The 261,954-nt window shown below is 41.7% G+C and overlaps 1 protein-coding gene, 1 long non-coding RNA gene and 1 other non-coding gene across 6 annotated transcripts; 1 reads left to right on the top strand and 2 right to left on the bottom strand.

Moving 5' to 3' along the window:
* Positions 1–47,578: 47,578 nt before the first annotated feature.
* LRRC8D (leucine rich repeat containing 8 VRAC subunit D) lies at positions 47,579–197,320 on the bottom strand. Of its 4 annotated transcripts, none has more exons than XM_063625335.1 (2): positions 197,300–197,320; positions 47,579–50,505 (listed from the first exon to the last, which is right to left on the bottom strand). In XM_063625335.1, the coding sequence occupies exon 2, from the start codon at positions 50,501–50,503 to the stop codon at positions 47,927–47,929; it is 2,577 nt and encodes an 858-aa protein (XP_063481405.1). In that variant the 5' UTR covers positions 50,504–50,505; positions 197,300–197,320; the 3' UTR covers positions 47,579–47,926. The 4 variants fall into 4 exon arrangements, with proteins under 4 accessions (XP_063481405.1, XP_063481404.1, XP_063481403.1 ...); XM_063625334.1 differs by lacking the exon at positions 197,300–197,320 and adding an exon at positions 163,883–164,242; XM_063625333.1 differs by lacking the exon at positions 197,300–197,320 and adding an exon at positions 163,995–164,063.
* A 17,570-nt stretch (positions 197,321–214,890) lies between these two features.
* On the top strand, positions 214,891–214,997 carry LOC134735048 (small nucleolar RNA U13). Its single transcript, XR_010117909.1, has one exon. It is a non-coding gene; the product is annotated as a small nucleolar RNA U13 (small nucleolar RNA).
* A 3,519-nt stretch (positions 214,998–218,516) lies between these two features.
* LOC134734073 (uncharacterized) lies at positions 218,517–226,392 on the bottom strand. Its single transcript, XR_010117468.1, has 3 exons — positions 225,925–226,392; positions 224,284–224,367; positions 218,517–221,194 (listed from the first exon to the last, which is right to left on the bottom strand). It is a non-coding gene; the product is annotated as an uncharacterized lncRNA (long non-coding RNA).
* Between the last annotated feature and the right edge of the window lie 35,562 nt (positions 226,393–261,954).

The following is a 261,954-nucleotide window of genomic DNA, read 5'->3' as shown; positions in this document are numbered from 1 at the left end:
ACTTTATTGTTCAGAATTGTTTCTCTCAAGTTTCCAATTGTCATTTTATCTTGTGTATTCTAGCTCGTGGCATTTTCTACCAATTTTAACCATTAACCCTCCCCTTTCACTTTATTTTAGAATTTGTTGAAATTTCCAGTTTATTGCTTTCTACCTCTCCCTACTACATGCTTTTTCTTTTTTTTTTTTTTTTCCTGTGCTTATTTACTTTTGTTTCAGTGAGGTCATGGGGGAAGGTGAGTGCATGTAGGTTCACTCTCCTGTCTCAAAAGAGAAACTTACTTCACCTTTCACACAATTTCATCAATACTTACTAGAGTATACTAGCTGAGATCTGACTCAAAGAAAGGAAAAGTGCATGCAGTGTTATACTGGGCTGGTTCTAGTACTCAAGGAAAAAGAAATAGTACTTTTCATCAATTAGTGACCTTCCTGCCCCAGATATTTCTAGAAGCAAGTTATTCTGATCAATACAATTCTCTTACTTGTTTTTAAAGAAGCACATGATGGTAGGAAAATGAGTTATTTTAACAGAAAGGTTGACGGTACTTGTCCAAGGTTATTCAGCTAATAAAATAAGTGAAAGCATTACCACTAGAAAACAAACAAGGGTAGCCGGGCACGGTGGCTCAAGCCTGTAATCCCAGCACTTTGGGAGGCCGAGGCGGGTGGGTCACCAGCCTGGCCAAGATGGTGAAACCCCGTTTCTACCAAAAATACAAAAAAAATTAGCCGGGCGTGGTGGCACGCGCCTGTAATCCCAGCTACTCTGGAGGCTGAGGCAGAGAATTGCTTAAAACCTGGAGGGGCGGAGCTTGCAGTGAGCCGAGTCGCGCCACCGCACTCCAGGGGCGACAGAGCGAGACTCGGTCTCAAAAAAAAAAAAAAAAAACAAGGGTGGCCGGAGGAGTTTTCTGACACACACCCCATTCTGAGCCTGGAATCAGAACTCTGGGGACTTGCCTTCCCTCTTCACTCCCTCCCTTATCCCAAACCTGCCTGGATGGGGCTGATACAGACAGCAGGCCTGGCTCTACTTGTTTTGACAAAATATATGCCCTGGCTCCAGAATTAAATATCTCTCTTCGGGTGGATAGCAGATGTTCATATGTACATAATAAATCTTTCTCCTCAAAGTTTTCTTATTCCTATTCATGCTGATATGAATTACTAAAAAAAGGAAGGTCATAAGTGTATGATGTTTAGTTCAGTAAATTAATATTAGGCAAAAGGGGCCAGGTGCAGTGGCTCACGCCTGTAATCCTAGCACTTTGGACGGACGAGGCGGGTGGATTGCCTGAGCTCAGGAGTTTAAGACCAGCCTGGGCAACATGGTGAGTAAAATACAAAAAAAATGGCCGGGCGCAGTGGCTCACACCTGTAATCCCAGCACTTTGGGAGGCCGAGGCGGGCGGATCACGAGGTCAGGAGATCGAGACCACGGTGAAACCCCGTCACTACTAAAAATACAAAAAATTAGCTGGGCGCAGTGGCGGGCGCCTGTAGTCCCAGCTACTCGGGAGGCTGAGGCAGGAGAATGGCGTGAACCCGGGAGGCGGACCTTGCAGTGAGCCGAGATTGCGCCACCGCACTCCAGCCTGGGCGACAGAGCGAGACTCCGTCTCAAAAACAATAAATAAATAAAATAAAATACAAAAAAATTAGCCAGGCGTGGCGCCTGTAGTCCAGCTACTCGGGAGGCTGAGGCAGGAGAATTGCTTGAACCCGGGAGGCGGAGGTTGCAGTCAGCTGAGATTGCGCCACTACACTCCAGCCCGGGAGAACAGAGTGAGACTCCGCCAAAAAAAAAAAAAAAAAAAAAAAAGAAAGAAAAAGAAGAAACACCACATATATTAAGCAAAATGAATGTTTTCCCGTACTTTTTAATTCTTTGTTGTTTTTTGCTTCCAGAAACTGGAGAAGAGAAAGAAAAATGCTAACAGTACACTTGACTGTTTATTTAATTTTTAAAGCATAAAGTAATGAGGGAGAGGTCCTTCCTCCTCCATATCCTACAATTGCCTTCTGTAACTCTACTCAGATATTATTCCCCCAGGGCAACAGTGATTGTATCCTCTAGAGGATGTAACTGGAGAGTCGAATAACAAAGCCGTATTCAACCTTCAAAAACCAAGGCACTAATGTGCTATAAACCATTTCTTTGGATCCCATGTTGAAAATACACCCCTTCCTAGGAGGCAACCCTGTGCTGCACTGAGAGCTTCCATTGATTCTTATTAATTTATCTGAAAACGAAGGACAGTTGTGACTTAGCAAAATTTCTTATTTATGAGGGACACACCTCGTCTCCCTTAGCAGCTTCTCTCCATGCTCCCAGATTTTTGTCTTGGGAGCTGTACATTGCCAGTGAATTAAATGTTCAATACTAGAATCTTCTAATTTTTTACTTGAGAATATTGGCAAATATGAATTTAAAATTCCAGTCCCTACATTGAGAAAATTCTTATTGAGGCTAAAATGAAATATTTTAAAAATCTCAAAATAGTTTGCCCTCAAAATCAATGAATGCCCAGATAAGGATAATGAGACATCCACATAAAAACTATTTAAAAATAAAAAATGTGGTTGAGATGGAGTATCTGGTTATTATACATCTATTAATAGCATAAAACATTGGCATTAAAAAAAATATTGGAGGCCGGGTGTAATCTTAGCACGTTGAGAGGCTAATGTTGGAGGTTCACGCCTGTAATCCCAGCACTTTGGGAGGCCAAGGCAGGTGGATCATGAGGTCAGGAGTTCAAGACCAGCCTGGCCAACATAGTGAAACCCCGTCTCTACTAAAAATACAAAAAAAATTAGCCAGGCATGGTGGCAGGCACCTGTAATCCCAGCTACTTGGGAGGCTGAGGCAAGGAGAAATGCTTGAACCTGGGAGGCGGAGGTTGCACTGAGCCGAGATCACACCACTGCACTTCAGCCCAGGCAACAGTGTGAGACTCCATCTTAAAACAAACAAAAAAAAGGTTTAAGATAGCATTTAAATTTCAGAGTCATTACATGAGGACACATAAATACAGCAAATTATGTTATCAAAGGCAATAAGAAAAAGGGATGTTTTGATTGATCCAACACTTTCATTAATACATAGTTGACAATTTTCAAGGAACTGAAATTTTGTATGAGTTCAGTATTAAAACTAGACTGGGCCGGGCGCGGTGGCTCAAGCCTGTAATCCCAGCACTTTGGGAGGCCAAGGCGGGCGGATCACGAGGTCAGGAGATCGAGACCATCCTGGCTAACACGGTGAAACCCCGTCTCTACTAAAAATACAAAAAATTAGCCAGACGTGTTGGCGGGCGCCTGTAGTCCCAGCTACTCGGGAGGCTGAGGCAGGAGAATGGCGTGAACCCGGGAGGCGGAGCTTGCAGTGAGCTGAGATCGCGCCATTGCACTCCAGCCTGGGGGACAGAGCAAGACTCCGTCTCAAAAAAAAAAAATAAAAAAAAATAAAAATAAAAAAAAAAATAAAACTAGACTGACCACTATTTAACCTGTCATGCTCTCTGTCTCTCCTTTTTTTTTTTTTTAGATGTTTCCAAAAATAATTCATGGACCTTATTAAAATTTAAAAAGTTGCTCTTTGGAAAACATTGTTAAGAAAATTAAGAGGCAAGCCACAGATTGAGAAAAACATTTGCAATGCACTCATTTGACAAGGTACATGTATCTAGATTATATAAAGACCTCTTTGCACCTGGAGAAAAACTGTAAACGAAAATCATATGGGCCGGGCACAGTAGCTCACACCTGTAATCCTAGCAGTTTGGGAGGCCAAGGCTGGTGGATCACCTGAGGTCAGGAATTCGAGACCAGCCTGGCCAACATGGTGAAACCCTGTCTCTACTAAAAATACAAAAATTAACCAGGTGTGGTGGTATACACCTATAATCCCAGCTACTCAGGGGGCAGAGGCAGGAGAATCGCTTGAACCCAGGGGCGGAGGTTGCCATGAGCTGAAATCGTGCCACTTCACTCCAGCCTGGGCAAAAGAGTGAAACCCCGTCTCAAAAATAAATGAATAAATAAATAAAGGAAATCATATTAATAAAAGTCAAATATTAAAAGAAAATATAAAAGAAAAAAAAAGAACGCTTACCACTCAGTAATAAGATGACAACAACCTACTGTTTTTAAATGGCAACATATTTGAACAGATACATCATAAAATAAGACACACCAATGGTCAAAAGCTCTTGAAGAGACACTCAACATCATTAGTCATCATCGATATGCAAACTAAAGCCACAACGATATATTACCATGCATCCAATAGAATGACTAAAACTAGAAATATATAATAGCTGGAACTCTAACACACTGCTGATAGGAATGTAAATGGTACGACCACATTGGAAAACAATTTGTCAGTTTCTTATAAAGTTCATAGGGAAGACAAATTAACACATATGTCTACATAAAGACTTCTGCACAAGTGTTCATAGCAACTTTATATGTTACCAAAATGGAAACAATATACGTATCCATCAATGAGTGAATGGATAAATAAATAGTGATTCATCTGTACAAGATAATACTATGCAGCATTAAAAAGAAATGAACCGGACCTACGCGGTGGTTCACACCGGTAATCCCAGCAGTTTGGTAGGTTAAGGCAGGCCAATTGCTTGAGCTCAAGAGTTCGTGAGCAGCCTGGGCAACACAGTAAAACCCAGTCTCTACAAAAGATACAAAAAACAAAAATAGGCCGGGCGCGGTGGCTCACGCTTGTAATCCCAGCACTTTGGGAGGCCGAGGCGGGCGGATCACGAGGTCAGGAGATCGAGACCACGGTGAAACCCCGTCTCTACTGAAAACACACAAAAAAAAAATTAGCCGGGCGTGGTGGCGGGCGCCTGTAGTCCCAGCTACTCGGAGAGGCTGAGGCAGGAGAATGGCGTGAACCCGGGAGGCGGAGCTTGCAGTGAGCCGAGATTGCGCCACTGCACTCCAGCCTGGGTGACAGAGCGAGACTCCGTCTCAAAAAAAAAAAAAAAACAAAAACAAAAACAAAAATATTAGCCGGGCCTAGTGGGCGAGCCTGTAGTCCCAGCTTCTCGGGAGGCTGAGGTGAGAGGATTGCTTGAGTTCAGGAGGTTGAGCCACTGCACTACAGCCTGGGTGACAAAGTGAGACCTTGTCAAAAAAAAAAAAAAAAAAAACTATTGATAAAAGCAACTGCATAGACAAATCTCAGAAACATTAAGCTAAGTGAGAGAAGCCAAACTCAACAAAGCACATACTATATAATTTTTCTTACATGAAACTCTCGAAAATGTAAACTAGCCTATAGTAACAGTGGAGCAACAGTTACCTGGGGCTGAGGATGGGTGTGATGTTGACTGTAAAGGGGAATGAGGGAACTTTTTAAGGTGACGGAAATTTTCTATAGTTTGACTGCAGTAGAGGTTAAATGAGCGCATACATTTGTCAAAACTCATCAAACTACAGCTTTTAATGGTTTTGGTTTATTGTACATAAGCTATATTTCAACAGTTAATTTTATAAAAAGCAATAATAGTTATCTTTTTTTGGGGGGGGCGGAGTTGCCCAGGCTGGAGTACAATGGCATGATCTCAGCTCACCGCAACCACTGCCTCCCAAGTTCAAGTGATTCTCCTGCCTCAGCCTCCCGAGTAGCTGGGATTACAGGCATGTGCCACCACGCCCGACTAATTTTGTATTTTTAGTAGAGACGGGGTTTCTTCATGTTGGTCAGGCTGGTCTCGAACTCCCAACCTCAGATGATCCACCCGCCTCGGCCTCCCAAAGTGCTGGGATTACAGGCTTGAGCCACCGCACCAGGCCAATAGTTATCTTTTTAAGAAAAAAAAAAAAATCAGAGAACTGCGAAGCAATAATAGTTATCTTTTTAAAAAGAATCAGATGGCCAGGCGCGGTGGCTCCCGCCTGTAATCCCAGCACTTCAGGAGGCCAAGGCAGGCAGATTACGGGGTCAGGAGTTCCAGACCAGCCTGGCCAACATAGTGAAACCCCGTCTCTACTAAAAATACAAAAAAATTAGCTGGGCGTGGCGGCATGAGCCTGTAATCCCACCTACTCAGGAGGCTGAAGCAGGAGACTCACTTGAACCCAGGAGGCAGAGGTTGCCATGAGCTGAGATCACGCCATTGCACTCCAGCTTGGGCAACAAGAGTGAAACTCCATCTCAAAAACAACAACAACAACAACAAATACAACAAAAAAAGAATCAGAGAACTGCGATGTCATTGAAGAATTGATTACAGTAGCAAAAATGGAAAGCAAATGAAATATTCATTATCAGATGCTTAGTAAAATCAACTATGAAGAATCTATACTAGGCAGAGAGTGGATCACACCTGTAATCCCAGCACTTTGGGAAGCCATGGTGAGAGGATCACTTGAGGTCAAGAGTTCAAGACCAGCCTGGACAACATAGCAAGACCCCATCTCTACAAAAAATAAATTAGCAGGCATGGTGGCAGGTGCCTGTAGTCCCAGCTACTCAGGAAGCTGAGGCAGGAGAATCACTTGAGCCCAGGAGGTTGAGACTGCAGTGAGCCATGATCATGCCACTGCACTCCAGCCTGGGTGACAGAGTGAGACCCTGTCTCAAAAAAAAAAAAAAAAAAGTAACCACTGAAAAAGTTGAAGTATATGTTTGAAATGTATGTTAATAACATATAAAGTGAAAAGGTAGCTTATTCACAGGATGTATATGATCTCATTTGCATATAGCCTACATTATATATACATGTGTGTATTTATGTGCATGAAAATTTTCAAGGGATCTAGTCTATAGAGTGGTTAACTGAAGGTCAACTATGAGGTGAAATGTTTGCAAAGGGATTTTTCACTACCCCAGTTTTCAATGTTGAATTTTTATAATAAGCTAGTTTTATATCCATCATCAGCACAAACAACAGTGATAATTCCATTTGGAGAAAATAAAAAGTGATTGGAGATGGCCTGGCACATTCCAGGCATCCTTATAAATACCAATCATTTTGTCTTCTCCTAGTTAATTGGATACCAATAAGCAAGGATTTACTATGTGTTGGAAAGGAAAACATTCTGCGCCATACTTCTACTAACCAACTGGAAAAAGCATACACTTGAATTGCGGGAGAGGAAATATGATGACCAAACTTGGCAAGATAAGAGATTTCTCTGCCTGATCATTTTTCCTACCTCTCCAAAAGAATCAGCGGGCGTCTTTTAGTCTGGGCAAGAAACTCTGAGAGCATCCAGCCCTACCTTTACAATGACAGACTCTGAGGGTAAAGCTGATAAACATCAGAGCACTGCAGCCCTGCTTTTTCCGCAGATCCTTGGTATCTTCTGGAGGAAATGGGAATTTTGAAAACGCTAAATGCTCAGTGAAAACACCAAAGAGTCCCCTTACATAACTGGCAATGTCAGAGCAATCCTGTGAAACACAGCTCCGTGTGGCATTGTTCTAAGGAGAGACTTGTACAACCCTGTCATCTTCATGTGTCTTCTCGGCTCTGCAATTAAATATTCTCTTACTGCCTCCTGTAGTTCCCCTAGTCTAGACATTATAATTATCATGACAATTCTTCCAATATCCTAATTAACAGAGAATGAAAAACCCTGGAAAAAGAAAGTCAGGACCCCGGAACTTGGAAGTCATATCTGCCAATGCCAATGGGGAAATTAGCCAAATATAGAAGAGAATGATTCATCGACTTCTTCACTTCCCTATCTCCCCTTGCTTGACCTTCCTATACTATTCTCAAAGGAACATATCAAAAGTTTGCTTCTACTTTTCTTCCTCCCTATTTAATCTTCCCACACCACATGGCTCTGCAGAGGCCCATCTAGGCCATCGGAATTTAATAGCTAGTCTGTGCTGCACCAAAACATTCCAGCTTGCAGTGTGTTTTTGAAAATGTGTTTTTATGAATAAATTATAAATTTCTGGAGCACACAGATCATTTTTACATGACAGCCTAGATATGAGCAACTTGAGTCTACTCAAACAGGACCTAGGTTTCAGATTTGGGACAGGGATCTTATTAAAGAAGCACCTCTCCAACCTCTTTTCCATCTTTCCCCTTGTGCAATGAGGGACTTGGTAAACGTAATTACAAAGCCACTGTACTCCGTCCAGTGCTCCACCCTCATTTAGCTACTTCAGCAGTGAGTCAGGGGGTCCAGGGGTGCTCAGATGCAGCTCTGCCCAAGGTCAGGGCCACATTTCATACAAAGGGATTGCCATTTACTGGCAGCTGCAGGATGTTTAGTTGTGAGCCAAAATTCCCCAGCAATTCAGTTCTGTGAGCTGAACTGCCCAGCCCTTCTAGGGAACTCACACCCAGTATCTTATTACTTCTGCCTAGTCACTATCACCTCTCTCTTTTCAACTTTCATTTTCTTACTTCTCATCTCCTTTTTTCTTTGAAGAAATTTGGAGGGGTTATCAATGAAAAGGGAGGTGTCACTAGAGGCAAAGAGAAGAGGGGTCCTCTATTCCCCCTCATTTTATACATATACACACCAAGAACCCAGAGCCTTGTGAGGCCCTGAGGCCCAGGACTCCCGGCTAGCTGTCCTTGGACATCCCTTAACAGAGGGTAACAAGAGATTCCTGGCCCTGCCGACCCTCCCCACTTGTTCCCTGCCATGTTCCTTTTTAAGATGAATGACTAGCCTGAGAACCCAAAGGGGTCAAAATGGCTCAAGGGGTTATCTCTTTTTGATAATAATATCATTCGTATAATATTTAATAGCTTACAAAGCCCTTCCACTTATATATTACCCTGTTGGAGCCTCACTACAACCTTGTGAAGTTGGTTTCATTATTATCTCCTATTTACAGAGGAAGAAATCTGAGTGCTGACTGGTCAAACAAATTAGGCATGTGATCGCATTGGGACTCAGACTAAATGCAGATCCCAGGGACTGTCATCCAACAGTTGCTTTTAGAATAAACTGCCACATCCATAATCCCCAGGATCAGGGAAGTTACCTTAGGCTGCTATCTATGCACAAGGGACCCTAAGTGGACCAGAGGTAGACAATTGGCCTGAGGCAGCCTTTCCATCACTTGGTTAATGACTCATGAAGATGCCTTGGGCAAAGAGCTCTACCCAAAGGGCAGCCTCATGGAACAAAGGCAACTGGACTTGCTCTCTCAGGCATTTGGATTGAGGGATTGGCCTCTCTTTTTTTCTTTTTCCTTTTCTTTTTTTTTTTTTTTTTTTGAGACGAAGTCTCACTCTGTCGCCAGGCTGGAGTGCAGTGGCACATTCTAAGCTCACTGCAACCTCTGCCTCCCGGGTTCAAGAGATTCTCCTGCTTCAGCCTCCTGAGTAGCTGGGACTACAGGTGTGCACCCCCACACCCGGCTAATTTTTGTATTTTTTTTTTTTTAGTAGAGACGGGGTTTCACCATGTTGTTCAGGATGGTCTCGATCTCTTGACCTCACGATCCGCCCGCCTCGGCCTCCCAAAGTGCTGAGATTACAGGCCACTGCGCCCAGCCGGGATTGGCCTCTTGATAAAGAAAGGAAAACAGAGCAGACACATCATAGGAAAAAAGCAGAAAGATAACAAGAGGGAGATGATCCTGGCTATGAGAAAGATAAAGGAAACAGCCAGTCCCTAGAGCTCCTTCAATCCCCGAACAGTTTTCTGGTTCCAGTTTGTGTATCTATGATCAACACTCCCTTTCCTGGAGTGCCTCAGTGTTTCTCTCCTCCTTAAAACCAAAGGAGCCTTTCCATTCTCTATCTGGTAGTGATCTTTGCTGACTTATTCCAAAGCAGTGGCCCCTGTCAGGTATCCAACAGGAAGAGATATGGGGCAAGGGAGTCTCTCAGATCTCACTAGGGGAGGTGGCTGATCTTATCTCTAGATTTTCTGCTGCTCTCATTTCCTCTCTGCCCACAAAGAAAGGCTCTGGCCAAACCAGGAAATTCAGCTCATTGTGGTCTCTCCAATTCAACTGGTGATGCAGGCAATACACAGGACACTCTACTCAATCCAGGTGGTTAATCTGGCTCTTCAAAGATCAACTTTACAAAAATCAAAATTTTTGAATCAAACAACTTATTCTATGATAAGGTAAACATGTAGTTTTCATTGACAAATTCTGATACTGTGTTCCAAGGGGAAAGATTCTTATGAATAAAAAGGTAGGTTTGTTTCAGTAAGAGGCTACTTTTGGCTGGGCCTGGTGTCATGCATTTGCAATCCCACCACTTTAGGAGGCTGAGGCAGGAAGATGGCTTGTGCCCAGGAGTTGGAGACTAGCCTGAGGAACACAGAAAGATCCTCCTCTCTACAAAAAATTTAAAAACTAGCCAGGTATGGTGGCACGTGCCTGTAGTCCTAGCTGCTCAGGAGGCTAAGGCAGGAGGATCGTTTGAGCAGGAGGTCGAAACTACACTGAGCCATGACCATGACGCTGTCTGGGTGACAGAGTGAGACCTTGTCTCAAAAAAATAAAAATTAAAAAGGAAAAAAAGAGACACTATTTTTTAAATTATACTGCAGAACAATGTGATGGCCTTACAAAATCAGTTTTCTAAACACCTCTCTGTGACTAAAAGATAAAATAGTTGGAAGAAAGGAGTAATTTGAAGGAATTTTCTATCTCAAGCAAAGACTTTATCCAGGAGGATGTATTTTCCACTCACCTAGAACTTATAAAAGGAAGTATAATTTGACTCACCACCTAGAACTAGCTTTTGTACCTTTGCCTTTTTTTTCCTCTCTTCATTTTTCCCTTTTCCGTTTTTCCTTTAGCTGTACTTTTTTTCATTTTGGAGACAGGGTCTCACTCTTTCATCCAGGGTGGAGTGCAGTGGCGTGATCTCAGCTCACTGCAGCCTCAACCTCCTGGGCTCAATAGATCCTCCCATCGCAGCCTGCCCCGGGGTAGCTGGGACTACAGGTGTGCACTACCATGCCTGGCTAATCTTCGTATTCTTTGTAGAGATGGTGTTTCGCTATGTTGCCCAGGCTGGTCTCAAACTCCTGGTGATCAGCCTGCCTCGGCCTTTCAAAGTGCTGGGATTACAAATGTGAGCCACCATGCTTGGCTATCTATACTTTTTTTTTTTTTTTTTTTTTTTTTGAGACGGAGTCTCGCTCTGTCGCCCAGGCTGGAGTGCAGTGGCGCGATCTCGGCTCACTGCAAGCTCTGCCTCCTGGGTTCACGCCATTCTCCTGCCTCAGCCTCTCCGAGTAGCTGGGACTACAGGCGCCCGCCACCACGCCCGGCTAATTTTTTTTGTATTTTTAGTAGAGACGGGGTTTCACAGTGGTCTCGATCTCCTGACCTCGTGATCCGCCCGCCTCGGCCTCCCAAAGTACTGGGATCACAAGCGTGAGCCACCGCGCCCGGCCGGCTATCTATACTTTTTAAAAGATAATCTGCATCATTTTTTATTGTGTTCAAACTTTTGGGAGGGGCCATATTCCCAAATACTTTTACCTGTTTTAACAAGAAGCATTAAATATGAGGGCCCCAGGTATCTAAATCAAAGCACTTCAAAAGGCAGCTGGCTCTGCAATCCTGAATATAATAGTCTAAACAAATATGATTCAGCTTGAATTTGTTGTAATGCCAAGAGCTTTCCAACCAGGAATATCCTGACACAAAACAGAATTAAGAAAGTATCTGGATTCTTTCAAAGCTTAGGTATAGTGGTTCAAGCCTCTGTTTTGTTTTTTTTTTTTTTTTTTTTTTTTTTGGTTGTTGTTGTTACCAGAGAGGTAGAACAATGAATGAATCAATTGGGGGCATATTTTGCAAATAAAAACAAAAGGGAAAAACAAACAAAAACACCTAAGATTGACAGACTTAGTAGACTCTCACAACATTTAAGTCAGGAGATAAATATTTTGGCTTTCTGGCTTCTATAGTAGAGGGCAATAAGGAAAAAGGTTTTGGATAAGCCAACCCCCCAGTGTCTGCCACAAACAGAATAGTAAGGGAGAGGAAGCAATCTAAAGTCACCCTCTGAGATGGGAAGCTCTCAGGCTTATGCCCTAAAAGGTAAAGTCCCATTCTAGACAAGACAGTACTGAAACAGGTCTCTGGTTAGTGTTCAATATTCTAGCTGAATAACATGTTTATGGTCAGGCAGAGCAAAGATGCCTTCAGAGAAAATGCACAGGGAGGAAAGCACTGTCTAAACAGGAGATGACCTCACTGAAGAAGGCTTCCAACACCTCTGGCCAGCTCACGGCTACCTGATTCTTCAGGTCACAGTATGCACAGTGATTCTTCCAGGAGGCCTACCTGGACTTCTTATGCTAAATTATATGCCTTTGCCAAATGCTCACACATAATCTTGAATTTAAGCCTTGTAACATCTCTCTTTCATTTGTACGCCTTGTTTGATGTCTTCTTTTCCTTTTAGACATGGAAGTTCTATGAGGAAAGAGTCCATATCTGTCATGTTCCCTGATATTTCTCAAGCACTTAGCATAATGTTTGGCATATAACAGGTGCTCACTAAATTTGTTTTGGGTGGAGCTAAGCTGATTTGGCTCTCCTACTAAAATGTTATGCTCCTTCATAAGTTATCACATTCACAAATATTTATTATAATTACATAATTACTTATTTAAAATCTGTTTTTCTTACTAATCCTTTAGCTCTATGAGGGCAGGGCAAAGTCAGTTTGATGTGACTCCAGCATCTCTCATAGTGCCTGGTATATAGATATCGTATAGATGTTCAATAAATACTTGTTGAATAAATAATTGCTTTAGACAAGATATATAACCTCCCTGACACTCGGATTCCCAATCTGCAATCAGTCATAACCACCATCGTAAGTACCATGATGATTAAATGCCATGCATGTTCCCCATGGTGAACCCACAGACTGAAGTTCTGGGGTTTGCCATGGAATGACAAAGCAGAACAGAGAATTCAGAGAACTAATCTGGAATCTCGTCCCAGAAGCTTTAATCTACAAAAGATATGTGACAAAAATAAGGGAACATTTTCATTTTCTAGGGCTGTCATAACCAAGTACCACAGACTGGGTAGCTTAAACAACAGAAATCTATTTTCTCACCATTCTGGAGGCAAGAAGCCCTGGATCAAAGTATTAGCAGCGTTCATTTCTTCTGGGGCCTCTCTTCTTGGCTTATAGATGGCCGTCTTCTCTCTGTCTTTACATGGTCTTCCCTCGGTGTGTGTCTGCGTCCTAATCTCTTTTGATAAGGACACAAGTCGTGTTGGATTAGGGCCCACCCCAATGACCTCCTTTAGCCTTGTCACTTTAAAGACTCTATCTTCAAATAATTCCTAAGGTACTGGGGGTTGGGGCTTCAACATATAAATTTGGGGGTGTCACAATGAAGCCCATAACAGGGTGCATTGGAAAATATACTCCCATTCTCTCCTCAATTCAAAAAATGTCTCATACATAATCTGCTGGTGGAGGGTAATAAGTTTTAAAATATCTACAGCCTGCTAAGAGGGCGGTCTATCAGCAACTCACACCTCAGTATGAATTGCTTCATTGAGTGGAATGCTTTCCTATAAGCCATAAGAAACCAGCGGCCCAGGTGAGAAAGGAGGTCAAGGAATGAGAAATGAATCATTTTGACTCACGAGTTACTACTGGGAAGGGTAGAGCTGGGTAGGCCTGGGAAGAAAGATAAATAAAATATTTTAGACATCTACTGTGTGTTGTGCAAAGAATTAGTGACATTAGTCCATTGTATTCTTTACATTAACTCAGTGAGACAGATGCGTTATTATCATCCTCGTTTTACAGTAAGAGAAGCTTAGACACAGAATAAGTCAGAGCAGGGATCGGAATCTGTCTCAAAAAACACACTAATAAAAATAAAATAAAGCCTACCTACTCACATAATTTCAGGAGAAAACCCAACACTATCTAGAGTGACCAACAATCCTGGTTTTCCTTGGACTAAGGGATTTTTCTGGGACAGAGATTTTCAGCACTAAGCCTTAACCATAATAATAATAAAAAAGAACAATAAAAGGAGAGTAATTAAAAATAAATTATCATGTATTAGAAGACTTTGCTTGGGCCAGGTTACATGAGAAGACACATTGAAGTAGTCAGTTGCTTATACTTTTTTTTTTTGTTTTAGACGGAGTCTTGCTCCGTCGCCCAGGCTGGAGTGCAATGGCATGATGTCGGCTCACTGCAACCTCTGCCTCCCGAATTCAAGTGATTCTCCTGCCTCAGCCTCCTGAGTAGCTGGGATTACAGATGCATGCCACCACACTCGGCTAATTTTTATATTGTTAGTAGAGATGGGGTTTCACCATGTTAGTCAGGCTGGTCTTGAACTCCTGACCTCAGGTGATCTGCCCGCCTCAGCCTCCCAAAGTGCTGGGATTATAGGTGTGAGCCACCGCGCCCAGCCTGCTTACACTTTCTTATAATGAATGTTAGGATATAAGTAAGCATATCTATACAAGAAATAAGAAAATGAAAGAACAAGGATGTGGGCTACACTAGAATAAAATACAGTTTAGAGGAATCTAAATTTATTCATGTGAGAATGGAAAAAGTGTCAATTTAATTGGAGTAGGGATAACACACAAAACAAATTACAATGTCAAAGTTAAAAACATGAGGACTCTGATATCCACAGTTGAGTTGTGTCTTGTCATAAACATAGGGTCTCTCTACATGTACATATATATGCTACTTCATGGGATAGAGTAGTGTCTCTTTTCTTGAAATCCCTCTGTGCTTTGTGGCATCTAGTTAGGCAACAGTACTTAAAATGACCTTGGGGACCACGCTGTTGGATGGACAACAGGAACTTGACAATAAACTGTGTAAAGAAATAGTGGCCAGTCACGGTGGCTCACGCCTGTAATCACAGCACTTTGGGAGGCCAAAGTAGGCGGATCACTTGAGGTCAGGAGTTCGAGACCAGCCTGACCAACATGGAGAAACCCTGTCTCTACTAAAAATACAAAATTAGCCAGGCATGGTGGCACATGCCTGTAATCCCAGCTACTCGGGAGGCGGAGGCAGGAGAATCACTTAAACCTGGGAGGCGGAGGTTGCGATGAGCCGAGATGATGCCATTGCACTCCAACCTGGGCAACAAGAGCAAAGCTCCATCTCCGAAAAAAAAAAAAAAAAGAAAGAAAAGAAAAGAAAAGAAATTAGGAGTTACATGGAGGTTATGCGGCACAGCTCTGGGGGCAGCATCCAAATAACACAAAAATAAATAAAAATCCTTCCATCTCATTATTTTCATATTATGGATTTCTTATCAAACTGCTAAATTTGTTCAAATACAGGGAGTAATCATATGAAATATTTTTAAAACGATCTTTAGTCATAAAATTCAGTGAGATCAATTCTAAGTCTATTGAAAGACGTGTCAAAGCTTCTACGCTACGTATTTGCACCTGACAGCTACAGTTGCAGACTGATACACGTGTGGCATTATAGTGAGTCAAATACCATGAGCAGTATTGCAATAGGTGATATATTTTCTGAAGTGGTGATCATTTCTTGAAAAGTCCCAACAAAACACAGTACAATCTTCCCTTTGTTTAGCTGGTGATTGCATTCCTAAATGGTTCATATTTGTATATAAAATGAAATTAGACTTTAGGCTTGGAAATATAAACAGGTTTTCCACGTACATGAACCTTTATCTGTTGGGACATTAGAAGATCCCATATGATGACAGAAAATTCTTTGTTGTATGGGCTGTCTCACTATGGCAGCGTGTCTCTCCTCCCTGGTCTCAGTTCACTAAATGCTAGTAGAGCCCACTCACGAATGTCCAAATGCCATAGTTTAGACCCATTTCTTTGAGTGCCATCATAGAGGTGAGGGAATTCCAAGTGCTAATAGAATTGAAAGCAGGGCCAGGCACGGATGCAGTGGCTCACACCTGTAATCCCAGCACTTTGGGAGGCTGATGCAGGAGAATTATTTGATGCCAGGAGTTCGAGACCAGCCTGGGCAAAAAAGCAAGGCCTCATCTCTACAAAAAGTAAAAAATTAAAATAATTAGCTGGGACCTGTAGTCCTAGCTACTCCGGAAACTGAGGTGGGAGGACAGCTTAAGCCCAGAAATTCAAGGCTGCAGTGAACTGTGAACACATCACTGCACTCCAGCCTGGGCAACAGAGTGAGACCCTGTCTCCCACCCCCAACCAAAAAAAAAAAAGAATTGAGACACAGCAAATATTACTGTGGGAAGAGCAACTGTAAAGGGGAAGGAGTTTGGATTCAGGTGGACACAGGCTTGAACTTCACCCAACCTTAGACAATTTTTTTTTTTTTAGACGGAGTTTCGCTCTTGTTGCCCAGGCTGGAGTGCAATGGCACCATCTCGGCTCTCCACAACCTCCGCCTCCTGAGTTCAAGCTATTCTCCTGCCTCAGCCTCCCAAATAGCTGGGATTTTACAGGCATGCACCACCACGCCCAGCTGATTTTATATTTTTAGTAGAGATGGGGTTTCTCCATTTTGGTTAGGCTGGTCTCAAACGCCCGACCTCAGGCAATCTGCCCGCCTCGGCCTCCTAAAGTGTTGGGATTACAGGTGTGAGCCACCACGCCCGGCCTTTCTGCCTTAGACAACTTAAAAAACCTGCCACGGCTTCAGTTTCTCAGTTTTTTCTTCTTTCTGTTTCCTCACTTTTAAAATAGATCTATAATACTTCTGTTATGAGTTTGTATAAAGACTAAACAAGATTGCAATGTATATAAAATGCTTAACATTACCTTTCAGGAGCTACATTCCAAGTATTTGTTTCCTTGCCATTAAGTGAGAGAATCGCAGTTATCTCGAAGTAAGGGAATATGATGAGGGTAATCTTCCCACAGCTCAGTTCTTGGAGAAAATAGAAAAGGAGAGAGACAAGAGGAGCATATAAACGTGACTAATTCAGGAGGAGGTGACACTGAGTTATCAAGTAGGATAAAATTACCTTGGTTCATAATCAGTAATAGGAGGTCTCAGTACAGCATAGTGACTCTGCTTGGGTTTTATACTCAGAAAACCTGGCTTCCTGTCTTAGCTCTGCTGCTTGCCAATGAGCTGGGGCAAGTAACTTCGCTTCTCAGCTTCTTTATAGGTGAAATGAGTTCAATCATACCTGCCTTTCCATTTTATTGTGGAATTGCACTGAGATGTAGGATGGAAGGCACCTGGCTTGTAGCCAGACTCTTAACACACAGTAGCTCTTCCTCATTAGTTCAGAGCTGTGTAGCAGCCAAAGGAAAACTTCCCTTTTGCCCCCTAAAGGTTCGCTGAAGATCAACTGACGAAAGGCAGATTAATAGGAGGAAAGGCATATAAATTTATTAAAGTGCATGGAGGAAAACCCCAGATATTATCCCCTCTTTCTCCATGAATTGGGGTCTAGATGTTTTTATGCCTTTCTTCTTAGAAGAAAGGGAGATGGGGAAGTATGGGTGATGTAAGGGGGTTAGTAAATGATTTTTAGGGGAATTTAATGGGCTCCAAGAACATATAATGGCCTGAGACAAAGCCTGTTGGGCCCACAAAGCAGACAATGTTTTGTGACAAAAGGCTGTCCAGGTTTGTTGACAGACTTTTTTTTTTTTTTTTTTTGAGACGGGGTCTTGCTCTGTCGCCCAGGCTGGAGTGCAGTGGCGTGATCTCAGCTCGCTGCAACCTCCACCTTGCGGGTTCAAGCAATTCTCTTTTTTTTTTTTTTTTGAGACGGAGTCTCGCTCTTTCACCCAGGCTGGAGTGCAGTGGCGTGATCTCGGCTCACTGCAGGCTCCGCCCCCCAGGGTTCACGCCATTCTCCCACCTCAGCCTCCCGCGTAGCTGGGACTACAGGCGCCTGCTACCTCGCCCGGCTAATTTTTTGTATTTTTAGTAGAGACGGGGTTTCACCGTGTTAGCCAGGATGGTCTCGATCTCCTGACCTCGTGATCCGCCCGCCTCGGCCTCCCAAAGTGCTGGGATTACAGGCGTGGGCCACTGCGCCCGGCCGGGTTCAAGCAATTCTCTACCACAGCCTCATGCATAGCCAGGATTACACGCGCCCACCACCACGCCCAGCTAACTTTTTTGCATTTTTATTTTAGTAGAGACAGGGTTTCACCATCTTGGCCAGGCTGGTCTGGAACTCCTGACCTCATGTTCCACCCGCCTCGGCCTCCCAAAGTGCTGGGATTACAGGCATGAGCCACCATGCTGGGCCAACAGACTCGTCTTTCTTCCTGTGATATGAGTTTAGTTAATTAAAACTCAGGGAAGGGATGAGAGGGATTTGTTTTTTCCCTTGGCAAGTCTGGACTGTAGGCAGATAAGGGAACTTTAGAGAACAACTTCATCCTATGCTTTGGGAGAGATGGAGGATTGAGAGATGGGGTGCAGGGAGGTCAGAGAGAACGTGAGGCTGCTTCCTCCATTCAGCATGTCAAAGCACCATATTTTGGGGCAGCCGTTTCTGAGCCCCAACAGCTGCTAGTCCAGCATCTGAAGAAACAGGACTGTTGAACATGAACTTCTGTTACTTACCAGTATTTCAGCCAGGCTAGGCTGGGCCACACTGCAGTTAACAAGTAAATTCAAAATTTCAGTGACTTAAATTTGAAGATATAGTTCTTAGTCATTATACTCTCTATCATTGTCTGCTAGAAGCTTTATTCCACATCATTGTCATCCTTACTCCAGACCTGGGGCTGACAGAGCGACCACTATAGGAATATTGCTGGTTGCCATGACAGCAAAATGACAAGATGGTGAAGCATCTCGACTTTTACAGCTTCCACATACATTTCATTGGCCAAGTCACATGGCAGTGCCTCCAAGTATGGGGAAAATTACAATGCACCATATGTCAGGAAGGAAAGAGAACAAGAATGTTTGTGAATGGCCCTAATGACCACTGTAGTTAGGGAGCAAAGATTTCAGAAAGATTTAATTATCTCTTTTCCCAGAGAAAGACTTGACGTGCATTAGCTTGTTGAGAATTGGCAGGTTACCAAGGATGTGTTTTTCTTTTCTTGATGAAAATAAATTATTGGCAAATAGTCTTGCTGAGTTGTTGTACTTTTTGCAATGTTTTCTGTTGCCATGGCCCACTGCTGAATTTAACCACCCTAGGTTAATTTCAGTAGCTTTCTTTATTAGAGTTGGGAAGATTGCCTTTTCCTCACCTGTGGGTCTCTTCCTCTCTCCAATGTAATAAAAGTGTACCACTTTTTTTTTGAGATGGAGTCTCGCTCTGTCGCCCAGGCTGGAGTGCAGTGGTGCCATCTCGGCTCACTGCAAGTTCTGCCTCCCAGGTTCACGCCATTCTCCTGCCTTAGCCACCCGAGTAGCTGGGACTACAGGCGCCTGCCACCATTATACTTTTCCTACTCATATTTTAAAGCCCCAAATGTCTGATGGCACCAAAAACGTTCTACCTTTTAATTAATAACCCAGAGAAGTCCATTGCTCCCCCAGATCCACTCTCTACCCTGCTCTCTGTGGGAAGGCTGGCTTATACGAACCACGCCAATAGGCTCCTTGAATTTTGCCACACACTTAAAACTAGGCCTATAAGAAAATTTCTGATGTAATCTATTTATTGGATAGTTCTTTCATGCGCATCAGGCTCCAGTCTAAAATGTGTGCATAGGTTTGGGTTTATTTCAAGACTGTGGGGTGAGTCACTAAGTCTACATGTATAAAGATTCCAGAAGTCCCTTGGGAAATAATTTACTCTAATGGAAGTGACAATTTGGTTCAAAAACAGTATCTCAAGAATTGGAAGGGAAAGGCAATTTTAAAAATAGCTCCATGTCTACCTATCAAATTATCTGATTTCATAGCCCCCATTTGCTCATGTTTGAGTACCCAAGAGATGGGGCTGAAAGTAAAATGGATGCATTAAAATCTACAGTAATTTGACACAGATAACTTTTTCATGTGTTATTTGTAGCTGAACACAGTACTCTAAGAGTGGTCTAACCACAGGAAGAGAATGCAAACACTTTTCTATTTGGAACAGTATAAAGTTAGAATTTTATTTTGGAGGTATTGCATCGTCTGAACTCTTGATTCACGGTCAATAATCAAAGCTTCAAACAGTGTAGTAACCACATCTTCATCTATACTTTTCATTAAATACCCTCTTGTCAGATTCATCCTATTGTTCTCAGTCCAGGTCCTTTGGATCCTGCTTTATGTCACTTATGTATTGGCAGTGTTTTGGTTAGTGTTCCAACAGGAAACTAACTGGAGTGGCGGGAAACCACAAGGGGTTGTCCAGGGCTAGTAACTTCAGAGAAGCTGACAAGAAGAGTGAGGATCAAGGCAAAGCAGCCTTCTTGTCTCTCATAATGAGGGAGTCATAGGCTGGACTGCAGGGAGGGGATGTCCTCCATCCATTGCGTCTCCTGCTGGAGCTCCCTGTGGCCAGACCCAGCTGTAAGCCACAGGAGCCTATTGGTGTGGTTTGTATAAGCCAGCCTCCCCACAGAGAGCAGGGTAGAGAGTGGATCTGGGGGAGCAATGGACTTCTCTGGGTCATTAATTAAAAGGTAGAATGTCCAAGACCATGAATGGAAATCCTTGGCATACCCACTAGACATTTTTTCATTTCATGTTGATTCATTAATCTGAAACATACTGATCATATGATATATCTTTTTTTTTTTTTTTTTTTTTTGAGACGGAGTCTTGCTCTGTCTCCCGGACTGGAGTGCAGTGGCACGATCTCGGCTCACTGCAAGCTCTGCCTCCCGGGTTCACGCCATTCTCCTGCCTCAGCCTCCCGAGTAGCTGGGACTACAGGCGCCCGCCACCACGCCCGGCTAATTTTTTGTATTTTTTTTAGTAGAGACAGGGTTTCACCGTGGTCTCGATCTCCTGACCTCGTGATCCGCCCGCCTAGGCCTCCCAAAGTGCTGGGATTACAAGCGTGAGCCACCGCGCCCGGCCCATATGATATATCTTAACCAGGAAAATTACTCTACATTCTTAACATACTGATGTCTCCTTCTTCTAGTGCAAAAAAAGACAGAAAACTAGCTTTATTGACGTATTGAGATATAGTTCACCCATTACAGTGTACAAATAACTGTATTTGTATACTCTATCCTGTAATTGTATTAAAATAAAGTTTACCCATTTACAATGTACAAATCAATAGATTTTAGTATATTCACAGTTATGCAACCATCGGAACAATCGATTTTAGAATATTTTCATTACCCCAAGAGACTCCATACTCATTATTATAATATTTTCATTACTCTGCAAAGAAACTCCATACTCATTCTTATTTGCTTCTCATTCCTCTTCAATGCCGCCAGTCCCTGGCAGCCACTAGTCTACTTTCTGTCTCTATATATTTGTCTACTCTGGACATTTCATATAATTACACAAAAGGTGGTCTTTTGTGTTTGGTTTCTATAATACTGTAATACAGTAAGAAACATATATTTGGTCTCTGTCCTTTGTTCCTGGCACTACAGCTCCTGAAACCCTGGGAGTCTCTGGAGAGAAGAGAGTAGCTTTTGTATGCTAATGAGACGACTAGTGGCTGGAATCTCCTAGATAGCCTCACGATTGTAGGGGTGGGTGGGGCTCGTTGCCAAGGAAACCAACCCAACCATGTCATTAGAGGGTGTGAGCTTTCAAAGCCCCCAACCTCTGAGGAAGGGAGAGGTGCTGAAGGTTAAGTTGATCACAAATGGCCAGTGATGTAATCAATCATGCCTACATAATAAGGCCTCCATAAAAGTCCCCAAAAACTGGATTGCTGAACATGTGGAGGTACCTGGGGGGTGGCATGCCCAGAGAGGGTATGGAAGATCTGCGTTCCCTCCCCCATACCTTGCCCTATGTATCTCTTCCATCTTTCTGTCAATCTGTATCTTTCGTAATATCCTTTATAATAAATGGGTAAATGTTTCAGGTGTTTCCCTGAGTTCTGTGGACCAGTCTAGCAAATTAAACCCAAGGAGGAGATCATGGGAACCCTGATTTATAGCTAATTGCAGTCAGAAATTGCAATTGGTATCAGAAGTGGGAGGCAGTCTTGTGGGAATGAGCCCTCAACCTGTGGGATCAGATGCTAAGTCCAGGTAGGTAGTGTCAGGATGGAGTTAAATTGTAGGACACCCAGTTAGTATCTGCAAAAGAACTGTGTGGTGTGTGGAGAATCCCCCTACATTTCTGGTGTCAGAAGTTCCTGTCGAGTGATGTGTGAAAGTAGGAAAAACACTTTGTTTTTTCCTGTCTCTGTCAGCTTCTTTCACTAAGTATAAAGTGTTTGAGGTTCACCCACGCTGCAACAGATATCAGTGCTTCATTTATTTTTACCGCCAAATGATACTTCACTGTATGGCTATCCCACAATTTGTTGATCTGTTCATCAGTTGATGAACATTTGGGTTGTTTCTTCTTTTTGGCTGTTATGTATAATGCAGCTATGAAATTCATGTACAACGTTTGTGTGAACATATGCTTTCCTTTCTCTTAGGTATATACATAGAAGTAGAATTTCTGGGTCGTATGGTAAATTTATTTTAAACCTTTCAGGAACTGCCAGACTGTTTTTGACTGCACCATTTTACATCCCTATCAGCAGACTGTAAGGGTTCCAATTTCTTCTCCACATCCTTACCAACACTTTTTTTTTTTTTTTTTTTTTTTTTTAGACAGAATCTCACTCTGTCGCCAGGCTGGAGTGCAGTGGTGCAATCTCGGCTCACTGCAACCTCCGCCTCCCAGGTTCAAGCGATTCTCCTGCCTCAGCTTCCTGAGTAGCTGGGATTACAGGCCCGTGCCACCATGCCCAGCTAATTTTTGTATTTTCAGTAGAGATGGGGTTTCACCATGTTGGCCAGGCTGGTCTTGATCTCTTGACCTCGTGATCCACCCGCCTCGGCCTCCTAAAGTGCTGAGATTACAGGTGTGAGCCACCGTGCCCAGCACCAACACCTTTTATTATTTGTTGTTTTCATCATAGTTATCCTAGTGTCTGTGAAGATTTTGATTTGCATTTCTGTGGTGACTAAAGATGTTGAGCGTCTTTTCATGTGTTTATTGGTCATTTATATATCTTCTTTGGAGAAATGTTTGTTCAGGTCCTTTGCCTACTTTAAAATTGGGTTATGTGTATTTTTTATAATTGAATCATAAGAATTCTTTTTTTTTCTTTTCTTTTCTGTTTTTTGTTTTGTTTTGTTTTGTTTTTTATTGTTATTGTTTTGGGACAGGGTCTCTCTCTGTTACGCAAGCTGGAATGCCACAGCCTTGACCTCCCAGGCCCAATAAATCCTCCCACCTCATCCTCCTGAGTAGCTGGGACTACTGGTGCACATTACCATGCCCGGCTAATTTTTGTAATTTTTATAGAGATGGGGTCTCACCATGTGAATACAATACAATACAATTCAATTACAGGATAGAGTATACAAATACAGGCTGTTCTCAAAGTCCTGGGCTCAAGCAATTCCCCGCCCCCGCTCAGCCTCCCAAAGTGCTGGGATTACCGGTGTGAGCCACTGTGCTGGGCCAGAGTTCTTTCTATGTTTTAGATACAAGCCTCTTGTTAGATATAATGATTTGCACAATTTTTCTCTCATTTTGTGGGTTGTCTTTCCACTTTCTTAATGATATCCTTTGAAGCACAAAGTTTTTAATTTTGAAGATATCCAATTTAGCTATTTTTTTTCTTTAGTTGCTTGTGATTTTGGAATTTTATTCCAGTGTTGTTTTGAAAGCTATTTTTTTTCCCCAGCTTCCCGTTGGAGGTTAGAAAAATTGTCTGATTTCTTTTTCCTGCCCAAAATTACTTAGAATAGTATAAGCTAATATTTACCAACCCCTTACTATGTCCCAGGCTCTTGTTAGAGTTCAGACAGCTGGGTCATCAGTCTGGGATCTCAAGGCTAAGGATGAATTCAGCTAATCTCACTCTGGAGCCCATATACTCTTCAATCGCTTCACTGTGCCACTGATCAGGGCTTCCTCATCTTGACATTTGTTTCATTTTTGCAGGAGGAAAATGGTGTATTTGCTGTTGGTGTTGGACAAGTTATTCTGCCTACTCTTTGTTCTCTTCCCTTTTCTGAGGTAAGTCCCCTGCCCCACCCTTTCTAGAATTGCCAGAATCTACAAACTGTCCAAAACACACATGTACTCATCCAAAAAGGCAAAACAACACCCTCATTCATGAGACATAATTCTCAAAGCCCTGGTGTCACAGCTGCAGTCTCTCCCTGACCCTTGCCTCACCCTAACTGTGCTGAATCTTTTCTTTGGTTGTGACAGCCTAGGGTGTGACATCCAGGGACAGCTTTGACACCCTCGGATGTAAGTGCTGTGCTGTGGCTTGCCTTGGAACCCACAAGAAGGGCCCAGGTTCAAAATCCTTTAACTGTCAGTTGAATCAAAGATGGTCATGTGGAGCAGTAGACAACAAAAGCAAGTCAGACTGCCTTCTCAGATGTTTCCTTTCACTTTGGCAATATCGATGTCTAAACTTCAAGTTTATTATCATTATTTTAAATAAGTGAGGTCAGAATTACCCAGCAGGAGCCCAAGAACTTCTTGCCCCACACTGCACCCCCCCATTCTGCAGAATCCAATTACCCATGAAATCCATTTGCATCTACTTCAGAAATCTCTCTCAGCCTCCCTCTCCCATTGAATCTTTCCTGCCACTGCATCAGTTCAGATCTCTGTCATCTCCTAGGTGGACTAATTCATCTCATTTCTGTCTTTTTCTTTTTTTTTCTTTAGACAGGTCTCACTCTGTCACCCAGGCTGGAGTGCAGTGGCCTGATCATGCTGATTGCAGCCTCAACCTCCTGGGCCCAAGGAATCCTCCTGCCTCAGTCTCCTGAGTAGCTGGGACTACAGATGCATGCCACCATAGCTGGCTGAATTTTTTGTAGAGACAGGGTCTCACTATGTTGCTGAAGCTGGTCTCAAACTCCTGGGCTCAAGTAATCCTCCTGCCTCAGCTTACCAAATAGCTGGGGCTACAGGTGCATACTGTTGTGCCTGGCTTATTTTTTTTTTTTTAGTTTTTGTAGAGACAGGGTCTCACTATGTTGACCAGTCTTTGTTTCTCAGTCTTTTCTTCAATCTAATTGAATTAAATTGAATTATCTCTTCATGGTTGTCTTCCTCAGTAGATTATGAGATTTTTAAGGTCAGAGACCAAAAACAATTAATTTGCCTAGAACCTGACATACAGTCTGCCACCTACCAGCCTGACCAACACAGTGAAACCCCATCTCTACCAAAAATACAAAAATTAGCCGGGCGTGGTGGCACCTGCCTGTAATCCCAGCTACTCAGAAGGCTGAGGCAGGAGAATCGCTTGAACCCGGGAGGCAGAGTTGGCAGTGAGCAGAGATCTTGCCACTGCACTACAGCCTGGGCGACAGAGTGAGACTCCATCTCAAGAAAAAAAAAAAAAGAAAAGAGTCTGCCACCTAAAGGCATTTAATTAGCATTTGTGAAAGAAATAGTAGTCCGGTTGGTAATTTCCCCACTGCTTGCAAGACCTCACAAAAGGCCTTGTAATAAAAACAGTTAAATCTCATGTGACCCAGGTGTCTTAGGAATGCCTTCCTATTCTGCTATGTGGATGAGTTTTGCTAGTTTTCAAGGTTTAATCAAGGCAAAGGAGATAGCTTGTCTCCTATGATTAGCGAGTCATCTGCTAGCCTGTGGGGGGACAAACAGGTATGATACTCCTCCGTCACTCATCACAATGGTCATGGCAGACACTTCTATAACAAAAGACAAGTTAGCAAGAGAAAAGCATGACAAATTTATTTAACAACGTTTTAAATGACATGGGAGACTTCAGAAATGAATACCCAAAGACCCAGGGAAAGCTGGGTATTCTTATGCTTAGGTTTGCCGACAAATGGACTGTCACATAGAAATGAGATTGGACAACAAGGGTATGCTGCAATAATGGTAATCAACTGAGGGGAATGCAGCAAGGCTTGTCTGTTCTGCTTCTTCTTGGCCCCCTAGGTAGCATTTCTTTCTCTGGGTATAGCACAAGACACTTGTCACATGAAGGTCTTCAGGGAAGAGGGGAGAATGTCGGAGAGTGACATTTCTGGGTTTTATGGCCCGCTTCAGGGGAGAGGAGTTAGAATTTCTATGACCCATCTTTTTTTTTTTTTTTTTTTGAGATGGAGTCTCGCTCTGTCGCCCAGGCTGGAGTGCAGTGGCGCGATCTCGGCTCCCTGCAGGCTCCGCCCCCCGGGGTTCACGCCATTCTCCCGCCTCAGCCTCCTGCGTAGCTGGGACTACAGGCGCCCGCCACCTCGCCCGGCTAATTTTTTGTATTTTTAGTAGAGACGGGGTTTCACCATGTTAGCCAGGATGGTCTCGATCTCCTGACCTCGTGATCCGCCTGCCTCAGCCTCCCAAAGTGCTGGGATTACAGGCGTGAGCCACCGCGCCCTGCCCTATGACCCATCTTGAGGAAGACCTAGTTTTATGAGTTGCTTCAGGGGAGAAAGAGAGTCTGGAGATAGGAGGGTGGAGAAGGTCGGAAATATGTTGCATCTGAGGCCCTTGCAATCTGCTTCAGTTCAAAGTACTCAGCATGCCAAAGCACCATACTTTAGGGCATTGTGTTTTGAGCCCCAACACCAGTAAACTCCCCCTTATCTTAGTTATGGGGGTAGGGGGTCTGGCCTGTATCCCTCTCGGACCCATCTCTGCCAGGGACCACCAAGTGATCAGGATATTTGTTTCTCAAACACATACGCATCCATTTCCCTAAGCTCAAACACCCTCTGGACACTAATCTTTTCCAAAAAAATGTAGATGAGCATTGCAAAATCATTCAGAAGAGGAGGACAGTTATAACCCTCTCTGAGTAACCTGCTCCCTACTACCACATGAGGAAAGGAGGTGAGCAGACAGGACAAGGACTCACAATTTAGACCTTTGCAAGATATCCCAAATGGCTGTTACCTTGCTCTCTGTCTCCTCAGGTTTCTGCTGTCCTCCTCTTCGATCTTCCCTCTGAGATTCCTTTTCTAATGATCCCATCCCTTTGCCCCAGAAATCTGTCCCATTCTCAAAAAGAGAAAGTGGTCCCAGTTGCTGCTGTCTCTTCTTATTAAGTGCAAAGATTAATGCCTTGGGCTTCTGCTGAGTGTTAAAGGCAGATTCCCTTGGCTTATCCTTCTGCTGGCTCTAAAGTGGGAGGAATGTGGCTACCTCTGTAGTGGAACTTCTTGAAATGCTTTTCCCCCTTGGGCAGTGAGGGCTGATGGCTGGGGCCAATTTCCTCTTGAAATACCTGAGGACAAATATTTCCCCATAATCAGTATTGCTCATCTTTCAAAGACAGTGTGGGTCAGTAGCACAGGAGCAAAGTATTTTTCAGGCTTTTTAAATTTTTGGAGCCAAAATATCACTATGTTGCCCAGACTGGCCTCCAACTCCTGGGCTCAAGTGATTCTCCTGCCTCAGCCTCCTGAGTAGCTGGGATGACAGGCACGTACTCTAGCCCCATGCCTGGGGTTTTTTTTTTCCAGCATATTAATATGTTCTTCACTTCACCCTATTATATTATTGTGGTAAAGGAGTTTTTGTTGTCTTCTTGACCCTTTCAGTTCAAAAGTCTGTCAGCTGAGAATGTTCGTTTACTTCCTACCATAGAGTTTTTTTATCCTAAAAGCTCTCCCTAGATGGAATGGGGATGGGGAGGATCTCCCTTATCCTGCCAAGCAAACTAAATAGCAACTTGAAGGTTTACATATAACTGGAGTGGGGTGGCTCACATGCCTGTAAACTCAGCACTTTGGGAGGCTGAGATGAGAGGATTGCTTGAAGCCAGGAGTTCAAAACCAGCCTATGCAACATAGTGAGACCCTGTTTTTTCCAAAAAAGACAGAAAGAAAGAAATTAGCTAGGTGTGGTGGCACACACCTGTAGTCCCAGCTCCTCAGGAGGCTGAGGCAGGTGGATCGCTTGAGTCCAGGAGTTCAAGGTTACAGTGAGCTATGATCATGCCACTGTACTCCAGCTTGGGTGACAGAACAAGATCCTGTCTTTCTCTAAAATAAAAATAAAATAAAGTAAAATAAAAACATAAATAATTTAAAAAAATTTTAAAGAAGTTTGCATACAGAATTATCAAGATAATTATAAAGGCTATGTTTATGGATTTGTAATTGCCTAACAGGTTCTTACCCACTGCACAAGTAAATGCAATTCACTGAGGCAGTATTATTGCAGTAAAGAGTTTAATTAACACAAGGCCAGCCAAGCAGAACTGAAGTTATTACTCAAATCAGTCTCCCCAGCAACTCAGAGGCCAGGGTTTTTCTGGATAATTTGGTGAGTAGGGAGCAAGGGAAGGGATGCTGCTCATAGGTTAGGAATGAAATCACAGGGGTGTGGAAAACAATTCTGTGCACTGAGTCAGCCTCCACGTGGGGCCACAGGACTGGCTGAATCCTGAGCCTCAGGTCTGGGTGAGGTCAATCAGTTGCCAGAATGCAAAAATCTGAAAAGTATCTCAAAAGACCAATTTTAGGTTCTACATTAGTGATGTTATCTACAGGAGCAACTGGGGAAGTCACAAATCTTGTGAACTCCGACCACAGGACTCCTGAGCAGTAAGGATTATATAAAATACGCCTGTAGTTTAGCAGAATTCAGGCCCCTCCCATAATCTTAATCTCGTGGTCTCTCAGTCTTACAAAGGTGGTTTCAGTCTGTTAACAAAGAGGAGATTACTTTTAGAAAAGGACTATTATCATCTTGCTTTAAAGTTAAACTATCAGCTGGGAGTGGTGGCTCATGCCTGTAATCTCAAGCACTTTGGGAGGCCGAGATGGGAGTAGGGCTTGAGACCAGCAGTTCGAGACCAACCTGGTCAACATAGCAAGACCTCATCCCCATTTAATTCAAAAAAAAAAAAAAAAAAAAAAAGGTAAACTATGACTAAATTCCTCCCATGGTTAGCTTGGTCTATGCCCAGCAATGAGGAAAGACAGCCAGGCTGTGAGGCTAGAAGCAAGATGGAGCCAGCCATGCTAGACTTGTCTCGCTGTCATAATCTCTGCAAAGGTGGTTTCAGATTCAGGGCCTTGCTCTACAAAGTGTCCTTAAAACACTGATGTCTTCAATTTCAGAGGAAATAGTGAGATTTCTAAACAACATGTGACTTTTTGCCTAGGAGCTAAAAGCTTTCAACTCCTCTTCTTCCATCTCACTATCTGCAAGATGAAAGGAACCAATCTACGATTTCTAGCAGATTCTTGGAATTTGTAATTCAACTAATGCCTACTAAATATCTGCCATGTGCAGTACCCGGTGGTGAAAATGCAATTTTGTATCATTTAGGCAAAATTCTCATGGTTTCTACAACCTTGCTTTGAGCAATAACATACCAGGACAAAGGTTAACACAAATAATATTATTTCTTTTGCCATGTCAACCTATGGGCAAAGGAAGAAAACATTTCTCCAAAATGACTTATCCGAAAGACCCTAAGCCTTACTGGAGATTCTCAAGGAATAAGTCATTGTGGTTCAGAAGTTAATGGAAAAGCATTCCAAATTTCTTCTGTTCTTTCCTTCGATAGTGACTTCACTTAACCTTGATAGTGACAATAGACTTCTCCAAGATAAAACAACTTTGAAAGGAAAAAGGAATTTGAAGAGTAATTCAATCTTAACCATCCTTTCAACTGGAAATTTGAGCTTATAAACAGTGCCAGAAAAATGTGTTAGAGGCATAGCTGAAAAAAAAATGTAACTTTTTCTTAAACTCCTGCAAATGACAGAATTATTCATAGGAATCAAAAAGGGAACAATCTCTGAGGGAGAAACACTGCTATTTTACTAGTGGGTCTTCAGAAATACCCTAACTTTCCACTCATCCCTGTTCTAAGAAATCATCTACCTCCACTGGAAAATTCCAGGCATAGGCAAAATAGTCTATTTAACTTGCATTATAATGTAAAACACCATTTGCCAGAGTAGTTACATCGCTTATCCAGATATTCTTTTTTTTACCTAACACATTATTACCAAAAATATTCTAAAGTCTTAGATGCATTTGCCCTTCTCCATTTTAACATCAGATTCTAAATGAAATTTGCATCAGCATACATACAAATGAATGTTTTAGAAGTTAAGTTATTCTACATAATTTTCCATTTGTCTGAAATACAAGTTGTTATTTTTGTTGTTGCTGTTTTACCTCTCGGGAAATGGTGTCACCTGGTATGTGTTGATCAAAACATAAATCTAGTTGACAGTCTTGATTTCTCTTTCTCACTTTCACTTGAACCTCCCGAGTTCAGGCGATTCTCCTGCCTCAGCCTCCCAAGTAGCTGGGACTACAGGCGCCTGCCATCAGGCCCAGCTAATTTTGTTTTGTATTTTTAGTAGAGATGGGGGTTTCCCCATATTGGCCAGGCTGGTCTCAAACTCCCAACCTTGTGATCCGCCTGCCTCAGCCTCCCAAAGTGTTGGGATTACAGGCGTGAGCCACCCTGCCTGGCCATATTTGCATTTTAAAAGAACATTGTACAATATACAGATAAGTGGTAAAATGTATGCTAATAATTTAAAATTTTTTCTTTACTTAGAATGCTATTTGATAACCAATTAAAAACACTGTGACAAGAGAAAGAATGAGGGAGAAAGGATAAAACTTTTTATTTTAGAAAATGACTTATTTGGCTTGGTGCAGTAACACACACCTATAATCCCAGAGCTTTGGGAGGCAGAGGCAGAAAGATCGCTTGAGGCCAGGAGTTTGAGACCAGTCTGAGCAACATAGTAAGGCCCTGTCTCTACAAAAAAAAAAAAAAAAAAATTAGCCCCTCGACATGCTGTTGCCTGCCTATATATAGTTCTAGCTATTGGGGAAGCTGAGGTGGGAGGATCCCTTGAGGGTAGGAGGCAGCAATGAGCTATGATTGCACACTGCACTCCAGCCTGGGCAACACAGCAAGACCTTGTCTCTCAAAAAAAATTTATTTTTAAAGAAAGAAACTGACTTCTCTAACCTCTAACTTGCTTCTAGCTATAGTCTGCAAGCTGTCCCAAGGGGCTTTCTTTAAAGGGACCAAAGCTTCTAACCACCTCCAAAACTATCAAAGTACATTTGAAATGTACTGTGTATTTTCTCCAGTCTGGTATCACTTTTCTTTAATATTAAGATTGACTTGTTAACCAAACCTTCTCAAGGTGGAATAGCAGCACAAAGTTTGAGAGGAGATTGTTCTCTGCTTGCTCCAGTTTGAGATCAAGGTTTATCCAGACCAGAATGACTTGGTAACCACAGGTTAGATACGGAAATTTAAAGTTTAACTTTATGCAAACAGTGCAACACAATCCAGGGACAAGGTCCATAAAGAAAGGTCCTGACACTTTGCCTTTTTGTGTCTTGATGACTCTGGATCATTGAGACCTTTGGGTTTTGGCCTCCATGAAGAGATACTAGAAAAATAAAAAATGCTTTCTTTTCCTCTTGGCCCCATGGCACAAAGTTAGCCAGCCAACAAAAACGATTAACAGAGCTTCCTAAGCACAAAGCCCTGAGGAGGGAAATAGAATGGAATGAGAAGGCATTTCACCTGGGGCTGCATGATGGCTGGTAGAAATCCTGGGATGTGAAGTCACAAGCTCACTTCGTATCAGCTGTGTGACCTTAAGCAAATTATTCCCCTGTCGGGCCGGGCGCGGTGGCTCACGCTTGTAATCCCAGCACTTTGGGAGGCCGAGGCGGGCGGATCACGAGGTCAGGAGATTGAGACCACGGTGAAACCCCGTCTCTACTAAAAATACAAAAAATTAGCCGGGCGTGGTGGCGGGCGTCTGTAGTCCCAGCTACTCGGAGAGGCTGAGGCAGGAGAATGGCGTGAACCCGGGAGGCGGAGCTTGCAGTGAGCCGAGATTGAGCCACTGCACTCCAGCCTGGGCGACAGAGCAAGACTCCGTCTCAAAAAAAAAAAAAAAAAAAAAAAAAAAAATTATTCCCCTGTCTAGGCTTCAGTTTTTTCATTTAAAGTGGGATCAACGATATTTGTCTTGACTGCCTAGTAAGATTGTTGTAAAAATTAAGACAAGATCTTTTATGGGGAAGTGCTTTTTAACAGTAAAAACATGCAGAAAGGTATAAGATCTAAAATGATGCATTCTGGAAAGCATTTTCAAATTAATGCATTCAGTTATTTAACAGATATTTATTAAGCACCTACAACAGGCCAGGTTCTATTCTAGGTGTTGGAGATAAATCTGGGAGCAAAAATAAATAAATATCTCTCTTCGTATAGAGTTTGTAGTTAGCCAAGGAAAAAAATTATGAGAAAAAAGTAAGAGTGAGGTTGCAATTTTAAATAGGATGGTGTGGCAGATTGTTACAATAGTGCTCCCTCATAAATCATGCCTTCTTATGTCCGCACACCCTCAAAATGGACTCTGTTGTTCCTAACTTGCCAGTCAGGAGCCAAGGCCCTGAGAGATCTTGAAGCTTCCACTTTTTTTTTTTTAAGGCATAGGGTCAGCTGGGCACAGTGGCTTATGCCTGTAATCCCAGCACTTTGGGAGGCCAAGGAGGGTGGATCACTTGAGGTCAGGAGTTCAAGACCAGCCTGGCCAATATGGTGAAACCCCATCTCTACTAAAAAATACAAAAATTAGCCAGGTGTGGTGGTGCATGCCTGTAGTCCCAGCTACTCAGGAGCCTGAGGCAGGAGAATCGCTTGAACTCAGGAGACAGAGGTTGCAGTGAGCCGAGATCACGCCACTGCACTGGAGCCTGGGTGAAAGAGCAAGACTCCATCTCAAAAAAAAAAAAAAAGATATAGGGTCTCTCTCTGTTGCCCAGGCTGGAGTGCAATGGCATGATAAAAACTCACTGCAGCCTCAAACTCCTGGGCTCAAGAAATCCTCCTGCCTCAGCCTCTCAAGTGGCTAGGACACAGGCATGCACCACCATGATTGGCTAATTTTTATTTTTTGTAGAGACCGGGTCTGGCTATGTTGGCCAGTCTGGTCATAAACTGAAGCTTCCACTTTTGAAAATTGTTGCTGTTGTGTAAGGAATCCCAGACTAGACTACAGAAGAATGGGATACCCATGAAAAGAAAAGCCCTGCCAACATCAGCACCAAGACTCCAGCCATGCAAGTGAGGTAATCTTATACCCTTGGGTCCCAATCCAGCTGTCAGATGACTGCAGCCTCTCTAGATGACCCCAGGAACCCAGCTGGCCCACAGAATTGTTAGAAATAATAAATCTGTGTTTTTAAGAGAAGGCCAGAGAAAGCGTCTTTGGGAAGGTGATACTTAAGCAACAACTTGAAGAAGGAAGCTGTTGTGGATTGAATGTGTTCTCCCCAAATTTTTATTTTGAAGCCCTAATACCCTGTGTGGCTATATCTGGAGGTGGGACCTATAAGGAAATAATAAAGATTAAATGAGGTCACAAGGATGGGCTCTTATCTGATCGGGTTAGTGTTCTTACGAGAAGAGACACCGCAGAGCTCTCCCAAGTCTGTGGTCTTCCCAATGCACTCATGGAAAAAAGGTCATGTTGGGGGTATAGCAAGTAGGCAGCTGATTGCAAGCCAGGAAGGGAGACTTCACCAGAAACCAAATTGATCAGAACCTCAATCTTGGACTTCCAGCCTCTAAAACTGTAAGAAAATAAATTTCTGTTGTTTAAGCCGTCCAGTCTATGGTATTTGGTAATGGCAGCCAGGGCCTACTAATACAGAAACTGTGCCGAAGTTTACCTGAAGTTGCAAAGGCCAGCTAGAAGGCTGTGATACTGGAGCACAGTAAATAACAACAGAATTGGAGGACATGGGGTCAGAGCAGTAAGGGGGGGTGCAGATCGACAGGCCATCTGCCTTTTACTCTTTGAGTTAAAAGAAAAGTCAATGAGGAGCTTTGAGGGGTGGAGTGACATATTTTCTTTTCTTTTTTTTTTTTTTTTTTGAGACGGAGTCTTGCTCTGTCACCCAGGCTGGAGTGCAGTGGCACAATCTCGGCTCACTGCAAACTCCGCCTCCCGGGTTCATGCCATTCTCCTGCCTCAGCCTCTCCGAGTAGCTGGGACTACAGGCGCCCGCCACCACGCCTGGCTAATTTTTTGTATTTTTAGTAGAGACGGGGTTTCACCGTGGTCTCGATCTCCTGACCTCGTGATCCGCCCGCCTCGGCCTCCCAAAGTGCTGGGATTACAAGCGTGAGCCACCGCGCCCGGCCGGAGTGACATATTTTCAAAGGACATGCATTTCTGCAATATTTTACTTTTGTTTAACAATGAACATGTGTTACTTTTGTAATCAGGAGAAATCAGGACACTGAGAAGGCTACATAAGAATAGAACCTTTAGGCTGGGCGCGGTGGCTCATGCCTGTAATCCCAACACTGGGAGGCCGAGGCAGGCGGATCACGAGGTCAGGAAATTGAGACCATCCTGGCTAACACAGTGAAACTCCGTCTCTACTAAAAAATACAAAAAAATTATCTGGGCATGGTGGCGGGCGCCTGTAATCCCAGCTACTGAGGAGGCTGAGGCAGGAGAATGGCGTGAACCCGGGAGACAGAGCTTGCAGTGAGCCGAGATTGCACCACTGCACTCCAGGCTGGGCCACAGAGCAAGCCTCCGTCTCAAAAAAAAAAAATAATGGGACCTTTAATGTTAACTTGTGGGATACAAAGGAAAAGGAGAAGAGGGAGAAAAAAATAAAAGGGTGGGAAGAAGAGACTGTAGCTGACTAGAAGTACAAGTCCCCAAAGGCCACCATCCTTGAATTAGTTGAGAACCTAGATACTTGTGTACTCCCACTTTTTTTTTTTTGAGACAGGGTCTCCTTCTGTCACCCGGGCTAGAGAGCAGTGGTGCAATCTCAGCTCACTGCAACCTCCTCTCCTGGGCTCATGCAAGTCTCCTGCCTTGGCCTCCCAAGTAGCTGGGATTACAGGTGCGTGCCACCACGCCCGGCTAATTTTTATATTTTTAGTAGAGATGAGGTTTCACCATGTTAGCCAGGCTAACTCCCACTCTTAATTGCACCTCTGCAGAATGGCACCTGACAACAGATGGGGGAAGGGAGTAAGGGGTAGGGGCAAGAACAGAAAACAAAGCATGGATTGAATCATTTCTTGGTAGCGATCAAATACATCTGATTTACCCCAGAACCTAGCATGTTGCCTGGCTTATATGAAGTAAGAGCTCGATTAGTATTTCTTGAAGAAATGACTGGCTTGACCATTCGCCTTATTCTGCTTTCCCAGTCTCCCCATTTCCAGCCCCCCTACCTCTTTTTTTTTTTTTTTTTTTTTGATACAACTGAATTCTAAAGGGCTTTTTTTTAAAAACAGAGGTAGTGGAGTGGATGGTTGATATTTAATATAATAAAACAGCAAAAGTCTGCTCTATTTAAGTCCTGCATGCCTCACGGTCTGTTTCTAGGTTTAAAAATGCAACAGATTGAACTAAATCTTCAAGTAAAGTTGAGATCTCACAGTTTCCCAGATAATCCTTTATATCTCATCATCGTTTATAGCTAACTGTGGATTGTAACTGGCAGTGTTAACATTGCAATGGGAAGGTTATATGAGTTGTGTTATCTTGTAAAAGCTAACTTTATATGTGTTTACTCATTTAATCTACACAGCTATGCTACAAGGAAAATACCATCATTAACCCCATTTCACAGATGAGGAAGCAGAAGCTAAGGCTCATGTTAGGTAACATGCCTTTGAGGAGGCAGTTCCAGCAGCCACTATATTCTGCAGCTTCTCAGTTCCAAAGAGCAGGTGATTAAGCACTTTCTTTCATCCTCCCTTAGTAGGCAAAGAGATGGAGGAATGGTTAAAGATGCTCAATGCAAGCCTGGATGGATTGTTTCTTTTCTTTTTTTTTTTTTTAAATTTACTTACCCCTGTATATCTCTGACCCCAAGTCCTTTAATTCTGTCCTCATTTACTGTGCTTCAGTATCACAGCAATCCAGCTTGCCTTTGCAACTTCAGATAAACTTCAGTATGTCTTCTGTATTAGTAGGCCCAGGCTGCCATCACAAAATGCCATAGACTTACTTATAGTGTCTCTCTTTGTTGCCCAGGCTAGAATGCAGTGGTGCAATCTTGGCTCATTGCAGCCTCAACCTCCTGGGCTCAAGTAACCCTCCAACCTCAGCCTCCTGAGTAGCTGGGACAACAGGCACACACCACTGCGCTCAGCTAGTGTTTCTTAAATTATTTTTTGTAGAGATGGGGGTCTCACCATGTTGCCCAGATTGGTTTCAAACTCCTGGACTCAAATGACTCATCTGCCTCGGCCTCCCAAAGCATTAGGATTACAGGCATGAGTCACTACACCTGGCTGGATAGTACTTTTAAAATGAGCATTCTGTCTAAAGTGCTCATTCTAAAAGTGCTGCAAGTATGCTTTGCTGTAACCAATGGTTTCATTTCCTAAACATTGTATATAACCATTTTTTTTCTATGTTCTAGAGGAGGTAACCCTGATAAATAGAAGAAAAGATTATTTTCGTTTTGCAAATCATACCCTTAGTCATCTGTTCTGTAAACTTGGGCTTTTATGGATCATACATTTTAAAACTATGAACATAAATATATTTCAAATGAATTCTTTGAAGAAAGCAAATGAACAACTATTAATATCTGTGGTCACAGAGATTAATTTTCATCTTTTTTAATAGACTAAAAAGTAGAACACTTTTAGTCCCAATGACCAGTCTAAGTTTCAAGTTAACCAAAAAGAGGTACAAAATATTGGTCAGCCCAGAAACAAATTCATTACTCCCTGCCTAACAAAAACAGTCAACATTCCTTATTGAGGACTGCCGTGGTTTGAATGTGTCCCCCAAAGTTTATGTAATGGAAACTTAATCCCTAATGCAACATTGTTGAGAGGTGGAAACTTTAAGACGTGATTGGGTCATGGGAGCTCTGCCCTCATGAACAGATGAATGCTGTTGTTGAAGGAGTGGGTTCCTGATAAAAGGATGAGGTTAGCCCTCTTTCTCTTGCCCTGGCTCTCCTGCTCTCTTGCACTTCTGTCTCCTGCCATAGGATGATGCAGCATGAAGGCCCTTGCTGCAGGCACTTTGATATTGGACTTCCCAGCCTCCAGAACTGTGAAAAATAAATTTCTTCATAAATTACCCAGTCTTCGGTGTTCTGTTATAGCAACACCAAGAAGGCTAAGACAAAGATTCAATAAATTACCCCAAGTCAGAGTTCCTTGCAGCTATTCTTTGAAAATCTGTCTTCAGGTCTTTCGCCAGTAGGTCACTGGGTCTGACCCAAGTTCAGAGAACTTACTTACAAAGGATCATAAGCAACCCAAGAGGGTTCTTGGTATTACAATGTCTGAATCCCCTGATTTGCTAAGCAAAATACACAAAGTAATACATGTATGAAAAGATGTCTGTGACATGATATAAACACATAAGGTGCCAACCAGAATTTACTCTAGAGGGGACTTTCCCTCTCAGACTTCCAGTCAACTCACACTTGTGCAGCAAAGTGCATGCTGTCCCCTAAATATGCAGGCAGAATTGTGTTTCTACCTATTTGGTATCTATAGTCCTCTACAGTCACTTCTAGAGAGACCAGACCAAATTTCTACCAACTTCACTGGGCAAAAATCAATCGTTTTATCTCAATGACTCTTGTTACCTTCAGACCTGAAACTGATTCAGAGACCATGGGGCCCACAAACCTAATCAGTGTAACGTGTTCACTGAGTACACATGCAGACATGAGAATCTCCACTTTCTCCTTTTTTCTCTTGGTAAAATGTTCACAAATGTGCAGGTAACACCTGCTGCTACTCCAGCCATTCAGGCCCTAAATCTGCAGCTCTACATTTTGTATCCAGGTCTTGAGATTTGGGAAATAGAAAATTTTGATCTAAAAATGCAAGTCCTTTTGGTTATCAAACTCAGACATTGAAATGAAAGTGCAGTTATGTCATTCTCCCCCTTTAAATTATGTATTCATCTCTTGAAACTGTTCACTATTGCCACAAGTAGATATATATTAAACTAATAATACCACATTGGACACTATATCTCATACCCTAAACCATAATGATATCTGTCTAATCAATAACTAATGTTACTTCTTTAAATAAAAGTTTCTGACAACTCTATCAGCCCACTCTCTGTCCCTTTGTTTTTGTCTTTACAACTCCTCTTGCAACTGCTGCTAATCAAAGTGTAGATTCTAGGCAACTTGAGTCTTTGCTCCCAGGTTATAATCCTTAAATTTCACCCAAATAAACTGTCTACTTACAAAAAAAAAAAAAAAAAAAAGATGTCTGTGAGACATTAAATCACCAGTGACTTGTCTTTGCTGTCTTTTGAGAGAAAGGCAAAATTAGTTCTTACTTGGGCACTGTCCATTTCCTTATCTCTTGTATAATTTTCCATTTGAATAGCTTTATTTTCCAGGCTTAAACGATGGATACATCTCTCAAATATTATAGAAATATTATCAATGAAAACCACTTAAATGTATTAAACATTTAATGCCAGGCATTGTCCTAAGCAATTCATGTGTTAACTCATTTAATCTACACAGCTATGCTACAAGGTAAATATTATCATTAACCCCTTTTCACAGATGAGAAAGCAAAAACACACCCCTGTTAAGTAACTTGTCTTTAAGGAGGCAGTTCCAGTAGCTTAAACTCTAACCACCATATTCTGCAGCTTCCCAGTTCTAACAAAGAGTATGTGGTCACGCTGCTGGCAGGAGGCTTTTTATACAGAGGGAGTTAAGTCTTAGGCTAATGAAATTAACTTAGTTTCAAACAATGAGGAGGATTTTAGCAACTAAAAACTCAGTATGAGTAGAACCAACTTAGAACCTCTTGTAATCTTCTCAAAAGCAACTCCTGCAATAGGTCTCAATTCATCGCAATTGAGCACATGTGTTATTTGCTATGGCTTTAGCTCTGGCTGGCAGAAGAACTGAGGCCATACTTAGAATATGTCATTGGGCTAATTTTAGTCTGTAAATAATAGAATAACTGTTTACAATATTTTAAAACATCTTTCCTGGCCTCCTCTGAGCTCCTTATTGCTCCGTCGGCAGACTTTTCTTGGTCACTACTGACTGTAATTTTAGTCCTGGTGAATGGTACGATTCTCCTGCTTATATTGATTGTATACAAACCGTATTACCCTGTAAAAGCTCTGCTCACTTTTACAAGGGGTCAAATATATAAAACACACACAAATGCTTTTCATCTGACAATTCATGTTTTGTTTAAAATTCACTCTGCCAAACTGAGCTCATTTGGGGTGAGGAATTAGAATAGATTACAATGGAAAGGGAAGAAGGCAGGCCAAAAAAAAAAAAAAAAAAATTGAAACCTCCTGGAGGTTTTGAAATGCAAATCTGGAAAGGGTACATATGTACCAGCAGGGGTGGGAATGTTAGTTTCCTCAACTTTCTTCATTCTTCCTCTATTCTAAGCAGTTTCTTCCATGTGAAGCTGGGTCCTTCCTCCCCGTGGACCACAAATATTTGATTTCTTGTCCCAGCCCAGATGGTGGAGTACAGTGACCATCAACAGAAAAAGAAAAAGATCCAGTAAAAATAAAGGTCAGGGCGACGCAGGCGCCTGCTGCCGCATGGGTTGGAAACAGCCGAAGAATCCCTGTTTGAAATGCCATGCTGGAAAGAAAAGTCACATCTGCCCAGAGGGCCTAGCAAATGTTACAGTGTTTTCCTGCACCCACCTTTCTGGATCTGTTGAATGTCACTCTCTACCACACTGACTCTGCATCAAACAGCTGAGACAGAGCTTTCTCATTTCTGAGTAAATGACCATGAGTCAAGACAGTCATGCTTTTAACATTTAGTGAGGGCAAATAATTACATTACCTTGGGTGGATTGCCCTTTCATGACTGTCAACAGCCTAACAGAGGAAACAAGTTGTAATGCTAAGGACAGATGCTGAGATACATCAAAACTTCTCTCTAAGGCTAAAGAATGAAGAAAAATCCTAGCTTGGGGCTTATTTAAGTAACCGGATGTCAATACAGATTTCAAAACATCTTTTTGAATTGCTGACAGAGCACCAGTCATCTGCTGGGTATTTGAGTGGAAGAGCATAAGCAACACCTCTCTGGTTGTAGGGGTGCCTGCGTCAGAGACCAGTAACTGCTATTTACAATGTGAGAACAGAGACAGGTCAAATTCTCTAGGTTTGTTCATCTCTTAGATGAGGATAATGCCTTTCGGTTAGTGGTCTTGTGAAGATTCAACGAGACAAGATATGCACATTGCCTGATTTAGCAGTGCCCCTGTCTCCTGCTGGCTGAGTGGCCTTGGACAAACTGTGTAACTTCACAGTTTATCTATAAAATGGAAGTAACTCACACTTCCCTGTTTGTCTGTGATACAAGTCAAATGCCCATCTGGCAGAGAGTCGGAGCCATTACCATTGTTACTTATATTGTCCAATTCACTTTTTTTTTTTTTTTTTTGAGATGTAGTCTTGCTCAGTTGCCCAGGCTGGAGTGCAGTGGTGTGATCTTGGCTCACTGCAACCTCTGCCACTTGGGTTCAGGCAGTTCTCCGGGTTCAGGCAATTCTTCTGCCTCAGGCTCCTAAATAGCTGGGACTACAGGCGTGCACCACAATGCCCAGCTAATTTTTGGACTTTTAGTAGAGATGGGGTTTTGCCATGTTGGCCAGGCTGGTCTCAAACTCCTGACCCCAGGTGATCTGCCTGTCTTGGCCTCCCAAAGTGCTGGGATTACAGGTCTGAGCTATTGCACCCGGCCCAATTCACTTCTAATACCATCTTCTATCTTCAGAAATGGAAACTGGAAAACATATAATCAATCCCCTAAAGAACAGAATTACTTAGGATTGATACGTGGACGGTGTAGGCTTGAATTCATGTGTCAGCTACTTCTAAGGCAAAGATGAAAATGTTCTCTTTACTGAATTTCCTACCATGATGATAACTTAATAGCAAACTCTGATTATGCACATTTATCTCCAGGGAGTGCTAGGCACCATGCTGACATAATCTTCACAACATTCTGGGAAGTGGAGATGATGAGTGATTTAAACACCATCTTCAGGAAGATGAAGGGTTATCATCAGGAGAGTAACCAGATGTTTCCATCATAACCAAAGCCAGATAGGTAACAAGCCTAAGCTGCAGGAAATACTTGGGTTAAACCCTTGGAGATACATCTTGAAGTTTTCATTCAGGCAGAACTTCATTTCATTTTTTTTATTTTTATGTATGTATTTATTTTTTAGCCAGAGTCTGGTTCTGTCGCCCAGGCTGGAGTGCAATGGTGCAATCTTGGCTCACTGTAACCTCTGCCTCCTGGGTTCAAGTGATTTTCCTGCCTCAGCCTCCTGAGTAGCTGGGATTACAAGCATGTACCACCATGCCTGGCTAATTTTGGTATTTTTAGTAGAGACAGGGTTTCACCATGTTGGCCAGGCTGGTCTCGAACTCCTGACCTCAAGTGATCCACCGGCCTCGGCCTCCCAAAGTGGAGAACCTCATTTTAAAGTACTGAAATATGTGGCTATTACTTATAGTTTTTCAATGGCAAATTGAAAAAAATATATTTCTTTACATTATCTATGCAGCTTGGCGTAACACCTGTGTGATTCCTTCGAGTAGGTCTTTCCCCTAAAACTACTCTAGCTAATTTTCATGCTGGGCTATTTGGCAGTTTTCCAGATGCATTCTGAAAAGGCTCAGAATGGGCGGGTTATCCCATGGTTAACTGAAGTTTAGGCAACTAAGCCAGACTCAGCCTGAAGGTTAGCAGAATGGGACAGTTTAGCTACCTGAGCACGTGAAGGGTGTCAGTGAATGAAGGGCTTAGCACAAGTGCATATGCCATTGGGGCAGTCATAGACCTTCAAAACCTCACACTAATGGGAGGATGACCTATATTGCCACCACCTCTTCGAGCAGCCCACGATGACTGTCACTTTTTTTCCCCACTCTGTAGTTGCTATGGTGACATGAAAAGCATGGCTGCCAGCAGGAGCAAATGGGGATGTAGAAGTTGGTCTAAGCCACAAGCACCAACAAAATCCCCAATTCCTCCCTCTCCCACTAGAACCCAGCAGAAGGCTGATGGGAGAGGCATAACCCAGTGGGGGAAGAAACACCATTTCTGATGACTGATTTGTTTTTCGTAGGTGTGTTATTTAAGACAATGCTTCTCAGACTTTAATTTGCCTATACATCACCTGGACACCATCCTGTTAAAACACAGATTTTGATTCAATCATTCAGTCTGGAAAGGAATCTGAGATTCTGCATTTCTAACAAGCCCCCCAATGCTGCTATGGCTGTCCAGCCACGGGTTTGAGTAGCAAGGTCTTTAGGATTTGTTCCATGTATCAGTGCCCCCAAATTGTGGCTTAAACAGGACAGAGATTTATTTCTCCTTTATATGACCCTGTTTCTTGAAGTCACCAGGGGCCCAGACTTTTATTGTGCTGCTGTGCCACATCTGATTTGTTGCCCTGATCTGCACAATCTAAATTGGGCTTATTTCTATATGTGCAACTTAAGCAGCAGGAATGGGGAAGGATATGCCCTTCCTTTAAGGTCCTAATCCAGAAATCTCACATTCCACTTCCATTCCCACTCCTTTGGCTAGAATTTAACTAAATTCTAGCCCCATGGCACATCTAGCCCCAAGGAAGACTGGAAAATAGTTTTCATTTTGTTTTTTTGAGACAAGCTCTTGCTCTGTCACCCAGGCTGGACTGCAGTGGCCCCATCTCTGCTCACTGAAACCTCTACCTCCTGGGCTCAAGTGATCCTCCTGCTTCAGCCTCCTGAGTAGCTGGGACTACAGGCGTGCACCACTGTGCCAGCTAATTTTTGTTATTTTTGGTTTTGCCATGTTTGGTCAGGCTGGTCTCAAATTCCTGGCCTCAAGCGATCCACTCGCCTTGGCCCCGTGAAGTGCTGGGATTACAGGTGTGAGCTACCATGCCTGGCCTGTTTTGTTTTCTAAAAAGAATGAGGGTCTTGCTGTGTTGCCCAAGCTGGACTGGAACACCTGGGCTCAAGTGATCTTCCTGCTTCAGTCTTCGCAGTTGCTGGGACTACAGGCATGCACCACTGCCTAGCTTTTAAAAATACACATTTTATTGTGTTCCAGATGTCCACTGAAATTCCATTACCAAGGAAGGAGATAATGCATATTAGGGAAGGCCAACAGTCTCTGGGGATAAAAGTAACAATAGTATTATTGCGTACTTACTATCTGCCAGGCACAGTGCCTCAAATGAATCACCTCATTCAATTGTCACATACAATGAAACCCATTTGGTAGGCACTATGACTATTCCCATTTACAGTAAAAAAAAAACTGAGGCTTGGCCGGGCGCGGTGGCTCACACTTGTAATCCCAGCACTTTGGGAGGCCGAGGCGGGCGGATCACGAGGTCAGGAGATCGAGACCACGGTGAAACCCCGTCTCTACTAAAAATACAAAAAATTAGCCGGGTGTGGTGGCGGGCGCCTGTAGTCCCAGCTACTCGGAGAGGCTGAGGCAGGAGAACGGCGTGAACCTGGGAGGCGGAGTTTGCAGTGAGCCGAGATTGCGCCACTGCACTCCAGCCTGGGCGACAGAGCGAGACTCCATCTCAAAAAAAAAAAAAAAAAAAAAAAAACAACAAAAAACTGAGGCTTAGGTAAGTAGCTTCCGCACAGTCACACAGCTGGGGCCAAGGCAGGATTCAAATCCAGGCACTCTCACTCCAGAGCCTGGAATCTTAGGAGTGAAGGAAGGACAGCTTACAGTGGCAGCAGGTGGAGCTGGGGAAGTTTCTACCATCAGGGGTCCCACAGCAGTGGGAGTGGGGTGGATGAGACTATGGGATGAAACTTTTCAGGATTAACTCTCAGCAAATCCCATGAATTTCCACAAGAAAGGTGATGCTTACCTGGAACAGTTTATACATTTTATGTCCAGAGACACAAGGATGAAGAATGGACATCTGCTATTGGCTTTGTGAGTGAAGGGACTTATTTCCATGATTTCAGCTGTGACTCACTCCAGGATAGGCTAGGCCAGGCTTGAGAGGCAGATGGTTCTTGGCCTGCTGCCCTTCTGCCCCCTTGGCTTCAGCCTTCCCTGTGTCCCAGTGGATACCGCCTTGAATACCCGGAGCCTTTAAGAAAGCTGCAGCTGGCCAGGATCAGAGGGGGCCACTTCTTCGTGTTGCAGTTACAAGTTAGAGGACTTTTGAAAACTGGTTTCCAGGAGCTTGCTCTTTTTTCCCCCTTCTTTTTTTTTCATGAAAGGAGCTTTTTGTTAGTATAGCCTTTGTTTGAGGATTCAGTTGATAAAGGGACCATTTTATTGGAATGAATTACTGACGCAAGTGCTGCCAGAAATCTTAGCGAGAGGACAGCACTCTGGCTTTTATTCAACAAGGTGAATGGAAATAACTATTGGGCGTTGGCCTCAAGGGCACTTTGGAGTTTGCTGCCATCAGCAACTTAAGAGAGTTTGGTTACTGGTTGAAGTAGAGACCAGGGGAGACAGAGAAAGTATTACGGATATTAAGAAAGAATATGATTTCTTTCTTTATATTAAAAAAATGTCAAACAGTCAGGACTTTGCTGGCCATGAATTATAGAATGAACTCTTCCTGCCTACTATTAAATTACTAAATCTGTACTATTAAGAATGAGGTCCCTGTGACAATTTTGGCTCATCTTTCTGAACCCTTGAGAAAGCCAATCCTGTCAAGCCAACTAACTGCAGTGAGAAAAAATTAAACAGCCACAAGGAAACCAAGTTCTTTCAGACTTTGTGAGACTCGCCCAGACATGGCATATTTAAAAACAGACTTTAAATACTCTTCTTCAGATCAGTGCTCAACGGACTTCGTGGAAAGATACGAAAATATTAAGCCAAAGCGTATACATACTAACTTGTTTTTCTCCCATGTCTGGTCCATGTGATGCCAACATACATTCAAGAGGACACATAGGTTGACAGTCTATTTGGGCCCACAACTCTTTTTCTGTTGTTGAGGTGTCAAAACTCAGTATATTTAAAGTCTGTTAAATGAGTCAGCATTTCTCAGGAACTCTCTTTTAGAGTATTCCTATTTGCAAACAGTGGTATGGAATGTGACATTTAAATCAACCGACCGTGAACTTTTCAGAGTTCAAGGAAATCTGTAAGGGCTGATAGTCAACAGAAATTTGTGTAAAAGAGGTACCCCTTGATACTGTTTGAAGGCATCTAACACCAACCAGTTCTAAGTGACTGAACCCCAAGCAGTGTTTAGGAAACAGGGGCCTATGGGCAGAGCTGCCAGTGGCCAAACTTAGGGATTATCTCATAGACAGTGGTTCCTACAGAATGGCTCTTCTCTGAAAAGCAAAGTGAACTGTGGCATCCTGCCACCCCTGCCCTTCAAAAACAACATACACTTGTTTTAAGAAAGGCAGCTCATTGAGATGTAGTTTGCTACCACATTTAAGGTACATATGTAAAGGCCTTACATATGTAGGGTCTTTTATATGCCAATTATACTTCAATAAGATGTTTTGTTTTGTTTTGTTTTGTTTTGTTTAAAAAAAGGGAAGACAAGTTTTCCAGTCCTAAAAGCAAAGATCCCAAGATCTGGACTCCTTATCTCACAACTAAGATGGAGTGGCATCCTTCTAAAAATACTGTGCTACTTTCAGGTGGTGGCATTACCAAGCAGGGAGAACAGTGCCCTACATGGCTGGTGGAAGGGAAATGTTCAGGACTGTTTACAAGTACAAAACTTCCCTGAAGCTCTTAAGTTCACTCCACCCCTGCCATTATTCATTTACACAGATTTTGTACACTTTCGTTTGAGACAAGGTCTTGCTCTGTCACCAGGTTGGAGTACAATGGCACGATCATAACTCGCTGCAGCCTCGGACTCCTGAGCCCAAGTGATCCTCCCACCTCAGCCTCCCAAGTAGCTGGGACAAGTGCAGGCTACCATGCCCAGCTAATTTTTAAAATTTTTTGTAGAGATGGGGTCTTGCTATGTTGCCCAGGCTGGTCTCAAACTCCCGGGCTCAAGCCATCCTCCTGCCTCAGCCTCTCAGAGTGCTAGGATTATAGGTGTGAGCCACTGCACCTGACCTACGCCTTCTATAATTGTAATTAAACACTTCTATTATTTACATAATTAATATTTATCTCTCTACTTTGCTATATAAACCTCTATGTAGCCAGAACTTATTCCAACACTGAATCCCAAGTTCCTTGTGTTAGATAGGCACCACGGTACATCATTAATCCTAGTGAATACATTAATGAACGCTGAGACAACTGGAAGATGCATAGAAGAGAACTTGCTGTACTGAAAATACGCCACTGCTTTTTGTCTGATTATTCAAACTTAAGCTTAAAAAATGTTTAATAAGCTAGTCCCCTACCTCAAGCCTTTGAGGAGAAGGAACGGCCAGGATGCCAGAGCCAGCATCATTTCCTGACTCAGCTACAGGGGATGCAGCCTTTTCTATTTGTGATAATACTTCTCAGAGCATTCACAGGCTCTACTGCAGGCAAAGATTCGCCTCCACTGGCCACAGACCAGCACTCCCAGAGTTCAGTTCTGGGGAGGAAAGCGAAGATATGAGTCCATCTTTGCCCATTCTCTGCAAAATCCTTCAAGCTGTGCTTAGAAGTGACAAAAGTCCAGTGTTTAAGTGAGTCCAGTTTTGTAGCGAGAGGACACTACTTTGTCAGAGTGCCAAACTGTTCTATTCTCTTGAAAAGAGTCCTGTAGAAGGCCTATGAAACATCTGCCAACTAATACCTAAACAGATGGCAGGGAATTTTTTGGATTTTTCTGAGATTGATTAGACACTGGTCAGTTAGATAAAGAAATCATTATCTAAAAAGTGTATTCTCCTAGCATTTGTCTGGCTATGACTTCTAGCTGCACAAAAACATAGAAAATACAGCTTGTCACTAAGATAGGGAAAGTTAACAGTTTCCCTACCCAACGAACTACATTTCCTATTATTTTCCCACCAACACCAGAACAACACTGAAAAGGGCAAGAAATTAAATGATACTTGTGATTCTGTGTTATCTTCCAAATGGTGGTGATACTGGAGGTTGTGTTAATAAGTCATTAAAATTTTTATTTTGTTGTAATAAAATTTATTTTTAGAAAACATTTTCTATTTATTGGCAACCCTATATTATTGGTAGAAAAATGTACCATATAATCAGAACTCCAAACTATGTCAAAAAAGCTATTATTAAGAAATGTGTTATTTCTTGTTACTTATTCTTAAAAAACAAGACCCCTAACAATCCACATACCTCTACTGCATTCCAAGTCTGTAAGAGCATAAAATCTATGACACGAGGTGCTCGGGAGCAGCAGTACCACTCAACTATTGTGAGAGCTGCTTACTTGAGGCACTTTAAATTAAAACAGGAAATAAATCAGTATTTTAGCAAATCTAAATTTACAAGTTTGGACTTGATGTGTCTGTCCTTAGTGAACTGAGTTAAAGCAATATTGCACCAATTAAGCAAAGTAAATTAAGACCCCTCAAAAAAGGTGATATAGTAAGAAAATGTCAATTTAATCATTTACTTTAGCAAGCAAGCAATTTGTAAACATTCAGTAGCGGCAGCATCCAAGTTACAAACAATTTAAAAAGAACCAAGATTAGTGATTATAATTTTTCCTTCCCTTTCCCCAAAAGAAAAAAAAAATTTGGAAATGAATGACTTAAAACCCTACAAACATTGAACATTCAGTTATGTCTTCTATCAGCCTTCTATGCATCCTGTTTTATTTTAAAAGATGTATCTACTCCTAAAATGTATTATCTTGTAATAACTTGTACGTGAGCACTTGCAATCTAGGAAGTTGTTCCTGCACATCACTGTGCACATATTATCTTAGTTTAAATCCCATTTGCAAAGGGAATATTTATGTCTTGATTCAATGCCTCTTTGACTTCGAGTGGCAGGGTGTCAAAAAGGTGATCTTCCACAACAAGCCCACTTTTCTTGAGCATCCGACACTGGCCCAGCTGGGCTGGCAGGCGGTCCAAGCAGTTCCCCTTCAGCTCCAGCTGAGTGAGCTGGGAGAGCTGACCAACTTTCTCTGGGAGTGAGGTGATGCAGTTTTGTCCCAGATTCAAAGTCCTCAACTTTATGCATTTAAACAATTGTTTTGGCAGAATGTCCACTTTGTTCCCAGTGATATGCAAATGCTGCAGGTTCTGAAGCAATCCTATTTCTATTGGAATCATTGAAATGTTGTTGTAGCTTACATCTAAGCATCTGAGTTTCTGTAAACTAAATACTGCCACTGGTAAGGATTCGAGCTTGTTGTTAGAGAAATAAAGTGACTCCAAGTTTTTGACATGGGTAATAGAGGGAGGAATAGTAACAATTTTGTTATGCCATAATTTTAAACAAGTCAGTCGTTTTAAATGCTGGAAACTGATGATTTCCTCAATTGTACGAATGTTATTTGACTTTAAATCCAGTTCCTGTAAATTAGAGAGGCTGAAAATAGCATGTGGAATTCTCTCTAGTTCACAGTTCTGGAGTTCCAGCTCAGCGACATTCATCATTTTCTTAAGGCTGTTCAGTACCAAGAGTTTAGTGCCGTCATTATGAATGACTAACTTTGTAAGATGTGGAGCCACATCTGTAATGTTGGAGGGAACTTTGGTCAAATTGCTCTTCACGTGGAGAATCTTAAGGTGCCGCAACTCTCGGAGAGATTCAAGTCCTATCATCTTATTGTTTTCAGAGTTCAAATTGCCTATTAAGTACAACTCTCGAAGGTTTTTGAGCAAATACACCCAGGCAGGAATTTCAGCCACATCGGTGAACTTCACGTGAAGGCATCTCAAGTGATCGCGAAGAAAGCTAAAAGCAGTCTGTTCAACTTTTGCAGGGCAGTGGCAGAGGTGGAGCTCTTGGAGGTTAGTCATTTGAGAAATCTTAGCAGGAATTTTAGCTTCTGGAATTAGTTCAAGCTTTAGCACATCCAGGTCTGTGAGGTCAAAGACAGCATCGGGCACCCCCGACAGCATGAACAGATGCAACTCCTGCTTGTCCTGGGCGTTGCGTGAAACGTGCTGCCTGAGTTTTTCAAATGTCCACTCATGGTTCAAACTAATTTCCCTAAGTTTATTTTCACTAACTTCTGACAAGAACACACCAAAACGCTTGGAATATAGCTGGTCATACTGGTCTACCATGTGGAGAAGGAACGCAAAATCGTTTTTGACATCTGGAATGTCACTAAAACTGCTCTCTTCTCTGACTTTTTCAAAAGAATATTCCTTCAAAGGTATCCTGAATAACCAGAAGAGAGTGTAGAGGCAGATAAAGCCATAAACACAAATAATGGATATGTAACTGATGAGAAGCTTTTTCAACATGTAAGCCATGTTGTGGGTGCACTCAAATACCTCGTAACCAGTCAGATGCTCAACTTTGGGCTTGCAGACGTGTTCGAAGCTGATTGCGTTGACAAAGTTTGCTGTATAGCAGAGAATAAAAATGAACTTGGCTGTCTTGATAACTGTCTGGACCACATAGAGTTTATAGATCAAGTCACTATCCTCCACATGGGCACGGAACTTCCTCACTTTCTCAAACAGGGCTTTCGCCTGCTCTCCATCCTTTTTATCCAGGATTGTCATGCTGGGAACTTCAATCACAGGCTTCTCAGCTGAAAACTTAAAGCCAGTTTTACTGATCATTGGTGTACTGGCACTGGGGCTCCCTTCATCACTGCTGGTAGAAACATGCTTTGGTAGAGTCTGGGCACCTGTTATTCTCTGCTTGTTTTCCTCTGAGTCTTCACATGCTGTCTCAGACAACGCTTTTGTGGTCCAAGGGGATTCAAAGCACTTTCCTAATATTGAAACAAAATGTTCTACTTTTGAGCATGTTTTGGGATATTTGAACCAAAAGTTGCTACTGACCATGAGAATAATAGTATGTATAAGAGCAAGGTATGGAAAGTACTTAGAATACCACGGAAGGGCCAGATGGTAACACATCTGATTAATAAATACATATTGCTGAAAATCCAAGTTTGTTTTTCGACCTGTTGGATCTTTCTTCTCTTTCTTTGCCTCCTGATTTGGAAGTGCAAAATCTGTGCGAGGATATGTGGCTCTGAGAGGTATGTCAGGTGTCACAGCAGATGTCCCAAAGGAAATGTCATTTGTTGTCCGCCCATCTTGGTCTCGGTTGGTGGCTGCTTCCATCTTCGGGATGTTGGTGGTGACGTCGGCATTTTCTGGTGGTGTATGTGCCTTTGAATTTACAGGAGATGGCAATACTGGCAAACAGACCACCTGATCTTTGGTAAGTTGCATGGTTCCTGCAAAGATGGCTACCATTAACATAACAACAGCCAGGTAATCCATAAACACATCCCACCATGGTTTCAGGATTCGGTAAGTTGGCTGAATGTCATTAAGTGATGCAACTTCCGCAAGGGTAAACATTCCTAGAAAACAAGAAGACAAAAGACATTATTCTAGAGATGCAAGTGAAAAGAATAAATGAGAAAAACCCTATGCCTGCTCCAAACTCAAGTTTTCTCATTCAGGTCCTATCTTTTTATCCAATATAAATGTAGTAGAAAATAAACTAAAAGGGGAATATATAGCTTTTCTCTCCTAGTGCAAGGGAAGAGGGAAAGAATGAGTAAGAATTGCATTCTAGGTAAGAAATGATGACAGACTGCACCAAGTCCATAGTGGTTACTTAGTGAACCTTGAAGGAGGATACGACAGCAGGATGGCATTTGTTGTGGACTCATTAAAGGTTAAGACTGAAATTTGGAGGTCGAGGAGTGGGATGACTCTTATTTTGTATAAGCCAAAATTGAAGTGTCTGTCTATACCATTAAACTCTGGATAGTCTTATGTTCCAGACTTAGTTCTAACACTTACTAATGGTTGATTCCTTAAGCCTTGTGTATTTCCCATCTGTATAATAGGGATGAAAACGTCTAAGGGTTGTTGGAAAGGTTAAATTAAGTAATGATTGTGACGCTCTTAGCACACCCTCTGGCCACAAGTGTTTGTTAGCTGTTTACGTTAGCTCCAATCCCTCTGGTGGAAGTGTCCGTGAACAGTTGAAAGTAAGGGTCTAGTGTTTAGGAGGAGTCTTACTATACACACTTGGGATGTATCAATACATACAGCTGACACTCTGGCCTTTGATGCAGTCCTATGGAAAGCACGTGGTTTGAGAAGACAGCTCAAGACTCAGGTGGCCATGAAATAATCAATGATGGTGATGCTGAATAAGTCAGCACCAGGAAGACATATGATCTCTACCAAAGCAGGTGACCTGAGCAGCCATGAATGAAGCCCCGGTGCCAGGAAACTTGAAAATGTGGTTATTATTTGCTATCAGCTGGCAGCTTTATAGCACTGGAACTAGTTTATACAAATAATAAAGGACGAGGACAATCATCCTGGAAGTAACCAAGAAAAACAGTGTTTATAGTGGGAAGTAATGGGAATACGCTGCTCTAATTATGTGCATGAACTGAATGTTTCAACTTCTTGAAAAACCACATGACCATATTTTGCTTTCTTGGGAGGTTCTTGGTTTCCATATTCATATTGCTTTGTCTTTTTTAAATAAATAAATCATGTTATTTCTTTAAAAACTAACAAAAGACCAAGCAATAAAAACCAAGGCAAGTACCCCAGAGTTCTGGGAATGCATGTATTTTTTTAAATTAAGGATGGAAGATGAATTTTTAATGTTTTATTTTTATTTATTTATTTATTTATTTATTTTTGAGACAGAGCCTCACTCTGTCACCCAGGCTAGAGTGCAGTGGTGCAATCTCAGCTCACTGCAACCTCTGCCTCCTTGGTTCAAGCGATTCTCCTGCCTTAGCCTCCCGAGTAGCTGGGACTACAGGCATCCACCACCATGCCTGGCTAATTTTTGTATTTTTAGTAGAGACAGGGTTTCACCATATTGGCCAGGCTGGTCTCGAACTCCTGACCTTGTGATCTGCCCACCTTGGCCTCCCAAAGTGCTGGGATTACAGGCGTGAGCCACAACACCCGGCCAGGAAGATGAATTATCTATTCATGGGTTGTCTGGAATGCTGTGTTGAGGAGGATTCTGAGGCTGATCCTGGTTTCAGTAGGAAACAGTGCAGTGACTGATTACTCATGTCTTCCTTGGATGACACAGTGAAGAAAGGTGGCATTAGTACTTTGATTCTGCTCTGTTTTAAATTAAGTTTCTGAAAGCAAGGACCAGGTCTTTTTTTTTCTGAAACCCTTCCACATACCTAGTACTGCACAGAGTAGGTACATAATATTTCTTAATAAAATACAATGAATACTACAGCAATGATCACATCTGTAGTTAGTTTTGTAAGCGAAATTATCTCTTATGTAAGCAGGTAAACACAAGCCTAAGAACTCTAAACATAAAATTGTTAGAAATCACATTCCCAGACTTCAGGGCTTAACTATGAAATGCCTGGTATCCAGTCTTTGTAAAAAAAAAAAAAAAAAAAAAAAAAAGAAAAGAAAATTACCAAGGAAGTGAAAAAAAGAAAAATAACTATTTGTCCCTTAGTAGGGGAAGTGGCAGATAACATGCCCACTTGAACCCCTTTTATTCTGAGCTCCTGTATCTTGTGTGGGTTTTGCTTTCATGAATGGCTTGGATAAGCAGGAAGAAAGGCTACTGGAATCACAGCAAGCTAAACTAAATGAGAAACAGCTCAACCTCATGTCATTTTGAGCTCTTCAGTTCCTATCTAGAATGCACAAAACACAGCATCAAGCACAGAATGACTCTTACTTCACGTACAGAGACTAGAGAGTACACCTTGCACAGGTTTATTTCTGGCAAGGAACGTAACAGTCATACCTGGGGACCGTGGCTTTTGGCTTTAAAGGGCCATCTGCATGAGTAATAGGAACAATAGATTTTTTTTGCATGTAATAGTTCTTTCAAATAGGATTTTTCTTTACTTTTTAAATAGAGTCATTAACTGCATAATGGTGTTTTGGTCAACAATGGACTGCATATATGATGGTGGTCCCATAAGATACAAGATGGTGGCTCATGCCTATAATCCCAGCACTTTGGGAGGCCAAGGTGGGTGGATCATTTGAGGCCAGGAATTTGAGACCAGCCTGGCGAATATGGTGAAACCCCATCTCTACTAAAAATACAAAAATTAGCCAGGCATAGTGGTTCACGCTTGTAATCCCAGCTATCTGGGAGGCTGAGGCAGAAGAATTGCTTGAACCTGGGAGGAGGAGGTTGCAGTGAGCCAAGATCACGCCACTGCACTCCAGCCTGGGTGACAGAGTGAGACTCCATTTTATAATGAAGTACATAGAAACCTGATATAGAGCACTAATCATTGGCATTACAGATCAAGTAGGGCAGCGGTCCTCAACCTTTGTGGCACCACAGACAAGTTTTGTGGAAGACAATTTTTCCAGAAATGGGGGTTGAGGGGAGAGATGGTTTTGGGATGAAACTGTTTCAGCTTGGTTGGATCATCAGGCATTAGATTCTCATAAGGTGTGCACAACCTAGATCCCTCACATGGGCAGTTCACGATAGGGTTCACGCTACTATGAGAATCTAATGCTGCTGCTGATCTGACACAAAGCGGAGCTCAGGCAGTAATGCTCACTCTCCCGCCGCTCACCTACTGCCGTGAAGCCCAGTTCCTAACAGCCCTTGACAGGTACCAGTCTGCAGCCTGGGGCCCGGGGACTCCTGAAGTAGGGGAAAGGACTGATATTCAGTAATGATGTTGGGAATTTGGTTTTCCATATGAATACATACATACATGCATATACACACACACCATCTAGCTTTGTGTGAGTACACTCTGATATTCACACAACAATGAAATTGCCTAACACCACATTTCTCAGAAGGTATCCCCATGAAGTGACATGTGACTGTAGTTGTATCTGGTTCTAGGGAGGCCAGGATGTCTGGGTTGGCAGATTGAGAGATAAGTGAATTTTGAAAGTCGAGTGTACTGAGGACATTGGTTATTTGCCTTTTACACCATGATTATTACAACTGGTCTTTCTGCTGCCAGCCTTTACCTCCTTTAATCCCTTTTCCATCTTGCCATGGGTCCCTTGGTAAAAACTCTCCAGGCTCTCTCTGTTCCAGGCCAGTAACTTCTGCCAGTTTCTCTAACAAGCCATTCTCTCCCTTGTGTTCAGCCTCTCCAACACTTTGTTTCCTCTGCTTTGATTACTTCCTCCCTACCCCTCTTCACTAGGCTATCAGGTTTCTGCAGCCTTTTCCAGAAAGCCTTCCCCGATCCCCTAGTATGGGTGAGGTGCTTCTTCGATGTGTTCTCACAGAACTCTGTACCTCCGCCCATCACAGCCCTTATCACACTGTATTTACTTGTCTGATCTCCCATTGGATTACCAATTCAATGAAGATATGCACTATGTCTAACTTCCTTCTTTGTCCTATGTATCCAATGCCTGACACATAGTAGGTGCTCAATCAATGAAATGATTTTGGGATCTTGATCATCATCTTCAGCATCCTAAAAATTCCTTGAGAACATTTATTAACATCTACAGATGGTATTGGGCAGAGGAGCATTTTATTGACCTGAATTGCTACCACAAAGCAACCTGGATCTATGCAAGAATGAACACTCTAAGCCAGGTCTCAGCATAAAAATAAATAGTTAAAGGACCACACAGCAGAGACATTGTTGGATTCTTGCAACCAGTGTTATTCTGCAGCTGTTGAAGTGTCAATGGTAGTTTTCAAGCACCTTGTACTCAGGACAGGCTTTGATCCCAGGAAATAGAAGAGGCTGTCCACCTTCCCAGTGGGAAAAGAAATGTTCAAAGGTAGTGGCAGTGGGCATAGCAACAGAGTACAGAGTACTGTAACTTCACACACGGTCACCAGCTCCGGCCCCAGACTCCCCGCAAGAATGGTAACACTGAATAACAGACAGCACACGACCACTCCAACCTCAGGTGAGCTCCTCTCTTCCAGTACATTGTCTACTCTGCCACCCCCAACCAGAAGTTTTGTGCCCTTGCTGTTTTCTCCAGCCCATTTCTCTTTTTTCTTTCTATTGAACTTTTCCTTATTAAGTCCCAGCTCAGGCACTACCTTTTCCTTCAAATTGCTATCATGTTGTCTAATAATAATCTGTTTGTAGGCCGGGATGGTGGCTCACGTCTGTAATCCCAGCACTTTGGAAGGCCAAGGTGGGCAGATCACCTGAGGTTATGAGACCAGCCTGGCCAACATGGGGAAACCCCGTCTCTACTAAAAACACAGAAATTAGCGGGGCTTGGTGCCAGGTGCCTGTAATCCCAGCTACCCAGGAGGCTGAGGCAGGAAGAATTGCTCAAACCCAGGTGGCGGAGGTTGCAGTGAGGCGAGATTATGCCACGGCACTCCAGCCTGGGCAACGGGGCAAGACTCCCGTCTCAAAAACAAAAACAAAATCTGTTTCTAATCTTGGTCTCTTCCACTAGATCTTGAGCTCCTTGTAGGCAGAGAATATGTCTCATTCACCTTTGTAATCCACCATGACCTACTCTCACCCTTGAAGAACATAGATGGCATTTAGTGATGATAATGGTGACAGTAATAGTGGCTATCACCTGTCATTTTCCTTCCACGTGGGAAGCACTGTACTAGGGGCTTTACATCTGATACAACTTCCCAGTTCTATACAGAGCACATTCCTGAAAATGAATATACAAAAGTTTAGTTTAAGCTTTTGGGGGCTAAGAGAATGGCTCTATTTCCAAATGTTGTATGAAATTATAAAATCCACCAGAATTCCTAAAATTAAAATGACAGATAATACTAAGTGCCGGTGGGGATGCTGGAGCAAATGGAATGCAAATACTGCTGGTGAGTGTGTCAATGTTGGGAAACTCTGGGAAATGTTTTAGTATTATCTACGAAAATTGAGCATAAGCACACTCTATGACCCTGCAATTCCACTGCTAGGTGTATACCTGTAAGAAACACGGGTATATATTCATCTAAAAACATGTACGAGAATGCTCATAGCAGAACCATCTGTATTAGCTCTAAATTGTAAGCTATCCAAATGCCTATCAACTGTAGAATAAAAGATGTGGTATATTTACAAAATAGAATACTAGGCAGCAATAAGAATGAATGATCTGGTTACATGGGTGTGTTCAATTTATAAAATGTGATCTGTACACTCAGGCTTCCGCTTCAGTAAAATGTTTTTGTATGCTTTCACTTCAATAAAAAGTTTCAGTAAAAGAAGCTGCTGCAGAAACAGCTGTCCTAGGAATGTGCTGTGACATGACATTGAGGCTGTGCCTCCGCCCTGTCCCAAGGCACACCCCAGCTGGCTGGGATTACATGCCAGGGAAGCCTGTCTCTTCCTCTGGTGGTCCCCCCTCACTATTTATTTCCCCGGCCTGAGAGTAGGTGCCTGCTTTCTCTGGAGTACAAAGGACTGATTCTGCCATAGAAAAGAAGGTGCAGAGGTAGGAACATACAATATCTGAAAGCTCTGGGTGGAAAAAGTTGAACACAGGTGGAGCGTAGTGGAACATTGCCTGAATCCTATTTAACCTTCACAACATTACTCTAAGCAGCCAAAGTGTTGTTATTTGCCCTTGAGAGGGGAAGAAATAGACTCACAGAAGTTGTGGACGTTAAATAATGAGTAGCAGAGTCTGGATTTAAAATCCCACCTAAGGCCAAAGCACATGTTCTTCCTACCGGATTACCTTTTCTTCTTTATTTCTCATGTTTCCAGTGCTTTGCAGTTTGCAAGCTACTTTCCTATACGAGATCTCTATTTATTTTCATAATAACCCAGTGGTCTAGGCATTACTACTCCCAACAGTATGAGGAAACCTGAGGCTCAAAAAGCTTAAATGGACTCTCTGAGCTAATTAAGTGAGAGAGCTAACAGAATCTCTCATCTCTAAATCTTTTTCTCTACCACACATCATCCAATGCCTGTGTTGTTATTGGCTAAGGGTTGGCTATGGAAGGAGGAAACTCTTTACTGTTGTCCTTGGCTTAGAGGTGACAAAGCAATGAAAGTATGTAATCACCACCATCCTTTCCTGACACTCACTGGGAATTTAAGAAAGCCACCAGCCCCGTGCCAAGCACCATGGAGGGGAATGCAGAGATGATCTAATATAGATCCTTGCCCTCAAGGAGATCCCAGTCTACTGCAGGATGATAAGCAGTAAGTGTACAATTACAACATATTAGGTTGGTGTGAAAGTGATTGCAGTTTTTGCCACTACTTTTAATGGCAAAAGTTGCACCAACCTAATAGTAAGGGCATTGCTCTCACCTTAATACACCTTAATACAAAGTAATATGAAGTTAATACAAAGTATAGCAGATGCACAGAACGGGGCAAGCCCAAGTCTGCATGTAGTAACTGGGAGAACTTCACAGAGGTGTGGTTTTAAGCTGAGACATGAGGTGGTGGGGAGAGGAGGGAAAACAATTTTGACTGAAGAAATAGCAAGGGCAAAGGCATAGCATGAGATAAATGATGTGTTAGAGAAACTATAAATAATTTTAATGCTATCCCAGTTATTGGTCTAGTATACCCCTGTACAGATATCACATCTCATGGGTAAGCCAAAGTATGGAAACCAAAGCATGGATGTTAAGTATAGGCTTAAGAAAGTGCCCAGGCCATAAGGCAGAAAACCAGTACTTTCCAGCAATGTCAGCCACAGGACTTGAATTAATGCATCTGTTATACCATTTTACCCACCAAAAATGGGGATAATGACATATGTCCTTTCTACCGGGGGGTATTTCAACCACCAACTGAATTAAAGATGCACAAGCACTTTGAAAACAAAAGTAGCTTTTCATATATACTGAGTGTGTATATGTATAAAGTATATTGAACACATATTTATATAATATAGTATATTAAGTATATTATGATCCTCTAGTGACTTATTTTAGGTTCAGGGCGTACATGTGCAGGTTTGTAACATGGGCAAACTAGTTGCTAAGGCTTGGTGTATGAATGATCCCATCACCAAGGTCAGCAGTCCCCAACCTTTGTGGCACCAAGGACTGGTTTCATGGAAGACAGTTTTTCCATGGATGGGGGAGGGGGATGGTTTTGGGCTAACTCAAGTGCATCACATTTGTTATGCACTTTAATTCTATTATTATTACACTGTAATATATAATGAAATAATTATACAACTCACCATAATGTAGAATCAGTGCGATCCCTGAGCTTTTCCTGCAACTAGACAGTCCCATCTGGGAGTGACGGGTGACAGTGACAGATCATCGGACATGAGATTCTCACAAGAATAGCAGAACCTAGATCCCTTGAATTCACAGTTCACAATAGGGTTCACAGTCCTATGAGAATCTAATGCTGCTGCTGATCTGACAGGAGGCAGAGCTCAGGCAGTAATGTCAGCAATGCGGAGTGGCTGTAAATACAGATGAAGCTTCACTCACTCTCCTGCTGCTCACCTGGTGCTGTGCAGCCCAGCTGCATGGATCAGTAGCAGTCCATGGCCCAGGGGTTGGGGACCCCTGATCAAGGTCATGAGCATAGTACCTAATAGGGAGCCTTCCAACCCAACTCCCCTCCTTTCTCTCCCCGATTAAGCAGGCCCCTGTGTCTATTGTTCCCTTCTTTGTATCCATGTGTATTCAGTGTTTAGCTCCCACTTATAAGTAAGAACATGTGGCATTTGGTTTTATGTTCCTGCATTACTTTGCCTAGGATAATGGCCTGCAGCTGCATCCATGTTGCTGCAAAAAACACGGTATCTTCTTTTTCTATGGTTGCATAGTATTCCATGGTATATATGTACCATATTAAAAAAAAATCCAGTCCACTGTCAACGGGCATCTTGATCACATGTCTTTGCTATTGTGAATAGTGCTGCAATGAACATACAAGTACACATCTTTTTTTGTAGAATGATTTGTTTTCCTTTGGGTATATACACAATAGAGATTGCTGGGCTGAATTACAGTTCTGTTTTAACTTTTTTGAGAAATCTACACACTGCTTTCCACAGTGGCTGAACTAATTTACATCCCCACCAGCAGTGCATATGTGTTTTCTTTTCTCTGCAACCTTGCCAGCATCTGGTGTTTTTTGACTTTTTAATAATAGCCATTCTGGTGTGACAGGGTATCTCACTGACTTTTTGATTTGCATTTCTCTAATGATTAGTGATGCTGAGCATTTTTTTCATATATTTGTTGGCCGCATGTTATGTTTTCTTTTGAGAAGTGTTTGCTCATGTCCTTTGCCCATTTTTTAATGGGACTGCTTTTTGCTTGCTGATTTAAGTTCCTTATAGATTCTGGATATTAGACCTTTGTCAGATGCATAGTTTGCAAATATTTTCTCCCATTCTGTATGCTGTCTGTTTACTGTTGATAGTTTAATTTGCTGTGCAGAAGCTCTTTAGTTTAATTAGGTCCCACTTGTCAATTTTTGTTTTTGTTGCAATTGCCTTTGGGGACTTAGTCATAAATTCTTTGCCAAGGCCAACATCCAGAATAGTATTTTTTAGGTTTTCTTCTAGAGTTTTTATTGTTTTAGGTCTCACCTTTAAGTCCTTTAATCCATCTTGAGTTAGTTTTTGTATATGGTGAAAGGAAGGGGTCCAGTTTCAATCTTCTGCATATGGCTAGCCAGTTATCCCAGCACCATTTATTGAATAGAGAGTCCATTCCCCATTGTTTGTTACTGTTGACCTTGTCACAAAGATCAGGTGGTTGTATGTGTGTAATTTTGTGGACTCTCTGTCCTGTTCCAGTGGTCTGTGTGTCTGCTTTTGTATCAGTACCATGCTGTTTTGGTTACTGTAGTCTTGTAGTATAGTTTGAAGTCATGTAATGCGATGTCTCCAGCTTTATTCTTTTTGTTTAGGATTGCTTTGGTGATTTGGCTTTTTTTGGTTTCCATATGAATTTTAGAATCGTTTTTTCTAATTCTGTGAAAAATGACACTGGTAGTTTGATAGGAATAGCACTGGATCTATATATTGCTTTGGGAAGTATGGCCATCATAACAATATAATTCTTTCTAATGTGTAGTTAAGCCAATGAGAGAAGAGATCAGCACCTGGTTTCTCTGCATCCTATCCATATCTTGAGGTTTGATCTTAGTGAATCAGGACTCAGAATGGCTATAAATGGTTATCAAGGGACTTTTGTTTTTTAACTTGAGAAAGGTATATTTAGTAAGTATTAATTGCATATATTCTTTGATTTCTCTTTTATAGTATGTCTGTTGCAAAAGACTTAAATAATTACATTATGTGGAAGTGGATTTCACATTCCAAAGCTTCTCTTTGTCAATGGCACACATGAAAATCAGCTTAACATTCCTGTAAGCAAACATTTCTCATGGAAGTCAAGGAAGCTTTTTGTACTAGAACTGAAAGGGAAAGTTATTGGACTTTGGTTGAACAAAACTAAATCTGAAAATAACAGGGTTGAATCTAAATCCTTTTAGAATTATGATCCTGTTTTCTTATTGAAATGTATGGTTAGTAATAATGAAAAAAATCGATAACAGTTCAAAAATCAGAAGACATGGTTGTTGGACAATTCTGTGATTACACTAAAAAACACTGAATTATATACTTCAAATGGGTAAATTGTATGGTATGTAAATTCTATCTCCATAAAGCTGTTAAACTAAAGAAACCAGATCTCAACCTTTGTTTATTTTACTGCCTAAACTGCCTTTCAACAAAAATAGGACAGTGAAGGTAGATACGATTGTAGCCTATTGTAGCTATTCATGCTAGACTATATTCTAAGTTCAAGTATGTTTTTAAATGATTGCTTATGTTATTACCTCTCTAACATTCATGCCTCATCGGTAAAATCTTAATAATAAAAACCATCTCATAGTGTAATGTATTAGGCACATCTGGTTTAGGGTCTGGCACAAAGTAAGCCCCCAAAGATGTTTGCTGAATCTGAATTTAAAAAAGAAAAAAAGAATCATTGAGGAGAAAAGTCTGTCTTAGTCTCTAACTGAAGATGACTAGACCAATTCGTTGAATTTTGAACTAGCATGTAGCACCATGTACACAGAGTAATCCTGGAATAAATGACTGATGATAAATATTTGGCATTCAATTTTACTTATTCTCTTAGATGCATTTAAATTAAAATTATTGGCTAGACACAGTGGCTCATGCCTGTAATCCCAGCACTTTGGGAGGCCAAGGCAGGTGGATCACCTGAGGTCAGGAGCTCGAGACCAGCCTGGCCAACATGATGAAACCTGCTCTCTACTAAAAATACAAAAAGTTAGCCAGGCGTGGTGGCGAGCACCTGTAATCCCAGGTACGTGGGAGGCTGAAGCACGAGCATAGCTTGAACCCGGGAGGCAGAGGTTTCAGTGAGCTGAGATTGCCCCACTGCACCCCAGCCTGGGTAACAAGAGCAAAACTCCATCTGAAAAAAAAAGAGCAAAAATGCTCTTTGTTCACATTTGTTAGCCAGAGTAAATGTGGGTAGCTTGGTGACTGCTGGAAAACATATATTCATGAGATTGTTATGAGCAATAAAGGAAACCTTAGCATTAAAACAGAAAAATATAATCACCTAAATTAAAACTTTAAAAGTTGGCCAGGTGCAGTGGCTCACGCCTGTAATCCCAGCACTTTGGGAGGCTGAGGCGGACAGATCACCTGAGGTCAGGAGTTCGAGACCAGCCTGACCAACATGTGGAACACTGACTCTACTAAAAATTTAAAAATTAGCCAGGCTTGGTGGCAGGTGCCTGGAATCCCAGCTACTCGGGAGGCTGAGGAAGAAGAATCGCTTGAACCTGGGAGGCAGAGGTTGCAGTGAGCTGAGATTGTGCCATTGCACTCCAACCTGGGCAACAGAGCAAGACTATCTCAAAAAAAAAAAAAAACTTTAAAAATTTATCTGCACTAGGAGGTCTTAGTACCCCTATTAAAAGAAGGAAGCCAAATGGCTTTGAAATATTATTTAAATAAGAGTTTAGTGTATAAAGAAGCAAATGGCTTGATTAATGTAATCAATGTAACACTCAATTATACTTAGTTTTTCTTTTTTGTTGTTGTTTTTGAAATAGGGTCTCACTCCAGTTGTCCAGGCTAGAGTGCAGTGGCGTGATCTTAGCTCACTGCAGCCTTGACCTCCTGGGCTCAGGTGATTCTCCCACCTCAGCCTCCCGAGTAGCCCAGCTAATTTTTTGTATTTTTAGTAGGGACAGGGTTTCACCATGTTGCCCAGGCTGGTCTTGAACTCCTGGATCCAAATGATTCATCTGTCTTGGCCTCCCAAAGTGTCGGGATTACAGGCATGAGCCACCACATCTGGCCTGTAATTTTTCATGTAGGCATGAATTAACTAACCCAATCAAATACCAACTTTCACTTTCTTTCTGCAGGGAAAAAAGTCAGCCCTCTTGGTCAATCTGGGCAAATGGGAGAACATGCAAGAGACTTACGAGGATCAAATTCTCAAATCTTTCATTGAAATAAATCAAATGAGAACAAATTAAATTTTATAATGAGCTACACCATCTCCACAACAAGCCTTCCCTAACACTCAACAGACACGTAAGCACATATGTGTATGTACACACAGATACTCACACAGCACACCCAAATCAGTTATCAAAAATTTATACAGTTAAAGAAAATAACAAATGCTTCAGAAGCAATAGGGGAAAAAGGAATGATTTAGTTTTTTTTTTTTTTCCCCAATAGGCCTCTGTATTACTGTATTATTTAAGTGTTAATAGTTATGGGTATTACAAGTATACAATATACTCTATAACCGATATAATTCTATATAGAAAAGAAACGTCACTGGTGTCACTCCCTCTTAAAAGATTATGATAAGAAATTAAACTTTTAAAAATAGTTCCTTTCTAATGCTATTTTGGTTTAGATATCTCAAAAATAACTGAAACAATTTTTTTACAGAAAAAGTCTCAAGATTTTAAAAAACACTCCTTATGTAAAACTTATCAATCTCAGATTTCGCATTGGGCAAAAACCACCCATTTTGCTAACCACCAAAAGCTTTTTATAAATCCATTTAACACTTAAAAGAAGAGGACTATAGAAAATTCATAACTTGTGAAATATAAAAGAACTTTACACAAATTACATTTTAGTGTCTCTTTTAGGATTTCTTCCTAGTGTAGTGCTATTCACAAAGCAAATTTGCTTCAGAGCTAAGGAACACAACTCAAATATGTTAAAAGGTCTAAAGCAAAATATCTTAGGAATTAACAAAAATGTGTTAGCACACTGCTGTGAATTTGTTTTTACTTCTAGCTCTCAATTCTAAAAGTCAAGGCCCACGTTTGAGGGCTTACAAATGAGATTTTATTCACAGAACAATAAAAAAGGGGCTCTAAAATCAATGGCTTCCACATTTCATTCCATACAATCTCAGTTTCTTCTACAAGCTATCACCAGCATTCCCTTAAATCATGAAGTCAGGCCAGCAGAATTTCACAAGAGCTTCAGTTTCTATAGACCCCACTTAGTGTACCCTCTACTAGAAACTTTAACAAATAATTATGGAGTTTTTGCTATACGGTTCTGGGGATTAAAAAGGAAAATAATTTTTTAAAAAATTAAAAGCTGTCCTTACTGAGAAAGCAACTTAGAGGAAACATAAAAAGAGCAAGGGATAATGACAATAGTTGCATTAGTCCCTAAAACAGAGTCTGGCAGCTAAAAGACCTTAATAAAGGCTCCAGAGAAAGTCATCCCAAACTGAGTGAAGAATTTGGTCCAACTTTATCGCCTAACTTCATCCAGTTTATGAGACAGTCAGTAGGATTTCTAATGGGAACTTTGCTTGCATTTTTAAATTCCCTGCTTCTTTCCACCTGCAAAATGGACATCTTAGATTAAACTTGACCATTTTCCTTTCAAGTTTACTGGCATTTAATAGTATTTCTTCTAGCATATACCTGGCATAGCATATCCCTGACACCCAAGCAGCTTTCCATGGTCCCAGGAAGTTGCCACATTCTTTTCCAGTTACTTTTTGGGACCAAAAGACCCTCTGATCATAAACCCATAAATATCTGCTCTGGTGACAGACAGCTGGGAGCCTATCAGTCCTTATTCCTGGTTTGGTACAGATTGCTGGAAAAGCACCTGAGTATCCTGCCCTGGTGCTTACCTCACTAACCCTCAAAAAGTTCTCAAAGTTAGTATGAGAGAAAAATACTCAGATACAAATTCTCATCCTTGGATAGGTAGCTTATTCAATTAAAAGGATTACTTCATAGTTTATTGGGAGATTCTAGCCAGCAGGACCAGAAATGAATGCAAAGTCAGACAATGACTGCTCATGACACTAGCAGAACTATCAGTTCTGTCTCCCTGTCTTCCTCCACTTGGGTTTCAATGCCTCCACCTAATGGGAGGACAGTTTCTTTTATCTGCATATCCTCAGGGCACAGCACAGATTAGGCACTTAATAAAGGTTTGTTAACAGAATGAATCACTCACAAGTGTACAGCATTCCAGAAGGGTGCTCAGAAGGCACCCAACCTGAACCAAATACTGGCAGTGAGAAAAGGTCACTATTAATTATACCAAAGTCAAAATGATCAACTCTGACAGGCATTTTTCAATGTCCAGCTGGGCAACATATTAGAACTCTAAAAAAACAGGTCATTCTGATGCTAACTCATTCGGATAGACCACCTGCATGTAGTTTGACTCATAATTAAGCACTCTACAGGAAAACAAAGACAAAGGTAAGCTTGGGCATACCCTCACTAGGAGACAATACCAAGAACTAAGCAGAGGGCAGGTGATAAGCCAGTATGATCTCTGGGGCAGTGGCAAGCAAACACCGTTTTAGCACATAACAGGTGATATAAAACGGCAGAGAGGAAGGAGCGGCAGAGAGGAAGGAGCTCCAGAGAGGGAAGACCCTTGAGACAGTGAAGGTGCCAGCACCTCAGGCCTCCTTTTCCTTGTCCTGCATGGGGTTTTCAGCCCTTCTGCATTGCATGGACAATGGAAGCAGAAATTCTGACTGGGAGTAACCCTGGAGTTAGTGGTGAATGCCATATGTGTTAAGGCAGAATACCATGTGCAAGTGTTGAGCAAGTGCCCAGCACATGGTACGCACTGAGTAACAGCTGCTGGTTATTATTCATTGTGTGGAATAAGGTGCTTTATAGAAATAAACCTATCAACATTCATCTTTACCACCCGATACTGAGAAGTTTGTCTTTCATGATGAAATGGTATGAGCCATGGAACCCAGATGTTCTCCACTTGGCTTTGGGTTCCAAAAAATTCAGTTTTATACAGGCATTATAAGCATTAACTCTAAGTCTTCTTTTAATTATTCATTTGCTCATTTATTCCTTTACCCAAGAAATATATACTGTATACTCAAGTGTTAACACTATGCAAATTCCTGGAGAAAGCTTCGGGAGTAAATTCAGACATATTTCCTCTCTCACACAGTGCATAGTGTAGGGGAAAGAAATATTCACCTAGTTGCGTATATAAATTAAATTGTCAATGTGAAGAGCTACCAACAAGAGATACAGGCTGAGGTAGATTTGCCATGCAGTGAAAGAAGGTTAAGGGTCAGGATCCTATCCTCGCACTGACTGCTTCCAAGGCCCTGTACTCATATTTGTATCTCTAATTTTATTTTTCTTAAAGACAGCCCCTCAAATTGCATAAATTTCAGATCCCGGGAAGCTTGGACCTTCCCCCGGTTGCATGGTACTATGAAAGTGCATAAGGGGGTGTTTCCTCCAGTTGGCAAGATCAGGGAGGAATTTTCTGAGGAATCACGATGGAAGGGAGGTGTGAAGAAAGCGTATAGGAGTATGGTGGCCCAGAATGTGCAAAGGCCCTGTGGAGAGAGGGGAACAAAGAATGACCAGAGAACTGAAAGACGGCTAGTGCCCAAAGCTTGAAGAGTCACAGGAACATGCAGTGTGAGATGATGCTTAGAAGCGTAGTTTGATGTCATCAAACTAAGGGCAGTTTTAAGTCACTGGTGTGTTTTTAGCTGCAGAATGGAGGTTGATGAAAATTAAATTTGTGCCTTTTAAAAGATTACTCTGGGTTTAGCATACAGGTTAGTGAGGGAAGATATAAGATCAGGAAAGCAGCTATTGCATGACTCCAGGCAGAGGATATATGTAGGTAGTTAAAAGTAGGTTGTGAGTGGTAGAAAAGGTATCGAGTAAAATGGATTAATCGGCTAATTAGGGCAAATAGTTTACACCTGTATAAAGACAGCAAACAGATGGAATAATTTAAACACAAATAGCCTAGAGTCTCTATTGTAGAGCTAATTTAAACTAGAAATTCAATTCTGAAGTTGGTAGTATAATGGATAAGAATGTGGCTTAAGGAGTTAGCTTGCTTGAGTTTTCACCCATTTCCACCTTTCACCTGTAAAATAGGAATATAGATAATGTTTCACATCACTGTGTAAACTTGGGCCTTCATTTTCCTTATCAATGAAATGGAAATAAAACCCCACTGTGACAAGGTACATACACCACCCAGTGTAATGTTGAACACATAGTAGGCCTGCTCATTGAATGTTCCTACCCTAAAAATTCCACAAAATTGGATTTAAATGTCCAGAAAAATTTGGGGAAGGTGGGGGCCCCTGAGGAAAACCCAGGATTTGAAATGTGGTGGTGACAGGGGAGAAATAAAGATCATGAAGGCTTTGAGAAGAAAAAAAAAAATCAACGAAGAAAAGAGAGAACAGAAAAGCAAGAAAATCAATAGATGAGGAGACATAGAGTTAAACTATATATCAGTCAAATATTACAGAGATCTTAATCTCAATCTCATTAAAGCGTAATGAAGACAAATATCATTAACGACCTTTGACAATATAATCGCTATTGTAGTGGAATTCATTATTGACATTAAAAAACATTTTAGAGATAAATAAAAATTCCCCTAAAGGGTTGGCCTTTCAAAGTAATACAAGCAAGTCCTTATTTTCGATGTAGTGATAAATTGGTAAACTTGGCTAAATATAACTTTTGTTCTATTTCAAAGGATTTGATAAAGCAAACAAATGTTTTATTCATATTCGATTTATTTAATTGTTTCTAAGTACTTAGCATCTATTTGTGCAGCTCTTATGAAAACAACAAATGATCTTTAGAAAAGCAGATCTGATAGGACATTTAACTGGAAGCTCTTCACAAACTAAGGTGTGCTTGGAATTAATGGTCTCTTCCCTTTCCCCAAATTATCTTAATAGCAGAATTTTAGTAGAGAGCCACTGTTATGATGCTATAATTTCTAACATTTCCCCCTGCAATAAAGCATTAGTAGAGATGTAGGGCTGAATCGCAATTGAGCAGCCTGCAGTTCATAAACACGCTTAAACCTTCCTGTGGTGGGAAGGTCCAAAATATAAGCAAACACACTATCTTTCTTTCTTTTTTTGTGGGACTTTTTTGTGAACTTCATGTGAGAACATGCTTTCTAATTCAGTATGTTGTTACTTATTTTAGATGAATTGCTTCTTTGAAGATTATGGTCTTTGACTTTGCTAATCTTGGATATTTACTTTCTGATAAAGCACACCTATTTAACTCTCAAAAAATGGCCCAAGATAACATTTTTGAAAAATTATTTTGCATACTCAAATGTCAAGGGTGCCAATGCATTTATTTAAGCACCTGCTATTTTGGTTGTAGAGGTCATTAACAGTGCTTCCCAATCTGTTTCACTTCATGGCCCACAGAGGAAAGGACATTTATATATGCCCTGGGGTAAACTGAGGAGGGCGAATGCAATCAGGGAAAGGGTCTCCGGACCTGCCCAAAGGAGTGAGTATTTCAGCCATCCAGTAGCCATTCCTGGCACATCCACTGGGAATTCCAGCCTAAAATATCATACATTGGTTATAAATTAAGGTCTAAATCTTACAAGTGATAGAATTTATCTATCTACGATGTGATCATTATTGGAGTAATTAAATGCCATCTTTTTTCCTCATAAAATCAAAAAACAGTAAACACTGATCATTATACCCAAGAAACAGTTGCTTGTTTGTGTGACTTTATATACAACATGTAACAACTGTAATTGTAGGATTGTCTAATGTGTTGATGGACCACAATACCTTTAGATAGAGACTGCAAATGCTAAGAAATATATAAGACTGAGGTGACCAATCATTCATCTATTCATTCCTAAACACTACACACTGTGTTAGGTATTTAGGATTTGTAGCTGGCAACAACGTATCTTGCCCATCATAGACTTTACCAAACCTGTGTTGTCATGAAGCCATCAAGCTCATAATCATTTACATTTTCAAATGTTTAGCTTAAGTAATGTGCTAAGTGCTGAACACACCACACACACACACACACACAGACACACACACACACACACACAGAGTAGAGCAAGATAGATAGAGTCCTTGCCCTCCAAGAACTTAAAGATCCACCCATACTTATCTTAAGTAGTTTGGAAAAGATGGAGCATGGACCACTACCACCATTCTGCCCAGAATTATTTAGGGTAAGCAGCGCTAATATCTAAAATGACACGGCCACGTGCAGTAACTCACACCTGTAATCCTAGCACTTTGGGAGGACTGCTTGAGCCCAGGAATTCGAGACTAGCCTGGGAACATAGTAAGACCCCATCTTCACTATATGTAAAAATTTTTTTAAAAGACAACAAAGTTTTTCACTCATAGGTGGGAATTGAACAATGAGAACTCATGGACACAGGAAGGGGAACATCACGCTCCGGGGACTGTTGTGGGGTGGGGGGAGGGGGGAGGGACAGCATTAGGAGATACACCTAATGCTAAATGACGAATTAATGGGTGCAGGAAATCAACATGGCACATGGATACATATGTAACAAACCTGCACATTGTGCACATGTACCCTAAAACCCTAAAGTATAATAAAAAAAAAAAAAAGAAAAAAAGACAACAAAGTGTATAAATGCAAAAAAAAAAAAAAAAAAAAAAAAACTGTGATAACTGAGACCAGCAATAAGCAATAACAGTAAACAAAAACCAGGGACTTTTCCAGGAAAACCAAGTGTTACTGTCACCCTAATTATAGGCCACATGGGCTAGAAAGGTCTGATGCCATTATGTAAGGCTGATATATAAACATAAGTATAGATATTTTTAGGCAAATAATCTGTAGTCACATCATATCTTAGATATTTTACAGTTATAGTCCATCCAAAGTGGATAACATAGAAAGATAATTTTTACTTCTTTACCAAGGTGACTGAACTTTTACCATGGTAGGATGTTACATATTACAATTATTTTCTAGTAAAAAATTTGGAGTACAAAAAGAGATGAAATTGGCATAAACCATTAAAACAGCATTTCCCACACTTTTCCGTATCAGAATATATGTACAACATGACAGTATCCGTACTGCATAAAGCAGGAAACAGCTGAAGCTGCTCATGGTTAGAGGCTGCCCTGTACCATGGGCTGAGAGGATGTGCATGTCGGCAAGCATGTATTCATTCCGTTACTAGTATGCCAGGGGACATCAGCCAGGAAATTGACCCAAATTATGTAACACATTTGAGAGTGAGGAATACAAGAGAGTAGGAAAGGAATAATTCTTCCACTTTGAAAATATGTCAATATTATCTTTCAGAAAATATTTTGAAGACGGTGATAAACTGATATCACAAGTTGTACTGAATCTGAAAATATAAGTAATGAGACAAAAAAGTGTAGCGAGGATTCCGTGTTGCAAGCATTTGTCTGTAATATGCACATGTATCCTATGCCGCCCATTTTCACCACAAATGCACTGGTTGAGGATAAGAGCTACAAACTGTCTTTTAAATTTACATACTCTTAACTCTGCATGGCATACTTTTCTAGAAGGAAAAAAGAAAGAAGTATTGGGTCCTGTTACTTACATATGGCAAGTACTGAAGCTTTTAGGGTAGGTCCAGATGTTTTTTATTTTTAATTACTCATTTCCTCCCAAGTTGACTTTTTAATCAAAATAGTCTTCCATTCCTATGATAACTACTAAGTGTGCCCCCAAAACCATTATTTAGTAACAGACACCTGCCACCATCACCACCCAGTTTAGCTAGGTGCAAAGGTGCCCATCTAGAGATAACCTTTCCCAGCCTCATTTGCAGCCAGATGTGGCCACCTAATGAGGAGGGACCAACAGGATGTAAGAAGCAGTTCAACTAACTTCCTGGTAACCTTCATAAAGACAAGGCTACTTGACTTGGCCTTCCTTTTCCTTTTTTCCTGAGGGCTAGAAATGGGGACAGCAGGACAACCTTAGAAATCATGTGTGTAGCACAGCAGTGCTATCCTGCTCATATCTGGACTGTTCTGTGAGGAGGAAATAAACATCTATCTTATTTAAGTCATTCTATTTGGGTGTCTCAGCAGTTTATTTGGTAACATAATTAATAAAACATCCAACTACTAAAAAACACCTCTTAAAAGCATCTAGAAATAGATTTGGACAGACTTATTTTATAATTGATTCTTGTTTATAAATACAAGTATTTTATAAACACTAAGGACTTAAAGTGGAAGTATAAACATAAAATAGTATTTTATACTAACAATTTATGAACAATATATTGTAATTTATTATAAATAATAGAATGTAGAGATTATATTACAAACAAACATAACATAATGATAACTATAATAAATTAACAGGGTGAGACTCGTGAGAGACAAAATGCACCAGACAATTAAGGAGGTGATTTTCTTCAAGCTATTGCAATAAAACACTAATGAGGGCTGTCTCAAAGAAAAGGAAGGGGTCTGGAGTTTTATAGAGGCAGGTAAACAAGGAAGTCATCTGGGAGTCAGGAAGGACAGAGATGGGTCTAATCTCAGAATATTGGAGAGCAAGAGAGCCCTTTGTGGTTTTCCAGAACACCAAAGGGTGGGGGTGGGGGGTGAGGGTTGGAAAATTGAAGGATGGGGAGATTTTCCAGAGTACAACTCAGGGAAAGTTCAATATTGTAAGATCCTAATTAGAAAGGGACAGTAAGGAACCCCTGAAGGGTTTTAACACGTGAGGCAATGAGGTCACCGTTCCGTTCCGTTTTAAAAAGAATTCTACCAGGAATGTGGAAGCAAGACTGAAGGCAGGAAAGACTGGAGGCAGGGAGATGAAGGAGAAAACTACTCTATAGTCAACATGATTTCCAGTCAATTCAGTTTTTCAGTTGGAATAGCTGGTGCTGGTATAATAAATTTAAGTCAAGGTATCTAGTAGTTGGTTGTCCTGAATCCTAAGAGAAAGATCTGGGATTTACAGATTTATGACTAATCCACACATGCAAGATGAGATAATCCAAGGAGAGCACACACAGAGAGAAAAAAGGCCAATGGCAGAATCCAGGGCATCACTAGCATTTAGGGAACTGGGAGAAGAAAAGGATTCAGCAGAGGAAAGAAGGGTGGGCCAGAGGACGAGGAGAACTATGAAGAGAATGTTGGCCTAGAAGCCAAAGGAGGCAACCCCTTCTGGAAGAGAGTGGTAAGCAGTATTGCAGGTGTCAAAAGCAAGTCATGCACATTAAGGGGCAAAAGTGACTGCTGGATCTGGCAGCTGAGAGTCACTTGACAGTTTGGCCTCAGCACTTTCGGTGAAGAAGCCTGGCTCACAATGTGTAAGGGTATGTGGGAAAGTATGAATATTCACCTCTCAAATCTCAGCTGGGGACGAAACAAAAGGCTGGTACAACGGCAAGGGGGGGAGGCAGGTATGATGGGAGGGTGTATTTTCAGGATGGGAAAGGAGTAGAGAGGTAAAAGTTGGAAATAGGGTGAGACAGTACCGAGATGTCTTTCTTATGGCTACTTGTTTCTTATTTTGAACATAAAGTCAAATTATACAAACACATTTCGACAAGGAGCTATAACTCAAGCATGCAGCATGTTGCTATGACTTCATAAAACTACACAGATTAAGGAATTCAGAATCCCATGGAAATTCTTAAACAGAGTTTGGACATATGTTGTTTGATTTTCCCTTCAGCAAACTGGTAAACATTAACCTTGCTAACCACCATATTGCTTATCCCATCATAAAATTTTAAAAGGTTCTTTTTTGAAAAGTCTAAAGGCAAAAAGGTAACTTGCAAAATAATTCCACAAACTATATAACTAAAAAAAAAAAAAAAAAAAAAACCCAAAAACGCACGGACATATGAGTGAGTAGCTCTGTATATATTCAAGAAATCCAAGCAGTGTCAGGCTTTCTCACCCGCTGAAACTCCCTGGGAAGGTCAAGCATTCAGAGAACTCAGGTCAGATTACACTGAAAATAAGGTGGGAGAAGAAATATTTAGTATTTCTAAGGAGAGTGTCGGTGACCTACAGCGTCTAGTTTACTTCTCATTTCCTTGACCATGGTATACAGGGACAAAGATGAGGTAGAGAGGGGAGGAGCTGTGCACTGCTGGCGTCTTTACAGGGAAATCTTGGGCTGTATCTTGCCATTCAACACTGAGGCTACTGCTAATAGGCAGGGGAAGACAGGAAGAAAATTACCCCTCCTGAATAACCAAGCACTTACATACTCGAGCTTATTAAATTGTCCTATCCATCCTGAGCAGTGGTATTACTGCTCCAGTTTTATGGAGAGAAAACAGGTTTTGAAAGTTTGAGTAATTCGACTGAGATCACACAGCTAATACAAGGTGGACCAGGATTCAAACCCAGATCTGACTGACACTATGAAGCCCATACCTGCCCCCTCAGTTTATTTTAAACTAGAGATTAACTCAAATTAAATTAAATTTGCTTCTACAAATTAAAAAAAATCATTAGAAGGAACTCTTAAAGTGAAGGTGACAAAATGCTGGTACTCAAAGGCTGCCTAAGGGCACAAGGAGTAAAGTCTGAAAAAAAATGAAACAACGTAACAACCCAACTGTCATTTAACAACAATATTACCTAAAGTCTTTATCATAATCTCACTTTTTAAAAGACAATTCCATGGATTCCAACTAATCTGATCCTCACAAACTACTATGAGACAAAGAAATAATATCAACTTTATTTTATAGCCAAGAAACTTGTAACAAGGAAATGGCAGAATGGAGATGAGAATTCCAGACTTCTACAACATCCAGTGTGCTGGAACAGTCCTCCAGTAAGTGCCATAGTCTCTAATTTTTTTAATCTTATCTTCAAAAAGTTAACAAAGTCAGACCAAATATTCAGTATAACCTCTTCACTAAATTTAGGCTGTGAAGATTTTTTATGCTGAATTTATTAAAGTGTAACCGTAATTCTTAAAAGAATAAACAACTCACTTAGGCCTACTGGCTCATAAGTACAAAATATGTACTGACCACCCATGATAAGCAGAATAGTACCTTAGCTGTGATTTTTTTTTTTTTTTTTTTTTTTTTTTTTTGAGACAGAGTCTCGCTCTGTCGCCCGGACTGGAGTGCAGTGGCGCAATCTCGGCTCACTGCAAGCTCCGCCTCCCGGGTTCACGCCATTCTCCTGCCTCAGCCTCCGAGTAGCTGGGACTACAGGCGCCCGCCACCGCGCCCGGCTAATTTTTTGTATTTTTTAGTAGAGACGGGGTTTCACCGTGGTCTCGATCTCCTGACCTCGTGATCCGCTCGCCTCGGCCTCCCAAAGTGCTGGGATTACAAGCGTGAGCCACCGCGCCCGGCCTAGCTGTGATTTTAAGAATATGAAAGGAGGGGCTGAGGGGCTTAAATTAGAGCCAAGATTCTTACTCAGTGAGGGGATTTGGAATATTTACTAAATTCTTTTTTTTTTTTTTTGGGGGACGGAGTCTCGCCCTGTTGCCCAGACTGAAGTGCAGTGGCACGATCTCGGCTCACTGCAGGCTCCGCCTCCTGGGTTCACGTCATTCTCTTGCCTCAGCCTCCTAAGTAGCTGGGACTATAGGCGCCCGCCACCACGCTCGGCTAATTTTTTGTATTTTTAGTAGAGACGGGGTTTCACCATGTTAGCCAGGATGGTCTCGATCTCCTGACCTCGTGATCCGCCCGCCTCGGCCTCGCAAAGTGCTGGGATTACAGGCATGAGCCACCACGCCCGGCCCTACTAAATTCTTATAATTCTACTTTGCCAGATAAATTTCCTATGCTGCTCCTGAATGATGTACCATTGGAACCCCATATACATTCTCTGTCTCTTGAATTGGGAAATGAAAAAAAATGGCACTGGAAAAATATATTTCTACCTATTGGTTTTAGTTATGGAGTCAGGGGCTACATAATCAAACTCCAAAAGTGGCATCCTAATCATCTATACCAAACAGCTACTGCCTGTAAACAATGATATGTGAGGAGGCAGTGTGTTTCCTAAATGACTCAGGTCTTCATTACTAATGACACAATCACAAGCAGAAGAAAAACCAGACCTGAACTGCACAAGCATAGCCTGAGAGATAGTAATACCACAGATATAAATTACAGGCCTCCTCTAAATCAGATACTGTCATCAATCTCACATAGAGCTTCCTGCCCAGTGAAATCTGCCTTAATTGGTTTTCATTCTCTTGTTGTTGTTGTTGTTGAAAAACTGAAAGAGAGAGAGCGAGCCATCTCAGGCAGCATCATGGGAATTTCAGACACACACACACACACACACACACACACACACACACACACCCACTCCTTTAAAGCTCAAATGAGTGCATCTAGATTTCAAGGAAATACTAACAAGGAACATGTTGAGGGTATTTTCCACTGGTTTAAAAATAAAGCATTCTACCCTTTAAAAAATAAATCCCCAAATTATAGAAACAGGAAGCAGCAGCTGGATTTATCATCCTTCATTTCCTCTGAGAGTCACGGTAAGGAACTCCCCGTTGAGACAAAAGCCATGGAGAGGTTAGCCCCTCCTGCCTGGACCCACATATCCACATGCTGCTGCTTCTGGTCCAACATGGTCAATGGTCGGCCACTTCAAAATCAAACTTGCTTTGTCGTATAAAGCATTCTGCATCCAAGCCCTGCGTTTTGATAAAATGAAAAACCTGACTAGCATTTAAACACACATACATAACTGGTCTTAGAAGGCCTCATTCTAATTTCTCATGAAGATGTCTCTTTCCTGGGCTCACCCAGGAGGGCTTTAGGGACCTGAGGACCCAAACACACAACAGAAGATGCAACAGATTCAACAGAAGATGATGATGACAACACCCCTGAGGAACTCTGCAGCCTTGATCTGGTGGCTGTACTGGAAGAAAAGAGCACTGGCTGGGTTCTAGTCGTCTTTCATCCATTTGTGATTATGGTTGAAATACTTAGTCTCGCTCAGCCTCAGTTCGTGTCTATGAAATGACAATGAGACCACCTATTTCACAGAGGTGTAATGAGAAGTGAGATGATGAATATGAAATACTTTGTAAATTACACAGAAATCATAACAGACTAGAGTAATAGCAATTTATATACCTGCATAAGGTGGCTTTGCCAGTTTCAAAGCTTTCACGAATATTATTTAGGTTGATCCTTAAAATGATACAGTTGGGTGGGTGGTGATGACATCATCATTATCATCATCACTATTATGAATGTTTTATAAATGAGCTAGTGTAGAGGAACATAATGGGAAAATTGTGTCCTAACTCATTTGCATGAATTCATATCATTTAAAAACATTTCTGGCAACATGCGAGTGATAAGTACATGGCTGGGAGTTGTGAAAGCCACTCACATTTCAGGGCTGCTACTCTAGGCAAATCCCTTAACTCTCCAGGCAACGTGATTCATCTATCTGTCACTGGGTTGACGGGAGACCAACATAAATTAGACCTGGTTCCATCTCTTGAAGAAATCAGTTGGTGCAAGGGGGCTGGTGGTGATGGTGGAAAGAAGTGACATATAAACACACTAATTACAAACAGTGTTTACTTAAAATATGGAGTATGAACAAAATGCTGTGGGGTCACAAAGCAGGAAATGACTAATTTGTGGGGACTCATGAAAGAATTCCTGTAATTTCTTTGTAAACTGAGAAAAGAAGGAAATCAGACTACAAATTGATCAATGTTCCTTTTGAGGCTAAAACTCTGAGAAAATGAGGCTTAGAAAGGTTGTCAGTAATCTCAATACACAGTGTGATTCCTCTTCCTCATCTGCTCATAGCCAACACATGATTTAAAACAACTCGGTGGCCGGGCATGGTGGCTCCCACTTGTAATCCCAGCACTTTGGGAGGTTAGGTGGGTGGATCACCTAAGGTCAGGAGTTCAAGACCAGCCTGGCCAACATGGCAAAACCCCATCTCTACTAAATTTAAAAAAATTAGCCAGGTGTGGTGGTCTGTGCCTGTAATCCCAGCTACTCAGGAGGCTGGGCAGGAGAATCGCCTGAACTCGGGAGGCAGAGGTTGCAGTGAGCCAAGATCACACCACTGCACTCCAGCCTGGGCAACTGAGCGAGACTCAGTCTCAAAAAAAAAAAAAAAAAAAAGACACAGTGGAAGACAGGAAGCCCAGCACCTGAAAGATGGATGGGAAGCCCTTTGGGACCCTTTGTGTTCTGAACGTGATACATGACAATAGCCTTCCTGCATGAGTAAATGCTGACAGATTTGTTTGGAGGAGCCTGAGTTACCCGTTCTTGTGTTTCTTATAGACTAACACTTGAATTAAGATGAGCTAGGGTACACGATACAAATTCAGATTCCTGGCCTCCACCCAGACCTATTCCTTTTCTACATGAGACCCCACAGACCTTCAGAAAATAGCCGTTGACAGGTTGGAATGCAATGAACAGGAAAAGCAAACTATATGTAGCCCGGGAGGCCTTGCCAGCAAGGCTGAGCTGAGATGACTCAGCAGGTTAGAGCTGTGACCCTTCCCTTCTGGAGTCATTACTCCAGTTCTTATCCAGTGCCTACCAATGGCATGCACACAGGTGGTCGTACTCCAGAGCGACATGGACACTGGACGTACTCCAGAATAACATGGAGTAGCTAACACAACTTGGCACAACACACAGGCAGGTTTTTCCAAAGAATGCCAGCCCCGGGTCCTGGGTGACAACTGGCTCCCAAAAGTTTGGCTGAGAAAGCCAACACAAAGGACAGGCATTGTGAGCAAGCAGCAACCTGGCCAGTCACAGTCTACTTTAAATTCCACAAAAGCTTGTTCTTTAGAAAGGGGACAGAAGTTGGGGAAAGTAGAAAAGGCAGAGTCAGGGGTGGGATTTTGGGGTTGTGTCAGTTAAGTACTATAAACCAGTTTCCAAAGCTATGAAATTACTAACAGGGATAATGATGAATTCCCTTCAGTGATGATAGCTGCTCTACAGTGATGCTCGAGCTTGTGTTTGAGCTGACTGTTGCCATACAGCATACTCTGCTTATATTGAGGGTAAAATTCACCTTTGGGCTACAGTGTGTACAGTACCAGATGTCTAGTTCTGTTTAGCATTTTATGAAAAGGAATGATTCCTCTCTTTTTTTTAGTCAAATAGGGATTTGTTTAAGCCTAAAAGTGATGCTTGAAAGAAGATTAAGATGTCAGAAGTAAACAGCAGTTGGGGGGCAGTTAAAACACCAGGGAACAAGGTGGCTGCCCCATAAAAATGTGCTCCCACTTGCATTTAGAGCCTTAGCTAAAGCTGCGAAGAAGGACAACTGTTCAAATACAATTGTAGAGATGTCTTCTCTTCCTTCTCCATTCAATGTCCCTGGCAAGCAGAGGCCAGGTCTCAGCTACCTTTGAAGACCCTACTGCAGGTGTTGAGGTAAGAGGACACTTTACTCATTCTCTTCATGTTACATCGCCAAGAGAGAATTCCTTACAATAATACACCGGGCCTTCCTTGCTGCCCCCTCACTAATTCCTCCTCTTCGTTCTCTTTGAGATTTGCCTGTCTGCAAAGGTCATGAATTCTGGACTCCTTTCCTGCTGGGGGTAGGCAGCTTTCCCCTGCAGGGTACCAGCTTCTGTTATCCTGGCATGCCAAGAAAAGGTGGGTAGTTTTATCTAATTCAGGGATAAAATTTCTGGAGGCCTACTTGGCTGCAGACCCAAAGCCATATTCTCCAAAATGCATCATCAGTAATAAAGATGGTATTTTGCTATCTACCAGCCTGACTCCTTTATCTTTCTAACTGGTGTGGAATCTGGGCATGAAAGAGGGGTTATTCACTTGGCTCCCTCAAACTTCAATAGTGGGTAGTTTTCCTTGCTTTGTATAGCTTACAGCTTTCAGTGAATATTTATTAAAGATATATGTGCAAAAATGTGGTGACAGGGAAACAAATCTGTTTGGTTTTATTTGTTCATGAATGAGTATTTGACCATATTCCCACAGAAGCCTTGGGAGGTAGTCCAAAATATGATATCCAATTTCTGTGTGAATTCTTAGAGGGAAACAATTAACATATATTCAAAAGAGAAACAGCCCTATTAAAAATATTATTGATGTCTTAGCACATGGAAATAGGTTTTTGACCCTTGTAGAGCATTAACCCCATGGAAAGTTTCTTCAAACTATTTTCTAAGCCAAATGAACAGGTGAAAACTTAACTCTTAAGAGGCTTCTTTTATGTGTGCTGAAATAAATCTGAAGGGCACCATGACATTTCTTTCCAAGTTCCTTTTTATTTTTATGAGCAACTATTTTAAACTATTAATCCTTTATAAAAGGGTTATTTAAAACCTCCAAAATCAAGTATTTCCACATAAAAATTCGTTTGCCTGCAACTAAAAAATCAGCTGTGCATAGAACTGTAACAGCAAGGATACTGGATGGCTTACAAAATGACTTTAACATGGTCAACATTTTAATTCATCCTCACAACCATACAACAATCCTGTAAAGTAAGTGTTATTACCAACTTCAAGTTAGGGGAAAAACTGTTCAAAAAGTTCAACTCCAAGATTGCCCAGTATTACCCAGCTAATTAATAGTAGTGGCACTGGGACTCAAACTTAGGTCTCACAGTAAAACTGACGTGTTTTCTACTAAGTCATGACTCTGGATGCTAAGGTGTTTACATCCCTCCCTGCAGCTTTACAGAGTCTGGTCCTAATACGTGTGCAGTGCAGGAGTGGCCAATAGAGCTCCAGGTAAAGCATGTCAGCAAGAACCAAAGGAAATAACCTGGAGCAGACAGAAGAACAAGTTAATTCACTGAGTTCAGATGCCCCTGATCCTTCTCCTGTATTCCTGCAGTCATTTTAAGGAAGAAAAGTGAATGAACTCATTTCATTTTATTTCCTTCCTTCCTTTCCCCTGGGCTGAACCGAAAAGGCACAGCCCAGGAACCAGACCAGCAGGCAGCTGATATCTCTAAAAACAGTTTCACATCTGTTAAACTACAGGATGCTCCATTAACTCCAAAAAGAGCTCGAAGGTCCAACTTTCTTGAATTCACCAGTGGTCAGATGGTCACTTACAGCTGCAATGAAAACTGCAACTGAGCCTGGGGATTCCCGAAGGAGCCAAGCTAAGGGGGAAATGTTTTTAACTTTGACAGAAGTATTGGGAGAGGGTGAGGACGATCCTTTCAGAAAGCTCAGAGAGCTATCTCTACTATTAGTGTTTTCATCCTGCCCTGCCCACTTTAATTCTTTAGGCCCTCTCTGGTTTGTCCTTGGACAGAACTGGCTTGAATCCTGAGTAGAGGGAGGTTAGGTGGTCTCAGGCTAAACTGGGGATTCCAGGATGGTAATTATTCTCAAAGGCGAAAACAATGACTTTTAGCAGCCTTCCAAGCCTCTAGAATCATTAAATAAAATGATGTGTGAATATCAGATACTAGAGGTATTAAGAGGATCTCAAAAATACATTCATGTTTTGGGAGAAATAAATTCAGAGCCAGCTATAAAGTTTCTGGGCTCAACTCAAGACACCAGATTGAAATGTTCATAAAAATAAGAGATTCCTTTTTATGAATCACAGCTATTACTAATTATGAACATCAGCAAACACCCCAAAAAGTAAGTGTGGTAAAGCAGCAGATGTAATAATGCTTAACTTTCTGGAGGAAACTCTCATCCTTAAAATAAACCAACCGAGTCCACCAGAATCCTGAAAAGACATATTCCAATATATGTAACCATGTTTGCTTGTAGATTAAGGGAGATAAAATATCTAATACCACCCTTTCTGCTAATCCTGCCATTTCTCTCAGCAGTGAGAACAGTGTCACCTGAGTGGAAATTACATGTGCCAATGTGATACTGTGTACCTCATTGAAAAGGCATCCACAGCAGACAACTTTAATTTTGATCACATACTAGGCAAACAAAAAAAGTGATGAAGAGAATTGAAAAGATGCCATTACAGAGAAGAGATATAACCTAATATATTCAAGTTGAAGCATTTTCTAAAATTTCCTCTTACTAACAATTCAAACAACTTTCATTGTGAAAGAAAGAAACTCAAAATCAGTTCAATAACTCAAATGGAGAGTGCTACTACTTTCCCCATGCTGTCTCCAGCACACCCACAACTCTACCCTCTCTGCCTTTGCACTCAGAGAACATACAGTGCAATCATTAAGAGAGGAGACACAGGAGTCACACTGCCAGAGCCAAGAATCTTGGCTCTGCCATTTATTAGCTGTGTGATGTCAGGTGTGTTACCTAACATCTCTGTTTCCCTCTGTCTTTCTCAATAAGTGGGAAACAACAGCACTCACCTCAAAGGTTGTGGTGGGGATTTAATGAGCCCATACATGTCTGCACTTAGCACAGAGCCCAGTGCACATTAAGCAATCAATTTATTTAACTTCAAAGGCAATGACATGGGATTAACCAGACTATGAAAATAAAGAAATGGGGATTACTTACAGTCTACGCGAAAGCCAAATGTTCCCTCTAGGCAACCAGACTGAACCCATTAGAAAACATCCTTTTATTGGCTGGGCACAGTGGCTCACGACTGTAATCCCAGCACTTTGGGAGACTAAGGCAAGTGGATCACGAGGTCAGGAGATCAAGACCATCCTGGCTAACATGGTGAAACTCTGTCTCTACTAAAAATACAAAAAATTAGCCGGGTGTGGTGGTGGGCGCCTGTAGTCCCAGCTACTCGGGAGGCTGAGGCAGGAGAATGGCATGGACCAAGGAGGCGGAGCTTGCAGTGAGCCGAGATGGTGTCACTGCACTCCAGCCAGGGCGACAGAGTGAGACTCAGTCTCAAAAAAAAAAAAAAGAAAAAGAAAAAGAAAACATCCTTTTATTCTGTGGGCTCAGGGACTCAACTTGGTCATTCTTCTCAGTGGCTACGGCAGCTTATCAGAGAGGGCAGGCTCAAAGGACAAAAGTCAGTTCAGAAGAGATATGAAGACACAGGGAGAATGCCTGGGTCTGGGAGAAACTGGTTTGGGGCAGCTCTGAAAATGGGAAACAGCCAACAGTCCACAATCATGGGATTTAGGGCTTAGAAATAAAGTGACAGGCTACTCAGATATGCACACTTTGTTAATATGGTTAAACTTTCCTCCAACTTCTCTTCAAGGTCCCTGCTGCAGGAGCATCTTCCAGGGACTGCTCTGCACTCCTTCAAATACGTGTGGCCATTTCTGGCATTTAATTGTTGTGGAGAAAACATATGTTTCAATTATAAACTCTGGAGTAGGATGAGTGTGTCTCACACCTTGTGCCTCTCTCTCTGGCCTACTTCTGCCCCAGGCCCTGGCCCCCAGCATGGAGATGCTCACCTAGAAAGTGCTATAGAGAAATGTGTTACTATACTAAAAGCAGCACACATGAGGCCAGTACAGAGAAAAGGGCAGAGCAAAGCAGCATCTCCCTACCTCTCTGTCTGTGAGGCTTCGGTGGAAAGGCTGAGTTCAAGAAGTTTAGGAGGAGGAAGAAGATGAAGCCTTCAGAGGCACGAAGCACTGCAAAGATTATAGTGTTCCTCCAAATAGAAATCAAATTTAAATAATAAACCATAAAATAAGTATAAGAAAGTCCAGCTAAGGTCTGCTTTTTCTCATGGTCACGGCTTTATTTCTTTAAGCAGCAAATATGAAATTATTTTTTTAAAAAACATATTTGAGCACGGTGTCTGCTTTTCTGGTGCCCCAAACACATGTTCAGTCTGCGTATCTGGTAATCTAGCCCTGCTTGGGCACCAAACGATTCCCTCCAGATACAGAGAGGCAGGCATGAAAGAATGGAGTTGGCAGGGACAGGTCTGGCAGGGACAGGTCAGGTGGAAAGGGAAGTATGAAGGAGGCAGTGGCAATGAAAGGGTGGGGCAGAGGTGAAGACAGTTGGAGATTGGGCAGTGGCGCAGTTAAGAGTAAGGTTAGCAATTTCAACTCCTGCCAGGTTAAATCTAGAGAGAACTTCAGAAACAATCTAAACCCAATCTTTTCCTTTTACAGGAGAGAAACTATTGCCCACTGATGATTTACCCAAGGCAAGGCTGCCAGTTAGAGGCAGAGATAGACCTGAAATCTGGCTTCCTGGCTGCCTGTTTAGAGCTCTTTCCACTCAGCACATCTCCTTTACGCTTACAGGGCAAAGGAATCAGGGCTCAGACAAACAGGTGAGGACTCAAGCAGCCGTGAAAGGCCCTGCAGGCTCTCCTGCCCCAGTGCTGCCTGTTAAGAATCGGCAGAAGAGGCAAAGAGAAGAGGTTGTCACTCTGTTTTTGATGAAGCCATTTGGTCTTCCGATAGGATTTGCTGGACTAGAAATGCATGGTCACAGTCTGTTTCCCAGGGCAGAGGCTGGTATCAGGATGCTGTAGAGTACACCTGATAACGTATGGCAGGAAAGCCTACAGCACAAGAATTATGCACCCCTTACATTCCCTGACCCCTCTGGCCTCCACTCGCCATGGCAAAGAGCTGAAATCACTATTGGATACTTGGCTTCGTGATTCCTAAGATGGTACAGTTGTGAAGGAAACAGGGTAAGGATAAGACACATAAACCAATGGAGACAGCTGCATTAACAATAGTCTTGATGAGATGCTGCTGTGGTTTTGCTGCCTAAAAATTGGGACAGACAAAAATTACTGTGAGGCTCAACAAGCTTAACTTCAAGTGCTCTGTGGACCAACTCTTAGCTTTCAGACTTCCTGAGCTCCAAAGACTTTCTTTATAAAATCAGCCTCCTTTCTCTGAGAGATACTTCCAGTAAGTGCCACTATGCTTCGATGTTCATCTCAAGTGGTAAACATATACTACATCTGGCCTGAACAAAGATTTATTTTTAGCCACAGTTTTTTTTTTTATGATGGACATAAATCACTCAACTGCATTCCGCTTCATTTTGTGTAGGTATATTCCAAATACCTACACAAAATCAGGCAAACTAAGAAAACAGATGATGACTTTTTAACCTACATCTCTCACCACCTTTACCTTTTGAATCTTCTCTGATGCACTGTACCCAAAAGTCATTTCTCCCAGGGGAAAGCAAGAATTGAATAAAACACCATCAGCATTTGTAACACATCGTCCCTCTACCAGGTTCTCATCCACAGGCTTTTGCCTATTGCATTTCCTCTGCCTAAAGTACCCAGTTTTCTCCAATTTACCTTGTTAATTTCCTGTCTTTGCCTGCCATCAGTGCCTATGGTAAGCCTTCCCGGAAATCTCTACACCAATAACCCCGTCCTTTTAATCCTCCCTTGATGCTCCCAGAGTATCCTGTGCATTTCTGCCCCTCTACACTCTCATACAATTATCTGGTTCTGAGTCTATCTCCTTCACTAAAGCTGTAAGATTCTCCAGGGCAGGGATCATAATTCATTCAAGTTTGTTTCCCCAGGGACTAGTATACTACCCAGCACATGGAAGGGGTGCAATAAATACACAGTTGTAAGACATTATCACACTTATTCTTCAGCTGAATTCTTAGAATGATACTGCAAGGCAGGAATTGTTGGTCACATTTTACAGACAAAGAAACAAGCTCAGAGAGGTTTCAAAGGATCCCCAGGAGCATCAGTTCTGACACCCTCTAGCTCCCAGACTAGATTTTCACTTTACTACATTATAATAATTTAACCATACAAGTTCCACATAGAAGACAAATCTGAAAGCATTGATCCTTTGATGTGGGCCTATACATTGTGACCTGCACAACTGAAGAACAGATGCACAAAATTTTCAAATGTGAGTGTAACTGTCCAAATTGTTCTAAAAGCAGGAATGATGATCAGCTAAGGTGATGGAGTTTACATTAATTCTTTCCTCAAGGTCCTCTCCATCCTAAAGCTCTGCAGAAATGTCTGGTGGACATGAATTAGATACAAAGTCGATCTGGTTATTAGGTCACAAAACTGTCTCTGGTTAACTGCCAACACTGTCAGACATCTTCAAAGAGCCAGACATGGCACAGCAGCAATGGCTGGCGAACTAGAAGTAACTTGCATGTGGCTGATTTGACCAGGCAGAAAAGACAGGTCACCGGCAGAATGGGATTGGTTTGTAACTTTGACCCTCCATGGCCCTCTGGCACACTTGAGCCTCTCCTCAGCCAAAGAAAGTGGTTTTCAGCACAGCTGCACCCTAGAATAATGCGGGGTGGCCTCAAAAACTAATGTAATGCTAGGCCACACCCCCGGAGGTACCAACTTAGTGGACCTAGGGTAGGCCCTTGAATCTACATCTGAATTGTTGAAAAGTTCCTCTGCAACTGTAGTGTGCAGCCAGAATGAAAGGCCTGGGTGGTTCCGAAGCTGAAGAGCTCATCTCGTTGATCCACATTTAAGATGAAAAGCACAACTGGAACACCTTTTGGAACTTTTCTTTCCTTTACATCCATTGACATTTAAAACACTTAAGTAAACAGCCACTCGGCACATCGCAGTATGGACACTGCTTTTGAGTTACTCAACATTGGCTTTCATAGAGATGGAAACACAACATTCCTCTACTCTATCTGGGAGATTTTCCAGCCTTTTCTGCACAAACATTTCTAATGACAGGAAATGTACTACCTTAAAAGGCACTTTGTAGTTGTATGCTTAGAACAGCTGAATATTACAGTATGTAAATTAAATCTTAGTAAAGCTGTTTGTGTATGTATATCTGTGTTTTATGGTACTTTGCTTGATTTCGGGAACAGCACTTATTACAAGAAAGTTCTTTTGGATCATTCTATGAAATTAACCGATCTCTCCTTTATACTCACTGATCCTAGCCTTGCTGCTGGGGCCACTCAGATTTAAGTCTAATTCTTCTTCCACTTGACTCTGAATTCAGGCATATCTGGGTGTGAATCCATTTACTAGCTATGCGATCCACAGCAGATGAGCTCTTTCTAAGCTTCAATGTCCTGATCCACAGGAAGTGAGAGTATTTCCTTTGTAGAATTTGTGAGGATTGGCAAGCATCTAATATCTGGAACACTGTGAGATGCTCAATGAATAATGCTTTCCTTCCCTTCCCCATAGAGTGGAGTACAAGGCTAAACATCCACACATAGATATTTCACGATTCCTCATCAGGTTGCGGTTTTCCATTTTTCACCATCCTCCCATTAACTGCTTTTAGATTTGATAAATGTGGTGGCCTCACTTCTACAGCATCGGTTAACTCTGGTACAATAACTGCAGTATACCAATGACTGCTTACTGGCTCATATTCAATGTTTTAAAAGTTTTAGGAACCCAAGATTTTTCCTCCCAGTATCAGCTGCCTGTGAGCACTAAACCACATACAGAAGTTCAGCCACATATCAGAGACATTTTTATTCAGCTGCTTAGGAGCGAGTATAGCGGTTAGGTGGGAATTCCTTCTGTTTTCTGCTGTGCTAGGAGAGGTGGCCTCCAATTATTACACCATGACCATGTTTCTCCTTCCCTGTACCAGGCACTCACCGGGATGCACCTTGTCCCAGTCTCCACCTCCACTGCACCTCTGCTGCCCACCACTTTTATCTGTGATTCTGGGAGGGCAACATAGCACTGCAGAAATCAAATGAGATTTGGCTAAGGCAGACCAGTTCAAATCATGGTGTCCTCTCTCAGAGCAAACTATTGACTTTCAGCAAATCATTTTTTTTCAGGTTATTAAAAATAAACTTTTTTAAAAAAAGTTAATATATGCCTAATAGGAAACTGAAAAACACAAGAAGCAAAGAACAAAGTTATCCACAATCACAAGCAGTTTACAGTTTGACACGTCCTCCTAGGTCCTGCGTGTGTATAGACACAGCATCCAATTTAATGGGATTAAGATTGTGCAATAAGTATCATGCTTTTAAACACTGCATGAATATTTACCAATTCAAAATCTCAAATCTATGTAAGTATTTTGATAACCAAGAATATACTACACCAACTCAATCTGCTAGGAAAAAACATAATCCCGCCTTTCTTGCAACAAAAATTTCACAGAAGACAAAAATGGCAACAGGCCTCTAGATAAAAGCACTGGCAGAGTTCCGATTAAAATACTGTGTTCCCTTAATACTCAACTTAAAATGAAACCATAAAGCAACAGAATACACCAAGTATAATGTTTCTAAGGTAATTCATTAACAGATCTATACTATTAAAATACTAACAAGAAGGTATATTGCCACTGAATTACTTAAAGTATTCCTATAGTATATCCAAGAGAGACGTACATACATCAATAGTTATCGTCAAAATGTGTATGTGAACACATCTGCATACTTCTCTTCCTTTGGATTTCCTTCTGCCCCTCTGGTCCCAACGTAATGAATAGGTTCTAATACACTCTGCTGACTTCAAGTAAATCATTTAACTCTCTGAATATCAATCAGCACCCTTATCTGCAAAAACTGAACCACCACACCTTTCCAAAGGGATTACTATGAAAATTAAATGATTATGCTGCAATAAAGTGTCTAGCCTAATGTCTAATGCACAATAGGTATCCAACAAGTAGTAATTTTTTTTTTGAGAATATGTGAATGTTTATTTCGCACGATATAGATTTAGCTTGTTTATTAACAACTACGATTCACAAGAAAAGAGAGGAGAGAGAGAGAGAGAGAAAGGGAGAAAGACAGAAAGGGAGAAAGAAAGAGTAATTATTATCATCACTAGTGTGGTATGGCGATTTCCCGCTCTTAGACTGGACTCTGTCCTGAATGCTAATCTATTTGATGAGAGTCCTGACCTCTGTGCTGGGTTCTCACCACCTTTTTCCTCCAGGGGTGGTAAACTCTGATCTTCATACAGGAGCTTGCCCTACCCTTGGCCTCAGCACCCCTCACCTGTGTTAATTCTTCACAGCCTCTCTCTCCCTGCCAAGCCACTGTGTGTATTTCTCAGCTACTCTTAGCAAACTCCCAGTGTGTAAAGTGTGCTGGGAGTCAGAAACCTGCATTCTAGGTCCTGCCTGGCCACTAGCTATGTGACCACGAGCCAGGCACATAAACGTTTTTATCTTGCTTCCCCTTCTGTGCAATGATGGTGTCAGACGACACGATCTCTAAGGGCTCCTCTAGATCCAACGTTTACGACCTCTCCCTTCCCCACTTCCTGGCCTCTTCCCATCTATCCTTCACCACCCTCATCCACCTCTCTACCCTCCCACTCACCCACAGGGGAGTCTTCAAGGCTGATCCTCTCCCCACACTCTTAACTCTGCTCCAAGTCCTGGAAATATGCCATTATTGGCCATGTATTTATACAAAGCCACTTAAGCCATAGATTTTGGGTTGTTAAGTCTGGAAACCTAAAACTTATGTACCTTTTTTGTCTATTAGAGAATGTATTTGTGGACATTATATTAAGATGACGATGTCTAATAAAGGTTCTAATGCTTGCCTTTTAGGAGGAGACATATATACTATGTAATATGTTTAATAAATATGTGCTGTCATACCTTTCCTTTTCTGATGTTTCCTACGGAAAAGTTTTCCCTGTAGAGCTGAGTATGCTACTCTGGAGTATCAGACTCAGAGACATTCTATACTGGGCCTCACAAATTATACATAGGTGTAAACTGCTTTAAGAAACATGATAAAGAGATTACTAAAATCATGAAAAAATTGGTATGATTATTCACCTTCTTAGAGTTCTTTCAAGACATCTAAAAATAATTTAGCTTACAGAAGTTCAACGTCTCATCAACTTTTCAGAAGTTCAATTGTTGCCTAAAGTGAAATATTATATATGAATAGAAACTTGAAGATATTTTAATTTTTAAAAGTACATGTCAAATTTGTTCACATAGAAAATTAAAAGATAAGTAAAAAAACAAACAGGTACATCTTTAAAAGCAACACTGCGCTACTTAGAAGATACACGTGGTACATAGAAAAAAATCATTACACATATATTTACACACAGTGTTTTGAGTTTGCACAGGGCTAACTCAAGTTGCCTTTGAAATTAAGCAGATATTTGAGATAAAATTACCTAGCTGGGAATTTTTCTGAGCCATTTGCTTGTTTATGATAGCTTGAAGAAAACATACCAAGTCTGCCAAATCTGTAAATATATAGGGATTTAAAACTCTTGTCAAATAAGAAAAATGAACAAATTTAAGGCCATCTAACAGACTTCATAATATATTATATAAATATAGTAGGCTTATCTTTTCTTGGGTAGTAATATAAAAGTCCTGCATGTGTTCCCAGTACATTGATCTATTTTTAAGATAATGTAATAATTTTGTTTCTAAAAAATGTTAATCATCTAGCACACCTATCTGTCCTCAGACAAGCAAGTACAGGAGTCAGTTAACACTGCTCACTGTAGGCACTGAGATATCAGCCTGCTTGCTTACTGAGTGATCAGTGGGTGGGGTGGGCGTGGGAGACCTTCACCTACAGACACACTTGGGTCATGGAATCTGACAATGAAAGAACATGAGCACTATTTAATAGTGTTGAAAGCACTAAGAACTTTCAACATTATGGCTATCTCCGAACTTGACAGAATTTTCCATATCACGTCAGCCAATATTGTACTCACCCGTAAGGTATAGAACACTTGTATCTTAAGGAAAGGAAAGAAACAACTATTTGAGTGGTGACTTATATTCCCTTTATGAAATTTACTTATGTCACTCACATTCCAATAATAGTAAGCATACGTTATTTTTCTATATTTCAGCTTACTCGATATTGTGCTGATAATGTACATGAACACTATCTTCTTGGTTTACTCTGTTCTCCATTCATTTTAGCCAATTAATGTCAGCAACCTTTCTTATACTATCTCTAAACCCAATGGGCTGTGATTCTGTCCAATTTCCTAAAAGATTTAAGTCCAACTTGCCTCCCTAAATTGCTATCTAAAAGAATGTTTAAGGGAGCATCTCAATTTCCTGTGTTCTGAAAGTTAACACTCAGAGATAAACAGGAATCACATTTCTACTATACATTCCAGTCATCTTCAAGCATTTCCCTTCGTACCCTTGTGCTACTGATGCCAAGAATGCTATGTGCTCGGCTCACTCTAAGATGAGGAGTGAGTAATATGGGGCTGTCTTAGTCTGAACTGCTATTACAAATTACACAGGCTGGGTGGCTTAAAGGACAAACATTTATTCCTCACAGTTCTGGAATCTGGAAATCTAAGATCGGGGTACCAACACAGCCGGGTCTGATGAGGGCCTTCTTCCAGATTGCAGACAGCTGACTTCCCTGTCTATGCTCACATGGGGAGAAAGGGGCAGGAGAACTCTCTGGGGTCCCTTTTATAACAGCATGAATCCCACCCATGAGGGCAGAGCCCTCATGCCCTAATTACTTCCCAAAGGCCCTACCTCCTAACACCATTACACTGGGGTTAGGATTTCAACATTTTGTGGGGGACATAAACACTTAGTCTGTAGCAAGAGCCCTCTGCTTCCAGCATATATTGCTCTAATGAGAGTTATCAGGTAAGGGTTTAGCACATTTTAATCTCAAGTCAGTCAAAAACTTACACCACCAATTATCTACAAATACAGAACAATTCAAATGGTAATTAAATTACTCCAGATATACATCTAAAAAACTCTTTAGTTTCCACTATGCTGTACTGAAAAAAGAGTAAGTCTGCAATCATCAAGAGGTCTTCAGTCTAAAAACCAACTGCATGTCTCAAGGCATTTTACACTACTATCCAGTATAAAAGACACTCTAAAATACTAGATATTAAAGCATCCAGAACAATAATGTATGTCCCATTACAATAGAGATGGGTTCCACTGTATCTACTTCAGGGAAAAATTGTACGCTTGGGAAAACAAGAGCATTCTTATCAATCTTGAAAATGCATAATTTCCAGTATTTTCTGTTGTTTTGTTCTCAGAATACTTTCTTCCTGGGGAAATATGCTAATTCTCTTGCAATTCTGGTCTACCTTTTTTTTCCTAGTTAAATGAGCAAATAAAGTCAAATTTTAAGCATGAAGTTAGATGCTTTCTAGGAAAAAAGTGATATGAATATTTTTCAAGTAACTGAAAGCTATAACCATGTTTTCGCCCACTGGCTGCCCTTCAGTTCTTTGAATATGCCAAGCTCACCTGTATCTCAGGACCTCTGCACATGCTCATCCCTGTGCAGGAGTGTTCATTCCCCAGATCTTCTCATTGTTCCCTTCTGCTCATCACTCCTGCCCTAGCTCAGCTGGCACCTCTTCACTGAGGCCTTTCCTGATTAGTCCCCATCTCATTCCATTGTCTTCATAGCTTTTACAGCTATTTTATATTATCTTGTTTATGTTTTTGGTTGCTTTTGGATCCATAAGCTGAGATCTTGTCTATTTTGTTCACACTCTATTCTCAGCACCTAGGACAGTACCTGTCATAGAGATGTTTACAGATTATCTGTTTAATAAATATATAAATGAATGAATGAAAGAACAAATTAACCACATGTCAACTGAGAGCTGAGGACATGTAATTTCAAATAAACTTTGTCTGATTGAATTTTACTTGATTTCAAGAAAGTTTTAACAAAGTTACATACAATAACCTTGTGAATTTGATAGAAATATCAATCTACGGCTGGGTGCGGTGTCTCACGCCTGTAATCCCAGCACTTTGGGAGGCCGAGGCGGGTGGATCACAAGGTCAGGAGATTGAGACCATCCTGGCTAACACAGTGAAACTCCTTCTCTACTAAAAAATACAAAAAAATTAGCTGGGCGCGTTGGCGGGCGCCTGTAGTCCCAGCTATTCGGGAGGCTGAGGCAGGAGAATGGCATGAACCCGGGAGGCGGAGCTTGCAGTGAGCCAAGATCGCGCCACTGCACTCCAGCCTGGGCGACAGAGCAAGACTCTGTCTCAAAAGAAAAAAAAGGAAATGTCAATCTAGTGACAGTTTTGTAGATTCCTTACAGGCCAAATCACTGCACCTAGAGTGCTAAATAATGCCAAGTGGGGAACTTGGTCCTGCCTTATCCCACACTGTTATCAATCATTTGGAAGATGAAAAATTTTTAATCACACAATGCTGAAAAGGATAGCAAATGGGCTGGGGAACAGAATCTGGTATCAAAAAGATCTCCATAGGTTGAAAAGGCAGGCTAAAACAAACAAGATGATATTTAACAGGGATCAGCCTAAAGCCTTGTACATAATTTAAAAACCCAAACATGGAGAGAGGGCGTTCAGGACACCTGGCTTAACAGCAGCAGCGCTGTGAAATATCCAGCATTTTATCACTGTGAGCTTCATTTGGGGCAAACATATGGCTTGACTACTAAAGAACAATTATCAGAATGTGAAATGGAACAATGTAGCATGCTCAGGTAGGATGAACTGGGGTTACACAGGCTCAAAACAAATTATTTCATTCAATAACAGTCTCTGAGCACTTATGATGTGATAGATATTACACATAGAACCGGAGATACAGAGATAAGAGACCAAAGTCTAGTGTGGAGTGAGAGAACCCAGAGTTGTTATTACAGAAGGCAGGGGGATGATGGCAGAGGGGCAAATGAAAGTTACAGGAACAAAGGGAAAGGAAAGGCTGGAGAGGGTTCCCCAGCAAATATAACTCCTGCAGACAGATGAGCTAATTAAGAAGGTGTTATAAAAGTGAAACCAAGAACTCAGCACTGTGCCAGGCACAAAGCAAGTCATAATAACAACGTTGGGTACCATTATTATTATAATCAACATTATTGTGGTTATCATTATTACTAAAAATGAATGCACCTTGACAGCTCTTTCTTAAAGTAGAATTCCAAATAATATATGTAGAGGAAATGATGGAAAGACAAAAATCACCGTTAGGCAAACATTACAGCAATAACTGTTGCAGGCACAAGACACTGATAAACACTAAAAGTAGCGGGCAAAAGTATGAGAAACAGGATATCTGCATAGTCTCAAAGTATCTCTCCACAAGATATTTATTACAAAAGAGAAAACAATAATTTTATAACGGAGTGGCAGACATCATCCTTACTAACAGATCACAGTTATCACCACCAGTAATAAAACATATCACCATCATGTGCATCTTGATATGACGAACTTGGAAGAACGCATAACTTAAGTGGTTTTCTTGCCAAAAATGCATAACCCCAATCTAATCATGAGAAAATACCAGAAAACCCAAATGGATGGACAAGGTACAAAGTAACTGGCCAGTATGCTTCCAAAATGTTGATGTTATGAAAGACAAAAACTGAAGCTGGGGGCGGTGGCTCACGCCTGTAATCCCAGCCCTTTGGGAGGCTGAGGCAGGCAGATTACAAGGTCAGGAGATCGAGACTATCCTGGCTAACATGGTGAAACCCCATCTATACTAAAAATACAAAAATTAGCTGGGCATGATGGCGGGTGCCTGTAGTCCCAGCTACTCAGGAGGCTGAGGCAGGAGAATGGCGTGAACCCGGGAGGCGGAGCTTGCAGTGAGCCGAGATCGCGCCACTGCACTCCAGCCTGGGCAACAGAGCAAGACTCCGTCTCTAAAAAAAGAAGAAAGACAAAAACTGAGGAACTATCATCATGGCTTGGAGGAGATTAAATACTATGTGGGATTCTGAATTAGATCCTGGACTAGAAAAAGGGCATTAGTAGGAAAACTGGTAAAACTTGATTAAGGTTTCTAGATTGGTTACCAGTATTGTATAAATGCTGACTTCCTGGTTTCTAGAATTGTTCTATGGTATGTAAGGCATTAACATAAGGGAAGGTGAGTGAAGGGTACTGGAGAACTCTGTATTATTTTTGTGACTTCTTACGTCAAAAGGCAATTCCAAAATCAAAAATCAAAAACACGGATGTGCCTGAGCCAGGAACCAGAGATTCTGCCAGGAGATAAAGGGGATATGGAGAGGCTGACTCAGACATGAATTCTACATATTGAGACTCCTAGGTTAAACCATGTCCGGAAAAAGACTGAATGAATGATATAGCATACAAAGCCTGGGGCTATAAATACCAAAAAGTTGGCTGTAACCAGGAAAATGTAGTGAGAACATCCCTGAATTAGTTGGTTCTCAGGACAAAGTTGAACCTGTTCTTGATGACTCAGCTCCCTTATCAAGAGCATCAATCAACACTTTTGTAACACGGAGGCCCCTAGGCTCCTAGGGCGTGGTATGCTACCCTCTCCTACAATGCTTTTGGAATCCTGAAGGCTTTTATTTTATTTATTTTTTTTTGAGACGGAGTCTTGCTCTGTCGCCCAGGCTGGAGTGCAGTGGCGCGATCTCGGCTCACTGCAAGCTCCGCCTCCCAGGTTCACGCCATTCTCCTGCCTCAGCCTCCCGAGTAGCTGGGACTACAGGCACCCGCCAACACACTTGGCTAATTTTTTGTATTTTTAGTAGAGATGGAGTTTCACTGTGTTAGCCAGGATGGTCTCGATTGCCTGACCTCATGGTCCACCTGCCTCGGCCTCCCAAAGTGCTGGGATTACAGGCGTGAGCCACCGCGTCCGGCCTATTTTATTTTATTTTATTTTATTTTATTTTTTGAGACAGGGTCTTACTCTATTACCCAGGCTGAAGTAGATGGGCACAATCTCGGCTCACTGCAGCCTCAACCACCCAGGCTCAAGGGATCCTCCTACCTCAGCCTCCCAAGTAGCTGGGACCACAGGCGCTCACCAAGAGAGCTGGCTAAATTTTTGTATTTTTAGTAGAGACGGGGTTTCACCACGTTGGCCAGGCTGGTCTCGAACTCCTGACTTCAAGTGATCCGCCAGCCTCAGCCTCCCAAAGCGCTGGGATTACAGGCATGAGCCAGTGCGTCCAGCCTGCCTTTTTTTTCTTTTTTAAACAAACATTTTAACAATATAGTTTTAGATTTAGAGGAAATTTGTGAAGTTACTGCCAGGAGTTACAATGTACTCCACCCATTAATAATATCATACGTTAGTCACAATTCACACACCAATAAAAATATATTATCCACTAAAGCCCACACTTTTTGCAGATTTCCTTGGACTTTACCTAATGTTCTTTTTCTGTTCCAGGATCCCATCCAGGATACCATATTACATTTATTACTCATATCTCCTTAGGCTCCTTTTGGTTGAGACAGTTCCTCAGATTGTCCTTGTTTTTGATAACCTTGACAGTTTTGAGGAGTACTGGTCAGGTATTTTATAGAATGACCGTCAATTGGAATTAGTCTCATGTTTTTCTCATGATTAGCCTGAAATTATGGGTTTCTGGGAGGAAGACCCCAGAGGTAAAGTGCCATTCTCATCACATCATATCAAGCATAAACACTAGCCTGACTTACCACTGTTGATGTTAACCTTGCTCACCAGACTAGAGCAGTATTTGTCAGGTTTCTAGCCCTTCCCACATTGCTCTTTGGAGGGAAGTCACCATGCACAGCCCACACTTAAGGAAATGACAAGTTATTATAACCCACTTCTTTGAGAGAATACCTACATAAGTCATTTGGAATTTTTCTGCACAGATTTGTCTATCTCCTTCATTTATTTATTGATTCAATCATTTATTTATATCAGGGTGGGTACATATTTCGTAGTTTGCGTTATAGTTCATTACTACTTTATTTTGTTGCTCAAATTATTTCATCTTTGGCCACTGTGAGCTATTTCAGTATCTCCTGTGTCCCTCTGATAAACCTTCGTCATTGTGGGTTTTTTAAGCTCTTCCTTACTTTCCAGCACTACAAGATGCTCCAAGTTCATCTTGCACATTCCCAGTCCCTGCTCTAGAATCTGGAATCCATCATTCGGCCAGGAGTCCTGGTTGCTTTTACAGGATAATGGTATTAGAAACCAAGATCTGGATGCCAGGTATGCTTGTTGCTGCTGGGACATTGTTGCTTTTAGGCTCTCTCAGCTGACACAGCGAAGAAATTGTGTGAATACTAACTTGTGTATATACACATATCTATAAATATTTCTTTGTATTTTGTATCTATATCAAGCTAAACATGAATTCATACCGATATCTCCATTTCAAATCCATTACCACATGGATCATTTCTCTCCTTGCTTATCTATAACTTTCCATTCCAAAGTGAGGAACCAAGGCCCTCATGATCCACTATCTATTTACTTATTATTCAATTCCAGTGTACATATATAATAGTTTCAGAATCATTAACTTATATCCTCATGGGAAACAACTTTATCGAATAGAGTATAGTGCTTGCACATAGTTCCTAAGTTACTTAGGTTGGTACCCTTTTTCATTCACTTTCTTCAGTGAGTTTATTCGGTACTTTGCAATACAGTTGGATTCTTTTGTCATAGTCTGAATTTCATCCTGGGATCCTCCAACCTCCTAAATGACTTAAAAAAATCTAGATACATTAATGTTCAATATATGTGCTGTAAAGTTTTATGGGTTTTGACAAATGCATAATGTCACGTCTCCCCTGGTGCCTTTTTACATCTTTTCTGTTTTCTCCTGCAGCATCAGATAATAAACTCAGGATATGATCAGTCCACCCCTCTCTAAGAAACCTCCCTCCCTGTGGCTCCCTAATCTGTCATTAGCCAAGAAACTAAATAACTGAGGTGGTAACATTATAAAGAAAATAATAAGAAGAATGCCATGCCATAGGGCTCTCGTCCTATCTCATATTTTAAATTCATGATACTGCTGCAGAAATTTTGACTGCATAAAGCTTAAGAGGATAGCATATAGGACAGAAAGAATTAGCAATGAAAACACCTTAATAGGCTGAAAGGTAGGCCAAACAAAAAAAAAGGTTAGATTACCAGGGAAGTTAATAATGTGATTCAAAAATTCAAGAGTACAGATCAGGGAAAGAGAACTAGTTTAGTTACTGCATCTATGAGATACTTCAGTGTTTTCATAGGTTGAAAGCTTGGTATGAGGCAACAAAGGGACTTGCTCATCACAAAAACCATTACCAGGACAATGGCCAGGACCGGGGAGGAGACAGTCAATCTGCACTTGTCAGATCATGTGTGTCATTCTGTGTTCACTTCAGTTCCGGGCATCAAAGTCCAAATGTGACACAACTACTAAATGAACCAGAGTTGTGAAAAGTCTAGAAAAATTCACTCGACAAGCATTTAGTGAATACTACCATTCGTACAAGGTATTATGATATGTGCTAGTGTCCACGGGTGACAATGACAAAAATAAAAACAATAAAAAAGAGCATATCATATCCAAGCACTGCTCAAAGGACTTCATACGTATTAATTAACTTAATCAAATAAATCGGCTCTTTGTGACCCTTCCAGATATCTGAGGTTTCCAGATTTATGCCCATGTAAACGACTAGTATATTCAACAAGTCATATTTAATCATTTATTCTCCCACATTTTATACTTTTCTCCCATTTTTTCTTCTAAGAAATAAAATTTAAATAACAAATCACCAAATCAGCACACACCCACCATTTGGCATCACTTTTTAAAAATGTCTTTTTAAAACAGTTTTAAAAACATTAAAATGCCACATTTTAAAAATGTCTTTTTAAAAAGTGACTTTTTGATTATAAAGTTAATGACATTCAATAAGGAAATTTGGAAAATATAAATACACAGAAGTAAAAGAATAAAAAATCAGGTAAGTTTCTGACCACTGTTAATATTTATGGCATTTTCCTCCACTCTTTGCTATGAATAAATTTGCAGTTTTCTTTGAAGTTATCATTCTACATATGCATATTTGTATTTGACCTGATTAACCTCACATGCATATTTCCATTTTATTAAATAGGCTGCTGTTACTGCCAATTTATGGGCTGTGAATACACCATGTGTTTTGAGATAAAAACTGAGGAAAATGTTTCTTCCTTCTCACCTTATTTAAATTGCTTATTATTAAGTGCTTTAAGGTTTCTAAAAAGATGTTCTTGTCTTTACAATAAATGAATGCCAACAGAAAGAGAGAAGCAGCCTCTTAAATGCTACTATGCTTTAACAAGTACTTACCTTATTGGATAAGGAAAAATTTTACTGAGTGAGCTACAGTATAAGACCTACTAGATCCTTCTTCCACTACTTAAACTTCTAAGAAGAAACTTGGAGGGAAAAGAAAATCCTAAATGTAACTTCTATCCCTTAAGAAGTTACAAATGACCTCCCCCATCTGGGGCTCTTGAGAAGAGCACCTCCCTGTCTTGAGACTTGAGAAGAGTCTCTCACTCTTCAGAGATTAAATGAATTGGCAAAGGATAAATCTTAGGATATTTAAGTTTCCACTAACTGCCACGGATGAGGCACTACACTCTTAAAAATGGTAGTAAAAATTTCGAAGGCAATGAGATTCATCATGGATGAGGTATGATATGGAACAGATTCTCCCATTACTATTCCTCTCCCCACTCTCACCCCTTAACTTTTCTTTAAGGAGTAAAGGAATAGAAGGAAAAATGCAAGTAAGTGAGGTAAAGCATCTCGACAAACCAGAATAATTTTACATTGTGAAGACCAAGCAAAATAGCATTTGTCTATAGGTCCAAGACACATCAGATTACATCTTATGAAAACTGATGTAAAGGAAACCAGGGAGTAAACTTAAAATGACTCCTTGCCCATTCTGCCTCCACAGCCTGCAGCCTGAAGCCATGGTTTGAGGAATTGGGGATCTTGTAAGTGAAAGACAGCAGGGCACTCTCTGCACACCAGGTCTTCACTGATGCCCAAGCACAATGTGTTTATTCCCTCAAAGAAAACAACGTTAAGGAAGACAGTAAACACCAGCAACAGTAGAATTAGGGTTCTCTGATGGGTCCAGACAGATATTTCTTAGTGCACATATATAGGAAACTTACTATTGCCTTTTTGCCCTTTCCAAACACCCTGACTTAAAAATGTCTTCCTTCAGGCTGTTAAATGCGCTGGTACTATCCTTACTAGGATGTATACACACCATTATTAAGTTAATGCATTCTAACACTGTCAGGACATTAATTATCAAGGTGGAAATGAAATGGAAAGCAGAGGAATGTGTCTAGATATGAATTTCCTCATCACTCTTTAAAAGGAAAATGTGTTTCTGGGCCCTCATGTTTCTTTTATGACTCATAATACATGCATCCATACTTTATAAACAATGCTATATGCAGCATTTTAGGCAGGAAGACCACCATGAACAAAGGCACTGAGGAGAACTGAGTTCATTCTGTGTTTAAGGTTAAGATCCCTGGATGAAGCCAAAAATTTGTACTGAGTAGTCATAAGAAATAAAGTCAAAGGGTAAGATTTTGCCAGATTTCAGAGGACATCAAAATTTAAAGGGAGTGTAGTTTTATTTAATAGGCAGCGGACAGATGGTACAGATTCACAATAACGTAAAATAGGTTTAGAATGTATAGTCATACCATGGTATATGAGATCTGTGGTGTGGTTGTGGGGAGATGGGAGGATGAGAGATACCAGCGATTGTCTGGGAGGTTGCTGTCATAACTTAGCTGGAGGCAATATCAAGCATGACATCAGTGGGACTGAGGTAGAAAGTGCAAGCGCAATATCTTAAAAGCAGAAATGTAGGTGGGAACTGTAATAGTTTGGGTATAAGGCACAAAGGCAAGAAAAGGTTCCTGATGCCAAGATCCAACGGTACACCATTTAAGTAATTGTTATTACCAATTACTGTGCCCTTCTCTGGTTCCAAGCGTATCTGAGTTTTATAAACCTAATTTCTTTCCATTGTCACATCAAGTCGGAGAGGAATTATAATTCTAGTTTACAATGAGAAAGCTGGGATCTTCGAGACATTAAACAGCTTGCTAAAGGTCACTCTGCTTCTAGAGTTGGGGTTTGAACCCATGTTTGTGTAACTCCACGGTTCTTATCCACTCTATTGCTTCCCCAGTGTCAACGCCTGAAAAAACAGAAGGAACCTGCTCTTCACCATAAATCCTTACCTAAATAAATGCATGCCCCTAAATATTCAGTACTTATCTTTGCTTTCATTAGTTAGAGTGTAACATTGCATATATGACTTCTGATATCTGGATGTGAATATATATGGCAAGTGGGAGCTCCAAAGTGCTGAACAGATGTTAGGTATTATTTTTATTATTATGTGGGCGTTTTCCTTCAGTGACTAATGTCAGGAAATAGAAAGGGCTCCATTACACACAAAGTCTACCTCATCTACAGCCCACCCTAAGGCTTACTGTGAGATCGTTTTCTTTTATAACAAGATATAAAGAACAAATGAAGAATCTGTGTTCACGCATTAAAGATTCTTGCAGAAAGGCCCATCTGCAATTTTAGGTGCAGGCTGTAGCATGACTAGATGCTGTTCAAACAACATGCCCTACTTTCTTCAGCAATGAGAAAGGAAAAAAAGGTTAACATGAAACACGCTCCAACCTAGCTGGTTTACTTTCCTATAAACTTTACCTACAAAGAATCAGTAATAATGAATAAGAAATAAATGGATCAAAGTACCCACACTGACAGGATTGGATGCCCTTCCTGAGTTGGATGCTGGCAGTGGGTGTTTGTTTGGGTTTTCAGAAAGCACCCAGATTTTCTAAAGTCCCTATGTTTCTCCGCTGACAGATTCACAGGCTGCTAGTGCTGAACAGAATCTGAAGGGTTGTTTTACAAAGGAGGTAATTAGGGTCCTAAGAGACGAACGTTCAGTGCTCTGCATTTTCTGTCTGATCGTCAGTATGTCAATTATACCACTTGAACAACATGTTAGATGTTCTGCAGCATGCAAAGGGTCTATCATTAGCCCCTCTTGTTTTTTCTTTCTTGTTTCCCTACCTAGCTGAAACCCCACAGTTAGTGATTTTAACAGCAGCCTTAAAGTCCCAGAATCCACAGCCTAGGCCAGCTCCTCCAGGGCATCTCTCTTCAGCAGGTACTTTACTGAGAGGTTCCAATACCAGTGCTGACCAGGCCCCCAGTGAGGCGTGCTGTTCATCTCCTCCTCCCTTACCATCTCGCCGTGATCCTGCACTCAGAAAACCCAAGAGTTTCTTCCCTTTACCCTCTGGTCATGCTTGGATATCCCCCATTCTCAAAAATAAAATCTTATTTTAATCCAACTAAGATCAGATTGGATCTTAGTTGATCCAACTGGATCTAACTGCTCCAATCTGCCCACTACATTGCTATCAAAAGTAGTTTCTCAAAGTACCCTCTGAAATAAGTTTCTGAAAATACTGCCCCCTTAACACACACACACACACACACAGACACACACACACGCACGCGTGCATACACATGTATTTTAAGGGATGGGGGTCTCACTAAGTTGCCCAGGTGAAAGTGCAGTGGCTATTCACAGGCGTGATCATGCACTATATCCTCAAACTCCTGGCCTCAAGGGATCCTCCCGTCTCAGCCTCCTCAGTAGCCAGGACTACAAGCAGGCATCACCATGCCCAGGCCTGGAATTCCTCTTTAAAAAAACTCCACTACCTGCTAAATAAAGTCTAAACTCCCTTGACTGGCAGTTGAAGCCCCATCCACTATCTGCCCTCGTCCTCCCTCCTAATCTGTCCACATTTCTCTATATGCCCTAGGCTCATTACCAGCCAGAACCACAGGTTGTTCCCTGGGCCTAACAAGTGGCCATTTCTGGTGTTTGGCATGCCTCTTCTCATGTGGAACGGCCATCTAGTTTCCTAGGCCTGGCTCAAATGTCACTCTTTCTAAAAGAACTACTCTCTATTATAGCAATGTGTCAATTTCTGTCTTGCAATACACAGTTATTTATCCATTAATTCAATCAACATTTATTAGCACTTTGGTGCCAGAACTCTGCTGGGAATACAAAAACACTTGGAGTTTGACATACAAATAATGAAACAGTGAAAAATTTGAATAGCAGGATATGCTTCTGGAGGTACTGTGGTTTCTTCTCCTGGATAGACTATAACCTCCCTGAGGACAGGGGATGAGCCCTTTTCTACATTCATTATCTCCCACAGCATTTACCATCTGTGGACTCACAGCACCTGCAGCGTATCTCACAGAGTAAATATAAAGGTATTATAATTTATCTGCTTATCCTTAAGTAGACTCATATTAATTTTTAAAATTCCAGTAGCCAGTCCAGTGCATGGCACGTAGTACTCAAACAGCAAAGCTAATGAAACAAATGAATGGCAGGAAGCAAGAAATAAATCACCATGACAGCAGGGATATCTCTACCTTATTCACCTTTGTGTTCCTGGGGCCCAGCACAGGGCTTAGCACATAAGGGGACCTAACAAACGTATGCTAAATAGCCATAGCTACTGTTCTATAGGAATTTGTTTCTCAAACAACTGCCAAAGTTTCCAGTCTCCTGTCCCAGAGTGCATACAAAAGCTCCGTAGGCAGCGTATAACAAGAAACATAGGTCCTGGTCCGAACTCTGATGGCAGTGAGGCCTTATCTTTCTCTCTCTGGCAGCTGCTCTGCTGGGCAGGGCCTCAGGAGTCCCAGCCCCTCCCAGTGCATTACTCTATCACCAAGGCAGTGGATATGGATGAACCGCTTCCAGATGAAGACTCATGAACAACTCGCAGAGTTAAAGTTAACAGGGCCAACTCCATCTCTTACTTCATAGCCAGGGGCACCCTCAGCATGGCCTTGCTGTTCTGGGCCAAGGGTCATCAGGCCAATGACCACTCAACTATGAATTTGGAAATGAAAAACAGAAGCTAAAAATGAAGTTCAGTGAGGCTGTTCCAGGTTAATGGATGGAAATCACAATTCATGCCTAAGAAAAGGCGTGATCATGCCTTTTCACGCCATTCATGTCTTGAGCCCCCTTAGGTTCTCCCTTCCACTTGCCTTATTACTATAAACACTTCCTTCCTTACACCATAGCTCCCTTTGCTTCTTCTTTTCTCCATCTTACTCATCTGACAAACCACAGTTTTGTTAAGTCCAAATCTCCACCTACTCTGCAACTGTACCCGGGCTGCTGAACATGTTTGGAGAAAATCAGTCACCATGCTGACTGACAAGTACTGTTTTAAACTTATGACCACTAATCTCAGGTGGGTCCTTAGTTTAGCCTAGCAATCCTAGCATATTTCCCAAGTCCATCATTCTTCCCTTTTTCAGATTGACTATTTCATACATTCTCCTCTCTTTAGAAATCTCCTCCCCACCCTCAGCTGGAAAACCCTGCGCTTTGTATTTTCCAAAAAATATGCAATCGAAGGAGAATTTCCACATACTCCCACTTTTACCAGCCTTCCTGTTGGCTGAATAGATGACTAGATGAAAAATGTCCAAAGATGTAAAGAACCATAAAGGAGAAATCATTGGACTGGGAGGATTAGGGATAGAAATGGAGCTGGAAATGAGATAGGCCAGTAAAAAGAAGAGATTAATAATGGAATAGTTAAGAGCCCATAGGTAAGAACTTGCTTTTCATTCTGTGGGAAATGGAGTGCCATCAAAAATTTGACTTTCCAGAGTCATTTCTAGGATCATCTGAGGCAAAGTGTTTAATGCAAAATACATTGGCATTAGAGTGATGAGCTTTAGATTCCAGTGCTAGTGGCATGTATTATGTAATATATGTTATATATTACATATATTATGTAATAGGTATATTATATATTACATATATTATGTAATATGTACACTGTATTACATTATGTAATACAGCAACATACATATGTTAGCAATAACATGTTGTGCTTGAAAAAATTAATCTAACATTCTGTATTTGGAATAGAATGAATAGATCAGTTCAAAGACTAGCACAACAGTCCATGCAAGAAGAAATAAGGTGCTGAATTCAAAAGGTTGAAGAGTGATACAAAGGAAATATATATAAGGGTATCTAGCTGATTGGGCAAGAGTTGCTGCTTTAAATCCTATTTTCTGATTTAGATCCACTAATATTTATTACATCCTTCCTATATACATATAAGGCACCAAGCATGGAACTTTCACATACTCATGGGGAAATTTTATTACTCATGTTATGGATAATGAACCTAAATCTCTGCAGAATGTAGAACACTCAGCAAGTAAATGGTAGGCCAAAAAAAAAAAAAAAAAAAAAAATCAAACCTAGGTCTCTTCTTTCTGATTTATGACAAATGTCCAACCTAATGAGATTTCACATTATTACAGTCTAGCACTGGAATCTAAAGCTCATCACTCCAATGCCAATGTATTTTGCATTAAACACTTTGCCTCAGATGATTCTGGAAATGAATCTGGAAAGTCAAATTTTTCTTTTGGATTAGGTAATTTGACCCTAGTCTACATTTCTCATCTCTTATCCAGTTCCCTGTCCCCACAAATTCTATAGTCAGCTACATGAGACTACTCAACATTCCCTGCTTACACATCTATATCAAATTCCCTCCTTGCCCCTAACCGATTTCCAATCAGTAATATGAGGGTAACAGTACCAAACGTCATAGAGACATGCAAAGCACATAGATAAATGTCTCACACATACTAAATACCAAATAAATGTTAATAATTATTATCCTTGCCTCTTTCGACCTTACTTCTTTTGAAGTTCAGTCCACACTATCTCTCTAGATTGCTCCAGGAAGAATTAAATGGCTCCTACTTACCTTTTTGTAATTCCATTTTAATACATTTCATAGTTTCATTTATATTCTAGCTAACCTGCATGTCTCTTTTTCCAATTAGAATGCAAAAGCAGCACCATATTTATGTTTTTATCCCTGATGAAGCTAACACACTGTAATGGGTACAGCAGGTCCCAAACAAATAACTACTGAATACAGTCGAGTATACTATAATTGGTAAATTGTTAATTAATTTTCAAATAAATTTGTAGGGAAGAAATGATTACACAACATGCATCATTAGAACAATGGTGCCTACTAGTGTGCCACATTTGATAGTCTCATTCACCTATGATTTAAGAAAAAAGAAATTGTTTCTTATACACAATATCATACATAAGGTAACACAACAGATTTACCAGGAAAGTATTTTTGTTATAATATCTTTGAAGTATACAATATCCCAACATACAAAACCATCTCACCAGATCCTATCCATTTCAACATCCCTACCAGAATCATCTGAGCTTTTCCAAGGTCTTTCAATAGCAAACTACTGGAAGGCTCTAGTTGTCAACAATTGTTTCCTTACAGTGAGCTGATGTCGGTGTGCTCAAAACCTCTCCTCATTAATTCTAGCTCTGCAATTTGTATTAATAAGGTTTATACCCCCAGGAAATTGATAATTGGAACCACCTTCTAAACTGCAAGCTGCATCCCCAAACAAAAGGAGAAGAACACACAATGAATTTATAGCAGCATAAACTCTTTCATTGCTTACTCTTTTTCAGCTGAAGAGATACAAATGGGTGTCAACGGCTGTAGATAAGAGCGCTAGAAAAGCACAGATGAAGTCTGGCAGGCAAATGCAGCAGGGAGATACGGAGCAGGGGGGTGCACGGATGTGCACAGAAAAATAGGGCCTGCAGCCAAACAGCTGTGCTTACTGGGCAATCCAGTCCTTCATGGGCCACATCTCATTAGAGACTTTTTTTTTTTTTTGAGACGGATTTTCACTCTTGTTGCCCAGGCTAGAGTGCAATGGTGCAACCTCAGCTCACTGCAACCTCTGCCTCCTGGGTTCAAGTGATTCTCCTGCCTCAGCCTCCCAAGTAGCTGGGATTACAGGCGCCCACTACCATGCCTGGCTAATTTTTTGTATTTTTAGTTGAGACAGGGTTTCACCATGTTGGCCAGGCTGGTCTTGAACTCCTAACCTCAGGTGATCCACCCGCACTTTTTTTTTTTCTTTTTTCCTTGAGATGGAGTCTCGCTCTGTCGCCCAGGCTGGAGTGCAGTGGCGCGATCTCGGCTCACTGCAAGCTCCGCCTCCCGGGTTCATGCCATTCTCCTGCCTCAGCCTCTCCGAGTAGCTGGGACTACAGGCGCCCGCCACCACACCCGGCTAATTTTTTGTATTTTTAGTAGAGACGAAGTTTCACCGTGGTCTCGATCTCCTGACCTCGTGATCCGCCCACCTCGGCCTCCCAAAGTGCTGGGATTACAAGCATGAGCCACCGCGCCCGGCCTCATCACAGACTTCTATACTTTCATATCCTCCTTCCCTAAGATGACTAAAGTTTCAGACTGTAGATGGTTTCAAGCTAGAGGATATTAATAGCTGACCATGTTCTCATTTCTTCTGCTCTAAGCACAACGAGTCCATGGAAACTCTAAGCAAGTTCAATGCATCTCAGATACATTCAAACACAATCCAGAATAGAAAAGACAACCAACAGAACAATATGGCCTAGAGAATGGGACTACTTGCATAAGAAAATACCTCTTGCCATCTAGCCAAGGGCTTTCTTCTTATATTATGTGCTGATCAACGGGTGTTGGCAACGCCATCTTACAGGTCAAAAAGGCAGCTTGATGAGCAACTGTTGAGCACATAATATCTGCTGAACACTCTGCTTTTCGAGCCTTGGATAACAGATCTAGGCACTATAAAGTATTTTCACATCATTGCTGTCTCAGAAAACTTAAAAGCAGATTTTCAAGAAGCTGCACTCACTGGCTTCTCGGAAGTTTTTAAGTGATATTCTTTATCCACTGCAAGTCTATGGAACTAATTAGTAAAAAATACAGATGATGAAAGAGTTAAGAAATAGCCACTGGATTTTAAAAACCCATAGTGACATGATTCTGAATTTTCTTTCATTTTTCAATTTCTATTACTGCTATCATTTACACAAACAAAGGGAACTCGCACCTCTCAAACAGTTCCTGCCAGTCCTGCTCAGCTTCTATAAAAGGGAAGGCACCAAGCATACTCATGTTAGGAGATTCTGACACGTCTCAAGATAAAATAGAAACATACTTCCTTTCAAATATTACTATGACTCCTGCTTAGGAACAAGAACTAACACTAAGAAACAGCCTGCTTCTAAATAAAAATGCCTCGTTTATTTTTGAAGAGTTTCAGTTATCTATAAAAGTTTACAGCGACCATCAATAAAACCTAGACAATACCGTACCATGTATGTCACGTGCTGGACCCAACCGTGTTAACTGTAACGAACCTGCGTGGAAGGAGATGAACCACCGCTGGTCCCTAAATTAGGAACAGGCTGCATTAGCCACGTTTTAGGAACAGGCTGCATTAGCCAGGTTAATATACAAATTACCCTGGAATTCAGAATCCACTTTCCTTAAAACAGAAAAGGGGGAGTGGGGCAAATATGTAAGGATTATTTTCTTAGATTAGGCCACAAAAAATCATGAAATAATAATAACAATAATTAAGAACGGCAAACACAAAGCTTTTACTATGTGCAAGGTATTTTTAAAGCACATACACACTTAAAGCTCATAAAAATTTTAAAAGGTACTGTTATTACCCTTGTTTGGCCAATGAGGAAACTGAGGCAGAGAGAAGCTAAGTAACTTGACCAAGGTCAAAAAGCTGTAAGTGGCAGAACTGGATCCTCACAAGTAACTCTTAATAAACACAAATTTAAAAAAAAAAAAAGAGAGAGAGAGAGAAAGAACTGTTAGAAGTTTCTTCTAAAATATATCCTCTCTAGATGTTCCTTTCCTTAGACTCCCTCTTCCCAGAGGCCTAAAGCAGACCCTTGTCATATTTGACATTTTACAGCCAATCCCAATCTGAAAGCTTCACTTTAGTTCTGCATTATCCAACATGGTAGCCACCAGCCAAATGTGGCTATTGAGGTTTAAACTAATTTTTAAAATTAATTAAAACTAAATAATATGAAACTTTCAGTTACTTGGGCACATTTTCCACACTTCATGTGCTCGCCATCCAAACTTCAAGGGCCAGTGGCTACCAAATTGGAGAGCAGATAGAAACTTTTCAATCTTCATGTAGTTATTTGGTCAGCTATCCAACAAACTTTGTCTATAAAGGACCGAATGCTAAATATTTTAGGCTTTGGAGGCAGTATAGTCTTTGTAACAACTACTCGACTCTATCAGTGTAGTGCAAAGCATCCACAGACAATACACAAACCAATGAATGTGGCTATGTTCCAAAGAAACTTTACTGCAGAAACAGGCAGCTGTCCTGTAGGCCACGGTTAACTAACCATTATTCTAAATGACTGTGGAGTTTTCACATGGATTTTCCCTTAATATCTGATCTCCCACTACTCTGCCACCTCTCTGCCCTAACCAGGCAGGGAAAGAATTCCATCAGAGTTATAGAACCTCTCTGCACTCTCAATGGAGAGAAACATGTCTTATGTAACTCTTTTCTTATTTCATCTCTTTCCCCTCACATGGGAAGTGCACATCCTCTAATGCAGTAGTTTTTAAGAAGCTTAAAATAGAGATTTTTGGGCCCTATCTGCAAAGCCTGATTTAGCGGGTCTGAGGTGGAGCCCAGGAATCTGTACGGTAAATGAGCCCCATGGCGGTTTTAATCCTGGGGGTCTGTGGACCACAGTATAAAAACACTACTTGCCATTTAAATAGTAGGCAGGAGAAGGGATGAAGTGGATAAATTCTTTTCTAGTAGCTGTAATTCCCCAACCACAGAGAAAAAGCTATCACTTAACCTCAGCCCCAGGAAAGTCCAGGTGTCAGCAGAGCAGATGAAGGTACAACTGAAGCTTCCAACGGGTCCAGCAGGAAAGAGCTCTGAGTGGATGGAAGCCTGGAGAAGAGTGGTATCTCCCCGGCCTGGGAGGCAGGGGTATTAGGAGCTTTTCAAAAGGACCTCAGGGGCTGACATGCTCCCAAAATATGGAGTCCCACCCTATCTGGTGTTCCTGAAAGCCAGAGGTGGCACTAAGAACCTTTAAGAATCTTTATTTTTTTAATTCCTTTACAAATTGATTCATTCATTATTAGCTGTGACCTTGCGGAAGTTCCTCAACATCCTGGTGCCTCAGTTTCCTCATAAAATGAAACAGTATACAAAGGGTTCTCGTGAAAATCAAATCAAATAATATTTGCAAGGCACTTAGAACACTGCTTGGCATAGAGTAAGTGCTCTATAAGTGTTTGTTAAATAAATAAAAGTATCACTTAACATTTAATAAGCACCTTCTATGTGTTGGGTACAGTGTCAGATGACAACATATAGAAATAAAGAAGACCTTATGAGATGGAAGTTACACTGTTGTATACGAAAGGCTTTCTCTGACCATGTAACACCCCCTTCTCTCATTGCCCTATCTCTTTATCTTGCTTAATTTTGTTATTAGCACTTATTAAAGGATATCTAATAGATATCCATGAAATGCATGCTTATCAGACTCATCTACTATATGGTCTTCATAAGGATAAGGATTTTGTTATATTCACAACTGTATAATCTAGCTTCTAAAACAGTGCTTGGCTTTCAGAAAATGATCAAAAACTATAAAATAAATGAATGAGTGAATGAAGAACATTTAATAGACACCTATTATGATATTTTGTAAAGACTAGATAGTTAAATGTTTTAGAGCTTCTAACTTTTAATCACATGCATATCTTAAAATTTGAAATCTAGTAAACTTCTCCCATGTTAAAAAAAAATCCAACAGCAATGCCTGTCAAAAAGGCATTTGTATTTTCAATCAATTCCAAAAGATTCTACCAGGCTACTTAACCTGTACAAAATAATATTGGTTTATAGCTTTATGTAGGTTTTTTTAATCCTCATGTTATTCTTGAGAAGTAAGGATGGGATAGATATTCCTCCCACTAAATAATGAGACAACAGGTAAGAGAAGTTGCCTTGTCCAGATACAACCAGATCAGCAACACTGAATGATTCAAATTCCCATTATAGGAACATATTCCCACTGTATAGGAACTACTGCAACGACAATCATGGTAAAGTCTCAGTAGAACTGAAAATTAAATGAATTTATGAATAAACATTCTCACTCGTCTATTCAGCCAGCCTCTTCTTCCACCAACTTCTTAACATTTTTGGATTACTGCTTAAGTCATTATGCTTACTTTTATCTATGAACAGTAATTATGCTCCTTAAATGCCACCTTTTGGCTATGAGTCAATTCAACATCTACAATTCAGATTATTGCAATACTTCATCATTGCTAGGTGATAATGACATCCTTTGTCAATACATACTGAGTGGAGAGGAAGGCAGAATCCATAGATAAATGGCAACATGTGGACCCTATCCTTACTAAGCATGGGTTTTTGTTCTTTTTTTAGGCGATAAAGTCACTGAAGGGTAATAGTAATCTTCATTACTCCTAACATAATGAATCCAAATATTACGCCCCACTTACCACACACACACACACACACACAAATAGTTTCTTACTTCTCAAGGAATAATAAAGGAAAACAGATTCACACTTCGAGGTCATAGAGTCCAACTCTATCTCATTATAGATGAGAAAACTGAGTTCCAAAGAAGTTAGAGGACTAGTTCAAAGCTACACAGCTAGCTTCTGGCAGCACCACAGCTAAAACTCTAGTCTTCTGCCTCCCAGTTTAGGGGTCTATAATTATGAGCTTGATAAGCCACCTAAACTGGCAACTCTTCCTCCTAGTTTTTCCCTTTATGATGTTTTCAGCTTTGTGTAGGAGAAATTTATTCATTAAACAAAGTACCTACAAACCCTTTAATCGTAAGTGCCCCATAAATATTTGAGTGAAGTGAACCAAATTTGGGTATGACTTATTGTCATAGGAAGCAGAATGCTTAACACTTAGACTATCCCATTTGTGATTTTTGGTTTCCATAGTGATACATAACATTTACTGCTACATGTGGTCTGGCTTACATCTATGAACAAGCATTTCCTGATGAATGGCAACTCCCACAAGATACAATTTCCCAAATACTTTAGGCAGCTGATGAGGAAAAAAAAACACTGCCCATAGAAAATATTAATAACCTGCTAGGTTGTTCATTATCAAACGGCACTCTAAATTTGCTATGATATAGCCGATTCTTTGACTTTATAAACTTGTTTCAGGAATGTAAGGGAAAATATTTGGGCTTTGCCAACCAACTTAACAGATAGGATTATAAAATTTAGGTTTACAAGAAACATGCCATAAATTTGATTCAATAAAATATGATAGTTTTCAATCCTACATGATGACAAAGATATATTTCATATTTTAACTCTTCAGTTGTTAGTTTTTGATGATAACACCCCTCTTCTAATGTGTCCATTGTTTATCTGGAACCTATCAATACAGTCAGTCCATCTGGACATAAACATGGAGCTGTATACAAAGAAGAGGCCACAGAAAGGAAGTCATGAGCTTCAATATCGACCTAGTCATTTGCTGCCTCCAGCTGGCTTTTGTGTTTGGTAGTTCTGTTTAAGAACTAAACTTATCAAAATGTTCTAGTATTAGGTCATTAAAAATACAAGGAGAACCTAAAAAGTGTATATATGCAATTACATATTTAGAAAGATTTTTTCTCCCAGCATTCTCTTCCCAGAAGGCTGTAACACAGTAATTAATATAGAAGCCTTTGCTATTTTGCAACTTTGCATTGACAGCTTTGAGGGGTTGTTGAGTTATAGGGGAGGGGGTCAAATTTTTCAAAGAGGACAGGTTGAATTAGTATCTTGATGTTCCCTGGATCTCTATGATCTCTCCCCTGTACAATTACAGAAGCCTGTACACACTGTTTCTAAGAACATTTCACCAAAATTGCCTTTGGTGAGAACAAGACAACTGTTCACAGTCTGGACAGAATAAGTAAATTTTCTGAATTAAAAGCCTGCTTGTAATATCAATTTTTACTCATTTTGGGTCAGAAACTACTCCTATCTAAAATTCCCAAGATGCTATCTTAATTTCAACTCTACGTTAATCCTATCCTAAACTTGTGGAAATTAAGCAAAATATTAAGAGTTCAACTTCTTAAAAGCATTCATGAAAGCTTTGCACACACATTGTTAATCACATACTGTCTACCTGATACAGAGTAGGAGACACAATGGTGCAGGTTCTCTAGTGATGCACCTTCATCTAAGAGGGGAGGGGCAAAGTTGGGGAGAGACTGCAAAAACCCACAGCATTCATCTCAGGGAAATGCAGTCACATTAAGTAAGCAGAGAGAACCCAGAAGAAAGTTAAATAGCTAAATACAGACATTTCATTATCAATTAGACATATTAATTCTCTTGGACGTGTGAAATGAAGAAACTAAAGCTGGGGAAAGCAGAATGGACCACAGATGTGTTTGGTACAGAATATGACTGGGTTGGTTCATATCTTGCCTCTTCTATAACAAATAACAGAAAGAAGTCCTGGTCACTGCCATTGAAAGATCCTCATAGAGAGTAAAGAAAGCACCAACTGCTAACCAACTGCCTTTGCTTTCCACCCCACTGGGCAGTTTTCAACCTTATGCCTTGGCAATGAGTGGTCTGCCCTGGAAGGGATATGCGACATTTCTGAAAACAGCTAGCAGAACACTCTCTATGTTCCACATCCAGATAACACAGCTGGCCACCATGCACACAGGGCAACTCAATGAGCACTTACTGAGAAAGCACTGCATAGTTTGCACAACACTTGCTACTGTCAATGAATAATTTACATTTAAACCATGGCACTTGTCCCAAAAGAACCTGCATTTCAGTTGCAGACAGAATACACTCTCAGGAAAGTGATATCCCAGTTTATAAAATGTAAATGTGAAATTTTGCCAGAGATTGCCAGGTAATGAGGAAGAGATCATCCAAGGAACTGAGCAATACTAGGTCAACAGACGTATAATGACCCCAATGCCAAATGAAGGTAAAAGCTGTAAGTGCCCAAAAGTAAAAGTGGACAAATATGAGGTAGTATTTAGGAGTAAGCAAGCAGAAAAAAAAAAAAAAAGGCAAAAGTACAAAAAAGGCCTCATAAGATTTTCTTTTTTTTTTTGTTTTGCTTTGTTTTGTTATGTTTTGAGATGGAGTCTCGATCTGTTGCCCAGGCTGGAGTGCAGTGGCACAATCCCGGCTCACTGCAAGTTCCGCCTCCCGGGTTCACGCCATTCTCCTGCCTCAGCCTCTCTGAGTAACTGGGTCTACAGGTGCCCGCCACCACGCCCAGCTAATTTTTTGTATTTTTAGTAGAGACGGGGTTTCACCGTGTTAGCCAGGATGGTCTCAATCTCCTGACCTCGTGATCCGCCCGCCTCGGCCTCCCAAAGTGCTGGGATTACAGGCGTGAGCCACTACGCCTGGCCAAGCCTCATAAGATTTTCTTTTTTTTTTTTTTTTGAGACAGAGTCTCGCTCTGTCACCCAGGCTGGAGTGCAGTGGCGCGATCTTGGCTCACTGCAAGCTCCGCCTCCCGGGTTCACGCCATTCTCCTGCCTCAGCCTCTCTGAGTAGCTGGGACTACAGGCGCCCGCCACCACGCCCGGCTAATTTTTTGTATTTTTAGTAGAGACGGCGTTTCACCGTGGTCTCGATCTCCTGACCTCGTGATCCGCCCGCCTCGGCCTCCCAAAGTGTTGGGATTACAAGCGTGAGCCACCGTGCCCGGCCTACCTCATAAGATTTTCAATGCACTTTTTCAGAAAAGAGCCACTGAAGGAATTGAAATAAATCCATTCACCATATGTTCCAAACCACTGGTACCAGGTACTGCAGGTTGCCAATATTTTCAAATTGTAAATCACCAAAAAGTTTTATAATGAAGTTTATTAACATTTATCATTAACTTTTGAGATGATAGTTAAGGTATTTTGTTAGTATTCCTGTAAACACTAGAAAGAAACAAGAGTATTAATGAAAAAAAAATGGACGTCTATTACTATCAGAGACCTAAGAGTAATTATACCATATGTAAATGCAAATCGTTTAAGAATCATAAACTTCACATTCTGCTCAAATATACTTTAAGTCTAACAGAATATAAAATAAATGTATATTTTTAGGAGCGGGAAGGGGGTATCTGCTAAATATCTGAACCCCAAAAGACCACTACGCACAGGTGGTTACCAAAAAAGTGCTTGTGTGTGTTTTCAATTAATCACTAATGAGTCTCCAAATACCGATTCAACCGCAAGTAATCACCTACTAGCTTTCTTTAACAAAGCACAAAATACAAACTTTGTTACATTACCCATGAGACTGTGACATTTAACCCTAGATAGACATAAGATAATTTGACTCTATAAACAAGACAGCTGCAAGAAAAGACCAAAGATAGTCATCATACTAAATGCGGGGAGTCTGTACCTTCTAGCAGTGGCGAATGAACTTTTCCTCACTAGTATTTTGCTGTAAACAACTTACATAACTTTGCAACCTGAGACATGAATGAAACACCACCACAGGAAGTAACTTCATCATCTACCACTTCAATACTGTATTACTAAGTACCTCATCCCAGGAATAGACTTAAAGTAGAATTATTTAAAGTTGAATTCTATGTCTAGGTAGAAGTTATTTCAGTGTCCTATAGAAATTACCCAAATTTAAATCCAAGAATAAAATGCCCACAATGCTATTAGTTAGCTTAAAAACTACCTAATTGAACAAATGTTCACAAAGCTAAATTGGAAAGGGTACCTATTTCCAAGTACCCCTGGTCACTGCCTCCTACATGTCTGTTTTCCTTAAAGTTCTATCTTGAATCATCTTATAGACAATGTTGGGACTAGATGGCTGTGAAAGCCTCCGCATTATCAGTTTGAATTCTGAGGGGAAGTTGGGGAGGGGGTGCCAAATGTCTCTCATCTCTTCAGTGACAAAATATTTATTAAGTTTCCCTTCTAAATGCACCAACTTCAGAGAAAATTTTGCAAAACCATAGGAAATCTGTAGTAAAAGTATACAAAATTTAACTAGACTCTCTTCTTGACTTAGAAAACTGAGGCCAGGAAACATCTTTAGTTTCTATCAATTTTTTTTCTTTTTTTGAGACGGAGTCTCGCTCTGTCGCCCAGGCTACAGTGCAGTGGCACGATCTTGGCTCACTGCAACCTCTGCCTCCCAGGTTCAAGCGATTCTCCCGCTTCAGCCTCCCGAGTAGCTGGGACTACAGGCACGTGCTACCATGCCCGGCTAATTTTTTGTATTTTTAGTACAGACAGGATTTCACCACATTAGCCAGGATGGTCTCTATCTCCTGACCTCGTGATCCACCCGCCTCAGCCTCCCAAAGTGCTGGGATTACAGGTGTGAGCCACCACGCCCAGCGTCTCTATCAGTTTTTTAGAAAAACTAAAAGGCAGCTTACTTTGGCTGGATATGAAATTCTGGGTTGAACATTTTTTTTTTTTTTTTTTGCGATGGAGTCTTGCTCTGTCACCCAGGCTGAAGTATAGTGGTGCAATCTTTGCTCGCTGCAACCTCTGCCTCCCGGGTTCAAGCAATTCTCCTGCCTCAGCCTCCTGAGTAGCTGGGACTACAGGTGCGCACCATCATGGCCAGCTAATTTTTGTATTTTTAGTAGAGACAGGGTTTCACCATACTGGTCAGGCTGGTCTCAAACTCCTGACCTTGTGATCTGCCCGCCTCAGCCTCCCAAAGTGCTGCGATTACAGACTTGAGCCACCACGCCCCATGAAAATTCTTTTCTTCAAGTATGTTGAATATTGGCCCCCACTCTCTTCTGGCTTGTAGGGTTTCTGCCGAAAGATCTGCTGTTAGTCTGACGGGCTTCCCTTTGTGGGTAACCCGACCTTTCTCTCTGGTTGCCCTTACCATTTTGTCCTTCATTTCCGCCTTGGTGAATCTGATGATTATGTGTCTTGTGGTTGCTCTTCTCGAGGAGTATCTTTGTGGTGTTCTCTGTATTTCCCGAATTTGAATGTTGGCCTGTCTTGCTAGGTTGGGGAAGTTCTCCTGGATAATATCCTGAAGTGTATCTTCCAACTTGGTTCCATTCTCCCTGTCACTTTCACGTACACCAATCAAACATAGATTTGGTCTTTTCACATAGTCCCATGTTCCTTGGAGGCTTTGTTTGTTCCTTTTTATTCTTTTTTCTCTAATCTTGTCTTCTCCCTTTATTTCATTAAGTTGATCCTGATCCATACAGCTATTGATACTTGCGTATGCTTCACGAAGTTCTTATGCTGTGTTTTTCAGCTCCATCAGGTCATTTATGTTCTTCTCTAAACTGGTTATTCTAGTTAGCACAGGCCAAGGTAGCAATCACAAAAATCTCAGTCAAAATAATGCAGTGTTGGCTGGGTACAGTGACTCACACCTGTAATCTCAGCACTTTGGGAGGTCGAGGTGGGCTGATCACCTGAGGTCAGGAATTCGAGACCAGCCTGGCCAACATAGCGAAACCCCATCTCTACTAAAAATACAAAAATTAGCAAGGCATGGTGGCGTGCGTGTGTACTCCCAGCTACTTGGGAGACTGATGCAGGAGAATCACTTGAACCCAGAAGGTGGAGGTTGCAGTGAGCAAAGATCACACCACTGCACTCCAGCCTGGGCAATAAGAGTGAGCTCTGTCTCAAAAAAAAGAAAAAAAGAAAAAAAATACAGCGCCAATACTTAAAAAGTTCTCATTCCATATCCTCCCAATTACTGCAGCAGACTAAGAGGAATAAGAAAGACATTTTTGTGTTCAGTGGTTGAGAGCACTGACCAGAAGCCTAGAATCCTCCGGTAGCGTCTTTAGAGCTGGTATGATACTGGGCAAGTTACTTGGTCTTGCTGAACCTAAATTTCCTTTTCTGTAATATGGGAATAAGAGTAGGATCAACTTCATCGAGTTGCTATGTCAATTAAATGACACAATGTACGCTGCTTAGCACGTGCCTGGCATACAGTTAGAACTCAACAATTAGCTCTTTATTACTGTAAAAAATTGATGTGCCTTATTTGGTGGGGGCAGGGGAATACGCTGAGGTATATTTACATAAATAAACCTCATTGGTGTCATGGCATTCACATATACCTTTCATGCATGTGTTGGGGGAATCATGGGAGAGATCAGACATAGTTTTGAAGAAATTTGCATAACCTGAGGGGGTCCAGTAGCTTTAAGAATTTAACCCAGGGATGGTCTGCACAGCCCGTTTTTACTTAATATAATGTTCTCTGCGGGAATCATTAGCTTCTAATCCTTACGTTTTATGATTCAAAACTCTTGGTGTGTCAGCTGCATTCAAGGTTCTATCTTCTTCAAAACCCAGAATAAATATTTTGTGCCAGACACCAAAGAAGGTACTAGAAAATGCATAGATGGCTTATGTATTTTCTCATTATTTGAAGGCCATTCTTTGGCTTGATTGTGCTAGTAATTGAGCATCTTGAAAGGGAATGGCTTACATTGGCCCATCTGCCTCTTTTTCTCTTTCCTCCTTTGCTTAGCATAGATAACCAAGTTCAGGACTCCATTTAGTTCTGTTCCTGAAAATGAGACTGCTAAACCACTTCTACTTAAAACCTAACCTGCCAACAGTCAGTCCTTACAATGAGGGCAGCCATTTACTCTTCGTCTTTCAATCCTCAGAATTTGGGTTACAATTTGTATCCTTGAAGAATTCCAAAAGGATGTTTCCTTTCTAAGTTATAACCCTGAGAATCTAGTAAAACATTATTTTAAGGAAAAAATTTTAATTAAATGTCTTCACATGAAAAGATGTTCTACATCCTTAATTTGAAAAATGCAAGTCAAAAACGACATTGCTGGTGGGAATGCAAAATGGTGCAGCCACTTTGGAAAACAGCTTGGCAGTTCGTCACAATGTTAAAGAATAACCAGATGACTAGCCCTTCAATTCCACTCCTAGAGGCAGAATATACACAAGAAAAATGAAAATATATCTCCACCTAAAAACGTGCATACAAATGTTGACAGCGGTATTATACACAACTGCCCAAATGTAGAAAACAACTCAATCTATGAGAATGGGTAAATAAAATGTGGTGTATATAGCTTCAGTTTTGTAAGATGAAAAAGTCCCAGAGATCTGTTTCAAAACAATGTGAATATACTTAACATTACAGAATGGTACACTTTAAAATCTGGCATATTTATACAATGGGATATGATCTGGCAATAAAAAGAAATGAAATACTGACACATGCTGCAATGTAGCTGAACCTTAAAAATATGAGAGAAGCCAGTCAAAAAGTGACTACATAATTTATGAAAAAGTATATATTGTATTATTTCATTTATTCTAAATGTCCTTAATAGGCAAATCTACAAATGACCAAATTAATGTTGGTCAGGGGCTGGTGAGATTGAAAAGGGTGGAGAATGATGTTAACTGGGAACAGAGTTTCTTTTCGGGTGATAAAATGTTCTAAAATTGGTGTGGTAATGGTCACATGATTCTAAATGTACTATAAACACTGTTGGATTATACACTCTAAGTGGGCCAATTGTATGGTATATGAATTATATCTCAATAAAACAGTTAAAAAAATACACAAATACTAAGTGACTTGCTACCCTGATGTTGTTTGGCTTAATAAAATACCTTCGACTTCGGGGTCGACATCACACCAATTTTTCCTTTTAATGTTAAGTATAAGTATCTATCTGATTGATACACTTGAAATCCTCATGCCGCCCTTAACTCTCCTTGCCGCCCTGCTCTCTCTATTCCCTCCTCAACAGGTGTGTATTCTCCATGCTCCTGAGGGGAAGGGCTGCAGGGTTACCTAGGTAACCAGAAATAGCCAGAGAGAGACCCCAACAGAGAGCCTATTGGGCCTTCATGAGACCAGAAAACAAAGCTTGACAATCCTCTCACCAAGAAGGGGTTTTATAAGATGTAAGGATAGGCTTGAAGGTTAAAGGAAAGTAGAGAACTAAAGGAATGGCCTACAAAAGCCAGAACACTTCCAGAAACACAATAATCTGGCTGTATTTTTGTACACAGTCTGCTATGAATGCTGTAAGCAAGTGTTCTCAAACAGAGGTCTAAGGATCTCTAAAAAACTACCGACACATTCAAGAGTCTATGACTTCTCCAGAATAATCTTTCAATTTGTGTTTTCATCTTAATGTTAATCTAAAGGAAACTGATATAAATGCACACTGGACCACCTGAACGACCCCCTTAGCAATACCATGCCCAAGTGTATATTTATAATTGCCACATCACTGAGCATTCCTCATCAGTGATTAGTACTCCTGGGGTGCTGATAAGCACACACGGCCATGATAAAATGTAATTTAAGACTGTCATTGAGCAAGACTTTGATTTCATGGCACCATAAAATGACGAACAGTGAAGGAATGTAGTAACTGCTTCAGGCTGATGAGGAAAGGACAGAGGCAGACTTGATACATAATCCACAGAAACACACCAAGGGAAGGTCAAATGACATGAAGGTATGTGCTACACATGAAGGTATTGTAGAGCAAAGGTTTTGTTTTAGCAGTTCAAAAATTATAAAGAGAAGGCAATGACAACAAAGAGTTCTGTTCAAGTTGTTTTCAAAATAATCTGAATGAGTCATTTCTACAATCTATTGACTTCCTTCAACAGTCTGACACTTGGCTGCATGCTGAAAAACAAAAATTTTCCATATCTCTAAGAACTAAAATTTACAAACATATTCCTGTTCCTGATTCTGCCAATAGTTGAATTAGATATCTATTTGGAGTTGATGTCAATAATTCTGAAATGGTAACATCATCTTTGAAAGAACAGGACATTTACAGCTCTAACAAAAAAGCTGTAAGTCATTAAAATCATTAAAATTGTAACTAAAGAACTATTCACTGGCAGACTTACGGTCTGATAAGTTCTGATAGTCCTGAGCTAGCAAGCAAGGCCTTCGAGTTCATAATGTGCTTCTGAATAATTTATTTACGCAAATAAGTATTCTCTGCATTACTACTATCAGTCAAAAGACTCATATGCATTAAGTATATATTTGGACCCAATGGAACAACTTCATATTTTAAAAAATCAACATAAGTGATTTAGCTTTGGCAAAAAAGCATTCATCTTATTAATTTAAATTTCAATGGTTTTAATATGTTATTTGTATTTGCGATTTTAAAATGTTTTAATAGTTTTATAAAAACTATAAGCACAGAAAGTATATATACATATATAAAATTTCATGTTTATACATATTTAGTACAATTAAGCAAAGTAAAGTCAACAAGAATGGTTTTTGAAAACTCCCTTTAAAGGAATGAAATTCAATCACAGGTTGTGTGTTTAGCACTACTACAAGTCATAATAAGGGAATGATCTGGACCACATTCATTCATTCAAAAACACTGGAGATCCTACTGTGTGCTGGGTATTGGGATACAGTGGGAAACAAGATAGACACATTTATGCCCTTATGGGGCTTGAAATCTATTAGAAAAGGCAAATCAATGTAATAAGTGAAATGTTGGAGATGTAAAATGTTCTATGGAAATAGCAAGGGGACCTAATCCAGTTTAGGGGTTAGATGGCTTCTGGAAGGACATTAAGACCAAAAGAAGACACAGGAGTTAGCCAAACAAAAGTGAAGGAGCAGAAGGGGAAAAAGTGTGCTAGGCATCAGACATACCCTGTAGTCAAAGCTTAATGTCATGAAAACTTGGCCAACAAGAAGTACAGGAAGAAGTTTTTTGTGTCTGGAAGATGGTGAGGGGTCGGGGGGAGGTAAAGCTAGTACTCTAGACCAGTGATGGAGGCTGAGGTTTCCTGGAGCAAGGTCTTGATGTCTTAAGGACTCTGGCTTTTAACTCCTTATTAAGGAGTTCCAAGGATCATGAGAAGTCACTGGAGGGTGTTAAGGAGGTCACTGACATAAGGTTCCAATGTATAGAGAGCACTGGAGTTCAGAGGTAGCTGCAGCAGTCCAGGCAAGACATGATGGGGGCCACAGCTGGAGCTGTGGACTGCAGCAGCACACAGGAGACAGTCAAGAGATACCAGATAAAATTTAAGATAGAATTGAGAGGGCTTGGCAATTCACTGCATCTGGGAGTTAAATGAGAAGGATACATTATGGAAAGTGTTCAAATGGTAACTGGTGGATAGTGGTGTCTTTCATCAGATGAAGGAAGAATTACAAATCCTTGTAAACTGAGGACCACCTGCATTCAAAGACTGCTTTGTACAAGTTTGAAAAAGTGTTTTTGTTTTTCTTGCAATTTCTTACCTCTGCATCTATGATGAACAGTTTTTTAAAAACAAAAAAACAAAAATACTACTGACTTGCATAATCACTCACACCCAGAGGCGGCAATATCCAAAACAAGTCTATGTTCTTTTTGGAAAGTCTTGGTTCAAAGACAAAAAACAGAACAGACCAATCTTTTGATCCTCACTATTGACATGGTGCCTCAATGCAAACCCAAGTACTACTTAAGACCTTTCTTTGATGGGACAATGGGGCAAGAGCTCAACATAGCAGGCATTTAGTTTTAAGAGGTTCCAGCTCTGCACTTTATGCCATAAAAACAGGGATTTAAATATCAAAAGAACCAGACTCAAGTTCAAGTGACCAATGCACCTGGCAGAATTTAACCCAGCATAAAACCTCCCCATGCAAATCCACAATTTTCTAAGAACAAACAACCCTGGGAAATTTTTCCCATGACCCACTCCCTCATGAACATTTTTAATATTTCAAAAGTACTTAAAAACCGGAACAAAGCAATTTTAAAATCTCAAAGGGTCACAGCAACTGGAATTAGTTTAAGAATGCATGATACATGAAAGACACCCAGGCTTTATAAACCGGGCATCTTCTTTCTTCACACCAAAGCACAAGAAAACAAAGGAAGAACTAAACTAACACAGACCACAGAAAATATCACATGAAAGGAAATTCATGTCTGGTCTACCCTGCAACAGCAAAATCTCAAATAAACAGGCTTAGTTTCCATGGGCTCTCTGAAAGCTAGGATGAAAACAAAAGAAGCATAATCATTTTCAGCATCTTGAAAGTGAGGGACATAAGTTTATTAATATTCCGGGTTATTAGGATCACTAAGGAGGCAAATAGAAACTGAGGTTCCCAGGCCGCCTCTTCCTGCCTCTGCTTCAACACACAGCTCAGCCCATTACTCACTTGTGTACTGCATGATCTACATTTGGGTCTGCCTCTGCCTCCTCCTCCAGGGGCCACAGACCAGAAGACTATCTACACGGGCAGCCCTTTATTTTATCCAACCAACGCTTGTGCTGCACTTGTTATGTGCCAGTTACTGTTCTAAATGCTTCACAAATAAGAGCCCATGTAATCCTCATAACAACTATATAAAGCAGGCACTATTATTATTCTTGTTTTACATACAGGGAACTGAGGCATGAAAAGGCTACAAAACTTGCCCAAAGTCAAACAGCTAGTGAGGGGATACAGCTACCTGAATCCACTCTTCATCATCTGACTAGGGAACTACAAAGGGTCATTTTTAATTCTCCTTATTTCCTATATTTTCTTTACACGAGAATTTATTACTTTTATAATAACAAAGAACTAAAAGCCTTTTTATTTTGAAATAGCAAACCAATAAATAAATAAAAACAAGGCCTTGAATATCTCATCCATGAAATCACGGGAGAAAACACCCTATCTACTGGAAGCCAAGGGGTCAGGCCAGATGATCTTCCTTGGATCATTTGTTACAGTAAAATCTTCAATTCCACATCCTGTTCCCCCAATACTCAGGTAGTAACGGAAGCAGGAAATGTAAAAAAAAGACAGCAATTATGAACATGTGCTCTGGAAAACTCACCTGGGATCCAGCTCCAATTTATAAGCTGTATAACCTGGAACAAGTTGTTTAAGCATTTCAAGCCTCTTTTATCATCTGACAAAAATGGATACAGTTATACCCATCTCCTAGGGTTAACTCACAGAAAGACTGAAAAACATAAATACATCCAGCACAGGGAAGAAATACAAAAAGTGCTAAACACAGGAGAACTAAACTGTCCAAAGATTGGCCTACTTCAATTATTCCTAACCTAGAACAACCAAATAAACCAAAAATTTCATAACATCATTTAACATGGACACAAGACGGGTCTCTTATGAAGAACAAAAACTTTTTCATTAACAACTTAGTAAGCAGTATGGGCTAGCAGGGTATATATAGCCTTCTTTGAGCTACAATGAAATGACTCCCAGGTCCAGAGGCTGGAGTCAGGGTGGTACAGTAGATGTAAGAAAATAACAAAGTTAGCGCCCACATCTCCCTGACTTGCCTTTTTTAGTATTAAGAGTTATGTTTCAAGGAAAAAGTCACTTCACTTTTCTGATCTCCATTTTATTATTAATAGAAGATAATCACTGCATAGAGTGACCTGAAAGGCTCCTTCTAGCTCTAACAATCTAACGGTATAACCAGCTCTTTTAGTCATGAAATGTGTACGAATGAGATTCTACCACTTTTCTAAATGACATCACTCTGCGAAGCAAGTGGGTCTTCATACACTTTGTAATCAATAAATGTTTTATGTTGCCCCTTTAGTATCTAGAGCTATTCCCCAAAGTTATGTTAAATGTTCCCCTTAAAGAGGATGAATCATTCTGGCCCTTCTGGATCTAATATTCTTCTTCTCTGTCAAATACAATTATTTCTAATTAGAAGCCTGGCTCCAAAAACAGAAACTTAAATGAAGAAAAAATAAATGTCACCAGCATAGATTTCTACATCCATAAGTCCCTGTACAAAACCTTTTTCTCCATCTATATCCAACTTCTATCTGATGCTTTCATGGAGCAGAACGTGTTACAGTACACATCACAGGAAAGCTAAAGTAGCAATGAATCTTGGCTTTGTAAAAGTCTTCAGGGATGCCCATATGCCAAGTCCAAAGGATACAGAGGACCAATACCTCTTCGCTAACTTGTCCAGACATGTGACATGGACAGTGATAACTACCAAAGGAGCTCAGGGAATCCCTGGCACCACTAGTAGGCCCTAAGGCACAGGTATTAATAAAGAAGAGGACAATACAAGGTGAAAAAACCATTAATGGCTCTACAGTGAATGAACTGGAGAGCAAGAAAAGAAGAAAGAGAGAAAGGAAAAAAGGCACAGAATGAAAAACTATAGAATCACAAAGTCAGTGGGAAGGAATAACTAAACCAAGTGCCTTATGTATGTTAAAGTCACACGATAATCCTCTTATCATTTTGACCTCATTTTAAAGAGGGGGAAACTGAGGCTTAGTGAATTTAGCTTACTTTCCTAGGGTCACACAGTTAGCAGGGGGCAGAGGTGGTATTTAAGCATGGGCTTTTCTAGCACAAAGCTTGTGACTGAATGGTATGTACACACTGTGTAACCTCAGAGAGCATCTCTGCCCCACCCTCCCATAGAGTTTCAAATCTCTCTACTGCCTTGGCCAAGGATGGACAGACTCTCAAAAGTGCCCTTGATGCTAAGGCCCTGGACAGCACCCAGCAATTCAGCCCAGCTCTGCATGGCTTTGAAGTTGATTTGTTCCTTGCATTAACCTAAAGTATGTCTCCCTGCAACTTCTACCTATCGTTATCCCAGAAGATTATCAGATCTGCAGCAAATGAGGTTTCCTATAACAGCCCTTCTAAGTAACTTTAAAAGGGGGAATGCAGAATGTTAAAAAGAATTCCAAGGAAAATCTTAAAAATATGTACAAAATGCGTGTGTGTGTGTATATATGTGTATATATATACACGTATATACTATATATAGTATAGTATATATATATACATATACTATATATATACATAGTATATATAGTATATAGTATATACGTGTATATATACACGTATATATAGTATATACGTGTATATATACACATATATAGTATATACGTGTATATATACACGTATATAGTATATACGTGTATATATACTATATAGTATATATGTGTATACATATATAGTATATATGTGTATATATACATACACATATATACACATATATACTATATATGTATATATATTTATATACATATATGTATATATATATATATACATATATGTATATATGCAGTGGCATGATCTTGGCTCACTGCAACCTCCACCTCCCAGGTTCAAGTGATTCTCCTGCCTCAGTCTCCCAAGTAGCTTTGATTACAGCCGCGCATCACCACGCTCAGCTAATTTTTGTATTTTTAGTACAGACAGAGTTTCACCATGTTGGCTAGGATGGTCTCGATCTCTTGACCTCGTGATCCGCCTGCCCTGGCCTCACAAAGTGCTAGGATTACAGGCGTGAGCCACTGTGCCCGGCCGCGTGTACATTTTAAAATTGGACTTGTAAGAGAAAGAGCCCTGGGATCAATAAACTTACTAAGGAGAAAGATGAAGGTGGGCCTGTCTTTGGTTAGTTACTTCATGGAGGATGATGTAAAACCGTTTCTGTTAAGAAAGGAATTGGAGTTGCCTTAATTAACTTTGCACATAAAAGATTTAGTTTAAAATGCTATTGATCTGAGAGAGATCAGAAAGTGTTGAGGTTTTCTTTTCTTCCAGAAAAGCTTAAATTGTACATTTTCTTTATCTTGGAATGGTTCAGATATAAGCCTGCCTTAAGTGGGAGATTTGTAAGCTTTCTTGCTCAGCACAGGTGAAAACCTACTTAGTAGTAAGAGGCTCATCTAACCAGTGACCTTCAAGTCAAACAAACTATCTGGCTTTTAGGCCCCATCCATAAAGCGGAAATAACACTTGGCAAATAGATATTCTGAGACTGCTGTAAAAACGTTGCTTTTTGGTCTTACTATTACTGCCCCCCAAAATATACTGATTCTTCATCTAGAGTTAAGTTCTAAAAGAGGCAGAGAAATTTACTTCAAAGTAATTTTTGTCATTTAACAATTTTCACTTTCCTATTTACAACCACCTCTTGGAAGCACAAAATGGAAGGCAGCCTCTCTGTCAATGCACTGCTCTAATACCTAGATTGTGTAATGGCTTCCGTGCAGGACTGATCACAAGCTCTCACTTTTTTCAAAGAGCAAATGATTAGGAAACATAGAAGAATTATCATGAAATAAATAGATGAAAAGGCAAGTAGAAAATAGGGCCTACCAATCCTTTCCCAAGAGTAGTTATTATGGTTCACATTTATAAAAGCAAAGATCACCTATTATACTTTATGTTCTTTTGGGGTAAAAGCTCAGGGTTACAAATAATCCTCTTTCCCTGTATTGAAAATAATGAGAGGATTATTTCTTCCTTCCATTCACAATCCTTAACCCCAAACCATTTCTCACTCAAGTATTTTCACAGCTATACCTGAGGAACAAAGAGGCAGATAGATGTTACAACGACAATTTCGACAAGTTAAAAACAGAGGAAAGGGTCCAATGTCAGCAGTCAAAGGCACCAAGGCAACACAGGTAAATGCTTAGATAAATCTGTTAAGATAGTAACAACTCCTAGAATATTTATCATTGTTCGACACTACTATCTCCGTGTATGGAGTCTCTCATTTGAAAATGAGCTTAAAAAAAAAAAAAAAAAGAGTCAAGTTACCTAGCTTTGCTATTACCTACCATTACTCCCTACATCTACCGAATAGTCTACTATTATGACTTGTAATGCGAGTTTAAAAATTCAATTACATTTCAAGCTTATCTTAATAAGCATCCCAGAAATTTGATTTCTGACCCCTCTACTTCTTATATCTCACCGAAAAATTTTGTAAATAAAATTTATTAAATTTACTTATAATCCCTTAAATAACAATTGTTTATATTTTGTGTTCAATATTTGTAGACTTTAACATAGCTGTAATAATCAGTGTATTGTGAATGAATTCTTTTTACACTTACTTTGTAAAGTTTTCCAATTGTTTTATTTATGTCAAAATGTTTAATTCTATTAGTTTTAAACAGAATGTAACTATGACTTCATTTCTTGTCTTAAATGAAATTTCCTTGTTCTAACAATAAGCTATATTAAAATGGAGGCCTACAATTTTTGACCTGGAAGTACAGAAAAAGGCATCTGCTTTTATAAACTTCCTTCTCTCAGAAGACTCAAAAAAATTTCACTTGTCATTTGTTCACTTTAATGCAGCAGGTAAGGAAGAAAAAAAAAGTCCAAAATTAAAATTATATTTACAAAATTTTATTTACTAAAATTATACTTACAAAATTTATAACTTTCCTGAAAACACCTGCAAGATCCATTAGTAATAAGACAACTTTTAAAGAAATCAACATTTCATCTGTTTGCACTAAGTCACGCCACTTTCTTAAACCTTAATTTGGGTTTGGTTTATATGTAAACCTCTAAAACTTCAGAAGATATAATTAACATCATGAGAACAGTAATGGTAATTTTCTCTAATATTTCACAAGGTGGGGAGGTGAGTTCCCTGAAATGCAGATGGACCAACAGCCTCACATTAGCTATAATCTCTTCACCTATTACCACAGATACTACCTGACATCCCCTCTCCATCCCACTCAAAAGGAGACATTTCATAACAGCAAACAAAAAAAGTATTACAAAGTTGTCATGAAAAGCTATACTTTTTTTTGAGATGGAGTTTCACTCTTGTCGCTCAGGCTGGAGTGCAGTAGCATGATCTCCGCTCATGGCAATCTCTGCCTCCCAGGTTCAAGCGATTCTCCTGCCTCGGCCTCCTGACTAGCTGGGACTACAGGTGCCTGCCACCACGCCCGGCTAATTTTTGTATTTTTAGTAGAGATGGGGTTTCACCATGTTGGCCAGACTGGTCTCGAACTCCTGACCTCAGGTGATCCACCCACCTCGGCCTCCCAAAGTGCTGTGATTACAGACGTGTGCCACCGTGCCTGGCAAAGGCTATACCTTAAAGTGGTTTTCAAGTGCTCTAATTCTACTCATTATTTTTTGAAAGATAGTGAATATGCAAAAAGACATTCTACTTAGGGGAGAACCTCAATAATGCAGAAATAGTGGGGCCTGGTTAACTTTACATACGTAGAAAACTTTATGTCAAACCACAGGGTGGACTGATTCCAAGGCATTCTGAGGATTCAATTTTCATTGTGTAGGCACAGAAGGTATAGGACAGGGGCTGACAACCTTTCCAATGCAAGCTTAAAAGCAGTAAACCCCTTTCCTTTTTCCCACTAGTGGAGTGCAGGTAATTATGGGATAATGTGCTTATCTCAAGGTGGAAGAAGAGAGAGGGTATACATTTTAGAACCATAGATTTCCAGCTTATTTTGCTGTGATTTACCTCTTTCTCACTAAAATGGAAAAAGCTTCGTTGTTTCTGATTATAAAATACCTGCTTGTTATTTTCTGAAAAAAATCAGATAATACAGAAAATTATAAAAAGTCAAAATCACCTATAATCTTACCACTCAGAGATAATTACTTTTTTTTTTTTTTTTTTTTTTTTTTGAGATGGAGTTTCACTCTTGTTGCCCAGGCTAGAATGCAATGGTGTGATCTCAGCTCACCGCAACCTCCATCTCCCAGGTTCAAGCAATTCTCCTGCCTCAGCCTCCCCAGTAACTGGGATTACAGGCATGCGCCACCACACCCGGCTAATTTTGTATTTTTTAGTAGAGACGAGGTTTCTCCATGTTGGTCAGGCTGGTCTTGAACTCCCAACCTCAGGTGATCCACCTGCCTCACCTCCCAAAATGCTGAGATTACAAGCGTGAGCCACCCTGACTGGCCCCGATAATTACTCTTAATGTCTTGTTGAAAAGCCTTCAAGTTTTTTTCTATGCATACACATATATACGATTTGGGGTATTTTTTTGTTTTAAGAAACTAAAATCAATTATAAACTCTAGGGTAATCACTAAAACCTTTTTAAAAAGAAAGTATAATTGACATGCTAAAAGAGGAGATAAAATGGAATTATATAAAATGTTAACTTAAAACCACAGTAGGCAGTAAAAATGGAGGGAGAAACAGAGCATATGCAATGAATAGAAAACAGTTACAAGCATGGTGGATATTAATCCAACTATATCAATAACCACTTTACATGTAAATTATCTAAACACACCAATTAAAATGCACAGATTGTCAGAGCAGATAAAGAAAACAAGACCCAAATATATAAGGTCTGCAAGAAACCCATTTTAAATATAAAGACTTAGGTTTAAAATACCTAAGGGATTTGAAAAGAAAGCTGAGATCATAGCAGTAAACTGCTTGGAGATCTGATTTTCTATCTTTCTGTGAAAGACAAAATGTTGACCTATTTTACACCATTTGAGGAATATAGAATCACATTATTTGACACAAATTAATGATAGATGAATACTGCATGCATATACTGCTCCCTCATCTTGCTTGTATCCCACAAATAAAAATCTGCCAATCATAAGAGCATTTACTTTCTTTCTTTAAAATAACCTCTCATATCTTATTTCTGGAAATAGAGAAATATTAACAAATGCTGTTATTCTTACCTGAGTATGTGTGTGTATGTGTGTGTGAGAGATTACTGTAGCAGATGCCTTTTTCAATATGGTTCAGTGTTCAACATGGGCTGCTAAACTTTTGCTACTAGCATAGCTATGCAATTATTTACTGATCTAGCAAGTTTAATTTTAATTTTAGATGTTAAACAGATACAAAAAGTCAGCTGGTTTTCTACATTCTTCCTAAATTTAATGCCCAAGAAGGCTATTTTCCATTGCTGCATATGTAGTATGTTCACACTCATCAAATATATCTTGAAAATAGGCTCTTTCAGACACACTAGATAGTCACATTAGGCTAAGTCAATTTCAAATATGCCAAAGGTACATTCTGAATTACACATACATATCTTGAAGCCACAGGCAACAAAACAAACCCCGAAACTAGCATTTAGACTTATTTTTGTGGTTAGAAAAATGACTAAAAATTTCCCATTGTGTGATGATGCGTGAATCTTTGATCTCTATTGGTCTGACTTCATACTCAGGCTACTTAGTTTATTTTGAGAAAGCAAATCTTTCCTGTTGTTTCTCAGGAAATGGAAGAACACATTTATGAACAATGTTTTAACTTTCAGTTTAAGTGGTTTTAATTTTTTAACTATTTTCACTTTGAAGAGTACATAATTATGTGGAGAAATTAAGACTTTCAGAAAGAAACTAGAGCAAGGGGGTGGAGAGGCAATTGTATTCTCAGACTTCAGCTAAAAGGGTGCATTTTTAAAAGATGCCTCACGAAAACTGTTACACCCTGTTTCTTCCTGTGAAGAATTTTCCAAGCATTAAGTTGTGTAATAGCTTAATGGGGGAAAAGGAAATTCCCAGGTTTCTCTCAAATCGGCATGAGCATAAAGAAAGATTAGAGGCTTAATTTACAAAGGAGTGTCCTATCACCTGCTTAGGCTTGTTAAATTATTACAATAATCTCTGGAGCCACTCATCTGACTGGATTCACCTTTTAATGCTAACCACACCTTGAGGGCTTTAAGATGTTATCCCTGTTCTTAAAAGGGGGCTCAGACAGTTAAATGGCTTTGAAGAGTAAGTACACCTTCCAGAGGAAGAATACAGCCAACTCAGAAGAGTGATGAAATCCTTCAAAATCTATAGGCAAAGGCATTCAAGGTGCAGTGATGGAAACGGAAAGGAGAAAGGACTCTTTAAGGTAAGATCCTCTGAATACTTAGCCTTCTCCAACTGTTCGATTCTCTTCTACAACACCACACTTTTAACTAAGAGAGAAATGAGCCTAGAAAAAAGAAAATGCAACCAGAGAGGGAGAGAGAAACAACATAGGGAGATGAATGCAAAGAGCATCACCTCCTCTTATGAAAGGACTAAATTATCTGCTACCAGTGATTCCTCAGGAAACCATGGCACTCAGCAGGAGGGGCAAAGGGTAAATCCACACTGTCTACCCCACGCACAAATCCCATCACAGATTCATGCTCCTGTCCTTCCCCTTTTCTGACTTGCTACCCCTCTCCCATTGCCATGCACAGACACAACTGCAGACATCTGGGTACCGTTATCTAACAGCCATCCTGCTGTTCATGCTGTAATTTCCCAAAGGCTCTGGGATTAGTGCTGCCATCAGAAGAACCCATAAATGATAAGTGATAGGACTCTAGCTGCTCTTAGTCTCTTCTCCACTCATTTTTGTCTAATGATGTGCAAATCTCACAGAAGTTCTGAGAGCTACAGAAGACTTGAGAGGACATTAAATGCAACTTCCTCCATTGAAAGATAAAGAGGAAGAACTCCCCGTCTTCCATTAAATGGAAGAACTAGAACTAGAACTCAAGTTCCCTAACGTTAAGTCTGCTGCTCCTTCTCTCCTCCCATCCGATCTTTAAATCACCATCCAAACTTAATGTTTCAGGCAGGGCCTGTGCGTTCTATTTTAAAAGGTCATTCATGCTATTCATCTTACAGTACTCTATCAAACAGAAAAAAAAAAAAAATCCCCCATCAGCACCTAACCACCACTGACAAAACTACAACTGGGCCTTCAATGATGCACAGCTATCTCTCATCCTAAAGCACTGGGCTCCTCTTACAAAGGTAACTGTATACTAACTTCCAGCTATCTCCTCAAGGCCCCACACTCTCAGCAGATTTCATCTTCTCCTTTACTGAAAATATCCAAGCCATCAGGAACAAACTTTCTCAACCTCTTTCCCACCCACTTGCATATTCACCTACAGCCACACATATCTCTTCCTCATCTTCTCCTGTCCCAATGGAATAAACGTCCCAATTCCCTTTTATAACAACCCCTTTGAGTATGCTTGTGCTCTAGAACTTGGCCCCCCTATCTTTTCTGGAACTTTACTCCATTAATGATTTCCTCTTCTACTTGTAGTCACTTCCTCACCACTATTCTCAGCCAAACTATAAGCTCTATTCACTGTCACACACATACACACAATTCCTCGCAAACGTGCACACACCCGCGTGCATCTGCTCGCTCTCCTGCCTGTGCTCTCTCACTCTCTCTCCATTTGCTTCCCCCACTTCTTAACTCCTCCTCTTTCCTCACTGGTGACAATCCAGTGTTAGGCTTTAGAGGTCTTCTGACTACCCACTGAATACCTAACTGTCAGATCCAGTCTCCTATATTCAATCTTCACTCTACCGGACCTTTCTGTGCCCTGATAGGACCTGACAGCTTTTCCCTATTTACTCTCTGGGCAGCGTGGCAAGTTGCTCACCTGAGGTTTAGACACCCTGTCTGTAAAAGACAATAACATAATTATTTCGCAGGAGATTGTTGTAAGAATTGTATAATATATAAAAACAAACAAACAAAAAGCACCTGGTACTCAATGTTGTCACTTTTGTTTTCAGATTTTCCTCTTCTTTTGTCTGCTCAGTCTTTGATCCTTTGGCCATCCCTGTGGAGTTTCAACGACATTCATGGCTACCACGATCAATCCTAGTCACTCTTCAATAATTGTCTCCAGCCCTCACTTCTCTCCTGGGGCTCAGGCCTCTTAAGGTCAAAAGAATGCCTCACAGACACCCCAACTCCACTTCAACTTGAACTCACAATTGTCCCCAAACTTATGTTTTCCATCCTTACTAATGACACCTTCAGACATAAGTCATCAAAACCAGAAGAATCAAGAATCATCTTTTTCCTTCCTCTTACTCCTTTCCTACTTTCCATCTAATCGATAACTAATTATTTCTCCTAATCATTTCTTCAATCCAGTCTCTCCTTTCCTTTCTCACCTTCATCACCTCAGTTCGGATCCTCATGTCATCTGCCTGGATTATGATGGTAGCCACTAGACTGCTCCCTGCTTTCTTTTCACATACCTGAAAACAGTGATTGGAACACTTATTTTACCTTTAATGACTCCACAATGCTGTCAGGATAAAGTTTACACTTCCAGAAACGAAATGCACGGCCCTAGACATGGGTTTGACCAAGAATCCAAGCCAGTAGGCACCTCCAGCCTCTTCTCCCCTCTGCACCGCCATCGCTTGGCTCCATTCACTCATAGTCCATGTTCCACATTCACTGAGCCCTTTGGGGCTCTGAACCTGGGCTGTTTCCTCTGTCTGTCCTTTCTCCACCTCAGCCTGGTAAATGATCTCAGCCTCTCAATATTCAGCACCAAAATCCCCTCCTTCAGGAATTCCTTCCTCACAAACAAGAAAGAACAAATCACTCCCTTCTATGTGCCCTACTCTCTATCATTATCACCACAATATATTGCTATAAAGCGCCTTAAGTTATAAAAAAGTTAAGTTCTAGTTAGTGGTTTATGAGTCTATCTTCAGAGGTTAGGCACCATTTGATACTCACATTGCATCCTCAGAACTTAACAAAATGACCAGTACACAGGAGGTGGGGGGATGATGGGGAGGGGCGGGGACTAAGATTTAATAATTTGGAGCTCAGCAAATGTCTCCTGTTGAATGGATGAAGTAGTTTGGCTGCCAATTATATTACAATAATTGAATAAGAGGGAAGGCTGGTAGGACAGCTGCTAAGGGGAGCACAGAGGAATCTGAATGAGAAATGGAGAACTTCCATACTGATAAAGTCCTCTAATGAGCATGTAAGTTTAGTCAGGTCACTAGCTAGGGCTGTTATAATCAAACTCAAGAGAATAGCTAATAAATCCCATTTAAAGCACAATATGAGAACAATTCCAACAGCCCACAGATATCAGTCTTATCCATCTCAGCAGGTTTTGGACCCTAGAACATTCTATATTATGATTTTATCAGACTTTGTGCAAGCTTGGTAAATCTCAGCAGTTAACTAAAAAGACTGCAACTCTCTCCTGTGTCCATAAAGCACCTGAAGAACTACAGACACTAGAAAAAAAAAATACAGCTATTATCTATGTAATCCTGTAACTATTGGCCAAGGTTAACATCTTTGTCTTAGCCTAACCTTGTCACACAATATCTATTTTGAGACCTAAATTTGTCCCCATCATGATTTCAAATTTATTTATAATAATAAGCCATGCTACGTATACAACATGGTTTCATCACATTTTAAAAACCAAGGTGGTGCCAGTCGCGGTGGCTCATGCCTGTAATCCTAGCACTTTGGGAGGCTGAGGCAGGTGGATTGCCTGAGCTCAGGAGTTTGAGACCAGCCTGGGCAACATGGTGAAACCCCGTCTCTACTAAAATACAAAAAAATTAGCCAGACGTGGTGGTGTGCATCTGTAATCCCAGCTACTCAGGAGGCTGAGACAGGAGAATCACCTGAACCCAGGAGGCAGAGGTTGCAGTGAGCCGAGATTGTGCCATTGCACTCCAGCCTGGGCAACACAGCAACTCTCGTCTCAAAAAAAAAAAAAAAAAAAAAAGAAAAGAAAAGAAAAAAAAAAGACAAGGGGAAAATACATTGTACTCTGCACAGGCACACAAACACCCACTTATCAAATAAAGTGACCTAGCATTCAGTGTGACATAAATTGCAGACAGGGGGAAGAATAAGACCTACTAAACTGAGAAGACTAGAGCAAAGTAAACTTGGAGAAAATCAAGCTGAAACTGACAAAGTTGTCCCAATAATAAAGAGACATCTATAATTAAGAGACTTCCAAGAGTATTCACCCATGCAGTCAGTACAGCATCACACCTCATAAGACATTCATTCAAAAGCCATACCAGGAATGTACATCATAGCTCTATAAGCACATACACAGCAAGAGAGGAGGACAAGCCTTTGAAGTGAGACACCACTGCCCTACACAGATGACCAAGTATGAAAGGGAGCCATAACCGCTAACAAAAGAAGAAAAGAAAAGAGAAAAAAAAAAAGAAGAAAATGTAATGTCAGCAATATTCAAATTATGTTACCAAGTAAGGAAATTAAACAATATTCCTAAATAGGTCGACACATTTCTAGAAAAATGTGTCTTTTAGAAAAGTATTTTTAGAAAATGTGTAGCTGCAAAAAGTTAACACATGCAAATAAGGGCAAGGAATCTGCCTCAAAATAATCTTAAAGTCTTGAACTTTAAAATTTATATTAATGTATCAATCATAACAATAAGGTCAAGTTATATAAATGTACATGTAACAAGAAGTCATGCTAATAAGATCATGTTATATAAAGGTACATGGAACAATTAAAACAGTGTATCCAATAGTAAAGAAATGGAGTCAACCTAAATGTCCATCAATGACAGGCTGGATAAAGGAAATGGGGTACATATACACCAAGGAGTAGTATTCCTTGATAAAAAAAAAAGAACATAAAAATTCATAGAAAAGAACAAGATCATGTGCTTTGCAGTGATTTGGATGGAGTGGGAGGCCATTATCCTTTGCAAACTAACACAGGAACAGAAAACCAAATACCACATGTTCTCACTTGTAAGTGGGAGCTAAATGATGAGAACACATGGACACATAGAGGAAAATAACACACAGTGGGGCCTTTTGGAAAGTGGAGAAGGAAGAGGATCAGGAAAAATAACTAATGGGTACTAGGCTTAATACCTAGGTGATAAAATGATCTGTATAACAAACCCCCATGACACAAGTTTACCTTTGTAATAAACCTGCACTTGTACCCCTAAACTTAAAGTTGAAAAATAAATAAATAAAACAGTGTATCAAAGGCCCAAGAACATACAATTAAGTCAACTGGAACCAAATGGAGATCTCAGAAAGAGACATCTACATATATGCACTTACATCCTAGGGGTAGCACCAAAACTCTGTGGAGAAAGAATGTATTAGTTGGCAAATAGTGCTGGGAAAACTGGCTCACAATATGACCAGATTTTTAAAAATAAAAATTGAGTTAATGCTTCATATCTCAAATTTCAAAGAGTTTAAAAACCCAAATGATAAGAGTAACCTTTGAAGTTAATAAAAGAAAATGAGAGACAATATTGTGAGCCCAGAATAGGGGAGGATTTCCGAAATGACTCAAAATGCACGGACCATAATAATAATATAAAGTGATGAGATAACTACATTAAAACTAAAGATTTTATTGTTGCTATTACTGAAAGGCACCATAGACAAAGTTATTAGGAAAGTGACACACTAGAAGAAAGTTACTCACAATGTCTAAAGACAAAGAGGAATTAATTTCTAGAATACACAAGAAACATTACAAAAATTCTCTCAAGAAGTTCTTGCAAGAAAAAGGCAAGAGACCCAACAGAAAATAAAGGGCAGGCTAAAGACATAAAAAGACAATTCATGGAAAAGGGAAATTAAATTTAGTAAATGAAGACATGTTCAGCCTCACTAGCAATCAGAAAAAGGCAAAATTAAACCATTAGGTATAATCAACATCTATCAGGTTGGCAGCAATCAGGAAATTTGTTAAAAAAAAAAAGACATTATGCAGTATTGGTGGAGATATAAAGTTGGCAACTATCGGTGCAGTTCCCAGTAAAATTATGTAGTTCCTAGTACGCACATATCCTATGATCCAGCAATATTGTTTGTGGTCAATATCGTCTCAAGAAATTCTCATGAAGGCCAATAAATTCCATATGACTAGGTTGCTTAGAAAAAAATGAATACATACTACATGGAAGCCAAAAATATTCATAAAAATGTTGACCCTTTCATGCCTCTATTTGTACTGTCTCCATATTGTCTACAGTTTTAACTTAACCTTTGCTGAAAGCAGGTAAGACTACACAAACCATGATCATTTCTTTACATAGGCTAGTTTAAGAACAAGGAAAGCAGGATATACAGTGAGGGAAATGTTTTAGTGTTGGAGACTGCACAAATCTGGATCCTGAGTCCACGCCTTAGCTTGTCTGTGTGACTTGGAGTCTCTGCCTGCCTCAGTTTGTTCACATAAAACAGAGTAATTGGCCGGGTATGGTGGTTCACGCCTGTAATCCTAGCACTTTGGGAGGCAGAGCGGGTAGATCACGAAGTCGGGAGATCGAGACCATCCTGGCTAACACGGTGAAACCCCATCTCTACTAAAAATACAAAAAATTAGCCAGCGTGGTGGTGGGCACCTGTAGTCCCAGCTACTTGGGAGGCTGAGGCAGGAGAATGGTATGAACCTGGGAGGCAGAGCTTGCGGTGAGCCGAGATCATGTCACTGCACTCCAGCCTGGGCGACAAGGCGAGACTCAGTCTCAGGAAAAAAAAAACCCAAAAAACAAAAAAAAAACAGGGTTATTACCCACTCTGCATAATAGCAGGAGGATTAGAGATAATCAATGTCTATTTGTCAGTGCCTGAAAAATATGATGTTCAATAGATAGGAAGTGATTTCTTTTAACCAAATAAAGGAACTTCATGAAATAACCCTATTAGATTTCCATGCCCTGCTCAACCTATCTTAAGCAGAATGACTTACATTCGTGTCAATACAACGCACACAGAAATCAGAAAGACTAATTCAATATTAATTCACACATCAGTTTTTCCCACTGCAGAACAGGGATAAATCCTATCTCCCTTTCCTTAAACTTACCACAAATTGTAAAGGTTAAGATTGGGAAGCCTCTTTTAGCTTCTGGGAAATTAATATAGGGCTGATGATGGTGGTGGTGGTGGTGGCTATGACTGTCATGATTCTGAAACTGGCCTCAGAGTCCTGACTCTACAAAAACAGGGAAGGGATATTTGCAGAAGTATTGTAGGGAAAATGCTCTTAAGAGAAATCCAGTTATCCATGACCAACTGCAAAGATCTAAGCTGACCATGAAAAACAATTAGCACGGAAACAAGACCAGATCCAAAATCAGGGCTTAACACATAATCCATTTAATGTACAACAAAGAGGAAAAATTCCACCTGGGAATCTTTATAATCTGATGGCTAACATATTATGCATTTTTCATCACCATTTCAGCATTTTCAGTCTGGAGCAGTTGTTTTACTTTGGCCTCGATTCCCAACCTGTAGACTTCAGGGTACTGCAAGAGGTCTGTAGGCTGAATCCCTACCTCATACATACATGCAGTGCTATTTTACAAATACAGGAAGATGCCGAAGTCATTACTTGCAATATATACTCGGCTGAGTGATATTAAATAACTCTCATGAAACATTTGCAATTATAAGAGATACGAAGTAAAATAGTGAACCAGTTAAGATCGCTGAAATCTTTTAATATTAAATAAAAGCTTCCTGATTTTTCTAAGTGTCAGGAGCCACTGCATTATAGTTTACAATTTGACTAAGAAGGTATTTTTTACTTTATAATATACACGAAGGGAAAAAAAGTTTTGAAAAAATGAAATCTTAACTTGCATTTATCTCCATTCCTAGTCCCCTCTTGGCCATTAACTTTTCCTTGGCATTTAACATCAAAGCTAGTTACCCTTTCATTTTTAGCCTTTCTGTTGGAAGAGATACATGGCTGGTTCACAAGCCACTGCAACTCACCAACAGACAGAAAAGGCAGTGCACTGCGTATTAAGGAACCATACATATATCATTTCATTCCTCCCTTATAAAAGAATAAGCTCTCATTTCCTCTCTTTTGCTCCTCCTTTACCTTCTCCTCTCCCTGAGGGTTTTGACCACAGTTTTACAGAGGGAAAGTTATAGGCCACTACAAATATTCCAATTATTGAAGAGAAAACAAATATTTTATCCAACACTTATGAAAAATGTACTCCAAATTTTAATTTGCAGTACAACAAATTAAACCATAATTTTACAGTTTAGTTAATGGTGCAACATTAAAACTGTAACTAAAGACAGCCTCAACTTTAAGCGCTACAAAGATAAGGAAATAAACTTACTTGCATTTAAGGAATGTTACAAAAATATTTAATCTATAATTTAAAGTTACATGGGTTTGCTCACATTGTTCTGTAATGTGAACCTCTCAGTGGATTACTGTGAGCTGGAATGAAAGAGTAGGGGATGTGCACGGTGGAAATAGTAATGGGGAGTGGAGAGTCATATATATCATTTACTAATTAATTAATTTTCTAGGATATAAACTGCCCTAGGAGTAAGCCAGAAGAGGTTTTTTAATTCTAAAATATGGTAAAATATGATAATCTGAACTCTTGGAAAGACACTTGCTCACTAAAACCTGACAAAAGGTAACTGTAAATTAAAATATACTACTAGAATTTTGGCAGAATACAAATCACACTGGTGCAAACACAGCTAAATCTAGTCACAGACACACAGGAAGTGTAAATTTCAAATATGAAAAAAAAAACTGCTTTAAAAATGAAAACAAACCTTGAGCTCTGGGCAGAGCCTGAGTGAAGAGGAATAACGAAAAACCTGGAGATTTGGTAAGGCAATCCAGCTTTCTTTTGGAATGGCAAAGGACCACCTGAATCAGCACTACCACCTCTTCCTTAGGCAGCGGCTTTCCAGACTACGAAAGAGCCACGGATTACATCAGAAGACCTTGTTCAGGTCCCAACAACTCCATTTACTAATACGACCACTGACAAGTTACATCTCATCAGCCTGTTTCCTCTCTCCATAAACTGGAGAAAATGAATCCTACTTCACTACGTCATTGAAAGGAGCAAGAAGAGTTTAGCTCTGTTGAAAGGAGTAAAAAAAAAAATACATCATATACACTGTGTAAACAGAAAATGACAATCTAAAGGCCAGTTATGATTTCTGAGTTTAAATATCACTAGAATGGATGGAGACTCTGTTCCTAAATGGGAGAGAGATTTGGAGGCTCACAAAAGCTGTTCTACTGTATCTTAGAGCAGAGTGGCAGATGCTAAAGAAAGTCCCCAAATAAATTAATAAACTGGGGGGCATGGAACACACATAGGTATAAAAGTAGAGGCAGTGGCTGGGTGCAGTGGCTCACTCCTGTAATCCCAGCACTTTGGGAGGCCAAGGCAGGTGGATCATGGGGTGAGGAGTTCTAGACCAGCCTGACCAACATCAATAAACCCCATCAATACTAAAAATACAAAATTAGCTGGGTGTGGTGGTGTGTGCCTGTAATCCCAGCTACTCAGGAGGCTGTAGCAGGAGAATCGCTTGAACCCGGGAGACAGAGGTTGTGGTAAGCCAAGATCGCACCATTGCACTCCAGCCAGGGCAACAAGAGCGAAACTCCTCCGTCTCAATAAATAAATAAATAAATAAATAAATAAATAGATGCAAAACACTATGGTTGTACAGGTCTTTCAAGAATCTCTCTTGACTGGCTGAGCGTGGCGGCCTCCCAGTATTTTGGGAGGTTGAGGTGGGCAGATCACTTGAGGTCAGGAGTTCGAGACCAGCCTGGCCAACACGGCAAAACCCTGTCTCTACTAAAAATACAAAAATTAGCTGGGTGTGGTGGTGTGCACCTGTAATCTCAGCTACTCAGGAGGCTGAGGCAGGAGAATTGCTTGAATCCAGGTGGCAGAGATTGCAGTGAGCCAAGATCGCGTCACTGCACTCCAGCCTGGGTGACAGAATGAAAATCCGTCTCAAAATAAAAAGAATTTCTCTCAATTATTTTCTCACTTTTCATGACGTACTTGGCAGGAAGAGGCATAAACACAGCCATCTCACAATTAAATTCAAACTTAAGAAGTCCATGTCTATCCAGGAAGGATAAGTTTAACTGTTCAGTTTTCATAGTGCATTTTGACTACTTAATGCCATGTACTTATTGAGTACATGTTTTGTACTCAAGCTGGTAAATCTGTACCACCCTGGTAAAATTTCCTTTCAAAGCAAACTTAATTATGTAGTAAATACGTTTTATGATAAAATTTTCAGCATCAGAATGCTATAGTCAGCATCCCACGTCATGAATGTAAATTCTACACCTAACCCTGACTCCTTAGATGGCTTGGCTACCCAATAAAGTGAAAGCACGCAGTGTATGTGATACGGTGCTACAGATTCACTTTTCCTCTGTGCTACAGGGAGAGACCTTCTTTGGCAGAGTCTCACTTTCCTCCCCTCTAGTCATATGCTCACATCCCCTCCTCGGAAATAAAAATTAAGAAGATGCTACTGGGTTTAATAGGGCTCATTTAATTTGAGGCCATATAATGATCCCGTCAAACTGATTATTCTCAGCCATCCCACTCCCCTTAGTGTCCTCCCCAAGACTAGAGTTTCACCAGGTAGATAAACAGGCGGTAAAACAAGGCTAGGCTTTTACTGGGGGAAGAAGTCCATCTGAGTTAGTCTGGAGAAAGAGGACCTGCCAAGGAAATAAAGATGCAAAACGTCTGTAGCATAAAACCAGCCCTAGCGTTTTATTCTCCTTCTGTGAACATTTGAGATGGAACACGATGTGGATGTGAAATTATAATCTACCTGGTGAATTTGAGAAAAGTCACTCTGAATTTTACTTTGATGACAAATGGAATTAATAAAGGTGCCTGGCTCATATGTTAAAGTACCTTCTGTCTCAGCGAGGAAGCCTGGCTCAGAAACCACAGTGGAGTTAACAAGCCAGACACCAGACTAAACATCTCAGAACGCGCTGCTGTGCCTCATTCCTGGTCCCTACCTTTGCGGTGTGTGCCTGCATCATTAATTCCCTCCGTTTGGCATGGCCTGGCTTTCCCAAAACAGAAACCAAGGAACCAGGGTCCTCTGTTTCAGCAGCTGAAGAGCTGATTTCTGAGCATGGACACTAAGATTCTTTTCTCCTGTCCACCTTACACTTCACCCACAACTCATCTTCTTCCTCTTCTCTACGTCCCAACCCCTTACTCTCACACCACCCTGCCTCCGAGGACATTTATGTGCATGACCCTAGACCAGCAAGGGAGGAACAAAGAGCTGAAAGAGCTGCTGCTTCACGCAGCAGCAGCTGGAGGAGAGGGTGGAGAGGGCAGCTGGGGACTCTAGGAAGACTCCTAGGGCACTGGCAGCCCCAGCGCCAGCGCAGCCCGAGGCAGCCCAGCCTGGAAAGCGCCCTAGTAGAGTCCTCGCAGGCGGCCCCGCAGCGCACGCCCAGGGCCTTCCGCCGGCCCGAACCCAGGGCGGCAGCAGCCAGAGTTTGGCAGAGACCCCGGGTGAGAAGCCAGTGGTGGGGGGCGGGCAAGTGAAGCTGTAGCACAGAGCTGGAGATGCAGATCCGACACCAGCAGCGCTCCGTGCCGCGGACTTCCCGACCCGCGCCATGTACCCAGACCCGCGCCCTGGACCCAGACCCGACCCCGCGCACCTGGACCAAGCGGCCACCCTGTTCTCTCAGGGCGCTCTCTGGGGACGCGGCTTGGGCGAGCTCCGGAGGCTGGAACCACGGCGACAGGAGACTTCACTCCTCCATCCTGAGACCCAGCAGCACGTTATAGACAGCCGTGCACTTCCTGTTTGAAAACACAGGGGAGAGAAAGAGCGAGAGAGATCCGAGTGTCGGCAGCGGGGAGGAAGAAGTGCAGGGCGGCGGGGAGGCATGACCAGGGGGCCACCGCTTGCATAACTGCCATGGTGGGCACCCAGGGCTCCCCCGGCCGCGGCGACCCCGCCGCACCGGCTGCCCGCGTGGTGCCGAGGTGGCGCGGCCTCGGCCCGGGCCCCCCCTGCCGGTGGCCTCGCTGCCAGCCGCCCGCCCGCCCGCTCGCAGCCCTTCCGTTTGCAGCTGCTGCTCGGGTTCTCCCCTCCCAACAAGTACCTAGATCAATGGACTCCACGCTTCCTCCGCCGGTGCCCAGAGTGGTTGGCCTTCTTTTTCTTCCTTTCTTCACCCTCCCAATCCCCACCCCTACTCCCAGAAAATAATCACCTCAGGGAATGTGTAAAGACAAGACTGAGCCTTTGCAGGGGAGTGGGGGCTGGATTTATGCAAATTTTTAAAGTTCATAGCCACATCCCAGTATATCCACTACAGCTCAGCAGCTGTGAGAGATTCAGGATGGGAAATTACTTGTCTTGTGCCTCGCTGGCTCAAAAGAGAAAGCGTGCACACAGCTGCCAACACAGAGCAGCCAGGAACCGCAAAACAACAGTAACAACCACAAAACTACATAGTATCCTCGGTTCCTCCTAGGGTCTCTACTCAGATCAACCTGTCAACCTCATCCTCACAGTCTACCAACATTTACATATACCAATTCCGCATGGAGCATAATCGCATGGTGCATTCTTCCAGAAAATGATTCCGTAGTTCTCTGTGCTATGTAATCACAGAGAGGTTCCATAGTCCCGGGATTACATTCATTCATTTTGTTGAACTCTGACTTAAGTGGACTTCAGTATAGTGTTAAAAAGAGTACACAGATGGCTTAAGAATCTGCTGCATGCAGAGTGTGCTGGCTATGGGGATTCTCATTTGTAACCTGCTTGCCCTTACATGCACAGTCTACCAGGTTACAAAGCGCTTACAGGACGGTCTCTGACAAACGGCTCCTTTTATCATCAAGCTGTTGGCATTCATGGCTCCATACTCAAAATGGAGAATGGAATACAAACAATAATTATTCTACATATAAAGCTCAGTTTTGACTGAAGCAGAAAGGAACTGATAGGTATTAAGCTCCTACTCAGTGCTAGACAACATCTCATTTTAAACCCCTCTTGGCCTTAATATTTTCCAACAGATCTGCAAAAGTCCTATTCCCAAGTGAGGAAACAGGGTCAGAGAAATTAACTAACTGTTCCCATGGCTCTGCTAGAAAGTGGTCAAATGGAGAGCTAAATACAGGTCTTTCCTGATTACAAAATCTGCACCATTTCCCCTACACTGCGAATTCCTACAATGATCACGAATTTTTTTTTTTTTTTTTTTCTGAGACAGAGTCTCGTTCTGTTGCCCAGGCTGGAGTGCAGTGGCGTGATCTCAGCTCACTGCAACCTCCGCCTCTCGGGTTCAAGCGATTCTCCTGCCTCAGCCTCCCAAGAAGCTGAAACTACAGGCACACGCCACCATGCCCAGCTAATTTTTTTGTATTTTTAGTACAGATGAGGTTTCACAACGTTGGCCAGGATGGTCTCGATCTCCTGACCTCATGATCCACCTGCCTCAGCCTCCCAAAGTGCTGGGATTACAGGCATAAACCACTATGCCTGGCCAATGATCATGACTTCTAGAGAGAAAGTCCAGCACAGCAACCATCCTGTGATCCATCCCTTCATCTCTGAATGATCCTGCCACTTACCAGCTATTGCTGTTGTGCTAGGCAGTTTCTTTAACCACCTGAATAATACATACCTTAATTTCTCGGGCAGAGGACACTGGCTTTTTCCATTATCTACTGCTGGCTGTCAGCCTTTTCAGAATTACTTGGTGGCAAAAGTTCAAAAGGTTCTAGAATGGCTACTCATATGCCAAGGCACAAAGTCTGTCCAGTTCAGAACCTAACAAACTGACTAAAATTTGCTTCCTGCATTATTTTTTCTCTAACTGGGGCTCTTTAAGAAAGTGGCAAACGTTGTTCACAAAAACACACATGGTTTCAAGTTGACATTCTCTCATTTTGTTTCCTTCTGCTTTAACACTTAGTTCACAATCACCTGTCAGTAGCATGCTGCTATGAGGCTCCCGATGCAACCAAATGAAAAGGTGATTAAGAGTCTTGCGCACTCAAAAAAAGGGGAGGGGGGAATCTTGACAATACTGAAGCCTCCAGACGATGAACTACACCTCACCCACCCTTTTCTCCCCACCTCACAGACCTGAATTGTAGTGCACCCAGATGACCATGGCCTGCAAGTACAAAGGCAGGGGCTGGCAAGAAGACTGCAAGGACCAGTGAGATGCATTCCTGTCCACCAGGCACTTGCAGTCTAATGATGGCTTCTTACTAAAAGACTTCTCAACGGATCTTAGCATCCTTTTAGGGTCTAGCTCTGCCCACCTTTTTCCTTCTCAGTCCTTTGCTTACGGTGGTCCTGGCAACTCTTCATCTCTTTTCACAAGCTTAATACTTCTTCCCAAACAGCTACCACATATTTTCCACAAAGTACTCAGTGTGGGGAGTGGGGGTGTGAAGCAGGGCATTTAGCTAGAAACTTCTCTCATTTTAAAAACCCTGTCAATTATTACCATGTTTTTAAGGACACAATTATGTTTTGAAATATCTTTTGGTATCCCTCCTTCATTTTGATTACTCATTATCTGACAGCCCAAAGGAAAACCTCTGAAGAAAAATGTTTAAATTCTTAAGAAAAGGCAAAGGAAAACTTAAACCTGCAGAGCCTTTGTTTTTTATATTTGGGACTCGTGAGATTAGACTATCTAACTTCTTAAAATCTCTCTTAGGAAAAATTCAAAGTCATTAATCGAAAAACAGTCAACAGTAGACTATTCCTATTTTGTCCAAGTACTATACTGAGTGATAATTTAATGATATATAGAAGAGTTTGTATGGTTTAATAGGTAACAAAATACAGAAGAGCATTTGGTGGGAGACTAACACTGGTATTCACCTACACTGCTATGTCCACACTCAAATGTGTAATACTCTCCCCTCTAGAGCAGTGGCCGGCTGTGGGGGAAGGGCAGCCACATTTCTCTTTCTTAGGCTCCCTATGAACCCAAACCCTCCTCCTTATCAAAAATATTTATTAACATTCACTCTGTAGGACTCCCAAAGTTTACAGTTTGGTGAATACAACACAGCCCCTGACATTTCCTAATCCTAACTACCATGAGGCCTGAACACCATCTCATACTTTCCCCTGGTCAGCTATTCGCCCGCTCCTTCTGTGTTTCGTGGAGAAGTGTTTCTTTCTCATAGCCGCTGTTATGCTTTTGTGTGTGTGTGTGTGCGCACATGTGTGTATATATATTAAAATCACAGCCTCATAAGAAGAAAAAGTACACTCTCAGGTAGGCACAAATTATGCCACAAACGATTTTGGAAAAATGTGGAAGGTTCACTTTGAAAGTCTCCACTCCCTAAGTACCATAATCCCCAGATGAAGAGAGCAACACTGTGAAAGCCATTTTAGAAGCTCCAAATTCAGTTTCAAGAAATAGCTTTTCTGAGGACTAATGGGTGTGGAGGAGGAGAATGATAAACTCATCTCTAAAAAACAATGCTGCTTATCTTTCTTCATCTTAAGAAAGATCTTAGTTTGGTGGTTAAAAATGCCTCAAGCAATTCTCTGTGTGAATATCAGGATTCTTGGTGATTATTACACATGGATTTTGCAAACAAAATAAAAAATGACAAGCTGTCTGGTTACCGAAGAGATGACCTCTCTGCACTATCAGCCTTCACAGCAGTGTCCCTACCTTGTCTTCACCTCCGGGGTAGCACATGCAACAGGATTTTCTGGAAAGGAGGTCTCTGGCACTCACATTCACTTCCTGGCCTCTGCAAAACCTGAACCATGGCTTTCAAGGAAGCCTTTCGCAGAGCCAACTGGCTGGCCTGATTGGCATTTACCCACAGAGGGTTATTAGCCATCTTTAAGTACCAGAGTAAGTGTCATTTCACGTGACAAAATGCAGCAAGGGTCGCAAATCATCTTAAAAAAATAAATATGCCTGTAAGATAGTTTCCTGGTTTTGAGCAAGCAATAAGGAAAGCACTACTTAAAGCATCCCACAGCATGACTTAGAAGATCCAGCCACAAGGCAGAAACATAGGGCCAGGGTGGCTACAGGCCTGAGCTGGTATCTCTCTAAGCTCAATGCTCCAATTTCCTCAGCTTCCACACACACACAATGAACCCACACACCTTGCACAAAATTACTAACATTACATAGGACAAACCCTCACAGGCCCTGCCTCAATGAATTCTCAGAACTACCTTTGCAGGGAGGTGTCATTATTAATGTGTTACAGAAGCAGCAGCGGGGCTCACAGATGTTAAGTGATATTCTCAAAGCCTTAGGTAATGGAACGAAAACTCACCCTAGGTCTGTTCTTCCTTCTTTTAATTGAATAGAAATGAGTGGGTGCATTTTGGCTGTGGATATATTATTCTGCACTACATATTTTTTGCTCAGAAAAAAATCCCACTTTAAAAACATAACTTGTAATGTTGTCTCTCAAGTGCATCATACACCCTCATCACCTCACCAGATTTTGGTAAAATGTAAAGGATAAACATGTATTTTGTAATAGGCCAACTGACTTTAAGCCACAGGAATATAAGTAGATATAAATTAGGTAAAATATGCCCTTGAGCTGCAGCTAGATATTATTTTATAAAATAAGAAGACAGATCCACTGATCAAACTGTGATAAACAAAATCTTAACACATTTTTTCCAAGATTCCTGTCTCATTCTTCAATTAGTATGCAAAAAATGCATGTGAAGTAGGACACGATGGTTGATGTACTGGGATTTACTAAGCATAATACTGTGAAAGAAGGGTAAGATACCCCAAAATTCTGACTAAATGCAAATACCTGTATAAAAGACTGTTCAAAATATTCCCAGCACAGACTGCTAGGAATGAATAGCCTTGGGTTATTTAATGACTGTTGATTTTGATGTGTATTATGTAGATGAAATACTGTCCTATAATTCATTCTTCTTTGGAAAGCATGTTTTGTCTGTTAATCTCCTGTGGTAGTATCTGTTTCCTTATTTGAAACATTGTTTTAATTCTCTTTGGGCAATCTTATTTATCTTATTTTTATTTTTGAGACAGAGTCTCACTCTGTTGCCCGGGCTGGAGTGCAGTGGCACAGTCTCAGCTCACTGTAGCCTTGTTCTCTAGGGCCCAACCAATCTTTCCACCTTAGCTCGCCACATCCAGCTAATTTTTCTTTTTTCCCTTTTTTTTTTTTTTTTTTTTTTAAGGGACAGGGGTTTCGCCATGTTGCCCAGGCTGGTCTCAAACTCCTGGACTCAAATGATCCACCCACCTCGGTCTCCCAAAGTGCTGGGATTACAGGCGTGAGCCACCGCGCCTGGCCTGGGCAATCTTGTTTTTTAAATAACATATTAAAAAGCCCAACAATGTAAAAGGGTTGGATCCTTAAAAGTCAAATAAACATAATGTTCATTATTAAGAAGTGCTCTTAAAAATGACTTTCGGAGTTCATAAGGAATAAGTCACACACATCATATCTTGAATACAATTCTCCATTATACATTATAGTGGAGTCTACATGAAGAAAAACAATTCATGAATAATTTAAGGTTACAAAATTAGATACTTTAAATTTCATCTCCTTTCCTTTGCCTGTAGTGGAATAGCCAAGTCAAATGGCACGAAAGAGAAACGGCGTACCTGAAAACTCCAGAAACTTTATTATGAACTTTTAATAGCTTATTCATCAATTTTTTAACTAACCCTAGTTTAATAAATGCCAAGCACTTTACATGTATTAACTCAATGATTCCTGACAACAACCCTATGAAGTAGGAGTTATCATTACCTCCATATTACAGATGAGAAAACAGACACGGACATGGAGATGTTAAGTAATTTGCCCAAAGTCACACTGCTAGTAAATACTAAAACTTCAATAGCCTGGCTGACCAGAATCTATTTTAACCAACACATTTTCTTACCCATAAGACCCAATTGGATTGAGTTTGCTTTCCCTAGTGTGAAAGTTCATGAGGTACAGTGCTATAAATACAGCAGAAGAAAGAAGTGCGGAGGAGTGGGGTGAGGGGCTCAGAGACCTTCCAGTTTGTAGCAAGAATGTAACCACTAGTCTAGGGGCACTAGGCTGAAAGCTTTAGGGAGTCAGGGATGCAGAGCCTGGGCCACATTGCTGAATAAATAAATATTAAGAAGGAAAGAAAAGATACTTGCAGAATGAAAAAGCTAGGAGGAAGGGCTGCTTCCTCACCTTGACCAGAATCCTGGATTTCAAGGCTCCAGGATTGCCTGGCTACAGCACAACTGAATTAGCAACTGAAAGGAATGCAGTGAACCCATGTACTTTGATCTTGGTAAAGCAGTTGATACAGTGTCCTGTGAAATCAGGATCCTAAATCAACTAAAACTTGTGTTGTTCCAAGAACCACACAAGTTAAGCAGGCTAGAAAGAAAAACACTGGCCACATCTACTAATATGATGAAGAGAAAAGCCACAAGGAATGGAATTCAATCCGTATTCAAAAGTAACTTAGAAATTACTCACGCTGTTTTAATCAAATGTGCACATAACACTAATTTGGGAGGTGTGAAGAGGGCAAATGAGGGCGAGCCAATTGACTTAGTTAAATTAGCAGAGAGGTGAAGAAAAAAACAGAAGTTCAGTTTCATTTTTGTGTCCCCTTTAATTTGCAGGGAGTGGCTATGGATGTCCAATGGGTAGTAACCACCTCTAGACCTAAAATGCCAAGACTGAACTAAGTAAGCAATAGCACATAGATACATGTTTAAAATGTTAAGACTTCAGGTCTGAACTTCACAGAGCAGGATCGCATTATTCCATACACTATCAGTAAAGTTCCATGGGAAATAATATTCCTTTCAACAAGACTTCGTTAGGAAAACCCAGAGGAAAGAAGGGGCTCAAAGGCTGAGTTTAGGAAGTCAGATGAAAAAGTCAGTAGCATATGTATAATCTGGCCCCACTACAAATATGCCGCACAGGCAGAAGGTCATGAGAATGGTTTGCAAACACATAGCAGGACAAAGAACAGCAGAGAAGGGAGAGAGAAGCAAGCTAAAACTTGAACTAACATTATTTTTTTAAGCATAAATTATAATTTCTAATTGCTTTAATGTTGAGAAATAGCTTATCCCTTGGTAGAACTATCTGTCCTCCCAGCAAAAATTGTATTTTAAATGTTAGCAGTTGATTTAGAACTCACAAATGAGAGTAAGAGAGCTCTGAAACATTTGAAAAAAAAAAATGACCTATATTCAGGCTGGGTCCTAGGAAATGTAAAAGTGAGCATCATTTCATGCAGCTCCCAAGAGACTGAAGAACTGCACTATTAGCTCTGTAGCCAATATGCAGGAAGAGATTCTTGACCAGATATGGGTTTTAAGTATATCTTAGCAGGCTTGTTTATGGGAGGAAAGCATATGTTTCTAGAAAATAAAAGGCTCTGAAAGGAAAGAGGGTCACTGAATAATTAAAACTTTCTAATACGTCACCCTTACTACTCTCAATCATAATTTGTACGGTTATTTTTTAAGGTGAAGCCCTCAATATGTGAACAATGCAGGCAAGGAATACCTTCGGGTATCCGCAGAATTAATGATAATAATAACAGCAACAGCAGCTAACACCTGAGTGTTAACTATGTGCCAGGAACTGTTCTAAGCATTTTATATAAACTATCCTCACAACTAACCCTAGGAGGTAAATATTGTTATATCTTCATTTTATAGAAAGTTAAGTAACATTCCCATGTTCCCATGGCTAGAAAGGCAAAGTAAAAACCTAGGCAGTAGACTCCAGAGCTCATGCTCTCCAAGAGATTGTCACTGAAGACAGGTACAGCCCACAATAGAATCCCATATATTCCTCTGCCTTCTAAAAGAAACAGCAACAAAAAAGGAGAAATGTAGCACAGAGACATAAGGATTACAGCCACCCCACATTCTAGATTTGAACAGGAAATATATGTGAAAAACTTCAGCCAAATGACAATGCTCTGAGAGATTACTGTTTAATACTTACAGAGGACAAAAAGCAAACCACAGAACCTACACAGACAGATCTTCCACAAAGTTTGATGACTAGCCCCCTCCCATGGTTTAAAAAATCATCCATACAATGACAAACTCAAAATTAGCTTCAGCTCAGACCCTTCTCTAGAATGCCCCAATGCCCTCTAGAACCCTTCCCTCACCAGGCTGCCCTCAGAAGCACCTGCAGAGCCTTCAAAACACACTTTCCCAGGCCCCACCCAAGATGTGAACCATTGAAATCATGGGGGTGGAGAGGTGCTCCTGGAATTTGCACATTTAGGAAACTCCCAAGTGATCCTTAGATGCAGCCTAGTTGGCGAAAGCCCATGCTACCACCAGAATTGCTGAAGGCAGAGATCAAGGCAAAATTATTTCCCTTCTCAAGAACCTTCAATGGAATAGCCTTTATTCAAAGGCAACCAAGTGAAGTCTAAATTCCTCAGCAGGACACGCTAGGCCCTCTGTAATCTGTCCCAAACTACTTCTCTGGCTTCCTTTCCTCCTCCATCCCTCACTCCATCCCAGCAGCATTCCCCAAACACATTCTATACTTCTACAGCTGCTTTGCTGCTCCAACGTTCCCTCAGCTTTCCCATCAGTTCTCTACCTGTCACCATCTTTGTCATCCTTCAAGGCCCTATTCAAGGTATTTTTCCTTGTGAGACCTCCCCTGATCTTTCCAGTCAAAATCAGTCTCTCCTTCTGAGCACATGTCCAAAACATGTAGCTCTCACAAGAATTACAACACATACTGCACACTGTGCTGAATTATACCCAACTGTTTACACGCAGGTCTTCTCTTCAAAGCAGGGGCATATCCTACTCATCTTTCATATTGTGGATGAGAAAGAGACCTAGGTCAAAGTTGAGCTCTCTCTGCTAGTTACTAGCAGTGTATCCTTGAGTGGGTTATTTAAACACACTGAGCCTCAGTTTCGTAATCTTTGAAATGGAACACCAATGACACCAACCTTCATGGCTGATATAAGTATAAAACAGAAAAGTGGCCCACGGTGGACCACCTGAAATGCACTAACATGATAGCCGTTAATATTTAGTGCTAACTTTTGTTTCCCATCCCACTAGAGTGCATTGCAGACAATGTAAATGCTCAAAAAGCATTTGCTTTTACTCAAAAAAAGCATTTGCTTTCAAAGTAATGATAAATGTTAAGTGATGTCTTAAAGTCCTTTCTCCTGACCCAATTTTGTTCTGTTATAAAGAACATTTCATAATATTTCTATTCCTATTCTATTTGTACTCCCCTTTCTTTCCTTCAAAAATTAATGTTCAAAATTCTAATGAACAAGCCCTGTCAGTGTCCCTCCTACTCTAGCTTGGCTGTTTGCTTTGAACTACAGTAACTGCCTGCAGCCACAGTGTCGCTGCCCAGAGAATTGCCTGCTTCACCCTTCCAACAAATAGCACTTTGTAGGCAAACTGGAAGAGAGCCCAAAGTAGGAGGGGGGAAAACCAAGGAAAAGGAATTTGGGCCAAAAACTGAGTTGACACCCACACTATCATTCACACTAGAATACAGGTAAGGAGAGAACAGGAAAGAAAAGGGGTTCAGATCAACACAAACCTTCCCCGACCACCTACCTCACCACCCACCCATGGAAAATGCATTCCAAGACTCACAAAGGACTTGCTGGTCAGCTCACTGCCTGACACACATGGCTATTGTTGTGAATAAAATACTGTCATATATAATAGCTTCTTATCCTCACCAAACCAATCCTATTGCCGTTACTGTCCCCTCCCCCATTTACAGGAGATGAAACCTAAGGTCACACAAGTCCACAGAAGAGACTGCTGGGACTAGAACTCATGTCTTTTAAGCTCCAAATCCTAGGTCCTTCCCACTGCCTCCGTATAGGTTGCAAAAAGCAATTTAAAAAGTGCTCTCAGAAGCTCACCAAATCTACCAGTTGTAAAGGTAAAGGTAAAACGAGATGGGTTTTGTGCTGTTAGAAACGATTCTGGTGCCAAGGATGCGGGTTGTCACAGCAACAAGGCTCCAACTACAGCCTTTGTAATGATCAGTCCAGCGTTTTAGTATGGTGTTCCAGGAAGATCCTTTAGTCAGGTTTCTGTTCCTAGATGGAAACTGTCTCCATGATTTCACTGGTTCATTTGGTTTGGGGAGGGAGTATCAGGGAAGGAATATAATTTTATTTCTTTTTTCAACCAAACTCTGATGCTGACTTTAAGGCTGAGGTAATGTGGAAGGCAAAAGAAGTTTCTAAAGCAAATTTGTGTTCGTCGTTGTTGTGAGAGAGTTCAAGGGGCAATGAAGCAGTCCTAAAAAGCACAGATCCTGAAGCCATGGCAGCTTGGATTCAAATCACAGTTCTGCCACTTCCTGTAATGACCTTGGCTGCTCATGGTGATTGGGAGGAGCAGCCAGGCTAGAGAACCCAGCCTTGGTTTCCTCTGCTACAAAATGGGGCTGTTGTCAGAAGTAAATGAGCTAATATATGTAAAGTGCTGCAAACAGTGCCTGGCACATGGTGAAGTGTTTCCTAGTCTTATTTCCAGATTCGTCACTAGGACTGGATTCTTTTTTAAGTGTATTTTATAAGAAGGTTAAAGAAGACTTCTTGTACAACTTGTTAATGCATAATGCCCCAAATGAGCACAAAGATTATTTACAAGTTTCACTTCCTGATAGGATCTTCCAGGATTTCCATCTGTAGAGTAGAGTCCCTAGAAGGCTGAGCAGTGGAATTTGAAGAATTTTTCTTCTTCCCAACAGTGCAAGAAAACCTGAACCCATTCTCTCAATACTACAAATGGTTTCCACAAGGGGGAAAAGAAATCCATAAAGATCCTTACTGCATTAAGGTAACAAATAGAAGGGAACATTTTAAAATGAATTTATTCTAAAAAGCAACCAAAGTATTAGAAATTTAAAGTTATTCCAGTCTAGAAAGACATAGTTCAGATCACACAGGGATGATAGTCCTAGGACTGGAATAAAACCTGCAGATGGATCAAAAGACGTTGTTCCCCGCCCCCCAGAAAATGCTGAAATTCCAGGAACAAGGTACTATATACTTGGGATGATTAAGAGCAAAATGCTTTTAAAAATCCTCTCAGACTAGGATTCTGCTAGTAGCAGAAATCTGTTCAAATATTACTCTCTTCTCTTTCAAAGAGGGTGTACATACAACAAATTACACAAACAATGTTAGATTTTCCCCAGAAAAGCAAATAAAACTAAAGACAGGAGCACTATTGGGGTCACAGTAAAGGTCTGAGGTCCTGTCCTGCACCAGGATACCCAGATGGTGGAGAGGGGCTAAAACCCACTAGACAATATCCTCCCGGCAGTGTGCCCTCACAGGGCAGACGCAGCCCTGCTGACACTGCTTCACACAAAGGGACCCTGGAGGCTGGCCCTTCAAAAGCAAAACAAGCTGGTGTTCCAAACCATCTTTTTCCTAGGGACTGCTGTGTATATCCCCTCAATGTCGTCGTTTGGGTGGGGGAAAAAAACGATGCTTTGTACTCTAACATAGCCAACTTTCCCCTATGCAAACGTTTTCCAGCATTCTTGGTTTACTTTTTGCTATCACCTGTTCTCTGGACCCCTCTTCTTTATCTCACTCCCTAGTCTTCTTTCTGACATAAACTCTTTCCCTTCCTTTTCATTCCAATTCCCCTTTTGGAGAAGCCACCGTATACATTAACATGATACACTAGGAATTGCAAAATAATAGCACTCTTTACCCCCCACCAACATAGATTCTGCACTATTTCTAAATATTGACATTTTTTCTTTCTTTCTCTTTCTTCCCCATTTACCCCAAATCAATTTTAAGATATGAACAAATCTTCCCGTATCTCCTGGGGTAGATGATCTCTTTACTCAACTCCAAGTGGCTCTTACCCTTCCTTCTCTCTGCGTGTCCCACCTGTCCTCTCCTCTTTTATATTCATACTCTACCTATTTCTCCCTAAACCTATTCCTCCCCAGGCCAGACAACCTGTTCAAATGCAACCACTCCAGATGTAATACGCCACATTTAAAGGTCAGAAATTGTTATCATTAAAAGTACGGGGCTTGGGGTTTGCTTCGCTCTGCTTTGTGTCTGGGGTTGGGAGAGAAAAGAATGAAATCAAGTTTCAATTTATGTCAATTTAAATTAATGTTTAAAAGTGTATTGTGGGCCAGGCGTGGTGGCTCATGCCTATAATCCCAGCACTTTGGGAAGCTGAGGCAGGCGGATCACATGAGGTCAGGAGTTCGAGACCAGCCTGGCCAACATGGTGAAACCCCCGCTCTCCTAAAAATACAAACATTAGCTGAGTGTGGTGGTGTGCACCTGTAATCCCAGCTACTCAGGAGGCTGAGGTAGGAGAATTGCTTGAACACAGGAGGCAGAGGTTGCAGCAAGCCAAGATCACAGCACTGCACTCCAGCCTGGGCCACAGAGTGAGACTCCATCTCAAAAAAAAAAACAAGTGTATTGTGCTTTTTTTTTTTTTTTTTTTTTTTGAGACGGAGTCTCGCTCTTTAACCCAGGCTGGAGTGCAGTGGCACAATCTTGGCTCACTGCAGGCTCCGCCCCCCAGGGTTCACGCCATTCTCCTGCCTCAGCCTCCCGTGTAGCTGGGACTACAGGCGCCCACCACCTCACCCGGCTAATTTTTTGTATTTTTAGTAGAGACGGGGTTTCACCGTATTAGCCAGGATGGTCTCGATCTCCTGACCTCGTGATCCGCCCGCCTCGTCCTCCCAAAGTGCTGGGATTACAGGCTTGAGCCACCGCGCCCGGCCGTGTTGTGCTTTTTATTCAAACCCTATGCTTCCATTTATCTGGCCACTAAAGGGCTATCTCTAAGGGCCTAAAGAGGCTGTTTCCAGCCCACAAAGCTATTTTGTTTGGTTACAGGAAGTTCTAAAATGTTGAATTAGCCAATCTTTCAAATCAGATTTTACACAATAATCCAGATTTCTGGCTTACAGTGAAAAATCAGAAGAACTGGCAACACCGGCCCACATTCCCACACGGCAACAATGCACTGCTCAACAGGCCCACTTCTGACGGGCCTCCCACTCCTGATGACCCCACCCTGAGGGCGAGTGCCTGCTGCCACAAATCATCTCTGAGGCACACTATTTGCTCAAGACCCCCAAGCTACTGCTAGTATCCAACTCTGATTAGCACGGAAATTACAGATCTAATTTCTGCTTGGTACAGAACTTAGCAGGTGTAAATAAGTTACAGGGAAAAGAATTTAGAACAGGTGAAAGAGAAACTATTTTGGAATCGAAAAATATCTTGAGAGCTAAGTTAAAGAACAAGTGCATCTCTCTCTCTCTCTGAGTGTGTGTGTTTGTAGGAAGGGGGTGTTTTGTGCAAGATGTATAAAACTGCAGCCCAGTTCCCAAATTGTACTTTATTACTAGCTAAATGTTAAGAGAAATAATTCAATAGTTAAAGTAAAACTTGAACAGAATAAATTCACTCCAGCAAAGAGATTATACTTGAGTATAATGAAGTATAATTTTCTTGTATTTAAAAAATAAAGGCACGAATGAAACAGCCTATGAATATGATGTAGATATACGGATATTCATTCATTCATTTGCTTTGAGGATATAGATTTCTTTATTGAATATATTTATGGCATTTATTCAGCAAACATTTGTTATAGCAGTTTTTTCAGCTAAGACATAACACCTTAGCAAATATTAGATATATCTTTACATGATATGTTTACGTACAGTAGTTATTGTGGCTGAGATCTAACTAGGAGGAGGGTGCTTAAGATGTACTTTACAAGTGGCATTCCATCACCAATATGGGTGACAAAAGAGAACAGGGCTAGAGAAAACACCAGAATAATTAAGTGATTTAAAGTTATCCTCTCAATTCCAGGATAAATTTTCATTCAAGTAGTTTTACCAATAGGCTGATACTTCTAAGACCAACTTGGGGTGACAAGAGCATTGGCCTGGAAGCCTAAACGCCGGGATGCCACTACGGCTCTGCTCTTCAAACACGCAGCACGAACCAGAGGAGTTATCAGGCACCTTCACACCTCAAAACCTCATTCTCTTTTTCATGTAACAGAAATATCACTAGGTATTATAAAATAAATACAAAGAAATGTGCAGAAATGAGAAAGGGTACAGTAGATAACAGAATAGGTATATATTATAAAATATTAAAAAGTCTGGTTTAAAATATAAAAGTCTGGTATAAAGTGAGTCTGGTTTCAAATTCCACCTCCGCCACTTCTATGTGACATTGTTGCAAATTACATAACCTCTCCAGCCTTACGACCTCATCTGTAGAGTGGGAATAAGTCTATCTTTCACTAAGAATTGTTTTGAGCATTATATGAGAATGCATGTAAATTCCAGGGCATAGGTTTGGACAATCAATAAGTGCCTAATAGCTGTTATTATTAATAACTTTAGGTGTTCCATACATTGTCCAAGTACTTCTTAACCAGCTAAGTTAAATACGAAAAGAAAAAAGCAGCCATATCTGAGAATACACTGATTTTAAAAGCCTACTCAGTAGAGTGCCATTGCAAGCATCACGGGGACCATTTTTCCAAGCATTTTAATTTTCTAATATTTCTTAAAATTGGGTTGTAAGCAATCAGTGAAGAGAATTTTGACTGACGGCATTTAATACCCAATCTGAAGAGTTCTGTCCTGTCTCTATAGCATGAGAGATTTTGAAACACAGCTTTCTGGCAGCCAATGACCATCAGAGAAAAAGGTGTTTTCTTGTACATCCTTTCTTCTGCTTGTTCTGTAGAACTCATTGCAGTGCTGGCTATCTGTTGATGCTAAGATGTAGCAACTGGATTTATGCGTTGTTGGGGAAGTGAAGCTTTCTCTGGCAATGTTCCTATTACCAGCAAGCATAAGAGGAAAGAAAAAAATGTTTTAAGGAAAAAAAATGCTTGTAATGGAACCTAACACCATATTTATGAGCGTTCCCCAAAAGGAGGTGTCAAGGGGTAGACACAGACATCTTGAAAACCTCAGAGGAGTGGTAGTTCCTAGACTTTTGATTTCACAGGCCAGTAAAATGTCAAAAGACTATCACAAAATTGCCAGCTTAAAACTGGATCTAGAAATGACACCATCCTTTCATAAAATGAAAAAACAAGCCAACCCTCCAGTAGGAAGGCCAACCCAAGATTAAACAAAACAAAAACAAAAACAAAACAAAAAACCAAACAAAAACAAAAACAAAACAAAACAAAAAACCAGACTCTTGTAATTGAATAAACTTAGCACTAAAGTTGAAACAGAAAAGTTTGTTGCATTGTCTTTACTCTTCTCATTTTTTCATGGGCTGGTGAAACTGTCATCAGGGACCCACTCTGGAAATGACTGCTCAAGGATGGACTGGGAGTTGGTCCCATCATCCATCCAGCCCAGGATGCACTATCTCATGGAGGCACCAAGGGCCATGGTGGACCATGTGCTGTTCAGGTCACTATACCTTCCAAGAAGACTGACATATCCTTAAAGCTTCTCTTTTGTCTTAATAACCAATGATGGGCTTGCTGGCCACAAATGTTTCAAACCCATTTGAAGGTGTCTTCAGTCAGTACCCAGCCTTCGTGCACAACTACTAAGATGGTGGTTCTAAGCTGAGCTGCCCATTAGAATTACTTGGAGGCAGGGAGGGCTCTTTTCAAAACTAAACTCCATATCCAGAGATTCTGATTCAACAGGCATGGGGAAGGATCTGAATATATGTATTTAAAAAATATTCCCCAGACTGATTCTGATGCCAGCCAGGGTTAAGAAAAACCATGTTTTTTGGCATTCATCCTGAATTTATATCTTGTAAAGTTTTAAGGTATACCTCTTCATTCATTTCTCTGGGTGACAAATACTAATAGAGGGCCTGCCATGTGCAAGGCACTAGAAAATCAGCAGAGAACAAGAGAGATAAATCCCTACCCTCACCACACTGAAAGAGTACCGGAGCATGAAGACAAGGAGGCAATTAAAATAGCACACTCGGGCTTATTAGAATAAAGTGAACCATCAAGGCTGCCTATGGCCCTATCCTTGTGGTTTCATAGGCCTCCATGCCATCTCCTCTCAGATGACTCTTTCCAGGTGCTAGAAATCCTAATATTTTTATCAGAGAAACAGATGAGCAAGGACCCTGTCCTCACGAAGCTTACATTCTAGCAGCAATGTTCAAACATTCTAGGTATCATTACAATGGTCATTCCAGCTCTAGTGTCTTTCTGAAGGTTAAGTGCCCACGACTTTGGGGGAAAAAACACAGTCAGTAAAAACTCAATTAAGACTATATTTTCTGGTTTTTTTTCTTCCCAAAATCTTTTTTTTTTTTTTTTGAGACAGAGTCTCACTCTGTTGCCCAGGCTAGAGTGCAATGGCGCGATCTCAGCTCACTGCAAACTCCGCCTCCCAAGTTCAACTGATTCTCCTACCTCAACTTCCCGAGTAGCTGGGATTGCAGGCACCACCACCACATTTGGCTAATTTTGTTGTTTTTAGTAGAGACAGGGTTTCACCATGTCGGCCAGGCTGGTCTCGAATTCCTGACCTTAGGTGATCCGCCCATTTCAGCCTCCCAAACTGCTGGGATTACAGGCCTGAGCTACCATGCCCAGCCCCAAAATCTTTTTGATGAAGCCTAGCATTTCGTGGTTTTTGTTTTTCTGCAACAGCAAGTCAGGACAACAACACGAAGGTATTTTCAGAGCCCTTCCCTGAGTTTATCCAACAAAACACCATCCTATGAAAATTCTATAATTTCCCCTTAATACCCAACCGCCTATTTGCCCACAAGAAACTCACCTGCAAATCTTCTGATGACTAATACATCCTAGTGTGGTTTCCCTGGAGCAAATCCCCAGTGGTTAGACATTTCATAATCCAGAAAAGCTGTCATCTGCAAACCTAGAAATTCCACTGTGTGCTCCTTCTTTTAGATCAATTATGTAAATAAGACCCGAGGGACCCCACTGTTTACACACCTCTAAGCAGAGAAGAAATCCTGATCCTTAGCCTTTATTGTGGTCTTTAAGGCAGATAGATTCTAATGCCTACTCTGTCACTACATGTGTAAACTTACGCTAATCACATCACCTCCCTGTGCCTGGATACACTCAACTATAAAATTTAAGGGTAGCCGGGCACGGTGGCTCACGCCTGTAATCCCAGCACTTTGGGAGGCCAAGGCGGGCGGATCATGAGGTCAGGAGATTGAGATCACGGTGAAACCCCGTCTCTACTAAAAATACAAAAAATTAGCTGGGCGCAGTGGCAGGCGGCTGTAGTCCCAGCTACTCGGGAGGCTGAGGCAGGAGAATGGCGTGAACCCAGGAGGCGGAGCTTGCAGTGAGCCGAGATAGGGCCACTGCACTCCAGCCTGGGCGACAGAGCGAGACTCCGTCTAAAAAAATAAAATAAAATGAAATAAAATTTAAGGGTTGATCCCTTCCAGCTATAATATTCTTCTATTCAAAATGACACAACTGCATCCTTAATTCTAAGACTTCAACTTCGACAGAGCCTTTGAAAATATAAAAGGACAGCAACACTTTTCCCCTCAAGAAATTTCAAATATTCAGAAGGCAACCCTTCTTTTCATTGGAATATCCTTCAACTCCAGAGGATATAAAGAGGTTTCCCATGTGGACTGGCAGAGAAGGGAAACCAAGTAGACTGCACCATCTGGACAGCCAACACACTAACAAAGGATTGGGGCACAATGGACATTCATCACAAAGAGGTCACACACATTTGGCCATCAGATTTGAAATTTTCCTCTAGCTCTCCTTCAACACTGTGAGATAGCTATCACCCAAATCAAGTAATTTATTAAATCTAGTTCATTGGATAGATCTAGAGTATTTGGAGAACTTGGCACTAAGGTACCTGGGATTTCTTACCTGCCAGCTTCGGAAGACATCTGGGAATGGTAATTTCCTAATGTCTTTGCAGTGAAGACTGTAAAATTCAAGTTAAGTATGAACTTACATCAATGACAAGTTAAAGCCAAGCTCTGAGAAAAAGGTTTGTTTCTAAACCTCAATCCTCTCTCCTTCCCTAAATATAAGGCTGTCACTAAATATTTGAGGCATATTAGCAAAAAAGAAAACAAAGCTTAGCCTGAGTGGGAACCAAGTCCATAGTTGATTTTTGCCAGTTATCCTACCTTGTCACAAATTTCAAAAGCAACTCTAACCCTGCAAGCTTCAGATTTGCACAAAACATTAGAAACTCTCTTCCAGATACATAAACAGAACTACAAAGACCCAGAGGAAGGAATTCAGATTTCAGAAGCTTGCAACAGACTCGAACAATTTCAAAATGGTACCCCAGGTACAAACATTTCAAGAGCTAAATGCCATGTGGCTTGGCATTTAGATTTCTCAGAAGCCCCCCAAAATAAGGGCTAATTAGCCCTAGAACTCACCTCCATCACTCAGTGATCCCAGCTCTCACATAGGACCAACAGTGCCCCCCAAACTACTGAGTTTTACATAGTACTGACTACAGTTTTCAACAAAGTCATCCTCCATTCCTCTCTGATATAATTAGAAGACATAAATTCAAACATGTCAAAGGCTAGAAGACTGGATCAAAATAAATAGGATAACATTGAGAAGGAACGACAACAACAACAAAAACCTCTCCAAAAAAATCTGCACATGAAATACAGGATGCAGCAGCTCACAGAGCAAACATCTGGGGGTTTTGACTATCCAAAACATGATTATCTAATAAAGAAGTTTGTGCTTGGCACTGCCTAAGAAAATCATAGGCAGTTGTAAGCTTAAGGTGCAGTAAGTAGACATTTATGCTTAGGTCTCAGCAAACAGCTGTCTTACTGTACTCTCTGTTGGCCAGATCACATCTCAATTACATATTCAATTCCAGATTCTCCATGCGAGATGCTGATAAACTGAGAAGACATCAAGAAACCACATCCCAATAAAAGACTGTGAAAAGAATTGGGACTAGTTTGCATTAGGAAAGTCAACTGGGGGTTGACAAGGGGACATCATGTTGTCCCCTAACAAGGGGACATCATATTGTCTTGGTGCATTCAAAGAGAGTAGGCAGCTCCAAAAGAATAAAATCATTGGGAAAAAAAATTCAAGGAGACAGTCTTCAGCTCAAGTAATAATATAACAAACAGTCCAAAGGTGTAACAACCTGTCTTCAGGAGAAGTTCACGGTTCCTGGGGTTAAAGAAAGGTTACCCAGAAAGAGTAAGAATTTACTAAAATAAATAAATTGGATAAGGCCCCTCTAAAATGCCAATTCTGATTCTATGATCCCCAACTTACTCCACTATCATACTGTGCTCGTCTGCTATGATCTCCCTCCAAACTGCCCCTTTCGTTCAATAAGGATTTGCCCAGACCCTAATCACATCAGATCTGAGCACAAAAGTCTCCTACACCAGCTTCCTAAGCTCAGTGTTATTATTCCTCCCAAGTCAAGAACCACCTCCCTTCAAGACCTATTCTGAGATCTAAGGACAGGGTTTCCACCTCCCTTCAAGACCTATTCTGAGATCTAAGGGCAGGCACTATCGCCATTTCGGACAGGATCATTGTTTGTTTAGGAGGAAGGGGGTTGATGTCCTGTGCACAGTAGGATGCTTATGTAGCATCTCTGTCCTCTAGCCACTAGATGACAGCAGCACCTGCCGCCTAGCTATGATAACCATAAATGTCTCCGACATTCCTCAATGTCTGCTGAGAAGCAAAATTGCCTACTTCTGAGAGCCACTGGTCTTGAGGCAAATGATTAACACCTCTGACTTGTGGTTAAGTTTTTCACTAACTAGGTTCCCTCTACCCTCCTTTATTAGTCGTATATTCTGTTCTACATCCCTGACCACTGTCAAAAGTCAATTCGGATTTCCACTCCTCCCTCGGCACACTTCATACACTTTTATCTGGTTCCACACACCCTGGATTCTTAGACAACTATTACTGTCTGCTTCTGCTGGCATCCTCACGTGTGCCTGTCTTCTCTGCTCTCTGTGATTACTACGAGAATCCTCTCCTGCCTTGTTAAGATCCCACAGCACCCACTCCAGTTCTCTGCTTCCTGCTGGCACTCAACAAATATTAACTGGTGTTTCTCAGAATGTCAAACACCAGCTCCAATTAAAAATAACTGAAATCTCTTACAAGCTACCACTTCAACAACATAATAATTATGATTACAAAGTTTTGACAAACTTTTGACTTTAATAGCTATTTTGTCTACAGTACTGAGAACAGAATCAAGTCTAGTTTCCAAACTATAGCTACCAAAACAATTTAACTACTTGGACATGACAAACACATCAGAATTTTCTAAAACTAATTTTTTAAAACGCTGCATAATATAAAAATTAAGGGAAAAGGGGGCCTAGTTTTTTTCTTTCCATTAAACTTTAGCGATTTTGAGAAAAAAAAAGGGCCAAGTTTTGACCACGTTTTTTAAATGCTGGAAAACACAGCAGGGAGAAAATGATATGAATATGGCTCAATACTTCAACTGTTGCATCATATGCTACTCCACATGGTAATGGAAGGCTGGGTCATCTAAGGACAGTTTCTTCTCCAACCTTCTAATCTGTTAGGTTTTAATCAACACGCACACATACACCCTCAATAAAAACGAGACAAATCTAACATAGTGTTCAAATATATAAATAAACTGTGCCAATTCAAGATTTTGGAATTTTTCCCTGGCTCCACAGATTACCTAATCATTTTATGGGGGGGGCTCCATAAGTAACCTACAGAGACCAAACACCTCAAATCAACTTTTCGTGACCCCTGTTTTAACCACCTAATTTTCATCTCAGATTCTTCCCCAGCTTGCACTCGGATTTTAACAGGGATTTAGTTAGTTGGTGTCAAGACAGATGAAGCAAGAACCCCAACTCTCAACTAGCTGACAGTAGGTGTTTGGTCACTATTTTTGGACTGTAAAAATAAATGCTGCCTGAAGACCCCATTTACGGGATATGGTGCAGGGTTCTTCCCACAGGTCTGTAAGCAGCAGAGGCCCCAGATGCTATGGCGAGGAAGGTCTGATCACTCTCATTCTTGGCACTGGGAGGGGCCCCTTGGTTGTTCATAAGATAGACAGCTCTCATCATTACTGCAAACGGGGATTCCCTGCCTGTCCAGACTCTTCCAAAGTCCGGTACAAACCACGTAATAGGTGCTCAATAAACGCTGCCTGTACGGAATTTTACTATCAAAGCTGCCAAGGAAAGTTTCCAGAAGTCAGCTCTTTAGTCCTGTCTTCCAAAATATGTCCTCAGAGTTTTCTTTGTCCAACAAAAAATATTTTTCAAGATCCAAGAGCAGGAAATCTGCGAGGCAACGAGGAGCCAAATGTAAGCCAAGCGGCTCCGGCTGGGCCCCACATTCTGCTAGGACTCCCCAGTACCTATTCCCCATCTCTCCGCCTACATCCTGAGTGCGCCCTCCCTCTCATCTCGGCTGTTTCTTTCCCACAACCCTACCTCTATACTTTCGGCCACACACACCCCAACTGCGTGCTCCTGGGACCTCACAGCCCACCTCTCCCTCTCCAGCAAGGACCTACCTCTCTTCCCCTCGACCTGCAGCAGTTCTTCTTCACTGCAGCTGGCTTTTTAAGAAATCAAAAAATCTCATTTATCTGCAAGGGATACCCCCTAGTAAAGGGAGACGGAAAGGAGAAGGCCCCTATCAACCCTCCAGTAACCGGAGGTGCTGGTCCTCCCGGCAACCACTCCCAATTCTCCTCCTTTTCAAGCCCCTGGACAGGATTTGAGCAGAAGTCCCGCTCCCAAGATCCCACGCCTCCAAACAAGCTAGAAGCGGATTATACCGGTACCCAACCCGGAGATGGCCCGCGGCCGGCTGGGTGCACCTGCGGGTCCCCAGCTCCCTCCCACAGGCGCGGGGGGCGGGGCGCGGGCCTTCACCTCCCCGCCCCCGCCCGCCGGGCTCCCAGCGCAGCCCACCTGGCACAGGAAGGAAGCGGAGGGGAGGCGATTCTGGAGAAGTTAAAGGGCTCACCTTACGGACACCGGGCCAGCAAGGCCAGACACCAAACACCCACCTCCGGGAGGAACCAGCGGAGCCGAAACCGGCTCTCCCCGCCTTTCCGATAGGGCGGAGGGAGGCGAGAGATGGGAGCGCGCGCGAGGGGTCCAGGAGCCTGGCAGCCGCACTCCCCTCCCGCAGGGCCGGCCGCCCGGGGCCCAAGCGGCCGACGCTCAGACTGTAGAAAGCGGAACAATCTCCCAGGCCCTGGCGGCAGCAAACGGAAGCCCACTCCGCTCACCGCCACCTCCTCCCGACCCCCGGACGTCCCCGAATGAGTTCCCGGTCGCAACCGCACCTCGGGCCGCGGCGCCTGCGCCAGGGTTGCGCGCTTCGGCTCGGCGCGGTTCCACCTGCGCGTCGCCTTCCCTCGCAGCCCCCGGCCCCTGCCGGGAGAGGTGCGCACCAACCTTGGGGGGCAGCTCGGCCGCCGAGCCACGGCTTATGCTGAGGCCGGAGGTGGCGGCATCACCCGCGGCGGGCGGCGGCTGCACCGGGACGCGCAGGGGCGGCGAAGGCGCGCTGCGCCCTGGACCCTGCTCCCGCGGCGCCGCCCGCGGCTGCCACCTCGAAGCGCGGCGGAGGAGCCGGGGCACCACGGGCGGCGGCAGCGGCAGCAGCGGCGACGAGAGCAGCAGCACATGACTCTGTAACGAGGGGAATTAGACAAAGCGTAACATGGACTCCGGGCCCGTGCAGGCGCTGCAGCTCTGGGACCAACCGCAGCCGGCGAGCGCCGCGACTGGCCCGGCCGCAGCCAATGGGGCGGGCCCGGGCCTCCATGTGATTGCGAGCACTTTTCTCCAGTCGCCCTGCAGTGCCTGACCAGACTGGGTCTGCGTGGCGAGGGAGGGGGCCCGGGGTTGGAGACTGGCGGCGAGCGATTGCTAGATGCCGAGCAGGTGCTTGGGAGGGGAAGAACGGCAGCCTCATAACCATCGCCGTAATGCTCTCTCAAGCGTCCACCTGGGCAGGGCTCGGTGCCGGGCAGGCGCAGCTGCCATGTAGCTGCGAGGCATGGTCAGGAACCTTCACCCGTCCTGGGCGAAGGAGTCTGTCTCGTCGACTAAAACTCTGATATTAAGACTTGGCGCTGTGGGTGCGGAGTTGAACTACGTCAAAAAGTCACTTAAGCACCTTCCAGCTCTAAGGAGAAAGTACTTATCTGAGCTTTGGGGCACACACAACTACTTCTTGGCATGGAGAGTTTCTCAGCTTCATGTGTTCCGTCTGCTATTGAAGCTGTATTGGAAAGTCGGTTCTTGTTTTTTATCTGAGTCCGCCCCTTTCATCCCATTCTTTTCTTCAAAAATATGTTACATCTGAAAGAGACAGATGAAAAGATTCTTCTATGCTAAGAGGGTTTTGCAGCCCGATAGTGTCACTGTTTTTTGTTGTTGCTGTAGGATCAGGGTTCATTTGCAGTCTTTTTTGTGGGTGAGCAGAGGCAGGGGCCAATAAATAAATTAAGGCGGGCTATTTGGAGTTATTTGGTTGTAACACAATAACGTGGTTCAACCCAGTGCTTTAGTATCTTCTTTTATCTGAATCCATGTGTTTCTGTAAACCATGGGAAGTCTAATCTGTCTTCTACCAATATCTCCATGTCAGCAAATGTTCAATCAACGTTTACCCAGCATCTAAATATTCTTAATAAGCATGCTGCACAAATGTTACAGGTACTCAGGAAGGTGTCGGTTCAGAGACAGTGAGACATTAAAGAGAATGATTGTCCAGGGTTTCAGAAAAGGATTCAGAGAGGAGGTGATAGAATTGACCCTTGGATGCTGAGCACTTGGCCATCAGGCATTGGATGTGAAGAAGAGCAGCCCAAACAGGAACATGAACAGAGAGGTCCAGAATACACTCAAGGGACCGCCTGAGACCCGTTACAAGATGACACCAGATTCTGAGCCCTCGGCCCTTTTGCTCTCACTTTCCTTCCCTGACCCTCCTTGCCAGCAGCCACTCCTGTTCCACACACTGCCAAGAAGGAGGTGTATGGGCAGGGAGTATGTGTAAGTGATCTAATCAGTGTCAGATTTGCTGATCTAAGAGATGAGAGGTCTTTTAAAACTTAACAACTAGTGGTGGGATATTTTTATTGAAAACAGCCCACTATTGTAATGAATATGGAATGTTTGGCTGTTTGTAAAAAAAAAAAAAAAAAAATTATAGGCCGGGTGCAGTGGCTCATGCCTGTAATCCCGGTACTTTGGGAGGCCGAGGCAGGAGGATCATGAGGTCAGGAGTTAAGAGACCAGCCTGACCAACATGGTGAAAACCTGTCTCTACTAAAAATACAAAAATTAGCTGGGCATGGTGGCACGCACCTGTAATCCCAGCTACTCAGGAGGCTGAGGCAGGAGAATCGCTTGAACCTGGGAGGCGGAGGTTGCAGTGAGCTGAGATGGTGCCACCACACTCCATCCTGGGTGACAGAGTGAGACTCCGTCTCAAAACCAAAAAACCAAAAAAACCAATCTTCTGTACTTTGTTCTTTTGATCTTCCCTGGGTTTTAAATTGTGATTCTAGACTTGAAAAACATGATTTCAAGATTGGTATAAACTGAGAAAAGAAAAAAGTGATATTCAGAAAACAGTCAAATGTCGAGAAATAGACACTCTCACACACTGTAAAAGTAAGAGGAAATTGGACAAACCCCTTTGGAGGACAATTTGGAAATTTTTGATTAATAGGTGTGTTCCCTTTGAATAGGTAATTCCATGTCTAAGAGTTTGTACTTTAAGCGTATTTGTGCAAAAATTATGTCAGAAATATTTACACATGTACTATATATATATGTATGTGTGTGTGTCTTATTGCAACATTGTTTGTAATAGTGGGAACATGTAATGGTGTAAACATCAAATAATAAAGTCCCAGTAGGAAACTGTTTCAGCAAATTTTGCCAGATCTGTAGAAGGAAACCATAAGCAGCCATTAATAAAAATAAGCTAGATCTATTTGTACCTACATGGAAGGATGTCCAAAATCTGTAAGTGGAAAAAAAAAGGAGGCTGCAGCACAATATGAATAGTATGATTCCATTTTTTTGTATTTTTTTTTTGCATAAAGATATACATGTTATTAAACGTATGCTTCAGAAGAAATCTGGAAGCATATATAACAAGCTGTTAATGGTGATTATCTCTGGGTGTGGGATTACTAGGGCCTTTCATCAAGTTCTGTATGTTTGAGTTGTTTTTATATTGAGCACATATTACTCTGATAATCAGAATAATAATTTTAAAAATTGAAAGGATTGTTTTAGAGTATATTCAGGCTATTATAACAAAATACCATAAGCTGGGTGGCTTATAAGCAACAGAAATTGGCTGGGCGTGGTGGCTTATTCCTGTAATCCCAGCACTTTGGGAGACCTAGGCTGGAGGATCACCTGAGGTCAGGAGTTTGAGACCAGCCTGGCCAACATGGTGAAACCCTGTCTCTACTAAAAATAAAAAAATTAGCTATGAGTGGTGGCAGGCACCTGTAATCCCAGCTACTCGGGAGGCTGAGGCAGGAGAATCACTTGAACCCAGGAGGTGGAGGTTGCAATGAGCCAAGATCATGCCACTGCACTCTAGCCTGGGTGACACAGTGAGGCTCTGTCTCAAAAAAAAAAAAAAAAAAAAAAATTATTTCTTACAGTCTGGGGGCTAGGAAGTTCAAGGCAACAGCAGATTCCACGTCTGTGTGTGTGTGCCTTCTTTCTAGTTCAGAGAGGGTGACTTCTTGCTGTGTCTTCATATAGTGGAAGGAGTGAGGGTCTCTCTCAGGCCTCCTTTTTAAGGCCACTAATCCCATTCATGAAGGCTCTGCCATCATGACCTAATCGCCTCCCAAAGGAACGACCTCCTAATACCATCAGTTTAGGGGTTAGGATTTCAACATATAAAATGGAGGCACGGGGGACACAATATTCAGCCTATAGCATGGATCAAACTAGTAAGAAGTCTACCAATGATAAGTAATGAAAAATAACTCTGATTATCTACGATGTAAAAACAGAAACAAAAAAAATCAGCCCATCAGTTTCCCCTTTTCCACAAAAAAACAGAACGGAGGCAGCAAAGGAAAATAACTGATTTGACGTTGGGTTCAGAATGAAGAAATATGATGGAAAGGGAATCTGAGGCTACTCTAGACATATCTACAGAGAAACACACGGCTCCTAGGAAGTTCCATTCAACAAAAACTTAATAGAGCACTTACTATCCTTTGCTACTTGTTATGAGAATTGGCAACTGTTTCAGCACATGGTAAATCTGTATCAACAATAACAACTAATACTTACACAGGTCCTCTTCCAAATACTTTACACATACCTTTAGTCTTCACAGCAGCCCTATGAGATACTATCCTCATCTAATAGATGGGAAACAGAAGGCTTTAAAGAGGCTCTGTGACTAGCTCAATACCACATAGCTTTTAACTGACAGAGCTAGATTTTTAAGTCAGGTGGCCTGGCTCTAGAGGGCCAAGCACTTAATCACAGTACTGCCTGAAAGGACCATGTAAGATAAAGGGCATTATTTGTGCATCTCCTCTTACCAAGTATGATGATTCTAACTTGATTTGTTCTTACCTAAACTATAGCATGCTCCAAGACACTCAATAATACTTTTGAATGAGGGAATGAATAATTGACTTTCCTACAAAAGAAGAATCTGAGCTCCTTGGAGGAGTGATTTTGCATTCTTCCATTTTATCACCTAGTAGAGTGCCGAACATATGGTAGGCAATATGGGTTTCAATAGTCTGTAAACATGTTTTTGAAAAATCGTGCAGCAATCAAACTTTATAAATTGATCTCAAATTGCACTGAGGTGGCTTGTGAGTAATGTCATGATGAATTCGTTGTAAAATGAAAAATAGGCCTGGGGGGAAGGGCTAAATATGGATATACCTGCATAGTCATACACAAATAAATGTACAGTATATTTGCTTGAAAGTGGTAGTAATGCTGAAGAGTTTCAAATTATTTGAGCCTCTCTCTCACCTCTCTCGGTTTCCTCATCTCTGAAATGGGAATACTAGTACATACCTCAGTTGATTATGAGGGAAAGAATTAAATGACATAATATGTGGAAAGGGCTTAGCTAAGTGCTTAATAGGCATTGCTCAGTAAATGTTACCTAAGTACAACCACATATTATAAGTGTGACCAAATTTCTCAATCTAGTGTGTCTCTTAATAACATAACTAACATAATATGCAATATCTAGAGCACCTTATTGTTAAAAGACAGGAACTCAATACATATGATGCTTTAAAATTACATGGTAGGAGTTCAGCCTAAGTAAATGGTGAAACAAATGTTTTCTCATTTTCTTTCCTCCCCTGTGCTACCTACTACTTTAATATTCTTTCTATTCTTTATATGGGTTAGACCCATTTCAAACTTTCTTAATATGGGTTAAACCCATTTCACTTCTCAGACTTATTTAAACTCTTGCAGATTTTTTGTCTGTTTGTTTGTTTTCTGAGACAGGTTCCTGCCCTGTCACCCAGCCTGGAGTGCAGTGGCGCCATCACCACTCTCTGTAGCCTAAACCTCTTGGCTCAAGCAATCCTCCCACCTCAGCCTCCCAAGAGCTAGGACCACAGCATGCACCACCATGCCCAGCTATTTTAAAACAAAAAATTTTGTAGAGATGGGGCCTCACTATGTTGCCCAGGCTTAAACTCTTAGCCTTATAAGTAGCTAAAGAGGCAAACTGTCTCCATTCCTCACAGCTAAGGAAATTGAAATGACTAGACTAGCAATGAACAGGTTGAAAGGGGAGAAGCACTGTGGAGGAAATGGAGCTGGGCGGGGTGTGGGGGATAACCCTCCGCGAGTATGACACAACATCAAGTCCAAAGAGGAAGGGAAATTGCCAGACTGCTATAGTTAGAAATAACATGGCGAAATTGAAACTAGAAAAACTAAGGGTACATGTCTTAACCACAAAAAGAAGAGAGAAGTGGATCTATACCTTCTAAAATGGATTCATAGGGCTGGGTGTGGTGGCTCACCTCTGTAATCCCAGTGCTTTGGGAGGCTGAGATGGGAGGATCGCTTGAGGCCAGGAGTTTGAGACCAGACTGGTCAACATAGCAAGACCCCCGTCTCTATTTAAATAAAAATAAAAAATGTATTCGGAGAGTGGTAAAATTAGGGCACTAATTTTATTTAGATAGATAAATCTAAGTGAGTGGGTGCATCTTAAATGGGTAACCGTGAAATAAGTGTTCCCTTCACTAAATTGTAAAAAAAGAAAATATACCAAATTCAACTGCCTATGAATTTGTACCCATATACTCCACCTTCCTGCCTGCTTCTACTATGAATGGATCTCAAAATAATTGTCTCTACTCATTGTCTCCAATTCATCCCCCACCCCCATCTTAAACTTAATTGAATCAGGGTTTTACACCCAAAGCATCAGTAAAACTGATCTTGCCAAGGAAAACAATGACTTCCACACTGCTAAATACAGTCAACAATTCTTGGTCCTTACTTGACCTCTCAGCAGCACTGAACACCATTGAATACTACTGCCTCTTCAAGTGGACTTCTCTTGCCTTTCAGGACACCAAACTCACTCCCTTCAATGAGTTCATCCAGTTATATAGCCTTGAATTCCCCTTCTACGCCAACAACTTTGCATTTATGTCTCTTACTCAGTCCTCTTTCCTGAGCTCCAGCTTGTGTTTCTGACTGCCTAGTTGGGTTTCCTACTTTCACGTCTAATAGACACCTCAAACTCCACATGTTCAAAACTGAACTCCTGATTTCTCCCCAAAACTTGTGCATCCCACACAGCTTTACCCCCTTACTAAATGGCAATTCCATTCTTCCAGTTGCCTGGGCTAAAAGCCCCAAGTAATCCTTGACTCTTTATCTCAGGCAACTCATATTGAAATAGGAAATTCTGTTTGCTCTACTTTCCAACTATGCACTTTCACGGCTACCACCTTGGTCCCATCCACCATCATCTCTCTCCTCGATTAACTCATTAGTCATCTAATTAGTCTATGTAGTTCTGCTTCTATCCTATTCCTCCCCACAGTCTATTCTCAGCAGCAGCCAGAGTAATCATTTTAACATATGTCTGATTGTCTCACTCCTTTGCCCAAACCCTGTGATCACTCCCCATTTTACTCAGAGTAAAGCCAAAGTCCTTACGGCGACTTGTGAGGTTCTTACATGATCTGCGTATCACACACCCAAACGTCACTCAGAGAAGCATACCCAGACAACCATATCTAAAATTGGAATCCACTCCCTGCCTGCTTCCGTTTCCATCACCCTGCTTCATTACTTTCCCTTGGGCACTTATCACTTGCTTATTATATTTTTTGTTTATTATCTATCTCTTCCTGCTAGAATATAAGCTTTTTGCAGATAGGAAATTTTATCTGTTTTGCCCACATGTATTTAGAATAGTATCTGGCACATAGTACACACGGAATAATTATTTTATAATGAATTAATGAATTTATTTCAGATTTCTAATCAATAGTAAATGCAGGAAAATTTTTCCCAGGAAGAGATTTTTCCACATCATGCTGTTCTCTGAGTCTTGTTAATTGAAAAAAGGCATTCATATTCAGAGTTTCCAATTCATACCTACCTATTACTAAAACAACACCTAGTAGTTTACATGGCAGGAGATGAAACTTAGTGGAAAACATTACCATTTTTGCTAATCTCCCTTTTTTTTTTTTTTTTTTTGAGACGGAATTTCGCTCTCGTTGCCCAGGCTGGAATGCAATAGCATGATCTCAGCTGACCGCAACCTTTGCCTCCCCGGGTTCAAGAGATTCTCCTGCCTCCACCTCCTGAGTAGCTGGGATTACAGGCATGTGCCACCACGCCCAGCTAATTTTGTATTTTTAGTAGAGATGGGGTTTCTCCATGTTGGTCAGGCTGGTCTGGAACTCCTGATCTCAGGTGATCCACCCCTCTCGGCTTCCCAAAGTGCTGGGATTACAGGCGTGAGCCACCATGCCCAGCCACTTTTTGCTAATCTCTTATAAGGAAAAACCATCTGATCTGACTTAACAAGTAAACAAAATTGCTAAATAGTAATTCCAAAGTCCTAAATTATATTCTAATTAAGGAAAACATTTAAACAAAGTAACACAATAGTGAAAAGAATAAGAGCAGATTAAACATTCATTTTCCTGTAACATATTATTTACTTTAAAACTGTCATATGCAGTAAGGCTGCCCTGTATTCTAATTGGCTAAAATAAAAGGTTTAAGTGAGAATAAAAGAACACAGATGTGACATAAAATAGCAAGTGGGAATCTAAGTTTTTCTAATTGAAAGTTGAAATGGCAAAAAAAAAAAAAAAAAAAAAAATCCTTGAGAAAATCACCATAAGAAAAGAATTGAGCAATTCTTAAAAAATTAAAAAGCTCCCAAAGCAAACTGATTTGTATGGTCACTCAAAAAGAGGAAGAGTAATTGCTGTTTCTAAATGGTGAGTTGAATGTTTAGAAATCCACATGGAAATTACTTTGTTAGTATGTCTCCTCATAGCTCTTGTCTGTGGGAAGAGAAGATGAGCACAGCCAGAAACCTTAAATGTCAAGATGAGGCTGAGCAGTGCCTGCGCTAGAGAGAGGAATGTAGGAACAGGAAGAGAGAAGCCAGCTTGTGAGGTTTTCTTACTCATGAGTGAAATTCTAGCATTCTGGCTTTAAAAGATTAATATATCTGAGCATTGTTTGAAATTTCACCTGACAACTTCTCAAAGCAGCAAAACCTGGAGATGATTTGAAAATAAAGTTCGGACTGAGAGGTTGTAGCCATGGCACTAAAAGTCAGTGTTATCCTAACGTGAGTGGCTCCCTGGGCAACACAGATGCACAGAAGAAGGCAGCAGTCCTGTCTCTTGTTGCTGATCATTCTCGAAGTTGGTGCCCTTGCTCAGCTCAGGCAGGGAACCTAAGCCAAAGGGGAGTGTGATGCTTACATTTAAGTGTCAATTTGATTAGGTTAAGAGATACCCAGATTGCTGGTAAGGCATTATTTCTGGGTATGTCTGAGGATGTTTCCAGAAGACACCGGCATTTGAGTCAGTGGACTGAGTAAGGAAGATCCATCTTCACCCAATGAAAGCCAGCACCATCCAATCAGTTGAGAGTCCAGATAGAACAAAAAGGCAAAAGAAATGCAAATTCAAATTCCTTCCTGGAGCTGGGACAGCCATCTTCTCCTGTCCTTGGACATCAGAACTCCAGGCTCTCAGACCTTCAGACTCCCGGCCTTGCACTAATGGCCCCCCTAGGATGTCAGGCCTGCAGCCTCAGACTGAGAATTATGCCATTGGCTCCCCTGGTTCTCAGGCCTCTGGCCTCAGACTGAATTACACCGCTGGTTTGCCCAGTTCTCCAGTTTGCAGATCGTGGGACTGCTTAGCCTCCATAATCACATGAGCGAATTCCCATCATAAATCCTCTTTTACATATCTCTCTTTATAGATACACTATTAGATCCATTTCTTGGGAAAACCCTTACTCATACAGGGAGCTGAGACTATGAGTCTAAATCATCCATTCTTGAGACTAGTTGCCCAGCTACCTCCCATTCCTGAGCCTCTATTATATCCCCTGGAAGCTTATCTCCAGCATATCAACAGATAGTTCTCCCGACACTTTCCTCAGTAACATTTACCTGTCTCCTAAAATCTGATCTTTCTTCTCTTTAAATGGAATAAGAGTTTTATGAGTTAACTATGTTAGTCTTTCTTCTCTTCTTGTGTGACACCTGGCTGACAAGCTGTAGACCCAAAGCCTACAAATGTGTTTTCACTACACGGTGTTCTAAGATTTTTAAAATTAGTTGCTGATATTTAGTAATCAGGAGATTTCACATAAATGCCTAGATTTCCAGCACCTTTTACCATCCAGAACAAAGTGCAAAGTAGGGTGAGGAACAACTCAGAAAAGGATTCTGACAGCTGTTTGAGTGGTAAACATTGGATTCGGGTAATCCTCTTGGAGAGGGGTAGAACTCAAAGCTCTGACACCTACCTTCACTACTCTGAACCATTGGCTGTAAGATGCAATCACATATTGCTTTTTGTGTTCCCTGCTATTTCATGTAGGTTTCATTTAACTCTCCCAACTAGGACCTAGACTCTGTCTTAAGTTTCTTCAGTCTCCCCCACTGCCTTGCACAGTGATGAATCAGTGATTATTAATTTATGAAATAATGCCTATATTCAACTCTTTTTATTATTTGTTCTCCTTGTCATTGTCATATATGCATGCCTTCAAAAAGCATTTATTTACATACATGATCGATAACCTTTGTTGAGTACTTGCTTACTGTGAGCCAACCATTGTGCTCGAAATGCACATATCAATAAAGCATATTCTTGCATCTTTATGAGCCCACAGTCTGTGAGGAGAGACAGAAATTCAGATAGAAAGATTATACTTCGCCTTGGGTGCATCAAGGGAACCTTCAGACAGGAGATAGTATTTTTTGCTGGGTCCCAAAAGTTGAACAGAAGTTCACCTAGCAGATAAAAGAGGGAAGGTTCTACCAACAGAGGGAACAGTATGAGCACAGGCACAGAGCTTGTCTTCATCTGCATTCTATCATGTAGCCTGGGACAAGCAATGAGGCCCATTCTAAACCTAAATTCAATGAGCCATTGAATAAGGATTACACAATTTCTGTTTACATTGTGCATAAAGCAAAAGCCTTGGCTGCTTTTGCCTCACTAGCGAACATGCAAGTAAAGAACTCAGAAAATTGCTTTTTTTGATGGAGGTTTGTTGACTTTTTAACCTCTCATCAAGAGTCTAAACACGAGGCCGGGCGCGGTGGCTCACGCTTGTAATCCCAGCACTTTGGGAGGCCGAGGCGGGCGGATCATGAGGTCAGGAGATCGAGACCACGGTGAAACCTCGTCTCTACTAAAAATACAAAAAAATTAGCCGGGCATGGTGACGGGCGCCTGTAGTCCCAGCTACTCGGAGAGGCTGAGGCAGGAGAATGGCGTGAACCCGGGAGGCGGAGCTTGCAGTGAGCCGAGATTGAGCCACTGCACTCCAGCCTGGGTGAAAAGGCGAGACTCCATCTCAAAAAAAAAAAAAAAGAGTCTAAACACGAAACTCTTTGCCTTTTTCATTATGAGCACTAGACTTGAGTGGCAACTCAAAAGAATTGCTCTTCTTATCCTGTCTCCTTTTGATTAATTAATCAAAGTTGTATACATCGTGAATAAATACTTCACACTCATTTTGATCACAAGTAATTTGCCATGGTAATAAACTTAAAAATTATTCCTGTCATGTACAAATTTCTCCTTTATTTCTTAGCATCTTAAAAATCTTTTCTTTTAGCCAACACAGCCAGACAGTACTTTGTCCTGCTTTGAGCAAGCACTTTTATCTTCTGAGTTATCATGGAATGCTTGAAATAATACGCATTCTAAAGAAAAATTCTGAAGAATGGTACATTATAACACTAACACTGTTCAGAGAGAATGGGCTAATTACCCAGAGAGGAAGGTCTTCCTCTGATGAAGTCTAACTTCCTCCCTCTCTTGTCCCCAGACCTTAGACACACCAGTAGCCATTAAATAAGGCTGTGTTTGCATGACTCACACTGCGTTCACAAACCCCAGGTCAGAGAGCGTTTATTGTAACCCCATTAGGTAAAGGCATAGCTGAGCCCCAATTTAGAAGGTCATGGTGATAATAGGGAAAGTAATCAGATGACTTTAGAACAACCAGCACAGTTGGGTATGAGCACCAATAAGAATAGGGCTTTACTTTCATGCCTGGAAAGACCTCCATGATACTTCAGCTAAAATCCAGAGGGCAAATGGTCATGTCCTAACTGCTATGACACGAATGGGGGCAGTCCTGTAATTTGTGACTTGGACCTCTTGCCTTACAGGACAGCTGAGAACCTTTCCCTAGAATCAGCTTTGACCCAAAGGGACTCTTGAGTTTGGATGGATGAGTGACGAAAATGTTTATTGCCACAGCGTTTTATTCTTTGTAAGAGCTCAAGCTCTTTTTTGTTTGGCTAGTTGCTGGTTTTGGTGGTGGTGGTGGTGGTGTGTGCGTGTCTGTGTGTGTGTTAGTTTTACATGATAATGAACAAAAATCTGAAATATTGCTTATTTTCTCCCACTTGCTTCATATCATTCATACTCCTGGCTGATTCAAAGCAAAGATAAAGAATCTGGAGGTGCAAGATGCTGGAAGCTGCTTTGGGCAGCCAGGACTTCTCATTGCCCAGGAACTCATCCCTCCTTCCCCCACCCTGCCCTCTGCAACCCTGAGTTCTTTCTCTAAACCTCTCACATAAATCTTCACTTTCTTTTAAGTTCATTATAAACCCCAGTGTTGCGTGTTCATGATGTTGTGTGGAGGCTGCTGTCCAAAAATAAACTATTGTATTGCACAGAGAGAAGGCAGGTTTTCAGAGGCGTGCCAGCTAACCATGGTGTTCAGTAGCACTTATTGGTTAATGTCTGCAAATTTTCTTTTTCTACAAAAAGGTAAGTGGGGCTCATTAAGCTCCTCTGGTGTAATTTTTTAAAAGAAAGGAGAAGTTAAAAATAGTCTAAGCACAAGTATTAGAGGCTTAGAGTTGTTAGGAAGAACTGATGATGAGGTCTGGAGAGATGTTTTCACAACTGAATTTCATAGCCCTGCAGGAGTGGCAGAACTCCAGCAGGAAGGGAAAGCTGGAGGGCTAGGAGAGAGAAAGCTTCAGGGGCAGAGCAGTGGCTCCAAGGATGGACTCACATACAGGTCCTGTTCAATGTGAATTTTATCAAGCACCTACTAACATATAAGCTCTTAAACGGTAATAATGAAGTTCCTGACCCATGTCTGCTTAGGAAATCAGGATCTTGGTACAATTTCATGAAAGAGTTGGGACTGTAAAATCTAAAGGACCGGGCTGGGCGTGGTGGCTCATGCTTGTAATCCCAGCACTTTGGGAGGCCGAGGCGGGCAGATCACGAGGTCAGGAGATCGAGACCACGGTGAAACCCCGTGTCTACTAAAAATACAAAAAATTAGCCAGGCGTGGTGGCGGGCGCCTGTAGTCCCAGCTACTCGGAGAGGCTGAGGCAGGAGAATGGCGTGAACCCATGAGGCAGAGCTTGCAGTGAGCCGAGATTGTGCCACTGCACTCCAGCCTGGGCGACAGAGCGAGACTCCGTCTCAAAAAAAAAAAAAAAAAAAAAAAAAAAAAAAAAAAAAAAAAAAATCTAAAGGACCATCTCATTTTGAGACTCCAGCCCTTTGAAGAAGATAGCTGTCTGTACTCATCAAAGGATGATAAGGCCTTGCCTGCCGTGTGTTATCAGAAAAGAGAAGACAAGACAAACAGGTAACCAGCATGTGAATACAGCATTACCCCTCACTAATGACCCCCTGTGCTGAAAGCTAAAGTAGGAGGCTTCAAGCTGCAGTACATTGTATCAGTGAAAGGAAAGTCAAGGAGAGCCTGGGAGATGAAATGTAGTCATCAACGAGCACTCTGTAGCCAAGAGCTTCATCAATGGTTTAGATGCCAGCTGTGGGGGTGTTGCTTGTGGACTGAGCATATGCAAGTTTGTGCATCTCTGACATCTGAGCCAGCTCTCCTCTGACAACCGCCTCCCAGGTCTCCGTGGTGATGCCGACCACACCAGTTCCCAGGGGCCCTTTTGTTTGCATCAGTGTTAATTTGGATTTCCAGATATGTGAACATTTTCACTGCCTCCTGGAAGGACAATGAGAAACGTGGGTTGGGAAGGAATGACTCATTCTACAGGAGGGAGGGAAAAGCTCCAGCCTCTCCCTAGGTTAAGTCCCTGCTATTCCCCCTCCAGGCAGGCCATGTGGAACACATGGGGTTGACTTAGAAGATCTTGAAAGTGTCATCCAGGGATGACTTCTGGGACTTGGGCTCTATCCCCCGCCTTCCCTGCCTGAGAACCATACTGAGAGGCCATCAGATGAGAGATTAAAGCAGCAGATGTCACTTGGCAGAGATGTGGTAGGGGTATGCAGGCACCAGTGGACCTGGGTGACCTGTGAGGCCTTTGTAACCCTGTGCTGTTAGAGTTCCACAGATCTGGGTGATAGCTCCTGAGTCCAAGGAAGCTCAGTGCAGGAGGAGTTGCACAAGCACTGGTGGTGGCTGAGGTGTCTCCTTTCTTGTGTCTGGCTCATGCCACAGGCTCTGGAGCCCAGCGCTCCTTGCTCTCTTGCTGAGCCATCCTCCTAGTAACTCACCCTAACAACAATAATTCTGTGGGCCTGACTTCTGGAGTGCAATATGAATATTATAAACCATTTATTAAGGGATTACTATTTGCCGGCACCATGCAGGAATTTTACCTACATTATCTAATTTATTAATCAGCCAGGTTCAGGTTCAAATCCTGACTGTACTATTTGATATCTGGGTCACTTTAGGCAAATTACTTAACCTCTCTGAGCTGTATTAGTCAACTCGGGCTGCCATAGCAGAATACCATAAACAGGGTGGTTTAAACAGCAGAAATTTATTTTCTCATAGTTCTGAAGACTGGAAGTCTAAGATCAAGATGCCAGCAGGGTTGGTGTCTGGGTGTCTGGTGAGCGGTCTGTCTTTAAGTTGCACCTGGCTGCCTTCTCACTGTGTCTTCATGAGGCCTTTCTTTGGTGCAAAAACCTCACATGTTCTTTCTTGGAGGGGAGGGGGTGAAGAGAGAGAGTTTTCTCGGGTCTCTTTTTTTGTTTTTGAAACAGGGTCTTGCCGTGTCTCCCAGATTGGAGTGCAGTGGCGCAATCATGGCTCTGCAGTCTCTACTCCCAGGTGCAAGCAATCCTCCCACCCCAGCCTCTCGAGTAGGTGGGACTACAGGTGCACCATCACACCCAACTAATTTTTAATTTTTTTTGTAGAGACAGGGTCTCACTATATTGTCCAGGCTGGTCTCAAACTCCTGGGCTCAGGTGATCCTCCCACCTCAGCCGCCCAAAGTGCTGGGATTATAGGCGTGTGCCACTGTGCCTGGCCTTCTGGTGTCTCTTCTAATAAGGACACTAAACCTATTTGATCAGGGCCCCACTCTTATGACCTTATTTAATCTTAAATGTGTCCTTTGAGGTCCCATCTCCAAATACAGCCACAGCAGGGTTTAGAGCTTCAACATACGAATTTTGGGGGTTCACAAACCTTCAGTCTATGATAGCCAGTTTCCTCAGTAATAAAATGTGAATAAAAGTGGCACTTAGATAGCTGAGAGGATTAAATATGATAACGCATGGAAAGTGCTTAGCAGAGTGCCTGTCACAGTGCTAAATCATGCTGACCACTGCTAATATGTGCCAGAAGTGGTGTTATTATTATTAGACCTGCGTTACACAGGCAGCCCAGGCTGCTGGTAGCATAACTAGTAAGAGGAGGGAGCTACAGTATTAAACATGGGTTTGTGGGTCTTTAAAGCCTGGCTTTTTTTTTACCCCATTGTGCTTCATTGCTTCTTAAGACTCACCTTACATCGTGTAGCAATTATAGGACCCAGAATCATTTGAACTGTCCTCAGAGCAGAATAGCATCATCTCTTGTTTCCTATTAATAGTTAAGCACACTGGCATATAGATCACAAAATGGTTTCACTTTAAACATCATACCCTCAAGTTCAGGGACTGTATCTTAACACATTTTTGACTCCCCAGTGTCCAGCATAGTGGCTTTCACATCAAAGACTCCCAATAAATATGTATGAAGTTGAACTGTATTAGATTCACAGGGAAACTGAAGTTAGTGAAGTAAACGGGGCTCCTCAGCTCCCCCTGTCCATCCCTGGGTGCCCCATTCTGACCCCAAAGGCATTGTCCCCACACTTCACATGCCCTTTATGAAATAAGGTAATTTTTAAAGTGTATTTCTCTTTTTCTACAAAAAGTTAAGTGGCGCTCATTAAGCTCCTCTGGTGTAATTTTTTAAAAGAAAGGAGAAGTTAAAAAAGTGTATTTCTCCTGTATTTCTCTCTTTTTAATCATTCTTCTCAGTTTGTTCATTCACTTATCTATAAACAATCATTAAGGGCTTTTCCAATATCAGGCTCTGTTCCTAGAGTTGGGATAAGATAATGTCTAGGAACTCTGTTCCTAGAGTTGGGATAAGAAAACCAAAGCTCCTGTCCTCACAAAGAGGGTACAGCAAGCATCTAGTGGGTGAGGTTGGAATAAAGTTTCTAAGGGAAGCCAAAGACGTGTGCATCGTGTGCCATGCCCTGGTGGGAGAGGTGGAGGGTGCCTTGGGAACATGTAGCAGCAGTGCATTCCTGGACTTGAGCAATAAGATCACTTGGAGCCATCCAGACTGAGCCATGAAGTGGGGTGGGAGCTACACAGGTAAAGGGCATGGGGAGAGAGTTACGGTGTAGGTGAAGAGAAGTGCCTGGGAACTGCCAACACAATGGGGATCTGATGGCTATGAAAGGGAGGAATAGGAAAGAACAGAAAATGAGGTCTCTGCCCTCTAAGAGCTTCTACCCTTCAGAAACAAAATGTATAGAAGTGTGGCAGCTTGAGAAAATGTTTCAAGTAGTAGTAACAAATGGCAAATCATATCATTAGAAGAATGCAACAAGAAGTATTTTGCCAAGATGAGGTTCACAGACTACCTATGTCAGAATCGGCCAAGATGCTTGTTAAATATGCAAGGATACTATCCCAGAATTTGAGAATCATAATTTCTTAGGGTAAGGTCTGAATATCTTCAAGTTTGACAAGCACCCTTGGTGATTCTGATGCCTATTAAGGTTTGAGAACCATTGTTAGCCAGCATTTATCAGGCACCTACTACGGTTCAAGAAGTCTCTTCAGTCAGGATCAGAGACGAGAGGTGTAAGGGCCACAGGAGGTGCCAATTCAGACCCTAGGGCATGAAGGTTAGGTGGTCTCAGAGGAGGAGGAAGAAAAGAGGATGTTTCTAGTAAGAGGTTGGAATAAAGTCACTAAGAGAATCCAGAATGAAGTATTTATGGACAAAAAAAAAATTACTGTGCTGGCTAGAGTGGAAGGACAAGGATGTGGAAAAACAGTTTTAACTAAAGAAATTCTAAGGAATTCTGCAAATGAAAGGCATTTAATTAGACAATAGGGTATTATTACATATTCTTCAGTAATCAAAGACTTATTGCTTTGAAAATGCTATTGGTAGGAGTTAATAGTACACTACTTTTGTATTTATGACCCTGGGCACATCACTTAATTTCACTGAACTTTGATTTCTTAACCTATAAAGTGGAGGTTAGTAATACCTACTTTTCAAGGTTGTGAGGATTTAATGGTATCCACATGAAAATCCTATTCTAGACTAAGGCTATATTAAAACAAAACCAAAACCAAAACCAAAACCAAAATACAGAGACACGCACAGACACAGCCATTTTCATTGCCCATCGTGTGGCTTGTGACATCGGATCCATTGATACTACTGTATCTTTTTACTGTTTATTTTTTCTCTTCTTGGCTTCCCTTTTGGGTCTCCAGCTGCTCCAGACGGCTTCCTGTTTGTGTAGCCAGCCTTCTCACGGAGCGCCCTCTAGTGTCCGATCTGTAATGACTCATTCTGTCTGAACAGGTCAAGTTTCTAATTTAAGGCACACTGTCCTTTGAAGGCTCTTGTAGCCTACATAAAAACCATCTTTAATAGCCAGTTACACATCAACACCGAGGAAAAATTACTTTGTGACTTTACAGGCATAATATTAATGACTGATAAACAAATTTATTCTTGAAACAAAATCTTTTGGTAAATACCGTGCAGGTTGAGGATAGAACTCAGGAACCAACGATGCTTCATCCTGAAGTTTCCTCTTTCACGCTTCCAAAGCAACTGGCAAAATGTTTCCCTCAAATGTTTTTTAATGATGATGATTTTGCTTACAAATCGCTTCTTTTTCTTTTTTTTTTTTGAAGAGTGGCAAATATTGGGTCTGATTTCTGGGGCCAGTTCTGTTATTGGCTAGTTGGGTGACCTTGGTTAAGGAATGCCCCATTCTGGATCTTAGTTTCTGAAAATTAAAAATTAGATCTGTAGACTCCATGATCACTCAGGTCTCTTCCAGCACATGGTTCTTTGCTTATATGGAGGGGTGGTGAGAGGAACGGATCTCACACTGGGACAAGAGTCAGAAGACCTACATTTTTATTGGTGTTCCAATATTTACTAGTTCTGGAAACTTGGTCAATCATTTAACCTGTCTGGGTCTTAGTTTCCTCATCTGCAAAATGGGAAAAAGGCCTTCTCGGCCTTATTCACAGAATTATTAAGATATTCGAAAAAAGATACTGTTCACAAAATACTTTGAAAATTACAAAGTGCTATAGAAAATGCAAGGTTCAAAAATAAAGACCTTGGCCGGCTGCAGTGGCTCATGCCTGTGATAATCCCAGCACTCTGGGATGCTGAGGCGGGCAGATCAGCTGAGGTCAGGAGTTCAAGACCATCCTGGCCAACATGGTGAAACCCTGTCTCTACTAATATACAAACATTTGTTGGGCATGGTGGCGAATGCCTGTAGTTCCAGCTGCTGAGGAGGCTGAGGCAGGAGAATTGCTTGAACTGGGGAGGCAGAGGTTGCAGTGAGCCAAGATCAGGCCATTGGACTCCAGCCTGGGTAACAGAGCGAGACTCTGTCTCAAAATAAAATAAAGACCCCTTCCAGTCATCTTTTTACAAATGACGCGTGGCAATTAAGGACTTTAAACACAGACTTATGTGAATTTTATTCCCAGTCCCACTGGTTAGTGGCTTCTGTAAATTTAGGTAAATCTAAGCCATCTTTCCATTAACAGGAAGAGAACTCAACATTGTCGTGGGGATTAAATAAGAAATATATGAAAGGGCTTAACACAGGGCATGGCACAGAGTAAGAGATCAATATATGGGTGCTATTATTTTTCTCTAATCAATTTTATTCTAGCTCTTAATGGGTAAAGTAGCTAAGGAAAAAAGTTAAATGATTTTTCATTTAATCAAAACTTCATTCCTAGAACCTTTTATGGTATCTTATTTATTTATTTAGGAACAAGGTCTTGCTCTAGCACCGACGCTGGAGTGCAGTGGCACATTCATAGCTCACTGTAGCCTCTAGTTCCTGGGTTCAAGCTATCCTCTTGCTTCCGCCTCCTGGGTGTCTGGGACTACAGGTATGCATCAGTATAGCAAGGTAATTTTTAAAATTTTTTGTAGAGATGGGGTCTTGCCATGTTTCCTAGGCTGGTCTCAAACTCTTGGCCTCAAGCCATCCTCCTGCCTTGGCCTCCCAGATCTCTGAGATTACAGGCATGAGTCACCAGGCCCGGCCTGTAATTCTTTTTAGACCTGCTTTTATCTCACGTCCTTAATTCTAGGAATGTGTTATGTTAATGGGAAAATCATCAGAAGGCTTCAGACTGTGTAAGAATGGCAGGTTAAGGTACATGCTTTCTTTAGAGGTTTTCCTGGTAAGATACTTAAATAGCCAACTCAGAAATTCAATATCCTAATTGATTTAAGAGGCCAGTGCTACAAAAACAGGGTGATTATCCAAAAAGCTCCCAATATCTAGATTCTCTGGATTTGGAATTCTCTGTCTGCAGGACCATGGTGCTCACAGAGCTGGCACCGGCTTACCCAGCATAGGCCCCTGTGCTCTGCCAAGTAAAGACTAAACATTAGGACCAGTGGCAGGACAGCCTTTCCTCGTCGCTGGGTCCTCAACTCTGGCTGAGGGCATCACATCATATAATTTAAAAATAAAAACAAAACACAGCTGGAAGCCCAGTGAGACGCTCTGAGCCCATTGCTAGAGCAAAAAGCTGTGGGCTCTGGTAGGTGCTGCTGGGACTGAGTAATGAAGATTTAAATAGGCTTGTTCACTTAGATTTCACAGCCATCCCTTCCATCTCTGGTAGAGTTGTGTAAGCAACTGAGGCAAATGACCCATGGGAGCTAGCTGCCACCTTATCTCAAAAGCATTTAGAGGGCTGATGGGAGAGCTACTTCCGTATCAACAGTGGCAGCTTCCGTCCAGTGCTATTTCCCCTGGCTTTTGAAAAACAACTCTCATATTCAAGCTGTGTAACAGAAAGGGAGAGCTCAGGTTGCCAAACAATACAGACAAAAGCAGCTCTGGGCCTCCCTCCACTTCTTTCCTAGCCCGGTCTCCCTGACTACACAGGAGTCCCTCGAGGAGGACAATGAGAATCACGTGGAAGAACAGGTGCAGAGAGTTGGAAAGTGATGGGACAAGCCGGCTCATTCCTCCCACATTTGTCTTGTTTTTAAAAATTAAGACTCCTGCAAGCAATATGTTTAGTGTGATGTGCATTCAATTAGAAGCAGAGTGACCAGACAGTGGTGTTTTACAGCCATGCAGCTGCCAAGCCACCACTCCACCAGGTGAGGAAGCAGAAAAGCCATGTCCAAGCTTTCCTAAGTGCTCCCTCTCCACAAAGGGCATCAGGGCCTCTTTGCACATTGTCCCAAATAAGCCCATTGAAATGGGCCTCTCTGCTTTCTGTGGTGCTTCTTGCTTTGTGATATCCCATGAGATGGGTCAGAGAGGACCAGAGCGGAGATTGTCACTGAAAGGGCCTCTTTCTGCATTTTAAATCCTCTTGCTTATGTAATTAGGAAACCAAACACTTTATAACAGGTCAAGGTCCACCAAACTCTAGTATCCATGACATAAATAATAAGCCCCTTCATAAACAAACCTGCCTTTTCTGCAGAAATCCGCTGAAGTTAGAGAATCTAGATTCAAATCCCAGCTCAGCCACTGATCAGCTCTGTTTTTTAGGGTAAATCCTCCAGGACTGTAAATAGAGAAAGTATCTTCCACCTTCAAAAGGTAGTTATGAGAATAAAAATTAAAATGTGAGCTGGTTTATGCAAAGGCTGTGGAAATTGAAGGGGATATTTAAGAGTGCCTGCCTGGCCCTTGGTGCACATCCAGTACCTATGGATTTGGCTACAGGAGTGGGAGATGTGGGATGTTAGGCCTAAATCAAGCAAGCTGATGGGGAGATACATGGGGGCTTTATCTTTGCCTACTCCCTCCAATCATTTACTCTGTTCATATGTGAAACTGACTTCAATTCCACTCAGCTACAGTATCCCCATCAAACAGCATCCACAGACTGGACCATAGATCAGTCTCTAAAAACCATCACAGCAGGGCTGGGCATGGTGGCTCATGCCTGTAATCCCAGCACATTGGGAGGCTGATATGGGCAGACCACCTGAGGTCAGGAGCTCAAGACCAGCCTGGCCAACATGGTGAAACCCTGTCTCTACTAAAAATACAAAAATCAGCCAGGCGTGGTGGTGGGCACCTGTAATCCCAGTTACTTGGGAGACTGAGGTGGGAGAATCGCTTGAACCCAGGAGGCGGAGGTTGCATTGTGCTGAGATCATGCCACTGCCCTCCAGCCTGGGTGACAGAGTGAGATTTCATCTCAAAAAACAAAAAACAAACAAAAAAAACCCAAAACTGAAACCATCACAGCAGCCTGTAAGTGGCCATGTGCCAAATGGCTTATTTGTAATGCCTCCTAAAATCAATTTTCCTATAGATGTTGCACCAGGAGGCCAGTAAACAGCCTTCTATGGACTAAAAAATAAGGAATATCCAGCTACAAATGGTAACCTCACAGTGCTCCTCCCAGGATTGCTTGTCAAACTCTAGAGCAGAGCTGTCAAACCTCCATGTGCGTAGAACCACTTAGGTGGCTTGTCATATGCGGAATCTGATCCCATTTGTCCACAGTGGGGCCTGACATCAACTTCTCAGGTGATGTTGATGCTGCTGACCCTCAGAGCACCCTTTGAGCAGCAAGGCTGTAGAAGACCATCAGGGAGGGACTCAACCATCTCTCCTCACATTCCTATATTCATTGGCTGACCTACAGTTGTAACCCCCACTGCATGATCTCACCCCCACAAAACGTGGTGCTCCCTCTCCTCCTCCCAGTTTCCCACTCACTTCCTCTTTCCCAAACCCTTCCACTGAGCCATCTGAATCTCCTATCTTCCCAACTCTTGCTCATGTCGGTGAAGCCCTGTTCCTTTGTGGTTCATGCAGACTTCCCGATCTGCTCCTCCCTGCTCATTGATGACTACAGTCATAGCCCTCCTGTCTGTCTCCAGCCCTGCCATCATCTTGGCTAGAGTTCACATCTCATGAGTGGCTCCCACCCCCAGCCTCTTTAGTTCTCTCTCTCCAGTTCACCTTCTTCTCACTTTTTACCCACATACCACTTTGTATGACCACGGTCTCTACCTGAAAGTCACCCCAAACCATTCCATCTCCCATAGGGTAATTCAGAAAGCCCATCCTGAGCTCAATTCCTACCCTTCCTCCTTATTTGCTCTTCACACCCCCTTTGCTGCTGCTGCTGCTGCAATCCTTCAAGATTTCCCACTACCCGAGGCCCTGTCTGTGTTCCCCTCACCTCCTCCTTTCAGGTCCAACCCTCTGTCATATGCACTTACAGCGCCATGTGCCTCCATTTCATGGTGTAATTGAAAGTGTAGAATTTGAAGAGCCCAGTCATAAAACAAACTAATTTTTCCCCATGATTACCCCTGTAAACCACCCTGATGGGACAGTTTCCTCTAGCAGCCACCATAGATTATCTGGTCATGAAAAGTGCTCTGTCACTTTAGCTCTTGGTAGTTAATTGTGTCCAGTCCGGAGGAATAATAAAAACTATGAATCATTCAATGTTGGCCCATTGTGGGCAGGAAACCTGCGGCAGGAAATGGGGATGTGGTCAGCTTCTCTCTCTATCGCTCCAGTTTCTCCTTCCACCTCCACACCTGTTCCGCCACCAGGTGCAACTTCTGACTCCTGCAGCGTTAGAGGGGAGGTAGGATAAGGGGCTGAAAATCTTCTGCTGAGTGCTTGCGCTCTGTGCTCTCTGGGCTGGCAGGTGTTCCGAATTCTCCCACGGTCTGCTCTGAGATTCTTTGGCAACCCCGCTCCCGGGATCTCTCACCTGTACTTCCCTGATTCGGGTGATCCCTCACCCAAATCTCAGAGGGTCAGGTGCCCATTCGAATCTCCCCCTGAAGCCCCTGTTCTCAAGGATTTAATGCTTTCTGTTGCGATAACTTTAAAAGTGGCCCTTTGGGGCAAAGCCCCTTTAAGGAGCCTCCTGGTCAACTCACAGCTCATCCTTTGGATATCTGCACTTCTGTTTCATGGCAAAATGCACCTCTGACCTGTTGTCAGGGGAGTAAACTTCCCAAATTTGTACCCTCTGCGCTGTTGCCGTGGGCAGCTTCAGTCAGACTCCTGGCCTTTAGATTTCCCAGTCACAAAACAGATACCAATCAAAACTCCACCTCCAGCGACACATTCAATGGCTCCAGAAGGTCTCCTGCAGGCCCATGGCCTCTTCTGCATTGTAGGGAGGTGGGGTGAACCACACACTGTCCACCCATCAAATCCTCCTTCTGTGTTTCTAGCCTTCCTCTCAGAAACTCCAACCCCTTTCCTAGGCTGGAGAGGACAGTCAGCTAAGGTCTCAAAATCAGTTCATAGCCTCCTTTGCAAGGCCTGTACAGCTGATCTAGCAATTCACTCTGGGATAAGGGAGCACTTGCCAACTACTGTCTTGTGTCCTCAGCCAAAGCACAGTCGAAATTCCATGTTAATGTTCTGCAGCAGTACTTCTCATAGTGGCAATGCTACACTTGTTTTCTAACTCATGTTTGCTTACCCTTCTAAAAGGTGATCTCTGTGAGGTCTTGGACCATGTCCATAGCACATCGGCATTGACCACAGCATCTAGTAATATAGTAAGTGAAAATTTTTTTTTTTTTTTGAGACAGAGTTTTACTCTTCTTGTCCAGGCTGGAGTGCAGTGGTGCAATCTCACTGCAGCCTCAACCTCCCAGGCCCAGGGGATTCTTCCATGTCAGCCTTTCAAGCAGCTGGGACCACAGGTGAGTGCCACCACGCCCAGCTAATTTTTTGTATTTTTAGTACAGACAGGATTTCACCATATTGGCCAGGCTGGTCTTGAACTCCCGGCCTCAAGCGATCTGCCTGTCTTGGCCTCCCAAAGTGCTGAGGTTACAAGTATGAGCCACCGTGCCTGGTCCACATGGCCTTCTTTTAACAATGCCAGTCATTGGATTTAGGGTCCACCCTAATCCAGTATGATGTCACCTTAACTAATTCTATCTACAAAGACCCTATTTCCAAATAAATCACATTCTGAAGTCCTGGGAGGACATGAATTTTGAGGGGGATGCTATTCAACCCAGTACGAGGGTATTGGAGAGCAGGGACAAACCAGTGAGGTAGGGAGTGTTATCCCCAAATGGAAACGATGATAAAGGGCTTTTCCTCTAAAAACTTCCCTAAACCTCTTTTGTAAAATGGATCCCAATATTGATTTGCATTATCTTAGCAGATAAATACTCTTTAAGAAAAATAAGGCCTATTTGTAACCAGTAGCAGACCCTGGCTTCACCTGCATTAAAGACCAAGATGCCATCTGAGCTGGCCTATGTACTCGGTGCACACTGCATGGCACACAGGTCTCCAGAGGCCAGCCCAGGACTCTCTGGGACTATGGTACTGTTACAGCATTTGGGATATCAAAACATTGTTTTGGATACAGAATAAAGATGTAGTTCTTGTTCCCTAAGCTCCTTGTGTGTTTGAAAACATATCTGTCTGACTTAAATGTTAGACCTAAAACCATAAAAAGCCTAGAAGAAAACTTAGGCAATACCATTCAGGACATAGGAATGGGCAAAGACTTCATGACTAAAACACCATAAGCAATGGCAACAAAAGCCAAAATAGACAAATGGGATTAAACTAAAGAGCTTCTGCACAGCAAAAGAAACTACCATCAGAGTGAACAGGCAACCTACAGAATGGGAGAAAATTTTTACAATCTACCCATCTGACAAAGGGCTAATATCCAGAATCTACAAAGGACTTAAACAAATTTGCAAGAAAAAATCAAATAACCCCATCAAAAAGTGGGCAAAAGATACAAACAGACACTTCTCAAAAGAAGACATTTATGCAGCCAACAGACACATGAAAAAATGCTCATCATCACTGGTCATCAGAGAAATGCAAATCAAAACCACAATGAAATACCGTCTCACACCAGTTAGAATGGTGATCATTAAAAAGTCAGGAAAAAACAGGTGCTGGAGAGGATGTGGAGAAATAGGAACACTTATACACTGTTGGTGGGACTGTAAACTAGTTCAACCATTGTAGAAGACAGTATGGCGATTCCTCAAGGATCTAGAACTAGAAATACCATTTGACCCAGTGATCCCATTACTGGGTATATACCCACAGGATTATAAATCATGCTACTATAAAGACACATGCACACATATGTTTATTGCAGCACTATTCACAATAGCAAAGACTTGGAACCAACCCAAATGTCCATCAATGATAGACTGGATTAAGAAAATGTGGTACATATACACCATGGAATACTATGCAGGCATAAACAAGGATGAGTTCATGTCCTTTGTAGGGAGATGGATGAAGCTGGAAACCATAATTCTGAGCAAACTATCACAAGGACAGAAAACCAAACACTGCATGTTCTCACTCATAGGTGGGAATTGAACAATGAGAACACTTGGACATAGAGTGGGGAACATCACACACCGGAGCCTGTCGTGGGGTAGGTGTATGGGGGAGGGATAGCATTAGGAGAAATACCTAATGTAAATGATGAGTTAATGGGTGCAGCAAATCAACATGGCACATGTATACATATGTAGCAAACCTACACGTTGTGCACATGTACCCTAGAACTTAAAGTGTAATAATAATAATAAAAGAAAACATATCAGTTTGAGTTCTTCTGCAGCTATGTGATATAGCAGAGAGTGATACTCTTTGTCATCTGGTTTCCCAGTGAGCCCACCATCCTGACCTCCCCTGCCCCAGCTGTACGCAAAAGCCCCCTCCAGGAGGTGAAGGGAAAGGACAGGTGGAACCTTGCCTCCAGCTGCCAACTTGCGGTAGGGTGTGGGGAGAAGCTGAGGAAGCCCTGGGGGCGTGGGAAGCAGCGCTGACAGTTAGACCGTAAGAGCCCAGGGTAGGAACTGAGCCTTTCGCTCAGTACCTTGGGCCAGGTCTGGCACATAGCAGACACTTATGGAATATCTAGAGGATGAATGACTGGTCCCTGGGATGCTAGCGGCCAGGTCAGCCCATTTCTCTTTGATGATGTTCCTTCCCTGGGTCCTGGACTTTTTAGAACAGTTCTTCATTAAAATACGGGCTGGGCACGGTGGCTCACGCCTGTAATCCCAGCACTTTGGGAGGCTGAGGTGGGCAGATCACGAGATGAGGAGATCCAGACCATCCTGGCCAACATGGTGAAACCCTGTCTCTACTAAAAATACAAAAAATTAGCCGGGCGTGGTGGCACGCACTTGTAGTCCAGCTACTCGGAAGGCTGAGGGAGAACTGTTTGAATCTGGGAGGTGGAGGTTGCAGTGAGCTGAGATAGCGCCACTGCACTCCAGCCTGGCAACAGAGCAAGACTCCGTCCCCACCCCCCACCCCCAAAAATAGGGTCTGATTTGGGGGTTCGAAATCATGGTAACTGTTTCAGGAAGGGGTGTGTTCAGCTCAAGTGCTCTTTGAGCCCCAAGTGAAAGTGCTAGTCCATCCCCCTGAAAAAGCAATGTGGCAGCCCCTTCCCTGAGACCTTGCCAGGAAAGCCTGGGCCTCACACCACAGGAGGAATTCCTTGTGCATTCAGGAGTTACTCTTTACAGGACTCGCATGACTAGCTGGATTTTGACTGAGGGAGAGGGAGGAGTCCACGACTTCTACCGTGATTTCTAGAAACTGTACCAGGTATTAGTCACGTGCAATGAACAGCTGTTTAAATGATTAATGAAAGAATTGGCTTCTACACTTACAACTTAACTTCACCTAAATATCAGGAAAAATTAAAATGTAAATCAGTTGTATAACTTGATGCCAACTTGCCTCTTTTGTCTGGATTCTGGGGTAATACATGGTGAGATTACCTATCCCCACCCTTATCCCCAAAAATAACATACACAAAATTCATTAAGAAGAGATATGTTTATAGGTATTATTACCTCTAATCCTATAGAAAATTAGGGAGCATAAACTAAATTTCCAGGCCGGGCGCGGTGGCTCACGCCTGTAATCCCAGCACTTTGGGAGGCCGAGGCGGGCGGATCACGAGGTCAGGAGATCGAGACCATCCTGGCTAACACGGTGAAACCCCGTCTCTACTAAAAATACAAAAAATTAGCCGGGCGAGGTGGCGGGCGCCTGTAGTCCCAGCTACGCGGGAGGCTGAGGCAGGAGAATGGCGTGAACCCTGGGGGGCGGAGCCTGCAGTGAGCCGAGATTGCGCCACTGCACTCCAGCCTGGGTGAAAGAGCGAGACTCCGTCTCAAAATAAAAATAAAAATAAAAATAAAAATAAAAATAAACTAAATTTCCTATGGGACTAACCCGTTCACCAGGTGAGGTAGGTCAACATTTCTAGCATGTAACATTTCTAGTAGGCTCTGTATCAGGTCACCTGCCAAACACATTCAATAAGTGTATGAGGTATCTCTTGCTATAAAATGAATTAATCCAAAGTTTAGTGGCTTAAAACAACAAACATTTATTATAGCACAGTTTCTGTAGGTCAGGAATTGGGAGTGACTTAGCTAGGTTTTTATCCCCATCTTTACAAATTGTATAATTGACAAAAATTGTATATGTTCAAGGTATACAACATGATGATTTGATATATGTATACATTGTATAATGATTACCACTGTCAAATTAATGAACACATCTGTCACCACACTTAGTTACCATTTTGTGTGTGTGTGTGTGTATGTGTGTGTGTGTGTTTGGTGAAGACACATAAGGTCCACTCATTTAGCAAAGTTCAAGTGAATAATATGGTATTATTAACTATAATAACCATGCTGTAAGTTAGAAACCTAGAACTTATTCATCTTATGTCTAAAAATTTGTACTCTTTAATCAACATCTCCCCACCTGCCCCTGCCCAGCCCCTGGTAGCCATCATTCTATTCCCTGCCTCTATGAGTTCAAATTTTTTAGATTCCACATATACATGATATCATAGAGTATTTGTATATCTGTGTCTGTTTTATTTCAGTTAGCATAATGTCCTTCAATTTCATCCATGTTGTTGCTAATGGCAGGATTTACATATTTTGTTATAGCTGACTAATAGTCCTATATATATTTTTTTTTCTTTTTCTTTTTTTTGAGATGGAGTCTCTCTCTGTCACCTAGGCCAGAGTGCAGTGGTGTGATCTTGGCTCACTGCAACTTCCACCTCCTGGGTTCAAGTGATTCTCCTGCCTCAGCCTCCTGAGTAACTGGGATTACAGGCACCCACCACCACACCTGGCCAATTTTTTTGTATTTTCAGTAGAGATGGGGTCTTACCATGTTGCCTAGGTTGGTTTTGAACTCCTGACTTTAAGTGATCCACCCTTCTCAGCCTCAGCCTCCCAAAGTGCTGGGACAATAGGCATGAACCACCGCACCTGGCATATATTCTACACTTTCCTTATTCATTCATCCATTAGTGGACACTTAGGTTGTTTTCATATTTTGGCTATTGTGAATAATGCTGCAATGAACATGAGGGTGCAGGTATCTCTTTGATACTGACTTCATTTCCTTTGGAGATATACTCTAAAGTGGGATTGTTAGATTGTATGTGATAGGATTTGGGTCTGTGTCCCTGCCCAAATCTCATGTCAAATTGTAATACCCAATGTTGGAGGTGGGGTCTTGTGGAGGGTGATTGGATCATGGGGGTGGATCTCCCCTTTGGTGCTGTTCTTGTGATAGTGAGTGAGCTATCGTGAGGTCTGGTTGTTTAAAATGTGTAAGCACCTTCCACCTTGCTTTCTTCCTCCTGCTCCAGCCATGTAAGACGTACCAGCTTCCCCTTCTGCCATGATTGTAAGTTTCCCTAGGCCTCCCCAGCCATGCTTCCTGTACAGCCTGCAGAACCATGCCCAAATTAAACCTCCTTTCGTTATAAATTACCCAGTCTCATGTAGTTCTTTATAGCAGTATGAGAATGGACTAATACCGTAGGAAGTTCAGTTTCATTTTTTTGAGGAACCTCCATATTTTTTCTATAATGGCTGTACCAATTTACATTCCCTGGCTAGGCGGTTCTGTCTCAGGCTCTCCTATGAGGTAAACTGGATGTCTCCTGGGGCTGCAGTTATCTGGAGATTTCATTGAAGCTTGAGGATCTACTTCCATGCTCATCTCAGTTTCTTGTTGGCTATTGACTGGAGGCCTCAAGTTCTTGGCCATGTGGGCCTCTTTATAGGGCTGCCTGAGTGTCCTCATGGCATGGCACTTGGATTCCCTCAGAAAAAGTGATCTACCAGAGAAAATCCTGGCAGAAGCAACACCGCTGTTATAATCTAGCCTCAGCAGTCACACATTATCACTTCTGTCATGTTCTATTGGTCACACAGACCAACTCTGATAGAGCATGGGAGGATACCACACCGTGGTAAATACCAGGAGCCTCTATAGTCTGAGATTAATTTTCTTCTATGATCACCAAGATCAAATGTAATGCAATTAATTAGAAATACAAATGAAACACTGTCCTTATTTTCAGAAGCACATTTTGCTACTGCTCTTATCCTCTCACCTTGTAACCTTTTATGTGAGTATATTATGTTATTTTGGTTAGGTTTGACTACAGTTCTGCCACAAGGGAACTTGCAAATATGGTAGCTAAGATGAAACAGAAGTTTCTTTCTCTTTCACATACCAGTCCAGAAGGGGTTGCAGCAGTGCAAGGTGGTCCTGTTCACTGAAGGCACCCAGGGGGTCAGATTCCTTCTATTTATTGCATTTGCCTCCAGGGTTCTGACTTAATCTGCACAGTCAAAACTGTTTCAGCAGTGCAGAATTTGGGGGGAGGAGGTCTAGGATGTGGAGTTGTAACAGCTTCTTTTATAAGGACGTGACCTAGAAATTGGACTCATCAATTCCACTTACATTCCACGGGCCATAGTCAGTCACAAGGCCATGCCAGCCTGCAAGGGGAGCTGGGAAATGTAGTCTCCATCTGGTCACCCATGTGCTGGGATGATGGGGGCTGAGACTCAGGTGGCACTTAGAGAGGAGGTCATGTAGGCTATTACTCATTTTATTTCTAGGTGCTAGGCCACATAACCTGGGTTAGCCTTGCCTGCCAGTGGAGTATAGTAGCGCTAGAGGCCAATGCCCAAGTTCTATCAAGATGTCCCTTGGCTCCAGACTGTCTTCCACACATATGTGGCCCTCTGAAACTTCTCACGGGCTTAGGGATACATGGAGAATAGGATTGAACACATCTGATCTTCTGTCTAGGTCATCTATTTCTGTTTGCAACAATATATCATAAGCTATTTAAGAGGAGGATTTTAGGTAGAGATTACAGGAAACGCACATTAAGTTTGATTTTATAATAGAGAAAATTGTTTTGAAATGTAACAACCCACAAGTTCAAAATTAGAAGGGTTTGGCGCGGTGGCTCATATCTGTAATCTCAGCACTTTGTGAGGCTCAGCTGGGAGCATCACTTGAGACCAGGAGTTTGAGGCCAACCTGGGCAACATAGCAAGACCTCATTTCCACAAAAAATAAAAAATAAAAAAAGCCAGGTGTGGTGGTGCACACTTGTAATCCCTCAGGAAGCTGAGGTGGAAGGATCGCTTGAGCCTGGGAGGTGGAGGCTGCAGTGAGCTGTGATTATACCACTGCAGTCCAGCCTGGGTGACAGAGCAAGACCCTGTCTTTAAAAAAAATTTAGAAGGCTGTGGTTTAAATCCCACCAACTATGTGATATTGGCTAAAATATTTACCCTCTTCGTTTCCTGGAAGAGTGCGTGCGTGCGTGTGTGTGTGTGTGTGTGTGTGTGTGTGTGACATATCTTATAGGAGTTAGGAGTAAATGAGCTTCCAGAGATAACAATTGTCTGCTATATGCCAGTTCTGTTTTGATGTTGTTTGTTGTTTGTTTTTGTTCTTTGTGAGACAGGGTCTTGCTCTGTCACCCAGGCTGGAGTGCAGTGACATGATCATGGTTCACTGCATCCTTGACTTCCCCAGCTCAAGCGATCCTCCCACTTCAGTCTCCCAGGTAGCTGGGACCACAGGCATGAGCCACCATGCCTGGCTAATTTTTAAATATTTTTGTAGAGATGAGGGTCTCCCTATGTTGCCTAGGCTGTTCTCAAACTCTTGGGCTCAAGCAGTCCTCCTGCTTTGGCTTCTCAAAGTGTTGGAATGACAGGCGTGAGCCACTGCACCTGGCTCTATGTGCCAGTCTAAGAAAATAAATGAAATAAATATTTCTTAGGAGACATCCATTTGTTCCATTTTTAAAAAGGATCCAATGTCATAACTCAAACTAGAGGGCACTGGCTCATTCCTGTGGCTCGTAATGCCCCAGGGAGGCCCGACAACTTTGCAGCTCAGACACGTTTCCCTCAGCTCTATCTTCTCACCTCGGGTTTGAAAATGGAGGGATTTGTAAGGGAGGATCTACATTCACGGCAAAACTTCATTCTGCACTCCTGTGTCCCCTTCAGCCAAGGTCAAATGGTCCAGTTGGCCTCTCAATTATAGGTCCTGATCCTTAACAAAATGAACATTTATTCAGACATACCATGAATAATGTTAAGTACCCTACATAGATTATCTATTTAATCTTCAAAACACACCTAAGGAGAGGCTCTGTTTATTTTTATCCTATTTTTACATATGAGAAAACTGAACCTTAGACAGATTCAGTGATTTGCCCAAGGAACACAGTTAATAAGTAGGAAGCTAGTGGCTGAATTTGGCAGCCTGACCTTAAAGCCTCAACTCTGACCCACATGTCGCTAGGTTCCCTTATTGATGTCTCACCTGCGGTTATACCATGCATCCTAATTGACCTCAACAGTCCTGGCTTCCACTGTTCTGTCCCTTTAGTCCATGAAGATGCTCTAACTTGTCAAATTCTGAGTCTTAATTTCTGGTAATGTTTTAACCATAGGTGACAATCATGTATTCACTGAACAGACACTTACATAGTGCTCACTATTCTAGCTGTTCTATTGAAGTTAATTTATTAAATTAATATTAGAGTTAATCTAATTTAATCCTTATAACAACCGCGTAAAGTACAGACAACCCTCCATATCTGTGGGTTCTGCATCTGTAGATTCAACTAACCTCAGATCAAAAATATTTGGGGGAAAAAATTGCACAAAGTTCCATAGAGCACAACTTGAATTTACCAGGCACTGAGTACTACATTGAATCTACATGAATAAAATGATGTGCAAGCATTGGATCAGGTATTGTAAGTAATCTAGAGATGCTTTAAAGAATATGAGAGGATGTGAGTAGATTATATGCAAATACTATGCCATTTTATATAAGGGACTTGCACATTTACAGATTTTGGTATGAGGGATGTCCTGGGACCACTCCCCAAGATGCCAAGCGTTGTCTATATCTATTAACACATTATTTCCATTGTACTGATGGGGAAATTAAAGAACAGATAGGTTAAGTAACTTGGTCAGCTTGCCAGGACTAATAAATAGTAAGTGGCTGAGTTGGGATTCAAACACAGGCTACTAAGTAGTAACCATGACGCCATGTTGCCTGTACAGTATTTGTGGTATTAGTCAATGGAACATTTACCATATGCTCAGCACTCTATTATGGAGAATATAGACATGGACTCTTGCTGCCCACAAATTGCAATACAGTATTTTCTTTATCAGCAGTTTTCTTTCCATGGTTTCAGTTACCCATGATCAGCCATAGTCTGAAAATATTAAATTAAACATTTCAGAAATAATCAATCCATAAGTTTTAAATTACATACCATTTTGAGCAGCATGATGAAACTGCACATTGTCCGACTCTATCCTGTAGGGATATGAATCACTCCTTTGTCCAGTGTATCCACACTGTATGTACTACCTACCTGTGAGTTATTGACATTGTCTGCTCCTGACATCCAGCCATGGACACATCACAAGAAGAAGGGTGAGTACAGTATAATAGGATATTTTGAGAGAGAGAGACCTCATTTGCATAACCTTTCTTACAGTGTATTGTTATAATTGTTCCATTTTGTTATTAGTTATAATTGTTAATCTCTTATTGTGCCTAATTTATAGATTAAACTTTATTATAGGTATTATATATAGGAAAAAAACAGTATTTATAGGGCTTGATACTATCCTTGGTTTCAAGCATCCACTGGAGGTCTTGGAAAGTATCCCCTGAGGATAAGGTGGGAAGACTATAAATAGTTGTTCAGAGGAGGTTAAAGTTCCAATGGACTAGAATAGACTGAAGGAGTGGTAGGCACTGCTGGTTGTTTATCTCATCTTCTACTATTTCCTCTTCCTTTCTAATAGTATGCTGGTTTTGTTTAGGAGAGCCACGTGCCCAGTAAGAAGTGGCCACCCAATCAGGTTCTGGCCAGCAAGATAACAGAGGAAGTCCGGTGAGTGGGGCTTCCAGAAAAGCGATTATTTTCTTGGTACAAAGGCACAGACTCAGTTGGCATGCACCTTGGACCCTTGGCCCCTGCCCTGTCTCTTTGCCTGGGACCCAGACACAACACCTAGAGTAGAGCAGCCATCTTACCACCATGAGGACTGAAGCCAGTCGCTGGGGTTGTCAGACACGGACGTTAGAAGCAGCCTGGTCCTTGGTGATTTCTCTGAGCAGCTGTAACAGTCCTGGGCTGTCTGCTTCTGGACTTCTTGGTGTCTGAGAAAACAAACCCCTATTTGGTTAAGATGATGTAGTTGAGTTTCTGTTACAAACAATTGAACAAATTGTTATGTGTAGGCCTTCGTGGTGGAGACAGTCTCTATCTAGGGTTTGAAGGTGAGGAATATTCAGCTAGGTTGGGAGAAAGGAGAAGCTATTCCAGGTGTGCAGTATGTCCTACCCAGTGGCAGGGAAGCAGAACCAGCACATGCATTCAGGGCAATGTCGAGAGCCAGCCACCCTGGGCAGAGTACAGTTAACTTAATTTTGTAATGGCTAAGGGAGAACAAGGAGGGTAAAGGAGCTGACGTATGAAACAGCATAGAAAGACCAGAGACTTGGTGAGAAGGCGAGAAACAAAGCTTGGGCCACATCATAGATTTTATTTTTATCTATTTATTTACTTTTTTCTTTTTCTTTTTTTTGGGGGGGGGGGACAGAGTCTCGCTCTGTTGTCAGGCTGGAGTGCAGTGATGCAATCTCAGCTCACCACAATCTCTGCCTCCCGGGTTCAAGCAATTCTCCTGCCTCCCGAGTAGCTGGGACTACAGGTGCGAACCACCATGCCCAGCTAATTTTTGTATTTTTAGTAGAGACGGAGTTTTACCATATTGGCCAGGATGGTCTCGATCTCTTGACCTCGTGATCTGCCCGCCTTGGCCTCCCAAGGTGCTGGGATTACAGGTGTGAACTACCACACCTGGCTTATTTATTTACTTTTATAGACAGCATTTTACTTTGTCACCCAGCCTGGAATATTGTGGTGCATTCACAGCTCACTGTAACCTGGGCTCAGGCGATCTTCCTGCCTCAGCGTCCTGAGTAGCTGGACTATAGGCGCGTGCCACCATGCCTGGCTCACATTTTGGATTTTGGACTAAAGAGTTTAGTCCTTGCCCCAAGTAGAAACACATCCAGACATTTTATACATATAACTAGATCTTCACACAGTCACTGTACAAGTATTTCCAAACATTTCAGCATGTGTCAGACATGGTTCTAGGCCCAGAATGAAAGGTCAAGATTCTGTAAAATAATGTTAAGCTCAGTTTTGGACCCCTAAACATGTATTTTATAGGAAGGGTTCCATTATCATTTTAAAATGATGAAACAGTGTTTTTGGGGGCACTGGCTGAGTTCAAATCCTGGCTTTGTCACTTGTTTACTGAGTGGCCTTGGACAGGTTTCTTTACATCTTTGTGCCTCAGTCTCTGTGGTTGTATCATGAAGTTAATAAAAATACTTTCTTCACAGTTTAATCTTAAGGACTAAATGAGGCAGTACTGATTCAGTGTTTTTTGTCTAATTAACAGCAGGTCTAGTTTTCCATTGTTCAGTCCCTAAATCATGGAGTATCCTTGAGACCTTTTTTCTCATCAGCAAATCCTGCTGAATCTAATTTCAAAATAGATCCAACATCCAATTGCTTTGTACTACAGTGATTACCATGTTGGTCATTCCTCCCAGGTATCCCCTTCAGAGCTGAAGTCCCTGTCCTCCACCTGCTGGGAATGTTGGCTGTCAAAGGCACACAGGTGTGTCCCTCATGGGGATTGCCTTGGCTGAGGAGAACTGCCTTGCTCTCCCAAGGGCAGCCCCCCACCACAGCCTTGCCAATGCATGGATACGCCACCTTGACTGTGGTAGACAGAGTGATAGCTTAATCCCCAGACCTGTGAATGTGTTAGGTTACATGGCAAGGGGAAGTAAGTTTGCCAACCAGTTGACGTTCTGATGTAGTGATTGTCCTGGATCATTTGGGTGGGCCCAATGTAATCACAAGCCTCCATACAAATGAAAGAGGGAGGCAGGAGTCAGAGTCAGAGAAGGAGATGTGATGGCAATTGCTGGGATTCAGGTGACCTCTAAAAGGTGCAATGCAGGCAGCTTCTAAGCTTCTAGCAGCAGGAAAAGGCAGGGAAACAGATTCTCCCTCTCAAGTCTCTAGCAGAATGCAGCTCTGCTGACACCTTACTAGTCCCATGAGACTCATTTTGGGCTCTTACAATTCTGTTATTTAGAACTGTAAAATAATACACTTGTGTTGTTTTAAGCCACCAAGCTTGTGGTAATTTGTTATAGCAGCTACGGAAACTAACCTAATTTTGGACAACTCTGAAGGGCCATCCCAGCTCCAGGGCTCCCCATAGGATTGGCTGAGGCATCAGATGCCACCATCTTTCAGGTCAGCTTCTCCTTCTGACCTATTATGCTTTCCTCAAGTCCTGACACAAGCATCTCCCAAGAGCACCCCCTATAACCCTGTGGATGTAATTGCTCATCTCAGAGTTAGTTGCCAAGGATCCAGATCTAAGACAATATCTTACCTGGATTGTTATAATATCCCCCTAAATGGTCTCTGTGCTTATATCCTTAACTCTGCAGTCTCTGCTCAACACGGGAGCTGCAAAGACTCTGTTAGAACGTAAATTAGATCAAGACACTCAATAGCTTTCCTTTCCACTCAAAGTAAATGTCAAATTCCTTTTTTTTTTTTTTTTTTTTTTTTTTGAGACAAGGTCTGGCTCTATCACCCTGGCTGGAGTGCAGTGGCGCAATTTCAGCTTACTGCAACCTCCACTTCCCAGGCTCAAGCCATCCTTCCTCTGCTTCCTGAGTAGCTGGGACTGTAAGCGTGTGCCACCACGCCTGGCTAATTTTTTGTATTTTTGGTAGAGACATGGTTTTGCCATGTTGCCCAGGCTGATATCAAACTCGTGAGCTCAAGCGATCAACCTGCCTTAGCCTCCCAAAGTGCTGGAATTACAGGTGTGAGCCACCATGCCTAGTCGAGGTCAAATTCCTTACAATGACATAAAAGACTTCATAATCTGCCCAACCACCCTGCCCTTACTTCTTCAGCCTCACCTCCTGTGACTCTATCCCTCGTTCACTTCACTGCATCCTTTTTGACCTTGCCAGTAAAACTCCTGCCCCAGGCCTGTTGCATTGACTCTTTGCTCTATGCCATGTTTTCCCTGAGGTTCCTGATCACTCTATTTGAATGGCAACTGTCCCTCATCCTACACCGGCACACCCTATCCCTGTTACCTGCATCGTTTTCTGTATGGGCCTGTAAAGGGGCAGCTTAACTTCGAAATGCATTTTAAAGCTTTTTTTCCTTTCTCTTGGGTTTCAAGATGTAACCTTAAAGCAAACTGCAGAAGCCTTTTCCCTTAGCCTTAAAATAGACTCCCCATCCCTCCCTTTCTCACCGTATACACGCCCTTCACATTTACCTAACTATATGCTAGTATCTAACTGTGTGCCTACTTAGAAATTCCAGGGACAAATCCTGAGAGAGACAGATCAAGCCTGGAGACCCAGCTGCAGAATTCCAGAGATTACCTCAAGGTGGCTAATCAACAACCTGGCCATTGTTGAGATGACGCCAGCCCACACTCCAGGTGGACCGGGACCCAAGATAGCTACTGGAATAAAACTCAGTGCAATTCCTGCAACCCTTCCATATCAGCTCTTCCCTTTTTAAACGCTTGCCTTTCCACCTCAAAATTCAAAGTGGTTGCTTTGGATAGGAATCCAGCCACTTCTCCTTAGCCGACTTTGGAAATAAAGTCAATTTTCCCCTACCATACCTCGCTCTTGCTAATTGGACTCCGCAAGCAGTGACTGAAACTGTATTCAGTTACAGGCTTATAACTTTCTAATATATTATATAGTTTATTTTGTTTATTATTTTGCTTCTCTCATTAGACTACAAGCTCTATGAAGGCATGTATTTTTATTTACTTACTGCTCTAGCCCCATTGTTTAGGATTGTGCCTGGCAAAGAGTGGCACTCACTAAAAGGTTGCTGAATGACTAAGTGCAGTGCACTATTCTAAAGTATTTAGAACAGTGTCTGACACATGGTGAATGCTCAATAAGGGCTAGCTATTAATATGATTTTTGCCAGTGGAGAGGGGTCATGAGATTTCTGGCATTGCAGAAGCTACTCATATATAGCATTTGATCCCGTGATCCTGCAAGAAGTGGAAGACAAATAATATGCACATGTTAATTAGGACCTTAGTTTCCTTGTTTCTATGTGTGTGAACCAACCCAGGGATGAGTTGAATTCCCTTTAGAACGGATGAAAAACCATACATCTGAGTCTCTCACATGTACCTAGGAGGTGATGAAGGGCAGAGAGGAGACTGTGGGCTGGAGCTGTTTGGAACCACAATTTGGGCCCAGAAAATCCCAGCTCAGGAAAGTCTGATCTGGCCCCAGGTCAGGCCTGATTGATTTTAGGATCATTTTGGGAAATGAGGAAAGTCCAGCAGTTATACTGCAACAGAAAGGATGATGGTAGTTTATGCTGATTCTGAACTTTTCTTTATTGGAAGAGCTGCCTTTTTAAAATGAGATGCCTATAAAGAAAGAACCCAGAGAAATATGTATTTGTTTCTGGTTCCTGGCATAGAGCTCCTAAAGCTCCAGTAATTCTCTGAGTGATAAGGGCATCTTTTGTTCTAATGAGGCAACTCTTGCTGGGCTCCTTTATAACTTCAGGATGGAGGTTGGTTGCCAGGAAGACCAAGTCTTGATGAGAAACTTGGAACTTTCAGTCCCATCCTCCAAGGGAGAGAAGCTAGGGCTTCAGTTAATAATCAATCATGCCTACATGATGAAACCCCCATAAAACCCCCTAAATGCTTGGTGACCACATCAAGGTGCTGGGAGGGTGCCAGAGGAAACTCCACACACCACCCCCACACCTCGACTTACATGTCTTTTCCATTTGGCTGTTTCTGAGTTTGGCTGTTTCTGAGTTTGGCGTTTCTGAGTTTATAATAAACTGGTAATAATATGTAAAGTGTTTTCCTAAGTTCTGTGAGCTGTTCTAGGAGGGGGTTGTGGGAACCCCTGATTTGTAGCTGGTGGGTCAGAAGCCCAGATGTCCTGGACTTCTGATTGGCATCTGAAGTCTGACGTGGGGACAGTTTTGTAGAACTGAGCCCTTTCACTTGTAGCATCTGACACCAACTCTGGTAGTTAGTGTCAGAATTGAATTGAATTGTACAACATCCAGTTGTTGTCTGGAGAGTTGGAGAATTGGTTGGTGGGAGGAAAAATCTCATTTGGTGTCAGATGTGTTGTGAGAAAAGAAAAAAAAAACAGCTCATGACTCTGTCTTTTCTTGAACTGACTGTGCTGCTACCATGCAGTATAGTCGAAGGTGAGGTCCTTTCTTTTAGTATGTTTTAGGGAAAAAAGCTCAGAAATATACTTTGAAATTGGAAAGAGCAAGAGTATATGGATGTGTATGTGTAAGATATTCTGATTCCTAGGGGGATACACAACCATCTTTATTATTATTATATATTTTTAGAGTCGAGGTCTTGCCATATTGCCCAGGCTGGCCTCAAACACCTGGACTCATGTGATTCTCCCACCTTAGCCTCCTGAATAGCTAGAACTATAGGCATGTACCACTGCACTCAGCCACAACAATTTTAAGAAAAAAATCTGGCCTGGCAAGGTGGCTCACACCTGTAATTCCAGCATTCTGGGAAGTCGAAGTGCAAGGATTACTTAGGGCCAGGAGTTAAAGACAAGCCTGGGCAGCATAGTGAGGCCCCATCTCTACAAAAAAATAAAAAAAATTAGCTGAGTGTGGTGGCATGTGCTCAGGAGGCTGAGGTGGGAGGATTGCTTGAGCCCAGGAGGTCAAATCTGCAGTGAGGCATGATGGCACCACTGCACTCCAGCCTCAGTGACAGAGTGAGATCCTGTCTTAAAAAACGAACAAACAAAAAAAAAAAACTATCCTGCATGATATAGATCTAGATTTGTAGTCATCATAGAATAACAACATGGCCAATTCTGCCATCTGTTGGTTGTATGAGCACTATGAAAAATCAACTCTGTGTGTGAGACACTTGAAATCATTGAATGCTGGAATAAAAAATCATATAATGCATAAGCTGTCAGGGACAGGCGGGGTCAGTCCTATTCCTCATGATCTTTTTGAAATAGACACTTTATAACGTTTACTACTTGTTCAATTCAAAAACAGACAACACATTGGAATGTCTTAGTGGCACTGAAGCTCAGTTGTTTTGATCCCTATTGTTGAGGTTAGCACCTATTCAGATCCCTTTATAATGACACTGGAAATTACATATGTGAAAATATGTATACAGTTATTCCTGTAATTTTTTGTTAAAAAAGGTTAATTTCCAATTTTTAAATAATTCACTTTAAAGATATGGGATGGGGGCTCTTTCCTGAAATTTAGATACTATTCAAATCATAGCATAGTGCCTCAGGACTTTCACATCTATTGCATACTGCTTGCTTAATAAAAGTTGAATTCCCAATGCCTTTAAAAATTAATGCTTTGGCTGGGCACGGTGGCTCATGCCTGTAATCCAGAACTTTGGGAGGCTGAGGTGGGCGGATCACGAAGTCAAGAGATCACGACCATCCTGGCCAACATGGTGAAACCCTGTCTCTACTAAAAATACCAAAATTAGCTGGGCGTGGTGGCACACGCCGGTAGTTCCAGCTACTCGGGAGGCTGAGGCAGGAGAATTGCTTGAACCCAGGAGGCGGAGGTTGCAGTGAGCTGAGATTGCGCCACTGCACTCTAGCCTGGTGACAGAATGAGACTCTGTCTCAAAAAAAAAAGGAAAATTAATGCTTCTTAAAGAAGAAAATATCCTTCTACTCAGTGAGGAAAACATATATATGCTTATGGAGTATTACTTTTGGCTCTTGAATACTGTACATTTTTCTTTGTCATACTTTTGTTAACTTATTACAGTATCTTGAAAACTTTTGAAATAGCACACGTTGCTCAAGTATGTTTTTCCATTTGGAAAGTCTTAGTGCTTTTTCTACTGCACTTTTACTTAGTGATTCATTTTCCATCTTGTCTCAGGACCCGAGATGAATTGAACCAAACATGCAACCCCCCGCCCCCATCTTTACTGTTTTTCATCCTATTTTTGGTGGGCCATTTTATAAATTTAATTATGAATATTACTCTAATCTTCTAAGGCGTGATAATCTTGTCCAGAATTGCCTGATCTTCCCACTGACTCTTACAGCCCAGGGGCTAATCATCTCCCTACTCCATTGACCTAGAGTGATGATTGATATTTCTAGCCACCTCGGTCTCCACCTATATGATTTTTAAAAATCTAATTTGCTTCAAATATCCTGTATGACAGGGATCATTTCCACAACTTCAATTCTTTACTGAGGGAATAGTCAGTGAACAGATTGAAGCCCAATGCTATCACTTTGCACCTTCCCAATTTCACTTCTGGGTCTGCGTCAAAACAACACATACTTGAACTTGTATTTTTTTAAAAAAATCTGCTTTAGTGCTCATAATCCTTTTCAATCCCTTTTCCTGGTATCTAAAATATCTTAGCAACAACTCTCATCTTTGAGCAACCATCAGGGTATAGTTTCAACTACTACAGCAATCAAAGCATCCTACTTCATTACTTGCTGATTTTTTCCAGGCAATCTATTTTTATTTTGTGAATATAACAGCAATATAGAAGCACATGATTTACTACCCTTCTCTCTAGTCCTGAAGAAAACTCTTTCTGCGACAAGGAAATTTCCAAGACTCTGTGACTTTTTCATTTTTTTTTTTTTTTTTTTGAGATGGAGTTTCGCTCTTGTCACCCAGGCTGGAGTGCAATGGCACGATCTTGGCTCACTGCAACTTCCGCCTCCTGGGCTCAAGCAATTCTCCAGCCTCAGCCTCCTGAGTAGCTGGGATTACAGGTGCCTGCCGCCATGGCTGGCTAATTTTTTATTTTTAGTAGAGACAGGGTTTCACCACGTTGGCCAGGCTGGTCTTGAACTCCTGACCTCAGGTGATCTACCGGCCTCAGCCTCCCAAAGTGCTGGGATTACAGGTGTAAGCCACCATGCCCGGCTGACTCTGTGACTGTTAAAGAGCCTCTGTTTGCTGCTGATTGATTAAACTCAGTTATCATTTGAAAACTTCCCAAAGAAGGCAGACTATATTCTGATGAGAAAAATCACTATGATGATATAATAACATGAACTCTGTGAACCTCACCATTAGCCAGAGATTTAGAAATGTTTTAAATTGAGGTATAATATATAAACAGTAAAGTGTACAAATCCTGTGTAAACTTGATGAATTTACACACACACACACACACACACCCCCATGTAGCCACTGCCTAGATTAAGAGGTATTTCCAACAGCTCAGAAGGCTTCTTTGTCTCTCTTATGTCTCTTCCCAATATCCCACTTCATGTAACCACAGACCTGACTTCTATAACCATAGATTTGTGTTGCCTGCTCTCTAACTTCATAATAAAAGGAAACATAATGTATGTGTAGTTTTGTGTCTGGCCTCCTTCCTTATCAGTACGTCAATGAGATTTCATCCATGTTTGTACTTGCCGTAGGGCTGCATTCTTTTTTATTACTGCCTTGTTCCACTGTTTCAATATTCCACAGTTTATTCATCCATTCTATTACTGATGAACATTTGGGTTGTTTACAATTTGGGGCTATTGTAAACAAAACTATTTAGTCTGAGATTTTCACATATAAAAGAGCTATACACAAATTCTGCTGTTTGGACAATCCTTTATGTGATGACAGACACAGAGTAGAAAATGAAATCAAGGCTGGGCGCAGTGGCTCACGCCTGTAATCCCAGCACTTTGGGGGGCTGAGGCAGACAGATCACGAGGTCAGGATATTGAGACCATCCTGGCCAACAACCCTGTCTCTACTAAAAATACAAAAATTAGCTGGGTGTGGTGGCGCGTGCTTGTAATCCCAGCTACTCAGGAGGCTGAAGCAGAAGCATCGCTTGAACCCGGGAGGCGGAGGTTGTAGTGAGCCGAGATTGCACCACTGCACCCCAGCCTGGTGACAAGGCGAGACTCCATCTCAAAAAAAAAAAAAAAAAAAAAGTTTTCTGTGAATCAAAGGATACAACTTTTCTTGTGTGTATCAAAAGATACTTTAAAAGCAAAAATACAACCTACTAGGTGGGGGGAAATATTTGCAAAGCACATATCTGATAAAGTATTAATATCTGGAATATATGAAGAACACCTAAAACTCAAAAATGTAACCTAATTCAAAAATGGGCAAAAGACTTGAATAGAAATTTCTCCAAAGAAGATATGCAAATGGTCCATAAACCCATAAAATGATGTTTAGTGTCATGAGTCATTTGGGAAATGCAAATCAAAATCACAATGAGTACCACCTCACACCAGCTAGCATGGCTATAATTAAAAGACAAGATGGAAAATAACAAGTGTTGGTGAAGATGTGTAGAAATTGGAATCTTGCACATTACTGGTGAGAATGTAAAGTGGTACAGACACTGTGGGAAACAATTTCACAATTTCTCAGAAGGTTAAACATAAAACTACCATATGAGCCAGTCGTTCTACTTCAGGTATATACCCAAAAGAATTGAAAGGAGAAATCTACAGAAATCTATCTATCTATCAGAAATTTCAACAGAAATTTATTATCTATCTGTCTCTATCTATCTATCATCTATCTATCTATCTATCTATCTATCTATCTATCTATATCTATCTATTTATCTATCTACTTAAATTTAGAGCTTGGAGAGATAAAGAACAGATGTTTGCACACCAAATTTTATAGCAGCATTACTCACAAATGCCAAAAGGTATAAACAACCCAAGTGTCTATTAACAGATGAATGGATAAACAAAATGTGGCTTGTGTACACACACACACACACACACACACACACACACACTAGTATTATTCAGCCATAAAAAGGAATAAAATTTTGATACATGCTACAACATGGATGAAACTTGAAAGCATGTTTGGGAAACAAGTCAGACACAGAAGGACGTATATTGTATGATTTCACGTATATGAAGTACCTAGAACAGGCAAATTAACAGAAACAGAAAGTGGAATGGTGGTTACCAGGGGCTGGGGGTAGGAGGATGGAGGAGTTATTATTTAATGTGTAGTTTTTGTAGGGCTGATGAAAAACTTTTAAGTTTAGATAGTGGTGATGGTTATACAACACTGTGGATGTATTTATTGCCACTTAAGTGCACACTTAAGAATGGCTAAAATGATAAATACTACGCATATTTTCCCACAGCAAAAGACCAACTACACTTAAGAATGGCTAAAATGATAAACACTATGCATATTTTCCCACAACAAAAGACCAACTATAGGTATAAAACAGTAGTTTTTCAGTATTCATTCATTCAACACATGCTTATTGGATGCCAGCTGAAAACGAGACCTTGTGTTAGGCACTGATGGAAAGAAAGATGAATCAGACATACTGTATTAGTTTCCTATTGCTGCTGTAAAAAAGTACCATAATCTTATTGGCTTAATACGACACAAATTTATTATCTTACAGTTCTATGGGTGAGAAGTTCAAAATGGGTCTCACTGGGCTAAAATAAAGATATGGCAAGGCCGGGTTCCTTCTAGGGGCTCTGTGGGAGAATCTGTTTCCAGGCCTTTTCCAGCTTTGTGGGGCTGCCCCTGTTCCTTGGCTCACGGCCCCCCACCACCCTCATGGAGCAACAATTGCATCATTTCAACCCTGCTTCCATGATTGCATCTCCTCTGGCTCAGATTGTCCTGCCTTCTTTCCTTTATAAGGACCCTTGTAGTTACCCTGGGCCCTCCTAGATGATCTAGGATAATCTCTCCATCTCTACAGAAGATTAGCAACTTTCATTTCATCTGCAGCTTTAATTCCTCCTTTCCATGTAACCTAACATATTCACAGATTCCAAGGATTAGGACGTGGTTGTCTTTGGGGGCCATTACCTTGCTTACCACACAGATCTTCCTGATTTTGAAGATCAGTAGGAGAGATATGACAAAAGGTCATGAGTGCTGCTGCTGCTGTGCTCTGAGATTTCAGGGTGAGAAAGATTGTTCCAGCTGAGAGAATCAAGAAACTTTTCTCAGAGACTATATAGACTATATAGAAACCAGTCAAAAAATATATACAAGGGTACCCATTATGCCAAGGACTTTCTGAATGTTTTGTGGCATATGTGAGCTACATTTCACATTCAATGGCGACAGGATCATTAGAAAGCAGCAGATTAGCAGGGCATGGTGGCTCATGCCTGTAATCCCAGCACTTTGGGAGGTCGAGGCAGGCAGATCGCCTGACCTCAGGAGTTCGAGACAACCCTGGGCCACATGGTAAAACCCTGTCTCTACTAAAATACAAAAAATCAGCCGGGTGTGGTGGCACGCACCTGTAGTCCCAGCTATTTGGGAGGCTAAGGCAGGGAGAATAACTTGAGCCCAGGAGGTGGAGGTTGCAGTGAGCAGAGATCATGCCGCTGTGCTCCAGCTTGGGCTACAGAGTGATTGATACTTCATTTAAAAAAAAAAAAAAGAAAGAAAGAAAGCAGCAGCAGATTAGTCAATGCCAGAGAGTGATCTACAGTGGCTGCACAGTGGCATAATTCCATGGGTCAGTTTAGGGATAGGACAGCTATGCTGTTGTTGCTTGACAGGCAAGGGTGCCAGGACCATATTTCCCAGTATCATACACAGGAGAACCTTACATACATGGTACCTGCTGGCAAACCAGAAATCCAGAGAAATGTGAATTCTGGCACTAGCATTGAAAATGTAATCTACCTACAAATGGCAGCCTGGCCTTGTGCTTCTCTTACACGCGAAGTGGTTACAATGCAGATTGCTTACCAGTGTTTGCATTTGTACTGCATTATCCAAGTAGTGACCTCACCAGCATTTTCATATAGATGGCTGCTGATAAACAGCAGTAAGATATATCTTCTGATGTAAGTTTTTTGTATGACGCCTTTGTACGCTCAATAGCACCAAAAAGCACTTTCACCCCACAGGAGATGGACTGGGAAATACTGCACTCCAGGTGCAGAAGCAGTGCGTCTGCACCTCTAATCCATGGCATTACCAAACAGCTCCATTAAGCATCCAAGACATCCAGCAGTGGCCACTACCATTTCCCTCCCCGACCGGCATGATTTGGTTTTGTCATCCATGTTAGTAATTGAATAAGTATGTGCTTAATAAATGTTTAATAAATGCATAAAATAGGAATAAACCAATAACTTCGAGTATCTGAAATTCTTAACCTATGCCAACGTTGTGGTTCTGAGGGATCATACCTACCTGATTATATGCATTTCCTGCAATAATGGCCTCATCATCTGCACACATCTTTGCTTAGCCAATTGCATAGGTTTGCTCTCAGCCTATGTCAACTCTAACTAGAAAAACACACTTATGGATGCTAGAAAAAATCTTTTTAAGGGTGGTTTTATATGAACAAGAAATATATTTCATTAGAATGTGGGCCTTGGTTAAAGGAAAACATTGCAGACATGCAAACCCTGCTTGTCTCTTATCTCTAAGGCTGTATCTAAGCCACAGGTGAAGCTGGTTTCCTAGAGCCCAGGAGTTTGTATTTCTTTCTCTCCTTCTCTACTCAGTGACATCAAGAACTAATAAAACCTTTTTCAGTTGTGTGATTCCAGGTCCACAAGGCCCAAACTGTTTCATTTAGTGTTTTCCCTGAGAGAATGTCCAGGAGAATTTCTAGTAGACTTCTGGACATTGGTCAAAGATGTCACCCCAGACCCATGATTCCCTTGTAAATGGTACACATTCAAGAATATGTAAAAGTCCTTAAGAAATTAGGTGCCCCTATTTTTGGTAAGCCTTGCATAACATTTTCTGACTCTCTTTCTCTTTTCCTTCCTTCTTTCCATATATTTATTAATTCAACAAATACCACTGAGCATCTATGATATGCAAGAGACTGATTAGGAACTGAGGATTCAGCTGAGAATATTAAGAAGGTCTTTGCCTCCATGGAGTTTACATTCTAGTGAGAAGGTCAGGTAATGAACAAGCAGACAAATTAATTACTTCAGCCTATAAGCACCAAGAAGATAGTACACAGAGTGCTGTGATGGAGAATAACACGGGGAAAGCATGTTATTTTCATGCACCAAAACACGTATACCTGGACAACCATCTGCAGGTGTGTGAATAACACTGAGCTAGTCTTTTGGGAGCAGCCGCCAAAGGAGAAAGCTTGGGTCAGTCTTCCTGGTGAAGGAGGAAAAAGAAAACTGAAAATGCCAGGGCAGTTTATCCTGTGAAGAATTCAGAGAGAAATGAGAATTTTTGAGGTTCTCTAAGGTCCACGAGGGCACGGACATCCATCTTGCTCATCATGGTATGTCCAGTGCATAGCCCTGTGCTGGCACACAGAAAAAGTTCCCAAAGCAGTAACAAATGAAAAACCCAACAGTCCTGAAAAGCATACATTAATGGGATTGCTTCTTTCTTTTGTCTTAGGTAGAAGAAAATCCCACAGTATTCTGAGTGATAAGTCTTGATGCCCAGACCCCTTTCCAAATATAGCAGACTGTGATGGCTCTGGGCATGCTCTTAGTAAGGCCTTTAGTAAGGAATGGCAACAGGCTCAGGGATGCAAGGACAATCTTCCTCACAGCGTCTTCCAGGAGGCCAAACCACCGGTGTATACTCCTTAGAAATATCAAGACATTGGTGCTGGCTGATTGCTGATTGGGTGTTTGGGAAAGGATTATCTCTTGGGTTCAGATTGCTGTTTACCAGAAGAAAATGAACACTCTTGATCCATCCCACAAAGGGTTCATTAGGAAAATACATAGCCCTATTATAGCATTTACTGTCTTGTAATTTATTTGTGCACACATCAGTCTCTTGCTCCAACAGACCATAAACTTCTTCTGTGACAGCTTTAAAATATGATGGGCAGAAGAGACTAAGTCTTGTCTTGAAGCTGCATTTTCATAATAAGCATATGTCTTGAAATTATAGGTCTTAGATCAATAAAGATAGCTTTTTTTTTTTTTTTTAAAGACAGAGTCTTGCTCTGTCACCCAGGATGGAGTGCAGTGGTGCAATCTTGGCTCACTACAGCCTCTGCCTCCCAGACTCAAGCCATCCTCCCACCTCGCTTCCCAAGTAGCCGGGACTTCAGGCATGCGCCAGCACACTAGGCTAGTTTTAATTATTTGTAGAGGTGAAGTCTTACTATACTGTGCAGGCTGGTCTCCAATTCCTGAGCTCAAGTGATCTTCCCACCTCGGCCTCCCAAAGTGCTGGAATTACAGGTGTGAGCCACCATGCCAACGCAGCGTTTTAATTTTTTCACAAGATTTCTCACTTTTTATTATTTTCATCTTCATCATGTTACCTGAGTGGCTTTGGGGTAACTGCTGAAGATTATGGTCAGGCTACCCGCCTCTCTGGATTACTCCCTCAACGTGAATGTCCCCCTCTCCAACCCCTTTCTTGTTGATCTTTTAAATCCCCGATGTTTAGCACTGTAGCTTAGTAAGTGATTGTCGCATTGAGTATAAACACTAATAATAAAGAAATAATTTAAAAAGCACAGAATATAGGTGTTAATCTTATCTTCCAATACTTGTATTTTGAATGTACAACAAGCTGCAACAGGGTAATCATGCTTAATTCAAAAATTCTTTTTTTTTTTTTTTTTAAGACGGAGTCTCGCTCTTGTTGCTCAGGCTGGAGTGCAGGGGCGTGATCTCAGCTCACTGCAACCTCTGTCTCCAGGGTTCAAGCGATTCTCGTTCCTCAGCCTCCTGAGCAGCTGGGACTACAGGCACATACCACCATGCCTGGCTAATTTTTGTATTTTTAGTAGAGACGGAGTTTCACCATGTTGGCCAGGCTGGTCTCAAACTCCTGACCTCAGGTGGTCCACCTGCCTCAGCCTCCCAAAGTGCTGGAATTACAGGTGTGAGCCACCACGCCTGGCCAAAAATTCCTTTTATTTTTTTGCCATGGAAAAACCCTCGTTTATTTGATTAAACAAAAATAAAATAAGCTGCATAGGAACAATTTTCTCTCCCAAATGGGGTCTATGGCAGCCACAGGGGAGACACTAGGGAGGCATATTGTCCTAGAATAGTGCATTTAAAGTCCACTTCATTTGTGTGAACTGGAAAGATCTCTTAAAAGTGGGCTGCAGTCAGACATTTATAACTGCTGTTCCTGTCCTTCCTCTCCCAACCAAACTGCTTTGACCCCAAAGCCTCCAAAACCTTCTGTAGAGACAAGTACAAGCGGTGGAGACTAAAGAGCCCCTGGAGATAAATAAACTGTCATTTCACCAGGACCACTCGTGAAATCCCCATAAGCTTTCCTTCCCCGGGATACGGCGTTAGAGAAAGGATCTGGGCTTAAATGATTATCGCTGGGCTCCTGCCAAGAGAGGATATCATATTCCTGGCTTAATAAAAAAAAAAAAAGAAAATGTAAGTTGAATCTAAATGAAATATAATTAAATTCCCTTTTTATCCAAGTGATTTAGATGGGCAAAGGATAGGGGCTCTGCTAAGAACAAATTAAATGAACCCTCTGACACATCACAGTGGCTTTTAGGGCAGCATTGGGCGTGGGCTCTTGAACGGGGAGGTAAGGGCACTCCCCCAACCCCTAAGGCATATATGAGAACACACAATGGGAGAGGGAGGTGAGGTGAGCTAAAGCCTTACCCTACTGATGTTCCTGTCTGTTGTAAACAGTGAGGAGTCACAGAAGAAGGTTCTTGAGTAGGGGTCTTGGATATGACCAAAGTAGAACTTAGGAAGCTAACCTTGTCACATCTCAGTAAATACTTGTTGGGCTAATGAATGAATGATTCAGAGTAATATCAAGACAGAGACCTGAATCTGGCCACTTAGGAATATGGATTTCACTAAGCCCAGTGAAAAATGATCAGAAAGTGATATCAGATCAATATCATTATTAAAGTTTTAAGTTATTTATGGCTTTCTAATAGGTTCTTCTTAATGTAACAAAAGTGTTGAACAAATGTGACACGTGGAATGTGATAAAAACACAACTTGACTTTTGTTCTTATTGGTCCTATAAAGTTTATTTTGTATGGTAATCTTTTCCTGCCTTGGATGAATACAGTTCACCCCAAGGTACTTTACAGTCTGTCCTGTGGTCATTTTAAGTCACAAACACGGCCCAATACACACATTAGAATACTGAGCCCTGGAAAAATAGAAAACCTTGAATTTTATTTAATGTTGAATTGTATCCCTTTCTTGGGCAGCCCCAGTATGAGCTGGCTGCCTGCAGTGAGAGAGGAAGGCTTGATCCTTCATTTCTCTTTTCCTGCTCCTCTTCCTCATTTGGCTTGCCCCTAGGGTTGGGACATATGGAGAGGAATCAAAAATAGTAGAAGGGAATTTTCTTACTCAGCTCTATCTGCCATAATTTGGCTTTGTGCTGAGTGTGGCTGACGTTTAAAGCTGATATTCTCTCGAGCACTCTTTTTGGGGGTGCCCCCTCTGTGGTATCTCTGGAGCTGTGTTTATGCCCCTTCTTCTGCTGACAGCTCCCCACTTTAGAGGATCTACCCCCACACACTACGAAGTCCCATTGCCCCTTCTAGGAGGTCCTTTCTGATAGAGCCTAACACAGCCTCAGCATTGCTGGTCCTCTATCCTGTCCTTCCACTGCAGGGGCTTGGGGTTGCAGGAATTTCCCAGAGGTAGCAGCTACTTGCTTCGGCTTCATCATCCTCAACACAACTGGCCAGCTTCTCTCTTACTCTGCACATTTTCTGGGGCAGAAATCAGCCCTCAGCTCACTGTCTTTCAAACTTCAGGTGACACATATTAGACTCTCAGAAAGGCCGTGTTGAAGGCCCTCAAAACTTGAGGGAGGTTCAGGTGTCCCCTCACCCCTTATTTCCTCTTGAGATACAGGACTTCAGGCTTGCAGCAAAAACTTTTCCAAAAAATCCTTCTCACTAGAATCTTTCTTCTTTCTTCTTACTTTCCAAAAAATCTTTTCTATTCTTGAAGAGAGAAAGAAGCCCTTGGATAAATGACCTTAAATTTTGAAACCAAACCCAAGGGTTTGTTTTGTTTTAGATTACTCTTACGGTGTTCTGTCCCATGCACACATTGGTACCTGAGAGCTACAATGTCAGTCCCTCTGGAGAAACTGAGGTGAGAAGCGTTCTATTTTAACATTCGGTTATGTTCACTTAACAAGCCATGTAGGGCATTCAATAAAGTAGCTTCAATTCTTCTCAGTTAATATTCTTGCCCTTTTAAAGCCTGACGTCGAAAGTACTTCCAAAGTAACCAGATTGGTAAATATCATTTGGAGCCTTGACTGATTGTGGCTGTTGCCTGATCACCAGGGGTAGTTATGCGTTGTGTAGGAGCTTACACAGTTTGGCAGAGGCTTTCTTTAAGAAAAAGAATGCAAAGTTAGGAATAAAAAATTGGTTGTGTAGAAAATAGAAAAAAGAAAAAAGAAATAAAAAATTAAAACAAAAACAAAGATAAAAAATTGGGTATGTAAACAACTATTTACTTGGAATGAGAAAAATCCACAAATTACAAATTTTAAAATGCTAATCCTTTTGTAGTTCATAAATGTGACGATTGGCTTCCCACATGTGAGGTGTGTGAGACGTGCTTCCTTCAAACCCTGTTACAACATCCGCACATACCCTGTCTGTCATGGAAGAAACAAATTTAAAAAGAATAAAATGTTGACAAATATACCACAATCATCAAAAGTCTAGGACAAATTATGTAATTCTTTTATTAATGAATTACCTTATATATACCTTTATCATTCTTTTGAATTTTAATGTAATCAATAATTCTGAATAAATACACAAAGCTACATGAAATTAAGGTATATAGCAGAGTAAGTAAATTGGATTTTAAACATCATTGCATTAAGCTACTTACTTGTCATTATTCTTATACTATGGACATGGACTTATTTTATAAATATGTGTGGTGATTTTATCATTGGAATGTTTCTTTAGGTTGTTGTGATTCATTGATGAATGCTTTTTCATTCTCTTTTGTCTAAAGCTGCTCTTTGTCTTCAGGATGCAATGTGATCCAACATGTTGGGATGTATAACATACATGACTAAACAAACAGGCACAGTCACTGTGAACCTGGCACTAGTCTGTGTCCTACAATCACAGGATTTCTGAAAAATTCTATTTTGTGTGATATGCCTCAAAAAATAAAAAATATTGGATGTATAATTGCATACACTGCTTATCATGTATATTCTCAACAGGACAGAACTTCCATTTTGACCAGGTGTCTTTGAGAATTAAATCCTCTGCTCAGACTTTTACATAACTGAAGATTGGCAGAATTTTCCACAGGCTAGCTTCTGGCTTCATACTTTTGAAAACTTTGTCTACGTGATTACCTACAGACTTCCAATGCCAAGTGCAATAGGTTACATTCAAATCACAATATCACCTCTAGCATTGCACCTGTCTGTCAGATATTGGTTGAGTAGCAACGGAGCATTGGAAATATTGCTGGAAGCCATTCCTGCACCACGATAGCTAACAATAACTTAGATATGGAAGTGAACCACATAAAAATAACCTTCTTAACCCAAACTCTATGCCTCTTCAAGTCAGCTTCTCCTTAGCTGAATCCAATCACCCCTTGCCTCTTTAAGATCACCCTTGGCCAGGCGCGGTGGCTCATGCCTGTAATCCCAACACTTTGGAGGGCCAAGGCAGGTGGATCACCTGAGGTCAGGAGTTTGAAAACAGCATGGCCAACATGGGGAAACCCCATTTCTACTAAAAATACACACAAAAAATTAACTGGGAGTGGTGGTGGCGCCTGTAATTCCAGCTACTTGGGAGGCTGAGGCAGGAGAATCGCTTGAACCCTGGAGGCGGAGGTTGCTGTGAGCTGAGATCATGCCACTGCACTCCAGCTTGGGTGACAGAGCGAGACTCCGTCTCCAAAACAAACAAACAAAAAGACGACCCTATAGAAGAGCAAGTGTAACAGAGGGTAAGCTGGAGAGGAAAGAGACAGAGGTCTTAACCGATTTTAGTTAACATAGCTCACAAGTTTTACAAAAGCTTATGACTATGGGAACACATTGCTCGGGCCCCAAGCATGAAAAGGGCTCATGCAAGGGAGGGGGCCTAGAACTTCATTAACATCATAGTAATTTGCCTTGCCAACCAGGAATGAGCCCTGCTTGGATGGACCAAGTGTATTTACATTTACAGAATTGGCACACTGGTGTGCTTGTGGGCAAATGCAGGTTAATATGTGTTACTGTCAGAGTTTAGCAGTTGATCAACCTCCAACAGGAGTCAGCAACTGTGTAGAATTTCCCTGAGTTTTAAATGTATGTCTTAGCCCTAAAGGCCTTTGGAAAGTTATTGGTCTTATTAGTGAGTTCATATGCCATTGAAAGATATTTGACTAGAAAATGACATTTTAGTGAACGGGTAAAGAAGAGACTTACAAAAGACCACGAAGACACTGGGAAAATTAAAGAGAGCACAGTAAGATGTCTTATCAGTTTATGATTCTCTTTGTACACTAGTAATTTATAAGGGAACAGTCACAGTTAGGAATGATTTCAGCTACAAGTAACATAATAATAGTTAACTAATGGTGGCTTAAATAATAAAGATCATTAACTCTTAGAACAAAAAGTCTGAAGGTAGGTGACTGATAACTCTGCTATTTTAAGACTCTGTGTCACTATCTTTATGATTCTTAAGGTAAAAATATGGTTGTCACAGCTCTGGGAATCATTTGTGCAAAGGCAGAAAACAGGAGGCAGCTAGAGAGTGTGTGTCTATCTCCTTTCAGTAAAGAGGAGAAATCTTTCCTAAGCAATTTCCTATCAGAATTGCTCTTTAAATCTCATTGGCCAGAACTGGGCACATGGGCACCACTAGCTGCAAGGAGGAGTTGGGAAAGTGAATATCTGGCAAAAGGGTATGAGATTTATTGATTGGCTTAGACTTGTCATGCTTTATCTTTCAGGGCTGGGCACATAGCTGTCCTGAAAAAGAATATGGATTTTATTAGTAAGGAATAAAAGGGATATGGCTATTGGGTGGCAACGAATGGCACATGCAACCAGAACCTTTGGGTTGAGTAAAACTATCTTTTTACTTAGCAATTATCAAACTAACATGAATTAAGAACATACGTGAATACAAACAATAATTTCGTTGGCAAATATTCTGTGCTAGGAACTTGGTACTAGATGTTAGATATATATTATCTGCAATTTTCCCAGCAGTCCTGCAAGATGGATATTATCCCTGTTTTCAGAAAGATTAGGTTATATCCCAATTAGAGAAATAAGTAGCTCTATTCTGACTTCTGTCATTAAAGTTTTGCCTTTCTTGAACTTCAAATCAATTAAATCATATAGGAGGTACTTTTTGGTTTCCAACTTCTCTTGCTCAATATTAGATTCTGGACTCATTCATGTTGTTGATGAATACCACGAATAACTTATTTTTTATTGCTGTGTACTTATTGTTTGAAAAAAATCAAAATTTATTCATTTTACTGTAGATTGACATTTGGGTTGTTCCTTGTTTAGTGAAATGACTAAAGTAACTAAGATTATTATATGTGATATGATTAGATCATAAATTATATGCTTATATAGCTATATGATTAAGGTGACCGATATATAAGTATATATCTTATTATATATTATATAACATACTATATTTACAGAACAGACCAAAATAAATCTGACAAAAAGTACTCCTTTTTGTTGGATTTGCAATTTGTTGGATTTACATACAAGAGTGAAATAAGGTATTTTTAGCTTTAGTAGATACTCTCTAAAAGATTTCCAAAGTAGTTGTACCAAGTTACACTCCCATCAGCAAATTATGAGAGATTCATTTGCCAATGGTTGGCTTTGTTATACATATTATTTGAGAAGGTAGTAAGGAATATGGTATGTGCTATGGAAAAGGAGAAGTTGGGCAAGGTAAAGGGGATTGGAAGTACTGGGGGAAAGTAGAGCAGTTTGAAATTTTAAATATGTGGTCAGGATAGGCTTTTATTTATTTGTTTTTTTTGACAGGGTCTTGCTCTGTTGCCCAGGCTGGAGTGCAGTGGCATGATCATGGCTCACACTGCAGCCTCAACCTCCCAGGCTCAAGCGGTCCTCCTGCCTCCCAAGTCCCAAGTAGCCAGGACTACAGTTGTGTGCCACCGTCCTCTACAAAAAATATATTTTGTATTTTTTGTAAAGATGGGGTTTTGCCTTGTGTTGCCCAGGCTGGTCTGGAACTCCTGGGCCCAAGCTGTCTGCCGCCTTCACCTCTCAAAGTGCTGAGATTACAGGTATGAGCCACCACACCTGGCTGGCTTTTTTTTTTTTTTTTTGAAGGTGACAACTGAGCAAAGTCATGAAAAAGTAAGGGAAAGAGCTATGCAGGTATGTGAGGAAAATATTCTAGGTAGAGGGAAAAGCCAACACAAAGGCTATTAATAAATTGCTGGTGTGTTCCAGCAAAAGCAATTGGTCATTGTGGAAGAAACAGAGTGATCAAGGGAGAAAGCTATGGGAAATAATATGAGAGGGGAAAAGAGCCAGATCATGTAGGGCCTCCAGGACAGGGTGAGTGCTTTGGCTTTTACACTGAGTGAAATGGGGAGCTACAATAGGGGTTTGAGCAGATGAGTGACATAATCTGATTTACACTTAAAAAAATTCTGGTGGCTAGATTAAAAATAAGTGTGGGCAGGAGCAGGGACATGAATTAGTCTATTGCAGGAGGTGACAGTGGCTTTGACCAAAGTGGTGATAGTGGACGCTCCAGGCAAATAGGGTGTCAAAAGCCGAGATGCAGAGATGGAAAGTTCAGTTCAAGGCCGGTATCAGAACTGTGAGCAAACTTAATAACGGGGGAGGGAAAATGACAGCTGCCATTTATTGAACATTCACTATGTGGCAAGCATTATGCTAAATTTGATACTCAGGCGGCCTCTTTTAGTCTCCATAACAACCCTGCAAAGACATTTAGAATTTAGAACCTTTCATACAGTGCCATGACTAAAACGTAGCGCACCTGGCATTCTAACCCTTCATTTCATTCTACTCTAGCACTAAAGCTAGAAGGGAAACTTGAGGCCACATTGTGGAGGGCCAAGAGGTTTGAACTTTTGCCTGGTTTGAACTTTTACCTTCTTAATCTTTTCCCCGCTTCCCCACATTTGAGGACAGGACACCTCCAGGAACTGCAGCTCAGCAACAGGGGTTCAGCGTGAGCGCGGCCTGGGGAAGGTCATCGCTTTTTGGGGCGTGTGGGGAGAAACGCGGTTCGCCTTGTCGTGGCTGGCGATACGCCTCTCCAGGAAGGGTGTGTCCCCCCGCTTGAGGATCCCCCCTATAGATAAAGAGGAGGCTCAGCAGAGCCTTAATTAGAGATCACAGAGGATCAACAACCAGCGTCCGGAAGACGAATTGGCAGCGAGGTGCATGGATTCGATACAGAAGCTGGAGGTGGAGTCCAGCTAACAGACCACAGAAGTTCGATGGAGCCAGAGTGGGGCAACAAGGAGAGATGTCGGGGAAGGAAAGGGGATGGGACTTGGGGACTGGAGCGGCTCGAGGGCGACGGAGAGGGGGGCGTTAGGCTCTAAGGATTCTCTTACTGTGCCTCCTCCCCGTGTCCTCGGCTGGCGGCTGAGCAGCCCTCGAGCCCTCAGAGCTGCCCTGCAGCACCTTGGCCACTAGGAGGCAGGCCCGCCTCATCTGGAGCCCCGGCTGCCGCTCACTCCAGGGAGGGCGGCGCTGCTGCTTAAATTCCAAGTCAGGCCAGCCCCTGGAACGCTTAATTGGAGCTTAGATTTAGAACAGTTGATTTTCATTGAGACGGAAATTTGGACAGTCTCCCACTTGATTGAAAACGGCTAGAAACAAGGCTTACGGTAGAGCAATGAATACCAGAGTGCAGGCGCCGGTGCCCAGGCGGCCCGGGGAACAGGAGGGCCGGAGGAGGAAACAGCTGCCTACAAAACACCAGCAGCGCCCTTAATTAACACCAGTGCTGACCAGGGGGATTGTGCTTCCGGAAATTCCCAACGTCCTTTCCCTTCTTGCCCAGGGCCATTCCATTATACAGTTTCTTAGGTTTTTCCCAGTCCCAGGTCTGAAATGGAAAGAGATGTTACCCTAGATGCCTCGAAAGAGCGGGGCCGCAGAGACCTCGCACAGCCCGATAGCAGTGGAGCAGGTGTGTGTGCTTGTGCATGTGCATGTGTGCATGCTGTGAGGGTGTGGTGTGTGTAACATGCTCCCATGTGTCTGTGTGCCTGCTCTGCAGGGGGAATGTTAATGTTTCATTGTTGTTTGGCTTCAGCCCAAAAGAGAAACAAATAATGAGGTGAACGGAAATGAGCTGGAGTCTGCTTTCACCGCTAATTAGCCCCTGCCGATTTTGATGAAGAAGACATACAATAGACACAAGCGAGCAACGGATGAGAAACTCGGGGACCTAGGCTGGGGAAAGGGCGTTGGGTGGGGGGTGCGTGGACGGGGCTAGGAAGGGAATCTCAAAAGCCCGGGTACCTGGATCAGGCCAACAGGCCATTCCCACCCTTAGATGAAAATCTGCGCATTATTCCATCTTGGCTGGCATCTCTTAGGGGCTGGCCTTCATCTTACTAAAGGCCATTTCACTTTTTGAAGGGTTGACAGTTGCCTTCTTCACCTTCCCCTGGGCAGTTCTTTGTTCTCTTTGTCAGGCTGGCCCCTGTCCATATTTCTCAGAGCCGTGGTCACAGCCCTCTTATTCACCAGCTGTTCAGACAAATCCAGCCTTGACCTGGCTCTGCACTTCAGCATGTTGCCTGCTGCTCCTTAGACTGTTCTCTTGCTACCTGTGAAAGGTCAGATGCAGAATGGTGAAGGCAGAAACAGACTGTTTGATGACAAGGTGAGGAAGAGCTGCTGCTTAATATACCTGTGTGTCTATTGATGTGCCAGTGAGCGGGAAAGGTGGTGGTAGAAAGTCATGTTAGAGACCTCTGTGGCAGACCCTTCACTTATCAGAAATGCCAGGAGTCCCTGTCTGTGAGGCCCTCACAGGCCCAACTCATATGGGCTCCAGAGACACCAGTTCAGCTCGAGAATGTGTCCCCCAAGTTGCTAAAGTATGTGTCCTACCCTCAGAGAACCTGGTCTCTCCAGGGCTCTCATAGCCCCTTGTGAATACATGCCTAGGAGTGCATGCTCCTTGAGCATGAATATGAGAATTATAAAAAATATTCTTCACCCAGAGCAACTTCTCCTCAGCCTTGTATTCTCGAATGTGTGTGTGAGAGAGGCAACTTCATTTCTTTCACATCCTAATAAATATAGAGAATGGTCACTTCTTAGAAATTGTTGTTCACAACACTTCTGGGTTGTTGCTAGTCTTTATTGCCTTTCTTTTTGCTTGCCCCTTTAGGGCACAACTGTCCCAGTCCAGGTTTTCTTTCTAATGCTGCTCTTCTTTTTTGTTTGTTTGTTCGTTTGTTTGAGATGGACTCTCACTCTGTTGCCTAGGCTGGAGTGTAGTGGTGCAATCTCATCTCACTGCAACCTCTGCCTCCTGGGTTCAAGCAATTCTCCTGCCTCAGCCTCCCAAGCAGCTGGGATTACAGGCACATACCACCACACCCAGCTAATTTTTGTATTATTAGTAGAGATGGGGTTTCACGATGTTGGCCAGGCTGGTCTCGAACTCCTGATCTCAAGTGATCTCTACCCGCCTCAGCCTCCTAAAAGTGCTGGGATTACAGGCATGAGCCACCATGCCCAGCATGCTCTTCCTTTATAATTTGGTAGATCGGGCCATGGTAGGAGTTCTCAAACTTTAACAATAATTTAAAAAGTCTCTCAAGGAGTTTGTTTTAAATGCAGATTTCTCAGGTCCTGCCCAAATCTATGGAATCAGAATTTCTGGAGCAGTCCATGGGAATCGGCATTTTACCAATCCCTCTGCTACCTCCTCCTCCTCTAAGATCCGAAGTCAGATGGTTCACAGAACACATATCATAAAACATGGTGCTGACAGAGGCCTTGGGCCCTTGTCTTGCTCGCTCAGGCTGCTATAACAAAACATTGTGAACTGGATGACTTATAAACAACAGCAATTTAATTCTCACAGTTCTGGAGGCTTGAAGTCCAAGATCAGATTTGGTTTCTGGTGAGTGCTCACTTCCTGTTTCCTAGAACAGTCCTTTTCCCCTGCGTCCTCACTAAGTGAAAAGGGCAGATGAGCTCTCTCAGGCTCTTTTATAAGGGCGCTGTTCTCACTCATGAGCCCTCCACTTCATGACCGAATCACCTCCCAAAGGTCCCACCCCTTAATACCATCACCTTGGGGTTTAGATCTCAACATATGAGTTTTGGAGAGACACAAACATTCAAACGACAGCGGTCCTTTTCTTTTTCTTAATTTTGAGAGTTATTTATATATTTTAGACTCAAGACCTTTCTTAGATATGTAATTTCTAAATATTTTCTTCCTGTCTGTAATTTGTCTTTTGATCCTTTGTCCAAGGTCTTTCACAGAACAAAAGTTTTTAATTTTGATGAGATCCGATTTATAAATTTGTCTTCTTATGGCTCATGCTTTTGGTGTCAAGTCTGAGAACTTTGCTTAGTCCTACACCCCAAAGATTTTTCTCTTATATAGTTGTATGTTTACGTTTTAGTCAATGATCCATTTTGAGTTAATTTTGGTACTGGTTTAGGTCCAATTGCTCCAGCACCATTTATTGAAAAGGCTGTTTCTCCTCTATTGCATTGCTTTTACTTCTTTGTCTAAAATTAATAGGAATTTTGAGTGGGTCTATATCTGTGTTCTCTATTCTGTTCCACTGATTGATTGCTTTGCCTATTCCCTCTACCAGTACCATACTGTTTGGATACTGCAGTTATATATTGGGCCTTAACATTGGGAATTGTGATTCTTCCCACTTTATTCTTGTTTTTAAAGATTTTTGTTTTGTTTTGTTTTTGTTTTTTGGTTTTTGCAATTCTTGGATCTTTCCCTTTCCATATAAATTTTAGAGTAAGTTTGTCTATGTCTACAAAAAACTTATTTAAATTTTGATAGTAATTGCATTAACATGATCTAGTTACAGAGAAGAAACTGTGTGGAAAAGTTGGGCAGCCGTAGTTGCTGTATGATTTGTTAATAAACTTTGATCCTTCTAGAATCCTAGAACCAGAGAGGACTCAACACTTTAAACTGGCTCCAGGGAACATTGTAGGTTCTTGGGGGTTCATACACTGTCTTTAGGAAAACGGAGCTGTCTTAAGAGAAGTAAGTTGTACATACTTCTCTGAGAACCGAATGTTCTCTCTTACGGCTGTGAGAACCAAATGTTTACTTAAGTAAAATTGATCTTCATTTCTACTTCAACAGGGAAGGAAGAGCTGAAGGACCCTGGGGATGATTGAACATAGCCTCTCACCAGCACGCTCAGGAATTGTCCTGAGGGCAGCAGGAGGAGTGGTAATCCTGCAAGAGAAGGTGGCTTTGTTGAAAGCCTTTCAATTCAGCTTTATTACTCGCCAGTCTCCTTCCTTGTGTTCTGGCCATATTTCTTATCCATTAGGCAGCCAGCTCTTAACATGAGATCCTCCTGGTTGTGCATTCTTTTCTGCAATGCTGACACTTCCTTCTAGTTACACCCTTTGGCGCTCTAATCTGTGGTCTTAGTGTTAGTCAGTGATGAAGATATTTGGCACATTAACTCTTATTTCAGTTAACACCAGATGAAGTGAACTCGATTCCTCTTCTCACACAAAAGTTGGCCCCAAACTAGTTCAAAAATATCTTTGAATTCTTTCTTGGCTAGTGTCGGTTATTTGTGTCCCTTTAGTGATCTGATTAATATTGGCTTTTGTGATGGTTGTCACATCAAGATAGCTGCAAGCATTGTTAAAGAGACATTTGATAAGTGGGACTACTTACCTGGAATTCACCCCCAGACCACCGAAATCTTAACTAAAGATGACAGTTTTGTGTATCCTTTAAGGAGTTCTTTAACTCTGAATTCTATAGAGAAAATAAAAAGATTTGTTGAAAATGACTGACCCCATGTGGGTTGAGAACTATATCCAGTTAACTAAACTGTAAACAGTTAACTGAATCTGTTAACAGTTAAGTATGTTATCTATAAAATAAGCTTCAAGTAGCACTGTGTTGTAACTTCTTGGTGCCTCTAAATTAAGAGTTAAACCCTTAGATCTGGCTAAGGAAATGACTTTATCCTAGCTCAAAGGAGACCTTTTCCTCAGCTCTTCCTCCATCATTTTTATTCTCTATTGTTTACTCATCATCTCATATGTCCCCTGTCATGTTACATTGGAATCATTTCTTCTAGATGCACACTGCAGCTGATGTGGTCATTGGGTCTATTGCAGCCCCCACCAAGTGTTCACTTCTGGTGAGAGGCATATCCAGGGCCTGAGTGCTGGAACCCAAAGATGACAAGGGTGGAGCATTGATGAGTTAACCTCGCAGCTGGAGGGTCTGTGCTGCATAATCTCCCCATGGGCCATGAGAGCACATGCTTGAGAATTACATAAGCCTGTGGCAGGGCAGGGCTCAGGGCTATGGAATTGATAACTCCAGTGGGACTAAGGCATCCACCATCTGTTCTTTGTTATGTTCATGCCCATCACCAAAGTAAAAATCACATTCATCCTTCTCTCCACCATTTCTGCCTCAATCAATCACTTCCTCCAAGGCTGACCAAATTATCTTCTTCAACTTGCCAGAGGAAGAGGGAATGTCTTTTGGTAAGGCACAGAGGAGCCCTTGGTTTTCCAGTTACACTCCTGCTAATTGCAGAGATTTCTCAGTTCTTGGTAATCATGGAGGCTTGCATATTTAAGCGCTTGCCATCTGCAAAAACTGGCCCCAGTTGCTATCTGGAGATGGCATCTCCCACTGAACTCTGCATGAACTTTGTCCCGTAGGCTGCAGGGACCTGAGTAGTTTTCAAGTCCCTGGCTTTTGATAGGAAGCAAAAAGCTTCTAGATTGAGTACAGCGTGAAAAAGGAAGAGAAATCATGATACTTCCTGTGTTGCAATAACAAACACCCGTCCTAACTGCTGCTAGATAGGGGGTTGGCAGTTTAACCTCTTCCTGCTCACTAGGGAAGTGGGGCAGGGCGAGTGGGAGTGGGGAGCTCCCCTTTCGTGCAGGCTCCATCCACAGAACACTTCCTACAAACCCCTTCCTGCCTTTGTAATCCTAGTGGTGCAAAGCTGCCTGGTCCGCTCTGTGCAGAGCCCTGTCTGTGCTCTGCCTCGCCTGTGCCCTCTCTAATTGGCCTCTTCCTTACAAAATCCAGCTGCCGCTTGAGGCTTCTCTCCCTGTATTTACAGCCGTCTAATCAACTGGTAATTTACTTTCAATCAGTGCCAGATTGTGTTCCTCAGATTCATATCTCCTTTTTCATTTAGTGAGGAAATGATTGCCTTTCCTCTTTATCATTTGTTTTAAATATTAGCTGCCATGTTGTGCCGAGCAATGGTCTCTTAAATACGAAGGTATAACCTGGCAGTTCAATACAGCATTTGTCCAAAGCTGTCTAAACACTTACAGTGTGCTCGAGGCAAGTCCGCATGCCTGGGACTGGGGTAGCGTCTGTCATGCTCTCTTATGCCCAGAGACTTAAGTTCTTCAGTTGTCAGTGTCAAATCTTGATTTCTAGAGGCTCCTTGTTATTCAATTCCAGCCAGGAACTGATTTCCTTGCAGGCTTCTGTGAGGCCATCCTGAATGGCTGCAGTGGGGTGAGGACGGTCTGGGGCTGTGCTATGAGGCTTTGACCCTGAAGTTTCACCTGTTAAGGTCTGAAAAACTGCAGGCCAAGAACATTAACAGGTTGTTTCTGTGGCTTGTGGGGCAGCTTGAGTGGCACAGAAGAGAAGCTGGGGAGATGGAGAGAGAGCAGCAAGGGGAGAGTCAGAGATGAAATGAGTGACCAGTGGGTCAGCTGAGGCTCACCCGCCCAGACCCTGCTCTTAGGCACATCTTGAATGTGTCCCTGGACATGCTCTTACGTGTAAATGATGTTAGTAAGTCTCATCCTTTCTGCTGAGAAGCACTTTCCTAGTAGGACAGGATCGGGGCTGAGGAACTTTCAACCCCAGCCCGCTTTCTAGCTATTTGCTCTTATTAAAAATCTGCCTGCCGGCCAGGCACAGTGACTCAAGCACTTTAGTAATCCCAGCACTTTAGGAGGCTGAGGTGGGCAGATCACTTGAGCCCAGGAGTTTGAGACCAGCCTGGGCAACATGGCAAAACCATATCTCTACAAAAAATAGAAAAATTAGCTGGGTGTGATAGTGCACGCCTGTGGTCCTAGCTACTCAGGAGGCTGAGGTGGGAGGATCACCTGAGCCCAGGGGGGTTGAGGCTGCAGTGAGCCATGATGGTGCCACTGCACTCCAGCCTGGGTGACAGTGTGAGACCCTGTCTTAAAAAAAAAACAAAAAACTTCCTCTGGAGAGCCTGAGGATTCCTCCCTTCTCCCAACTTCCCATACTTCTTTTATTTGTTTGGCTCATTTTCAAGAGCATTCTAGAATTTCTCTAAAGGAGGGGCTTAGTGGTGGCCATCTATTTGAAGCCCTAAGGTGGGTAGAACGATGCTAGAGGACATGTTTCAAAGCTGCCTGGCAGAGCAGGTGCGCTCCTTTCCTTCGCAAGAAAGGTAGGATGAGGGCGCAGCTCCTGCAAGCAGCCTGCCTGCGTTCAAGGGCTAGGTGCCTCACTCAGCTTAGGGATCCCAGACAAGGTTCTTAGCCTCCATGTATCCCAGTCTCTCTTTCTATGGACTTAGGATAGTAATATCAGGATTCTTGCGATGATTAAATAAAATAATGACTGTTAAGTTATCTTATGATAACTGTGTTTGGTACATGAATATCGAATAAACGTTAGCTTTTACTATTAGGTTGCTGGGGATGGGGTGTGGGGAATAACAGAAATCACAGGGAAGGTTCCAGCTTCTCCAGAGCACTCCTCGTGGTGCCTTTGCTAAACACTCTTCACTGTTTTCCGTCTCAGTTGAAACAGAAGTTTCTCCACAAGGCGTTCCTCTCTACCTCCCCGCCTTCAGACCCTGAGTCAGGCATCTGTCTCTATGCTTCCCAGAACCCTGTGCTCACAGACACTCACCCTTTTCACCTCAGTTTAACTTGACCTCTGTAAAGACCCTGTTTCCAAATAAACTCATATTTGGAGGTACTGGGGGTCCAACATATCTTTTTGAGGGACTACAATGTAACCATAACACTGACCAAGCAGAATAACTGGTTGAGGAGGAATAGAAGTGGGATGGATTGTCATCTGAAAGTTTGAAATGGCTAAGGATATCTGGACTTCTGACATGCCCTCAAAACTCTCATGGAAACATTTGGATATTTCAGATAAAGAGAAAGAAAAACTCACAGGTATAATCTAAAGACCTGATCTAAAGACTCATTAATGAGAGATAGATGACTTACAAAAATAAAATTCTGATAACACAAGTGAAAGTGATTCTGAACAAAGGGAGTGTCTGGTTGCCAAGAGAGCTCTTTGGTGAGTTCTTAAAGGGTCATGAAGAACTGTAGGAAGGAGGAGTGCATAATCAAGACAGAATATAACCTGCAAAAAGAAGCAGAGTGTGAAATACATTTTATAAAAATTCTAAGGGCAATAAAATGGGCTTTGTTAGACATATATAGAGCAAAGAGAACAATGTGGAGCAGGCACCACATGGGGCAGAAGATTTATGTCAGCAGATGACTATGGGCAGCAGCTGTCGATTTTGTTCGGAATTCTTCAATAGAATAATTTCCAAATTGTAAAGGCAGATCAAAGATGGGCAAAGATGAAAAGAAGTCAAATATAGATGAGGTAATACAAAGAAATCACTAGCTGTCTTAAATGAGCTCAAATATATATACTAGACTAGGGTTCGGCAATTTTTTTCTATGAAGGTGATATTTTAGGCTTTGCAGGCCATATGGTCTTGGTTGAAACTACTCAACTCTGCTGTTGTAGTCTGAGGGCAGCCATCGACAGTTTGGAAATAGGCGTGGTTGTGTTCCAATAAAACTTTATTTACAAAAATAGGCTGCTAGCCAGATTTGCGCTGGGCTGCAGTTTGCTGATCCCTGCACTAAAGAAATGACAACCCAGACAACTGAGAGAACTTGCTGTTGCAACACAGAACCACTGTGAGTAATCTCTGAAAAATGCTGCAAGAAAGAGGAAATGCTCAGAATCTGGAGAAGGGCAAAGAACAAAAAGATTCTAAAATCTGTAGTTCACATGGTTTATCACAGGTTCCTGACACATTTCCAGAACAAATGATTAGATAATCCTATATAACAAGTGTGAACATCTACTTTGCACTATTTTAAGTTCCTAATGGTAAACACAACAGAAGTGGCCTTTGTACTCAAGGAATTTTTAGTGTCAAAAGAAAAAGTGATTTGTAAGAAGTGATTACAGTGGCATTGAATGCTTTGAAAGGGGTTGGAGCAATGAAGATTTAAGCAAGGGGATCTAACTTAGTTTTGGGGAATCAGATGAGGCCTCTCTGAAAAAACTGAGATCTAAAGCATGAAATTAGCCTGGAAAAGGGGACAGGGTAGAAAAGCATTCTAAACAGAGGGAAGAGCCTCTGCAAAAGCATCCGAGAGAATCCTCAAGACACAGAAGTAAACCAAAAGGGGTCCCTGTGGCTAGAGGACAGAGGAGAATGGGACAGGACAAACCTGAGTGGCAGGACAAAACTGAGTAGCAGGCAAGAAGTTCAGGACTATGAACTTTGTCATTTCTCTAACGCACCAGTCTAGCAACACTAGCAAAAGTAAAAATAGGTGACTTTGACAGAACTTTGTTGTAGTGAGCTCACACTGGCTCCAATAACCACAGTTCCCTTTTCAAATGCTCATGAACCAGCCTCTTAGCTCTTCTCCCTGCTCTTAGTCTTAGTTCCCTCCAACCACTCCCCACCCAGATGCATCTTTAAAATGCAAATCTGATCATATCATGCCCATGCTTATAAACCTTTAGTGGATTACCATGGTTCTTGGGACTTCATGCATTTAGATTTTAACAAGGCATTTAACTAAAATATTTTTTAAATTGATAAATACAAACTAGGCTGGGCGCAGTGGTTCACACCTGTAGTCCCAGCACTTTGGGAGGCTGAGGGGGGTGCATCATCTGAGGTCAGGAGTTTGAGACCAGCCTGGCCAATATGGTGAAACCCCGTCTCTACTAAAAAAAAAAAAAAAAAAAAGCTGGGCTTGGTGGCAGGCGCTTGTAATCCCAGCTACTTGGGAGGCTGAGGCAGGAGAATCATCACTTGAACCTGGGAGGCAGAGGTTGCAGTGAGCCGAGATCATGCCATTGCACTCCAGCCTGGGCGACAAGAGCGAAACTCCATCTCAAAAAAAAAAAAAAAACACCAACCAAACTATATGTATACATACACACACACACACACACACATACATATACACACACATACACATATGGTGTATAACACGATGTTTTGATATGTATTCATTGTGGAATGGCTACATCAAGCTAATTTGACATATTTAACATTTACCTAAATCTTTAATGATGTTTTTGGGTGGAAATGAATTTGTTGCTGATACAAATTTGAATTAATAGAATATAGTCAAATGTCTTTAATGTATTGCCACAGGCTCATGTAAGCTCCACCTACAGTTATGTCTAGAACATATGGCGTTCAAGGTCTCTGCATCAGGGGAATAGAGGAATAGAAGAATCAGATTGCCTCTTAAATGCCTTGGCCCAGAAGTGACATCACCTTTACTCACTGTCCATTGGCTGGAGGAAGTCACATGGCTCCAACCCAATTGCAACAGCGTCTGGGTAAAGTAAGGGAGTACATTGCGTATTTGGCAAGAATTGTCTTTGCCACAGTGTGCTTATTGAATCTATGTATATCATAAAACATGGATGGTTAGTTAATATGTTTGATAGAGTTAAAATTCAAAAATATCTCAACCAGGTGGAAAGATACACTAAATTAACAAAGAGATATTTAGGAAGATTAAATATAAAGTCCTACACTTTGGTTAAATTAAAAATGAACTATTTTAGTACAAGGTGGAAAATATCTTGCTTGACACATTTCAAGTAAAAGAAAACCACACAAAACAAATGGTTTTAGTTAACCACATGCTCGGTATGAATCACCAGGGCCTGCCAAAGAAATCTAAAGTAATCATAGCAGCATTAATGGATGTATGAAGTTTAGAATCAAATCGATAACAATCCCCTTGTTCTCTTAGTTGGCTAGACCACATCTGCTGGTGGGTTCAACAAAAGGGGCTCCATTTAAAGAAGAAGACTGAGAAGCTGGAATGAATCCAGAGGAAAGTGAGTAGGATCCTGAGGTTTGTTGAAAGATATGGGGAAAACACTAGACTTCAGATGAAGAGATTCAGGTTTAAGTTTTGAAATTGCCACTCCCAGATGACATTGGGCAAAATCTACTCCCCACCTCTACCCAAAGCTGCATTTCATCTCTCTAAACCTTATCTTCCTCCCGGGCAAAGAGGGAGATCTGTACTTGAATTTCTGAGGCCCTTTCCAACCTGAAAGTTTGGAAGCTACAAAATTGCATCATCTGAGAACAGTTGAAGGAATCAGGGGAGATGTAACCTAGAGCAGGAAATATTGAACAGGAACATAGGATCTGCTTTAATTACTTGAAAGGTCATCATGAGAAAAAGAAATTTAGATTTGCTCTGCATGTCATGCAAGAACAGATCTATGGCCCGAGGGAAGAGGGTGTGGAGAATATTCTGATTGTCGGCACTTCCAAATGATGGAATGGGCTACCGTGTGAGAGAGGGATCATTTAGCAGAAGCAAGATAGAAGTTCTCTTCTAGACTCTCCAAAAGTACCTGGCACAATTATATAAATCTGTGTGAGAACTATATAAAAAATTTATCATGAGAGCCTGCAGAAATCCCTCCAAATGTGCTCACCTCCAATCCACTTAGTCCATATTTGTCACCCATCAGCATCTTGGGTATCTTCTTGTTCTGGCTCTGTATACTTGATGCCCTTCTTCCAACTTGATGCTCAGATTGACAAGCTTATTTGGTGTTCTCCTTCTAGGTTGTGACCTTCACCCCCCTCTTTAAGACATAAATTTTTCTATCTGCTATTTGGCCCTTCAGACTGCAACTTTGGGCAATAGATGTCACAGTCGATGGCCTTCCCTAGCCAACAGAACAGTGTGCATTAAAACTGACTCCTCTGATATTTTTATGTGATATGGGAGGGGTATAGGACATTAGACTCCCCGTCAGGGCCACATAGAATAATCCTACCTTGGGTGGGAGGTTGGACTTGATGACCACTGAAGTCCTCTGCCACTCTCAGATTCTATGACTTTAAGATTTATATTTACCACTGTTCACAGAAATAGAAAGTTTCAATGATTCTTTATCAGTGGTGATGCTCTTCCCAGAATGCCACCATTTAATAAGTGTCATATATGTATACATACTTCTGCTCCTGGACTTTGCAACTGACCTACTTTTAAAGCTCTTGGAGCAGCTCATGGAGATGAACTAATGCTTCTTAGTTTATTTGTTTCTGGTGTCCTGAATGACCAAAGGGAGCTCACGAAGTACAGCTGGCTAGAGAACAAGGGAAAGCAGCATCAGTCGTGGAGCGGTGCTGATGATCCATGTGTTCAAACCATGGCTTTGGACTCTTTGGCTCTTGAGTTACCAAGAATCCAAGGCTGTTTGAAGAATGGCAAGGAGGAAAATCTGGCCATAGCTGTGTTGACCCCTAGAATGGTTAGATTCCAATGGAAAACAACAGAAGATTAAGACCCTGGTTCCACAGGTATCTTGTACAATGGGTCTTCCCCTTCACAGGGATCTTATTAAAAACCCTGACTCTGATCATCACTCCACTAACACTCTCCAACCGTACTTATGATAATATCCAAACTCCATATCATGGCCTTAATGGTCTGATTCCTGTGTCTCTCTCCAGCTGTATTTAATATACTTATTCTAATATGTACTTCTTGAGGGCAGAAACCTTTTCTTATGTCCTGCTGCACCTGCAATATTGAGACCAGCACTTGGCACAAACCTCAATACCTGTTGGTTAAATAAATGAAACCAGGCTGGGTGCAGTGACTCATGCCTGTAATCCCAGCATTTTGGGAGGCTGAGGCGGGTGGATCACTTGAGGCCAGGAGTTTGAGACCAGCCTTGCAATCGTGGTGAAACCCTTTCTTTACTAAAATACAAAAAATTAGCCAGGTGTGGTGGCATGCGCTTGTAATCTCAGCTACTCAGGAGGCTGAGGCAGGAGAATCACTTTAACCCAGGAAGCAGAGGTTGCAGTAAGCCAAGATTGCGCCACTAAACTCTAGCCTGGGTGACAGAGCGAGACTCTATCTCAAAATAAATAAATAAATAAATAATAATTAAAAAAATGAAACCAGTCTTGACTTCCAAAGGACTTTACTAAGTTCGTATAATGGAGCCTCTCATCGCTATATTCTTAAGAAGAAACCCTTTTTTGAACTCCCACCCCTATATTTCCATGACGCTTCAGGGATAAAAAGCACTCGTTTGATTACTGAGAGGATAGCCGGAGAAGTGAAGAATAATGTGATGTTCGGTTCAAACTCCTTGGGGGAATTCGGTTGTGAAAATGGAATTACCGAAGTTGGATTCCGCCCAGGATGCCAAGCTTAAGTTATTGGGTAAGTGCACATTAGAAAAATGAATTTTGGCAGCTGCCAAAATATTCTCTTTATGTGAAAGTAAGTGACCTTGGATTTAGTTTCTGTTAATGGCTGGCTTTTTCTGGCAGAGGCAAGAGATGGATACTTTGAAGGAGCCATGGTTTTCCAATGATAGCAGCAGTACCAGGAAACTTGCGGGTTGTTACAGTGCATCCATTTCTCAGCATCCATTATAGTTAGGAATGTGATGAACCAAATGTACTTTTTATTTTGCCAGTGTTTGGACTCTTCATTTAGAGAATAACCCATGATTGTAGCTGACTATATTCCAAGATTCATAAGCTTTGGCGCCTGAATCAGATACCTATGGAGGAAAAAGAAGCAATTTATTCATTCCTTTCTTTTTTTTTCCTCTCCCATTTAACTGTCCCAAATGTCAGTGAATGAGTCAAATCTTCAATATTTTTCCACAGGGGCTGACTTTGGAGAAGCCAGTACAGTCCATCATACTGTTTTCTCAACTAGTTCATCGTGACATTCTGAGATTTTGAAAGGACACCTTTTCCGTGTCAAGCCGTCCTAGGGTGGCTAATATGCCTTCGCTCATTTTTGACAAGACAGAGGGAGGACAGGGTGATAACACAGCAGGATAAAAGGGAGAGAGTGGCTGGATGCTGGCTGTTTATGCGTGGATGTTGAGAGTGGAAAATGCAGATGGAACTGAGGGTAAGATGCCAGGGAGTTGCAAGAGGGCTCCTTCTCTGAATAACCTCATATTCCAGCAAACTCATAAAATTGGAAAATAGTTTTAAACAGTGGTAGCCTTCTTTGAGGCATTTATATTCCCTGTTAATAAGGTCACAAATAATCACCTTTATTATGAATCCAAATAAAGTATATGATGCTGCTCATGGTAGGATTGGGAGAGAAACACCCCAAAATACCTCCCCGACTAGCCTAGTAAGGTGCCTACAGGTTCTACCCATACTCTTTCTTTGAGTAAAAGCACTAGCTTTCAAATATCCTGAGAAAATGCTGGTATTTTAACTGGGAGAAGAAGATCAATTGACAGGGACAGGGTTGGTTTATTTAGCTGTCTGCTAAGAGTGCAAGAGATTTGCGATGGACTGAATGTTTATGTCTCTCCCAAATTCATGTATTGAAATCCTAATCCCGAGGTGGAGTATTAGGAGCTGGGGCCAGTGCGCAACAGCAAGTGCTCTCACAGTGGAGAGCTCTGGGAAGGCAAAAACATCCACGTGTTTGGAGGACCCAGCAAATGAGCCAGCAGATTCATGCCAACATAGACATGTGTGAGCTACTTAATGGCTGTGGCTTCACTACTTCCCTCCAACTTTCACACAATATCTCCTGTGGTCCACGCTAATGGGAAACACGCAGCAAAGGGAATTCTGGGAAATGCAGTTCAGCCTCATCAGGTTGACACCCATCAAGCCACCATACCAGGTCAGTTGATTCCAGGATGTTTGGCCTTTCCATGACAACACATTGCCCTTCCTCAAATGGCTCTGTCCATTGCTTGTTCAATCTTTACACCCAAGAAAGGCATTCTTCCTAGGTCAGCTCAGTTTAAGTATTGATACCACAGGCCTGGAACAGGGCAAGGCATGGTGGAGAAGGATCAGGAGGTGAGCATCATCCTGAAGAGACCCTACAACAATTAAACTGCAGTTGGAAAGGAAAAGAGTCTCATCCTTAGGGTGAGCACAGCCGGGGTGAGGCATTTTGTCTTCCACATATCCCTAGCCCTCCAGTACCACTTTCTCCCATAGCCAGTCACCAGGTACAGCTGTGCCATCTCTGTACTGTGCTAAAATGTCCAGCCGAGGGGAAGGGAAGACAGTGGACTGAATTATAGCCCTGCTTCTCTCACCAGTCTCAGAGATGTATCAGCCAAGAGGAATAAAAGCTTTTTTCCCAATCCATGGGCCTGAAGGAGCCACCTTTTTATAATTTGCACAAAGGCATTAGAGGTATAACTGTGCCCCTTGAATCATCTGCCTATAGCTGTCTGACATAATAAAAATATATATGTGGTCTTTTACCCCAGTTCCTGACACATGGGTCTTAAAACCCTCATCATTTCCTGAATGATAGGAGTAAGAGGAGCACCATTTGTTATATTTTGTCTTATTCTCGGTTCCCTGGCACAAGAGCTTTTAAGAACCTTGGAATCTCCAGAGTGATGAGTGTCTTTTTTATGCTAATGAGATGACTAGTACCTGGGGCCCCTAGCCAGCTTCAGGATGAGGGCTGGTCACCAGAAAGACCAAGCCTTGATGAGAGATTTGGAACTTTCAGCCATATCTCCCTTCCCCATTCCCCACCTCAACTTCCTGGGAGGGGAGAGGGGCTGGAGAGTGAGTCAATCACTAACAGCCAGTGATTGAACCAACCATATCTACACAATGAACCACCTATAAAAACCCTAAACAATGGGGTTCAGAGAGCTCCTGGGTTGGTGGACACATTCACGTGCTGGGAGGGTGGTGCACCCCAACTCCATGGGGACAGAAGCTCCTGTACTTGGTACCCTTCTGGACCTCCCTCCAGGTACTGCGTTGTCTGTGTGCTCATTTGTATTCTTTATATTCTCTTTTATAATAAAGTAGTAATGGTAAAATGTTTCTGAGTTCTGTAAGCCACTGCAGAAAATTATGAAAGCTTAGGGGATTGTGAGAGCCCCTGATCTGTAGGCAAGCTGGAAGTTATGGGTCACCTGGGGACCCACTACTTGCAATTGGCAAATGAAGTGGGGGCAGTCTTGTGGGACTGAGTCGTTAACCTGTGGGGCTTGTGTTAACTGTCAGCACAAGCTAATCAGTGTCATAATTGAAGTAAAGTGGACATCCAGCACCCAGTTGGTGTCCCCAGAGAATTGGAGAATTGCTCAATATGACCCACACATTTGGCAGCAGAAGTGTGAGTAGAGAAAAGGGTTTGTTGTTTGTTTGTTTTTCACTTGAGAAAGCCAAGCCAGGACAGTTTGCCCAGACTTCAGAGACTGCCTTCAGGCTAGCTCAGCTGCTGGTCTACCTGGCTCAAGCCTAGGAGGACCTCCATGTGAGGAAAGTAGGAGCAGAGATGAAAAACCAAACAACTAGTTTCACACTGGTCCTCCCAAAGCATCAGGACAATGCCACTTTTGTCAGGGCTTTGAAAAGAAAATAAATAATAGTTAAGAGGATCACATACTTGGTATTGTGCTGAGGATGTTATATGAATTATTCATTCAATAAGTGTTTATTGATGATCTACTATATGCCAGAAAATATTCCAGGTGCTGAGGATATAGAAGAAAACAGACAAAAATTCCTGCCCTCATGGAATTTACATTCCAAAGGGAGAGAGATAAGAGAATTTAAAAAGTAAAATATATGATATGGAAATGATGATAAATGTTATATAGAAAAATAAAACAAAGAAGGGTGCTAGGAAATGCTGGCGAGAGTTGAGGAGGGGAAGGTAGCTCTTTTAAATGTGGTGACCTGGTAAAGATCTCACTTCAAACTGATCTGGGGCCAGGTGCAGCGGCTCACGCCTATAATCCCAGCACTTTGAGAGGTGTAGGCTAGAGGATTGCTTGGGTTCAGGAGTTTGAGACATAGCAAGAGCTTATATGTATTTAAAACAACAAACACAAACTGATCCAGAGGACATCACATCAGACAGATTATATTGTTATCATTTCACAGATTAGGAAACTGAAGCTTAGAATATGAAATCTTTTTCTTAGGAAAAGATCTGTTTTCAGCTATTCATATGTTAGAGTCTATCTCTTCCCCAAGTATTTGCATGGCACTTGTTCCTTAGCAGTAGAATGCAAAGCAATTTGTACGTGGTTAAGGAATTTTAACACCAAAAGTTGTGCTGAAGGTCTGAGAGAAGAGGATAGCTTTCATCTCTTGGGACTCCTACAATCACAATGCCTTGGTTGGTGGGTCCTGTGTATCTAGTCTTCCTCTTAACCTAGAACAAACCACTTCTGATGCTAGGCAGGGCTCTGTGGCCACAGAACAGCTTTATGTTGTTGTTTTCTCAGCCAATTTTTAATTAGACTTTGTTTTTGTTTTAGCAGTTTTAGGTGCACAACAACATTGAACAGGAAGTACAGAGTGTTCCCACAAACCCCCTACCCTCACACCATACAATCTCCCCAACTAATGACATATTGCCAGAACAGACTTATTTACAAGGTTAACTTCTTCCCTATCCTGCCCCTTTCTCACAGATCAAATCTGGGCTACAGTTTCCGTTGGTATTGCTCTTTGGGTCCTGAGTCCCCCATTGCCCACCTGGGCTGCCCAGGCTGTCAGGGGCCTGCCATTCTCTCCTTGCAGATGCACAGTACCTGCAGAGGATGTACAACAGTGAGCGGGGCACATGGGCAAACAGACGTCATGGCTCCACAGTACTTTCAGGGCTGCAAGCTGTGGGGCTGAGGGCTGTTCCTGCCTCGTCCAGTCAACTCAGAGAACCTTCCCCCAGCCAAAGTTATAAATTATTTTCTAGGAATTTCTCAGCCCTGGATAGTTTCTCATCCTGAGTTGGCTCAGCCTCTTCTTCAGACTTGCCTAAAAACTCCCCTTTTAGTGTTGAGCCTTTAATAAATTTTTGTCTGCTGCCACGGCTGAGTCACTGCCTAGGTGCTGGGTCCATGCTGTCTCTAGACAGCTGCCTGGCCCTGGGGCTGAGAGGAAGCAGCGTCCAGCCAGACACCCACACCTTCAAACAGAGCCGCTTCTGAGAAGCAGTGGGGCAGAGTGTGTCATCTGCCAGAGGGCGGGATGGGGAGACTTAGGCTGTGGGGAGGGGGAGGAGCAACCGAGCCAGATAGGGGTGGAGGGATTGGGAGGTGAAGGGTGACATCAGGCTTGATCTTGCCTGGACTAGGGGGAGGCCATGGGTGAGCTTGCTTTTTGAGGAAAAAGGTGAGATCATTGATGAGCTTTCCTTACTTGAGAGTCAGGGGATGAGGTCACACCTGGGTTTGTGTTATTTGGGAGAAGAATGAGTGAGATCATGCTGTTTCCCTTATTTTGTATCATTAAGTGAGGGGAGGAGGTATACGGTGCCCAGTACACCTTATTTAAGAGGTTGAGGTAGTTTGGATGGCCTTCTGCCTCTAAATCGAGGGTTGCCCTGACCAGGCAGAGCCTGGGAGCAGCCCCTCCCATGGCAGTTCAGTGCTTGGCTGGTTTTGCTGTATTGCTCAGGTCACTGAGGGCTGCACTACGGCTTTCACGAGCCCTGATGGCTTTTGCCTTCATGAGTTTTTTCCTCCATTAAAATTTTTAAACATTTTACAACTGTGTTGGTATAAAAATTAATATAATATAGGCCAGATTTATATTATATAAGCAATTTGTTTTTCTTCTGATTTGAAAACAAAATTAAAACATTTCTGTGGGCCTCTAAAAGCCCTCTGTGCCTATTGCTCCTAATGGATGAATTGGTCCTGTGGTCACTGGGACAGTCAGGGCTCTTCTGGCCTTCAGAAAGAAATCTGAGGCTGGAGCCAGAGCAGAGAGGGCCCTACCCACCCCCTAACTTCGCTTTACCTGTCTGAGACACTCTGCCAGGGAACTGGCTAAGAGAACTGCGCAGAACTGGCCTGTCTTCTTGTACAGTCACACACCACATAACGATGTTTCAGTCAGCGGCAGATCACATATACAACAGCGGTCCAATAAGATTATAATGGAGCTGAAAAGGCCCTACCGCCCTCAGCCCCACGGCTCGCAGTCCCGAAAGTGGAGCCATGCCGTCACTACTGCCTAGTGATGCTGTGGCTGTAGTGTAGTGCAACACATTACTCACGTGTTTGTGGTGATGCTGGTGTAAACAAATCTATTGCTAGTCATATAAAGGCACAGCACGTACAATTAGGTACAGTACATAACACTTGATAATAAATGACTATGCTACTGGTTTATGTGTTTACTATACTATATGTTGTTATTTTAGAGTATACTCCTTCTGCTTATTAAAAAAAGTTAACTGTAAAGCAGCCTCAGGAAGGTCCTTCGGGAGGTATTCTAGAAAAAGGCATTGTTCTCATAGGAGATGACAGCTCCACGTGTGTTACTGTCCCTGAAGACCTTCCAGTGGGAAAAGACGTGGAGGTGGAAGACAATGATATTGATGATCCTGATTGTGGGGAGGCCTAGGCTAGTGTGTGTGTTTGTGTTTTAGTTTAAAGAGAAAAAAAAAAGAAAAAGCTTAAAGAACAAAGATATAAATAATATTTTTGTACAGTTGTACAATATATTTGTACTTTAAACCAAGCGTTATTATAACAGAGACAAAATGTTAAAAAAATTTAAAAATGTTTAAAGTTAAAAAGTTACGGTAAACTAAGGCTAATTTATTACTGAAGGAATAAAAAAATTTGTTTATAAATTGAGTGTAGTCTAAGTACGCAGTGTTTATAAAGTCTATGGTAGTGTACGGTAATGTCCTAGGCCTTCACATTCATTCACCACTCACTCCCTGACTCACCCAGAGCAGCTTCCAGTCCTGCAAGGTTCATTCATGGTAAGTGCCTTATACAAACGTATGCTTTTTAATCTTTTATAATATATTTTACTGTACCTTTTTTCTGTTTTTAGATACGCAAATACTTACCATTGTGTACAGTTGCCTACAGCGTTCAGTAGAGTGACATGGTGTATAGGTTTGTACCTTGGAGCAATAGGCTATTCCACATAGTCTAGGCGTATAGCAGACCATACCACCTAGGTTTGTGTAAGTAGGTTTGTGATGTTCCCATAATGACAAAATCACCTAACGATGTATTTTTCAGAAGGCAGTCCTGTCATTCTGCAACACATGACTATACTAAGAGGATGCTGTGCAGAGGTAGGATGGTCCGTCAGGCAGCAGGCTAGCTGAGGAGAACTTGCTTAAGATGAAGTGCCCTCTTAGACTAAGTAATCCATCAAAGAGCAGATACTGGCCATTTCCCTAGGCAAAGGCAGAGACCAATGGTTCATTCATTCATTAAACAAATATTTATTGAACCTCAACTATGTGCTAAGTAATATTCCTTGGGAATACAGATAAGTTCTGGGTCTCATGGAACATATACACCATACATTTAAATCCCTCAAAGTGTCTATAGCCACAGATAAGTTAGAAAAAGGGGAGAGGGAAACAGAATTCAATTGTTAGAAGCCTTGTCACCTATTACTGCTAACAGCCTGACATGCATTATGTCACTTGACCCTCTTAACAACCCTATGAGGCATGTATTATTATTTCTGTTTCATAAATGAGGAAACAGAGGCTCACAGAGGTTAGGAAACATGTTCACAATCTCAAAGCTCACAAGCCTGGGTTGGAAAGCAGTTCTCATTCATTCCAAGGTCTGTGATATTCTTCCTGGTTACTCTGCCTCACTAGTTATGATTTATGTCCAATAGGAATTTGATTACTAATAGTTTTCTCTGAGTGTTTTTACAGTACAAAGTTATACATACTGCTTTTTGGCAAAGGTGAAGGTAAATCACACTGAGAGGTGACAGCGTGCTGGCAGTCCTCACAGCCCTCACTCACTCTCGGCACCTCCTCTGCTTGGGCTCCCACTTGGGCGGCACTTGAGGAGCCCTTCAGCCCACCGCTGCACTGTGGGAGCCCCTTTCTGGGCTGGCCAAGGCCAGAGCCGGCTCCCTCAGCTTGCAGGGAGGTGTGGAGGGAGAGGCGCGACTGGGAACCGGGGCTGCGCGCGGCGCTTGCGGGCCAGCTGGAGTGCCGGGTGGGCGTGGGCTTGGCGGGCACCGCACTCGGAGCAGCCGGCAGGCCCTGCTGGCCCGGGACAATGAGGGGCTTAGCATCCGGGCCAGCGGCTGCAGAGGGTGTACTGGGTCCTCCAGCAGTGCCAGCCTACCGGCGCTGCGCTTGATTTCTCACTGGGCCTTAGCTGCCTTCCCGCGGGGCAGGGCTCGGGACCTGCAGCCCGCCATGCCTGAGCCTCCCACCCTCTCCATGGGCTCCTGTGTGGCCCGAGCCTCCCCGACGAGCGCCACTCCTTGCTCCACAGCGCCCAGTCCCATCGACCACCCGAGGGCTGAGGAGTGCGAGCGCACGGCGTGGGACTGGCAGGCAGCTCCACCTGCAGCCCGGGTGCGGGATCCACTGGGTGAAGCCAGCTGGGCTCCTGAGTCTGGTGGAGACGTGGAGAACCTTTATGTCTAGCTTAGGGATTGTAAATACACCAATCAGCACCCTGTGTCTAGCTCAGGCTTTGTCAATGCACCAATTGACACTCTGTATCTAGCTACTCTGCTGGAGCCTTGGAGAACTTTTATATCTAGCGCAGGGATTGTAAATACACCAATCGGCACTCTGTATCTAGCTCAAGGTTTGTAAACACACCAATCAGCACCCTGTGGCTAGCTCAAGGTTTGTGAATGCACCAGTCGACACTCTGTATCTAGCTGCTCTGGTGGGCCTTGGAGAATCTTTGTGTGGATACTCTGTATCTAACTAATCTGGTGGGGACGTGGACAACCTTTGTGTCTAGCTCAGGGATTGTAAATGCACCAATCAGCGCCCTGTCAAAACAGACCACTCCGCTCTACCAATCAGCAGGATGTGGGTGGGGCCAGATAAGAGAATAAAAGCAGGCTGCCTGAGCCAGCAGTGGCACCCCGCTTGGGTCCCCTTCCACACTGTGGAAGCTTTGTTCTTTCGCCCTTTGCAATAAATCTTGCCACTGCTCACTCTGGGTCCACACTGCCTTAAGAGCTGTAACACTCACCGCGAAGGTCTGCAGCTTCAGTCCTGAAGCCAGTGAGACCACGAGCCCACCGGGAGGAACGAACAAATCCAGACGCGCTGCCTTAAGAGCTGTAACACTCGCCACGAAGGTCTGCAGCTTCACTCCTGAGCCAGCGAGACCACGAACCCACCAGAAGGAAGAAACTCCAAACATGCGAACATCAGAAGGAACGAACAACTCCAGACGCGCCACCTTAAGAGCTGTAACACTCACCGCGAGGGTCCACGGCTTCATTCTTGAAGTCAGTGAGACCAAGAACCCACCAATTCCGGACACAACACCAGAAAGAAGCTAAATTCAGAATGAATGGAAATAGAGCCTACGTTAGAAATGCAGGAAAAGCGGAACTTTCTTAGTCCATCTGGGCTATAGTTTGTAAAGGGTGAGGTCCTCACTGTCCGGGGAAGACCACCATAGTCAAGTGGAGAGATCACTTAGGTTTCAGGAGACATGTGTTTTCATATGAGTGAAATACTGAAGTAACGTGTCTGTTAAGGTATGTTTCTGCCATCTGGTTAAGATATGAACTGTAGTTACCATAGGTGCTGAATATACCAACATACAGACAGTAACTGGTGCAGTATACAGTACAGCATGAGAAGAAAATAAACATAAAGAAGAAAATAAAGATCACCTATAATCACACCACTAGGTAATAAACAGCATTAACATTTTGGTGAATATACCTCAAGTATTTTTTCTATTCATATCATTTAAACAAATATACAACTAAAATCTTATATTCTAATAGGGGCTTGATATTTTTCTACTAAAAAATATGTCACACACATTTACCCCATGCAGTTAAGTATTCATATACAACATGATATTTAATGGCTACATAGTGTTCAGTTATGTAGATGTATCATAATTTATTTAAGAAATCCCCTGTTGGGAACTATAATTAATTTGTTGTCATTTTTCTCACTGTTGTATGTAACACAGACATGAACAGCTTTATGCATAAATCTTCACAAGAATCCCTAATTATTTCCTCATGGCAAATTCCCAGAAATGGAATAGCTGGCTGACAGAGCTTAAATATTTTCAAGTCTTTTGTAAACAGAAGTCAAGCTTCAAGGAACAAACCCAATTGGCATCAAAATCCTGGGATGTACAGGACAGAATCTCAGATCAGCTGAGACTCCTTCAGGCAGGCACCAAGGCTCTGGGTACACATGGTTCAGAAGCCAGGAGTCAGAGACCATTGCACTGGAGACCTAGACACAGCAGGCGAATGTCATTCCTGGAGCAGGAGCTGTTGCTGTTGACTTGTATTTGCCACATGCTGGGTGTGTGTGTCTATGTGTGTTTGTGTGTGCATGCACACACACATCAAGTGGGGGAGGGGCCGGAAACTGGGTTCCAGGTGTTCACAGGAGCCAGAAATCTAATGGCCTCTGGATAAACCCTGCTGCCAGCTGAAGCAGGGTTAGACTTGCAGTGTGACCTCTCAGACGTGTGAAATTTTTCATTCATTTTATGCTGCCTCTGCCTACAGCATCTACCACTCTCAAATATTTACAATCCACTTTGAAACAATATAAACAATAATCCCAGCACTTTGGGAGGCCGAGGCGGGCGGATCACGAAGTCAGGAGATCAAGACCACGGTGAAACCCTGTCTCTACTAAAAATACAAAAAATTAGCCGGGCGTGGTTGCGGGCGCCTGTAGTCCCAGCTACTCGGAGAGGCTGAGGCAGGAGAATGGTGTGAACCCGGGAGACGGAGCTTGCAGTGAGCCGAGATTGCGCCACTGCACTCCAGCCTGGGCAACAGAACGAGACTCCGTCTCAAAAAAAAAAAAAAAAAAAGAAATAATATAAGCAAATATGTTTCTTCACAGTTCTTTTCTGCTGTCCTTGTTTTTCCCTATCTACTGAGACCCACATATAATCCAATCCTGTTCCACACAGCCTTGGTCACACAGTAGTAACTCCGACAGAATAATCATCTTCTGAGACTCGTAGTTGCCATTGTATGTCCATCAGCTGTCCTCTGTCTCTGCTTCTAAGCCCAAACCCCATTACCCACCCAAGTCATTTTAGAAATAGAAGACATATCTGTTAGAACAAGGAGAAGAAGGGAAAGTCATTAATTAAGTTTCCAAATGCCAAAGCACAAATAATTTCTGTAACTAAAGGCAACAGGAAGGGAAACATCCAAGCAGAATTGTCTAGATAGTTCATCAGCTACTCCTGGAAGAGCATCCAGGGAGATTCAGAAGCAACATTGGCAGTGAAACTAAGGTAGGTGCAATGACTGATGGGCATGAGGAATGGGAATGCCATTCAATGTCCATGAGCCTCCAAACCAGTTAGTGAAGGAAAAGGCCCTTTCCTTCTCTCTGGAGGAGGAGGGAGGCTGTGAGATAGCAGGACTCTCATTTTCCAAGGAAAATACCAAAGTGTGATGCTAGGCATCTGGCCAGACTGCATAGGGTGTACCTCACCCTTGGAAGCCAGATTTCTGACACAGTCTTGCGAGTTTTTGGATGGGGCCCAGTCTACATAGTCACTCTCTTTTCTTTTTCCTTTTTTTCTTGCCTCCTCCTCCCTTCCCCTCCTTCCTCTTTATCCTTTCTCTCTCCCTCCCTCTCTTCCTTCTGCATAATAAGTAGAGTGTGTAGAACATGATTTAATCTATTTTCATTGATTCTGAAAATTCTCCTGGACTTTCACATTTACTGTTAGAAATTATTTTCATTGGCTAGGATAAGTATATTGACATAGAAAATCTGGAGACTAGTCTGAGTTGGTAAAGTCCTGAGAAATAGCCTGAAAATTGGTTATGGGCAAAACTCAATTCAGAGTTGCTTTCTTGAGATCTTCCATTTTCTTCTGAAAGTCAAAGGCAGAAGAATTTCAGATTAGCTGAGGTTTCTCGTTGTTGAGTCTGGTTAAATCTTTCCTTGCTACTCTCCTGTCTCCTTTTCCAGGTACTGGGAAACTTTTCTGGGTTAAAATATTAGCAAGAACCTAACAAGCGGAAAATTCCCTCTATTTTTACAAACCATCCGCATCTTTGGCTGCAAGATGAACTTCATATACATAATGATCTCTTGCTGAAAACATTTTATCTTGATTAATTAAAGCACTTCTGCTGCTACGAAAAGCAGGGAGGAATTTCTGGAAAGGACTCCAAAGGCACTTAGCCTCTTTAAAAGCTCTACTGCCTACAAGTCTAGACTAGCCGATGCCTGCTGCTACTTTAATCATTTTATCTAGTGTGGCACTTCTGCAGGTGGTGGTTGCATACTTTCCATTACTTCTGTTATAATTTAACACTACCAACATAATCGACAACCTTAATTTTAAAAAATGCTTTTCTATTTTAAATGTCATAGATTTTCATTGTAGAAAATTTTAAAATACAGAGAAACACAAAGAAGAAAATAAAAATCACCTATAATCACACCACTAGGTTATAAACGGCATTAACATTTTGGTGAATATCCCTCAATATTTTTTCTACTCATATGATTAAAAATATACACAACTAAAATCTTACATTCTAATAGGGTTTTGATACTTTTCTACTAAACAATATATCACACACATTTCCCCCATGCAGTTAAGTATTCATATACAACATGATATTTAATGGCTATGTAGCGTTCAGTTGTGTAGATGTATCATAATTTATTTAAGAAATCCCCTGTTGGGAACCACAAATAATTTGTTGTCATTTTTTCTCACTGTTGTACGTAACACAGACACGGAACAGCCTTATATGTAAATCTTCTCAAGAATCTCTAATTACTTCCTAATGACGAGTTCCCAGAAATGGAATAGCTGGCTGACAAAGCTTAAACATTTTCAAGTCTTTTTCTATAATCTTGCCAAACTGGCCTCCAGAAAGGAGGCACCAATTTATTCTCCTAAAGAGTTTTAAAGGGAGTAACTCTTTATCTACATTCTCAACAACATTCAGTCTTCAAAGTGAAAGTTTACCAATTTGACAGTTGAAAATTAGAATCTCATTTTTACTGAAATTTCCTAGAATCCTATTGAGGTTGAATCCTGTTTCATATGTGTAACTGGCCATTTGTATGCAGGCCCTAGGGAATGGTTCCCTAATTCTGTCTTCTCGGTTTCCTACTGGGATGGTTATCCGTTACCTTTCAGTTTGCAGGTGAGCTAATTGTTTGGTAGTTTCCGCTGTCAGGTCATTTCTAAAAATAATTTTTTTCAACCTTTATTTTAGAATCGGGGTACATGTGCAGGTTTGTTACAAAGCTATACTGCATGTGCTGAGGTTTGGAATACGAATACATACATCACTCAGATAGTGAGCATGGCACCCAATAGGTGTTTTTTTCAACACTTACCCCCACCCACTTCCTGTATTTCCCAGTGTTTATTGTTCCCATTTTTATGACCATGTGTTTCCAGTGTTTAGCTACCACCTATAAGTGAGAACATGCAGTATTTGGTTTTCTGATTCTGTGTTAGTTTGCTTAGGATAATGGTTTCCAGTTCCATCCATGTTGCTGCAAAGGACATGATTTCATTTATTTATGGTGTATACGTACTCCATTTTCTTTATCCAGTCCAGAGTTGATGGGCACCTGGTTTGATTCTACATCTTTGCTATTGTGAAAAGCACTGCGATAAACATATGTGTGCATGTATCTTTTTGGTAGAATGATTTATCTTCCTTTGGGTGTATACTCAGAAGATGGATTGCTGGGTCAAATGGTAATTCAACTCTCAGTTCTCTGGGAAATCTCCAAACTGCTCTCCACAGTGGCTGAACTAATTTACATTCCCACCAACAGTGTGTAAGTGTTCCCTTTTCTCCACAGCCTTGCCAATATCTGTCTTTTGACTTTTAACAAAAGCCATTCTACTGTTGTGAGATGGTATCTCACGGTGGTTTTGCTTTGCTTTTCTCTGATGATTAGTTATGATGAACATTTGTTCATGTTTGTTGGCTACTTTTATGTCTTCTTTTGAGAAGTATCTGTTCATACCCCTTGCCCCTTTTTAATGGGGTTATTTGTGTTTTGCTTGTTGATTTGTTTTAGTTCATTCTTGATTCTGGATATTAGACCTTTGTTGGATGCATAGTTTGTGAATATTTTCTCCCATTCTTTAGGCTGTCTTTTTACTTCCTTGATAGTTTATCTTGCTGTGCAGAAGCTCTTTAGTTTAATTAGGTCCTATTTGTCCACTTTTGCCCCAAAAATGAATTTTATGGCAATGTTTGTTTTATATATGCTTTATTTTTTTAAAAATCTTCTCTAAGAAGGTCATGGAAAGTGAACGCATCTTAAAAACTGTCCAAATTACTCTGCTTTCAAATTTGCAAGTAATCTTTCTTCCTAATCTACTCATGTAATTACTCCATTTTGAAATTTTGTACTGACTCTTTTTCACTTTTCAAATGAAAACAAAACCTACTCTGAAAAAACTAGGTAGAGCCACACTGTTCAAGACAGTAGCCACTGGCTACATGTGGCTATTTCCATTTAAATTTTAAAAATAAAGTAATTACAATTTCACTTCCTCACTTGCTCAACAGCCGCATGTGACTAGTAGCTACCATTTGGACATCACAGATGTAGGACTTTCATAGATAGTTCTGGACAGCACTGATCAACATTTTTAACTGTTCCCATCCCTGGACCTGCTCCCTTCCACATGTGCTCGCCTCTTCTTAGAATACCCTTCTCCCTGTCTTTGGCTAATTCTCTCTTATTCAATGTGGTGAACAGGCCTATGCAAACCTAACTCCGAAGGCCAAGGGAGCTGACAGGCCAAAGAAAGAGGTTGACAAATCCAGTTTCTCGGAAAAAAAAATTTTTTTTAGGGACTTAGGAACAGAAGCAAGGTCTCTGGTGGCCACGAGACAGTGGATTCCTACACTTAAAGCAAGATTTTAGAGTAAAACATGTGCAGTTGGTCATGTTTCAGATTTTCTTGTGAAACTTGTGACTATTGGGAAGGTTAGGGAAGCATGTTTTCCAGGCTATCTACACTACAACGTTGTTTAAAGACCTTGCTGCCTAAAACCTTGCTATGGAGGAGTCAAATATTAGCCATCACAGCGATTTCACTTCAAGATGGCGTCACTCTTGCCGTGCAATAGGCTGTTTTCCTATACCACTTGTCCTTCAACATACGGCTCATATATCACCTACTCTGGGGAAGCCTTTCCTGACTACATGTTTCCCTACCTGAATTGCATGCCCTCCTTGGGCCCATTAGAGGCCTGGGCATAGACTACTCATTGTAGTCCATCTTGGATGTTTGTTCACTGGTTCTTGTCCCCTACCAGCTCACTGAGGGAATTGTATGTGCCTTTACATTCTGATTCTCTAGTTCCCAGCTAAGTTCTGAAAAATAGACAGAACTTGGTGTATGCTGAATGAATAGACTGCTCACCATTTGCCCCACCCTGTGCAGAGGCAATGGTTTATCCTTAAAAATTCTCAAGAACTACAAACATAACAAAAAAAATTCAAGGAGCAACATATTTGTATTAGGGACAATTCAATTATTAAGAATAATAATGAAATACACAGGTACATTTTATGAGCTGCCTCACAAAGTACAGTGATCACAACAATACTATAACATTGCTCTTGTTTATATACATATATACACACATGTATTACCTTTATGCTTGAACAAGTATATATTAGTGGAACAATTCTAAACAATATCATTCTAATTATTCTCACCATAAATAAAAGCCTATGTGAAAGCATATCTTTTATCTTTAGTCCTCCAGAGTCTTTCTGGGCCTTCATCTAATTTCCCTTCTAATGTTGCAGCATATTGCTGGCAGAATGTGCATTTGCAAGTGCCAAGCCTAGATACTTTTCTCTCTTAAATAAATAAATCACAATTAATATATAATTCTTAGAGGAAAAATTCTAAAATACTGATATATATAAAGAATAATAGAGAGCCCACTTATAATCCCACCACTGAATGACAATCTCTGTTTGCATTTGGATGTGTATCTTCTTCCATTTTTTTTTTTTTTTTTTGAGATGGAGTCTCACTCTGTTGCCCAGGCTGGAGTGCAGTGGCATGATCTTGGCCCACTGCAATCTCTGCCTCCTGGGTTCGTGATTCTCCTGCCTCAGCCTCCTGAGTAGCTGGGAGAACAGGCGTGCACCATCACGCCCAGCTACTTTTTGTATTTTTAGTAGAGATGGGGTTTCATCATGTTGGCCAGGATGGTCTCGATCTCTTGACCTCAGGTGACCCGCCTGCCTCAGCCTCCCAGAGGGCTGGAATTACAGGCGTGAGCCACAGTTCCTGGCCCCAATTTTTAAATATATATATATATATTCTTTCTTGCATAAGTGAGATCACACTGTGCTTAATTTTTAAAATTTACTTTTTTCAATTAACACATAATGAATTACATGTCAATAAATATATTTGTAATATTATTTTAAATGTCTACCTAGTGCTTTATTGTAAAAATGTATCATTCTCATTTTTGGAAGCTTAGATTGTTTTCATTTCTCGCCCCCATCGTGTTGGTGATGTGATGGTTCTCCCTCTGCCTAAGTGTTTTCCAGGGATCTGCCAATCTGATCGTATTCTCTTCCAAGGGAGAAACAAGAAATGGCCTCCTTTTGGGGCCTTAGCGGGTGTCAGGGAAAAGTGATTATAAGCCTGCTTAGACCAACCCAGGAACAAACCAGCCAAATTAATGGGCTCAGAGTGTTATTCTGAGTTCAGTGGGCAAGGGTTAGTGGATTCTCCAGAAAAGCTTACCTGCTAATGCTTTTTTGGGAGGTGCCATGGCTGGGTTGCAAAAATAAGAGAAAAGGAAAATCCAGGCTTGGAGGAAGGAAAGTGAATATTCATTAATGAGCTGGTCACAGCTTCATGACAAAACAGCCAGTTGCTTGGTGGTATGAGACATCCCTGGCAGGACAAACCAAACCACTGAGCCTAGGAATCACCCACAGGAGGAAGGGAGGGCATAGAATTTATTGGCAGCCCCCTCAGCGTTTTGTTTTTTTTTTCTCTATTTGGTCAAATTTCACCGTATGGGCATAAACTGCCTCTCACTTTCAGGTTGTATCACCTGGTCCCTCTGAAGAGCCACTGTAGGGGCCAGTCTCATATTCCAAATTGCGGCGCTTCCTCTGTAATGGAAAGTGGTAGGAAGAGTCAGAGTATCCCAGGGTGTGGTCAGGGGAGCATGGGTGCCAGAGATGCTCTGGCTCCCTGCTATGGCAGAGAGGGTCCTGCCAGAGGCTGAGGCAGGGGTTGCAAAATAACTAAGCAATGGCACCATCAGAGAAGTGTGCTCTCTAGCGTTTCAAACTGTGGTCTTCCCGTTAGTATCAAAGCCCTCGGTTGGGAGAACCAAGGCATTCTGCAGAGTGCTGTCCAGAAGAAACACTAAGGCCCGTGCTACCCAGGAGGGTAGGGCAGGAACACAGCATTAGAAAGAACGGGAAAATGAAACTAAGTTCTGTGGGCAGGAAAGCTCCACCTTTCCTCTGAGGACAGAAAAAGAGCAAGAGGTCTGATGGGGACACTTGGCTAACCAAGCTACGTCTTCCACTGTGTCTCTCACCCTGGGTTATCCAGCCCACAGGGCTCCAAGCAGGCAGACTGGACTTACCCAGGGAGCAGGCTTGAAGGATGATGGGCAGATACAAACCTTTGCACATCCTCATATACCCTGAGAATGGCACCTCACAAATGAGCACACCAGCACAATAAGGGGCAGAGGGAGGAAGAGAGCTTTGCACTGAGAATGGCGCTCAGAGTTCGGGTAAACTGGGTGGTTTCCTTTTGACTTTCTAGACATGAAACAGGGCAAATTCCCTGTAACCAGCTGGAAAACAGCAGCAAAGCGAAGGAAGAAACCAGGGTGTGAAATAAGGAGGAAGAGGCAGGGACAAAGGACAATGAGTCTGCAGGGTAGTTTTCCTGAGGTCTAGTGATGCCAAAAACAAGCTGAAGTAACACATTAATGTTTCTGAGTCTCATGCACTGTGAAATTTGACTGGGGCATTGTTAATCTGCCGACTCTTGGCTTCTCTCTGCAGCCTCTGGTTTTCTAAAAAACGAGATGGTAGTTTCTTTCTTTTTACAAGAATTTGAACACAGGGAGGAGGCTCAGACAGACTGTAAGATTATCCTGCCTTTGAATTTAACTAAGGATGGGCTTAAATACCTTCCCCAGTTTCCCACTGCTGGAGGACAAAATAAAGAGCTCTCTGGCATGGGTGGCATACACAGGGCACCCTCAAGCTGATCCTCACATCTTTCCATCTTTACCTCCCATCCATTCCAATGGCCGTGACCCTTCTTTGGCATCAAGCCCTCCAAATGACACCACATGATCTCTCAGGCCTCTGTACCCACCCTAAAAGCTCTTTCCCTGACGTCCTCTCATTTCTCTTCTGGGGATCACCTGTATCAAGACTCAGTTCAGGTTCATCTCCTGAAACCTTTCCCATGGCCAGGTGACTCTGGCCCACTTTCCCCACTGCTCCTAGTGTGAACAGACTTCTGGGTTCGCTCTTACAACACATTGTAGCTATCTGAATGCATGGATGCCTTTTCCTGTTAGATTACGGACTTTTTGAGAACAAGGATCATAGTATTGATTTTTGGTCCTTAAGTATCTAGAACAGTATCTGCTACCTAGAAGGTGCCCAGAAAATGCTGTTCGATTGAGAAAGCAGTTGTGTTGCCAGAGGACTTCACTTACACACTCATTGCATCGCTCATCCTGCTGCCTGGTGGTAGCTGTTTAGCTGTGACTCCTCCATGATGCTCTAGCTCCTTGAGGACAAAGATACAAACTTGCTGCCCTTACGACAATGTCTAGCACATTCTGGGTGTTAAAAAATGTTGACTTTAGGAAAATGTGCAGTATTGTAGATAATTTTTATATAATCCAGAGCCAGAGTTCAGTCTATAGTCATCATGAGACTAGCAAGTTTTCTGAGTACAAACATTGAGCTAGGCACATCGCATAGCGATCAGGCCACTGATCCTCACAGGCACTTTTAAAGTGGGTTTCCATTTTACAGATGAGGAGGATGTAGCTCAAGTTGCTAAGTGATTTGCTACAAAACACACATGCAGAAAGTGGCAGAGATGGGATGTAAACTCTGGACCGAATGTGTAATGGCCATGCATTACATCAGGGCCTCCCAGGCTCAGATTCTCTGATGCAGCCAAAGTTTTGGCTGTAGCCCTTAGTGCCTATAATGCCAGCTACTGGTCAACATCTGAACTTCGGAGAAAGGGGAACAAACCATCTTCCCCAACTCCACTCAGTTCTTCTCCTAGCCCACCTAACTGCTCCGTGATACAGCTAATTAGGCACTTGGCTGAGGGTGGGACCAGCATCAAGACATTTTAGTACTTTCTGGGAAGGGTCAAGATATGGATATCTTTAATATAAACAGAGGCTGGAGAGTTTAAATGAACTTGCTCAAAGTCATGCATCAGGCAAATGGATAGTAAGAATTGGAACTCCTTTTGGGCTCCAGAGCTTGTGCTGGAAATGCAGGTCAAGCCTATCTTGTGGTCCACCTCGAAAGTCAGGGTAAGGCCCACAGACAAGAAGACACTGGGAAGGTTTTTGAGCAGAGGAGCAATAAGGTCAGAGTTACAACTGGGAACACTAGTCTAATGGTGGAGAAGAGGAGAGAGTCTAGTGCGGAAGCGGGAGCGGCTGATGACAAGATTATTTAGGAGGCAGTTGCAAATACGAGTTGTGCCTAGAAGAGGTTTGCTTCTAAACACATGAAGCTTGAGATGACAGGCAGAAGGAAATGTCCATAAGGCAGCTGGAGGCGGGAGGTGGAAAAGAGATGCTAACCAGAACTAGAAATCTGGGAGTTGCCAAAGAAAAGCTGCCGACATAGCCCTGAAGGTAAATGAGGCCACCAAGTGCTGGGGTAAGGACAAAGGGGTACAAAAGGCTGACGGATAAGCTTGAATATTTGGCTTATCCAGAGGGCAGAAGAGGAGGATTGTGAAAGACAGGAAAGAGGTAGAGGTCAAGCAGCGACTTGTATCAGGCTGATCAAACAACTGGACAGCAGACACCAGAATCCCTCCTACAGTATGGAAGTGTGTAGAGAAACTCATGGGTAAGCCGCTAGGAGGGCCAAGGGTGAGAGTGAGGAGGTGGAGGGTGGGAGACCAGGAAACAAGACAGAAAGTGAGAGGGAGCTCTGCCAGAAGTGAGGAACCTGAGACGGGTGTTGTGAAGCAGAGAAAAAGACGGAAGGGCTGGGAGGGGGAAGATGGGGATGGCTTTCACAAACACGGGGTTTTAGAGTAGCTTGCACTGCTCTCATGAATGCTCTGCTGTCTCTCCAAACCTTCAATAAAGTTTCTAAAATGCACAAAAACCTAGTGTGAGTGCTGGGGGAAATCCAGGAAGAGGGCAGTGGTTTACTCAAGAACAGGGATCAAACTCTAGAATGGAGATCTAACCTAAGCCATGGTGAGCTGATGAATGGAAGATGTTCCATAGAGACAGAGGCTCAGAGTCAGTGGCCTGAAAATGTAAACATATTGGAAACTTATGAAACCCAAGGGAGGGCAGTGGACTTGGGGGTACAGCCAATTGCATCTAAATCTTAAGGGACATACAGACTCCAGTTCAACATCTGCACTACAACCTTATCATGGATGATCGTAACTATTGAATATTCTTTCTGAATAGGCAAAATGTGTTGGTGGATTTTACAAGATTAAACATGAGTGATGCAAGCCCTCAATTATTTGGTCTGGAGATTTAGTAGGCTGGAGGGAGAATGCAGATCTTAATACAGCATTACATAGACACAGTTTACATCAGCCATTATAGGGCAGGCTGCCCAGCCGCGAGTCATTAGTTTAAATTGCCTGCTGAAGAACATCTCTGGGACTTTTCTGGTCCCTTTGCTCGTGAGTAATTATTTCCTAGAAAACTTTTTCCAACCCCAAATGTTCCTCCTGATCTAGAAGAATGATGTGACCCAACTGAGAAGGCTGCCACAAAGCAAGGAGGCAGAAGCCTGGAGACCTGCCCTCACTGCCTGTCCTGCAGTCACTGGGAGGGTTTGTAACCTTCACTAGGGTCAGGCTGGGGAGGGCAGGAAGCTAGAGCCCTGAGCACACTTCTGTGCTGGGATAAAAATGGAAGCTCAGGGGCTTGGCTAAGGCCCCACCCCTGGTCTCTCCACATTTTCACCACAGAGACTGATGAGACATTTCCTCTTATTCATTTGTGTAAGTCATAGACAAGGGGTGTGTGTACACACCCGTCTCTGAGCATTTAGGAAATTTTGGCTTACACTAGGAGAAGAAAGAGTGTTAACCAAAATTTGTAAAAGTGCTCATTGAAATCCTGTCAAAAAGATAATGATTTTAAAGAGGCAGTAAAATGAAATGATGGCTTTCTTGCAGCTATTCCGTAATATGCATTCTGCCAGGCTCTCTCTGCTTGCCCAAAGAAAAGGAGAAAGGAAAACACTAGGTTTGTCAATTTTCTGCTTTTCTACAATAATTACTGGATATGCTGAAAGATTGTACGAAATTCATGAGTGTTTCTTGGCCTCTATGCATCCTATGTTTCTTATCTATAAATGTTGGCAAACATTAAAGAGTTAGAGTTCCTTACATGTAAAACATTTAAAAGTGCTGCTCCATGGTTGAAGAATTTGGTGTGAGACTGTGTGACAGATTGTATTTTTCATAGATGGCTACAACGATGTCTCCTGTTCCACATATTCTTAAGATGTGACACTGGCACTTCTCCCATTGAAAGGTAGGTTCTATGTCTTCTCTGCCTCTGCTCCAAAATGGGGCAAGATTTATGATTGTTTTAACTAATAAGAGTATGGCAGAAGTGAGGAATGTGACTTTCGAGGACAGGCCATGAAAGATGATGCAGCATCCTTTTTGTCTTTTGGAATACTTGTTTTGGACCCTAAGCTATCGTGTAAGATGCCTGACTACCCTGCAGGTGTCATGCTGGGAGGAAGCCCAGGCTGCATGGAAAGGTTTGCTCTGGCTGATAGCCCCAGCTGAGGTTCCTGGCAACAGCTAGAATCAAACACCAGACATGGGAGTGAAGACGCCTGCAGATGACTGTAGCTCCCAGCCATTAAGTCTTGCCAACTGAGGTTCCACACATCATGGAGCATAAATAAGGGGTCTTTGCTGTGCCAGATTCCTTACCTACAGAATCTGAGTGTCATAATGTAGTTGCTTTACACCGCTAAGTTTTGGGCTGGTTTGTTACATGGAAATATTAATTGGAACAGATATAAAATCAGGAGCCCTGTTCACTCCCTGAGTCCTTCCAAGATACTTTGTTGGAGAGTTAGAAATTCTTGGAACACTATTTGAAAACCTCTGGACTAACTACTCTTCAATGGCTCCAAAATCTCTGTTTGTAATAAAACTAGAATTTAAGAGCTTCGTCAAGAAAGAGAAGAATCTCACCTAGTGTTATGGATTGAATTCTGTCCCCCTAAAAGATGTTGAAGCCCTACTTCTCAGGACCTGTGAATATGACCTTATTTGGAAACATGGTCTTTGCAGATTATCAAGTTAAGATGAAGTCATTAGGGTGTATGACTATGTTCTTATAAAAAAGGGACATTTTGACATAGAGATAGATACATATGGGGAGAATGCCACATGAAGATAAAGGCAGAGATGGAGGTAATACATCTACAAGTCAAGGATCATCGATGATTGCCAGCAAACCACCAAAAATGAGGAGAGAGGGACGGAACAAACTCTCCCTTACAGTCCTTGGAAAGAACCAACCCTGCTGCAAACATCGTGCTTTAGAACTGAGACAATAAATTTCTGTTTAAGCCACCCAGTTTGTGGTACTTTGTCATGGTAGTTCTAAGAAACTCATGCACCTAGGAGTGAATTTGAACAGAGATGATGGTCCCTCATGTTCTAAGTCCCTCAGTTAATAGAGTTAGGCCTTTTGATTGATTCAGTATTTTTTTTTTAGAGCCAACTAGGTACAAGTCACAAGGGTAAGCACCACAGAGAAATACACAGATAAAGAAGTCTTGGTTTCTGCACTCACTGGGCCTCCAACTTTGGAAAGAAAGATATGGTAAGTCCTAAAACAACCATAATCCAAGTGGTAAGTGTCCTAAATAATGAGGCAGGTAGAAAGTGTTAAGAGAAAGTCTAAATAAGTCTTGGAAACTCTTTAAAAAGTCTCATGGATTTTAATACATGCAGGGCCCTAGATTGGATTTGGATGGACGGACTGACAATAGAAAGGGCATTTCTATGAATATCCAATACTCTGTGTGACCCTGTCTGATCAAAGTACATAAATAGAGTAAGTATAACTCCTTTATTATTGAGCCTACTTAAAGCATTTGTAGAATTCTGGATAAATTTTTGTATAATTTTTTTCCTCTCTGTATATATAAGAAAAAAAAAAGATTCTAAACATTTGAAACAACCCAGAATGCAACTTTTGTCTTACAGTTGTTTACCATAGTGTAGTGCAGTGCCATTAAGAATATCCATGCAGGATATGGTTCAGCAGGTGGGGAGATGGGGAGGGGGATGGAGTATGTCATTATCAGTTTTTCCCATAAGATTTTGAAGTTAACTTTCTGGCATTTTTGATGCAAGTTCTTGATCAGATTTATAACTGAAGCACTTAATAGTCACTGGCAGTTTCTGAGTTAGGGAAAGTTACCTGAAAATAATTACCTAGATGGTTTGCTGTACTTGAGATTTGATTATTTTAAAGTTGGTAGAATTTGAAGGGCAACAAATCATTCTGAATTTTAGAAAGTGTGTTAAGCACCCCTTATCGGGAGTCTGCTTTCTAAGCTCCATTCTCCCCTTAGCCTCCAACAAATGACAGCCTTATTTAATATAAACCAGGTGTTTAATCTGACATTCTTTGTATTTTCCATTTGAGATGAAATCAGTTTCTTTGAGAGGTTACCTGGACTTAAGAAAATATTTACGTAGCTGAATGTTTAGATTGGAATCTCTAGTTTTTAGTTTTACAAGTATGAATTTATTTTAAATACTTCATCACTTAAGGCTGTCAACATCCTGTCTTTGTTTCTAGATGCATAAAACTACTAAATCTGTTAGCATGCTGATATTGTTAAGGCTCAAAGTGTGATTACCAGGAAAGTCTATGAGTCACACCACCAGAGGCTAGAACCTGGGGGAGAGTTCAGAAAAAATAGTCTTCTAATTTTGAACAAATTGACTTCCTGTTGGTAAGACTCACAGAAATGCCCTGCACCCATTGAATAAAACTTGGTTTTCATTTTGAGATCATTGTTGTACATGGCCTTTTAGAATTTTGTTAAGAGTGGCAACTTTGACAACCTAGTTTTCATAAAGAAATTTAAATTACTAAGATGCAATTTATCCATTACAGCTCAATAGACATGAACAGAACTCATTCCATAAGCTTGTGGACATTTATTGCTCAAATGCATAAGGAGTACATCTTTACATTTTTGCATTGGTTTTCATTATTCTTGGACTAAATCATCCTAAGAAAGATTTTTAAGCTGTCTGAATATTAGAGTATGATTTTAACAAAATTGTCACACACAGTCTATGTTAAATTACAATGAAATCCCAAGAACCTTCCCAATTCAAAGTGAAGAAATGCTATATATAGTTTTTGCCATATCAGCATCACTTCTGGGGAGCTGATTTTTTTTTTTTTTTAATTAGAAGAACTGTGGAGGAGATAAAAAATGTAACACTTAGAGGTTGCCTCTTTTGTGTCACTTTTCCTGAGATGTCTTTTACCTGAGACTAACAAGGATTGAATCAAACAGTATTTTTTTAATGGCAAAAGTCTAGATGTAACTTGAGTTGAAATAAAATTAATTCCTTAAAGGATTAAAAAATAATGAGAAAGCCCATTTTCTACTTCTCAAACTTTATAACAGAAAAATCCCTGGATTAAAATAATCAGAATGGCCAATTTGGTTTAGATGTTTGATATCATTGCCTACCTTGTATCTTTTATGCAAAATATTCAAACTCTGGGAATATTCTATCACTTATGATATGCCTGATCATATAACTATTTTAATAATTTGTCCCTAAATGTGTTCAAATATGTTTAAATGTGAAACCTGCAGTGTAGTCTGCATTCAAATATCTATGCTCACACAAAATTATGTAGCTAATGAACAGCTTTCACTTTTTTCCTAATTGCAAATTTAGGATGACATTCAAACTTACATTCAGAAGGATGTGGGCCTTGTGCTCTGACAGTGTAAATACTCCACTGAGTCTCAAATGAACTTCAATAACTTCCATTTTATGCATTTACTTCTTCACCCAAACGAGCTCATGTTGCTAGCCAATAATAACTAATAACTAAACCAATTTAAAATTTTTCAGAGTTTATCTGAATACTCTGTGTAAGTGAAAGGACTAGCAGATGGGACAGTGGAGAATGGCAGTGGGCAGTTTTTTCTGTACGTGCAGATTGCACTGAAATCGCCACGTCTCTAATCTGTTGCATTCCCTAGCTCTTGTCTCCAGAATTTCTCCAGAGCTCTCACATGATCCCTTCTAATTTCTGCTACTCACACTTACATAGCCTCTCCCATCACGCTCACCACCCTTCCTTATCTCAACAATCCTTCTCCAGAGGGCTGATGATCAGTAAAATAAACACTATGATTAATAAAAATGTGTAAAGGGACTATTTAACTTTGAAAATTACCCATCATTTCTTATGCATAAATGGTCATAAAGTTTCCTGGTAGAGGGCTTCCCGAAGCCTGTGGTTAATTAGAGGAGGCCTCCTAGCTGTGCAGGATCATGCTGATTCCTTTAAGTAACCACAGTCATTACTATAAGACCATTTACTGAAAGCTGAGCTGGACAGCCATTGTACAATCTGATCTGGCAAATGTACAGAAATTGCACTCCAGATTACATATAAGGCACTAATTACCCAAATGAAACTCCAGGGGCACCTTAGGTAGATACAGTAGAGTGAATTAAGGAAGGAAATAATTAGTCACAATTACAGAAACTAGCTCAACACAAAGTGAAAGAATGCATGCAACTTATTTCCTGCAGAGAAAAGGGAGCTTTAGTAATAAAGAAATGCAAACGATAAACATGATTTCTAAAAATGAGTAGGAGAGGGACAAATATCTATTTTAAGTTATAAAAATGACTTTATTTTTCTGTTTCTATGTACTACATATCCAAATAACATTAAGACATTTTATCATGAATTTGCACTATGACAAATCAACTTTCAAGCATTTTCTTGACAGTTTTAGAGGTTTTGCCAGCTTTTGACATACATACAGAGTAAACAAGGGGCAAAAAGAAAACTTAGTGAGCACATAAGGCATGGAGTTTGAGCTCCAATAAAAATATTCATTAAAGAGGAAGAATAAGATGAGGGGTGGAGAGAGGTATTCCGAAGAAAGAAACAAATTTACATCATATTGAAAACCATGCATAGGAACTGTTATCAAACACAGCCAAGAAATTAAGTTTTCCAAATTTATATACCCCCCCTTCAAGGTATTCTGATAAAAAAATTCCTTTGGGCAGGGGGAGATCCTCCTCCACCTTTCAAAAATGAACTTAAGGATGCTACCTTTATCGGTGAGTGACTTTGGGAAGATGGAATGAGCGGATGCTTAGTTTGGATGGCTGGCAGGAAACGTTCAGAAGCATGTCACTGAGGCCTAAATCTTATAAAATCATGGCAGGTCTGGTGAAGACTATCCAAGGTTTCTTGCAATGTTTCTAAGTAGAAAGCAAAGATGAGAAAATTGTCTTGATCTTTTAGGCAGTCTCCTAAGAACTAAGCTGTTTAACTAATTTGTTTTGCTAACTTGAGGTTAGTATGGAATGCTATCCTGAGTTACTAAGAGCTTAATAAAATTTGACTGAATCACATTATCACATTCAGAATTCATAGGAGAATGTTAATTGAATCTTAATTTAGTCTCTAAAAACAAAGTGGAATTATACTGAAATTGATCTTATCTGTTCACTACTAAGTACTGCCGACACTTTTCATAATGATGGATTAGGAATCTTTGCTGCTTAAATATATCATTTCTATTGATCAGGTATTTGGTATGAAATTAGATTAGAGGTAAAAGAGACTACTTAAAGAATGAACTTTTCTTACACTAGAAAATAACAGCACAACCCTTCTTGGGGGAAATGTTAATAAGAGATATAAAGATTTTGTTTTTTCTTTTTTAATATCAGAAATCCTGAAATAGCATACTGTAAGAATTTGGACTTCACTTAACCCAAGTAAATACAAGGAAGATTTTTGTCTAAGACTCTCTCCACAAAGACGACATGAGAGCCAGGTAAATGGCTACATCTGAACAAAATACTCATAGCAGGTATGTTTTCCAGGTCTTTCTGAAAAAGCAGTACCTACTGCATACGATGCAATGTAAATTGTTGAAACTCCTTGAAATAGATGGGAAATACAATGGCAGGGAAGGGGTGGGTGAAGAATAAGAAAATCTTACACTTGAAATAAGAGATTTCACTGTATCAAGAATCTTTATATTAAAAGAGCTGCATTAAAAACAAAAGCAAATCAAACCCAACACATAACGAGAAAATGCAATAGTTTCTGAGGTGTGGTCTTCTTTGGTGAGTTCCACTGGGATATACTTATATGCTCTCTTTCAACCAGGCCATCACCAAACAATTGTTTGTTCTGTACTTAACAATTAAAACTGACAAAAAGACTTTTTCATCATGAGCTTCAAGCAGCCATAGGAATTAAGAACACATATGGTGCTTTTATATTTACACAAGCAATTTCTCATGAGTCCTATAGAGATTGGGGAAATACAGCTATAATAGTTATTCCTTTTTAGAAAGAGCACTTGTAAAATACAGAAAGTGATTAGATAAATATCCCTCTATACTGAATTGATCAGTTAAAGAACTTTAGAAAAGTCAGCAATTCATTACCTGAGTTTCCCATTTAAGGGGTAAATAGTAATTAAATGTTTTTTTACTTAAGAAAGTGAACAAAAACTTACAATATTAAAAAGGGCCAGTGTCAGAAAATTTAGACTCAAAATTAAGTTTGAGACTTTTGAAGGTTTATAAAATCTAATAGGAATATCTATGAATTTTCCTTCTTAGTTAAAACATGAAGTCACAGAGCTATACTGACTTACTAGATGTTATCAAAACTTAGGTTGGGGGGTCAGCCTGCAAAATCATTAAAAAACAATATTTTTTTGGAATTTTGAGCAAATTTTTACAAGTGATAAAAAGGAATTATGAGTGACCTCAGTTATGAACCCATATGAGATTTTTAGTTAACACCAGATAAAGACTTCAGCATAAGTATGATTTTTAACCTGAAGAGATCCCTTTTGAAGGGTAATATAGAAAAGAACTGTAAATTTTATCCAGAAAAATAGTGCACCCAGTGTTTTGCCAGCAGTTACCTAAGCTTGCCTTTTGACAAGGTATTTTTGTCATGCTCAACCATGGACAATTGGCCAACAAATTATTTGTTTAAAACAGATAGGGCTATGTTTCTAGATACAACACATTATTCAAACTCAGGATTCCAACAATATTCTGAAATTGAATACTTTATCATACAAGAACTATAACCATGTTATTATTCTCAGCACATTATTTCAATTCCAGGTCTAAATTAATCAGCAAAATCACCATTCTAAAACATTAACATAGAGCAGAAACTTAAAGCACTTTGGTCTGTATAATTAGATTATTAAACAAATCAAAAGAATCTCTTTCCCTAATGCTTCACTCCATGATGTATCGCAACGTGGAAAACACAATTTAGGCAAACATTTTTGAGGAGCAATTCCCATCACTGGTTTCTGTATACAACTCAAAGCAGCGCTGAGTAAATTCACCCAAGGAGCAATTTTAAAAAACAACATTTTGAAAACCCAAAGCATCTTTCTACTTTCTTTCATTGTTAAGTCACAAAACTTACTAAGATCAGTCTAGAGCTCAGAAAATGGTCAATGTGAATTTGGTACATAAAACAAAGTTCTCATAATCAGTGGTTCTGGTTCTAGGTCAAGGGCA

This window comes from Symphalangus syndactylus, chromosome 12, assembly GCF_028878055.3.
Source record: "Symphalangus syndactylus isolate Jambi chromosome 12, NHGRI_mSymSyn1-v2.1_pri, whole genome shotgun sequence".
NCBI lineage: Eukaryota > Metazoa > Chordata > Mammalia > Primates > Hylobatidae > Symphalangus > Symphalangus syndactylus.
The sequence above is the reverse complement of the archived record's forward strand: the minus strand, read 5'-3'. Positions and strand labels throughout refer to the sequence as shown.

Bases quoted from the DNA above. Each gene is read 5' to 3' on its own strand.
- LRRC8D (XM_063625335.1), bottom strand. From the start codon at position 50,503: ATGTTTACCCTTGCGGAAGTTGCATCACTTAATGACATTCAGCCAACT.